This window comes from Nothobranchius furzeri, chromosome 12, assembly GCF_043380555.1.
Source record: "Nothobranchius furzeri strain GRZ-AD chromosome 12, NfurGRZ-RIMD1, whole genome shotgun sequence".
Classification (NCBI taxonomy): Eukaryota; Metazoa; Chordata; class Actinopteri; order Cyprinodontiformes; family Nothobranchiidae; genus Nothobranchius; species Nothobranchius furzeri.
Genome location: NC_091752.1, coordinates 40,406,666 through 40,639,165, shown reverse-complemented (window position 1 = coordinate 40,639,165; position 232,500 = coordinate 40,406,666). Strand labels below are relative to the sequence as shown.

General features: G+C 42.4%; 2 protein-coding genes across 3 annotated transcripts in view; both read left to right on the top strand.

Moving 5' to 3' along the window:
* Positions 1–9,426, top strand: part of LOC107373197 (dual specificity protein phosphatase 19) — a 71,307-nt gene extending 61,881 nt beyond the window's left edge. For both annotated transcript variants that reach the window (XM_054750422.2, XM_054750423.2), the window contains one exon: positions 9,037–9,426. In XM_054750422.2, coding sequence (XP_054606397.2) covers positions 9,037–9,219 — 183 coding nt within the window. In that variant the 3' untranslated portion in view covers positions 9,220–9,426. The remainder of the gene's footprint in view (positions 1–9,036) is intronic.
* A 21,235-nt stretch (positions 9,427–30,661) lies between these two features.
* On the top strand, positions 30,662–151,158 carry LOC107376117 (uncharacterized). The gene is made up of 5 exons (XM_015945055.3): positions 30,662–30,920; positions 119,659–119,763; positions 135,205–135,341; positions 138,597–138,718; positions 146,871–151,158. The coding sequence occupies exons 1-5, from the start codon at positions 30,810–30,812 to the stop codon at positions 150,956–150,958; spliced, it is 4,563 nt and encodes a 1,520-aa protein (XP_015800541.3). The 5' UTR covers positions 30,662–30,809; the 3' UTR covers positions 150,959–151,158.
* Positions 151,159–232,500: the final 81,342 nt, after the last annotated feature.

The window sequence follows — 232,500 nt, the reverse complement described above, 5'->3', positions numbered from 1 at the left end:
CTGTTATGGAAATTAAACTAACAAGATGAATAACGTAATTATTTTAGGCACAGACAACATCCCCCACACGTTTGAAAAGCTTGCAACGCGCCTGCTACCAGTTACAAATTGTGAAGAGGAACGATCATTTTCACAAATGGCAAGAATAAAAGATGAACCGAGAACAACACAAACTCAACAGCGCCTCAGTGCACTGTCACTGATGGCTATTGATGTCCACGACCCCCCGTCTACTCCACCGGCCCTATCTGCTCCCACTTCCTGATGTGTAGCTGGTCCCTGCTCCTACCAACCCAGCCCTGATTTTAACAGTAAATCACATATCAGACTTGGACCTTGCCATACCTCATTCATACCTGTTATTATCAGCAGAGAGCGGACAAACAATCATAAACCAAACAAAAGCAACCCCAATAATCTAAAACAATTACCAAAAGTCCCACCTGCAGTTAATACAGTCACTCCTTCACCAGTTACTATTAATATGGCTCTTTTAAATGTTCGCTCTCTGCTGAACAAAACGTTTTTAATAAATGACCTGATTTTAGATCGTAATCTTCACTGTCTGCTTTTAACAGAAACATGGCTGAGTTCAGATGCACCTGTTGTTCTCACAGAGGCTTCTCCGTCAGATTTTAATTTTAATTTTTCAGCGAGGAGTAGCAAAAGGGGAGGCGGTACTGCTTTTATTAGTTCATCAATACTTTCTGCCAAACCAGTTTTATTTGATCATTTTACCACTTTTGAATATACAGCGGCAGTTTTTAGCTCTCCTCATATTTTATGTGTCACAGTTTATCGGCCTCCTAAGCAGAGTGCCATTTTTATTCAAGAATTTTCAGAGTTTTTATCAATCCTTCACAACTCCTTTGAAAGGATCATTTTAGCCGGTGATTTTAATTTACATATAGATAATCCTTCTGATCCTTTTTCAAAGGAGTTTTTAAATATTCTGAGTTATATGGATTTTAGTCAACATGTCACACAGCCAACTCACAACAGAGGACACACCCTGGACTTGGTCATCACGTATGGCCTGTCCACCAGTGTGTCCTCTGTTATTGATTTGGCTGTATCTGATCACTACTGTGTATTTTTTAGCATCACCAGTGTTATCCAGCTGGAACCCTCTGTGAGAACTGTAAGGAAGCGTCATCTCACCCCTGAAGTGGCTGCAGGTTTTCATTAAGTTTTTAGAAAGATCCCTCCCACTCCGGTAACTGCCTCTTGTGATTTTACTGTCAATGATTTTAACAGTAGACTGAAATCCGCTCTCGACCTGCTCGCGCCACTTAAAATCAAAAGTCTATATTCAAAACATGCTTCACCGTGGAGAAATGAAAATCTAAAGAAACTAAAGAGAAATTGCAGGGTTGCAGAGCAGAGATGGAGAAAGAACAAAACAACTATAAATCATCATATATACAGAGCTACTTAAATAATATAATAACGCAGTGAGAAATTCAAGACACGCAAACCTTTCCAAACTCATTCTAGACAATAAACACAATCCCAGAATACGTTTTTCCACCATAAACAACATTTTAAACCGTACATCCAATTCACTTCAGAAAACACCCTCAAATGTTCTCTGTGAGGGAAGTTAGACACCATCAGACGGAATATTTTATCCTCTATAAGTAATAAGGTTTTAGATAAATCTGAATGTGTGTCTATACCAGAGGAAACACTGGACAGTTTTGTCCTGGTAGAAGCTGAGACTCTTAATAAAGTTTTGTCCTCAGTGAGACCCACCACATGTGTTCTGGACCCAATTCCAACTTCGTTTTTTAAACAATTCTATGGATCTTTTAGTGATGAGATTTTAACCCTGATGAATTGCTCACTTCAGACAGGGGTCGTTCCTGCTGCCATTAAAGGGGAGGTGGTGAGGCCCCTGTTGAAGAAGAGCAATTTAGATTTTAATGAATTAAACAATTATTGGCCGATATCTAACTTACCATTTTTAAGCAACGTTTTAGAAAAGTTGGTTTTAAATCAACTAAATGATTTTATAAACACTGTTACGGCCGCCGCCGTTTGGAGCCCAGTGGTGTGCTGCTCTCCGTTCCCTGATCAGCAGTGCAGCAAAGCAGCACCGTGGACAGCGGCTCCTTGGGAAGGTTTATTCAGGACCATGGACAGCGCCGGAGCGGCAGTCACGGCCAGCTGGGACTTCTCACCTCATCAGCTGGCCCTTCAAAAGCGGCCAGTTGGAGATCATCAGGGGAGAGAAATGTTTGTAGTTGCAGAGGCAACGTGTGTTCTCTCCCCGTTGGTGGTTACCTAAGATTTTGTGGTGTAAACCAGTTTGTCTACTTCTAAAGAAGTGACTTTAGAACATTTTGAGTGGTTGGGATTATTTTGAGTTAACTGGTAAATCTTTGGTTTTTTGGTGTGTCTGCTAGACCATCTTGTGGTAACTTACCAGGTGGGGATTTTTCCCCTTTTGCAGTCCCGGTTTCCTGAGCTGTTTTTGGTGTGTTGGTAACTTTAGTTAATTTAGAACTTTTAGTTTGGTTTGTCTTCTAGACAAACCTTGTTTAATTACTTGGTGGGATTTTTCCCCTTTTGAGTTTCATTCCCTTTTAAACAAAGGAGGGTTTACTTTGGATTTAGAGTGGTTGGTCCTTTGGACATTTTCAGTTATTCATCTAACCTTAGTTTGGATAATTCCTAGGAAAGGGTTTTTTGGCCCTTCTTTTGGTTCTTCTTTTTTTTTGTAATAAAACCTTTGAGAATACAAGGACACTTTGAGTTTGGTTTTGCTTGGTCAAGCCTTTTCCTCCCCAATAAGGGTCACTTTTTGTTAGACTGGTCCATTTGATGTTTATTCCCCTCACCTTCCTAGCTGAGCCCACAGAGGGGTGTAACAAACACTCATAATGTCCTAGAGAAATTTCAGTCTGGTTTTAGGGTGAACCACAGCACCGAGACAGCCCTTCTGAAGATTTTAAATGATTTTAGAGTAAATTATGACAAACGGAAGTTGACAGTGTTGGTTCTACTGGATCTAAGCGCTGCCTTCGATACAGTAGACCACACTGTTCTTTTAACTGGTTTAAAAGAGATTGGCCTCTCTGGTGCTGTACATAGATGGTTCACATCCTACCTCACAGACAGGACTTTCATGGTGAGTTTGGATACCTGTTCCTCTAGGGTCTATGGGATTACATGTGGTGTGCCCCAGGGTTCAATTTTAGGCCCAGTGCTTTTTAATCTTTATATGCTCCCTCTTGGCGGTGTAATCAGGAGACACAGGGTCAACTTTCACAGTTATGCTGATGATACACAGTTATACATCTCCATGTCTCCTGATGACTCTCGGCCAATGTCCCTCTTTTTGCTCCTCACTCTCTCCCTCACAGCCTACATCTTCCTCCTCACTCTCAGGGTGGACAGTCTCTGACCTCTCTGGTTCCTCTCCAACCAACTCCTACTTCTATCTTTCATCTGGCTTCTCAGCTCCCTCGTGACTTTCATCCTCTCTCTGTCTATGCTGTTCTTTATTAACAGTGGTAAAAAGGACAAAATGTCCCTTTTTCTTTTCATGGCCGCTGACACTTCCAGTCAGTGCTGCGAGAAAGTCATAGATAAATGAATACTGTGATCCAATCTCAACGTGTCTAAGGCTTAAAATGCAGCAACTTCATTTTTATTTTACAGTTAACGTTACAAAGGAAAAACAAATCAGTATTAACTGTGGATAGACTCAGTTTGGAACTTAAAATTAAATGACAGAAACGCGCGACTACTATCAAAACACTGATGTCAGGAAAATAAACTGTATTGCTTACCTTCGTCTCTTTAGCATCTTTTCCGTTAGTCATCCTCAAGAATTTCTTCGGGTCCCATTTAAACTATTTTTAATCTTTTATTCAAAAATCCACCGAGTAAACCGTTCTGCCCACAGAGTGTGCTGCGCTCTAAAGGCTCCGTGTGAAACGCTGGAGTGCGTTAGTTCCCGTCTCTGAGGCAGCGTGGGGAAAAAAACTCAGATCTCTTCAGCACAGGGGCCATAACAGGGGTCAGGGCCGGTTCTATAGGGGCCCAGGCCCCTGTGGGCCCCTGTTTAAAACCGACAATGTGTGTGTGTGTGTGTGTGTGTGTATGTGCTTGCATATGTCTGTTAATGTTTTTAACCTGTTATGGGAATCTGGGGTCATTTTGTAAAGCACTTTGAGTAGCACTTAGTTTGAAAAGCGCTTTATAAATAAATCGTATTGATTGATTGATATTGAATCTCAGCTTGTCAGGAATCCGGACTCTGATGACATTAATGAATTTACTAATAGAAAGGGCAGCAAGCTGTTTTTCTGAAGGCAAGAGAGGAGACCAACAAGAGGAGACAAAATGAAGAGGAAGGAGCCAGGAGTCAAGAGGAAGAAGGAGACAGGAGTCAAGAGGAGGAAGGAGACAGGAGACAAGACAAGGAAGGAAACAGGAGACAAGATGAGGAAGGAGAGAGGAGACAAGAAGAAGAAGGAAACTGGAGACAAGAGGAGGAAGGAAACAGGAGACAAGAGAAGGAAGGAGACAGGAGACAAGAGGATGAAGGAAACAGGAGACAAGAGGAGGAACGAGACAGGAGACAAGATGAGGAACGAGACAGGAGACAATATGAGGAAGGAGACAAGGTGTGGAAGGAGACAGGAGACAAGATGTGGAAGGAGACAGGAGACAAGATGAGGAAGGAAACAGGAGACAAGATGAGGAAGGAGAAAGGAGACCAGAGGAGGAAGGAGAAAGGAGACAAGATGAGAAAGGAAACAGGAGACCAGAGGAGGAAGGAGAAAGGAGACAAGATGTGGAAGGAGACAGGAGACAAGATGAGGAAGGAAACAGGAGACAAGATGAGGAAGGAGAAAGGAGACCAGAGGAGGAAGGAGAAAGGAGACAAGATGAGAAAGGAAACAGGAGACCAGAGGAGGAAGGAGAAAGGAGACAAGATGTGGAAGAAGACAGGAGACCAGAGGAGGAAGGAGACAGGAGACAAATTAAAAACGTGCAGATATTTAACCCTTGTATCAACATAAGTTTTAATATTGTCAATGTTATGAAATGTCTAAAAAGTGCTTCTGGGTGGCAGTAATGTTGGCGGAGGCTGGGTGGGGTGTGTGTGTGTGTGTGTGTGAGGGGGGGGGGGAGGTGAGGTAGGATGTGAACCATCTAAGCACATTGTGCCCAGGGGCCCCTGCAATGATAATCTGGCCCTGCCGCGAGCCATCTCTTTGTGGCCCCCAACCCCCCCAACCCCCATCCACGACGGCCGTCCGGGAGGTGTAGGATAGATAGGGTTGAGGAAAATCATCAAATAATCAATGCATGTGATGCGGGCATAAACGATTCTGCATCATAGTAGAGTACTATAATCAATTATAGTGGAATGTAGTTTTGTTATTTTAACGGCCGCACCAGCACAGCATCCAAATCTGTCAGAGCGGTGTTGTCCACATTTACCAGTTATGAAAATTTGTTCCGCCTTCATGTGGTTCTGCAGGGCTGAGCGCTGGAGTTATAACCTGAGCCTGAACTGAATCCGCCCGATCGGTTCTGTTGGATTTGGGCCTCGATCAGCGACAGAGAGAAAGAGAGAGAGAGAGAGAGAGAGAGAGAGAGAGAGAGAGAGATTGTATGCTCACTTAAAAGAGAGGATGAGAGGACGCTCCTCCAAACACACATTATTATTTTCATAATTTCATTATTGTTTCTCCTGTGTTGTGATGTCAGGAGATCTGGGGTTCTGACTATCCATGCTTCCTCGTCAAATTTTCCTACCGCAGCATGTTTCGACAGTGTCACTCTGACTATCCGTGCTTCCTCGTCGAATTTTCCTACCAATGCGCATTTCAACAGCTGATTCAGTCTGTCCATGTTACTGAAAATTGGTAGCTACTGTTAATTTATTTTATGAAAAAAAGTGGATAGTGTAAGAAGCAGTTTAATCATTTAGTAAAAATTAACCTCTTAGTTGCTAAAAATATTTGAATATTCTCAGAACAATGAAGATTTACCAACTACTTTTACCCGTGTCGGGAAAGTGATTCATAAAAATGGAGATTTGTAAGACTTTAGCTCTTACCGTTCTATTTCTCTACCTAATCCTTTATTAGACAAATTTATCCACATAGAACAAATATGCTTTCCCCCCAATACTTATAATTATTTGTTTGAATGTATAATTTTGGAGATTGGGCTGCGCAGTGGCGCTGTGGTTAGAGCTGTTGCCTTGCAGCGAGAAGGTCCTGGGTTCGATTCCCGGCCTGGGATCTTTCTGCATGGAGTTTGCATGTTCTCCCTGTGCATGCGTGGGTTCTCTCCGGGTACTACGGCTTCCTCCCACCGTCCAAAAACATGATTGTTAGGTTGATTGGCCTGTCCAAATTGTCCTTAGATGTGAGTGTGTGTGTGTGTGTGTGTGTGTGTGTGTGTGTGTGCATGGTTGTTTGTCCTTTATGTCTCTCTGTTGCCCTGCAATGGACTGGCTCTCTGTTCAGGGTGTACCCCGCCTACTTGCCCGTTGACTGCTGGAGACAGGCAAGATGGATGGATGGATGGATGGATGGAATTTTGGAGATTATTATACAACTATGATAAATTTATTATTTGTATAATATAAAACTTTTGGATATTAATTTTGGACTCTTTCAGAAGGACTGTAAACAATGGGAGAAATTTCTTGTTTACAGTATAATAATGATATTTTAGAAGCCATTTACAAGCTAAATGTCAGGTAAACAGTAATTTAATAAAACAACTTAAAAGAAATACTTACTGTGACCTTCGACAAGTTGAAAGTAACTAGATAAGTGACGAGATTAAACGTAAACTTCCACAGGTAGCGCGTCACGACTTGTAAACAGCCTGTGATGCAATAATCGGCTCCCCACAGCACATTTCGACGGGGAGCACGGATAGTCGGAACACCGGTCTTGGGGAGGGAGCGGGGTCAGTGAGGGTGGCTGCAGTGTGATAATCTGTCTCTTATTTAGGGACACAGAGAAGTTAAAAGGAGAGATAAATAGAATATAGAAGTTCTTGTTCCACTTTATTATTTTGTTTCATGATGATAAACTGATGTTAAATTCAGCTTAAAGAGAAGCTGGGAGGAAGCTTTGGTTCATTTTAAGTTACAGGAGATCTTGTTTCCTATCTGCTCCTCCAGAGACAGCATGGACATGAGGGTCACATGGTGAGGGTCCCACAGGACAGGCTAGTGCAGTCATACAGCCGAGCTGGAGGGGGACAGGTGTTGTCCTGCTTTATATTGCAAGCTTGTGTGTTATGTGCGTTACAGCCAGCGATCCAAACAGCAGCAGCAGCTGCTGCTAATTATTAAAATGTCATACTCTGAGCACTTTATGTCTACGTTCCCTGTAACAATAGTAGTACACTCCTCAAAACTCTTCAAAGGTCAACATATTGAAAAACTACTTTAATGATTATTTTCTGATAATAATCGGTTAGTTTTACCTGCAGGCTGAACATTAAAATAGTCTCCTACACCAATCTTGTGCGTTAGCTTCTGATAGAAAGTAGACGGTGAAACTGTAGTTTCAAATATTGTTCAATCTCTTGATGTTAATCATTGAAAGATATAACTTCATTGAAGACAAGATGTGTGGAGGAGAGAATTTTTTATTTTTTGTTAATGTTTAAAAATGACACAAAACAAGTTCATTACTAACACTTAAAGGGCAAGTCACCCCCTACCAGAGTCTAACTCAACTCCCACTTAAGATAGTTCTCAGGAGCAGCTGTACAGCGTGGTTTGAATCAGCCCATCTGAGTGTAGTTTTGTTCTTATGCCAGCCCCATGACAGAAAGTGGGTGTGCTTTTTGGAAGACTCTGAACCAGGAGATGGCTGCAGGCAGTGACACAGAAAGCAACAAACTCCTGAGCAACCAGTGACGCCGCCCCCTAGCCCATCAACAGCCAGAATCACGTTCCCGGCCCGACTCAGTCTTGCCAGGTACCTCAACGGAGCAGGGACTAAAACTAGGGGAGAAAGTTGGGAACAGTGGTTGGGCCGAGCGGCATCAGTCGGAGTTGCTCCAAGTAGTGCTCCTGGAATACCACCTTTACTGTTTGAAAAATGCAACATATGCTGTTGCCGCGCAGACCAAGAGGGCAGAGCTGCTAACACACACACACACACACACGCTCACAAAGTGTGACATCATAATGCACTCGCTAACGTCAAAGTGTACCTCTTAGCCAATAGCGATAGCAGATTTAAATACAAATGCAGTGCAGAGTTTTTACCTGAAGATGGCGCAACACTGACAGTTTTAGGCAGAGTATTTAAATTAACTAAATGAACTAAGATGCACCAAAGTGCCAATTTACTGACTACAAGTGTCTACAGCACGATTAGACACTCATTTATATAGTTTATCAGCATAAAAGTTGATTTGGGGGTGACTTGCTCTTTAATAAAATCTAGGTTTGGGTGTGCTATTCTTGTTCCTGACGCTGCTCAAACAGGCTGCACAAATATTTTATCACTATTACTCAGTTAATGTTACAGATCCTGAGCTAAGTTTATGTGGTAGTAATGGTAGTAGCAACAATAGCTTTGAATGCTGACAGAAACAGTTTAACAGTCTTTAATTGAAACAATCTTTTCTTAATGTAAACGATCATAGGCAGGTGTTTCATGAATTTGGCCTAAACAATCATGGTGGATGAGTAGGAGGATTTGGATTCCCCTTGCTCCATGCAGAGTGCTTTTGTCACCTCCCTTTCTGTCTGGCTGTGCTTCACATTCATCAGATGGCACAGTAGTTTGTCCTCGGTATACACCACACACACTGCTATTGAGGTAGAACAATACAACATGTAGAATATTCCCCCTATGATCCGTGCAGTGCTGACCTGCTTTCAAATGCTTCAGAGCACTCTTTACACATCACACACAACAGGAAAATCTGATGAGATTATCTTTAGAGCCTGTACAAAAACGGGCTTCCTTAAGATGCTTGTTTTATTTTTACCATCCATGATTTATTCTCACTGTTCTTTGCTCTCTGTAGGATGGTGTGGTTCTGGTCCACTGTAATGCTGGTGTGTCACGCTCTTCCTCCATTGTTATTGGCTACCTGATGTTGAAGGAGGGGCTTCCGTTTGATGATGCGTACAGTCAGGTGAAGCTGGCACGACCATCGATTCGACCAAACCCTGGCTTCTATCAGCAGTTGCAGAACTATACACCTTAATGGACTGCAAATGAAAATACATAACAAAGTAAATGTATAAAATGTGACAAAAGGACATCCTTAGTTCCTGAAAGGAGGTTTCAGTGGTCTCTTGAATCAGAAACAGAATCTGGACCATGAACAAGATCATTTTATGTGTTATCTTTTCATTTTGGCATCTTTTCTTCAAGGGATCCTTGATGTTGAACTTGGAGTCAGGATGCTTACCATTGGTTATGTTGTGTTACCTGATTCAGAGCGAGGTCCAGATCAAATAAAACTGAACTCATCAATAATGAGAAAATGCGTAGTTTCACCGTTGATCTCTGGAAGTAGTCGTTGTTGAAAATGAATAAAAAGGTGTTCTGTTGTTGAAAAGTTTGATGGCTTTGTAACTACCATAAAAATGTGTCTAAAGTACATAGAGCACGGTCTAGTGACTTTGGGGGACACCATATCAGACGTCATGTTTCCTTCTGGCCAGCTCGGGGTCCTTCGCCTGTCGATGACATCACACTAGTTGATTGGGTGGATGCACAATTTATGGAAATTATGTTACCATGTTCAAAGAATGTTTGCAACATTGTGGAGTACTTATGACGTGGAACGACATCACGGCACAAACCCAACCACAGTTTTGATAACGTTAAAGTACTATTGATATTAAAATATTCAAATAAAAGCATACTTACCCATTTTTAATGAATTTGAGTCTCACAAAACACGATGGCAAGTCTGATCACAAATAAACAATAGAGTCACTTCCCGCTTCTTGTTCTCAAGTACCGAGTGATGTTGTGACTATCGCGCGACTTTACAAGAAGTGCTCAGCGGCGCGGCGTGTCCTGTGTGACATATTGACTTCTTGCGCCTGACCCCTTCTTTCCACCGGAGCCGTCAGCAGCACGTTACTGCAGCAGCACGTCATAGCTGCTGATAAGAACCGCTGTGGTCAACAGAACCTTTTCCACCGGAGCCGTCAGCAGCACGAGTCGGCCGCGTCTCAGGAGCAGCATGTCGCGGCCCTTACGCACCGGTTCTATTTTCTACGCGCAACGCCTCTGAAACGGGTCAAGTTCGACATTTTTGGGGAAGGAAAGACAGGAAATTGGAACACGGAAACGGAGCGAAGCTCCCGAGATTTTCAGAATAAAGAAATGTACTGCCTTCCAGTTGCTTTACTTAAAAAAAGTTACTAAATGTGCATCCCCGTGAGAAGTTATCACCTAGCTAGCAGTCTCATTTGTTTTTCAGGTCCGTACTGGCGATTATAAAAAGGACGGAACATAAAACACAAACCTTTTGGAGCCATGTTGTAGCTTTCTCCTGCTTGTTGTTGTGTTTACTGACGAAGTCACTCGTGTGACTTCGTGCTCGGTCGGTGACAGCTGCTCCCCTGCTGCTTCGCGTCTCGTGGGAAGGAACAAGCAGCAGCTTACGCGAGCAAGACGTGCTGCTGCAGTAACGTGCTGCTGACGGCTCCGGTGGAAAGAAGGGGTAACTCTGTCTCCAGTGTGCCCCAGCCTTCAGCAAACTATGAGTTCAGCACCATTTAATTGTCATGAACACGTACAAGAGCTTGCATTTTAACAGAATTCACTTAGCACAACTTACCTGCAGGGACTAACAGGGGCTAACGTGGCATCATGGTCCAGTCTTGCTGCCTTCTTTGCCTTCTGGAGTTCCAGCACTAATCCTTAAGCCTGGTTTATGCTTCTCCATCAGCTCTGCAAGGGACAGACACGCACGGATTGACGGAAGCGTTTTGCTCTTTTGCTTCTCCGTCTCCTGGAGAGTGTTGCAAAGCAATTGCCCGGCAGGACCACAGAGGGTGTAGCGCTGTTCTGTGGTATCATGTCATGTATCGGTCCAAGACAGTGTGTTTATATTGTGTTTTTTGTGTATATAAGAGATTTTTAACACGGACATATTTGTCTCTCATTCTCCCACCTCTTCATGCGCTCCCCACCTCTACACCCACGTTTCCTGTCATTTCCGTCCACAAATAAAACGCTTGCTGCGCATCTTTTCACTCCTCCAGTCACGGGAGAATGAAACATTCATATTTTTAGAGTTTTTTTGCGAGGCATTCTTAAAGCTTCTCCGTGTCTGCCGCTAGTTATCCTTGGCTCTCTTTGCAATGGCGGCGCTGTAAACAACAGCAGTGTCCTGACCAATCACAAGCTTGCGTAACCCGTTTCGTTCGACAGATGTTTAAAAAAGTGGGCTCGACTCCGTACGTACTTGCGTTCCTGCCGGATCCCTACGCAAGGACGGATAATGGCGTTGCGTGTGCTCCGCACTGACACAGACGGAGAAGCATAAATCAGGTTTTAGCCGTGAACTGTCTGCTGCAGACTTAAGTACTTCCCCTTTGGTTAACAAAATTGAGCCCCTCCTCATGCTTGATTGCCCCTAGACAATTTTGTCTTGCAACAGATGTTGTAAACAAATGGAAATGGAGGAAAGGCTGCTTCAGTGCATAAGAAAAACAGCCTTTTACACCGCAATAACACTGCAATTACATTTGTTTTCCTGGCCGTATTTCCAGGTAAAAAACCAGGAAGTGAGAAAACGGTCTATATAGTTTGGCAGAGTGGTACTGCCATGTGATGACGTCATCGGCAGGGGCAGGACCCCGAGCAGATCCAAAAACTACAACGCCAGAAAACTAGCATCGGTATTGCATTCTCTCAATGGAATTAACTGAAGGACCATCAAAGACTGAGGAGCCACGCTGAGGTTGCCTGTTTCTGCTCCACAGGTAACAACATTTACTGTAACGGTTTTTTAAACTAGTGACAGTCATGGAGATATAGTGTAAAACTACCCTGAAATGTGTGTACTGCACCCTAGTGCCAGGAAACTACACACTGTTACTTTAAATAAATGTCCCAGGTATAAAAACAAGGTTCATCAGATCTTTTTTATTACTAAATCAGCTAAAAATATAACATTACATCCAGTGTTGTTTTCTGAATATGCTGCTGACCTACAAAAACCCTCCTAGTTTTTCAAGTTGAAACTGGAACACAGTTTCTATTCCCAGTTCTATTTTCCAACTGAAGTTTATAATCTTCTGACGGTATTGTGGTGTAAGTGGTTCACTCTGCATTAGCAAATCCATTGTTTATGGATAATTTAGAAAAATACAACTGTATAAAATTAACATTTTGATTTTCTGTCAAGAATGTCTGAATTTGGGAGTGTCTGTTGGATTTTAAAAACACAAATTGTTTGTGTTGTTTGTGTTTTTATAAAAGAAGCATGAGTTCAGCTTCACAAATGGAGACAGCCTGTTCTAATGAGCATCATCACTGCTGTGTCACTTTCACAGCTGTGTTAAGCTGACGCGGTTTCAGGAGAACACTCACGCTAATTACTTGGTAATTAACTAGTTAAATAATGAGTGAGATTACAGTTGTTTCAAACTCAAAACAACAAATAAAGCTGGGATGAGCTCCTCTGATTCAGTCTCAACTGCTTTTTCTTTTGTTCTTTTAAATAGAGTGGTGTGGTTGTTGTTCCCTTGAAGAAGATCTCAGAATGAATTTTCAGACACTTTTATGGACAGGATTTCTAGGTGCAGCTAAGGTGTTGAGGGATCTGTTTTGGTGGCTAAGTGATCAGGTGTCCGATGATGTGGTCCTGCTTCATCAGGCCGTGTTCTCCAGCTGGGATGGGAATCAGCTACTCCAAAACTGAGACTATGATCTTGAGTCGCAAAATGGTAAAAATGCCTTCTCCGGGTCAGGGATGAGGTTCTATGGTCATGAAGAAAACAAGAACACAAATACAAGCAACTGAACAGAGTGTCATCTGTCCGGGCCTATCTTTAGAGACAAATGAAGACATTTGGGAGAGGCTCGGAGCCAGCTGAGGTGATTCGGGTATTTGATCAGAATGCATTTTGGATGCCTCCCAAGGAAATGTTTCAGGAATGTCCTGTCAGCAATATTTTTCGTTTTGACAAGAAATTTAGCTTTAGTTTTAGTCTTTTGACAAAAGTTCTTTTTAATTTTAGCCACAATTTAGTTGTCCAATTTCTTTTAATCTCTTGTTTTAGTCGACTAAAATATCATGTAAGTCTGTTCTAATGCAATGATTTTCTGCTTCTCTAAAGGACATGTTAACTACACCTATATGAAAAATTCACATTTAGATCAATAAAACTTTATTTAGAATTGTTTTAATTACAATAATTAATGGAAAATACTAAAGTGGATACAGTTTGAAAGTGTGCCTCTCAATATTAATAAAATAAACAAATTAGTATAATGTACAATAACTCACAGCTGCTCTTGATGAACATAACATCTATGATAGCGTCCAGTCAGGTTTTCGTAGAGCTCATTCTGCTGAAACAGCTCTTCTTAGGGTCTCTAATGACCTTCTGACTCACAGTGATGCAGGGGACTGTTCTGTTCTGGTCCTGCTGGACCTGAATGCAGCCTTTGACACTGTTGACCATCACCTGCTACTGGAGAGGCTGAGAGACTGGGTAGGCCTATCAGGATCTGCTCTGGAGTGGTTCTCCTCTTATCTTTCTGAGCGCTCCTTTTCTGTGGCCATCTCCAAGTTTAGGTCCTCCACCACCTCCCTTACCCATGGTGTCTCACAAGGTTCTGTGCTGGGGCCTCTGCTCTTCCTCCTCTATCTGCTTCCTCTTCAGCACATCCTGAGCTCCTTCAAAGGAATCTCCTACCATCTTTATGCAGATGACATCCAACTGTACATCTCCTTTAAGCCCCATGAGATATCTAAGCTGCAGCTGTTACACACCTGCTTAGACTCTATCAAAACCTGGATGGCTGGGAGCTTTCTTCAGCTGAATGAAGATAAGACTGAGATCCTCATCTGTGCCCCAGACAAGCTGATTCCCAAAGCCAGAGACTGTCTTGGTCAGCTTGCCTTTCACACCAAACCCTCTGTCAGAAATCTTGGCGTGACCTTTGACCCAGCCCTCACCTTGGACTCTCATGTCAGTTCTCTTGTTCGCTCTTCCTTCTTCCATCTCAGGAACATTGCTAAGCTGAGTCCCATTCTGTCCCGCTCTGAACTTGAGACAGTTATCCACACCTTCATCTCCTCACGCTTAGACTACTGTAACTCTCTTTTCACGTGTCTGAGCAGAACCTCCCTGAACCGTCTACAGGTGGTTCAGAATGCCTGTGCTCGGCTTCTGACCAAGCCCTCCAAACACACCCACATCACCCCGCTTCTCCTCCAGCTTCACTGGCTGCCAGTCAACTTCAGGGTTCATTTCAAGATCCTGGTTCTGGTCTATAGGGCCTTACATGGACAAGCACCATCTTACATTGGTGATCTTATCAGTCCCTACACCCCCAGCAGGTCCCTGAGGTCCAGTGATCAAAGCCTACTGGTTGTGCAGCACCAGGCTAAAGACCAAAGGTGACAGATCATTTGCTGCTGTGGCCCCCAGACTCTGGAACTCTCTCCCCCTGAGCCTGAGATCAGTGGACTCAGTGGTCTCCTTTAAAAAGCAGCTGAAAACTCACCTGTTCAGGCTTTGGTGTGACCTTCATCGTCATCCTCTCCTCTCTGCTCTTTCTACCAGTTCCACCATTTCTGGGCTCCACTGATTTCCCATTTTCCTATTCACATTCTCCTAATTAGTTTTGTTCTGCTAATTTTACACATCATTTAAAATAATTTTTTGAAGATTTTTTTTTTTGTCAACGTCACATTTAATGGTTTTCCTCCCAGCCTATTACATTTTCTTATTTCAGACATGTTAGCAAACTGTAAACTGTTGGTGGAAACTAGATCCAACAGCAGCCGGCTCCAGACTCTGATTGGTTCTTGTCTCGGCTAGTCCCGCCTGTTCCATTTGCTAATTGGTTCTTTTTTCCATTCTCCCAATCATTGCGTTTTCTGATTAGATTTTTAATGTCGCCTTTTTTTGTCTATGAAAATATCAATCAATATTTCTCACAATTTAGTCTTTACAGAAGTACAAATTTACGTTTTCATTTAAAAAATGTATTTGTCTAATAAAACACTCTGGGGGGATGTCTCCATGTTAATAAGGAAATGCCTCAGTATCCCACTGGTGGTGCTGATGGAGGTTTGATGGGAAGAGGACATTTTGAGCTGCTACCACCAGATGAGTCGATGAAAACAGATGGACCAAAGCTCATGACCATAGGGGTGCAGATCACCCAAGTGTTTTAAATCTTAGCTTATATTCGTTTCTTCTTGGGAATTTTTACTTTTGTATTTATTTTTTTGCTCACTGATACAAATACTTGTAGAGACAAACCTGCTTAGTTTCTCTTAAATTTCCCACTTGCAGAATGTGACAAGTTACAAACTGGGGGCTGCACGCTGAGCTGATGCAGGCTCAACGTACCTGACAACATTCTTGGTGTCACGATGCCAGCGTTTGTGCCGAGCATACGACTCGGAGCAGAAGTCAGCACACGTTTAGCAGCAGGCTGGAGAGGCATTCCTCTTTTTCCTTGTGTTTCAGATCTTGCATCACTTTCACTGGATATCTAATCCTCCCTTTCTGTAGCTTGAGTCAGCTGCAGGCTGCTGTCGCTCAGCGGGAAAGGAGGTTGGTCCCACGCCAAAGACGTGCAGGAGGAGATAAGTTCAGCCAAATTGGTTTCAATTCCTACAGGTCCCATAAAGGTCATAGATTATTTAGCACCGGACTGATTACAAAGACCGAGCTTCTGTTACTGTTGAATATGAGTGAATATAAAACGTCTCAAGCTTTGTTGTTCCCAATAACTGTACGCTACTGCCTCATAAATACACAGCTCTGCTCTTTATGGTCTTTAGATGAAAGGAGGCAAATAAAATATTGAACCAGTGTCTGACTAATGGCAACAGTGCCAATATTCTGTCTGCGACAGCACTTGAGCGTAGGGCAGTTTGGCCTTTTCTTTGCTGGTGTTCAATGGTGTATCACTGAGGACTATCAGCTTCCAAGCCATCTGGGTCTCCCCTGACATTTTTGTGACATTTTACCGTCTGGATGTGACGGCCCTCAGTATGGCACAAGCTGTCCCATCTGTAGGGTCCCACGGGGTCCAGCCGCCATCTCAGTCTGCGCAGACTTCAGTCTGAGAATACAGAAAGAGGTCGTTTACATGCAGGATGTGAATAATTTCTGCTGAGGCGATACACCGTTTCTGCTGGCTTTCATTGATTAGCTACAGGAAGCAAGCGATGGAGAGCTCCGGTCGGCGTTTTTGATTTTATGATAAAATTCTGTCACAAAATTGGAACTAGATTAAAATAACTGCTGGGAGGCAAAGGTGGGTAACAATGTTTTTGAATGCATTTCAAAATAAACTGCATGCTTTCAACCATGCAGGGCCAACACATTTCTTATTCTCTTTAAAAAAGTGAACTAAGATGTTTTTTAGTCAGAATGTTGTTGCCTTTAAAAAAATCTTGCTGCTTGGCTCTGTAACAAAAGTTTGAAATGATAGGACATCTCATGCAGCGGTCCGGAAAATAGGAACATTAGAAAAATAAAGACCAGGACTAAAACACATCCAGAAAACAAAAAAAAAACAAGGGTGCAAAGATGACTCAAACATAGAACTAGAGGGATCAGATTTTTTACACTGGGAGGGATGATCACTGGATGAGCCACAGGTGACTTGATATGTGGAGGATAGCACGGGTCACATTTAGAAAAGGTGAGGAGCTCCATCTGCTGAGGGGGAAGCCAGAGTGGAGCTCCTCTCCATGGACAGGAGCCAGTTGAGGTGGTTCAGACATCTGGATGCCTTCTTTCTGCTTCTCTCTGGATGATTTCCAGGCCCGTTTCACAAGGAGGAGATCTCAGGGCAAATATGACTCACAGGAGGATCCTCCAGGTGGGGCTGGAAAGTGTAGCTGTGGAGTGGGATGACTAGGTTTCCCTACTGGAAGCCTGGGTTAGTGGAGAAGGTAGTACATTACAAAAGACACAAACTGAAGACATCTTGGAGCCATTTTAAATTATTACATTTAAAATAGACCATTTAATGTGAAAACATCTGTTGATTCATGTGTGAAAATGACTGAATGATGTTGTCACAGATAAATCCAACAATCCAATCATTTCTCCCTAAAGAAGGCTCCAAGTGGCTCAGTCGAACCCAGGTGCCAACGGTGAGTTCGGTAAAGCAAGTCTCCACCTCAAATAAAAAAAAAGTCTGATTCCTTTTTATCAATCTGACTTTTACAAGCCCGTAACTACTGCTGATTAATGAATGGAATACAGATTTAGACAGTGTGAATATGTCAGATTGAGATATAAAAGGATAAATGGTGATATTACTAGGGTTAAAAATAAGAAGAGTCTGCAAAAATGGCCAAAGAAGGCAGAGTGTTTGTCTTTTGCAGCAAAAGCCCAAATGCTTTCTAGTTCCTACAACTTTGATGCTCATTATATGATGCACTCAGGCTCAAAAAGCATCCCCAGAACAGCAGCTGCTGCATCACGACTCTTTATTTGACTCTATTTATCACAATTTGATCCACTTGGTTCAGAAGTATTTGGAATGTGGGAGGAAGTCTGGGATGTGCGGGCACTCAGCCTGCTCTAATATGCATGCTCTTTGGGTTCAAAGTGTGGGAGATGCTGCAGAAAGAAGCTTTCAGGGGACAAACTTCAGATTGCTTTTTTCCTTTAATTTTCCATCCATCTGCAGGCATTCATGTCCCTAAAACACGAGGAAAGACGCTTCACTTTTCGGCTGATCACATCCGCTCCACCAGGAAACGCTTTTCCTGTTCTATTCTGCGACTAATACACACTTTGAAGGCATTAATAGCCCAACATCAGCAGGAGTTTATTTATTCCTCTGGGTAGAAATATTAAATATCATAAAAGGAAATAGGCATTATTATATTTTATGTGGCCTCGTGTTCAAAGCCCTCAAACAGAACCCTAAAATCCACCAGCAACTCCCATTATACCGTCTCTGAGATGAAAAACAAGATGCAAATGTGTATTTTGGGTAAGTGTACCCACTTATCCAAATAAAACGTCAACTGAAACAAAGAAAGTTGAAGAAGAAACCAACAGGGAGGGAAACTTTTAGATTTGTGCAAAATGAATCTAGTGGAATCGATGGGAAGGGTTTATCCTTATTGCTGAGTTGGATTCTGGCACCAAAAGAGGGGAAGACATTCATCAGATAAGCCTCTTACTGTGCACTTTATTTCCTCAAAGCAATATTCGGCCACTAAAGGCAGACGCAGCTGAGAAAACATGATGCAAATGTGGTAATTCAGAGTGATTCAGTGAGAAACACAAAAAGGATTTTTGAATTAAAGCTAACAGGAAAACCCACAAACAAATCCTCAGGAATCTGGGTTTTAGTTCCACATGCAGCATGTGCTTCAGGTCAGGATTTAAGGTGGGGATTTGTACTGATGTACGGTGTTAATAGAGCTTCAGCAGGACAGTGTGAATCTGAGTGGAGCTGCAGCAGAGTTTGTGCAGACAAGCAGGTTGTTGTTTGTGCAGAGGAGCATTTGAAGCACATTTATTTAATGGGTTCCAGTGTTGATGTGTCATCAGATAAAGGTTCTGCACAAAAATCCACATTTCAAACAAACCAGATCTATCTGAAGTGGCTTCTCATGTCTCCAGGCCTACAGCCGCTTCAGTTTCCTTACGCTGTGATCTAAACTGCTGTAGGAAGATCTTCAGTATCAGGCACCTTTAACCACTACCTGTTTCAGTCACGGTGCTAGTTGTTCACCAACTTTCCTTTGTATTTAATTTAATTAATAATCATTTAACTCCAAAATTAAAACCTAATTAATTTATTTAGCTAAATTTTCAACTGTCCTGAAAGAGAGTGGCATGGTGGGATTCCATTCCAGCCAACCAGGAGTCACCATGCTGAATCATAAACACTAGCTAGCCAACCTACTGTTACCTTTAGCTTAATAATACCAAACATGATGAAACTGGCTCATTTGGTTTACTCTGACGGCTGCACTTCCCTCACATTTTTGTTGTTTACTGGTTTTTGTTTTCTCTCATTGTTCAGAATGGCCCTGCAGTGACACCACAGCAAATGTTGGTAATCCGGTGGATCACAGCTCAACAAGTGCTAATATTATGGCTTTTTTTCAGAAGAAATTTACCAGTGCTACGTTGGTGCAACGGTCATAGCTTCACCCTGTCGGTAGTGACCCAGTTCTGATCCCCAATTTATAAAACTGTTTTTCAACACCTGTCATTCCATTACAGTGCAAATTGTAACGAAGCATTAAACAGACAAATGCCTATATAAAAACATAATTACTCATAATAATTGTCCTCAGCAATCTTCAAGCCATACTCAAGTTTATGGTAACTGTCCCCAGCAAGATAAAAACAAAGTGAAGGTTTTTCGTGTACCCCTACAAATACGTGGCATCGTTTTAGTTTTACTTTAATATACGGTGAAGCAGGCTAGAGGCTAACATTGAGCTAACAAAGCTAATGGTGAATTCGAAGCAAATAGTCGGCTCAAAAAATATCTCAAGCTGTTTTCCCAGTTACCAACAACTCAATATTACCATGAAATGTATTTCTGTACATGTCAGCTTACTGAGTACGACATGTCTTCACTCATCATAGAATCTTCTGGGGCTGGTCCGTAAATGACAACAGCTGCTCAGTGGACTTGTTTGCTTTGATTCATGGTGTACCCAGATTTGTAGCCTGACCAGCCAGCCCCATGCTTCCTTATGGGAAGGATTTGGTCTAGGAACTCTTCTATTCAAATAACCCCGCCCCCTCAGAATTTTAACCCAGCCAATCAGTGTTGCGCAACGCCCACGAAGATGGCACCTGAAGCGGAGTTCGCTGCGACTCTTTGCGGTTCCTCTGTTCTAAATGACTTGGACATGTCTTTAAAACCACAACAAGCAGAAGCGCTAAAAGCCTTTCTCCTACAGAAAGATGTTTATGCCGTTGCCAGACGCTATTTTTGACTATAGCAAAAAACTACAGCGTCGCGCAGCACAGTCTGTATTTCTGCCTTTTTTCTGATTGGCTGTTATTGAGCTGGCTAGTCCTGCCCCTCATGTGCCTCTCTGCCTGTGAGTAACCAGACTAGTTCTCTGTGAAGAATGAAACAAATTTGGCAGGCCAGGCTACCAGATTTGACCACAGGATGTCATTCTTGCTTCAAGCACTTTTAACGTCTCTAATTCCTGAATGGTCCCAAAACTGATACCAAGCAAGTGTGGAATTTCACTGAGAGGCAGCAGGGTTGATGGAAACAACAAGGATAAACAGTGAACAGCGGGATGAGGACAGTGAAAACAGGTAAATCAGTGACAGTGGGAAAAAAAAAAACAAGCAGATAATCAACTTCAAGCGAGCTTTGATCTTTTTTTTCCTGCTTTATAGGTGAGTTCTTCCTTTGGTCATTAAGAACATCTGTGTGTCTAGAGAGAAGGTCAGAGGTACATCACAGTCTAGTTTCAATGAGCCCAGGGGCATGTCCAGGTAGTGGCCTGGGGTAGCACATGCCACCCTTGGAATCTGATTGGCCACCTTAGGCGCCACCTCACTAAATTCCATTGAAATTTACTTTATAATCTCACTTTGGAAACATCAGTGGTGCGGAACGTTAGCTGAACATCACTGCTTTAAATAAAATTCATTGTCGTCTGGGGGGAAAGGGGGTTTAAACCATTATTGTTCTTTATCTTTTTTCTCATATTAACCTAAATAGTATTTAGAGTCCCGGCCCCACTCCACTTATGTTGGTGGTGGTAATGAACCAAGAAGTGGCTTCCTAAAAATGGTCATGGCACAATGTAGTGTTCACAAATTTACTAGAAGGCAAAAAAAAAAAAAAAAAAAAAAGACTTTGTGAAGTGCTACCCCCCTCAAAATAATAAAAAAGGATGACCATAGGTGCCACCCTTGCATAATGAAGTGCCCCATCTGAGCCACACCAGTTTGACCCTCCCACTGTCTTTATGGGTGACCCTACGAGGAAAGTTGACCATTGAGCAGGATTGATGGTTTATCCCTTGAGATCCACGTGGCAGGGGTGAGGTGGTGCTCACTCCTCACCCATCCTCATCCCAGCCGCTTCACACTCGGCCGTGAACCTACCCAGCAAGAGCTGAAGGCTGGAGCTGGATGAAGCTAGGAGGACCACATCATCCGCAAAAAGCAGAGACAAGATTCTCCTGCCACCAAACTCGACACACTCCACACCACGGCACAGGGTTATTGTTTCTTTTTAAAATAACGGAGTGAATGAATGAATGAATTAAAGGGGAAAATAGTTGAGGTTATCTTCATCCCACTCCTTTCCAAGCTGTCTCTTGTTTTTCTGTATTTTGCAATTAAAAAGTATGTGTGTATGTGTGGTTGTTTTGATGAACTTGCGTGGAATAAACAATTAATTAATTAATTAATTAATTAATTAATTAATTAATTAATTAATTAATTAATTAATTAATTAATTAATTAAAAACCTAACTGTGGGTAAAATACACTTGCAAGAAAAAGTATGTGAACCCTTGGGAATGATTGGATTTCTGCACAAATTGGTCACAAAATGTGATCTGATTGTCATCTAAGTCACAACAATAGACCAAATTGAACTCACCATGTAAACATTCAGAGTGCACATGGAAAAAGTGTGGATATGTGGATTTAGTAACTGGTTGAAGCTCCTTTGGCACCAGTAACTTGAACCAAATCTTTCCTGCAGTTGCAGATCAGACCTGCACAACGTTAGGGAGTGATTCTTGACCATTCCTCTCTACAGATTTGGTGCAGTTCAGCTGTATTCATAGGATGCCTGCTGTGAATCGCTTTCTTGAGGTCATGCCACAGCATCTGAATTGAGTTGACGTCAAGACTCTGACTTGGGCCTCTCCAGAAGTTTGTTCAAGCTACCCTGTTGTTGATTTACTTCTATGCTTTGGGTCATTGTCCTGTTCCATCACCTATCTAGGGTGACGGTGGCCATGGACGTAATTTTGGGGGGGGACAGGGGGGACATGTCCCCCCCACTTTTTCCAAAGTCAAGTTTTGACCCCTGCACTTTTTACCATCCAAAAACAATATTACACTATATTAAGTTGACACTGGTTGCGCTCTAGGACCAAGCGGAAAACAACCGTTTGTATTGAAGCCCATTTCCCATTAGAGCATACTGTAAAGATCCCCCCCCCCCCCCCCGTGTCCCCCCCACTTCTAAAGTGAAAGTTACGTCCATGACGGTGGCACAGGAGTTAAGTGCTCGCCCCATAGAAGGAAGGCTGCAGTTTCGAGCCCGCTCAGTTTGTCGCTGTCGTTGTGTCCTTGGGCAAGACACTTAACCCCCCTTGCCTGCTGGTGGTGGTCGGAGGGACCGGTGGCGCCATGCTCGGCAGCCTCGCCTCTGTCAGTGCGCCCCAGGGCAGCTGTGGCTACATCGTAGCTCATCCCCACCAGTGTGTGAATGTGTGTGTGTGTGTGTGTGTGTGTGAATGTGTGTGTGAATGGATGAATGACTGATTGTGTTGTGAAGCGCCTTGGGGGTTTGCAGGACTCTAGAAGGCGCTATATTAAATACAGTCAATTTACCATCTTCTGTTGAGCTTCAGCTGGTGGGCAGATGGAATTAAGTTTTCCTACAAAATGTCTTGATGAACTTGGGAATTAATTTTTTCTTCTATGATAGAAGTCCATTCAGGCCCTGATGCAGCAAACAGCCCTGTGGACTCCAGCCAGCTGACACCTGACTCCAATTAGCTCTTGGAGATGTCATTAGTCTAGGGCAGGAGTAGGGAACGTTGGTTCTGGAGAGCCGCTATCCAGCATGTCTTAGTTGTTTTCCTGCTTCAACACAATTGATTCACCTGTTCTGCAGCTCATCAGGCTCTGTAAAAGCCTGTTAATCACAGATGATTAAAATCAGGTGCGTTGGAGTGGGAAACCTCTATAACATGCTGGATAGCGGCTCTCGTGCACTGGAGTTTCCTACCCCTGGTCTAGGGGTTCACACAATTTTCCACCTGCACAGTGAATTTTTACATGGTGTGTTCAATGAAAACATGGAAACGTGCAATTATTAGTGTGGTATTAGTTTAAGCAGACTGTGATTGTCTATTTGTTGTAGCTTAGATGATCACGTTTTATAAAGTTAAAGTCCTATTAGTCATCACACACGGGTAAAATTCATCTCCGCATGTGACCCATCCCTGTGGGGAGCGGTGAGCTGCAGCGGTGGCTGCGCTCCAGAAATATTTGGTGGTTTAACCCCTCAATCCAACCCTTTAAAGCTGTCAAGCAGGGAGGCACTGGGTCTCATTAGCCCTTTTTAACTTTTTAACAGTATTTTAGACATTGAATCCTGGATGGCAGAGAACTTTCTCCAGCTCAACCAGGACAAACCTGAAGTTTTAGTCATTGGTCCTGAGGCCCAGAGAGAGAAACTTTTACCGAAATTACAATCTCTGTCTTTTAATCCTTCTGAACAAGTGAAGAACCTGGGAGTGATTTTTGACTCTGAGCTGACTTTTATCCCACACATTAAAAACATCACAAAAATAGGTTTTTATCATCTAAAGAACATCCCCAGAGTCCGCCCCATTCTCTCTCGGGCCAATACGGAGATGCTGATGCACGCTGTTATCAACAGTAGAATAGATTACTGTAATGCCCTGCTTTCTGGTCTTCCCAAAAAGAGCATCTCAGGTTTACAACTTCTACAAAATTGGGCAGCACGTGTCCTGATGAAGACCAGGAGGTGGGAGCACATTACACCAGTTTTAGAATCATTGCATTGGCTCCCCGCATGGTTCAGGATCAATTTTAAGGTTCTTCTAATGGGTTTTAAGTGTCTTAACGGTCTTGGGCCTTCTTATCTATCAGAACTGTTTTTACCATATGAACCCTCACGGCCTCTGCGCTCCTCTGGCAGGCGTCTCCTGGTCATCCCTGATATGACACGTTGGTGCTCGGAGCCGCTCACCTCTTTAAGAAAAACGTCAGGACACACACTCATGGCAAGGCGTCCTTCCAGTGTTATGGCCCTCGCCTCTGGAACGAGCTGCCAGAGGACCTCAGGGCCACAGAGAATGTTCATGTTTCTAAGTCAAGACTCAAGACCCATCTTTTTAGGTTAGCTTTTATCTAAATATTTACTACAGTTTTATTTCTCGTTTTACATGATTATATTTTATTACTTGCTTTGCATGTTCTACATGATTATATTTTAGCACAGTTTTATTATTTAATATTATTGTTTTACTGTCTATATCATTTTATTTATTACTTATTTTCTAATTTTTGTTCTTTATATTAGCTCATTTATTATATTTTTACTCATTTTAATCCAGTGTTTCCTCTGTGGGGGCCCTCTGCCCTGGGAGTGGTAGTCGACTGTAGCTTCCTGGGCGCTATATAGGTGGGGGTCTATGCTCCCCCTCCACTGGGCACCCTGACTTAGTGTGGAAGACCTGATGCTGCCGGGGCAGACGGCTCCTCTGATGGCGTTTCCTTGCCTTACCTTACTTGGCTCATCTGGACTCAGCCGAATATAAATTTTTACTTGTGTGTGTGTGTGTGTGTGTGTGTGTGTGTGTGTGTGTGTGTGTGTGTGTGTGTGCGTGTGTCTGTGCGTGCGTGTGTGTGCGTGCGTGTGCTTGCATATGTCTGTTAATGTTTTTAACCTGTTATGGGAATCTGGGGTCATTTTGTAAAGCACTTTGAGTAGCACTTTGTTTGAAAAGCGCTTTATAAATAAATCTGATTGATTGATTGATTTTTACAAAACAATGCCATCAATTTGTCGCAGCGGCGTGGCAGCATCAGGGACCCTAAAGGTCATTTATAAGATCAGACCTTGGCGGTAATATGGCACAATCTCGTGGCAATTTTATAAAATATGAGGTGATGGCAGCATAAAGGGGGTATGGGGGCGGTCTCTGCGCTGCCGCAGACTTCCGTTTATCTTGGACATAACTTGCTTTTTATTGCGATTGAAGCCGTGATCATTAAGTTTTTTTTTTAAACAAGCAGCTCCTAAAGGTGTCTGCCCCATCAGTCCCTGTGCAGTCTCTGGTGATCTGAGCTTCAGCTCTAACAGAGAGGCTCATGGAGTGCTGCGGCAGTCCAGTTTGCCATCTCAGCTGATTTTGTTCAAAAGGCAAACCTTATTGCCTGTGTTTACTTTCATTGCCAGCCGGAGCTCAGCAATAACTCCCCACGTCATCATGACATCTGCCTCTGTTGCGCCAGGGCACATACGACAGACCATTACCGCAGTCTTACTACCAAGCGAGGAGGAACGAATGCTGCAAAATTTGCGCAACACCATGCTGGCATGGCGCATTTATAGACATACCATTGTGGTAATATTACATTGATTTGCCGGCATGGTGTGTCTTGTAAAAAGGGCTATTGTTAAAGTCTTTAGTATGACTCGACGTCTGGGATGTCTTTAGTCCACCTTTGAAGGAGCTGTCTATGGTCTCCACGGTGGAATGCAGCGAGTGGGAGAGTTTTTTTTTTAAAGATGGAGGTCATCTTCCCCAGCATCCTCCTTTCACATGTCTCCTCAACTGAATCCAGTGGGCAGCTCAGAATCGAGCTAGCTTTGTTAACTAGCTTGTTCAGTCTCTTTCTTCCTCGGTCAGAGCTGCCTGCACCTCAACAGACCACAGCAGAGTGGATAACAGAGCCAACAACAGAGTGATTAAAGGGTTTTAGCAGCTGGGAATTAACTCTGAAGGACCTCAGCCTCCTCAGGAGGAGGCTTTGGCCTTCTTATACAGAGCATCTGTTTTGTTGGACCAGTTCAGTTTACTGTTGAGGTGAACACCCAGGTACTTAAAGGTATCCATCACCTCAGTGTCTGCTCCCTGGATGTTTACTGGTGAGAGAGGAGGAGTGTTTCTCCGGAAGTCAATCACCATTTCCTTGTTTTACTGGTGTTCAAATGAAGGTGGTTACGCTCACACCAGTCCACAAAGTCCGTGATGACTGACCTGTACTCCTGGTCATTCCCCTCAGACACACAGTAGACAATGGCCGAGTCATCAGAGAACTTCTGGAGGTAACAGCTGCTGGTGTGAAGTCTGAGGTGTAGAAGGTGAAGATAAAGGGTGAGAACACCGTACCCTGCGGAGCTCCAGTACTGCATACAACCACCTCAGATGTACAGTTGTGCAACTTCACGTACTGTGGCCTGTTGGTGAGGTAGTTGATAGGCAGTTGCACCCCTCATCTGCTGCAGTAGACACAGCTGGATGGTGTTGAATGTACTTGAGAAGTCGAAGAACACGATTCTCACAGTGCTCTTTTGCATCTTGAGGTGAGTCAGCGCCCGGTGCTGCAGGTAGATGAGCGCATCCTCCACCCCCATGTTTGGTTTATATGCAAATTGCAGTGAGTCTATTTCTGGGCTCACCACTGAGCGTGGATGGGTGAGGATGAGTCTCTCCATAGTCTTCATCAGATGGGAGGTCACAGCGACTGATCGTATGATCAAATATGGCAGTTTTGATATTCATGTTATGATTTCACCAACTTCATTAAATTGAACATTTACAACACACGTATCTGTATTTAGCACAACTAGTCAACCTTGTGAAGAGAGAGTTTCATTGTTAGTTTTAGAGATCTGACCGTAAACACGAGAAGAGACCGATTAATTTTCTGGTTCTGCAGACACATCGATAGTTGGTGCATCATAGCCCCGTGCTGATTGGTCGAACAGCGCAAACTGTGGCTAGCTTGATCTCTGATGACTTTTTGGGTGAAATCCCGTAAATCTAAGTTTGTGACAAGGCACGTCAACATCCTTTATGATGTGAGTGGAAGTGTCTAAATATAGGCGCAGACCTTGTAAATGTCATTGTTTTTGTTAAAGTAAATTTTCAGCCACAGTGAAGTGTTTCTGTATAGATATTAATAATAATTACCATTTCATCCACCGTAGACAGCCTCTGTTTAGAATAATACGGCTAAATCTGCTCCAATCTCTAAATTATGTGCAGTATTTTTTAAATAAACTTTTCCATCTCAGTTATTTTCATGGAAACCTGTCATAGAAGCATATTTCACCACCACCAGCAGCAAAACAAAGCACTTCCAGTTGATCTGGAGCTCAAATCCAGCAAGAATTATGCCAAAATAAACTTTTTTAACATTAAACTGATGATAGCCTCCAGGTCTGTTAATTACCATTTGTTCAATATATTTAAGTCACATTTTAAGAAACTTTGTAAACTTAAAACAGAACAGATAGCTCAAAAACACAGCATCTCTTCCAGCGATTTAGTCTTATTTTTGGCACTTGTTCCACAGAAAATTCTTAAAAATGGATTTTTATTTAGAAAAATAAACTTTTCTACCATCCAAAGTTTCCACCAAGCAGCTTTTTTAGCTGTGAATTTAAAGCTTGAATCCAGCGTGATTCTGTTATTTAAACCCATGACTCATGTTTAGAGCTTTCTTTCATTAATCTGTTTTCCCTGAGGGTAAAAAAGTGAAGGATTTCAATTCACAGTCCTCAAAAACTCATTAGAATGAACTGGTGATTAGCTGAAAACAGGATTTTTCCTGACTCACACAGAAGGTTTTAAATCAGATTCTTTAAATGTAAAAGGGAATTAAGAGTAATAGGAATGAGATATGTCTTTAAAGTGACAATGTGTAGATTTTACCATTAACCTCTGGAAATATCCATCAATATGTTGTTGTAAATTAATAAAATGATGCCCGGTTGTTGAAAAATATTGGTGGTTTCATAACACATAACCATAAAAATCAGGTCTAAAATACGTGGAGCGGGTCTAAGTCTCTGGGCGACGCCATGTTGGATGCCATGTTTCTTTCTAAGGAAGCCCGTGAAGACAAAATGCATTTACTGATTTGTAACAAACAGGTACAAAACTTTCACCATTAATAAACACATTTATCTCTTCACTCATTGCCAGTGATGAAAGGGAATCTGATGTTCTTGTTATTTTGCTGGAGGTTGCACTACCAGGGATTTTTGACCCTAATGGCCTGTTAGGAAAGTCTCACTTGAACACAAAAATAATGCTTGCTTGCAATGATTTTGGTACGTACTGCCCCCTATCGCCAGGGAAAATACACACTGTCACTTTAAGAATCATGGTTTAACAAGAATAAAGATTATAGTGAGCAGATGCTTTCTTTTGCCCGTTTTGTCCAGAACCGCGGAGACTCTTTTTCATCCTCTCATCCTGATGATCGTATGTTTCTGTGTGAGTCAGGTCTGTCTCGCCTACCTTGACCCACACTGATTGATCCAGCAGAAAAGCATTATCTCCTTTCCACTGGCGGCCAGTAAAGTTCTGATTCGACAAATCTGATGTTTGAGATTTTTGGACACATCTGCCAGTCATGGGAGTACGTAATAATGCCACACAGTTGTAAATCTACTATAGCTAAGAGTTTTTAACTGTTTAAAGTGCAAGTTACATCTGAAGATTTTTTTTTGCTGATAACCTGTATAGTTGAGTGTCTAATAGTTCTGTACACATGTGTAATCAGTATTTTGGCAGTTCAGTGCAACTTACTTTAAATGTATTATTTCAGCCCAAACCCATATTTATAAGTCCATCTTCAGGTTAATACTCTGCTCCACATCTATTTAGATTCAGTCACAGCTGACTGCAGCTGCAGGGTGACGTCTGTACGGTACTACGTGGCTGCACTGCCCTGGAATCCTGCTGAGTCTCGCCACACCTCCACCTGGCTCGACCACTCAACAGCTGATATGACACGTTGGCGCTCGGAGCCGCTCACCTCTTTAAGAAAAACATCCTCCTCTCCTTTTGTGTAATGAAGGAGGTGAACAGGAAATCCTCCTTCCTGCAGTCAGTTTATGTGTCTGCTCTTCTCCTGAGTGGTGAGTCTGCTGTTTTTGTGTGTGCGTGTGCACGCATGAGTGTGCACGCTTGTTAACGACTCTTTTTTCCAACTAAGGAACTCCAAGAGCACTCGCGAGGGGGGTGGGGGGTTGAGGGGGGTGCTACCAATCATTGCCTCAGTGCCGCTCTCTCCGTCCTCCAGGCAACACCTTTTTCCAGGTATTTTTCTAACAGCAAGTGGCTGAAATAATTCTCCACCCGTGGTGTTACTCCCACTTTAGTTTATTGCTTTCAAACTGGTTTCAGTGGTTCTTGAGCTTGAAACTTGAGCATCTTCACACTGAACAGCACCCTCTGCTGACCAGAAGATGGATTTCACAGTTGTGTGGTTCGGGTAGGAGCTCTTTACCTGGAGGCTAAAATTGACCTTGTTTTTCATAAAAATACGACAGCTGCAGAGGCATTAGCTACTGCAGAAAAGGCACAAACGGCGGGTCAAACAGATAAAACTGGACCCTCAAGATTGTGTGTGTGTGTGTGTGTGTGTGTGTGTGTGTGTGTGTGTGTGTAAAAGTAGCTTGTTCCAACAGCTTTTTCTGGTTTTATCATAAAAAACATTATTTGAGTTTTTGTTTCTGTTTTGCATGAATCAAGTCAATCCATTCCCCTGCTATAGGCTCTTTCTCTTTTTACCAGAATAATAACTGCTGGTCATAGTTCTCCTCATGGGTCTAACGTATTTGTCTTGACAAGCAGAAAAAGATTTTCCAACGCAGATGCACACATCTGAGATTATCCGTGCCATCACAGGGCATCCGTCTCGCCCCCTGTATGTTTCCCACTATCCAGTAGGTGGAGCTTGTCTCCTTTGGCTTGAGAGAAAAAGAGAAGGAGATGATTAAAGAGGGAAGAAAGACAGCAAGAGGAGAGGCAGGGAGGGATGGATGAGATGGAGGGATGGACGGGAGAGCAAGCAGCAGCACTCCATGTGTTAAAAGGGCAGATGGTAACCGCGGGTAACTGAGGAGCAAACCACTCTGCTGGCCACAGAGCAAGGGATCAGCGGAGACAGGGAGGCAGGAGGAGGGAGGAGAGCGAACACATGCAGCGCAGCAGAGGAGAGGAGCATCACGCCTGCTCTGACAGGGAGACAGCAAGAGGAGACGGAGAGGGAGGAACTGATTCAGTAGATGAAGGGAGAGAGTAAAGAGAGGAGAAGTGTTCCTCCTTGCCTCTTAGAGAGATTCAGAGACAAAGAACACCAAAGGAACTGAGGAGGAGGAGGAGGCAACGGACTGGAGATAGTTAGAGGAACTGCAGGACTGATCAATGAGCGGCTGAGATTTCACCAAGAAAATTCAGACTCAGCAAAAAAAGAGGCAGAGAGTGGAGGACAGGGGAAGACTGATGAATGAGAGACGGGCGCCACACATCTGGAGAGAAAAAGACTTAAAGAGAAATATTTAACCAGAGACAGGAGATCCTGGGAGAAAACACCCGAGAGAAGAAGAAAAGACTTCATAAAGACAGGAGTGGGATAAAAAGCAGGGGCAGAGAGTGAAATATTTACAAGGAGTCAGAAGCTGAAGGGGAGCTGAGCTGAGAGAAACTTAGAAAAACTTGGAGAGAATAAATCAGAGGAGCAGAGAGAAAACTGCTCCCTCTGTTCTCTCTTTAATCCCTTAAAAGAAGAAGCCGAGGAGCAGGAGGAGAGAAGGAGGCAGGCTGGAGTTTGATCCAGATGAAGAGGTGTTGAACTAGATGAAATCTAAACTAACTCCATGGCGTGCTATTACATTGTGATCAGTTCCACCCACCTGCGTGACGGACAGCTGAGGAGCATCAAGGGGGTTTTCAGGGGACCAATAGGAGCCAGCGGACACAAAAGCACGGTAAGACCTGCTGTCCTCAACGTCTTTTATTATCCCAAACATTCCAGAGTCAGATCGTTGAACTCTTTGGGATTATTCCAGTTCTGAATCTATTTGCCTGACATAAATCCAGATTAATCCACAATGTTGCTTAATTGGTTGTTTTTAATCCCCTGCCTGGAAATCATTACCTCTACAATCCTCAAACCCCTCCCCCCACTTGATTGTCAGGTCTTTAATCATTCTTTGAGAGGAGTTAATTAATTGCCACTTCCATTAGGTTAATTGAGAGGCAGGAGGATGCAGATGGGGACGGGAGGCTGGCGGGGGTCCCTGTCTCAGCTCATCCGCTCACTTCCTGCTTTTAACATCTTCAGCTTCTGTTTTTACTCATTTTTAAAAGATGTGTAGAAGTCATCAAGGGTCATAGAAAAAGCATTACTAGTATTGCGACACATTTAAAACGCATGTTCAAACTGTTTCAATCCAAACGCTTCAGTCACATTAGAGAAGTGACTAAATCCTTTTCTGTGTCCTAAAATTTCACTCTCTGCCTGCACCTTATTAATAACTTCATAAAGCAACTTTGGAGGAATAACGGAGGCTGTCTGGGACGATTTGAACCAACCGGATGAGTCACACGTATGCTTTTATTTTTATTTCATTGGAACTAAACCTTGGTTGGTTCTGAACATTGCAGGTAAACATAATTACAGAGAGTCCTTGTAGAGAGGCTCGGCAGGTTTAGGCTGCTGCTTTATTTTAAAGACAAGCAAATATCAACTTTTAGTTTTCAACTTCATCTTGAGTGAGCAAAACAATTATGAAGAGAACATTTTAATAAATCATGGCTGCTTTTGTTCTTCTGCAACAAATCAGTCAAAATCATTCTGCAACACTGGAGTGGGTGTGTTTGTCTGTGTGCGCGTGTGTGCATGTGCATGCAAGTGAGAGTGTGTGTGTGTGTGTGTGCGTGCATGTGAGTGTGTGTGTGTTTGTGTGTGCATGCGAGTGAGAGTGTGTGTGAGTGTGTGTGCATGTGAGTGTGTGTGTGTTTGTGTGTGCATGCAAGTGAGAGTGTGTGTGCGTGTGTTTGTGTGCATGCGAGTGAGAGTGTGTGTGTGTGTGTGTGTCTGTGCATGTGAGCGTGCATGTGCGTGTGTTTGTGTGTGCATACGTGAGTGAGAGTGTGTGTCTGTGTGTGCATGTGAGCGTGCGTGTGCTTGTGTGCGGGCATTCGTGTGAGTGAGTGTGTGTGTGTATGTGACCAAGTGAGCATGTGAGTGTGTGTGTGTGTGTGTTGTTAAAATGTCTAAAAGAAAAGGCATTCAGTTAAAAATAGAGCCACATGATCAATATTGTCCTTTCCAGCGTTGTGTGGCTGCAGCGGCTTGGTGACAGGGCCGGTTTAAAAACCTCAGATGTGGGAAAAGGTTAGCGGATCTTTCTCTGGAAGTGAAGTAATGTTAAAAAATGAATCTGCTGTAGGACCAACACAGTCTGATGTGTTACTGCAGCAGGATCACTGTGTGGATCAGCAAAATAAATCCTTAAAGCTCTTCATTTGGAACAACTTCAACAAAATATTAAAATGAGTAATTTTTTTTCTGTTTAATGAAATGAAGGAACAAAAAAGAACGATAACAGAGTGAATTTCTTAACTATGGACATGTGTGGTTCTAAGTAAGCTGGGTTCTGGGTGTTTAATCCCGTTGAACTGACGCACTTCTGAGTTGAGGCACCTGGAGAACATTCCAGACTCCTCACCGTCCTTCCTAAAGAGTTGTGTGAGTCTGCTGTTCTGCTGAAGGCCGCTGCCGTGAAGCGCTGATGTCATGTGGATGGGGTGAATGATCTGTGAAAATAACCAAGGCAGAACTTTGTCTGGTAACGTCAGGGCTAACACGAATCTATCCTGTCAATATTTGAAACTAATCACCTCATTTAGCAGCTTCACTGTTTTCAGAAACAAACGCAGATTAAACTCAGACTTGGTCATTATTCAAAAGATTTATTTATTTTCAGCTCCACTGTTGCAACAACCGCATCAGTGAGATATTGTGTGTATCATTTGATTTAACCCTCTCAGGCTCAAAATAAGTTTTGATAAAAGGACGAACAACGTACGAAGTACGTATGTGGAGTAACCAGGTAGGTAGGTTTTAATGTTGCAAATCTGCAACGCCTGCCTCCAGAGGGATAAATGTATGTTAAAAGTATAATGTAAAAAAGACTTGCATTGTGACATGGTGGTGTATGATGGGATATCAAAGTTACAAATCAGAAAACTCACCCAATCCAGTATGGCCGCCTCACACGAGGACCTGAAAGTTTCCTCTACACGGCCACACACAATGCTGGTGTTTTTAGGTATCAAATAACCTATAAGAGCTACATTATTATATGAGAAAGAAAGGTTAGAACCTCATGTCTGGGAAAAAAACCTGAATATATTTTCATTTTGTGACAAAACATCCCATCGCTAGAAATGGACCGATTCTGGTTTTGAGGGCCGATACTGACTCTTGATCTTTGAGCAGCTCAAACCTGCTCATGCTGATTTCAAGAACTAAATAACTCCAGACTTTCTCTTCTGAATAATAATGATTCTGAAAGTAAAACATCTGTCTTTACTTGTGTGCATTAGTGCTAGGCAATCATGAGCTCATGACGGTGAATAAAAGTCTTATTTCAGAGTTTCTGATTGGTCAGTCACCAATAAAGGTGAATGTTAGGTATGTCCAGTCACCAGCTGAGTTTTGGTACTTTAAACCTGTACTAGAAGCAGCCACTAGGGGGCATTTGTCTAGTTTACTAAATACTAAGGTTTCATTAAAGCAACAAGGCTGGCCAACATCGAAGCAACTCAAAATGTGTCCTCAAATCCATCCTTATCACTCCCAAATGCCAAGAATGGGTTATGAGCTGGCGATACCTCGCTGGCGATACCTCGCTGGCGATACCTCGCTGGCGATACCTCGCTGGCCAACCCTATCCCAGGATTCATATGGGCTGAACGGGAGATTTCTTTCTTCTTGTAAAAATGTCAAACAAAGACAGAGGATTACAGTTTTAAATGTTAGACCTCTTTACACATTTGTGTTTAAATATATTTTGTGTCAAAACTAACAGGAAAAATCCTCATGAATAAGAAGGAATGATGGGTCCCATATTTCCTCGTGGATTGCCGATAAATTTGGTTTTAACTCCTGTTTAGCACTGTCAGGGTTGCTAAGCGACAGGGCATGCAGCAGGCAAAGGACAGGAGTAAATTTGAAGGCTCGCCCATCTGAATTCACAGCTCCTCACTTCCGGTCTTCATGATCGAGAAACGACCCAGCCTATGCGGACTTGGTAGATCGAGTCCTCACAAGGATGCCGCCCCAGAATTTGGGCACAGCTCTCTTTTGTTTTATGTTGACGATTTGAATGCAGCAATCGCTGTTTTGGGTTTTTTCCCAATGTGTAAGATAAATTTTTCCACCATCCACCAGGGGGTGCAACAGAACCATTCACACTTCTACTTCGACACTTTGCAAACAATCTTTGCATTATAAATGTTATAAAGCAAGAACTACTTGATCGTTGTTTGTTGACTGGTGGGATGAACTGGTCTTTGATCTGTTACCTTGTCCATCAGACCAGGAGTGAGGATTAGAGAAGGAATTTGACTCAAACTCGGAGAGGCTTTACGTGCTTTTTCCTCGCTGCTATAACAAACCAGCATTGTGGAAGCAGCTGGCCTCATTCTGAGTTGAAGGGTGTTTTGAACCTTGTTGCCTCATTATGAAGATGAGATGTTTTTGTTTGGCTGAGTGCTGAAAAAGATATAAAGGGCGAGTTGCTGCTGATTAGTGTTGTAGACCCGTCCATCCACCCCGACTCCCCCACTGCTGAGTGTGAACAAAAATATCTGTGTTTTTTTTGTTATTTTCAACAAACATCACAAAGTTTTCTCACTTCAAGTGCTGTTTTTTGTTTGAAGACTTGTTGAAACAACAGACTCTTCTCCACAGTGTCATATTGCCTCATTCACACTTTTCATCAACGTTTCTAATTAAATAAGAGAAAAAAACAGATGCTCACTCACTTCTAACACATTAATTAGTGAGCTTCATTAAATAGATGACAAAGTAATGGAGTTGTTACTGCACCTTCAACAAGTTACAGCTTTCTGACACAAACAACGTCAAACTCAAAAACAGCGGACAAAGGTTACTCGTCTGAATCAGCGCCAGAAATAAAATTATCCTTATTTATCCACTCAGGAAAATGATGGCATTTCCAAGGCACACAGTCAACTCTGTTCGTCACCTAAACCAGGAATAGAAAAGTTTTAATTGGCAAACAACCACACATGACTATCACCAGTCACCATGGAGCTTCACGTTCTTGAGTTAATTTTATCCTGAAGTTCTGTAGTGTGGGCAGGTCTGATGAAATTGCATGAAACGTCTTAAAAATTCAAATAGCATATAGCACGCTTGGTGCGCGGAAAATGAGGGAGATGTGTTCACGCCAGCACAAATGGGGTGCGTAGAGAGCAGAAATTGGCAGCAGAGTCTGAATCCAAAAGAGTGTTGAGATCAGTGGGATGGATGAAGGCTCTCTGAACTTCAGTCAAGTTCCTTCTAAGTGTGAGGAAAATAATTATTTCCTTGAATATGATCAAAATCCTAGTTCATTTACTCTACACTTTTATAATTTTGGTAACACATTACAATGAGGGTCCTTTTAGTAACGTTACTTAGTGCATTATTAAGCATTAATAAACTATTAAATAAAGTATTAACAACTGCTTAATATTAATATTAAATAATGCATTACAAAAGCAGACACGCCCCTCGGCTCTTTGTCATAACATTAAGGACACTTAGTTAACAATATCGGGAACATTAATACAGGGACCCTTTGTTTATTAATGCTTAATACCATTTTAGGCAAAGTTAATAAAGGGACCCTTTGTTCAATAAAGCTTAATAACACACTAAGAGAAGTTAATAAAAGGACCCTTTGCTTATCAATGCTTAATAACACACTAGGTAAAGTTAATAAAGGTACCATTTGTTTAATAATGCTTAATAACACACTAAGTAAAGTTAATAAAGGGACCATCTGTTTATTAATGCTTAATAACACAGTAGGTAAAGTTAATCAAGGGACCCATTTTAATCAATGCTTAATAACACACTAGGTTAAGTTAATAAAGGGATAATTTGTTTAATGATGATTAATAACACACTAAGTAAAGTGGAGTCCTTCAACTCGGATGATGTGGTCCTCCTAGCTTCATCAAGCTCTGACCTTCAGCTCTTGCTGGGTAGGTTTGCAGCCGAGTGTGAAGCCAAATCTCCAAATCTGAGACCATGGTTCTCGGCCAGGAAAGGGTGACTTGCCAAACTCCGGGTCGGGGGAGAGGTCCTACCTCAAGTGGAGGAGTTTAAGTATCGCGGGGTCTTGTTCACGAGTGAAGGTAGGAGGGATCGGGAGATCGACAGGCGGATTGGTTCAGCGTCTGCATGGATGCGGACGCTGAGCTGATCTGTCGTGGTGAAGAGGGAGCTGAGCTAGAAAGCCAGGCTCTCGATTTACCAGTCGATCTACGTCCCAATCCTCACCTATGTTCATGAGCTTTGGGTAATAACCGAAAGAATGAGATTGCGGATACAAGCGGCCAAAATGAGTTTCCTCCGTAGGGTGGCCGGGCTCAGCCTTAGAGATAGGGCGAGGAGCTCGGACATTCGGGAGGGACTCGGAGTAGAACCGCTGCTCCTCCGGATTGAAAGGAGTCAGTTGAGGTGGTTTGGGCATCTGGTCAGGATGCCTCCTGGATGCCTCTCTGGGGAGGTGTTTCGGGCATGTCCTGCCAGCAGGAGGCCCCGGGTCGACCCAGGACACGTTGGAGAGGTTACATCACCAATCTGGTCCGGGAACGCATTGGGGTCCTGCCGAAGGAGCTGGTGGAGGTGGCCGGGGAGAGGACGATCTGGAGCTCCCTAGTTGGGATGCTGCCCCCGCGACCCGGACCCGGATAAGCGGAGGAAGACGACGTCGACGACGACAACTAAGTAAAGTTAAGAAAGGCACCCTCTGTTTATTAATGCTTGACAACATAGTAGGTAAAGTTAATAAAGAAACCTTTTTTTATTGATGCTTAATAACCCACTAGGTTAAGTTAATAAAGGGATTGTTTGTATAAAATGATTAATAACACACTAAGTAAAGTTAACAAAGGGACCCTTTGCTTATTAATGCTTAATAACACACTAGGTAACGTGACCAAGTCGAAATATTTCATATTCTGCTACATTAATCAATCATATTTTGACAAATATTATGGAAGATGACATTTCCAGTGGGCTCCTTTATAATGATCACTCACCTGTTTTCGTTGTCTACAAAAGTAAATATAGTAAAACAAGAAAAAAATGCAACCAGGTATAATTCAAAAGAGCAGAAGAAAATATAAATGCATTTAAAAAAGACTTACTAAATAAAAAATGGGATGAGGTTTGTGAGGAGGAAGACACCAACAAAGCATATAACACATTTTTAAGGATATTCTTCACCTTATATAATAATTGTCCCGTAAAGCAATACAATGTTGGTCAAAAAGAAAGTGATAGCCCATGGATTACTAAAAGTATAAAAAATGCTTTCAAAAGGAATAACGTTCTTTACAGAGAGTTTAAAAAAGAAAGAACAATAGAAAATGAGTGGAAGTTCAAAAAATATAAAAATAAACTTGTCAATATCATTAGGATGGCCAAAAAAGCATATTATAACAAAATATTACAGAACAATAAAAACAACATTAAAGGTACGTGGAAGGCATCAAACAGTATTATTAGAAATGAATTCAACAGTGTAACATATCCTGATTATTTTGTGGAAGATGGGCATATTATAAAAAAACATGGATGAAGCAGTTGATGGGTTTAACAATTTTTTTGTTGATGTTGGTCCAGTCTTGTCCAGAGCAATAAATGCCTTGAAAACAGAACTAAAGAAGAACCAGGAGGATAGGAATCCCAACTCAATGTTTCTTAGACCCATAGAAGGAAACAAAATTATAAAAACTGTGCTAAAATGTAAAAATAAAAACATCAACTGATTGAAATTACATTGACATAATGATCGTAAAAAAAGTTATTGAATAAATTGAAGAACCACTGACACATATCTATAATTTATCCTTTTAGACAGGCTCATTTCAAAATAACATGAAATAGCTAAAGTAAAACCCCTTTATGAAACAGGCGACAGACGTCATTTTACTAACTACAGACCAGTCTCTTTGTTGTCTCAGTTTTCTAAGATTCTGGAAAAACTCTTTACAAACAGATTAGATTAATTTGTTGAGAGACACAAATTGCTTCTGGATAGTCCGTATGATTTTAGAAAGAAAAGATCAACGTCTCTCGCATTATTGGAATTGGTTGATAACATCTCAAATGTAATAGACAATAAAAAATGTGCAGCAGAAATTTTCATCGACCTAAAGAAAGCATTTGATACACTTGATCATAAGATATTATTCACAGAACTGGAACAATATGGCATATGAGGTGCTGGACTGAACTGCTTATGGGTTACTTGAAAAAACAGACAGCAGTTTGTACAAATGCGTGAATATAAATCCACTTACATGGACATAAAGTGCGGTGTTCCACAAGGGTCAGTTCTGGGTCCCAAACTATTTATTCTATACATAAATGATATATATAAAGTTCCAAAAATTTTGAAATTTATTTTATTTGCAGATGATACCAACATCTTTTGCTCTGGGGAGTGTTTACAGGAGCTTGTAGGGACAATAACATCAGAACTTAGTAATTTAAAACAGTGGTTTGATATAAATAAATTATCAACAAATTAAAGTAAAACAAACATTATATGGTTTGGAAAACAAAAAATAATGGATCCAGAACAAGTAATAGTAGATGATATATGTATTCAACAGGTATATGAAGACAAATTTTTGGGTGTTATGTTGGATCATAAAATCTGTTGGAAGCCTCACATTAAACATATCAAAGCAAAAATAGCAAAGAGTACAGCAGTGTTAGCAAAAACAAGTCATGTGTTAAACCACGAATCCCTAAAGATACTGTATGGTTCAACGGTCTCATCATACTTAAATTATTGTGTGGAGATTTGGGGAAACACTTATAAATGTACTTTACAGCCACTTTACTTATTACCCCCCCCCAAAAAAGTATAATTCATAAGGTGGGACATATGGAACACACAAATTCATTATTTTTAAATTCAAACATACTAAAATGTATGGATCTTGCCTAATTAAAAACTGGGCAGATAATGTAGAGAGCAAGATATAATCAGTTGCCTGAAAATTTAAAAAATATATTCTCTGAAAGAAAAGGGGGATATGAGTTGAGGGGGGAACTCAATTTTAGAAAACATGAAACAAGAACAACAATGAGGAAAATGTGAACAGCTGTATGTGGAGTGAAACTGTGGAACAGTATGGATGAGGACTTGAAACGCTGTATTAATATGAGGCATTTAAAAATATATTAAAAATCTGTATTGCAAGAGTACATGGATGTAATCAAATCTTAAGTAGACATTTAACATATATTATCAAATTGCTGGGTGATGTGACAGTGGGAGAACAAATTGTAACGGGTAAGGGGATATCATTATACAATTTTTCTTTTTTATTACTTAACCTTATCTTTATTATTATTTTCATGTTTATATATATTGCACATTAGTCCGCTGTATTATGTTTTATGTGTCAAATGGGGGTAGGATTTAATAAGCACCAGCTTCCTCCACTCCTTTTTGAACAGAAAATGATAATTGAATTATTTGTGTGATTATTACTGTGATTTTATTTTTAACGTCTACAATGACTTTGTTATTATTATTATTATTATTATTGATAAATAATAATAAAAAATAAAGATTTGAGAAATGTGTTTATTACTGCCTAATAACACAGTAGGTAAAGTTAATAAAGGAACCCTTTGTTTATTGATGCTTAATAACACAGTAGGTAAAGTTAATAAAGGGACCTTTTTTATTGAAGCTTAATAACACACTGGGTAAAGTTAATAAAGGGACTCTTTGTTTATTAATGCTTATTATCACAGTAGGTAAAGTTAATAAAGAGACCCTGTGTTTATTGATGCTTAATAACACACTAGGTAAAGTTAATAAAGGGACCCTTTGCTTATTCATTTAATAACACACTAGGTAATGTTAATACCGTAAATCCTCTAATTCAGGCCCGGGCCTGTATTTGACTCAAGCTCATCAAACTCCAGGCCTTTATTGGAAGGAGGACCAGAATTAGAGGCAGGCCTCAATTTCTATTTGGGCAAAATGAACTAATGGTTCGCTGGAGTTTTTGACAATTAAAATTGCGCCCACATTTTCAAAGTTAAACACATTTCTTTTAACAACGGTAGTTTCTGCTTCAGCCCTCTCACCCCTCCCCCTGCGCAGCGGCCGCAAACTCACTGATGCGCCTGCAGCCTTTCGGAGTTCCTGCTGCTCTAAACATTAAAATAATTATTTCATTTTCTGTTCCTCACTTCTGATGACCTTCAATGGTGCCTGTTTGTCGCAACCACCAGGTACAAAAACTAACTTGTTTTTATTTGACTATTTTTCTGTCCTGCCTGTTTATTATCTTCCTGCATCTCCTCTCAATCCTAAAGAAAAACTGCTACCTGGGTTCATATATATTCACCTTATGAGTTACCTTTGAACTGCAGTTCTAAAAGATCTACCGACCACAAAAACAGCGGAGTGCTCGCCGGCCACATCAGTTAGGTGCGTCACTGAGGACAAAACAGGTGATGTGCCCCACTCCACAGCAGCGAAAAGCATCAGGCACAAATAAAAGAATAAAAGACAGATAACATAAAAGGAAATGAGCCGACATGAACGATCGCGTGTTAAATTAGTTTTTGAGGTGGCGACACCTGATTTGATAATGTTACTGTGGCCGTGCTCAGGACGCAGATGTCTGGAGCGCGTCAACAATCAGAGCTTTGCATGCGCAAGCTGGTTAAGGTTAGGATGGGGTGAGGGGAATGTTAAATTGCAAGAGGGTAAAGGTCACAATTTGGTTAAATGTCCGTTTTACAGCGGGTGTCATTACCGACGCTCTGGCACAGCGCGTTGCCTCCAGACGCGCAGGAGCTTGTCACCTGCTGACAGCAGGCTGCTGTCTTTTCCGTGGACTGCATCTTGCCGGTCATTATCACGTGACAGTGACTAGTCGATGACAGGCATAAAAAGTCACTATAGAGCGGTGAAGTTGACTAGTGACTAGTTCATACAACCCCTGCTACTGTTTCCCAGAGTGTTCTGCAGCATAATCAGCATGTTCTCTTTGAACTTGACATCAAATTTTCGCCTCCTCTTCGTCTCCGCAAAATTAAAGTTACCCTCGCGGTCTATCACTGGCAAATCAAAAGTGAGACGGATGACACAACTGCCCCCCGTACTTGCTTGTTACCACATTCCACCCAGCCACAATAAAAAAAACGGCCATTATTCACCTCCGCCGACTCCGACACCGGCCAAAATATGACACCCGGCAGTTAATTAAATACAGGCTAATATTAGAGGATTTACGGTAAAAGGATCATTTATTTTTAATGCTTAATAACACACTAAGTAGAGTTAATAAAGAAACCTTTTGTTTATAAATGCTTAATAACACACTAAGTAAAGTCAGTAAAGGGACCCTTATTGTAATGTCACCCTAAAGTTTATACATTTTACTCAAGCTAGTGCAAAAGTTACAAACCAACAGTGAAAGGTCTTTACCCAGTGACGTGTCCTAGAATCAGATCTAATGAAACAGTTGCTTTTGTGCCCATAGATCAAAAAGGAAATAAAAACTCCCACATAAAGTTGAGTTAGAATGAATTACTGATAAATTCCTATAACTTTAGCAGAGAAAAGACCCTCCATAGTATTTTTTCCGAGTTTATCATTGCAGTAGACAGATGTCAGGACAAATATGGCTGATAAAGATGCAGCAGGTTGAAGATTAGCAGCTGAATGAAGCCGTCATACAAATGTTGCTAAATCAAGGCAGCTGATGGCTTCATCCATTCTAAGTAGGGCTGTTCACTGTGAGTCCTTGCATAAGTAGGCCGAGTTTCATTCAGTAGGATCTCCATTTTTTTACATTAATATAAAAACATAAACTAAGCAGCCTATTTTGGACTGTTTTAGAGCAGCATGCTGTGAAAAAGAAAAAAAAAAGACATGAGAAAAGAAAAAGAAAAAGCCATGGGAGTAAAGCAATGGTTTAGGAGTTTTACAGCAAGATTATGATGTAGGAAAAATAAATAAATCATAAAGTTTGCTGTTTTTGGTTTTATAATAATAAACAATAACCCGATATTAAAGCTGGATCAAAAACTGATGATTTTATGCAGTATATAAAACATCAGAGATGTGTTTTGTCTCTTGAAATAAACTTAATGCTTCTTTAATATTAAAGGCCTTGACATCCTTGAGGGAATCCAAATGGCCTGCTTACATTTCACTCCAGGGTTTAAACCTCAGAAAAAAGTTTGTGCTTGAGTTTGTACTAGGGAGCACTGTCACTGACTACTCAGTAGCAACAAAACAGTTACGGCCATTTCTGTGGTTTCCAAAGCAGCTTGGATGTGGTGGCCATCTTTAATCCAGCTGAATCCAAGATTTTTAACACTTTAAGCTTCTGCTTTCAAAGTGGTTTCCGTGGTTCTTGAGTCGCGTCAGCTACTCCACATTGGACAGCACTATGGAGCCCTCTGCTGACCAGAAACTGCACTCAACAGTTTGCGGTTCAGGTGGGAACAGTATGGGCGGTCTCTACCTGCTTTATGACAATAGCTGTTTACTGCAGTAGCTACAGTAGGCTGCTGAAGGGTTGTTTATGACAGTTGTAATTCCACGTTCAACCAGTAGAGTAGAGAAGCGGAAGACATTTTTTTGTGTTGCTTTAAAGGTTGAATAGGAAACAATTGATCAAAAATCTCTATTTTAAAAATAATACCTCCACTGGGCATTTAGAGGTGTGCTGAAGGATGGTGCAGTATTCCTCCTATAAGCTATATTTAATTTAAAAATACTGAAATATTTTTTTGACAGACAGACACTGGGTTTATGTTGACATCTACCTGCCAATAGAGGGCGCTAGTGCAGGGTGCCAAACAGTCTCGGCATAGTGAGGCTGGCCCTGTGGGAAATGACTCAGCAAGTCGAGCAACTAGTTTCTGAGCCCAGAACATGTCGTTATCCTTCTCAGAAGAGAAACAACCATAAAAGATCTAAAACCAGCGAGTTTAGGTGAAGCCTACAACCGATAGACCCAAATAAAACACGTCATGTATAGGCAGTGCACCTGTTGCGACTACAACCTCCACACACTTTGATGTTTTTGTTCCAGATTACACACAAACACACACACACACACACACACACACTAACTAAAAACCTCATTAACACCCGCTGGTCATCACGAAACAGCCATTTTTCCCACCTAAAATTTAAAACACCGATAAAAGACTAATTTTCTGAAGTATCTGATATGTTGTTGTTTGACAGATGAGAGAGACTCACACTGTGTCACTTCCTCTTCTAAGAAAATTTAGTCCTTCTAACAGCCTGATTTATTTATTTTTTCATTTTCTGAATATTAATTGCTTAAATCTGCCAGCGATATTTGGGCAGGACGCCCGCGTCCCTCCGTGTTACTATTCATGCTGTCGGCGGGCTCATCACAGATCCACACTTGGTGGTCCAAACCCTGAGAGCAGTGTTTAGAACAAATCATGAAGCAGCTCCCCACTCACAAGTCCTCACCTTGTCTCATACTCTCTTTTGCTTGTGCTTACATTTTTTTGCAGTTTTCACTGACATTAATTCATACAAACCCACCAGCTGTCAGGGAATTTTTTTACACCTTTCCCAATACCCAGGCCAGAGTTTTTGTTGCTATAGAAACATTGATTTGCATCAGTTAAATTAATGCAGAATTTCTACCTGGCTCATAAAAAACTGAAATAAATACATCAAAGCTTTTAATTTTCTCCGACACCACCAAGAAAGTAAAGCGCATCAACTGGATTCCTTCAGCGACTGACGTTTGAGTAGCTTCTCACCACTCTGGCAGTAAAACTTATAAACTGTGTTTTGGTTTATTTGCTTCATTACAGGTTTGCATTTAGTGTTTAGTGTTTTCAATTAGAGCGCAGGTTCTGCTGAGTGTTTTCTAAAAGCAATAATGTCTTTAAGCTGCAGGGTTGTGGTGCACAATCTTCGACATTCATCCTGCCAGTCTCCCCGACGAAACCACATATAAGCTCCTTCCTCTCCTGAAGCTTCAGACCTCCATGAGTTAGGAGTTTGGAGCCGACAAAGTAGCTCCTCGCTCCATAAATTAGCACAGATGAGGACACTCTGTGCATGAGTGTGAGCGCTTTGGTGACTTGACTCGGTTGTGCTCAGTCCTGTTTGCATGTAGAGTTGTTGTGATTTGAATGGGCTGAGTGTGTGTTGTGAGTACAAGGAGTGCTCCATTGATGTGTGAAACATCAGCTATGACTGTGGAGCCATCTGCTCCGACAGGGAAGATACAGCACAAGTGTTTTCCTCTACATGCATGAGTGGGTTTGTGAGACACTGTGGTGTGTGTGTGTGTGTGTGTGTGTGTGTGTGTGTGTGAGCGTGGGCATTTCACTCCGTCTGACTCCGGTTGATAAACCAACAAGTTGCTTTAAAAATATATAAATTAGACATCTTAACGTTTAAAAGTCCTGGGGAATGTTTAACTCAGGGTTTAAGTCGTGTATATGCAAATCGCTGACTACCATTCTGAACCAAAATGTTTCGGTTTGTGAGGCAAAATGAAGCTTTTTCTGATTTCAAATTGTACACTATATTTGTTAGCATTTGCCATGTTGCATCTTTTTGGGATACTAGGGATGTGAAGCCAAGAGCCCGGTCTGCTCACCTGTGTTTTGAAGGATCAAATAACTAATTACAGCTGGTGAAAACAGGAGCCTAGAGAATCCACAAGACACCTAAAAGTCTTATCTGAGGTGTAAGTTTGTTTTTCAATCAACAAAATATTTCATTGGTTTACCAACTTGTGCTGCAGCTTTTTGTTTCAGCAGCTGCGTGGTATTCATGTGTGCTGTACACACACACACACACACACACACACACACACACACACACACCTGAAAATGGGAATGACACACTCTGGTGCATGATGCAGATCAGGTTTATTTTAGCAAATGACAGCAATATAACAAAGAGTGAAAAATGATTGGGCGTCTGAAACTTTCTGTACCCACATACTCACGTATACATCATACACTTACATATGCGCACACACGCACACACACACACGCACACACGTTATTTTTTTTTTAAAATGTTACTCTTGTCCTAATGCCTTTACCTCATTTTTTTTTTATAAAACCACCATTGAAATATTTTATGTAATTTATACTATTTTGCATAAACATCAGTTGGACAGAGAAGATACCTTCCAGTACTCTTTAAACCCTCACCCTCTTACCTTTTATCAGACGGGACTGTTCTAGTGTTTATATTCATTAAGCATGGACCCATGTACATCATCAGTTTGTGGTCAGAAAGAAATCCACTCATTCAAATGCAGACTGACCTTATCTAAGTGCTGCATGTGCAGAGCCGACTAATGCTGTAGCCTCCACCTGTAATGACTGTGCTCCTTACTTCTGTATTTTATCATATAGTGTGTGTTTAAGGGTGTGTTACTCACACTGTTCATCGTCAACTCAAATAGCCCTTATGTTAAAGCCTGCAGATGAACTCACACAGGACGGCTCCATTTGAGTTTTTAAAAACCCACAGAGACTCTTAGTGTTTCTGTTGGTTTGTTTTATATTGGTGTTTCTGTGGGAGAAAACCTTGAAGCAGATCACAACTGCCAACATTAATGTGCAGGTGTGTAAAACACAACACCTGATCTTGGTGGAGTGGGTTTGTTTTCCCTTTTGTTATGTAACCAGTAAAAAAAATAATAAAAACCGTAGTGAACTGTGGTTTTGGGTGTTATTCTATTTTTTTTTTACTTCAGTTCATCTGAAAAAGCTGCTTTTTAAAAATGTCTGCAAGAAACTAACCCATACGTACACATCTGTATCTATATACACATGCAAACACAATCATACTTCCATACATACAAAAAAAGAGAAAAACTGAAAGATCACATGGACCTTTGGCTCAGTATTTAGTAGAAGCACCTTTTGAGCTAATACAGCCACGAGTCTAAAGATGCAACATGTTTCTTACGCCTGGATTTGGGAATCCTCGGTCTTTCCTCCTTGCAGATTCTCTCCAGTTCTGTCAGGTTGGATGGTGAACGTTGGTGGACGGCCATGTTTAGTTCTCTCCAGAGATGCTCTAGTGGGTTTAAGTCAGGGCTCAGCTGGGCCATTCAAGAACAGTCAGAGTTGCCATGAAGCCACTCCTTCATTATTTTAGCTGTGTGTCGTGTTGGAAGGTAAACCTTCGGCTCAGTCTGAGGTTCGGAGTACTCTGGAGAAGCTTCGTGTCCAGGATATCCCTCTACTTGACCACAGTCATCGTTTCCATTTGCAACCAGTCGTCCTGTCCCTGCAGCTGAAAAACACCCCCACAGCATGATGCAGCCACCGCCGTGTTCCACTGTGGGGACTGTATTGAACAAGTGATGAGCAGTGCCTGGTTTTCTCCACACATACTGCTTAGATTTAAGGCCAAAAAGTTCCATCTTGATCTCATCAAACCAGAGAATCTCATTTCTCACCATCTCGAGGTCCTTCAGGTGTCTTTTAGCAAACTCCATGCAGGCTTTCATTTGTCTTGTACAGAGGAGAAGCTTCCGACGGGCCACTCTGCCATAAAGCCCTGACTGGTGGAGGGCTGCAGTGACGGTTGACTTTCTACAACTTTCTCCCATCTCCCGACTGCATCTCTGGAGCTCAGCCACAGTGATCTTTGGGTTCTAGTTTACCTCTCTCTCCGAGGCTCTTCTCCCCCGGTAGCTCAGTTTGGCCAGACAGCCTGCTCTAGAAAGGGTTCTGGTCATCCTAGACGTCTTCCATTTAAGGATTATGGAGACCGCTGTGCTCGTAGGAACCTGAAGTGCAGCAGAGATTTTTTGTAACCTTGGCCAGATCTGTGCCTTGCCACAATTCTGTCTCTGATCTCTTCCTTTGACCTCATGGTTCTCATCTGCTCTGACATGCATTGTGAGCTGTAAGGTCTTATATGGACAGGTGTGTGGCTTTCCTAATCAAGTCTAATCAGTTTAATCAAACACAGCTGGACTCTAGTCAAGGTGTAGGACCATCTCAAGGATGATCAGAACAAATGGAAAGCACCTGAGTTAAATATATGAGTGTTACAGCAAAGGGTCTGAAAACTTAGAGCCGTGTTTGTCTTTTTATAATAATCTGCAGAAGTTTCTAAAAGTGTGTGTATTTCTGTTAATACGGGGTGCTATGTGTACATTAACGAGGGAAAACATGAATACCCTTGACAGCCCTCCTTAAAAGAGGATATAAATGAGCCAGTGAGATGCTCCAGACAGGTGTCGTAGTGCAGCCAAGTTACATGGAAGGATCGGGGTTTTCCACACACCCCTGAAAATGGGAATGACACACTCTGGCGCATGATGCAGATGAGGTCTTGGTTTATTTTAGCAAATGACAGCAATATAACAAAGAGTGAAAAATGATTGGGCGTCTGAAACTTTCTGTACCCACATACTCACGTATACATCATACACTTACATATGCGCACGCACGCACGCACACACACACACACACACACACACACCAATGCCTACACACACACACACACACACACACACACCAATGCCTACACATCAAGAAACCTAGAAAAAGAAAAAGTTAAATTAGAATTTCAATTAAGCAACTTTAATAAGATTTTACAAAAAAAACCACGATATGCTCCAGCTGTAAAGCCTGTATACCTGGCTGAAGTTAGATGGGGGGACAATAATCATACAAACATCTGTGCTTGTTTGTTTCTAACAGAATTTCTCACATTCATCAATTTTAATGAAAGTGTCAGGAAGTAAACTAATAGTTGAACACAGAGCACCCAAAAATTCAACCACAACTCAGGAGCACATGCAAGCAGACATTTATTGAACAAAAATCAGTGTTGAGTTCATGTAATGAGGGCTGCACAGTGATGCAGTGATTAGCATTGTTACATTGCAACAAGGTGGTCCTGGGCTCATGTCATGCCTGAGATCTTTCTGCATGGAGTTTGCATGTTGTCTCTGTGCATGCGTGGGCTCTCTCCGAGTACTCCGGCTTCCTCACAGAGTCCAAAACCATGACTGTCAGGTTAATTGGTCTGTCTAAATTGTCCTTAGGTATGTGTGTTTGGTTGTTTGTCCTGTGTGTTTCTGTGTTGCCCTGCGATGGACTGGCAATCTGCCCAGACGACTGTCCAGGGTGTCCAGGGTGTAGCCCGCCTGTTTGCCTGTTGACTGTTGGAGACAAAAAGTGATTTAAAAAAAATACTGTAATAAAAAAATGGAGAAAATGGAACATTTTAAATAAAAAAATGACAAGGAAGAAAGAAAATGAATATTAAAAGGTAATACAGGATCCCAGGAAAGAACGATGAATAGTTAAAGGGGCGTCCATTTGATTGACAGGTAGCAGATAAGTTGTCAGTGCTAGCGGTTAGCTCTCTTGCTAGCTCCAGTGAAGACCTCAGCCTCATATTAAAAAATTGTTACAGAATGGCATCTCAGTGTGTGTTATAAATCTCCAAACCAAAAGCTTAGCGAGAAACATCATCTTCACTCCCATCAGAACTAATCGTTTATCCGGATCTGCTGGTTCTGAAATATTCACACATAAACCATTCTCAGTCTTACCTCACCTTAGTTACACCGTACGCCTAGTGTTAAAGTTAGTCTAGTTTTAATTTGTTTAGTAATAAGTCTTTAAACTTTTAAAACTTGACTCACTCTCTTTTCTTGAAGTTAATTCGAAGTGTTGCTCAATCCCTGAAATAAAAAGATCCGATCTTCTGATTAAATTTACGTAACGATCCATTAAGGTGATATTTCATACTTCGTGATATTTCACATTTTATGGTTTCTAATTAAACGTAGGAACATCTTCTCTACACAGCCTAGAAGGCAGAGGGTAGCATGGTCACTCAGATGGTTTTCTGGCTGAAAACATTCATCAACCGCTGTTAGCTTTGATTAGCTCGTAGCAACATAGGCTCGAGTTTGATGGGTGTCAGTCATCTTCCCCCACCCTCACAGCCCTGCTCTCAGCTCCATTGTTGTATTTACCAGGAGTGACGAGACAGGTAACACAGCCAAGAAGGCGGTGGTGGGAGCCTCCCACTGGGCTTCAACTCAGCTCTTCAGAAACCTAGGGATGACGTTACAGAGGCATAATATAAAGTCTCAGGGTACACAGGGAAGGGCCATTCACAGCAAACCAGAGGTTGCAATACTGAAAAGGAAGGATGCAACAAGAATCAGTGGTTAATAAAACACAAGCTGTGGAGATCCATCATAGCCAAGGCAAGGAAGGAGGCAGAAGGGGAGCACAGACCGAGTACTGGATGTGTACTGGTGTCGGCTGGGAGGCAGAGATGGAGCAGAGATTAAACAGCGCAGCACACAGAGTGTCTGGGAAGCTGAGGGGAAACATCAGCAGCTCTTAACAGCAAACATAAAGGTACAACTACAACTGGCTGATTTTTAGATTGAATGCCATTCAAGATGGCCTCCACAGCTCAATAACATTGCCAGCACACAAAAATGGGTGTAACTTAGACAAGAGTTTGATCAATGAGCCCAAATCTGATGAGTCAGAAGCTGAGAGTCGATCATAAACATCACAGTTGGACCAAGACCTGGCCAGAACAGCTAAACTCCATCATCAGAAGATGAGCTAGAGGGGGTGGGATTATTCATCCTTTTATACAACGCTTACGCTCATTTTATCTCATGGTATATGCTTTAATTGTATTTATTCTGTCTGTTGTTCCTTATTGTGCTGCGCTTTGTTTGAAGGCACTATTATTATTATTATTATTATTATTATTATTATTATTATTATTATGTTCAAGGAACAATACACCTTTTAATTTAAGATCGTGTTTAATAGCATTTAGGTCTGCTTCATTTCCCATATTGAATGAAAAACTTTATTCAGACAGGTCTTTGGTAAACAAAAACAAGGCAATAAATAAATAAACTGAACCATTGATATCTCTCACCTAAAAATAAGACCAGGACAAACAGAGATGGATCCCTAAATACGCGAACTTTGGAAATAATGTATTCTAATAACAAGCCAATTAATGGTCTAATCGCTCACTTAGGAAAGGACCGTTTATGATAATAATCATCTCTTGAAATGAAACCCCCATCACAGATATGAATGTTCTGCAGTTACTGAAGTATTTGGTCACATGGAGCAGCTTTAAAAAGAGATTAAATACTCAAGTAGTGGGTGAATGACTTCACTCCGATTAAATGTTACTGTCACCAGGAGACCGTGGCAGGTTTAGAACCAACAAACAGCTTTTATCTGCTTTTCAGGCCAGGATCAAAACTGGAAAGAGACTAAAAAGGAAGAGGGGCATCGTCTGAAAATCTGCAAATAAATGATGAACAATTCCCTCAGCAGTCAGTACCTCCCGCTCCTGTCAGCAATAGCCTCATAAAGCTGCATGGTGGCGCAGTTGTCAGCACTGTTGCCTCGCAGCACGAAGGTTGCAGGTTCGAAACTCGGCTGCGGCCTTTCTGCATGGAGTTGCGTGTTCTCCCCATGCATGCGTGGGTTTCCTCCAGGTACTCTGGTTTCCCCCACAGATCACAACATGCCTCTGCCAAAGCATCTGCCAAATAAATAAACATAAACATAAAGCTGCAAAGGAAAATCTGCAGAACAGGCTAGCGGTTAAACACAACCACAATCATACCCCGGCCACGTCTGCCTGATACCGGAATCTGCGTTGCCACAGTAAACAAGACATCCAAACTTTTTTTTGTTGTCTGTGTTTTCAAAAGGTGCTTTCCTTTATGGAAATCTGGTAGTTTGTTCTAAAGCTAAAGTGGTCGCAGGTTTAAGGCCCTGGGAGGATAAATCTGCCTCCCAGGGTTTCATTCCTGCATGACACTTTGGGTCAAGAGGTTAGGGTTATAATATATGGGTTTAATATAGAGTATAGGGTTTTGAATAGATGAAACTGTCTTTATGGGTGCGTCGTAAGCAGCTGGACTCAGGGTGCTCGCTCAGTCCCGATCCCTGGGGACCCCATAGGCCTTACAAGCAGACCTTATTCTGCTTGACAAAGAATGTCTATCAGTTTGATATTTTAACGTCACATCTTGGAAGCTAAGAATAGGTGTTTCAAACAGCCCAATCAGGAAACGTTTGAATGCTAATAATGGTTAAAGTGTTGATCTCCTAAAAGAACCTCAGATGATGCACACCGTAGTAAAAATAAAAATAAATTACTTGGAAGAAAGTAAGAAGCTAGAAGAGACTTCTTTTTTTCTTTTAACTCCAAAACATCTTTAAGATTGCAAATGAGGCTCCTCTGTGGTAGTACAACTTTGGAAAAACATGTTTTGCAAAATCCACACACTTAAGCTCCATAAAATCTTTGTGGATTTAATCTCATCCCCAGAAAATCCTCGTGCTACGTCTCAAACTGGAGGCGCTGCGTGTGGCCGACTCCCATTAGACCCTGACAGCAAGCCAACAGCAAAGACTCAGTGCATATGCTTAATTCTGCTAAATAACTGTGATTTTAACAGCTCGTGTGCAGAAATGTATTTAAGAAGGAGCACCAAGAGCAAACAGAGAGCAGGATTCAGGAGATTCAGGAGGCGGAGGAACAGCTGTGAGTTTGGAAACGGGGTCTGTTGGTGATGTTCAGCCATCATGAGTTTACCGCTTCCTTCTGCTGCTGGGAAACATCTTCTCTTTATACACTTTAAGCACCTCAAAGAACTGAATGGAGTCATAAAACATTCTTTGTACTCCCAAAATCCCCATGGATCACACTGAACAAACAACATCTGAGGTTTGTACTCACAAACACTCTCAGGAATTAGAACCGCAGGATGTTGGGGTCCTTTAAGGCAAACAACACCCGCAGGGATGGTTTTTTTTCATCTGAGGATGTTCTTAATGAGTTACAAAGAGCAGAATGTTAAAGTATATATTTATGAAGCACAGGCGCTACTCAATTACCATGGAAACTGAGGTAGCACGTTGGAGGTGAGTGGGCGTCAACGCGACTTGGATGAACCTTGAAAATGCAGTGGGAGGGACGCAGAGATGGGGGGGGGGGGGGAGTCAGAGTTAATGGAAGCAGATGGAGAAAAGTAAGAACGAAATGTTGAAACGATCTGAGGTAAAGTTTAGTTTCTAAATGTTCTGATTTTATCTGTACTTCGTTCACTTCCATCCATCTGGAACAGTTCTCTGCAGCTGCGCTAGCTTCTTCTTGTCTTATTATCTTATTTATTTACTTTCTAAAATACACAGAAGAAGTTTTCATGCATTTAAAGGGTTTCTGTGGAAAAATATACTGAACAGCCTCTGTTCAGAGAAACAGGGTTTAGATTCTACAGGACTGATGAGCTAACAGCTAGCCAAGACTAAAATGCATTCCCACAATTTTAATTATCTCCATCCACAACATTTAATGTGATGTTAGACTAATCCAGACAACGCGGTTATTCACATAGAATTATGTGGCTATTCAAAAGCGTGTATCGCAGCAGCAGCAGGTAAACGTAACCCCGGCTTTCCACGGGAGCCGTCAGCAGCACGTTACTGCAGCAGCACGTCATAGCTGCTGATAGGAACCGCTGTGGTCAACAGAACCTTTTCCACTGGAGCCGTCAGCAGCGCGAGTCGGCCGCGTCTCAGGAGCAGCATGTCGTGGCCCTTACGCGCCAGTTCTATTTTCTACGTGCGACGCCTCTGAAACGGGTCAAGTTCGACATTTTTGGGGAAGGAAAGACAGGAAATCGGACGCGGAAATTGAGAGAAGCTCCCGAGATTTTCAGAATAAAGAAACGTACTGCCTTCCGGTTGCTTTACTTTTAAAAAATGTTACTAACTGTGCGGCCCCGTGAGAAGTTATCACCTAGCTAGCGGTCTCCTTTGTTTTTCAGGTCCGTACTGGCGATTATAAAACGGACAGAACATAAAACACAAACCATGTTGTAATTTTCACTTTTTGCTTGTTGTTGTGTTTACTGACGAAGTCACTCGTGTGACTTTGTGCTCTGTCGGTGACAGCTGCTCCCCTGCTGCTTCGCGTCTCGTGGGAAGGGCCAAGCAGCAGCTTACGCGAGCAAGACGTGCTGCTGCAGTAACGTGCTGCTGACGGCTCCCGTGGAAACCCGGGGTAACACTTCTGGTGCATCCATGGAGCCAGAAGAACTTTCACAATATTCTGCAAAACTGTGAGCAGACACATAAATCTGCTCCTCGCTAAGCTTAAGCTGAACGTAGCCATCAGCTGGAATTTTTATGCAATCATTTGTAATATTAAAGCTTACTGACCAGGAGCTTTCTCCTCTGCTAGTTTTAAAACTTTCAGCAGCAATTTGTTGCAGGAAAGGAGGTCCAATAGTGAGCTTGGTGCACACTGCTAACGGTTTTGCTTAAAGTCGTAAAATAATGGCGGTTTTTCAGTATGTGTACTTGTCTGAACTTGTGTACTTATAAAACGTCGTCATCGTTAGCCCAAGTACTCTTCCAACCCTAAGTATGCATCATGGCAAGTACACTCAAAGTTCCTGGATGTTTTCTGGCTCCACCCACTGTATGGAGGATGCATCCTTCTGCAGTAAGGCATCCCATAATACGTGGCGTCACAAACCGTTATACCCCAAACAGAAAATGGCAAAGGAGAAAGTTCACAACTGTATTTTAAATCAAAAATACATTTAATTAAGTCTAAATAAATAAAACTAGTTTTCTGTAATCATGAGTAAGGGTGTGTAACCTGTAACATTTACCGAGTGGATTTCTTGTCAGACTTGTCTACAGTAAAATTCTAATGAGCTCACTATGAAAATAAAACGAGCGTTGCCTTTTATCTTTTATTTCAGGTACAGTTTTAACAGTATCACAAGACAACGCTGGTTGCCATGACGTAACGGAGTACAGTTCTGTTCCAAATACCGCGTTCATGTACTCAGTACAAGAACATACTTGTCAAGTACACAAGATGTACTGATGTACTTAAGTGTTGAGAAAGAGCCAACGCTGGCTCAAGCTGCTGTCCAATTTCCAATTTCAGAGATCGGCGCTGGTTTTTAGACAGTGATCTCTTCATGACTCGTTACAGGCAGGCAGCAGTTATTCAACAACTGAATAAATATTGACGTCAAAATATTAGAGGTGGTCACCATCAGCAAACAACAACAGGGAAGGTTTTACAGACAAGACGTGTCAAAAAACACCCTAACCAATCTTTACCTTTGCTACTGAACATGTTTAACCCCGTCACCGGTTCAGATGTTTAGGGTCATGGTCTTCAGATATGATTAAAAATAACAATTCATGCATTTAATGAAGTTTCAAACCTGTTTAAGATTTATGAGTCAGGCTCTGACAGCACAAGCGTGTGTGTGGAGGAGCATAAAACATGCTTAGGGAGGCAAAACAGCTCTTTGTCCAGAAGGTGTTTTAGTAAAAGGCTGGTTTGTATCAGTGTCTCCTCACCATCGATATTTCTGCTGCACTCTGAGACTCCTGGTGGAAACGATGAAGGCGCGTCCACTAAAGTAAAACAAAAACACACTGGGCTAAAGGAAATACTTTGTTTTCCTACCAGGGCTTCTGCACCTTTCCTGCTGTTTTGATGATAATTGTTTGAACATTTCAGTGAATAATCTATAAATACCTACTTGCTGTAGTAGGTAGAGTCACACGTTAAGCCAGTATCCCTCTGAACTGGACGGCTGAGGACCGACTTTGCAAGGAAACTTCTCAAACTGAGAAGCTGAGGTGCAGGGCCTCGCCGCCATGCTGCTGGATTTCTGAGTGTGTCCGACAGAGTTTTGACCCAAATCTTCTATTGAATCACGGAGTCGTTGCAGGCATCAGGAACCCGTCTCGCTTTGGTTTACGTGAGCCAGAGAGGGGTTGGTGACCTGTAAAATTAAAAATCTATCATTCTGAGAGAGAAACTGGGGAACATGGGGGGTTATGAACCAGATGGTGGTGAATGAAGTAGCATCATTTCTTCCTTCTGAATCTTTTTATCTGAAAGAGAACAAAACAGAATCGTCATCTTTTGCTGTTTTTGGATAAATGGAACAAAACTCTGCAGATTAATGTCTAAACTGTGAAGAGCATGGTCAATAGTAAATCAGTCTCATGTGTGAATAACAAACAACAGGACTTCTCTGCCTCCCTCTTGAGTAGTGTCTCTGAATGAGTCCTTCATCTCTGAAGGACCGAGGCTGAGTTCCAGCTACCTTGACTCTCGTTGGGTTGTTCACACCTCGAGACTCAGCGAGGCCACACGTGTGTCACGGATCCTCCTGCACATCCCGTGGGTTGTTGTTTACCTCCTCAGAAAACATGTGGGATGTTTTGGTCACAAGATTGAGAGTGTGAATGGTTATGAAACTGCCTGGAGAAAGGAATCAAGGCTGCTGCACAAACACAAGCCGAGCAGTGTTGATCGTGCTCCTCGGTGCAGCGAGGACCACACAGACCTTCATACAAGGAGACTAAACAAGCACTGGGCTCAGCATTAAAGAGCCAGCCCCTGGGGTCAGGACTCAGCTGTCCACTTGCATCTCAAGGATAAGTTATTCTTTAGAGGACTGTAATGTGTACATACTGAGGGGAGAAGACAGCTGGTTGGAGAAGGAGGGAGAAGAAATCTATCTATAATAAATGGAAAAGGCATTTTTGCCTGCAGCATCTCCAATAAGAAGGTATTTTTACACAGGTCCAAAAACGCAATAACACCAGTGACATTTAGCTTTTAATTGGCATTCAGTCCCATGTTAAACACCTGCAGCATTCACAGGTATTCACCCAGCTCAACCTGGCTGGGAAACTCAGAATAGTCACAATTTATTTTGTGCTACTGGGCATCGAGTAGAAGGAGTCACCGCTCATCTGGGAAAAGGTGCTGGATCAAAAGGTGGAATAAACAAAATGAGAATCCGCACAATTTGCGATGTAGGAGTTTATTGGTCAAGCTTTTCGGTCAGAGACCTTCATCAGAAATTGTGCTACTGGGCATCAAAATCACTGCATAGAAGACCTTTGTCAGTTCGTTCCTTAAAAGTATGTTTTGTATAAATTTTAACATGAAAATAAATCCTCATTTGGAGGTTAAACGAGCTGATAGAAGGTGTTAGGAAATGTTCTTAGATTGCATGAATCTCTGCATTACTGGGTTCAAAAGCCAGAGTCTCACCGGTGACAAACTGTGAACGACGTTTAGAAGAAAAGTTTGTGAATTCTCTCAAAAAAGGTGTTCCAGGCATCTGGAGCTCCTCCTACTTTGTTTCTCAGAGTGAAAAATTGTAACGAACATGAGACAACTTTGGGAGGAGTTGGCAACTGATTGGAGACCAAACCAGAACCAGACCAGTGAAACAAAATTGCTGCTAACAACAACTAAATGAGACACAAGGAAACTAAATTCTCACTCACTTGTTTTCATCAGTAGGGTCTCAGGGAGCTGGTGTCTAGCTCCAGCCGTCACTAGCCGAGAGGCGAGGGACACCCTGGGCAGGTCTCCTGTCGCAGAGACAGACAACCACTTAGGCACTCGCTCACACTTAGAGACAAGTTAGAGTCTCCAATCAACCATGCTTTTGGTCCGCAGGAGAAAGCTGCAGAACCCGGAGAAAACCCACCCATGCATGGTGAGAAATGCAGAAACATACAGAAAGGCTGCACCTGGGATTCAAACCTGCAACCTTCAATGTGCATTCTGCATTCTCATTGTCTTTGTGCAAACAGGATCCGTGAGCACAAGTTGTGACCGAAGCAGCTGCACACCTCACTTATTTTGACTTGGTTACATTTTTGGTAGAATTGTTTATCTTTTAAAGAGCAGGTTGACTGAGAAACCATTCATTACTTATTATTGTGAAAATGATCAGCCACTCTGAGGTTTTCATGCAGGCTGAAGATAAAATCAGACTCCTGCATTAGCTTCTGATAGAAAATAGATGCTGAAACTGTAGGATTTGAAAATCCTGACAGATCTACATCACACTTAACATTAATGGACTCACCCATCTTGAGAAAGAAGAAAAACCTCTTTCATAAATTGCCTCTCAGGATGAAAATCTCGAGGTGCTTCACAAGAACAACAAAAACAAAAGACAATAAAAACAGACAAAGCTTTTGACTCATGACGGGGAAGGCTGTTGTTGTTTTAGCGTCCAGAAAACAGCAGAGAACATCTCGACTCAACACATTCTCACACCCTAAGTGTCGGAAACAAACGCTTGTTCAGCCACCCTCCACGTCAGACCCCAGACGCCAAAAGTGCCCTTTTTCGTTACTTATGTGCGAAAAGGGGTTTTCCCTTTTGTAACTGCAGATCCCAATGCAGCGTAAAACTGACGTGATTAGATATCCGCTGATGCGGCACCAAACCAGCTCATTTAACCGCACCTAAACCTTAACGTTTCACTATTTATAACCTTCCCCTCTCCCTCATCCTAACCTTAACCCTCTTGCTACCTAAAACGTTACTCTCACTGTGATCAAGCGTTTGTTTCCCCTGCATTCTGACTGTGAATTTTCGTATTTGCCGCCCAAGGGGAACGTTAGAACATACCATCTGGCGAGGGGGAGGTTACACATACCCTCTACTTTTAACCTCCACCATGGTAGTTGAAACCTCCCCCTCACATTGGCTCGGTCCAAACTCGACCAATCACGAGGCGGCTCCCGCCGTTCACTTCATAGAGCCGGCTTTTAGAGCAATCGACACATCACCAACGTGTTCGCTAGCAAGATGGTTAAGGTTAGGATAGGGGTGAGGGGAAGGTTAAATAAGAGGATAAGGTTAGGGTGAGGTACAATGAGCTTGTTTGGTGCCCTGGCTGCAGACATCCCATCGCGTCAGTGTAACGCTGCATTGGGATCTGCAGTCAGAAAAGGGAAAAACCTCTTTTCGCACATAAGTAACGAAAAAGGGCACTTTTGGCGTCAGGGGTCTGACGTGGAGGGTGGCTGACCAAGCGTTTCTTTCCGATGCTTAGGGTGTGAGAATGTGTTGCTGGACTAGTAGAAGCTAACCGTTAGCTTTAGCAGCTCTACAACACAGCGGAACTCCACTAAGCTTGTGTTATTTGAGGAGACCAAACATTGGTGATGCAGAGCAAGCTGAGTCTGTAGTAGAGTCGCACTGGTGTTAGCCAATCAGAGGTGAGATGTCCAAATATCAGGAAGTAAGACTCCAAATCCTGTTGAAGTAACTTCCTCCAGCTGACTACATCCTCTTTCCTGAGAGTACGACTCACAAGCCTAGAGACCTCTGCAGATGTATGAAAAATAATGAGTAAAGTTGACCATCAGTAACAAAAGGAGTACATTCTTTTGGAGAACTGCTCACTGCTTTGTGTTTTGTGATGGGAAGCTGATGTCAGCAGCCTACTTCCAGAAGAAATGAGCCAACATGGTGTCAGGAAGTCTCGTTGGTGAAAACGGGACGATTCAAACGTAACCTTCTCCACTTGAGCAGGGGAAAGCACGAGGCACAGCGCTCAGGATGGTGGACTTTAAATCTGTTTTCATAATCAGGTGTTTGCTGATTTATTCCAACCCTCCTCCTGCGAACACAGATGCGTTGGGCACTCCTAAATCCTTCAGACAGTGGTTCCTTTTGTTCTCCTTATGCAGATTGCTTTTTCTAGTTCACATTAAGAATTTCACTCAGTTCTCATCCTCCTACTTTTGCTGCTGACCTTTTCAATCTTATTTCGCCCAACACAGCTGCAGCTCTACCGGTGTTGAAGCCTTTGATTCACTCTGCTCCTGCAGACTCACGCCTTTAACGCAGCCTCTCTACCTTCTCTGCTGTTGCTCTATTCATCACTTCTTCTCTTTCTCTCCCACTTTACCTTTTTCGCATCCATCAGAGGGGTTTGTCCCTTCTTAATTCTTCTCTCACCTTCATCTTTACAAACTTTACATTCTTCTAGTAGAATTTGTTCCTGCTCTGTCCCGACTCTTCCCCTGGCTCTTGTCCTTCATCAGAGAATATCTCCTGTTCATCTTTTTTTGACTCGCTGCTTTTGTTTTCTTTCACTTCTCATCTCCTTCCTGTTTGTCTTTCTTCTGTCCCTCTCGAAGGAGTCTTGACTCCATCTAAAGGGCTTTTCTCTCCTCCTCAGACTTGACACCCATACCCTTGCTTTTTACTCATCCCTTCATCCCCCCATCATGTCTCTGCTCTCTTCTTCCTTCTTTGCATTTTGAATTTCCTCTTTTCATGTTTTTGTACCTTTTTGTCCTTTCTCTCCTGCCTAAATCACATTGTTCCACTCATTTTCCTTAGCTGATAGTTGCCTCCTGCATCTACTCCTCTCATCCCTTTTGTTTCTCCATCTCACTTTCCTTCTATCAATCCTTTATTTAATTTACCTGCATTTTCTCCGTCTTTAACGTTGCCTCGCTTCTTTCTTCTGTTTCTTTTCTTCTTTTTTTTCTTTACTTTTATTTTCTATTGGGACTTTCATTATTTAACATTCTGTTCATCATCTGGCTTCACTCTCCTTCTCTCTCCTCTTCATTTTCAGTTTAGCGAGCAGTAAAAACAACGATAAAATAATAATAAAAACAACAACTGTCCTGTGATTATAAACCCATCTCCATCTGGATCTCTCTGCTTCTCTCTCTCTCTCTCTCTCTCTCTCTCTCTCTCTCTCTCTCTCTCTCTCTCTCACACACACACACACACACACACACACACACACACACACACACACACACACACACACACACACACACACACACACACACACACACACACACGGCCGCCTGCAGTCAAGCGTGTCTTATTGGCCTTCTGTTTGACTTCCTATTCAGGCGACCGTGTTTGAGTGTGTGTGTGTGTGTGTGTGTGTGTGTGTGTGTGTGTGTGTGTGTGTGTGTGTGTGTGTGTGTGTGTGTGTGTGTGTGTGTGTGTGATGGAGAGATATTGTGCGACTGTTCACTGCTGTCATTGTGGGATTCTCATGTCCTCGCAGCCACATGAAGATGAGATAAATCCAAAAACCTTTCTGTCGATACTCAGAGGAGCGTTTCTGACTAAAGACACCGAGAGGTCAAAGATCATGAAACAAATCTCTTAATCGAAAACACTTGAGTTGTTTATTATAAAGTCAGTTAAACATCTCAGTGTATTTCTCATTGTGCACAATCAACATGAGAGCAGGAATCCATCAGTGCTTCAGGCTGCTGCTGCTGGTGGTGGGTGTGGATCCCCCAGTCCCACCTGAGCCTGGTTCAAACACCACAGTCTACCAGAGTATTGTTGCGGACCACCTGGACCCATCTTCAGCAGGATCATGCACCAGGTCACGAAGATTAGATCATCTTTAACTGTTTTCTAGAACATGACCATGAGTTCACTGGACTCCCAATGACCTCCATAGTCACCAGATCTCCGTCCAGGCCAAACCTTTGAGTGGAACAGGAGGTTCTCATCATGGATGGTGCTGATGATGTCATTTCAGGATGGACCAGAACCATGGAAGGATGTTTTCATCCCCTTGTTGGATCTTTGACATGAAGATCAAAGGTGGCTATGAAGGTGAAACTGGGTCCTTCCCAGTACGAGCGCGGTGTAGCTAACAAAGTTGCTGGTGACAGTTTCTTTCATGTCTTTCATACTTTAGTTACTGTTACTTCCTTTAAACAGTCGTTGCTTTTGAACACATTCAGTGTTTTTCTAATCTACACGAGGTGCTCTGCTATGGTAGAGGAGGTGTTACTCATCAGATAGCATCCCAGTAGAGAACCCGCGCCTGTCTTCACACAGGAAGTAGATTTCTACTTCTGGTTCTGATTCACAGAGAGAGAACAGACTTGACCTGAACCTAATCATGGATGGTGTCTGAGTGACCAAACAGGAAGTGAAATACAAAGAAGAAAGAATTAGAATGAAACCAAAGATCTTTCCCTCTTCCTCTCTTTCAGGTAGACCGTTCTCTTCGACGTAAATATTAGAGAATTCTATTTTCTGGTGTTTAAAAGGCTTCATTTGAAACGATCTAAGAAGAAAAATAGTGCTGCATTGGACTGATTTTTGACACCAGCTGAGGATGAAAATATACTTCTGTAGCTAGTCCTGCACATGATTTCGCTCTTCTGGAAGACTGGCCTCTAAACATGAGGTCAAGGGAAGCTTATTTTTCAAAACAACACTTTAACCCAGAGCAAAAGCTAAATCAAAAATGGCTTTTTGAAGGACTGACGGTTTGGAGACAAACCGATCGCCTCGTGGACTCCCACACATCTTATCTCTGTTTACTGGCTGTTAGCTTATGTTCAGTACAAGTCCTATGAGCAGCGTGCACAGATGACATATAGATGTCCTTGCTGCAGGGCACGTCGGCACTGTTGGCCCTGCTGATACCTGAGATCAAACATGTAATTCCTTCTCCTGCTTGGCGGCCTTTCCAGAAAGATGGTCCGATATTTTGGCACTCAAGCTCTGCTCTAATGACACAGCAGACCAGCAGATAGCATTGATCAGAGGGACCCGTCTTTCTGAATCAATAGAAATGATCCCATCTAGATAAAGTTACGATCAATGACCTGTGGGTGTGTGTGTGTGTGTGTGTGTGTGTGTGTGTGTGCGTGCGTGCGTGTGTTGAGGGGGTTGTCCGCGCCCATGACCTGACCTGTGTTGGGGCGAGGCTACCTCGGGGTGATTTTGTGTGTTTGTTGGAAGTATTTTAAGGTCAGTCAAGGTGGGATGTAATGGGACTCTGACCAGATCCAATCTGGGACCACTTGTGGCAAAATGAATTGGCCACACACACACCTAGGGATAAACTTTAGCTTGTGTGTGTGTGTGTGTGTGTGTGTGTGTATGTGTATGTGTGTGTATGTGTGTGTGTGTGTGTGTGTGTGTGTGTGTGTGTGTGTGTGTGTGTGTGTGTGTGTGTGTGTGTGTGTGTGTGTGTGTGTGTGTATGTATGTGTGTGTGTGTGTGTGTGTGTGTGTGTGTGTGTGTGTGTGTGTGTGTGTGTGTGTGTGTGTGTGTGTGTGTGTGTGTGTGTGTGTGTGTGTAGGTTTGCCGACTGTCTGGCTGTTTCTCGGAGTGTGTTTGTGTGAAGGCCACCCTTGCTGTGGAAAACTAATCTAATTTTGACAGGTTCGCACTGACAAAAGGGCACATTTATTAAAAAAAATCACAGCGCAGCACATCAGCTTTGTACATCCAAGTGTGTAAGCACTCACAGGCTAAACTGGACGAATGCTTCACACACCAGCAGCTACTTTGTGACTGTCTCTGTGGTAAGTGTAAAATGCCATGATTGGTTGTGTTGCCTTATGGGAAAGCATCTCTGCTTCCTGCTGTCTGATTTGCTGGCTCCTCATGAAGAAATGCTGCAGAAAGCTTTTTATTTTGTTTTATTGATTTGAAGATCAGAGAAAATTAGTTACAGGTGGAGCTTGATCTTTAATTACTGTTTGCTGTGATCGCTGGTGATGGATCTCATCTCAGGAGCTTCCTTAAGTCACAGCCAACAGTTGAAAGGCAGATCTGAACATTTTTGTTTGTGCTTGTGTTAGCAAAGGCATTCTTAAAGGCCATGTTCACTGAGAAACTTCGTTTTACTTGTCATTTTTGAAAAATAAATGGGTACTCTGAGTTTAAAATAGAGGCTAAACATTGAAACAGGGTGGTGGTTCCTTTATTTGAAAGTGGGGACCGCAGGGTGTGTTCCAACTACAGGGGATCACACTTGTGAGCCTCCCTAGTAAAGTCTACTCCGGGGTTCTGGAGAGTTCTGGAGAGTAGGGTCTGTCGGATTGTTGGGAATGCCTTAGGATTCCCCCGGTTAAGCTGGCCCAAGTAGCTGAGAGGGAAGTCTGGGCCTCTCGACTTAGGCTACTGCCCCCGCGACCCGACTCCGGATAAGTGGAAGAAAATGGATGGATGGCTAAATGTTGAAATAGTCTCCTACACCTATCTCCTGCAATAACTTCTGATAGAAAATAGAGAGGGAAACACTTGAGTCAGAAAAAGCCAGTCAGATCTGTGCCACACTATGAAGCAGCATACATGGGCTCACCCACCTTGGGGTGGGGTGGGGGGTGGGGGGTGGGGGATGTCTAGCCTAACTGTTAGCATTAGCAACTCCACCACACAGCAGAGTTCCTCCAGGCTTGTGTTATTTGTGGAGATAAAACATCAAAGCTGCAGAGCAAACAGAGTCCGTGGTAGAGTCGTGATGCTGTTAGCCAATCAGAGGTGAGATGTCCACTCACCAGGAAATAAAACTTCAGATCCTGCCGTGTTCTGCTCCCTCCTCTGGCTCACTTCTACTTCCTGAAACAGGAGTGTGAGAGCTTTTTTTCAATCAACTCACAAATTGATAATTCACAGCAAACCTAAAAACAAGCAGCTGGGATGTCTTTCCTCTTTCTGTGGCTGCAATCTGATGACTCAAAAACCCAGGAGGAACTCAAGGTAGAGTTGTTGCTCCTCCACGATGAGAGAAGCAAGCTGAGAAGCAGGTTCGACTATGTGGCCAGGATTCCCTCGTATTCCCTTGGAGGTTCTTGTATTGATGAAAATGTCCGGCTTTTCATCCAGGAGCAGGGATCGAATTATGGCGGAGCTGTATATCCTACACATCCAGGGGAGCCGGAAAAACAGTGTTCTACCTATATTACATCATTTATGGACTCTTCTGAGCAGAGAACACAGAGAGCGGCATAGCGATGATCGTTGTTGCGCAGCGATCCAGGCTGCTGCGTCCAGCGCACGGTCCATTCTCAAAGTGGCGCAACCAAAAATCTATAATTAACACATGATCGTTCATGTCCGCACATGTTCTCTACTTTCGATCTTATCTGTGCCTGAAGCGCTCTGCTACTGTGGAGCTCATCACCTGTGCTGCGGTGATTTCACCTCACTGACGCATCGAAACGCGCTCTCCGCTTTGCGGTCAGGAGATCCCTTTGATCTGCTCAAAAGTAACTGATGAGGTGAAAAAATAAGAATCCAGGCAGCAGATTTTCTGGAGAGTTTAGAGGAGATGCAGGAAGATGAGAGACTGACAGGACAGGAAAATAGTTCAATAAAAACAAGAAAACAAAACTAAGTGTTGAAAAGTAAAATGTAGGTAGATTTATCTCCACTACACGTTTTTACCTGTATAAAAAATAAGTTATACACATGTAATATTTATACATCTGATCAGGGGCGGACTGGCCTATCTGGCATTCTGGCACTGTCCTGGTGGGCCGCTTAGCCAAGTGGGCCACTTGCCCAGCTTGGGCCATCCCGAACCAAGACCCCATCTCACATGCAGTTATAGAGACAGGTCCGCGAGCAGCACACACAACACCCTGTCCCTCCCGCCACATTTGATGGGATAGACGAGTCGCGAGCAGCAACCTCCTCTGCCGAGGGCCGACGGTTCATAAAAATGCCAGGGCCAAATTTTGGTCCCAGTCCACCCCTGCATCTGATACATTTCAGATCACCTTCAAAACTCAGTCACACACCCAGGGCCGTTTCAAGGCATTTTGGGGGCCAAGGCAAAACAGAATACCCACCACCGCCATTTTGACCGTGTCACAGGTTCCGTCAAGCCCAAACAATTCCATAAAAGGGAAAAGAGTTGGAGCTGAGGGTGGGGCTGTAAGGCTGGGATCAAATGATGACAACCCATTTTCAAAAATACTGCATTGTTAAATGCACTGGGTTTTACCCTATTACATTTAAATTTAATGGTTAAACAGTACATGTTAAAATCTAAGCTCAGCTCGGCAGTGACCTAAAATACATAAATATAATTTTACTTACAAAAAACATGAAGTGGAGACTTCTTGGACGCTCTATTAGTGCAATTAATACCACAGCAAGTCATTTTGTCCAACAATTGTACAAATAATATCAAAAAAGAATACACAAACACTACAACCAATGGTCTAAGTTGCAAGACTGAAAATGGCGGAACAGTTTTAAGGCGAGGCCGACGCTCAGACTGAGGCCTTCCCCTGGAGCTAGCTCGGCGTGGCTCTGATGCTCATTAATTATTCAGACTTTTAGGCTTTTAATACACTTAAACAGAAGAGTGAGAAAAAAATTCACCCCCCTCAGAGTTGTCATGAGTGTAAAACTAGATCATTTAGACCAAAAACATGTTTTGGTACCAGACTGTAAACATGTTTATTTCTGCTGTGAAATTGGTATTTTTAACATGGGAGTCAATGAGGATTTGCTCGCTTCTGACACCAGCCCCCAGCGGATGAGGGTGGAACTGCAATTTATTTCACTTCCGTGTTGGCTTCAATTTCATACCAGTATTATGGAGGCTTGGTGTATACACGGCCTTAGTCAGTGGTACAAAGATTGGACAAAATTGTGGTTTAGCTGTACAAACGTCTCCATTACTATGTGACCATGTGACCATTACCATGTGACCACAGACATCTGGACTGCTGCCATGGACCCCCAACTCAAACCATGTGCAATCTGTCAAGCAATGACAGGACTTTACCGTTTCAAAAACTGTAAATCAAAAGTAAACTAAACATCTGGAAAATGATTGGTTCTCATCCAGATGTCACCTCCTTTTAATGCACTGGTAAATCACCACATCAGTGATCACTGGGCTGTTTGCAGTCACCTCATTAATCTCCCCACAGAACGGCAAGCAAACAAACTAATAAATAAGAAGTGATTTTGAACCCATTTGTATGCAACAGGGAGTCAGACTGTTTGTTTTCAGGTCGGCTCGACTCTTCGGGTTCACCTTTCATGTTTCTGTCACGGCGCAGGAACAAACAAACTCACTTAATGGTTTCCTCTTCACCCGACCCGCACACGTTTGGGTCCTGGTCCCCCAGAGCCGAATACTCACGGTTTGTTCAGGGGAAATGTGGCACTGAAGGGTCTCAGGAGGGTTTTCTCCCATGATTCTGGTGAACAAGATAAAAGATTAAACACTTAGTAATTACTTATCTCAAACTCCGCCTGAGGGAGATGTTATTGTTACTGCAGCCATCATAAAACTCTGATTTTAGAGTAAATGAGTGGCTGAACAAAAACAGACTTTTTAGAAACGTAAAGGAACACGGAGGAAATGTTCATGTTAAAAATGGTTTACATAAATATAAAATGTATTGAATTTGATTCTCCATTGTCATCTAAGGTAAAGTTTCCTTATTTTTGGACACTTTGCGTAACTGTTGTGGGTGAGTTTACGTTTCTGTCTGCTTGTTGTGTGTAAACACTGATTCATCTTATTGTTTTATCTCTTTTTGATCATTTTATTCATACTTATGCATCAAGTTTTTATGTTTTTGGTGACTTTCTGCTTTTCCTCTGAGACTTTTCATGTTTCTTTCATTTTGTTTATCGATTTTTGTGGATTTCAATGGACATTTCCATCTCTTTACAGTTTTTCTCGATTGCTTAAACACTATAACCAACCTTTTGAACTCAAAATCCAAAATCATAATGCCCTTTTTCAAAAAGCACACCCATTTCCCTGAACCACACACATCGGGAGGAGGAGAAGGAGGTCTGGGTCAGGGTGGTGGAGGTAGAGGAGGTGCAAGAGGAGGAGGAGGTGGAAGAGGAGGAGGAGGAGAAGGAGGTCTGGGACATCAGGGAGGAGGAGGAGGGGAAGAGCCAGGTCAAAGAGACAAGTGGTTTTGGATGAAGCTGCTGTAGTTGACCGTGTCCTTGTCCATGGTAAGAAAGAAGAAAGAAAATGATCTTTTATTTAGCGCCTCTCAAGGTAAAAATCAAGAGGCGCATGGTGTTGAACAGCACCTTGTCACAACGTGCCGGTGAGTGGAGCGGAGGTGAGGATCCAAATGCTGGGGAGGAAGCAGGCAGGCAGACAAACTGGAAAACTTAAAGGGTTTTAATGACATACGCATGCAGGACATGGAAACAATGAGGCAACAAGAGACACAGAACTGGAGGGGTTTAAATACGGGAGGGCTGGGAGCTTGGGTGATTGGGAAATGAGAGGCAGGTGGGAGCAATCAACAGAGCTGCAGGCTGAACCAAATGGGGAGACAGGACAGGGCGTGACACACCTGCCCTTTGCTCTGGGACACCAGGTTGGAGAAATAGGCAGCCCTCGTGTCTCTGACTGCAGAGTTAAAGGATGTAAGAAGATCCTTTAGATAAAGCAGATGGACGTGGAGACGGGTTTTTTCCACAAGCGCTCATGGCCATCTGTGTAGCCGGGAACAGGTTCACAGCACGGAGGTGCAGCTGGTTATTTCACAGCATTCAAACAAGTATAACTGTCGTTAGTGCCAGAACTTAATTTGAGCCGGTCTTATTTTGAAAGGACGCGTTCCGGTAACTGTCTGTTAGGATCCGGTGTTACGTCAGTATGTGTTCCCCTCTCGAGATCTGTTTCGTTTGCACCCAGCTGCAAGTGGAAATGACCCAATCACAAGAAATAACCCTCACCCTAACCCTAACCCTTACCCTAACCCTAACCACCCTGGCACCAAAAATTTATGTTTTGCATAAATATAATTTTTGAAAACATTATGTGCAGCACAATTTTTATGTTTGTTTGAGGGTTTTGGTTAAGATAAGGGTTGGGGTTGAGGGTTAGGACACACATTTGTTGTGAGTGGATGGTTCAAACTCGCTGCTGGGTGCAAAAGAACAGATCTCGAGGGGGGAACACATATCGACGTAACACTGTCTGCGCAGAACAAATGATGAACCTAGGTGAGTACAGCCCGCTGTGTGCGTGTGTTCTTGTACTTATTACCTACTGAGGACCATTTTCACCATTTTTCCTACAATGTGAGGACATTTCTCAAAGTGAGAACATTTAAAAGTTTACCAGTTGATGTTAGAGGGATGGTGTGAATTCAGTTTTAGGGACTTGGGCAACCGATCACACCTTTCACAAGGCCACGTCTCTTCGTATAATCTGTGCATGTGCACGGCGTGCATACTAGTGGGTTAAATGCGTAAGACCTGTTGTAGTGTGTGTGTTTTTGAGGCCGTGTGTGTGATGTCTGTGGACAAAGTTTGGTTTTTCAGCAAGAGTGAGCGGTTTTGAGTGTAGACCTGAAAATATGATGTTTGGGAAGTTGGGTGAGACGTTATGGATTTGCGTTTCCTGTTTTGAGAACATGAGGCAGAGTTTAAATAAATGTGTTTAAGCGTTGGAGAAAAACTGTAAGATGACGTTTTATTGCATCCATGAATAATTCTGATTTTCTTTGTGTCTGAAGTCACATCAGGCTTCTCTGTAGCACTTTAGAACATTTTGTCCTTTTGTTTTGATCAGTTAAAGATGTTAACATCTGTGGATGTTTCCTGCACCGCTTAGCCTATTTGAGTATTTTTTTAACATTTCTGCCATTTTTAAAATGATTGTTTCTCTTTATCTGTTAATTATTTTACCATCTGAATCTGAATCATTCTGATGTTCCTGTTGATGTTTTCAGCTCTTTCTAGTTCTCCACAATGTTTTCTTCCACATGTTTTAAGCTTATTTGAACAGTTTTAAGATATATGTTGTGGTTTTCACTTATTTAATTACATTTGAATTTCTTCCATTCAGCTTCACTGACTTGGGTGTGACTGTTATGGTGATAAAACCTGCAGATTCAGCGCTGTAGTCAGACGTTTCATTAATCAGCCCGAATGAGTAAATACTAATAAATGATGTTTATTTTCTGGATGCAAGTTATTCACAAACTGTCTAAATTATGTCAGATGTTTAAAACAGTTTTATTCTCAAAGTTTAAACTCCAAGCCCTCCCAACGTGGTCGCAAGTATCGACACCAGCCAGATGAGTTCACTCTTGTTGACAGGAAACCTTCTGCATAAATCTGGAGTGTCCAAACTTTTAATGGATGAGCGTCAAAAGTGTTTGCGGGCGACAAAGTTGTGATTTTTTTTTATTAGAAGAATATGGCTAATAGACATATCAGACAACCTTCTACCATTCTAGTCAGGCACTCTGGGGACACACACAGGGCCACAGTTGGACCCAGGGCCATTATGTGGACACGCCTGATATGACTGTCTTGAATATGTTCATAATGAAGAGAAATAAAGGACCCAAGTAAAGATGATTGTTGCTGATATTTTGGAGACACAAAAACCAGACAGGACTTCTGTCTGAGTCCCATCACTGCTTCTGTGAGAAGTGTAAAGCAAAACTTAATCATAGGCGAGTTGTGGTATAACATATAAGACAACTACACAACTTTTCTGTGTTGTAATGTAGTCACAAAGTGTCTCATTGGTAGTTGCAACTTATTCACCAACCCCTCTCTCTATTTTCACCCCCTCTCCATCCTAGCATTCAAAAGGCAACAGAAACCTACATCCTCACAAGTCACCGGTACTGTAGGGTGCACTATAGATTACTACATCTACTTATCGCAGCTTCTGCAGCACCTGTGTTGGTTTATTTGTGTTTTTGAGCCTTTCAGAAAACTAAATCCAATGCTGGCCATCCTAAAATAACCAGTAAAGGTGTTTTTGATCCGGAGCCCCTATCAAGTAGATGACATTGTCTGCCATTGATTGGAACAATCTGATTAGGGTCAAAACAAGGTCACTGCAGAAACGTGAGCTTACTACAAGGAAACCACCATGAGGTCTTCCACTTCCTTTCTCACTTAAGAGTCTAAATCAGGCTGGCTGGCTGAGAACTCTTTTTGTCCTTCAAGGGACTTAAAAATGTCCTCTTGTTTGTTTTTTGATGAAGTTTCAGATTCAGCGTGGAGAAGTGGGTCTTAGTTTGTGTTACTTGGATAAACCAGAGCTGTTCGACAGTCCGATCTACGGCATTTGATACTTCAGTGGAGCGTCTGAACCACAAAGACACTTTGACATCTTGCGGTCATCTGATCGGTTGCCGTTAAAACCGCTCGTCTGACATTGCCGTCGCTCCTCCGCCACACCTGGCTCAGATTTTTCGTCACTGCTATTTCCAGCTCCGTTCCTGCCACGCGGCCTCCTGCAGCGTTGAATGTAAATAAACCTTCATGGAGAAACCTCAGCCTACACACACACACACACACACACACACACACACACACACACACACACACACACACACACACACACACACACACACACACACACACACACACACACACACACACACACACACACACACACACACACACAGATTTGTATTTGTGTTTCTATTTCAGCCCGCTTCCACTGCTTTGTAAGTCTTCCGCGCCGCCTTTAGAACGTCTCCTGGTTGTAAAATAAGGGCGGCAGATGCATGTTCTTCTCCACAAAGATTTGTTAGCTCTCTCCATTACAAGATGTGTTTGTGTGTGCATCTGAGTGTGTCTGTGAGTGTGTGTGGAGAGGTAGACAGAGATAACATTGTTCTCTCAGAAATCTATCAGCTCCAACAGGATTGCTTCCCCCCCCGCCGCCGCCGCCTCGCTCTTTCCTGTGTTTCATTCCTGTTCCCGTCTCCCCCTTCAATCCTTTGCCTCCCTCCTCTTCCTCTCTGCTTCTATGCCTTCTCACTTCGTCCACCCCTTTGTTCCATTACTCCTTCACAAACAGAGCACCAGTTGCACTTTGTAACATCTAGTTCTGCTGTTGCCCTCCAAATACAAGTGAGACAATGTTTGGCTGAGCTTGAGATGTGTCAGTGTGTGTGTGTGTGTGTGTGTGTGTGTGTGTGTGTGTGTGTGTGTGTGTGTGTGTGTGTGTGTGTGTGTGTGCACTTCAGCATGTCTGCACAGGCCTATCTCCTCTAAATGATACTCGGCCCCCACTACCCCTGGCAGAGTGAGAGATAGATATGAAGACGGCAGAGAAATGGGAGTCGGGGTGGAAGCGCTGAGGCAGGAGACGGATGAGAACATGGGAAAAGAGGGATGAGAGGGGAAAGTGAGACGACAAAGGATGATGTAGAGGCGAGGGAATTGAGTGATGGAGGGCAGGAGAATAAAAAGAGATATATAAGGATTAGGAGAGCTGGAAAAATTAGTTATGGCGGGTGCAGGCAGGAGAAAAGAAGGATCGCGGTAGGGCACAGCAAGGTTGCACTTTGCATCTGTCAGTTTGACTCGCTGCTACTCAGAATGTGTACCATCCAGATGTTGGAGGTGACTAAATAGAGAAAAGGAGATTTGAGCATGAAACTTTTATACACTGAGGTTGTAAAACCTCTCTGAGGCCGTTGAAGCGGTGCAAATCAAAGATTCTAGCCCGGCTGTGACTTTTCAGGATGTCTGAACAGAGATTCTGTCCAACATTGGGCAGCTTTAGAACACACACTGATGTGTGTAGCATGTTTGTGTGTACATGTGGGTCTCTTCGGGGTCGTAGACTGTTCACACTGGAGTCTACTTCTAGTCTAAGTCAGGGGTCTGCAACCAGCGGCTCTGGAGCCACACTCGGTTCTTCGGCTCCTCTGGAGGGACTCAGAGTAAAAACGTTCACGTTTAGATTTAAACTGTGTGAAAGTGAACACAAGAGTTTTATCAACAGAAATGATTTAACCAGTCCTGTTGCAAGTCACCTTAATAAAAACACTCCAGTTCACTGTGGTGTTTTATAGGTGGAGCCATAAATCCTGACTGATGAGGTGGTAATGTCAGTTTTATTAGTTAAGAGAGGGAGGCGTTTTGGATCTTTCATCCTAAAACTTTATTTCCTGGCATAATGAACGAGGAGCTGTCTATTAATGAGTTTTTATAATAGGGATCTTGTCTAACGAGCTGTTTAAAATATGTGGCTGCATCAGTCGCTCTGCTGCCTAGGAGGGAGAAGGTTGTAGGTTCAAAACCCGGCGGCAGCTTTTCACATGTTCTCTCCACACAGTAGTTTGAGCTGACTACCTGTTTGCAATAATGCAAACAGCAAATGAATGATAATAATGCACTGTGCTGCACAGCTGCCCGACATTCCTGCAGCAGGAATCGGTTAAATGTGGCCTCAGTTTTAGACCTAAATGTTGGCTCAAATACGTTTCTGACTTTAAATCACACAAGAAACTCACATTTCCTACATATCTGTGTGGAACTGCAGTAAAAGTAGAAGGCAGTGTACATTGATTTATTAATCCTAGATTCCAGTAAATAAGTAGAAATGAAAACGCCTGGTCCTGGCAGCACATTAAGAAGATACGGACTGTGTTTGTTTCAGGACATTTAAGTCATAAACAGCCAACAACTTAATATATTTTTACATTATCTTATTGTAGACGTTAGTGTGCAACATAATGCTTTGTTCACCTCTAAGTGCACAATTTATATGACTGATTTTGACAAATAAAGAGAAAACTGAACTTATTCTGAAAAAAAAAGAAAAAACGCAGAAGATTTGGAGATAAATATAATTGTTCTTCTTCTTCTTGCATAAAATAAAAATAAAAAGTTGCAATAAAAAACAAAAAATAGATCAACTGTGCTAAAGAAAAAGAGAGAAGCTCTCAGAAAGTTAAGTCAGGGAAGTAAAAGTGGGTCCAAATCTACAGATGTGCATCTGAGCCTGGACTGGGATTAATAAAAAGCTGATACACACAGAACAAGTTAAGCCTGACATGAAGAATGAAGTAACACACGACCCTGGGTCACTGTTGCATCTATGATTTATTCAAACAGCAGCAGCGTTGTTCTGGGGTCTTAGTTCACCTCATTAGAGCACATTCAAGGTCATGTGTCTTTAAATGTCCATATTAACAGCTTGCTCAGCTTGTTTTAATCAAAATAAACTAGTGAGGCATGTCGGTCTGTTGATGCTTTTGTGAAATATGATCAGATGTCTGAGTTTTGTTTTCAAACCTTAGTTCGCCTGTGTTCTGGCATGTGCTTATTTGTCTGTCTGATAGCAAATCGAATCAGTCAGACTTATCATCAGATGTACATCAACAGCTAATTCAAGATGGCCGCCAATGCTAATCAACACTAGCAACAGGATCTGAGTGTGTAGAATCATCTGTAGGTCTTGTTCTATCAGACGCCTGCCTGAGGATCGTTTCCAACCGGACCACTTTAGACGTGACACACTATGAACCTGATTGGGTGTTTCTCAATGTCAAGGCCACGGCTTACAAGGCAGTCACATAACGTCATGTGACACAGGAGATAACTTTATATTTTATACGTATGAGTTTCAAAATAAATACATAACAAGCCTTTTACTTTTTAAATTGTGAATATATTTGTTAAATTAAATATATAAGTGAGTTACTACTCGCTAGCCACCGAAGCTGCAACTACTAAGCAAATTATTGTGCATCACCTGCAATTAGTGCAGAACAGTGCTGCCAGGTTTTTGACTGGAACTAGGAAAAGGGACCACATTTCTCCAGTGCTGCCTTCTCTTCACTGGCTCCCAGTCTCATACCGGGCACAGTTTAAAGTTCTGCTTTTTGTGTTAAAGTTTTTCCAAGGCAGTGCCCCCACCTACTTAGCGGAGCTGACCAGAAATTGCTTATTGTCCCTCGCACGTGGTGATCAGGCTTATCAAGTCCTTGCACCCTCTCTTTGGAAACAGCTCCCGCTCACAATCAAACAGTCCCCATCTCTGGCAGTCTTTAAGAGCAGGTTGGAGACTCATGTTTATAGGATGGCCTTCTAATGCTTTTGGTTTCTGGTTTTTATTTATTTGTTCTTAGCGTTTTTTAACTAGTTATTTCATTTTTCTTTTCTTTATATTTTATCTCATTTGCATTTTATTGTTCTCACAAATGTTTATGTTCTTATTTTGTTTTTAATGTTTTTATGACTTGCTACTTTTATCTTTGATACTTTTCTTGTCCAGCGCCTTGGGCCCCCTTTGAGGTTGGTGGAAAGTGCTATATAAATAAAACTTCTTTGACTGATTGATTGATTGAAGCAACGAACCAACAATAGGTAACTTCTTTGGATCTAAAAAATAAACATTTTAAAGTAGCTGACTTACTTTTAAACTTGAAATTAGCCCCAGAAGTAGCTGCGGGCTTTTGATCCCCCATCCTTTTGAAAATACCGCGGTGAATTCTTGGTAATTTTTGACCAAGGCTAGGCTACAAAACACCTCGGGTGTTTCTCAATGCCAAGGAACCTTGCCTTGATGTCTTGGCCCCGCCTCGGTTGCCTAGGAGATATGTCATTGGGAGCCGCCAGGACGTGTTCCAACGTTCATGTTCTACCGAGGCGTGTGTTCTCCGTTTGTTAGCCGTTTAGCTAGCTGAGCAAGGACACATGGGAGGTGTCTTGTAGCCTAGCCTTGGTCAAAAATTACCCACAATACACCATGGTTTTTTCAAAAGGACGGCGGATCAGAAGCCGGCAGCTACTTCAGGGGCAATTTTCAAGTTGAAATGTAAGTCAACTAATTTAAAATGTTTTTTTTTAGGTTCAAAGAAGTTATCTATGGTTGGTTAGTTGTTTAGTAGTTGCAGCTTTGGTGGCTAGCGGGTAGTAATCCGCTTACATTTTTAATTTAATAAACATATACACAATTTAAAAAGTAAAAGTCTCGTTATATATTTATATTGAAATCAATACATATAAAATATAACGTTATCTCCTGTGTCACGTGACGTTACGTGACCACCGTGGAAGCCGCGGTCACGTGATGCAAGTCTGTTCCATTTAACAGTTTTCTTTGACCAAGGAAGGACAGTGTCCTTGTAAGCAAGGCGCCTGGCCTTGCAAGACATCGCCTCGCAAGGCAAGGCGCCTTGACATTGAGAAACACCCCTCCTCCACCACCTGTATCCTTGCTCAGCTAGCTAAACTGCTAACAAACGGAGAACACACGCCTCGGTAGAACATGAACGTTGCAACACGCCTTGGCGTATCTCCTAGGCAACTGGGGTCGGGCAACGACATCAAGGCAAGGTTCCTTGTTATTGAGAAACACCCATCGTTTCTAGAGATTGCTTCTGAAAAGTGCTAGGTAGATGCGTGCACTTCACTGTGGCTTGGTGCTTCACAGCTACGGGTTAAAGAATGCTGTTTTTACAGGACCGTAGCGTTTGCAAAACGGGATTTGCCACGGCTCCCTGGGGAGGATAAAGGTGGTTTATAACATCAGTACGGAGCCCCTCTGATGACAGTACATACCGTGGCAGTAATGTGACGCAATTGTGGCAATTTTTTAAAAGATTAGGTGATGGCGGCATGAAGGGGGTATGGGGGCGGTCTCTGCGCTGCCGCAGACTTCCGTTCATCTTGGACATAACTTGCTTTTTATTGCGATTGAAGCCGTGATCGTTAAGTTTTTTTTTAACAAGCAGCTCCTAAAGGTGTCTGTCCCCATCAGTCCCTGTGCAGTCTCTGGTGATCTGAGCTTCAGCTCTAACAGAGAGGCTCATGGAGCACTGCGGCGCTCCAGTTTGCCATCTCAGCTGATTTTGTTCAAAAAGCAAACCTTATTGCCTGTGTTTACTTTCATTTTCAATAAATTTGCCAGCCGGAGCTCAGCAACAACTCCCCACGTCATCATGACATCTGCCTCTGTTGCGCCAGGGCGCATACGACAGACCGTCACCACAATATTACGACCAAGCAAGGAGAAACGAATGCCGCAAAATTTGCACAACGCCATGCCGGCATGGCGCGCTTATAGACATACCATTGCGGTAATATTACACCGATTTGCCGGCGTGGTGAAAGAGGCTGTTGTGTTTTAAAGTATCAGCGGCACTTCCTGTTCAGTAAAGGCTGACATTTAGTTCATTACTTTTAAAATTCCAAGCACCAAACAGTGAATTTTTATTTCAACCTAATGTTCTGTAGCTCCTAAAGAGAAAACATGGTCATTATAAATATTCACTATAAACTTAGTTTAAACCTTTTTATACGAGATCCCTGCAACATCTAGAAGAATCCCACAGCAGCTTAAACGAGGGTTATCAGACTCTGCCGTTCTATTTTTACTGTCACAATTTTAAAGACGAAGTTCGGTTGCAACAGACGTCATTATTTGTTCATCCCTGGCAGCCCACACGCTGCAGCGGGTCAGAGTCAATTAATCTTTCTTCGCTCTTGCTGCAGTTTAAAACACACACATAGCATCACCTCTAAAGCTCACTAATTAACACCTCTCATGAACAATTTGTGCTGCAGGGAGAGTTCTGCTCTGTAATCTTTGACCAACAGCAAACATTATCATGTGGCCAGTGTTGGGCTGAGTCTGTGGCTGCTGCAGGCAAACACATTAGATCTAACATACATTTTAAGGTTGTCTGACATTGTTTGTTAATGCTCAGCTTGTGTGGAAATATTCCGTGGAAACAAAAATGATAACTTATTTGTTTTACAACCAAGATGGGTTAGGGTTATGGTTACTTGATCTTGAATAAATGAACACTTCGTTTAAATATTTTCCATCAAAGGTTATTTTAATTGCAAAAGAAAACTTTAGAACCAAGTAAACAAAAGATTAGAAGGTGAAAGAAGAATGTTGCCTGCTGGTCTCCATTACTTTTACACAAACAGCTGAATAAAATAATAAAACAAGAATAGAAAATGTATTCTTTCCAAATGTCAACGTCCCTGTTCTAAAGCACAACATTGTTCTGACACTGGCCACCATGTTTTTTTCCCATCAGCCCTGGGGGATGATATCTCAGTCTGTTCCCGTCAGGTGATCAAAAAACACACACCCTAAAAACACAGGAAAAGAGATTCTAAAGAACCGAATTAAAACACTGGAATCATATTTCTTCACTGGACTTTTGCTGATTTTTTTAAAAGTAACTTATCGGAGCATCTCTGCTGGAGACAAGCTGCATTTGTTTGGAAGGTTTTACTTTGCAGTGTAAGAGTGTGTGAGACAGAGCTATTTTATCTAATTGATGCCAAAGAGGCTGAAAGTTACCATCAGCTGCAGATTTGGTACATGATCTAATATCAGAAATATTTTTATTAAACTGATGGATTCCTCTAGTTCACGTTCATATGTGGCTTAACGTCAGGGATGGAAGGAAACAAAGGGTTAGGGTTACTACTTTGGTACTGTACTAACTTTCTCTTGAGGACTACATTTTACTTTTATTCTACTACATTTTAAAGCAATTATCTGTACTTTCTACTCTACCACGTTTTCTTTAATTTTCATTTTGTCTGACCCCTTCTCTCGGTTTGATGGCGACCAGCAGCTCACTCCCATGTTCAGGCCGGATTGAGGTTTCGAAGGTCATAGTACTAAAATTTTCTTTTACACATTTAAATTTTAGGAATACTTTTAATTGTATACTCTATATTAAGTACATTTGAAATGTGTACTTTAAAACTTTTAAAACTTTTTTTTTTTTACTTTTGCCTTGTTTTCTTAAGAATATTTTTTACCCTTTTATCTGAACTTTTACTTGAGTAAAAATACTTCTTCCACCACTGGTTAACAAAAGTCAATGTTACAATGAAATGCGCTTAACGAGACACAAAGAGAAACACACACACACACACACACACACACGCACGCACGCACGCACACACGCACGCACACACACACACACACACACACACACACACACACACACACACACACACACACAATGTTCAACTTCTAACAAGTGAGAGAAAACAATAATCGAAACAAGTCTGCTGATGGTAGGAACTGCTCCTTAACCCTCTGGAGGCAGGTGTTGCAGATTAGCAACATTAAAGTTATTGGCCAGAGGCAAAATTCCTTTGAATGACATGTGTTTTTTGGATTTGGAGAAGGCTTATGACCGTGTCCCCAGGGGCACCCTGCGGGGGACGCTCCAGGAGTATGGGGTGATCAGCTTTCTGTTAAGGGCCATTCAGTCCCTTTACCAGAGGAGCGTGAGTTTGGTCCAGATAGCCGGTAGTAAGTCGGACCTGTTCCCGGTGAGGGTTGGACTCCGCCAGGGCTGCCCTTTGTCACCGGTTCTGTTCATTACCTTTATGGACAGAATTTCTAGGCACAGCCGTGGTGTGGAGTGTGTCGAGTTTGGTGGCAGGAGAATCTCGTCTCTGCTTTTTGCGGATGATGTGGTCCTCCTAGCTTCATCCAGCTCTGACCTTCAGCTCTTGCTGGGTAGGTTCGCGGCCGAGTGTGAAGCGGCTGGGATGAGGATCAGCACCTCCAAATCTGAGACCATGGTTCTCGAACGGAAAATGGTGGCTTGCCAACTCCGGGTCGGGGGAGAGGTCCTACCTCAAGTGGAGGAGTTTAAGTATCTCGGGGTCTTGTTCACGAGTGAGGGTAGGAGGGATCGGGAGATCGACAGGCGGATTGGTTTGGCGACTGCAGTGATGCGGACGCTGAGCAGATCTGTCGTGGGGAAGAGGGAGCTGAGCCAGAAAGCCAGGCTCTCGATTTACCGGTCGATCTACGTCCCAATCTTCACCTATGGTCTTGAGCTTTGGGTAATAACGGAAAGAATGAGATCACGGATACAAGCGGCCGAAATGAGTTTCCTCCGTAGGGTGGCCGGGCTCAGCCTTAGAGATAGGGTGAGGAGCTCGGACATTCGGGAGGGACTAAGAGTAGAACCGCTGCTCCTCCGGATCGAAAGGAGCCAGTTGAGGTGGTTTGGGCATCTGGTCAGGATGTCTCCTGGACGCCTCCCTGGGGAGGTGTTTCGGGCATGTCCTGCCGGCAGGAGGCCCCCGGGTCGACCCAGGACACGTTGCAGAGGTTACATCTCCAATCTGGTCCGGGAATGCCTTGGAGTCCTGCCGGAGGAGCTGGTGGAGAAGGCCGGGGAGAGGACGGTCTGGAGCTCCCTAGTTGGGATGCTGCCCCCGCGACCCGGACCCGGATAAGCGGAGGAAGACGACGACGGCATGTGTAAAGAAGTATTAAAACCTCAGATGAAAAAGGTTTTTGGATTTTCACGGCTGGAATTAAAAGAAAATCTGATGTTTTTGACAAATGGAGAAACATTAACTTCCGGTCTAAGCCCCAGGCAGCTGGTGACGTTTCACAAGGTGTTCTGCTGAAACAGCAGAATCCAAACTGAACCCGGTTTGTATTTCTATAGATGGTGAAGTGTAGTTGTACTGTATTCCTACAATTTTAATGCCGGGTCTGGCCACTACCTTTAAAACCTACCTACCTGGTGACTCCACATACGGATTTCATGAGCAGGCTCATGGAACTCAGAAGTACCCCTGAAGGACTTAGTTGTTAGTCCTTTTATCAAAACTTATTTTGAACCTGAGAGGGTTAATCAGGATGTCCAGGCAGTTAGACTCCTGCATCATCTGCAGGAGGGTAAAATATTTGTGTGCTGAAAGGCGGTGGTCCTAATGACGCTGATAGCCTTATGCCTGCTCTATTAAAGATTAGTGCCTTAGATGGCCGAGGTCTAACAGGAATAACGTTATTTACTAACAGGTACTTTGTAATAAATTCATCTTTCACTCCACATCTGTGCAATGTCCTAAAAGGTAGAACTTGTGTAGAGACACAACAGATGAGAGGACCGGGCCAGCTTATCTCCCAGTCAGTTTCCTTCTCCCAGAATTGTGAACAGACATCTGGAAGGACCGTCCTTTCACAGAAAAGTTTCTGGAATAGTATTCCGCTGTCAGTTAGGGACAGCACAGGTCTTTCAACCTGTAAGAGTTGTCTAAAAGTGTGGCTCAGGGTCGCACAAATTTGTGATCATGTTTAGTCAATGATTTAATACCAAACATGAAATAGAATTAGTGGATTTATATAGGGGATGTGGATATTGATGCAAACTAGGGTGTGCATAAAAAATCTGTACAATATGGGCCACTGCTTTGTCTAGTGCAGGGATTCCCTAAGTGGGGTGCGCGAGCTGCCGCTAGGGGGTGCGCGAGGTGAAAAGTGTAATGGCTGCAGAGCTCAGAGAAGTCTGTCATATGTCACCATTTGCGTAGCCAGAAACTCATTTCTGGCCACACACACACACACACACACACACACACACACACACACACACACACACACACACACACACACACACACACACACACACACACACACACACACACACACACACACACACACACACATTCAATAAGCGCACACTGTGCAAACTCCTGGTACAGCGCTGCACCACGCTGTCAGACTGAAGGCAGAAATGAGCGCTGCCTCCTCCATGATAAAAAAAACAACTTTTAAGAGGTTTTATAAAAACATTTTTCATTCAAGGTCAAATTAAGATATTAGCTTCTATTTTGGGATGACGTATGAAATTCGAGTCCGCTCCAGCCAGTGACTCCTCATGAACCTGACCACAACTCCTGTTACTGCAGCATTTGTTATTCCAGTCCGTGTGGCAGCGGATCGCAGATTCAGCCACACCATAAAACAGCGATAAGTCTGTCTGAGGCAAAAGTGAACCTCATGGCTATAGCTTTTCCATCTTTTCCCCTATAGACATTTGATTATGCACAAGTAGGTGATCAGTTCAGGTTTACGCAGAGCAGAAGGAAGGAGAGAGCTCTGGCCGCACAGGTTAAACGTTCCTACTTTAAGAAAACCTTTAAGTTTGGAAACTGCTGCTCTAGTGCATTAGGGATTAGTATAACGCGGGTCTGTGCAATATAGATCTGTGCAATTGGGATCAGTGCAATACCAGGACAGTTATGGGTGGGGTAAAACTTTGGTGTGTGTGTGTAGCAAGGTGGAGAAACAAGGGCCTGGGCGGAATTTGATCCCCAGACTCCCGGGTGAGAGTCATGTGTGCTAACCAATCAGCCAAAGGGACATCCCCTTGGCCAAGTGGCCAGGGCACATGATCAATTGGGATACAGCAATAGGACGCTCACACTGTCACATGGGCAATATAATCAATGTGCTTCAATTTTTATATTTCGCTTTGTGGTTTGTTTCCATTGTCTCATTGTATGCTGTCTATATACTCTGTCTTTGTGAATTTCTATGAACCTATGTGCAACTCCAATCTGCCAGGTGGTCTGCAGATGGAAATTAGCCAAAGGCTACAATCTGGCATATTTACATTTGGGAAAATGTTTATTAATATGCATTGTACCTCATCTCTAAAATAAATAAATGAATAAATTTTCCTGAAGTTCTGACAATGGAAACACCTATGGTGCTAATGTTCACTGATATGCTGATGACGCCCTGCTTTAGACTGCTGTCTCCTCATGACTCTCGACCAACACAACCCCATTTTTAACTGAATTTTAGATATTAAGACATAAATGGAGGGAAGATTCCCTCAGCTGAATCAAGCCAAAACAGAAGTTATCAATGCTGACAATACTGAAGAAGAGTGACCCAATGGTGCTCTCAGAGCTCTGAGATTGAATCCATCAGGTCAGGTAAAAATGTGGTAACATAAAAAATGTGGTAAACTTAATATTTCAGTAGAGCTTTGACTTCATTGGGTCATTTAACAACTTTAAGCAACTCTTATTCTATTTTATCTTTAACTTTTAGTTTTGTAGCTAAATTATAAAAAAATCAATTTGTGTTTACCAATCTACTTTGCATGATTTTTAAGGAAATAGTAGTACATCTTGTTATTTTTAGGTTTATTTACCCATGTGTTTTTATTTAGTTGTCCATATTTAGATCTAGTGTTTTCTCATGAATGAAATGGTGTCCTCCCAGATCCTTCAGTCTCTGGTTATTTTGAATCCGTTAGAGCTTTCTGTTGTTTTAACTGATTTTGTATGTGGTCATTGTTCTTGTTTGCTCTCTGTATAGCACCTTAGAAATGAATGAAAGGTGCCTAAAAGGAAATTTTGGTCCATTGTTTCACAAGACAAATGATGTCCTCTACATAATAGATCCGACTCGGTGATTGTCATTGTCATTGTGGTTTTAGGCGTTAACTAATTATGTTGCAGGTATCTCATGATAGGAAGTTAGTAAACCTTTCTAATTGCAGTATTGGATTGCTCATGCCTTGCTGCAAACCATTAACCAAATGTCTGAGGAGCCCAATATTCGCTCAGAGGTAGTTAATTAGAATGGAGCAATGCCAGCGGTGAAGACATCCCATAATATAGCTATAACGCCTGAGAGATCTTGGGCCGAGCATCCGCTCTATCAGGAGGAGAATGACTCAAGCTTCCAGCTGCAATATCCTACGTCCGAGAAGCTGGATGTCAGATATTGAAAGCGGCAGATCTAGATGAGACCCAAGTGTGCTTTTTCACTGCCCCATCCATCAATCTTCTCCAGCGGATGCTGTCGCTGCTTCACAAATTACAAAATAAGCTCAGATCTTAACTGAGATCTCTCCCCTTCCGTCATGTCAGCCTGTATGTTTGTTATTTACCCTTTTGCATTGTCTCTCTCTCATTCCCCTTGTCTTCTTTCATTCTTCTTTTTTATCTTCCTTCGTGTTCCCCCATCGCCGCTCTATCTATTCATCTCCTTCTGTTGCTTTATTTCCACCTCTATTCCCTCCAGTTGCAAATTCCTTAACTGCACTTTTCTCTTTTTTCCGAGAGGAAAGACAGAGATTGATGGAGTGAACAGCAATAAAGAGACAGGAGGAAAGCGAGAGGGAGGAAGTGAGGAGTGTGTGTGGATAATAGAGAGAAGGAGTGAAAGGATGAGGAGGGAGGGAGAGAGAGAAAAAAGAGGAGAAGTGAAAAATCTCTGAGCCATAATCTTCACTCAGCCTGGAGAAGCTCTGCCAAGCTGACCACACACACACACACACACACACACACACACACACACACACACACACACACACACACACACACACACACACACACACACACACACACACACACACACACACACACACACACACACACACACACACACACACGCACGCACACTCCTTCTGTGTGGGCTAAGTTTAAGACAGAGTGGAAATCAATGCTACCACTACCACTATGCATGATAATGAGAGCCCCTGTGTGTGTGAGTGTATGTGCATGTGTGTGTGTGTGTAAATCTGCAGAGTGTGTATTTGTGTGTGGTCTAATCCAAAGTAAGCCTTTGGATGTGTGTCTGAGTGTGATACAGAGTCGTAGGCTGATTGGTGTATCTGCCCTGAGAAGATGCGTGTTTGTTTGTGTGTGTGTTTGTATCTGTGTGTGTGTGTGTGTGTGTGTGTGTGTGTGTGTGTGTGTGTGTGTGTGTGTTTGTATCTGTGTGTGTGTGTGTTTGGAGGTAAACTCCCAGAATGCAATGAGGGAAAGTTCAGGTTCAACAAAAAGTCACTTTATTAAATGTGCGGGGAAAGGACAGGGGTAGTAAGTGAAACTAAGCCTCCTCCTGGTCACGCCGTCTTTGCTCTGGAGGTTCGGGCGGACGTCTGCTCAGCCGACCGGAGGAGATGGAAGCAGACGCAGGGGAGGAGAGGGAAGGGTGAGGCAGAGGGGGAGGTGGCTGGAGGTTAAAGACGGGGCCATGTAACTACAAGCAGCGCTAACGTGTTCAGAACCCTGCCTTTAAAGACCCAATCTGAAATCGTTATTCCCAGCTGTGCTGCAGGTTCTTAGAGATCCACAACGCAGAGCAGGATTCAGATGTTGGGCGGTTCATTTATGATACATTTCTCAGAGTACTGCAGGAAGATGTGCTGAAGGACGATGCAGATGTCTCGGCTCCATATGGCGGATGCTGAAGGCTCTGAAGGAGAATTCAGGTCTGTCTGTAGATCAGCTCCGTCTCCTGTGGGTCATGTTTACAGCGGCCATCATGCGAAGCAGCTTCACTTTAGAAGAACGTGAAGAGTGAGGACTGCAGTGTTGACTGAGTTATGTTCCCTTCAGATGGCCCAGATCAATACTGCATGGTTGTCCTGCTGCTCATACATCACAGACGTGTGTCGGGACCTTTTCTTGCTTAAGCAAATTAAAGACATAATTCAAGTTATTCAGCTAGACCAGGTCACAGTGAAAAACACACACCTGTTATTACATTTTAGAAATTCTGCAGCAATTTTTGTTTTCTTTAATCCAACAATGGGCCGACGAGAAATGTCGAGATGGTTTTCTGTCTGAACACGGGAGTCAGAACTTTTCAGATATGCAGCGTTTTTGTGATTGAACACCTACGCTGAAAAAAGTCCAACTGTGGATCCACTTCAAGAAGTTCTTCAATTTTTTTACAACTAAAAAAATTGTCTTCGTCTTCTTCGTCTTCGTTTTCCTCCGCTTATCCGGGTCCGGGTCGCGGGGGCAGCATCCCAACTAGGGAGCTCCAGACCGTCCTCTCCCCGGCCACCTCCACCAGCTCCTCCGGCAGGACCCCAAGGCGTTCCCGGACCAGATTGGAGATGTAAACGTGTCCTGGGTCGACCCGGGAGCCTCCTGTCGGCAGGGCATGCCCGAAACACCTCCCCGGGGAGGCGTCCAGGAGGCATCCTGACCAGATGCCCAAACCACCTCAACTGGCTCCTTTCGATCCGGAGGAGCAGCGGTTCTACTCCGAGTCCCTCCCGAATGTCCGAGCTCCTCACCCTATCTCTAAGGCTGAGCCCGGCCACCCTACGGAGGAAACTCATTTCGGCCGCTTGTATCCGTGATCTCGTTCTTTCGGTCATTACCCAAAGCTCATGACCATAGGTGAGGATTGGGACGTAGATCGACCGGTAAATCGAGAGCCTGGCTTTCTGGCTCAGCTCCCTCTTCCCCACGACAGATCGGCTCAGCGTCCGCATCACTGCAGACGCCGAACCAATCCGCCTGTCGATCTCCCAATCCCTCCTACCCTCACTCGTGAACAAGACCCCGAGATACTTAAACTCCTCCACTTGAGGTAGGACCTCTCCCCCGACCCGGAGGTGGCAAGCCACCCTTTTCCGGTCGAGAACCATGGTCTCAGATTTGGAGGTGCTGATCCTCATCCCAGCCGCTTCACATTCAGCCGCGAACCTACCCAGCAAGAGCTGAAGGTCAGAGCTGGATGAAGCTAGGAGGACCACATCATCCGCAAAAAGCTAAAAAAATTGGTTTATTTAAACGTTTTTTATTTGGGTGGAGTACGAAACTTGAATTATACATCCACATCAAAGCAAAGTAAAAATTACTGCAGATTATTTATGTAAATCTGATTATTTTAGGTGTAAAACATCGAAGAACCTTTGTAAGTTGATCCACATTTAGACTTTTCTAGTGTAAATAGGCCTCTATGTTTTCAGCCCATTTTTAAACAGAACTTTAGCTCATTTATTATAAAACCGACTTTGCTTCTGCCACTTTTTTATCCATTTTAACCCTTTGATGCATGAATTATGAAATCTTCAACCATGATTTTTTAACAATTTTTTTCATTCGTCTTTAGGTGTGACTGAAACAAATTTCAACAAATATTTTTTGTAAAATTTTATAATTTACAAATAATTTATTACATGTCCACCTCAGTGGACAGCGTGCATTCTGAACATGAAATATGGTGGCTTGACTTACTGAAGTCCAAATGGAGGGGCTCAAATGCAATTAAGTCTTCAACAGCTGTGCTTAATAGCAAAAACAAATAAATAACAATTTTGAGTACCTGTCCACTGAAGTGACCATTATGCATCAAAGGGTTAACTTAAAGTTTTTGGATGTTTATCGATAGATTTCAGTAGAAGTGTGTCTTCACACACTGGTTTGGAACAACATCATTCGTTGTTGGTTTTGTTTATTTCTCCCTAAACGTGATTAAGACTGACTGGTTGTGTGTTCCTGTGATGGACAGAGACTTGTCCAGAGGCCCCAGCTCCCTGTGAACCTGCTGAGGAGGAAGCAGCTCAGGTAATGGAGGACTAGGATGTGATAATGCTGTGATGGTGTTTTATTTCATGAGCAGCAGGACAGACTGAACGCCGCTCCAACACCTTTATACATCTCAGACTGCGATACGACTCTGGTACAGATGCTAAATGTACACCTTCTCAGGAACAACCGCTAACACATGAGTAATCTGCAACGCTGCACATTATCTTCATGCATGCAGTTTTACAATAATCATTGGTGTTGTTTGTATTGTTGATTTTATAATCATTAATGTGCGCAGAGAAGAGTTGCTGCCAGATTTAGCTACAGTCGTAGCAAAATCCTTTCCTTTAACAGCTTCTCAGCGATACTAAATAAAGTATCGTTATTTTCTCTTCGGGCTTGTGTTTGTTGAAACTCCCAGAAAGAAATGACGAGATGAGCATGATGTTGAAACGGGAAACCAACGCAGTAAAAGTGAAAATGGGAAAAGTTCAGTCCATTTAAAACACACCGAGGTAAAGTTCCTTGTATTAGTTGCTAAACGTCACAGCACATCATCTGAGACCTAAACAACTGCACGATATCCTAAAAATCTATACATTATTGCAGAAGTAAAAGATTTAGCTCTGCAGGTCAGCCTAGCCACGCTCCAGCCTCAGCGGGTCTACCATTGGCTCTGCTTAACCTACGCTGGGTCACATTCTTGTTTAAGACGTAGGGCGGACTCAGCACCACGACAGAGCTGCAACAGAAAAAACTACAAAGATAGCGTTGGCTTTGGCAACAACATTGGATGATTTAGACGTGAGCACGTAGAGGGACTTAAGGTCTTTGTTTAGAAAAAAGGATGTATTTGCTCTTCTTCTTTTTTATAGGCGGACTGCCCTGATGACTGATTTCTGTAGCGATGAATATGTCACGTTGTTCTGTGCTCTGATTGGTCTGAGCACTGTCTAATTGCATGCAGAGACAGTTTGAAAGACAACCACAGATTCCACTTCTATGACTGAGCTCTGTCATGTATTTGCACATAAACAGGATGGATGCCAGCCTAGCAGACACAAGGTAACACATATTATTTTAAAGGGCAGTAAGTCTCCAGTCTCACATGAATTAAACTGGACCTAATGTATTTTTAGAAGAATGAACTGCACAATGCCTTGTGCTGCAGAAATGTCAGCACTGCCAAACACATGAGCATGATTTTCTGCAGACCGCAGCTCTGCGCAGACATGACTATTCCTGCACGCTGAGTCAATCCCAAACTTAGAAACCGTGGCAGAACTACTCAGACAGCATCTGACCCCACCAGACACATCTCGCATTTAGGACAGATAGCACTTTTGTGTACAATCTGAGAGAAATTGTGTGTGTGTGTGTGTGTGAGAGAGTCTGTTTGCTTTACATGAGTGTGTGAATGTGGCTTGCACGAGTGTGATTTGTGACTGTGTCTATGTGTTAATTGGAGGGCTGTTGTCTTGAAAGATCATCCATTTGTCTCCATCTGGCCCTCTGGCTGCAAATACCTCCCATCTACACACACACACACACACACACACACACACACACACACACACACACACACACACACACATTTTCTCACGAGCGAACAGTACATGCACTTGTGTTTCATTGCAGTTTGCCAGGACCCTTTCTCGCTGCACTTGAAACTCCGTCTCCTGACAATACATCTCATCAGAGCTGCCACTCAGCTGCATTTTAATCTACATCTTAAATCAAATTTTGTACTCTGCCTCATATTTCTGCAGTCGCCCGCATGAAAGCCTTTAATATTGATTGTAAAGTGGAGGGTGTGCAGCAGGCCCACCGGCTCATTTTGCTGCAGCCTCGCTTCTCATTTATTTAGAGATGGAAAGGTGATGCTCAGCCTCTCCATTAAAACACAACACAATTGCCTCTTTCTTTAATCCAGCGTGAGTAATACAGTCTACAGTCTGTAATATGAAAAGCTGCCATAATTGTGAAAGATGAATCCTGCGCAGAAGCCTCGGTGATGAGGTCTGCTCTCTAAACAGGCTGGACAAAGCAGAGTGAGAGTGTGTCTAGTCTAATTTGAACGATGTTTATTCATAGGATTAGGCTGTTTGGCTCCAATGTGGGTCGCGTTCATCAAACAACATGGCAAACACTCATGAAAGTGATGAAATATTAATGTCAATATGCCCTCCTCGTTTTCATCCTGCTGACAGCGACTTGATGATTTTCTTAAACGCGTTCACAAAAACCTCCTCGTTTACGTAATCCTAACAGGAGCGCTGGCACACCCCCACCACTAGGTGGTGACAGAAAGAAAGAACATTGTTAATTTACACTTCAATTCCCTTTCTGTTTTTGGGTGTTGGTGGCAGGATCAGGATAGAGGTATAACTACTGCAGGATGCTACTAACTGCAGCTGCATCGTTGTTTCTGAAAACATTCATCCTATCAATGTAGAGGCACCGGAAACTGGTTTAGAAAGTCTTCCCTCACCAAAAGTATGGAGTATGTGGATGGAAGGTGCAAACTCAGCAGAACATCTCAGAGGGTAAAAATAGCTGACGATGGGTCTGAGGTAAAGTCCAGAGGAGACAAGAGTTTTATCATAAGAGTCAAAGTTAAAGCAGACACTCTAGTTTAATAAACATGGGCCCTTTAATCAACAGCATGGAAAACTGGAGTTATTCTGTTTTCGAGGAAGGAAGAAGCTCTTCTGGATTCTGATGTTACCTCAGTAATCTGCTTTTTACAACTTTACATTTACGTGTTTACTTTAAACTACAAAATAGAAGAAGAAGACGAAGACGCTCTTTTATACTGAGCCTCTCAAGATAAAAAATCACAAGGCGCTTCACAACAACATACAAACACAAAAATTCTAGTATAAAACGATTTAAAAAATGATTAGAAATCTGTTTAAAAGGATAAAAGAACACAAAATGTAAGGAAAGGGAGAGAGAAAATGAATAGGAAAGAGGGAAATCAATGGATCCCGGGAGAGGTGGAATAAGAGCAGAATAAGGAGAGGGTGATGACGAAGGTCACACAAAAACCAGAGTGATCAGGTGAGTTTTCAGCTGCTTTTTAAAGGAGACCACTGAGTCCACTGATCTCAGGCTCAGGGGGAGAGAGTTCCAGAGTCTGGGGGCCACATCAGCAAATGATCTGTCACCTTTGGTCTTTAGCCTGGTGCTGCACAACCAGTAGGCTTTGGTCACTGGACCTCAGGGACCTGCTGGGGGTGTAGGGACTAAGAAGATCACCAATGTAAGATGGTGCTTGTCCATGTAAGGCCCTATAGACCAGAACCAGGATCTAGAAATGAACCCTGAAGTGAAGCTGGAGGAGAAGCGAGGTGATGTGGGTATGTTTGGAGGACCTGGTCAGAAGCTGAGCACAGGCAGGTTGAAGCAAGAGAAAAGTGAATAAACTCAGTCAGTTTGGCACTTTTGTGGGATGTTTTATAACTGGCCAGGTCCTGTCAGACATGTGATGAAACTGAAAACACTTTATTAGAGTTTGTTTTGCAGCTTAGTCACTAAATACAGTCTTGTTATGTTTGCAACGTTGTCTCACTGTGTCTGACGCCAGAAAAAGGCACCAGCTGGGTTCCAGACACCTACAGCAACTCAGGCTACTTCGACAAAAGATTTACGTCACAAATATTTTGAACATGTTTAAAATCCCAGCGCTGTGAGAGGGAAGCCCCAGAACATAAGCAAGACAAATGTTTGGAGGCATTTTGGAGAAGACGTTTATAAGTTGTCACCAGCAGTCGAAGCCCAGTGAGAGACGGCCTAAAAAGGCATTTCCATCCACTGGTTTGGTGTGGATAAATGGGATTTTATCCACTTCAACAAATAAACCAACTATTTATTTTTTCCAGTAAAAATGAAAAGCCGTCCCCAGACAGTTCTCTAAATGTGTTTGTTCTGGACGCAGTGTCCAAAATCACTTGTAATTGTGTTTTCATCTTTCCAAAAGTAACAGTTTTAATAGAAAAATTATAGCATGAATTATCTTTTCTGTTTTACATATTTTTGCAACACCTCTTAGTAGACCTCAACAGAAACGTGCCAAAAGGCTGCTGATTCGGCTGCTAACTAGTCTCACATGGGCCGTGTCTAAGTAAACACAAATAAGAGAGTAACAAAGGAAAGCAAGCTCAGGGTTAAAGGGGTAACGTAACTGTGCTCATCACAGAGCTGCAAAATATAAAAGACATGATCAGTTATATTTGTTCTTAAAAGACGGAATCAAGTTCAAAGTGCTTTATGTGGAATGTTGAGAGCAGCCAAACATCGATCCTCACCAAGGACCGCAGGTCAAAACATCTCCACCTCTGCTGCTTCCATTTTTTACTCTTCCCTTTGACTCCTCTGAGTTCCCCTTTGTAAAAAAACAGAATGAGATCTCTTTTTAAACAGATCAACGAAAACGAAAAGAACTGGAAAATCTCTGTCTTAGTGAAGATCATTCCTTCATGAGTGTTGTGATTTGAAGTTTGTATATTTATATACTGCAATTAAATAATTTAATTACCTGAACTTGTATATTTATACAATCTACCTAATCAATCAGAAGTGGTCGTTTTTATCATCAGGGAGTTTACTTCAACACTTTGTATTGACTGAGAGACAAGAAAGAGAGAAAGTTGGGATCGTTTAAGAATCTTTAATTTCTATAATTATAAATTCTTACAATCTACCAGGACTATCTCAATGATGGATGCATATGGATGTAGATGGTTCGGTTTGGTGTGGGTGTGTGTGTTTTGTTCAGAATCTCTAGGCTGAGTAGCGAATCTGGTTGTTTTGACTAGGCTACCACGAGGCTTCAGAAGCTGATGACATGAGCCGCCATTTTGCCGTACCTTAGATGGAGTCTCCCGTGTAGATCAGGAATTTCCAGGTCTCGGACCTTCAGCGATACTGGAGCTGGTTGAGACAGCGGTCACAGTAAACAACGCCCGTCTGAAGGGTCGACTCAGGTGAAGCGGCAGGCGTCAACAAGTTCACTCTTATTTTGAAGGACCGTCGTCTCGTTGGTAAAAACGACAGAAAATCTCAAGCTTGACAGATTTCAGCTCAAAGTAGGAAGTCCAGCTGGCCAGTCTGAACTTCTTAATGATGACGATGGAAATCCTTAGGAACTCGGATGCCCGGGAGCTGAGTTTAATACGTAACTGCTGAAAGTCGGACGTAACGTGGAACTGACTTAAAATGGCGTTGCCTTCTTTTTATATCTCCCAGTTGTTTGGGAATCTTAGTAAACCGGATTGGACTACTTTCATAAACAAACCAGATTCTGCCCTACCACAGGCGAAAGTTCCGATTGGCTGAAAACAATGTGTCATGCGTTTCCATGGTAATGCATATCAGTGTGTCTGGGCAGCCCTGTTTATTCATTTAAACACATAACTCATGACATCTTTATTTCACAGATCATTCACCTGATTATTAATGATCAACAAATGCTTTGATTAGCTTATCACAAATGAAGTACTTCGCTTAACCCATCAAAAGCGTTCTTCTTCTCTTCTTCTGTCTCTTCTCCTGGAATGTAAACATACTGAACCAAGCGTCCGACCTTGGCGGTGTTACTGTGTGAAGGGGCAGCTGTTAAGGGCAGACCATCATACTTCCTAACGCTACATGAGTCATAAAGTCACAAAAAACAGCATAAAGCTTTATTTAAGTGCCAGAGGTTTGCTAAGGCTCCATAACCTTTCAGATATTATGAATATGTTTCATCTGGAGTTGTATTTAGTAGAACGTCTTTAAAAACCTCATTTTTATATTGTTGTCAAGATCTAGTCTTTGAGCGAGGAACCTGTAACGATCCTAAAGATTCAACCAGCACATAGAATTTAAAACAGTGTTCATTCATAAAGAAAATATGCAGACATACAGCAAAGGAGTTTGGCTTGACTAAAACTTGGCCAGACCAACCGCAGCTTGACTTAGCCTAGCGTGACTCAGGTAGACTTGGCACGACTAGAATTATCTTGACTGAACTTAGCATTACTCAGCTTGACTTAAAGAGCAACATGCAGGTATAAGTTTTTTCTAATTCATATAAAATGCCAAAAAATACTATTTGAAGTGCTTTTTGAAACACAGTTTCTCAAGCAAGAAGTGGCTTTCTTGGCAAAGCTTCTAAAAAGGCTCTTTTTTCTATAACTGAACCTCTGACAAAACCAGAGCTAGACACTGCCTCAACTCACTGTGGAGAGTGGGTAGTTTCAGGGTAGAGAGGTCATGTTACCCAGTCAGTGTGTGTTAACTAGTTTTGGATTGTGTTCATGTTGATAAACTGTAGTGTGTGAAGGCTGTACCAACTCCAGCCTGCCTGGACGAGTCCACGGGTTTCCAGATAAGAGAAACAACGCCTCTTTCTCTGTGCCTGAGGGCGTTTTGTGCAGCTGAAAAGACGGACCTCTGTAGTCCACATCGGTCGGTATTGGGACATTGAGGTCCGTGCTGGGCTTCAGAGACCCATGGTGGGGTTTAAAAAATTAAATGTGAATTTCTGGAGCTCAGATCACCGTCACAACCAGGTCGGAACTGACCCAGAAGAGAGGGGTTCGGGGGCCACAAAGAGAAGGCCCACAAGCCTCCTATTGAGTACCGCTGTTTTAGATGGTGTTACACCCCTCTATGGGCTCAGCTAGGAAGGTGAGGGGAATAAACATAAGATGGACCAGTCTAACAAAAAGTGACCCTCGTTGGGGAGAAAAAGGCTTGACCAAGCAAAACCAAACTCAAAGTGTCCATGTAATTTCAAAGGTTTTATTAAAAAAAAAAAAGAACCAAAAGAAGGGCCAAAAAACCCTTACCTAGAACTTAACTAAGTTATCCTTAATTAACTGAAAATGTCCAGAGGACCAACCACTCTAGATCCTAAATCCTAAATAAATCTCCTTTAGTTAAAAAGGGGATGAAACTCAAAAGGGGAAAAAATCCCACCCTTAAATTAAATAAGGTTTGTCTAAAGGACAAAACCAAATACTGAATTAACTTAAGTTTACCCAAACAACGAAAATAGCTCAGGAAACTGAGACTTCAAAAAGGGGAAAAACCCCCACCTGGTAATTTACCCACAAGGTGGTCTTGTAGACACACCAAAACCAAAAACTACCGTTTAACTGCGAATTTCCCAAACACAAAAGGTTCTAAAGCTGCTTCTTCACAAGAAGCAAACCACAACCTGGTATTAACCACAAAATGTCTGGTAACCGCCAACGGGGAGAGCACACACGTTGCCTCTGCAACACCAAACATTTCTCTCCCCTGATGAGCTCCACCTGGCCGCTTTTAAAGGGCCGGCTGATGAGATGAGAAGCCCTAGCTGGCGTGACTGCCGCTCCGGCGCTGTCCATGGTGCTGGAGTAAGGACAGCTTCCCAAGGCGTAGCTGTCCGTGGTGCTGCGCTGCTGCACAGGGAACGGTGCGCAGCACACCACTGGGCTTCAAAACGGCGGCGGCCGTAACAGATGGTCTCTCCGTCTAAAGTCGGGTGAACACTGTGTGGAGTTTTGACTGTTTGAGCTAACTTTCCCCTCATGCGAGAATCTTTGAGATCGGGGCGAGTTTTGTACAACGAGAGGCGATTAAAACCTCACGACCAGCTCTCAATCATTGTTTTCAGGCGTGTTGAATATTTTCCTCGTCCATCATGAGGGTATTGCACTGATGAAGCAGCTCTCCAACCCAAAGGTACCAGAACCACTCACACAGCGCATGCACCGACCCGACTCCACAGGTGTTTCTGCGTCAACACACGTCTTTTATTTATTTTTACACTTTACTCCACACACAATGACGAGGATTGTTGTAAAAGTGAGTTTTCTGTGTTTAAGTAAAATAACACAGATCTCAAACATTTTACTTCCTTTCTTTCGGCTTCCTTCTCCAACCCCCATAAACCCCTGTATGTCCCTCTACGGTAAGCCTGAAGGACAAATAACATAACAACACAGTCTCCGGGTCTTGTGGGATTTCAGACTCAAAAGTCTGACCTGTTGTGTTGCTGTGAGCAGTGTGAGAACACGACTCGTGAGCTTTGCTCTGCAAGGAAGACGAACAGTTTGAGGTGGAGCCGAATGCTACAAGTAAAAAGTTGCACAGTGTCCGCCCGGCTTTAGTTTAATCACTGAAATATATTGACCTTTGCACCATTTTCAGATTTGTGTAGGTCACCTGAATTCGGCCTGACTTTGTTCAGTTTAACTTAACACAGCATACTTGGCCTGACTTGGCTTAAGTTGTCTTGAATGGAGAATACTGCCACCAGTCTGTAAGAAGCATTTTGATGATCCGGCACTTGAGTTGTGTCTACAGAGAGCTTATCTCAAGGGGATCGTCGGTGGAAGTGGAAGCGCGGGTGAACATGGTTGGATGATTGGGTGAGAGCAGGGCGAAATGGAAACAGCTTAGGAGCTTAAATCATGACACGTGTGTAAGCTTCTAAATATTATAACTAAATATTTGTGCCACGAGGAATAACTTGTTAATGTTTCAGACAACTTGCAGGAGAACTAGTTTATTTAGTATTTGAGTTCAAAGCGTTAAGAAAACCTGTTAAAATCACCAGACCTGTTGATGCATCTGGAGCCTAGTGAGGATTTAGTGTTTGGAATGGACATGGAGAGGGAGAAAGTCATCCAACAGCGAAGGGACCAACACTGAGAGGATGACAACGATTCAGGTCCAGAGAAGATCAGGTCTACATCTTCTAGAGTGGAGCTGGTGCTGGTAAGGCATCTGTTTACTGCGTCACCCTAATACAGGTATGCATGTAGGGCAGAAAACAGCTCAGCGTTTACTTCACCATTACACAAAGAATGTCAGTTTTCCCAACTTTCCCTGGGTAGATGATCCGGTTTAGCTTTTTGGAGCTTTTTAAGCTTTAAGAGAGAAAACCAGCTGATTCAGCATTTTGCAGTCGTATAAAAGCAGTTCACACGAGAGCTCACCATTAAAAAAAGTAGCTGGCATTAAACACAGCTTTGCAATCTGGCTGTGATGCGGCTTGTGTGGGAGCACGCTGAGGAGCAGCAACAACACGGACACAATGGAGACGCAGACATATGGCTCCTGAACGGCACAACGCATGCTTTCACACCGGAGTCACTTCTTTTTATCTTTAATACTAAATGTGTTTGTCAGAACCAAACATTGAATATAAACTAGCAAGTAGAAAGAGCAGAAATCAGGAAACAAGAACCGACTCTGGCTCTGAAATGAGTTTGGATTGTTTTATTGTCCCAACGGAGGTCAGAGTTATGTCTCAGTCACAGATGGTTTAAGCCTGCGTCACAGTCACCGCCACACAAGTCTGACTCATCTAGTCTGATTCAGTTTAAGGAAACAGTGTTTGTATATTATTGTTTACAGAAAGTATGCAATCAATGTTACAATGTATTGTCTGACTGGGAATAAAACTTTAAGGATTAACGTTTCACATTCTCACTGAGATGGCGAAGATGAAAGACAAAAACAGAATTTTCATTAATTCCAAAAATAATATCTGGGTCTTATTTCAGATCTTCCCTAAATTATGAATTTATGTGATAAAAATGTAGATATTCAAAGAAAACAAAAGCTTTGTCCTCCTTTTCTTCTACAGAGGCCTAAATACGCCACCGTTCTTTTATCATGTGGGAAAATGTTCAGTTGCACCCAAACCAACTTCAGTACTGTAACAGGAAGCAGCCTTTTCCTTCAGAGCTTTGTAGATTAAACGATATGCAGCTTGGGTTTAAAACAAAATCGTCTTTAAGTTATAACAACGAGAAAGGCTCCAGTTGCCTTTGATTTAACCCGGAGGGGGAGGAGCTACAGCAGCAGAGCAGGACGCCTGTGGACTGACGGACAGTTCTGGTCCAGCGTGCGTGTTGTTTCCTGGGTCGTGAGCAAAAACTTCAAGTAATTAACCCACAAAGTTGACCGTCGACTTCAAAAACCCTCTTTATTCATCCCCCCCTCCATCCCTCTATCTTCTCCTTTCTGCTCCCTCATCGTCTCTCTGAAGTCCAGTTGCCGTATCAGACGGGCTAATTAAAGCAGCATGTAATGAGGAGGCAGAGGAAGAGGAGGAGGAGGGTCGCAGGGAGAAGAAAAGGAGTGGTAATTCGGGGATGTTACGACTCCATCAAAGGAACGAGATCTTCAGACACTCGTTTCCGTTTCCACTGAACCTTTCTGCAACACCACATGTTCTTCCTCTTTGTCTTCACTCCTTTATATTGTTGTAATTGAATAATTCAAACCACATAGAAGAGAATTGTAAAGCAGACATTTTGCCGTTGGTTTGGGTGATAAAGAGAGGCTGCCGATGCCTGTAGGGTGTTAATGAGGAGCAGCATTAAAGCTAAGGTAACACGGAGCCTAGGACCTCCCCGAGTCCAAGTCTGAAGCACTCGTTTGGAGTCAGCGGTGAGAGGAAGGCGTCTGTAACGGGGGAAACACACGGGTGAGCTAAATTTAGACATCTTCGGGGAGAACGTGTGAAGGATTTCTGTTTAGAGCCGACCTGAACAAACAACAGATCAGATCCTGAAAGAGTTCCGGAGTGGCGATGCTAGCGCTGAAGTCTAGCGCCGTTCTTCTACACTCCTCACTGTTTGATTTGCATTTCTCTGTAGCCGTTTCTACTCTGATTCCTTTTGAAGTAGTTTGAATCCTCATTAAAAACACCTTGTATGTCTTTGCTGCTGCTTGGTATTGTTTTATGTCTTTCATGTCTCTTTGTAGCAGTTTGACATCTATTTGCAACCACTTGAACAATTGTTTCATGCTTTCATCGCACTGATTTAGTTTTTTTACTGCTTGGAGTTTTGATGTGGTTGCTTTGTCACTTTTTGAAGTTCTTTAATTACCACTTAATTGACTTTTTCTTCTGCAAAACTTCATCTCTGTCTAAAGGCTTTGGTCCTTTTTAATCACCCCCTTTGACAGCAGGAAGGAGGGTCATACTGTTTTTGCCTGTAGCTGTTTGACTTTAACACAATGTCTCATGAGCGAACAGACTTAGATGAAACTTTCTGAAAGTGATGATTGGGCTATTTTTTGGAGCCAGTCAGATTAAAGGGACACGTTGCAACTTTTTCATGTTTTTAAATCCTTTTCTTGAGCCAGTTTGTGCTAAAATGACCCTAAAGGGTTAAAGAAAGGTCAGATCTAAGTCACGTGGACTCACCCATCTTGACTAGTTGCTAATGCTAATGATTAGTTTCTACTAGCGGAGAACGTCTGCTAGTTAGAATGTTAGACAAGTGCACCGGAGCTTTTATTCTTACTGGAGACCAATGCAAATGTAATAAAATATGAGTAAAGTACATCTTTAAGACTAGGACTTTATTCATGTCTCTTCCTAGTATTTTAGTGGGATTTTTGCACCATTTTGTATTGACTGGTATTTACTCCCTAATTACTTTATGGCCATGTCGACTTATCTTGAGAGTTCGGACCCGTGATTGTGCAGGCGATTTGTTTTTTATGGTATTTTTCGTGTGAAAAATTTTAAACATCTCTGCAACCCCTCCTTGCACTGAGTGTGGAACTGATGTGGTCTGGTTTCTGTACAGCTTCTAGACCAGAAATGAAAGGGTCCAGTCAGAGCATCCACTCCGGCTGTGGTGTGGTACAGATCCGGGTGCAGAGATCTGGAACATTTCCGCATGGAGTCTCTTTTATCCAGACACAGCATGTGGGGATCCTCATGAAGTTAAAGAAGCATGAGCCAGAAGGGAAGTGACGTGGTTCAGTGAGGTGCATCTGGTATGCTTCAGAATCAATCCTGTGTTGCGTTGTTTTTCTGGCTTTTTTTTAATATTAACATCATGGATATCAGTTCAGAGTGTATGATAGTTCAAGTTGTTTATAAAGGCATACCTTTACATGTAAAATTTGATGCTGATGTCCCTGGAGCTTATTTCCAGAGATGCTCTGCACACGATCAGCAGTTGGTGTAAATATCATTCCATCCAGAAGCCGTTGTGAAACCAGAGCACATCCTTTAGTTACTCGGTGTAAATGAAGCGTGAGGATCACTTTAAGACTTGTTATCTTGCAGTTCTTCTCTTTGGGCTTTTGGACTCTTTGAAGTTCTTTGCATTTTGGTGACATTTTGAGGCCATTTTGCTCTTCTTTAGTTTTGTCTCCTCTCTTTCTGTACATGATCATTTTGCAGCTCCTTGCAGCCGTGTTGCTTGGTTTGACTCTTTTAAGTCATCTCCTGCTTCCTGGTAGCTCTCTGCATCTCTGCATGGATCTCCAGAGACTTGCTGCAACACATTGTGGTTGTTTTGGATCTCAGCGTGGTTATTTTGTTTCTTCTTGGTTAGCATCTACGGAAGGCGGCTTCTATAATCCTCTCACTGAACCACGAACAGGTCCTCTGCAGTCTTAGTTCAAGTGGAAAAAACATGTCTCAGAGTGAGTTTTGACTCGCTGCGACTTGCTTCTTCGCTGATGATGAAATGACTTGAAAGATGAGCAGAAGTATGTAGAGAGAAGGACAAGACAAGAGACAGAGACATGGAGACAACGAGGAGACTGTTATTCCTGCATCATTTCTTCAACGTCCAGTTTTCCTCCACTGACTCATCGTCTATTATTTGCTCTCATTTTTTTATTATTCATCCCTTTTCTGTCTCTGTCATTAGATTTTATCTCTCTGTCTCCCTCGCTGTCTGTTGTTCAGACACTCAGACAAATGAGCCATGAAATATTCACCATCAAGACACAGTTTCTCTCACCGTGAGTGTGGTGTGTGTGTGTGTGTGTGTGTGTGTGTGTGTGTGTGTGTGTGTGTGTGTGTGTGTGTGTGTGTGTGTGTGTGTGTGTGTGTGTGTGTGTGTGTGTGTGTGTGGGAGGAGGGTTTTACACATGCATGTTGAGTGTGCATGCACATTTTGCCTTTGGCTTTGAAGCCTGTGAGGTCTTCTGGCCGCTTTGGAAACCAGCCCACCTCTGTTCGATCCGAAAAGAAACGATTTGGCATGCAGGAAGTGAAGCGGGCTGCTCCCACTCAGACGATCGGACCAGGAGAGAGACGTTTAACGGCTCTGAGGCGGAATCCTCACAAGCAAAGCTGCAGAAATTCAAACATGACCCAAACTTTGCTTTGACTCTGACCTAATGAAGGATGAAATGCTGCAAAAGCAAACGCACACACATTCAGAGCATCAGACTGAAAACAGTCAAATAAACGTCAGACTCCTCTGTCATTCTAATAATGCAGCTTCCACAACAATCGAGCCTCTGATGAGGACGCTGTTTAATCAGGAAGTTAAGAACTGGGACAACAAGACTACTAGGTCACATCGTTGCCGTGCCTTCCAGAAACTGGACATGAGTTATTTAGATATGTGTAAAATATGAGTCACTTCATTTTGGTAAAGTTCAACTGAACGAAACAACAGCAACATGTGAGGCAGCACCTTCCCATGGAACTCAGATTCAACTTTTACACCATTTTAGAATAAAAGGAAACCTTTTCTCAAACGTTTTTGTGGCACAAACATTTTTTTTAAATCCATTAATCATTGATTTCCTCCTCATGTAAGTCTTAAAGTCTTAATAAGAGGTAAAAAAACAAACAAAAACGTTATTTTACTGTGAATGAAAATAGAGAAACAAGTAAACTCCTTATTTTAATCCGCAGGTCTAGACTTTAATTCTATTAAAAGGCCATCAGAAGTGCAGATTTGAAACGATTATTATTTCACAGCAGGACCACATGGGATTACATTAACAAGGTAAATAGTTGGGAAATAACTTAATAACCAGGTAGTTTAATTAATGGCTCCTGCAGATCTGTTCCAATCACCTGGTTCCTGCAGAGCTCAATTAAAGATCTAAACAATGTAAAATCCCATTAGGGTAATTACCGGTAGGTTAACTAGTTAATTAACCCGCCACTATAAAGGACAGCAGGAACAAATGAACCAGAAGAGTTAGAAAATATAATGTATTTTGCAATGGGCAACAGATTATTTAAATATTTTATTGCTTATTAGTTTTAAAAGAAAGAGAAAAATCGGATGAACATTTGTAAATGAAAGGTTTAAAAGTAGGAGGTGATTTAAGAAGAGATGAGACTTTAGGACATAAAGGTGGTAAAGTGCTAAAAATGATCTCAAAACAATAAAAGTAAGAAATGACTTTCCCATGCTGCACCAAAGGGAATAAAAAGCAAAGCTTTTGAGGGAGTTTTTTATCATGACTGAAAAGAAAAACTATCCGTTAAAATAAAAATTATAAACACACACACAAACAAACAAAAAAAAAATTCTAAGCATCAAGCATAATTCAGTTTAAACTTATAATTAATTTAAACTTGCAGTTAGCTCATCAATCCATCCAAGCTGTTTGTCTAAAGGTTGTGCTGATTTCCCTTTCTTCTCTTTTACTGTGGATTTTACTATTACTCATTAATTGTTGTTGATTTCATGTACACACACACCCGTGGGTGGGTTTTGTGTGACCTCCTGGTTTCATCTCTACTACCTTCCACCAGATTCATGGCATTTATTTTCTGGCCATCTGCTGTTGGTGGTGGAACACCTGCAGTTCCTGCCCTTACACAGGAAAACAGGAACACCAAAAAACAGCCTCCACCGGACAGCACCTCTGTCCTGCACGAGTACTGATCTGATACTGAACACATCTGGGTAAGATGCTCTGTTACCATAACAACCACATCAACACCATATTCATTTTGAAAACACACGACTCGTACAAAGAAATGTCAGCAGGCCGCATGTCAGCCCTCCAGCTGAGGTATAGAAGTTAGTGGTCTTGATCAGTTTTTGTCAAAACTAGTTTTTAAAATTATTTTAGGATGTTTATTAAGAGACAGTCTGTTTAAAACAGAGTTCAACAAAATTTGAACACAAATAAACGTTTAAAACACGGAAAAACCTTCGCAATAAATTGTTAAAATATTACATTTATATTAGAGAGGCAACACATCTCTACACCTAAGTGTGTGTCAGTATTATTTTACAACAATTAGTTTTTAGTCTTTTCCTACCTCATGATAAGTCATGTTGATGGTTTCCTTAAAGTGGCAATGTGTCATTTTTTACCAATAATCTCAGGAAATATCCATCGAAATGTTGTTGCAAGTGAATTAAAGTATACTCAGTTGTTGAAAAATATTGGCAGTTTCATAACACATGTTTATGTTTATGTTTATACATTTGGCAGACGCTTTTTTCCAAAGCGACTTACAATGTATAGCCTATAGGGCATGTTGTGATCTGTGCGGGAAACCGGAGTACCCGGAGGAAACCCACGCATGCATGGGGGGAACACACAACTCCACACAGAAAGGCCGCAGCCGAGTTTCGAACCTGCAACCTTCGTGCTGCGAGGCAACAGTGCTAACCACTGCGCCACCATGCAGCCCATATAACCATAAAAATCTAAACTGCGCCATGTTGGATGCCATGTTTCCTTCTACGGTAGACCGTAAGGACCGAATGCATTTACTGATCTGTAACAAACAGTTACCAAACTTTCACCGTTAATAAACATTGTTGATTTACACATTTACCTCTTCACTCGGTGCCAGTGATGAAAGTGAATCTGATGTTCTTGTTATTTTGCTGGAGGTTGCACTCCCAGGGATTTTTGACTTTAATGGTCATCCGTTGGTGAGGTCTTACTTGAACACAAAAGTAATGCTTGCTTGCAATCTTTTAGGTAAGTACTGCCCACCATCGCCAGGGAAAATACACACTGTCACTTTAAACACTTGCTTTTATTGTTGAGCATGAGGCAGCAGCACTCGTAGCTCATCCATAGGGGGCGCTGCGGGATGTGGAGGGGAAAATATAAAATGTATCTATTTTTTTAATAATAAATATTTAATTCTCAATATGCCATAATTTGCTAATAAGATAAGATCTTTTTTCAACAGATGCCACTGGGCATTGCTGCTTACAGCTGATAGAGGCTAATATGACCTTCAGCTGTCAGTAAGATGCTGTGTTACAAATGTCTGAGTCAGCGACCGAGGTTCATAGTATCATGTATAAGATTTTAAGACCTGCTTGATCAAAAGCGAGAAGACTATATTACATTCAATAGTCAACACAGTCAGGCAGCAAAGGGAAAATATGCTGACTTCCTGTACATAATTACCACCAGCAGCAAATAGGGGGCACTATAAATACAATGAGCCTTCATTTGTTTTTTTAGTAGACTGGCTGTAGTCTCTGAACAAATGCATAGTGAGTTGTTTTCTGTGGAAACAAAGCTTTCAAACACTTGTATCGGGGTAGAAGTTTGTTGGGTATGGATAAGGCAGGATTGGGAGTCTCGTTTTTATTTATGACATGCGAACATCTCACCCCTGATTAGCTAACAGCTAACAGCAACACAACTCTTCTGCTTCCTTTGTTTGTCTTCTTTTCTGGGTTATAAAAACAACGGTAATGTTGATCTTTAAATTCCGCAAAAACACAAACCTGAATGTTCCGCCATGTTGTAGAGTTGCTAAAGCTAATGGTTAGCTTCTACTAGCTAAGACACTCTTTGCTCTCTTTCAAAATTTAACAAACACCAACAACCCCTTGCATTAGCATGAGGTACTCCTGTAACCCCCACTTTTTATTGCACCCCAAGACATTTAAAGCTGCAATAACAAATCTGCAGAACAAGATAGCTTTAAAAAAAAACGTGGTCACAAGTAACTCACCCTTCCTGTCGGCTATCAACCATGGACCATGTCCGCCGGAATCGGAAACCCGTACTTCCAGAGGAAATAAAAGAGCGCTAAACACCAGCCGTCGTTTCCTAAGTCCAAACGTTTTTTGTTGTCCATGACTTCAAATGGTGTTTTTCTTTTCGGGACTCTGGTAGTTAGTCCTAAAGCTGAAGCGGTAGCAGTTGGCTGTTTCTCCTTCTCTGACATTATTGAGCGGAGGACCTCTCACACCAGTGGTGTTGAGTGGAGGGCCCAGGGAAATGCAACGGTTCAGCGAGACAACAACCAGATGTCATTGCTGTCGGCCGAGCCGTGGTATTGGCAGAGGTTTTCAGAGAAATGCGAGAAAATTAGGCTACCTTATGAATTTATTTTCGTTTATTTTATCGCCACAATATATCTATAGCTCTACCATGTTAGAATGTTGTTGAGAGGTATGAAAAGCTGATTTAAGCTAGCTTGTTTAGCAGAGTTGCTTTAGTTGCTGTGATTGCCCTTTTATGAGTATTTCCTTCCTCCTATCTTTACTTATTGTTCTCGCTAACAACTCAACTATCCTGCAGCTGCCACCACCTGTGTTTTGTTGTTTTACAATTTCATATTCTCATCAGCATCCAGTAAAAACACTGCAGACGTGTGGAAACACAGGCAAGTTTGAAGTAAGACGTTTGTCAGTGTCTTTATAAAACCTCATAGTGAAAATGTGGGATTTTTTGTGCTTAATAAAAAGCACCTTTTGATAACCTCCGATAGAAATTGGATCGGTGAGCACGCCACTTTGACCAGGACTTTGAGATGCTTTTTAAGCAGAGGTGGTACTTTATCCTCTCTAGCTTTACTCAAAAGTGTTCCCAAGGCCGCCGAAGTCTTTATTACATGTGTGGATAGTTGTACAGTAATAGAAGGACAGGCCTGAAGGAGGTTGGTGGATATCCAGTAATACGGTCATGCAGGAGGATGGCATCATGTCAGATGTTTTAATACCTCCCTCACAGAGAGTGGGGCGAATGGGGGACAAGATGTATGATTAGGAAATACTGGGATCATGTAGAACATGAGAGATTCTACTTAATGCTGCAAAACTACACAAGAAACATCTGTAAAATAAAATAGAAAAGAACAGACGTGGTGTTACTTCAGTCTGATGGGAGCAGTTATAGGAAATGTGTTATTTTGATACTATACAGTAAGTCAATCTTTGATGTAGAAAATGGTCAAAGACAGCAGTTTAAACTCATTTGGAGCACGTTTTTAATCTAAAAATGACCTCTCAGTAGCCCTGTGAAACGTAATACAATCAAACCTAAATAATTCTCTGCACTGTGGTCTCTGAGTCTGAAGCACTGCAGCCTAATGTCTTTCTGCTCCAGCCTACAACATCTTAGTAGCTCTGGAGAAGAAGATGTAATTAATTTAATGTACTGTGAAGTCATGAGCCTTTTCTCCTCTCACTGGTCTGCTCCCGACTCAGAGCTTGCCTCCTCATGCCGTTCTGTAACGCTAAACTTCAGGGCAGACAAACGACGCCGCATCAAAACACAGCGCTCGTCCTTAAAAAGGGTTGGAGCAGAATTATTGTCAGTGGAAAGGTTTTGCAGTGAGCATCTCACGTGGTTGTGATGTCATCATGCTAATTATGCATCTGTGCTGATTCCAAGAGCAGATAATAACTACCTCAGCATCCTTAATAAACTGGAACCCTCCTCTCCACGCATCCTGGACGCTCCGGGATGAGCTCCAGCAGGGATTCATTAGCTCCGTTCACGCTGTGCCACAATGTTCACACTATTCTGACACAACGAGTGCAACAATAACAAATGGGCTTTGAGCGTTTAAGCGTTGCTTTAACACCACAAAGGAAGCATTTGTAAAAACTAAACAGAGAAAGTACAGCCTGTAGTGCAGATTCCTCCCAGTTGTCTCTGCTGTGATTATGGTTAGCTACACTCAAACTCACTTCAACACAAGCTTTCATTCATCAGAAAGCAGCTCACTTAAAGAAGAAAAGAAACAGCAACAGACTGAGTGGGGCTCGAACCTGCAACCTTCCGATTACGGGCTGAGCACCCTTCATATTAAAGCTGAAGTGCTGGAGTACCCTCACACACATTTCCATCTCATCCAGCTGTTTGTTTCACTCATTATAAAAAAGGCCATAGAGTGACAGAGTTTTTGTTCACAATCTGTGCTGCCTTCATACTTCCTGTTTCCAGAGCCAATCATATTTGAGCCTGCAGGGTGGAAGCAATGAAAGGACATCATGGCTGCTACTGAACTGAACCTATTCTGGTATTTATGGCCAAAACTAAATACTGATAGTTGACTATTGACTTGATTTCTATACCTGTCAAAAACAAATCAATCATAGGTTTAAAACTTTCAATAACTTGAAAAATGATGCTTCTGGAAGTCAAACTTTCCACAAACTCCTGCCAGATATTTTTTTATTGCTCTTTATTCCCAAAACTAAACAAAGGAAAATTAACATTTTTGAGTTACAGGTTGTTTGATCATCATTCAAATTACCAGCTGGTGTCTAAATGAAACAGTATTTTTAATAATTTGCACCTTTTACTTACATTTTAACACTATTTTTACACAACTTCTCAGAAGCAAAAAGAACCAACAGCATAAAAAAGAAATCATGGAGAGGTCATATTTCTACATCTGAGACCATCTGAGTCTCCGGGAACCCTCTCAACCTTTTCTGACCCACCTCACAGTTTCAACCTCGACCTCTATTCAGTCAGCAAAAACAAACCAGCATGTCAGCATATCACGCAATGTGAAAATATCCCAAAGATGCTATCTCTTGTGTACAAAAGCAAGAAGTTGTTCTTTGTTAAATGAAATGCAGCAGCTGAACGTGCCAGAGTGCGCTCCCCAAAGGCGAAGCCTTGACAAGCAGCCAAACGGTTTCATGTCGCTCTCCTGATCCTCGCTTACATCGGTGGGCGGCGGAGGTGAAACCTGCTCTGAAAAACTCCATTTCTCCCCTGGATGACTGAATAATATAGAACAGAGTCAAAAACAATACTTGTGTCAGTGGAGATGAAACTTCAACAGCATCAAGAGTTCCTGCATATATGTCAAACTGTTTCAGGAAAACAAATAATTCTGTAGCTTCTGTGACTCCCGGCTCAGGTATAATGTCATGGATTCCTTCTGTGTGTTTGATCATAAGGAAAGTTGTGTGTGGGATTATTTTTGTTTCCACACATAAAAACATGTAATTCTGCTTACGTTCTAACCACGAGGCAAGGTGGAAATGCATTCATCTCTCAGAATAATGAATATTTTGTGTAATTGCGACATGTCGTGTTCCTCATTAGCAACTTACCTCCAAATGACCTGCTGTTATCAAGGATTGAAGCGGCAGAGAGCAGAAACAGTCATTGTGTTCTCTCTTCTATATTGAATTCCCACTTAATCTCTAAAGACAATATTTGCTCAACTAACAGGCCTCATCAGGCCAAAGTGGAGGGAGGAAACCCAAAGAATAAAGCTTGTTTTTGTAGCTAAAATATAATGTGGAGGTCTGGATGTCCTCTCAAGAAATTATTAGGCTCTATTTACCTTTGGAAACAAATATAATATAATATAATATAATATAATATAATATAATATAATATAATATAATATATCATATCACATCATATGTCATATTCTATAATATAATATAATATAATATAATATAATATAATATAATATAATATAATATAATATCATATAATATCAATCACATCATATGTCATTTTCTATATTATAATATAATATAATATAATATAATATAATATAATATAATATAATATAATATAATATAATATATCATATCACATCATATGTCATTTCCATAATATAATATAATGTAATACAATATAATATAATATAATATAATATAATATAATATAATATAATATAATATCATATAATATCATATAATATCAATCACATCATATGTCATTTTCTATATTATAATATAATATAATATAATATAATATAATATAATATAATATAATATAATATCATATCACATCATATGTCATTTTCTATAATATAATATAATATAATATAATATAATATAATATAAAATAATATAATATAATATAATAGCGTCAGCTCTGAGAAAGTGTTGCAATCGGCAAACGAAACTGTCTGCAAGGTAAAAAGAAACCTTTTCTGTATTATAAAAAATAACTAAAAATGGAAATAAAACCTGGACACAGTAAGAACATACCAAAGATAATATAACATTCGATAAACATAGTTTCAATAATTACAGGCCGGTGTCACTGCTTCCACAGTTTTCTAAAACACTGGAAAAAGTATTTGTATCAATTTTGGATAAATTCATCGAAAAAGATAGTATTTTAAACAAAGAACAATATGGGTTTAGAACTAAACATTCCACAGCAATGGCAATAATGGATTAACGGATAAAATATCAACAGCAATTGACAATAAAAATGACTTTGTTAGTGTTTTCTTTGATTTGAAAAAAGCATTTGACGTCATTGATCACTCAAGGTTACTTCGAAAATTAAGTCAGTATGGAATAAGAGGTGTGGCTCATCAGTGGGTTAAAACTTATTTAGAAAAAATTAAACAGTTTGTTCAGATAAAGGACCATAAATCAAAACTATGTGATATTAATTGTGGAGTGTCACAAGGGTCGGTCCTCGGACCAAAACTGTTTATTTTGTTAATGAACGACTTGGTAAATGTATCTAAGACACTCGGTACCGTTCTATTTGCAGATGATACAACATTGTTTTACTCAGGATTAAATACTGAAGAGGTGGCTAAAGTGATAAATGATGAACTGATTAAAATTAAAAACTGGTTTGATATAAATTGATTGACACTAAATCTTAATAAAACAAATTTTGTACCATTTAATGATAAAAAGAACAGTGATGTGTCATCGGAAATAGATGAGATTGAAATTCAAGGAGTAAAGGAAATTACATTTCTTGGAGTTCTTATTGATGAAGACTTGACATGGAAATCCCATTTTAGTTACACAAGAGGTAAAATTGCCAAATCCTTAGAAGTATTACATAGAGTCAAGTTTTTACTGACTAATTCTGGTTTGTTGGCATTGTACAATTCACTGATTGTTCCATACTTGACTTATTGTGTAGAAATCTGGGGAGCAACATACAAAAACTACACACAACCCTGATTTATTTTACAGAAAAGAGCTCTGAGAATCATCAATTATAGTGGCTGTAGAGATCCATCAAACCCATTGTTTATTAAATATAAATTACTGAAATTTCATGATTTAAAAGACTGGAAAATCTTACAAACCATGTATAAAGCCAATTTAAGTACTCTGCCAACAAACATTCAGGGGATATTTGAAAAGAGAACTAGTAATTACATGCTGAAAGAAACTTATGTGTTTATATTTAGAACTAAAATTAAGGAATGGAATATATCTGTAAATGGTGTTAAATTATGGAATGACCTTAAAAGGAAAATTAATACAAACTCTGTCATTTACTATATTCAAAAAATTTACCAAACTGAGTGTACTAAATAATTATGAAAATGTAGATTAAATCGATGATCATGATCGCACTGGAATTTAGAACAGGAAAATGTTTTAAATGAATCTGTATGTGTGTCTGACAAATGAAAATTGTATATAAATAGATTATTTCTTCTGGAAAAGGGGGCAGAAATTATAAGATGTTTTTCTTCATTCTGCTCCTTTTCGTTCAATTAGATTTTTTGTTATGTATTTCTTATTGTTTATATGTTTTATTTGTTTTTAGTTTGAATGAAATAAATAGAGAAAAAATATATAATATAATATAATATAATATAATATAATATAATATAATATAATATAATATTATTAATAATAAGACAAGAGAAGAGAAGACGAGACGAGACAATATATAGTTCCCTTTTATATTCAAGTTTTATTATCCCTAAAGGAATAAAATAATTTCAGATGGAAAACAGTAAAACAGTGAAATAAAACAACATAAAAATAATCTTTTAGAGTCCGTAGCTCCATGTAGTCCTATAAAATTTTGATTATTATTGAATATCCTGCAAATAAAAAGCTGTAGTGTTTTGTTTGCAAATAAAGCCAATGAGTCCTGTTAGTGTGAAATATCACCCAGAGGGCTAACACTTTCCCAGCAGGGGGTCACCGGGGGCAGTGAAATCATCTCTCTTCTCTGCAGGTTTCTCAGAAATGAAAGAGAAAACTTCCCTTTATCTATTTCCAATCTGCTTTTATTCATTGTGTGCAATGAAACATTAAAAGGGGGATTCACAGTAGGAGCAACGCACTGCAGAGCCTAACAGATCACAATTATCTTAACACCAGATTCGCAACAATTGAGTTCTCTTATCTCTTCTCACACTTATCAGAAAGAGGTTGTGACCTTTTGGTTAATTTTTAGTGCCAAGCAGAGATGTTCGCCGCACAGAAAAGAAGATCAGCATAAAAGCTGCAACCATTTTCTCCATTTCCAGCCCTCCAGCTTGATAAAAATGTCTATCTTCATAGAAGCTGCGGCTCGTCATTAGTGTTAAGAAAGTAGAAGCTTGGAGAAGGAACATAACCCTGGGGGAGGCAAAGGAAGAGGGATCTGTCAGTATCAAAGTCATTTACGAGAGCTCCTCAGCGAGCCAAGCTGGAAAAAAGCAGCAGCCGAGCTTCACTTCACACTTCAGACTTATCAAGCCACTTACCAGACATCGAAAATCAAATTAGTTACAGCCGCCAGCTTTGTTTCAGCAAAAGTAATACAGTTTGAGATATTGAGCTGAGCGAGACGTCCCAAAATTTAGATGATTTGATGCTTTTTTCACCTCTTTTGTCCATTTTTTATTTTTTGGTTTTGGGGACAAAAAAAATCTGTAGAGGTAAAATGAAACACCCATCTATAGCCATCAATGAATAGGTTCTGTGAGTCTGAGTGAACACACACAGCTCATGAGGAATCAAATGATAGCGCTCTTTGTTCTAAAACTGTAATTGTTGGCTGAATTTGCTGGTGAAAACTGGTTTGAACTGGAAAACAAAACTCCACAACCAAAGTTTCTGTCTGTGTGATCCCTGCTTAAACAGTCTCTTCACCATGCTTTTATTTTGGCAGGCTTTCACAATACTGTGTTTCTACATGGAAGCTCCATATTTAGTTTAAACCACCATATTTTATAATTTACATTTGAAAATTTGGATACAGCTTTACATCTAACAGTTTGAATGTCATTGTTATGTTTTATTTTAAATATTTAAATAGATATTTAGATGCATTATAAGATATTTAGATTTCATTTTATATCTTCTTCTGAAATATTCTTCTGGCTCTTGGAGAGTACAGACACTTTTTTCTCCTCTTCCTCCCTCCTCATCCCAAGGCTCTTTGTCCTGTCTTTGTGTGCACGGCACTTTCTGCATTTTTTCTGGAAACTGGAAATTATTAAAAATGGATCTGGTCAGTTGGTCTCTCAACGCGATTGACACAGTTTTCTCAACGATGAGAACGGGAGAAGGGCCTCCCGGATGCCCCTCTGGGACAGAGCCAGCTGGGTATATCATGGACTCCTGGAAACAGTGGAACCTGATATGCCTCTCTCAACTGTCTGTAGAGGATTCTGAAGATGTTTGGATATTCGTTGTTTTGGTGTCGAGATTCCTGCTGTTTGGCCTGAGTGGTTACCTGGCTTACCGGAAAATTAACGAGCTTTTGAGGAATATTGGCTCAATCCCGGACCTCAGGGATGGAATGCATTGCGCTGTGAACGCACAAACTCATATAATTGTCGAGATGAGTCGTAAGCTTGGAACTTTGGCTGAGATTCAGGCTCTGGCACAAAAGGTGGACTCCATCAAGGAGCGAGTGGACGGATCAGCACGGATTGGGATTGATTAATGATGCCATTATTGGATCCAGAGGGGTTGTAGACCAACAGAACCCTAAGGCAGAGAGGAAATTTTCTCTGTCTGTCCCCAAAACAATTCTTATCTGAATCTGGTGCCCTTGAGCCTGTGAGGCTAAAGTGAAAACTCCCCCCTCAGAAGAAATGTGGAATGCTGCCATCGATATGGAAACCCTTTCTCCCTATCCCAGCCTGTGTGGGACTGTGAACGGTTAAGTCCGTGGAATAGAGCTGCGGAAAATCAAATAATCGATGCATCGGGATGCGGACATAAATGATTCTGCATCGTAGAAGAGTACGCCATAATCGATTATAGTGGAATGTAGTTTTGTTTTTTTAACGGCAGCACCAGCACCGCATCCAAATCTGTCAGAGTGAGCGTCCTCCATATTTAACTCCGCCTTAATGTGGTACTGCAGGGCTGAGCGCTGGAGTTGTCACCCGAGACCGAACCGGAACCGAATCAGCCCGACTGGTTCTGTTGGATTTGGGCCGTGAATTATGTCAATTGAGCGGATTGTCATGCGGCGCGCTCCTCTCGCTCTATCAGCGACCGAGAGAGAGAGAGAGAGACTGTCTGCTCACACAAGAGAGAGGATCGGATGACGCTCCTCCCAACCGATGCTCCAAACACGCGTTATTTTCATAATTTAATTATTATTTCTCCTGGAAGCGCTCAGTCAGACCGAGTGTCGTGATGCTGGGAGATCCGGTCTTGGGGGGGGGGGGGGGGGGGGGGGCTGGGTAAATGATGGCGGCTGCAGCGTGATCGTCTGTCTCTTTTATTTAGGGACACGGAGAAGTTAAAAGGAGAGAGAAATAGAAGATAGAAGTTCTTGTTCCACTTTATTCTTTTGTTTCATGATGATAAACTGATGTTGAATTCAGCTTAAAGAGAAGCTGGGAGGAAGCTTTGTTTCATTTTAAGTTACAGGAGACTTGTCTCCTATCTGCTCCTCCAGAGACAGCATGGACATGAGGGTCACATGGTGAGGGTCCCACAGGACAGGTTAGTGGTAAGGTTAGTTAGCTGGTTAGTGAAAGAGATCCATCAGCTGGGTAATTTAATCCTAATCCAGCCCACAGCCTTCTGCTGGTGTTATTATCAGAAAGAATAAAACACACATCTTAAATATTATTGGAAGTGTAGAATTTGTTTTATGTTTTATTATTTTCTGCATCAAACAGAACTTGATTCATTCTCCAGCATGTCAGAAACGAACCACTGGGTTCAAATAAAATAAACTAAGTCAAACATTTCATTTGGTGTTATTTCTGACACCCTTCAACTGTGGCATAAATATTTGACTCTAGAGCTGCTCAGAGACATTAAACACTCATATATGAACCCATTATGGATTTTATTATTACATTATGTGTCCTGTAGGTTTTCAGTACTTTTTTAGATTTTGTGAGTTTTTGCAAAGCGTGGTTTTCTCAGCCTGAGGCGTGGTGTTGAACGAGGAAACAGATTGTTTTACTTTGTTAAATCTTCTTAAATGTTTAAAATGTTTTGTCCTAACCTGTCGTGAATGGAGAGCTTTTGAGGGATGGCAGGTTGTGTCAAATACGTTTTTGATAAAAAAAAAGGCAATTATCTGACATCTTCTATTTATCGATGAAAACAAATTAATATGAAATAATCGTGATGCATCGAGATATCGAATCGAATTGAATCGTTGACCCAATAATCAAATCGAATCGGGAGACAAGTGAAGATTCACACCTCTACCGTGGAACCGTATCTAGCAGTCACTGTGCTCTCTAACCCATTATCTCCCTCCCCTGTCCAAACGGAGGTGATGAGCGCTGCTCCATGCGGCTGCACGCACTGAAGTGAGGAGAGTCCCAACCCTACCTCCCCACCTAGTGGACACTTATGTTGTGTAATGTCTGAAGTCTGTGTGCATATCTGTCTGAGGTGTTTTTTTTTTGCATAGCAAAGCTGCCCTCTCTGTGGAGGGTAACTCTGAAGTGCTTTTTTCCCCCTCCCCCTGACTCAATCCTCATATAAACCCTCTTTATCTATTACGGTAGCGCGACTCGGATTGCGAAATACCACAGTCACCAATTCTTGTCATGTGTCTATGTGTGTATGTCTGATCTCAGAATTGTGTGTACTGAAACTTTAATTTCCCTCTGGGATTAATAAAGTATCTTTGAATTGAATTAAATTGAATACATTCTCTACATTTAAATTTGGGATTTAAATACAAGAACATAATATTTTGTTTAAAAATGTAGTTTATTTGATAATGAAATGTTGATTCTACATACTAAATATTTCTACTAATTGAAGTATTTCTAGATTGCACTCTAAACATTGTGATGCATCTTTAAACTAGATCTGATCTTGAATGGTTTTATTCTAATTCATACATTCTGTTACAGACCCTGATTTAATTCCTTATATAGGAGGAGCTCATTTATATGCTTTTGAAAATATACATATTTTTTATTATTTAACTCAGGTGAAATTGGTCAAAATACAATTAAGTGATTTTGATCAAAACTAGGGTTTCATCTCTTTTTGCTAATGGACTTATGTACACATGTTTCCATTAATGTTTAGATTCAATTTGATGTACTTAGATTTGATTCTAAATATTTATATTTTTTAACATTATTCAACGCTAAATTTAATGTTGTCTGTGGGTACATTTCCAAAGGAAGAATTAAAAACACAAAAAGAGGATGAGACGGGAGCTAAAATAATTAGAACGTCACATATTTAAACTAAACCTGTAAAGATTTAAGGCTCCTAAGTGTTGTGGTTTAAATAATAATTGATGGATGACTATTTTTGAATCAACATTTTGACATCAGCCAATTTGCAGCATCACATGTGCGGTTTAAAACTGGAGCTGTTCACACGGCTGAAGTGAAGAAGACAAAAGAGTCTCCAGTCTAACACTTGTTCTACGCTCTGATTCAGAAGGTGTTTCTCAGACTAAACCGTCGCCGTGAGAGCCGAGCTGGTAAGCAGTCTGACTGCAGGAGGTCAGTTTTTCTCCTCGCAGCTGAACATCAGAGGGTTTGTCCTGTGGGTTTTGAAAAATTCATTCACACGATAGGTCAAGCAATTTTCCAGAACCGTTCCTCAAATTTGCTCCTCAGCTGGACAAAAAAAAAACATTTTACAGTTTTTTCTCATGGCAACAAGACAATAGGACTGCTGTTTGTTGTGAGGCGGTGCACAGAAAGCTTTTATGTTGTAATGTGTTTTAATTTGAGTTTACTGAGCAGCGATTTCCAAGCCATCCAGCAGGCCCTGTTTAATGGGCATCCCAGGCCATCTTCAGCAGGCTAATGCAACCCCACAACATCTTTAATGACATAATGCAAACCAATGCCATCTTTGATTAAATAATGCAAATGTAATCTTTCACTGGGTAACAGAATAATGCAACATAAATTTGATGGTTAATAGAATTATGGGAGCTGCAGTAATCACTAGTCTGACAAGCTAATGCTGCCTGAAGCAGGAGACCCCTGACGTAACCATGGAGGACGGCAGCTGTTCTGTGTTTTATCGCCGCGTTTCTGGTTGGTTCTGCTACATTTTCTATTTGTGATGCAGTTAGTTCCTGGCTCTTCTAATCTTTGATCTCTGAGCATTACAACTGTAATTTAGAAGAGTCAAAAGTAAGTTTTGTACACTTTAACATCTGACTGGGCAACAATGCAATGGCATTCACGAGGGAGGTTCTGAGATTGTAAAGAATCCAAGAGAAGGTTCCTGGCTGGGTTTTTAATCAAGAATAAATAATCTTCAAAAAATGACTCATCAGACAAGCCACAGCATCACTGCAGGCATCTTTGGTCCCTCACTGGAACCCTTCTTCTCTATTTAGAAACACAAATTTCAAAGAAAATTTGCACATTTTCTCATTTTTACTCAAAATTGTTACTAAGACTAACGAGAAAACATACATGGCAACTTGACAACATTTGTCGGATATTTGTTGCACACATTTTGTTACCATGGACTCAGGTAAGGAATTATAGACTGCTTCATAAATACCATTCCACAGTTTGCTGCCAGTAACAACAAAACAGCAAGGCTTGAATTTCAATGACACAAGTGTTAGACATGTGGAAAAACTTTAGGAGCTTTGGCGACAAAAATGAGGATAAATTGTGATAACACTAAGACTTAAAGGTGCAAAATGTAAGAATGAAGTAAGAATGACACCCAGTGGTCAAATTTGGCTAGTGCAGTCCATTTTTCTAAGCCAAACATCACTTTCCCACTGCTGTTCTGTGAGTCTCGTGGCTATAGCCAGTTACAGATTAGCAAAGATGAGTCATACACAGCTATTTTATAAGTAGATAAATACACCATCATATCTGATGTTAGCACTCTTATGTGTTTTATGGTAGGAGCACTTACTACATTCATTATGGTAGCGTATCTCTGGCATTAGAGATTTGCGGTGTTGCTGTTAGCTTGCTGTTATAGATCTGAACGACACCATTGACTCATTATTCACTTCACACATACATTTCACTGTAGTATTCATTTGCTGGTCATTGAAAATAGAACTTGAGATATTTTTAAAGTCAACTATTTGCTTCTAATTCACCGTTAGCATTGTTAATGTTAGCCTTCTTCACCTGATATCAATTAGTAAAACCAAAATATGCCGTGGTTTCTTAGAGGTACAAAAAATTATTTATGCATGGCTCATGTCTCCTGGCTTTGTTATTTTTTTAAACTCTGGAACTTTTAATGGCCGTCGGTGTTGAATTACATGTCGGTGCAGCAGTGTTAGCTCAACAACCTCACAAACTCACTGGCTGTTAACTGTTACTATGTCTCTATTTGGCTTTTTGGGTGGAGAAAACTGACACCCCCAGCTGGTTGAGAATGAAAACTGCTTCTATGTAACCTTCCTTCCAACAAGATTTAGACATTAGACTGTTTTATTTCACAGTAGAATTCTTACTTTCTTTACATTTATTTGAGACTCTTCTGGACTAAATTGTAACAAAAACAAACTTTTGCCTTTGTTTCTAGCTTCGTGACATGCCTAGCCAGATGAAAAACTCTCTCAACCCAATTTAGAGTCACTCCCAAGTTAAAATTGGGCATATTTTCAAACAATAATTGTTTTTCAAACTTGTGGCAGCCCAGTGGGATGTGGGCTTTAACGCACACTGAGTCGAGTCCAGACCTACACTGAAGGTCACGCCACAAACTGAACTTTACTGACTTTTAAAGACGAATCAATCTTCCATTAAGAGAATGTGTGTGTGTGTGTGTGTGTGTGTGTGTGTGTGTGTGTGTGTGTGTGTGTGTGTGTGTGTGTGTGTGTGTGTGTGTGTGTGTGTGTGTGTGTGTGTGTGTGTGTGTAAAAGAAACCCTGAATGACGACATCTATGAATGTCTTTTGGTATGTTTCCTACACTTAGCTGTAATCAAAGCAAGTCACAGAAATGTATTTTCCTTTGTTTGCTTGTGTGTATCCATGTGTGTATCAAGTCACACACTGATCAATAGTTGTGATTGAAAGAGCCATTAGCCATTGGAAGCCAACGAGATGCACACAAACACGCACACACACACACAAACACACACACACACACACACACACACACACACACACACACACACACACACACACACACACACACACACACACACACCATATGACAGGTAACAAATTAAAAGCTTGAGTGAGATGAATATTCATCCCCATAAACACATTTTACTGCACATGTCGGCTCTGAATGTAATTCACCACTCCCACCTTCACTGTTCTGGTTTCATTCTGCTTTTATGACTAACTCTGAGACAAAGTCATGATTTATAATTACACAAACAAGATATGAGAGGTATTTTTCAGGATTTATCTGAATGGTCATACTTCATAACCTGAATGAGCTGCTTTCATGCCTGCATGGTCCTTTCTTCAGTCTTCGAGCCACCAGCCCTTGTTTGGTGGTTTTGCCTCTGATGGCTGCACACGTTTTCTTCTGGGGTTTCAGAGAAAGTCCAGATAACTGATAAATGGCCCAAGAGGTCTGGTTACTGTCAGAAAGATCACATTTTGTTTGATGTATCTCTCTTTTGTTCTTCCTTCTCAAATCTAATTAATAAAAATAAAAATCAAACTACAGTTTGACTGAAAAAAAGAGATTTCCATTTCCAGGAACTGGCTCTTAAACTATAGATGAAGGTAATAATCTATGTAGACCGATCAAAAAGATACACCTGGCTTCAGAGTGACCAACGCTGTTTAGTTATAAAGCCCTTCCTCCACTGGTCACTATAACCACATATTAGATGTCTAAGAGGGTTATTGTCTTTTAATGACCTCAACCTTCTTGACTTCTTGGATATTTGCTGATCTATACTGTATTTATATATTTTGTTCATTTGAATAACATTTGTCTAAGTCAGGGACTCCTAAGTGCTTTAACTGTTTAAAATGAAGGTGATTCTAAAGGACATAAAATGTGTAAAAATACAGTAAAGCAGGACTCTCTAGTCCAAGTCCTGGAGGATCACTGTCCAGGATGCTTTATGCCTCTTTCCCAACAGTGCTACTCAGTGTAACTCAGTTCGTTTGGACTGCCTTTTTAAACAGCACAGTTCGGTATTCTTCACCAACTTGCCAGTGTCTGCTTTGGTGTAGTTAAAGATCACGAGTGCCGTGGGTAACCCCACCATCCCATACTTGTGATCTGACAAGCGCACCACTAGAGCTGTCTTTCAGTTTGACTTTAAAATGCAACCCACACTAATTTGAGCTGAGTCAAGTTTAGCCAGACTGATTTGTGTTCAACAAGGAAAAGGGGCATTCGTTGTTTTCCTGCTCCAACACACCTGTTCTACCACATCTGGACCCAACATACTTGGTTGAATGGTGCTTTTTAACCTTTGAATATGTGTGTAAGTTTTCTCTTCTTCAACACACCTGGTCTGCAGAGGTTAGGGTAAGCTGAGTTCTAGTGTATTGTACAATCCACAAGTAAAAAGCTCTCTTTCTCTAATTTTAAAACATTTTTATAACCATTTTATAGATTGTGGGCATTAATAGGCTGCAAGGTGGCGCAGTTGTTAGCACTGTTGCCTCGCAGCATGAAGGTTGCAGGTTCGAAACTCGGCTGCGGCCTTTCTGCGTGGAGTTGCATGTTCTCCCCATGCATGCGTGGGTTTCCTCCACAGATCACAACATGCCCTATAGGTCCTAAATTGTAAGTCGCTTTGGATAAAAGCGTCTGCCAAATAAATAAACATAAACATAAACATGTGACAATCCTGTCTGTGATTAGAACACATTATAGAAATCCTTGTTGAAAACGATGCAATTATAGATGCTTTGGTCAAATCTTGCAAACAGCCTTATGCAAAATCTCTTGTAGTATCACAAGCTCTTGAGCAGCCATCTTGAACTGAATCACCTCTAAAAGTTAAATGGTTTTTCACCCAATGATTTCTTTCTGAGGGGTTTATTAAAATCCATCAAGTGGTTGGTTAATGAGATATTTAGTTAAGCAGATATGGACGAAACATTATCGCCCATAAACGTTTGCTGAAAAGCACACGGTAATAATTCATAGTGCATTTAGTGCCAACCACAGATGGTAAATGGTCTGTATTTCTATAGTGCCTTTTTTAGGGTTCCATAACCCCCCAAGGTGCTTCACAACACAATCAGTCATCCACACATTCATGCACTGGTGGCGATGAGCTACATTGTAGCCACAGCTGCCCTGGGGCGCACTGACAGAAGTGAGGTCGGCTGAACACTGGTGCCACCGGACCCTCCAAACACTACCAGCTGGTAAGGTGGGTTAAGTGTCTTGCTTAAAGACACAACAGAAGCATTCTCTGGCCGGAGCCCGGATTCAACCTGCAAGCTTCCGATTGCTGGACAAATCACTCTACCTTCTGAGCTACTGCTGTCCCTCAATAACCTTGTGTCAAAAATGCCCGAGTCCATACTTGTGAGAGCACTCTGTGGGCACCAGTGCGTATATAAGGTTTCTTTATGGGAGCGTCCAACATAGATCCTAGCCCAAGATATATCAAGGTCTCCCCTGAAGCATGGAGACTCCAGGGAAACTGCATACATACCCTACTCTCTCTGGTCCTGGTTCTGCTGTGCGGAGGGCACAACCATTCCTGGACACCAGAGCTGGTCCAGTTCTAACTGGGTTAATGATGAGCAAGCACCTAATCCCAACCCAATGCAGAGCAAAGCAACAAACCACCCCAGACCACAACCAGACGACCAGCTTCCACTCTCAGCCCCTAGCCCCGGGTAGCAAACGGTGTGAGAAGACCCCAGTGTCCCTCTGCCTGCTCCAATGTGGTGTTGATGTGTGTTGTTTGAGTGCATATAGTGGTTGGGAGGGAATGGGGCAGCACAGGCATTGTCCGGCATACAGCAGCACACAACTCCAATTCCCTCCCAGAACCCTCAGTGTGTAGGTGCAGCTGAAAATTGTATATGGACGCTGGCACCCAAGGTGAGGCTGAGTAAACAGACTTGTTTGCTCCCAAAGCCCTAAGTGTGCATTTTCATGGAATAACTTTGGTGGAAATGTTTAATATACTAATTAAAATTGGGTGCAGGTCGCCACAGGACTGCAGAGATGGGAACCATACTGGCAACCCCTGAACTTACCCCACACCCCAAAGGTCTGTGTGCATGTGTGTGTGGGGTGATGTGATGGAGCAGGAGTAGGGAAATGTCTGAGAATGGGGAGGATAGACTGGGGGGCCTGAGTCCTTCCAGGGAGCCAACACCCCCACTCGGCTCAATAGGCATCCTCATTCCCAAAACCCACCCGGGGCAGGGAGACCCAGCCCGTCTAACCAGGGCCCACAGCAGCAGCATCACAGATCCACAACATCCACACAGCACTTAGCCCCATCCCAGCAGAATACCTACCTAAAAGTGTATTTAAAATTACATTTTTAGCTAGCTTTTTTATGTTATGCTTTTTATCTAAGCAAACAGAAAATATTTATTATATTACAAGCTAACCCATTTTGTCATCGATCTCGTACACATCCATGAAATCGTGTGAGTAAAAGAAATCTCAAACTTGTGTTGTAAATTGGATTTTTTTTGACATAACGAGATAAAATGAAAGGATATATTCTAAAGACTTTGACTATTTTCCAGTAAAAACTCATCAAAAGGATGATCTTGGTAATAATTTGACCCTTTCATCATTGCAGAGGAAAAAAACAATACACTGAGACCTTGACTTCTCTTTCTTTATTTTCCTCTTCTCTGTTTCTGTTTGTAGGAGGAGGGGGACTCCAGGTTTTACTGTGAGCTGTGTGACAAGAAGTATGTGAGGCACCAGCAGTACGAGAACCACATTAACTCCTACGATCACCACCACAAGCAGGTGAGTCAGTGCTTTAACAAAACACTTAGAGGTTTCCTTTATCCATACAAATGCTGCTGCTGATAGAGGTTTGTGTTTTATTATATCCTAACGCTTCAAGCTACACACATCTGGTTTCTAACACAAAAAAACTAAAAAATAAAAAACACCAACGCACAACTGAATCTTTTCTCCTTAGTGTATCAGTGCTGATTGATTTTGTGATCAATGGCAGAACTGAGAGTAAGACAGTATTTGTTGGTTTTACTTCAAGGTGGACATGTTGAGCCAGAAATGTTAGACAGTGTTTGGCTTGAAGATACATGATGTGACTAAAAAACTTAAGGTTGATAATAACATCAAGTCAAAGAGAAAACACATTCTATTTAATTATAATGTTTTGTGATTTAGAATAGAATATGTTAGGGATGGGTACCAAATTCCTTACTGTTCAAGGCACCGACCGAATTCCACAGTACCGACGGAGCACCGATTATCATCATATGAATGGTGCCTTGCTTCAGTACCTGTTCTTTATAATCAGAACTTGCGAGACAGACATTTGCCAAGATAGATAGCAGCGCTGGCGCAAGGGCGTAATGTCGTCAGTCACTGTTGGCGAGCTGTATACAGAGCAAGTAGCATGGCAGAGAGGAAGCGCTCAAATGTTTGGGTCTACTTCACTAAATGGGATGGGCAACTGGGTGATAATGAAACCAGCGACATCAATCTGACATCATCATCTTAATCTGCTCCGGAAGGTAAGTAAATTGTTTAACGTTAGATTGGTATGTTAGCTATTTGTGCATTCGCTTTTTTCTCAGAAATTCCTACTTCCGAGTAGGAAAAATCAACAGTTTGAAAAAGAACGGCAAAAGGACTGAGGACACACTGTATACTCAGTCCATAGCAAAGATGTTTTTTTCAGTTTAATTTGAAGCTAATGTTTTCTTAAGCTCTTTATTTTGTTGCTGGAGCAGATTAAGCTATATCTCACACTTGATTGTTGTCGCTGGTTTCATCATCACGCAATAACCCATCACATTTAGTGAAGTGAAGCCAAACTTTAGAGCGCTTCCTCTCTGCCATGCTGGTTTGTTAACAGCTCGCCCACAGTGACGGACAACATTATGCTCTTGCACCACTTGGCAAATCGCTGTCTTGCAAGTTCTCGTTATGAAGAACAAGTACCAAAACAAGGCACCGTTTCATATGACGTGAATCGGTGCTCAGTTGGTCCTATGGAATTCAGTTGGTGCCTTAAAACGTACCAAATTCAGTCCCCATCCCTTTTTTATTCATTTATTTTTTCCCGTGTCCTGTCTGGCTGTGAAGCAAACAGAATTAATGTCTGAATGCTGGTGACAATCCTTACAGATTTACTCTCAGGTGGAGCATCCAAGCTTCTGCTTTTAATGTCATGCCTGATACTTAAAACTTTATTGTTATTGTTTTTTGAATGCTTTGTAATTTTGACCGGACATGAAGACAGAGGTGAAAGAGAAAGGAAGAGACCAAAGGTGGTGGTGTTCCACAAAAATAAACAATCAATGATGAACAAGAGTCTGCTTCTAGACCTGCAGAAAAGGGACACAACATTACAAAAGGAGCAAGCTATCACTGCGTCAACTTGATGAAAAAATGTAAAATCAACATTGTTTTATTGAACAATCACACGATAATAAATCTCAGTGCATTTAGTGTCAACCACAGCCTTAAGGCATGTGTTGAATGTGCCCAAGTCCGTACTTATGAGAGCACCATGTGAGCACCTGTGTGTGTACACGCGCTTGTTTATGTAAGGTTTCTCTATAGGAGCGTCCAATAGAGAGTGTGAGGGGCCACAGATCTGCCCTCTAAAGATGAGTAGGAGATGGAGGGAGCTCCAAGTCCCAGAGATCCAGGAGCTGTCCCAGAGCATAGGGACCCAAAGGAGACTGTGACCAGAAAAGCCCCTGCCCCCCTTGAGAGGCGCAGAGGATTGCCCCGGGGGGCTACAACCAGCAGCCAGCAGAGTCCCGGGAGATGTCAGCGGCAGGCCCGCAGGCCCGCTCGCAGCCTCCCACCCCCCAGCTGGCCGAGCCCGGGACCCAGCAACCCGGGACCCAGGGGCGACCACCCCTGCCGGGGACCCAGCAGAGCCCAGGGACACAGACCCCACTAGGCAGCCACCGGGATTGATCAGGCAGACACCAAAAAATCTTAAACCCCCTGACCTGGGAGCCACGAATCCTCAGGCAGACCAAGGTACCGCACTCCACACCAGGTGTGGCAGGGGGAGGGGAGACAAAGATCTATATCATCAAAAGAAGTCCCAGGAGAAGGGAGGAGTCAAAGGTCCCACCTGACATATACAGTCATACACAGACACAATCACACACTCCCTCCCTCATGCTCCCACATACACATACAACCAAAAACTTACAAAAATGCACACTGGACACCCACTCATGCTCCCCATACACACCCTATTCACTCTGGTCCTGGTACTGCTGCACATGGGGTACAATCATTACAGGTTCCCAGAGTTTGATCCTTTCTGCTGGAGTGCTGATGGGCAGGCTCCCACGCCCAACACTGAGCAAAGCAATCCACCACCCCAGACCCCAACCAGACGGCCAGATCTCCCTCCTAAGCTTGGTTTATGCTTAACGCATTCACTTTCCGCTTGGTGATGCAGCTCACGGATGGAACATGCTTCACAACTTGCAGCGTTTATGGTTCATGCGGCTTGTCTCTGCGGTGAGCCAATATTCTCCCAAACTGAACGGGGCAGCATGGAGCTCTACAGCATGCATCCAACACTACACCATAGTAGAAGTAGAAATTACTGTTTACAACATGGCATTCCAGCATTTTTAACAGCGTCCTTGTCTTTTCCGACAGTGCAAGCTATTTCTCTCCAAGAATTATTAACAACATGTTGATCACGGTGATCTCTGAGAGCTGAATCATACAAATGTCTGTATTTACGAACCTCTGCCATACTAGTTCTTGCCAGTCCGCCATGTTTTTCCGCGTCCGACCGTCCGCGTGGTTAGAAATTTTCCTAGATGCGCGTTGCGGAAATTTTGGGCCGTGCGGAGGCGCGGTGGAGGGGCGTGGTTGTTAAAATGACGCAATTTCGCATGAAGGCTTCAAAAGTATTAGTATCAGCACCTCTCTGACAGCATGGTGGGACTGTCTAAAAATGACAGAGTCTTCACTAGTACCATGCAGACGCACACCTATCTGGAATAATCCTGATATTTTGCAAAATAACAAAATGATAATCCTTCCGGACTGGAAAAATAAAGGAATCCTATACCTGGAACACATATATGAAGGACTGGACTTCATCCCATTTAATAGAATAGTCCCCCAATTTGGAATAAATAAGAATAGCTTTTTAGAATACCACCAAATTAAATCTGTAGTTAAACAAAAATTTAAGCTCAATAAAATAGAATTACAAACACCACCAAGGGTATTACACTTCTATAATCTCAAGCCCCCCAAACTACTGTCTAAAGTATATGAGACCCTGTCCAAAATAGACGATAGAATAGCAATCCCTATTGAAAAATGGGAGGTGGATCTATCAGTCAGCTTTGACAAGAACTTCTGGTCCCAAACTTGTTTAAAAACTTTTGAAATGATCAGACACCCCAATTTACAATTAATTCAGTACAAAATTCTACACAGTGTACACTTTCAGGTCATCATACGTTCAAGATGGGGTTTGTGTCATCTGACACCTGTACACACTGCACAAATAACATTCCTGACAATTACATCCACGCACTGTGGTCCTATCCACCTGTCCAGGAATTTTGGGGTAGAGTATGTGAAGATCTGTCAAACTGTCTGAAATGTCATATCCCAACTTCCCCCTCTCTTTGTTTACTGGGAAACCTGGACGATGTCCCGATTGAAACATCTTTGGTTCACGTGGTTCTGACTGCCATATGCATCGCTAAGAAAACTATCCTCTTGAATTGGAAAAATAGAGATACTCTTTGCATTAACCAGTATAGAAATCTTTTGTTAGATCATATTACACTTGATTTAGCATCGGCTTCCACTTCAGATCAATCTCTCTGGGCTCCTTTGATTGGTTCCATCACATAGCGATGATGGGAGATTGTTGATATTGTCCTGCAGGATGATGTGGGTGATGGGGTGGAGGGTCTGAGTTTGGAGTATCTGGACGTTCCCTGGAGGTGAGTTCACTGGGGGGTGTCTGGGACTGGGGGGCTACTGCCCCCCGCTGGAGGTGCTTGGGTTGCCTCGGGGGGTGGACTACTGGCGGTTGTAAGTGGGGCCCCTTGGGGGTCTTGGCGGTGGCCATGGGTCGCTGCCGGGCAGCTGCATTGCCCCTGAGCAGCTATGGGTGGGGTCCTGGGGGCTCGGGGTGTGGGGGTGGCCAGCCCGGTGTGGGGATCTGGGCGGGTCCTTGGGGGTCTGGTCCTGACATGTATGCTGCCGGGAAGAAGGCAGGAACATGCGGCAGTGCCTGGCCCAGGCTCAGGGGCCTTGGGTAGACCTTGGCTCCTCTGCTGTTCCATCACAAGGGAGGGAGATGTCCAGGAGGGGGAGGGCCCAACCTTACCTGGATGTCCTATGTCTTATATATTCTGGAAGTTGAGCAAATGCAGGGATGGGAGTAGATAATCTGCTGTGGTGGGGCTGGGTTGGTGCCCTCGGACTCCGTGAGGCTCTGTGATGCTGCTGCTTTGGGCCCTGGCAAGATGGGCTGGGGTCTCCATGTCCTGGGTGGCATTTTGGCAACAGATGTGCCTATTGGGGCCAGTGGGGGAGCTGGCTCCCTGGAGGGTTTAAATCCAACCAGCCATTCCTCCCCATCCCCACACATTTTTCTCCTCCTGCTCCCTCATATCATCACATGATCATGCACATAGGACCTTGGGGGGTGGACAAGTCAGGGGGTGCGGGTATGGATCCCATTTCTGCATTCCTGTGGCAACCTGCCCCCCCAATTTTATTTGCACCTTAAACACTTCCACCAACGACATTCCACGCAAACACACACTTAGGGCCTTGGGAGTGAGCACATTTAACGACATTTGGCAGGGGAATTTTTCAGCCTCATCCCGAGTGTCGGAGCCCACTTCCAATTTTAATCTGCACTTAGACACTGAGGGCTGTGGATGCAAGTGGGGTGGTGTGGTGGCATCAGCTGGCGTAAGCCAGACGATGCCCGCACTGCCCGCTCACCACAGCCATGGAGTACCCATCCCTAATGATGTAACATAGAATGATTTAAAATAGCATGAAGTAAAATAACATGATGTAACATAACATGATGCAACACAACCTGATACAACACAATGTAATGCAACATAACGTGACGTAACATAGCATGACTTAACATAAAGTGACAAAAATGAATGTGACGTAACATAATGTGATGTAACATACCATGACGAACCATGGTGTGCCATAGCGGGACGTAACATGTCATAGCATAACAGGTCTACTTAACATAAAATAACGTAACACAAACAGTAAACTGAAAGCAGGTCCTAATTAGGACACTTTCAGACAAAATCACAAGAAAAATATCTGCATGACTTTTACAGAAATGTAATAATTCACATCATCACCATAAGGGATGTATTTACATACCATACCATACCATACCATACCATACCATACCATACCAATTTCTTTGTAACAGTGTTTTTCAACACAGCTGAGAGCTGACCAAATCCCAAGTGTTGGTCGTCAGAGGGATTCGTCTCAGCTGTGCTCCTCAGCAGCCTGGAAGAGAGGAGGAGGAGGGGCAGTGTCGGTCTGATCACCGGGGCTGGGTGATCCTGGTTCCTGCATCCAAAGTAGCCAGGCTGGTGCCAATGGGGCCTTACAGAAGGTCATAATAAAACAGAAAACCTTGTAAAACAACCAATAAAATCACACAAGACGGTAAAAATAAGCATAAACAACGGTCATATGCCAAAAACCAAGTCATATAAATTAGTCTTCAGTCTTGACTTGAAGACCAAGGCCGAGACTGCTGCATGGAGATGGGAAGGGAATAGGGAGCCTAAGTCACTTACACACCATGGGTCCCCCGAAGAACAAAAAAATGAATGCACGTCAACGGGGCTAAAAACACTATTTTCTAATCCGCTTCGCCTTACGCCTTGAATCACACATATGTTGTACTGAAATTTAAATGAAAAGTAATGATGGATGTTTCGACCATGCCAGTCATTTAATTTGAGATTTATCAGCTTGTAAAAGTTCGTAGTTAGCATGACTACAAACTAGCATGACTACAGCACGTCACATATGTGACGTCACCACATAATCGCCTCCCCCCAAAGTAGCTGCTACTTACCACATGACCAGATTTATGGTGGTTCTTTCCTCCTGTGGGAAGTTTGCTGAACTTAACTTACAGTACTTTTTCCTCTGTTTTTCTCCGTGTCTGGTTTGATGACGTCACTTTCGTGAAGCGCATTTGTAGTCCTGGACTTATTTTCACACAAAAACTAAAATAGCATTCCCCCGTCCAAAAATAAGCGTGTTCTTCGTATTGAAATGTGTCTTTAAAATTCACAGATATCATATGTGAAATCCATGGCACAAAACAAGCGGAGTTAGAAAACAGCGTTTTTAGCCCCTTTGACTTGCATTCATTTCTCCGTTCTTCTGGGGACCCATGATGCAGAAGTTACTTAGGCTCCCCATACCAAAGGACAGGGGCGACATACACAAAAGCCCCCCCCCGAGCAGCAACTTGTCAGCTGACCTCAGAGAGCGTACCGACACATACCTGTTGGGTGTTATTCTATTTAGAAAATTATCAAATTTTCTTCCTATTTTATCTCCAACCAACCACACCCCAGTGAGTTTCTGGCTTTAACCCTGATGAACACAGCTAAGATCATATCATAATTTCATAGCAGGCACAGATGATCACATCAGTTATTGAGATTTCTTTTTACATAACAACGGTGGAGTTTTCTCATATTTTTTAGCATGTTTTTAATATTTTGCAGTTAAATGTGAAAAGTGTGTGTGTCTTTCTGTATTTAGGTGTGGGCCCGGGGGATGGTGATTGAGAACTTGCAGCTGTTCAGACATTTGCTAAATTATAGATGCTGGGAGGAATGTATTTGCTGCAATTATCATTTGTTCACTTGCAAGCCATGAAAGAGCCATAATATTTTTCACAGTTAGCTGTGTGTCAGAGTTATTAGGTTTTCTTCAGGACAAGGAGCATTTAGGGCATATTGTTCGAGACTGCAACATTTGCAGGAAATGGATTTTCCAGCAGTAATATTCTCCAGCCTGCACACATTCAGCTAAGCTGCCCATTTTTATTTTTTTGTGTTCACGGTCAGTCATGGTTTCCATCTTCTGAAATAAAGTGGTTTTCAGAAAGGTGACTGTTCATCAGTGGAGCTGTGACGAATGCAATGAATCAGGCTGAAATAATCAACAATGCACAGTTTATCCTAAAGAGGCTGGATCTATTTTCCTATTAAATGTAAAACTCATTCACTGATCCGTTAGGAGCCAAAAGGTGACGTTATTTCTTTTGTTTGGCCTGAATCTGAAAGGAAACGACGCATGAGGTGTTTCCATCTAACTCACATGACCTGTGCAGGAGCGCTGACCCTTTTTATAAACGCTTTACCCCCCTTTCTGTTGTCCTTTGAGCTGAGAGCCATTGTTCTTCTCAAATCAATGTGCAGCACCACAAAGCTGCTCAATCCAAGGTGTATGAAAGCTGTACAGATCTGCTCTGGTTTTGAAAAGAAAAACAAATGTGTTTAATAGATGCAGCCTTGGATTAATGAGCAGAAACCCAGTAGCCAAAAACAAACCTTGGACCAGCCTTGCTGATTTTAGAGGCATTAGCAAAAACCGCTCAGCCAAAGGAATGCTGAAGAATCCCATCAGATTCTAAGCTGATTTTAAATTTTGATAACACATTTGTTCATTAATTCCTACATAACAGCTGCAGAGTCGATTCTACACAAATGCTGGCGTAAGCCTGCAGTATAATTAATAAAGCAATTTAATCTGTTGCTTGGGGGGGTGTCTTTAAAGAGCTTGTGCCCAAAGGGTTCATTGTCTCATAATCAGCCGGCGTGCTGGATGGTTTCACATTTGATTGATGAATTTCTAAACATTGTTCTGGGTCCAGACCGCTGATGCAGTTCCCACCTGACACCATGTAATGTATAAAGAGAACAGATTTACACCGCTGTTTCTTTGTTACTCCATAAATAATCTTCACTCTGGGTGAACTCCACACGGATGTGATTAATGTTACTTTAATGCTCAATCATGTCGAAGAAACAATAGATTTATGATGAAAACAACCAGACTTTCAGCTTAAATGTGGTCAGTAGGTCAGAAGTGATTAGATGTGCACGCAGCTCTCCTAGCAGTGACACAACCTCTATCAAAGGCTGTGTAGCCATTAAATGTAGTCATTGGTTTAACTTTGGACAAATGCCTTCATCAGGTACATAAACAAGTGATTAACCTTTGGGGTCAACCTGAATCAAGATGGCTGTCACATGCAATTCTACCCTTCCATCCATTCTTTATCTATACTCTCCTATTGCTGTAGGGTCAAAGGGGGCTGGTGCCAATCTCCAGCAGACAAACAGGCGGGGTACACCCTGGAAAGGTGACAGGGCAACACACACACACACACACACACACACACACAGAGACACACACACACACACACACACACACACACACACACACACACACACACACACACACACACACACACACACACACACACACACACACACACACACACACAAGGACCAATTAGTGAGACACTTCAACTCAACAGTCATACTTTTGGACTGTGGAAGGAACCCAGAAGGATTTCTCACTTTCACAGGGAGAAAATGCAAGCAGAAAGACCCCAGGCTGGGACTGGAACTTAGGACAAATACAAAAGCACATGAACCTAGCCAAAACTCAGTCAATGCTAGAGGTATGAAGATAAATGTTGATGTTTTAGAAGTCTGGATGGACAAGTGGGTATCGAGGATGGATGGATAGATGGATAAATGGATGGATGGATGGATGGATGGATGGATGGATGCATGAATATATAGATGGATGGATGGATGGAAGGATGAATGGATGGATGGATGGATGGATAGGTGGGTGGATGGATGGAAGGATGGATGGAAGGATAAATGGATGGATGGATAGTTGGATAAATATATAGTTGGATGGATGGGCGGAAGGATGGATGGAAGGAAGGATGGATGGATGGAAAAATGGGTGGACGGGTGGAAGCAGGGATGGATGGATGGATAAATGGATGGATGGGTGGATGGAAGGAATGATGGATGGATGGATGGTTGGATGGAAGGAAGGAAGGAAGGAAGGAAGAAGGGATGAATGAATGAATGGATGGATGGATGGATAAATATATAGATGGATGGAAGGAGGGATGGATGGATGAATGGGTGGATGGATGGATGGATGGATGGATGGGTGGATAGAAGGAGGGATAGATGGATGATAGATAGATAAATATGTGGATGGATGGATGGATGGATGGATGGAAGGAAGGAAGCAAGGAAGGAAGGAAGGAAGGAAGGAAGGAGGGATAAATGGATGGATAGATGGATAAATATATGGATGGATGGATGGATGGATGGATGGATGGATGGATGGATAGATGGATGGATGGAGGGATGGATGGATGGATGGGTGGATAGAAGGAGGGATAGATGGATGGATAGATAGATAAATATATTGATGGATGGATGGATGGATGGATGGAAGGAAGGAAGGAAGGAAGAAGGGATGAATGAATGAATGGATGGATGGATAAATATAGAGATGGATGGATGAGTGGATGGAAGGAGGGATGGATGGATGGATGGATGGGTGGATAGAAGGAGGGATAGATGGATGGATGGTGGATAGAAGGAGGGATAGATGGATGGATAGATAGATAAATATGTGGATGGATGGATGGATGGATGGATGGATGGATGGATGGATGGATGGTTGGAAGGAAGGAAGGAAGGAAGGAAGGAGGGATAAATGGATGGATAGATGGATAAATATATGGATGGATGGATGGATGGATGGATAGATGGAGGGATGGATGGATGGATGGATGGATGGGTGGATAGAAGGAGGGATAGATGGATGGATAGATAGATACATATTTGGATGAATGGATGGATGGTTGGATGGAAGGAAGGAAGAAGGGATGAATGGATGGATGGATAAATATATAGATGGATGGATGAGTGGATGGAAGGAGGGATGGATGGATGAATGGGTGGATGGATGGATGGATGGATGGATGGGTGGATAGAAGGAGGGATAGATGGATGGGTGGATAGAAGGAGGGATAGATGATGGATAGATAGATAAATATGTGGATGGATGGATGGATGGATGGATGGATGGATGGATGGATGGATGGATGGATGGTTGGATGGAAGGAAGGAAGGATAAATGGATGGATAGATGGATAAATATATGGATGGATGGATGGATTGATGGATGGATGAATAGATGGAGGGATGGATTGATGGATGGGTGGATAGAAGGAGGGATAGATGGATGGATAGATAGATAAATATATGGATGGATGGATGGATGGTTGGATGGAAGGAAGGAAGGAAGGAAGGAAGAAGGGATGAATGAATGAATGGATGGATGGATAAATATATAGATGGATGGATGAGTGGATGGAAGGAGGGATGGATGGATGAATGGGTGGATGGATGGATGGATGGGTGGATAGAAGGAGGGATAGATGGATGGATGGGTGGATAGAAGGAGGGATAAATGGATGGATAGATAGATAAATATGTGGATGGATGGATGGATGGATGGATGGATGGATGGATGGGTGGATGGATGGATGGTTGGATGGAAGGAAGGAAGGAAGGAAGGAGGGATAACTGGATGGATAGATGGATAAATATATGGATGGATGGATGGATGGATGGATGGATGGATGGAGGGAGGGATGGATGGATGGATGGATGGGTGGATAGAAGGAGGGATAGATGGATGGATAGATAGATAAATATATGGATGGATGGATGGAAGGAAGGAAGAAGGGATGAATGAATGAATGGATGGATGGATTAATATATAGATGGATGGATGAGTGGATGGAAGGAGGGATGGATGGATGAATGGGTGCATGGATGGATGGATGGATGGATGGATGGATGGGTGGATAGAAGGAGGGATAGATGGATGGATGGGTGGATAGAAGGAGGGATAGATGATGGATAGATAGATAAATATGTGGATGGATGGATGGATGGATGGAAGGAAGGAAGGAAGGAAGGAAGGATAAATGGATGGATAGATGGATAAATATATGGATGGATGGATGGATGGATAGATGGAGGGATGGATGGATGGATGGGTGGATAGAAGGAGGGATAGATGGATGGATAGATAGATAAATATATGGATGGATGGATGGATGGATGGTTGGATGGAAGGAAGGAAGGAAGAAGGGATGAATGAATGAATGGATGGATGGATAAATATATAGATGGATGGATGAGTGGATGGAAGGAGGGATGGATGGATGAATGGGTGGATGGATGGATGGATGGGTGGATAGAAGGAGGGATAGATGGATGGATGGGTGGATAGAAGGAGGGATAGATGATTGATAGATAGATAAATATGTGGATGGATGGATGGATGGATGGATGGATGGATGGTTGGATGGAAGGAAGGAAGGAAGGAAGGAAGGAAGGAAGGAAGGAAGGAGGGATAAATGGATGGATAGATGGATAAATATATGGATGGATGGATGGATGGATGGATGGAGGGATGGATGGATGGATGGATGGGTGGATAGAAGGAGGGATAGATGGATGGATAGATAGATAAATATGTGGATGGATGGATGGATGGATGGATGGAAGGAAGGAAGGAAGGAAGGGGGATAAATGGATGGATAGATGGATAAATATATGGAGGGATGGATGGATGGAAAAGAGATTGCTTAAGATCTTTGCTTGTTTGTTAGGAAAATAACTGATGAATCAGTTCAGGAATAAAAAAAAAACTCCCAGAAAGTAAAAACTGGACAAACATCTGCAGGTGATGAAGATTCTAGATGACACACGGTCTCAGATCTCTCATAACGTTCTCACTATCTGGGCTCAGAGCTCTTTCATAATTTAAGTTTTCATGAAAACCACGAAGTTCTGGTCTCCTATCTGCTGAAACAGCCACCAACAGCCAATCAGACTCAGCAAACACAGCAATGGCAGACACTCATCAGTTCTACTGATGTTTAGCTAGTTTCATGCAGATGCAGCTGAGAGTCACTGATGTAACGGCATGAAGGTTCTCTGATTTGTGCCAAAGGTCACATTTGCCCAGCTGGGTCAAGCTGGGTCAAACAGTACTTGGAATCCACAGATTAAACCCAAGGAGCCACGATGTCTGCTCAAGATCATAACATCACTATCTGCTGTTCCGTCCCAAGAAGGACACTTCAAGCCACGATGACAATAATTAAATAGCAATTAATACATTCATTGATTTTATTACTGTTTAAATAATCATTACAACATAATCACTTGGTTCATTATAAAGGTATCTTAATTACATGAAATGGATTATTATGCTTTGGTTATAATAATAATTATTATTATAATGATTAAAGATGTGTTGAACAACATGGTCAAGTACACCTATTCAGCTAACACAGAGTTCAGATAAACAGTAACTGCATCACATGTTTTTTGACGCATGAGCAAGCTTTCTTCCGGAGAGAGTGGGAGTGGTTCTGGAATTTTTTGGTAAAACTAGCCATCACAGATTCACGTCCAGTTCTGGAACCAACACCACGAGGAAAGGAGAACGGCCGTTTCCTAAGCCTCCGCCTGCTGTTCTGTCACGCCGAAAAGAATGGCTAAAGAACAAACAAAACTAACAAACTAATGAAGACTCTCCCAGAGTCATTTGATTTCTGAAGTTAAGACGATAACGTGCATCTGCCAAACGCTTCGTACAGCCGTGTACCCGGCTACCACTCTGGACCAGAGCATCGGACACTCGCATCTTCTCTGCCAGCTCCGAGTGTAATCTTGGATGAACCCATCCTTCCGATCTCCGGATCCACAAGAGGGTCAGCTGTTTGGGTAAGGTAGAACACGACAGATGACGTTTGATGCTGTTTTCTCTCGAAATAACTCAGTTATCCGCAAAACCTCATTTTCACCCAGAACCTTTCATTCCCTCTGAAAGAAACCTTCTGAGAACTTCATTCACGCATCCAAAACTCATCATTCAACACAGATTTGCTTTCAAACAAGTTTAATATCAAAGCTGTTGAGAATTGTCATTAAAATTGCCATCCATGAATTGTCATTTTATGATTGTCGTTTCAAATCTTTCAGTTTAAAATTTTTAGTAATAAATTTCTTCATTTTTAAACTTGCCTCATTATTGAAACGAAACACAGAAAAGGGTTGCATTTTCAGTTTATCGAATGAAAAGAATCTTACTGAATCTTCTGTTTAATAAATAAACTTTTGCTATTAATTTAAGTATCTTTAATTCATTTTCACCCCATTACACTGACAACACACATGCACAGGAAGTGCTAACAAGATTGCTCTGTTCTCGTATTTTTAGATTTGACTAAAACAACTAAAACTGCATCATGAGATGCTGCTCAGGCAGCAAAGATGTTAATGCATCCCTTTAAATGCCACATTTGTTTAGGATTATATTAAACTCCTAAAATAAACCAGTGTTAGGAGCTTCATGTGCTAGCTTCTGTCTCTCCTCCAGACAATTCTCTGCCTCTGATTGCATCCTGCTGAGAGTTTTCCTGTCATTTCATCCACACTAACAGTGTATACCAACTATGAAATGCAGAGGCCACATCCAGCATGAAGCTCTAACAAACCCCACTGCATCCATCCGCTCGGATCTGTCTGTCGGCCTCTGTTTTATCCGTCTGCCTATTTTTGTCCACTCATCCATTTGTTATTCCCACTGCTCGCCTCACTGTCTGTTAGTCTGTCTGGCTGTTGTCATCTGTCTGTGATGTGAGCACAGATTTGTTGTTATCATTGTTATTTGTGACACAAATAAGTGAATAAGTAGCTCTGCGCTGCAGGCAGAGCCCGGTAAGTGAGTTAGGCAGATGTGTACGGTCCTGAAGCTGACACTGCTGGATTAGTGAGCATCACCGACGGCTGGTGGCCTGTTTCTGATGTTTTCAGCCTGGACTTTACAGGGTTTACTAACGCTTGGTGTGGATCAACAATCATTTAATATCACAATAGAGAACAGGAGTGAAGTTATTATTTTAGTCTGAAAACGTTCTCTTATTTTCCAACAAGCAAGCAAGCCAAATAAAATGTAACAGTATTACTGGTATGTCAACATAAGACTGTGTAATGGTCAAAAGGTGTCAAATCAGTGTGGAAAGCTTGTTACTAAGGATTTAACAAAATTGTATTTGTTACTGTTCATTAAAACATAGTTTTTAATGTTTTTGCAAAAATTAATTAATTCATTTATTCATTCAAAATTTATTTGACAGGGACTTTGCTGTCCAGCATAGCACAGGATGTTGCTGATGCGACGCATTCGGAGATCATTGCTAACGCTAATTTACAACTCCTGTCCCCGGTTGGGTTTTCCTATATAATAATAAAACAAGATAAAAAACTGAAACAACAGAAAATGTCTTTCACAGTTCTAAAAACAATAGTAAGACAACATAAAAACAAAGGTTAAAGATTTCCTACATGAAACCAAAGCCATCAAATTAATGCCAAAAATGATCCTACACTGTGAAAGAAACACTAAATTGATCATGAGTCATCTCTAAAGGTCGTCCTGTGTGGCTGTGTGAGTCTGTTGCTTTAGTAGAGTTTAACTGTACTAATACCATGTAATAACAATCAGGATTGTGTAATGTAAGACACAACGCTGTTTCTTCTTGGATGGAAGCCATAATGAGACGTTTACCAAATAATGACCTCTGATTCCCTCTACAAAATTATTTTGAAACAAAAGACCTTTTATATCCGAATCTGAAATGACATTCAAGTAAGATATCAGGAGTCGTGGCACATCTGAAGTAAATGCACATTTATTTTTAAAAAGTGGAGATAAATGGAGACAGATAAACTTTTTTCTCAAAGGTAATTTTCAAGGCTCCAAAAAAAATAAAAGATCATGTCAATTCTTGTTTCAATGACTTATTTTGAGACTTCTGTGTTTCTAGACTTTGGACAGTAAAGTAATTTGCCTTTTGACATTGTTCTAGCAGCATGAGGGACTGGAGGTTCCTCCATCGCCTCTGAGCTGAGCACATCCAGAAATACGTCACCAACACTCAGCATCCAACAAAACACATTCAATGAATGTTTTCCCGCCTGACCTTCTGAATTCTGTTAATGGAAACCTAAATGTTTTAATTAAACTGGGATTGTCCTGCAGCGCCTGAAGGAGCTGAAACAGAGGGAGTTCTACAGAGCGTTGGCCTGCAGGAGGCAGAGGAGGCGCCGTGAGGAGAAAAGAGAGGAGAGAGCCCTGAGGAGAGCCCATCAGCATGATGAGAGGAGGACCAGAGAGTGGTGAGTAACTGTCCACACCTCTCTTACAGTGTCCCTATATTGGTTTGAAATGTTTTCAAACTCAAATAGTTGATCTGTGTGGCATTTTCTGTCTGATCGTTGATTCAATCAGCTCAGCTCCATGTCAGCTGTTAAAAGAGACACTCTCGGTTTGCTGCTCAGCGGGAAACGTCAGACAGCAACAGTTGGAAGGATTCCAAGATCAGGAGGGAGAAGGACTGGGGATTGTTAGCATTATATGTGGACAGAACTCCAAATGATGCTGTTTTCTACATAATCTGTGATAAAACACAAGTTTGGAATCAGTTAAAGCTGCTGAAGATCCTGATCCACAGCAGAAGACTTGACCTGTAACAGCAGGAGGCAAACTGGTAGAAATAAAACCAGTCACCGTGATGGTTGTGTTCAGGGGTAAGCTGCCACCAGTCCAGCCTTAAAGGATGCCACCTTGTTCTCCTCATTCATGTTTAATGAATTAAACAGATGCTAGGCTGCAGTTCAAAACACTGTCTGTCCATGTCAGTGTTCACCTTCTTCCAGACTGATGAGCTAACGGCTAGTCTGAGCACACAAGCACCTTGTTGGAGTCCAGGGGTGGGGTTGAGCAGGAGTGTATTATTATGGTGCTGCAAGGGTTCATGCAATAACATCTGCATCAACTAATTCATCAGTCCTAAAGGTCAGAAACTGCGTTTCTCCAAACAGCGCTTGTTCAGGAAGCTACGTAGGAGAGTTATCATTTACACACGTACACATAATCAACAAACAGAATGAGGCAGAAAATCAGAAACGTCCTTTTTGTCTTTGTTTTCCATGATTTGACTCTGCAAATGTTACCTTTACAGTCCATGGTGTTCCAGTCTTGGTGAGCCATTCAAGGCTGACAACAGTAGATGTTTGTGTGAGAGGATGAGTGGGTGACTAATTCACTAGATCCAGGTAGATAACACCTTCAGAATGGTCCTTAACATGCACCGATGTGATGATAAGAGGCTCTGATTTACTCTCATTCACACACACAGACATTTACACACCCACACACTCCTAGCTTCTCTGTAGTGAGATGATGGTTTAGAAACCAAAACAACAAAAGCTAGACTGGTGTGTTCGTGCTGCTCCTACAAACACGTTTACAAAAGTTGCCTCTAAATGTTTGCAGCTGGAAGCTTGATTCATAGAAAGAAACCCTGTTGTTCTCCTAAAAGACAAAACAAACATAAACCCGAGGGACTGATGGATCTCAAGGCTCAAAAGGAAGGAGCTTCTTCATCTGGAGCGCTCCAAGCTGATGAACGAGTTCCTCAGACTGTAAACACAGTGTGTGTATATGAGCACAATCAGAACACGCCCTAGCCCCAAACATCCAGAGCCTCTCAGTCCACGGTTTTCTACACTTAAAGGTTTTCTACACTTAAAGGTTTTCTACACTTAAAGGTGTTCTACACTAAAAAAAGAAAACTTCTGTCTGACATTTGAACAAATCTGAGGTCAGTGACTCCAGAATCAGTTAAACATCATAGTTTGTGTTTTTGTTTAATCACTTTTCCCTTTTTCTTGTTTAGATCAGAGATGCACCGCACAGAGGTGTATGTGCGTGTGTGTGTGTGTGTGTGTGTGTGTGTGTGTGTGTGTGTGTGTGTGTGTGTGTGTGTGTGTGTGTGTGCGTGCGTGGGTGTGTTTGTATGTGTGTGCGTGTGCATGCATGTGTGTGCGTGTTTTTTTAGTGTGTGTGTGTGCGTGCGTGCGTGCATAGGTGTCTCTGTGTGTGTGCGTGCATGCGTGCGTGCGTGGGTGTGTTTGTATGTGTGTGCGTGTGCGTGCATATGTGTGTGTGTTTTTTAGTGTGTGTGTGTGTGTGTGTGTGTGTGTGTGTGTGCTTGTGCGTGCATGTGTGTGGGCATATGTGTGGGTGTGTGCGCATGTGTGTGTGTTTTAGTGCGTGTGTGAGTGTACGTGTGTGTGTCTGTGAGTGTGTGTGCTTGTGCGTGCATGTGTGTGTGTTGTTTTTAGTGTGTGTGTGCACGTGCCTGGCATGAATGTGTGTGTTTTTGTGCATGTGTTTGTGTGTGGGTGCCAGTGATTTTAGTGCGTGTATGTGTGCATGCGCATGCGCGTGTGTGCATGCGTGCATGTGTGTTTTAGTGTGTGTGTGTGTGTGTGTGTGTGTGTGTGTTTTAGTGCATGTGTGTATGTGTGTGTGTGTGTGTGTGTGTGTTTTAGTGTATGTGTGTGTGTGTTTAGTGCATGTGTGTATGTGTGTGTGTGTGTTTAGTGCATGTGTGTGTGTGTGCATGTGTGTGTGTGTGTGGCCATGTGCAGAAGCATCCCTGTACAAGATGCTGAACCCTGAAAGTTGTCTGCTAGGTGCTGTAACAGCTTACTGGTTAACATAATAATGGATGACTAGACACTGATATTACTCCTCATCTTATCTAAAGTGGCTCTAAATCCATTGTTTCGTATTGTAAGGTGGTTTTCAGAGGCAATCCTGGGCCAAACCAGTGATTTTCTAATGTTTTTGTTTTAAAAAGTAAAATCCTCTGAAAACCAGCTGGGCTTATGTGCTGTCGCATCACATCAACCCCTAATTCTGAAAGAATGTGTAAAAATAATCTCCCGGACTCCGTTTAATAAACTCTCTATGTTCTAAAACATGTATGGTGTGACTGTCCTCAGAGTAATTAGTCAAACTGACTGATTTGCTTCACAGAATAGTTGATGAGTAAAAATAAACTCAGATCCCTCACAGGCTGTTTGAAGATTTTGAGTGTTGTCACAGCAACTCATGAAAAGTATTGTGTTGTTCCTAACAAGGATATTCAGGACGCCTGAGAAGTGTTTCTGACCACTGAACCCACTCACAGCACAAAGTCTCACCATCGGCTCTCTTTGCCGTTTTAGGATTAGTGACAGTTTTAGAACAAACGAGAAGAAGAGGAAGCCTGGAAATGTTCTCTTTTAGCTGCTTCTCAGCTCTCCTCACTTCCTCTTCAATGTGTTTTTCATCTCAACTCCTTATTGATTTCTTTTTCCTTCTCATTTATCTTAATTTCCTCTCATTTTACCACTTTTGCTGATCTCTTTAAACACAACTCTACTCTTTTCTTTCTTTGTCATCTCTATTTGACTTTCTCCTTCCTCTTTTTTCTTCTTAACCTTAACGACTCCTTCATTCACTCCTAATATTCCTTCTTTTGGACCATTTTCTTTCCTCTTCACTTAGAGTATTTTCATCATCTCCTCTCTTCTCCCCAGTGCTCCAGGTTCTGGTCCCATGTTCCGGTCCACCACCGTGGCAATAGACCCGGCGAATCAGAACAGTCCAGGCTTGGAGCGTAACTGGGCTGATTTCCAGTGTGGTGCCACACGGGGAACAAGTAAGAGCTCTTATCCACTCAAAGCGACTCGTGCAAGGCTGCTTAAATAGTTGGTTTTGGCGATGAGAATATCCCTCTGGATGCTGAGGGATTAAAGAGAGTGTGGTCTGCAGCAGAAAAGCTGAATTAGCTAAGCTGGTAACATCTGAAGGACTCAGACACACAAAAGTAGCTACTGCTAAACAAGACGCAATGAACCAGGACACCAGGAATGCGACAGCTGAAACCATGTCTTGCTTACGTCAGTGTGTGGTGGGTCTTTACAGTACTGACTCCAACTGCAGTTCAGTCTTTGTGAATCTCACATTTGAATTTGATTGAGTTTTGTTTCCCAATACTCTCCAGGATTTAGTTATCCTATTGTTATGCACTTTTTTCTACACCATCTTGTTCTCCCTAGGGATGGGTACCTTTCACATTTGAATCATCGTGGTACCAATTCCCGGTACCTAGGAATCGTTACTGGTACTTAATGGTACACATTTTTGACACTTTGAGTGTTTAATAATTAATGAAATCTTTTCTAATTAAATACTATTTTTCTCAATATATAACTGTATTTGATAAATATCCCAATGAATAAAATACAACCGTTTGTATTTTATGATCATAGTGTTAAATCTTCTATATGAAAACTTTTGACCACAACTGTTTCTAAATGATACAAAAATTAAAACCCAGCTATATACTCCTAATCCTCTTCTATGCCCTCTGCAATAACTATGATGAGGAGACGATGTATTATAAATTACAAATTAAACTAAAACAAACTTCAAGACCATGCAATAGTTTGTATTTTAATATTGTGCCTTCGCTCTCAAAGTTTTTAAGTCATTAGCTCTCAAAGGTTTACGGTAAAACCCAGCGGAGTAAGAGTCAAACTAAGTTGGAGCAGTTTTTCTGATTCAGCATCGGTTTGGATCATTTGGACTCGTGCTCTGAATTCCACATTTTCAGTACAGCTGAAGTGAAAGAACCTTAAAGTCAAGCCACTCCCGGGGAACGAGATTCTCCTGAACACACGGAAGACTACGTTGACCAACTCGGGGGCCAAAAATCCTGTAGTCCCACAAGGCTTCACACAAGCGAGAACTCCTCCGGCTGTTTCAGCCCTTTGGTCACCCCTGGCGACGGAAAATGGTCTGTGAATCATTTAATCTGCCTGACTTTTCTGCTAAGCTGATTAGTGAATTCAGATTGTCCCATTTAATGGCGTTTTATTTAGATCCAAATTCACGTTAGCTCTCAAGATTTATCCTTCTTTATCTTCCACAATGAGCCCTTATTTGCTTACACACACACACACACACACACACACACACACACACACACACACACACACACACACACACACACCAAATCAACCACTCCCCATAAACTCACATGAAAATTCACTTGTTCCCCTTTAGAAATTATTCCCCATTCTACTACAACCTCGTGTGTCATCAAATTTCCACTTTTATTACAGATCGGTTATTTCATATCACTGCCATAAAGCTTTGGGGTTAACCATTTTCTTAATTCCATGCATGAAACTATGAGATATATTTGATCCATTTGTCAAATGTATCAACTGATGTTTGTAATAAACTCACAAAACGTTAATAACGCCTGATCATTTCTAGCAATCTCGAGAATAGTTGGCACATTCTGGCAAGATTCGTCCTTTAGGTTAATTTGTGGTGTTAAATTTGAGACTGATTACATTGAACAAATCTGAATATCAATTCAAGTGTTCCAAGTTCACACTAACAAAGACTTGGTGGTGCCCCGAATAATTAATATAAGATTATAAAGGACTAAATAAGCTAAATCTACACCACATTTGATACATTTAGATATAAATCTATATTTATCGCTACACGCAATAAGATGCTAAATAAACGGACGTCCGGGCAGTGCAGAGAACACCCCCATCCCCCCTTTATACCACCATCACGTAATCTTTTATAAAAAAAGACCTGATTGCGCCACATTACCGCCACGGTCTGATGCTCTGATGGAAATTGTTTCTCTGTGTGTAACGGTTAAAACATCTGAGCACCTTCAAATTTTTCTGTCAACATTTAAGAAAAACATTGGTCAACTACATAAAACATTTTACATGACCCCTGCGTGGAACTCACCGTGAGGGGGAAGTTCTTGGTACTGGTTTCACTGGAATCCTGTTGCTGTCTATGGGGCCTTTTTGTAACCTTTCCTGTGTCTTCTGTTGTATAATGTACAGACACCAGCAGTCATAAGATGTTTTTCCCATTATGCATCACTTTCTCTGTTATTGTTTGTGTTTTCTTCTGAAATCTTCTGAATTTGTTTCTGTTAACAACTTCCAACATTTCGGACAGTGCTTGTATGGTAATTAGAATTTAATAAATAGCAAAATGCTTTAGTTTTAAACTCAGAAAGAAAATTTTAGTGATTTCAAAACCGAGTTTCAAACACAATTTTCATCTAGTCCAGAACATTTCCATCTTCGTGCTAGCCCAAGTGAAGGGCCGAGATGTTATGGTGACAATAGAATGAGTCTACTGCAAGCATCGTGTTCAGCTTCCAGTCGAAAACAAGATGGCGCCTGTGCTCAGCTTAGCCGCGGTCACCGGCCACTTTTTCAAACTTTTCTCCACTAAACTCCTCTTTTCCACCTTGCTCCTGTCTGCGATCATCTTTGGTAGTGTCCCTGCTACCTTCTCCTATGATCGCCAGACTCTTTTGACCTTCCAATCGTTTACAATCGCCCAAGATGCACCAAGGATTTTCCTCCCTGTTTGTTTGCATGAGCGGTGTGCTGGCCAGGAGCCAAATGATGATTCCTACCAGGACACCTCCAGCAATGTTTATCTGGTCCCAGGAAAATGTCAGAGGAAAAAGAGGTAAACAAGCAGGAATCCAGGTGAGGAAAAGACTTCTCTTAAAGCACGGGTTATCTAGTAATCATTGGAGTGATCTTCTAGCTTCTTGTCCTTTGTTTGGCGACCTGAGTGTCACTTCCTCATTCTCGCCAGGCTGCGTTGCGGCGCGGTTTCTCCGTCCAAGTTTTTTAAGGTCTGTTTGTCCTCATTCTTCAGTGGTTTCTCCTCCTGTTCCCTCAAAAAGTGGTTTTTATAAACACCGTGGATCTAACCCTGCTAATCTATGTCCACTAACGCCAGCTGTTTCTGTAGTTTCTGATTCCTCCACCTCACTCAGCATGGCTCTATTAAATACCCGCTCTGTTAACAATAAGTCCTTCCTGCTTAATGATCTAATTCTCTCTAAAAACCTGGATTTTCTGTTTCTGACTGAAGTTTGGCAGCAAACATTTGATTATTCTGGTTTGATTGAATTCTGTCTGAGTAGTTATTCTTTCCTCAGCCAGCCCCAAGGTTCTGGTCGTGGTGGAGGCCTAGCTGTTGCTTTCAGAGACCATCTTCCACGTAGCTCAACAACCTCTGGTCTCTTTGCTTCCTTTGAACTGCAGCTGATTAAAGTTGGGCGTAAGGACCCGTTTTACTGTGCTGTGGTTTATCTTCCACCTGGTCCAAACAGTTTTTTCCTTCAGGAGTTTAGTGACTTTCTATCATCCACTGTGAAGCTATCCAGACTGGTGATTGTTGGTGACTTTAACATCCACGTTGATGATCCCTCAGACCACGTAACCATGAATTTCTCCAGCCTCATGGACTCCTTCAGCTTTACCCAGCATGTTCCTGGCCCCACACACACCAGGGGGCACACTCTAGACCTTGTTTTACCCTGAGTCTAAATGCTGACAGTGTTTGTCCTGAGGACGTCTATATTTCTGATCACCATTGCATTTTCTTTAACTTGTCAGTTTCTGCTTCCCCACTTCGTGCTCGCCATGTGGTTAGTTCTTGTTTTCTTAATGAGAACACAGCTAGCAATTTCTCTGCTGCCTTTGATCCACCCTGTTCTTCTGATAATGACCCAGATTCCTTAACTTCTCAGTTTAACGAGCACTGCCTCTCCATTCTGGACAACATCTGTCCTGTCACAACCAGATCAGTTCCTGCAGTGAACCCCACTCTCTGGTTTAATGACAGCATTCACAGCCTGAAACGCCAATGCAGAAAAATTGAGCGCTTGTCGAAGAAAAGTCGTCTCCATGTCCATCTGCTGCATCTAAAGGATCTTCTGACATCCTGTCTCTCTGCAGCCAGAGATGCAATGGATGCCTAATTCTCCAACCTGGTGTCCCAGAGCAAAGGGAACTTGAAGGTGCTTTTTAACACCATCAGCAGCATTGTCTCTCCTGCCTCTCCTACAGCCTCCATCCACTCTGTTGCAGACTGTGAGAACTTTCTGTCTTTCTTTGTGGACAAAGTCAATAAGGTTAGATCTAGCATCTCTCCTTCAGCCTTATCGCTGCCTCTCCCGACTCCAACCAGGCCCATCATCCTAGATAGCTTTGCTCCTGTTTCTTTACCTGAGCTAACCAAACTAGTTAACTCTATGAAGACCTCTGCATGCCCCCTCGACATCTTACCCTCATCTTTGTTTAAAAGTGCTTTTCAGTCCATCGGTCCCAGTTTGCTTTCTGTAATTAGAGCTTCTCTGGTTTCTGGTCAGGTCCCTGCTTACTTTAAGAACACTGTAATTCACCCGCTTCTTAAAAACCGAGTTCTCTCCATAGCAGCTTCAGACCCATATCTAAACATTTGTTCTTTTCCAAGAGTTATGATTGATAAACATAACATCTGTGATTATGTAACTATTCCAGTCAGGTTTTTGTACAGCTCATTCTACTTAAACATCTCTTCTTGTCATGATCCTGCCATGCCCTGACCTCCATGCACCATTATTCATCTCATCAGCCTTCATGCTTCACAACTGGTCTTCTCATCAAGCCCCATCCAAACCCTGTTTCCACAGCAACCCCAGTCTGCATTTCATCAGCTTCATCCACTTCACCTGCTCCTGACTCCTCAGCTCATCACACACACCTGCTTCCCTTGCTACTTAAGAACCAGCCGTCCAACCATTCAGTGCCAGATTATTGAACGCTCACGCCAGTAAATCTTCCAGCCTTTTTCATCCTGCCTGATCATAGCCTCCTGACCTTGTTTTCACGCCTGACCCTTGCCAAGAACTCTGCCTGCCTCCACGACCGTTTCCTGTTTACTGACTCTTGTCTCCAGCCTCGCCCTTTACGGGTAATGCCACGTCTTAGCTCCTGGCTAATAAAGACTTTTAAAATGCCTTACTGTGTCTTGGTGTCCTCAAGGGTCCTCAAGTTCTGCCCGTTACACTTAGGGTCTCTGACTCGCAGTGATGCAGGGGACTGTTCTGTTCTGGTCCTGTTGGACCTGACTGCAGCCTTTGACACTGCTGACCATCACCTGCTACTGGATAGGCTGAGAGACTGGGTAGGCCTATCAGAAACTGCTCTGGAGTGGTTCTCCTCTTATCTTTCTGAGCGTTCCTTCTCTGTAGCCGTCTCCAAGTTTAGGTCCTCCACCACCTCCCTTACCCATGGTGTCCCACAAGGTTCGGTGCTGGAGTCTCTGCTCTTCCTTCTCTATCTGCTCCATCTTCAGAACATCCTGAGATCTTTTAAAGGAAATTCCTACCATCTTTACACAGATGACATCCAACTGTTCATCTCCTTTAAGCCCCATGAGGTGTCTAAGCTGCAGCTGTTACACTCCTGCTTAGACTCTATCAAAACCTGGATGGCTGGGAACTTTCTTCAGCTGAATGAAGATAAGACTGAGATCCTCACCTGTGCCCCAGATAAGTTGGTTCCCAAAGTCAGAGACTCTCTTGGTCAGCTTGCTTCTCACACCAAACCTTCTGTCAGGAATCTTGGCTTGACCTTTGACCCAGCTCTCACCCTGGATTCTCGTGTCAGTTCTCTTGTTCGCTCTTCCTTCTTCCATCTCAGGAACATTGCTAAGCTGAGTCCCATTCTGTCCCGCTCTGAACTGGAGACTGTTATCCACACCTTCATCTCCTCATGCTTAGACTACTGCAACTCTCTTTTCACGTGTCCGAGCAGAGCCTCCCTGAACCGTCTACAGGTGGTTCAGAATGCCTGTGCTCGGCTTCTGACCAAGTCCTCCAAACACACCCACATCAACCCGCTTCTCCTCCAGCATCACTGGCTGTCAGTCAACTTCAGGGTCCATTTCAAGATACTGGTTCTGGTCTATAGGGCCTTACATGGACAAGCACCATCATACATTGGTGATCTTCTCAGTCCCTACACCCCCAGCAGGTCCCTGAGGTCCAGTGACCAAAGCCTACTGGTTGTGCAGCACCAGGCTAAAGACCAAAGGTGACAGATCATTTGCTGCTGTGGCCCCCAGACTCTGGAACTCTCTCCCCCTGAGCCTGAGATCAGTGGACTCAGTGGTCTCCTTTAAAACACAGCTGAAGACTCACTTGTTCAGGTTTTGGTGTGACCTTCATCACCACCCTCTCGTTGTTCTGCTCTCCCTACCCATTCCACCTTTCTCAGGATCCACTGATTTCCCTCTTTCCTATTCACACTCTCTCTCTTTCTTTACATTTTTATATCACAATTGTCCAATTTAGCTAATTTAAAAGAAATTTTTTAATCCTTTCTAAATTCTTTTTTATATTTTATATTTTTTGTTTTTGTGAAGCGCCTTGTGATTTTTATCTTGAGAAGTGCTATAGAAATGATATTTTCTTCTTCTTCTTCTTAGCTCATCCCCACGCTGGTGGGGATGAGCTACGATGTAGCCACAGCTGTCCAAGGGCGCACTGACAGAGGCAAGCTCAGGCACCACACCGGTCCCTCCGACCACCACCAGCAGGCAAGGGGGGGTTAAGTGTCTTGCCCAAGGACACAACGACAGTGACAGACTGAGCAGGGCTCGAACCTGCAACCTTCCGATTACGGATGCCTCTAAATGATACCAATATCTCTAAGAGTGCCAACAGATCGATTCAGTCTAAATGTCTTAAAATGAGATTAAACGAGTTTATCTGGTAATCGTTTCCCAATTCCTCACTTCATGCGGATGAAATGTTGTCAAAATAAAGAATTACATTGAATTTAACGTGTCACATGGAGATGAAATGCTGCAGGCTGTATGCTGATGCTGCCGGAACATAGAAAAGGATCCAGCTGAATATGTTAATAACTGTCCATCATGTGTCATGAATCATGAATTATGCTTTGAAATAGTCCACAGACATCAGAGTCAGAGGGTGATGCTGATGATTCATGCTACACTGTTTAGCTAGAAAGAAAAGGCCTTTAATCAGTGTCAACAAAACGTTTCATTTGAGATCACATTCCATTATTTTTGCCTTGACATCTGTGTTTCAGAAGCCATCAGACTGAGAACATAAAAAACTCCAAACAAACTACTTAGGAGTTTTTGGAGAGCCAAAAGAACAAAGTCTTGATCCAATGGCTCTCCAAACATTTAAAACCTTCATTGTTCTTGTATTATTGCACAGATCTGCTTTGGTTTGAAGCATAAATGTGTGAGAGCATTTCCCAGTGAGCCTGTCTGTGAGCGGAGACGGAAAAGACAGTTTCCTTCAGTAAAGTGTCATTCTGAGTGAACGTGTTGAGTTGACATCACTTCCTGCCATCTCCAGTGGATTTGAATGCAAACTAAACGTAATTCTTAAAGCTAGCAGAGAAACAATCACTCATCAGCCGTTAATCTCAACCACACATCACCCTTTTCTCCTTTTAAAGTCAAAACCAACAAAAAGGTGGAACAGCATTTCTACATTTAGAACAGGAAGAGGAGTAATTCATTTCAGGACTTCTTTAAAACTCAGACATTTTACTGAATGCCTTCCCTGCTGTGAGGAGATGTTGAAATCATTTAAAGAGCAGATGAGCTTCTGATTGCTTGTTGTTTTCTAAAATGGTAAAACAAGATTTGGAGTGATGTTTTTATTCTCTGACGTGAACACTTCTGATGTGGGGGCTCCAGTAAAGTCTGGGCCTGGGTTTATTTAGTCCATCTTTGAAGAGCTGAAGACAACGAAATAAAACCTGCAGACAGTAATCACTGGATGTTCACCTGATGACGTTTTGCATCTGACCAAAACAAGATGGCTGCCACAGCTGGTCAATAATAGCTAACACTTTAATTTGGGTGTGCTTTGCATGTTATATAGTGAATGTCAGTGGTGGTAATCTTCCTCTCTTTCCTCCATCCAGAACCTCAGTCCCAGTTGATACAGCGGTTCCTACCCTTGGACCCTGCTCTGGAAACCAGACTCCTGACCAGCAGTCAGTGGGCGTTTGATCGAACTGATGCCAGCCACACCACAGGTGCTGCTGATGATTCCTGCATCCTCACAAAGACCCGTTTGGACCACAACTCCCTCACAGCCAACCCTGAAAACTCTAACTGCAACAAGACCAGCCACTTCCACAACAATCCCTGGGCTCTGAGTTACCTAAACCCCATGACTCACCCTGGTCACCCCAACACCTCCCATGGCACCACCAGTAATGGTACAAATGTCACCAAAACTATAGCAACCAACCCTCCAGAGAGCCCCAGCACCAACGCCAATGACGCTGGTATCCGAATGATGAGCTCTAGCTTAGACGTCCCTTTGGTCCCGAGCAGAGTCCGTCCTGTGTCCTTCTCGCTTCCCAAACGGAGCTGCGCCCTCCTGCACCAATCTGCTGCTGTCTTCATCCAAGCTGGTTCTGAACTGTCAAGAAAACAAGAAAGCCCAACAATTCCAGAACAAGTGAAAACCAAAGAAGACAAAGGTGCTGATCAGCAGCTGAAATCTTCAGTATCTACAGACGTAAACAGTGTTTGTGTGCATCTCTGTGACACTGGAAACCAGTGTAGTGTGAACAGTAAAACTGCAACCCAGCACTCCAAGTCTGCTGAGAAGGGACCCATGGGACCTCCTGGGACTGGAGCCCAGATTGCTTCATGCAGTCCCAAAGAGATTGGGATTATTGATGACAACGGAGCCCCATTGTCTATATGGAAGGACAACGAGACTGGAACCCAAGTCGGTGGAGAATGTGCCACTGGAGCTCATATTTATTTTAACAGTGACATTCCGGGGCAGACTTATGATGGTGTAAGCACGGATTCAGCACAAAAAGTCACTGACGTTGAAATCTACAATCAGAAAAAGTCTAACTCACTCCAACAAGACAAGCATCTACCTTGCCCTGACACAAGTGAGCCTAAAATGTCCAATTCTTGTGCTTCAAGGGAGACCAAAGAGTCTTTAAGTGAAACGAAACCCAAAGAATCAACCTCCTCTCCACCTAACTGCTCCCAAACATCAACATCCACCCTTCCAAACAGGCCCAAAGATCCTTTTTGTCAAGTTGTCAGCAGAGACGGAAGCAGGGTTCTCCTCTGGCCCACAGAGATGGTCAACTACACCAAGACTTCCCCCTCAATATCCTACAGCGTCAATCCTCTCCTGTACGACTTCAGAGCTCACAGCAGGACCAAGGAGGGGGGTGCAGAACAGAAAGAAGGGCTGGAGAAAGAGAGGGAAAGAAAAAAGCCATCTGTGGTCAAACAATCTGACTGCCAACCACGGCACGGAGATACGAAGGGAGTGAAAGAGGTGAAGATAGGTGAAAGGGAAGAGGAGGCTGAAGGTGAACAGGCAGGAGATGTCATGGAAGTCGTCAACCATTGTGACGACAGCAACACAGTTCTGGATGTCGCTGGCTGCCACGATGAAAGCTCTTTAAAATTTGTTCCCATTTCCACAGAATGCCATCACGCCCCAGCACTAGGCCTTCAAAAAACAGCCGGGAGGAGGAGAAGGAGGGGAGGGGCGAGAAGGGGAACAAGAAGGAGGGGAAGGAGGAAAAGGAGAGCAGAGACAGATAGAAAAGATTCCAAAAAAGCAAGGAGGATAATGAGTCCTCTTTTTGCAAATCAGCTGTTAGAAGAGAAAGGGGAAGAAAAGTTGAAAAGAGAGGGCAACATGAAAGAGGAGAGGAGAGAAAAGGAGCCATTAAGTAATCTTGTTGCAAATCGGCTGGTAGGAGGGAGAGAAAAGAAGATGAGGGGAGAGGAGCGAGGGGTAAGAGGAGATCAGATGGAGCGAGAGAGGGCAGGTAGAAATGACGAGAAGAGGGGCGAGCTATTAAGTAATCTTCCTGTGAATCGGTGTAATCGGTGTAACCAGCTGTGTCTGCAGGTGAAAAGGGAGGCCAGCCAGCATCAATCCCAGCAATCAGCCACCGGATGGGGCCAGGGGCTCAGAAAGCTCCACTGCAGGGGTGCAGCATGCGACTCAGTGATTAGCCCCGTCTGCCAGTCTGTTACAGAGATGCCACGCTGTCCCAGAATTACACCCCACCCTGCTGAGAATGACAAAGGGACGGGGATGATGCAAAAAAACACGCACGCAGGGAAGGAGGAAGGGCAGAGGGATGAGGAGCAAAGGAATCAGAGGAGGATCGAGATAAGAGCCGCTCAGGATGTCGAGGAAAACACGTGTAAGCCGGCGATTAGCGGTGTTACTTTTTCCTGTCGAGACACAGCGTGCGAGGAAGAAATTTGTCTTGTTCTTAAACCTCACAGAGGAACAGCAAGCGATCCAGCGATTAGCCTGGTCCCTGCTTCCTTTAGTGGAACAGCGTGCAGTCAGAGACAAACACTACCTGCAGGACGAGGCAACGCTGTGATAGCTCAGAGCCCACGCTGCTCTGCACAACAGACAGAAAGTGAGCTGAGAATTACTTCTCCGTGCGCAGACGTGACCCTTCTCGCCCGTTCCCTTTCTGAGACGTCGCAGAGAGCCAAAAAGAGGAAGGCGGGACCGCTGGAGCCCGCCACACTGAGGAAGAAACGGAGGAGAGGGAGGAGACAGACAAGGAGATTCGTCAATGTTTTGATGCAAAGGCAGAAAATAATTGAAGCTGGTTTGACCTCTGACCTCAGTGTGGCTGAGACCTGCACCAATGAGCTCAGTTCAGATACCGCACCAAAGTGCTGTCCAGCTGCCAAATCAACTGATCTCTGCTTACTGTGTCAGAAACCAACCACGGACGGAACGCTGAGCCGTAACGCCACCGACAAACTCTGCTGCTGCGATGACGGAAAAGGCAGCAGAGGCAGCGCTAATGGCTGCAGTCCTGAGTTAGCTCCCTCAGGAGGAAAAGGGACACATGGCAGTGACTGGCACACCTGTGACACACCGACTCACACAAGGCAGGATGATGGAGAGCCTATCAAGGACACAGCCATCTGCGGTGCTTCTTGTAATATTTCCCGCAACAAAAATGATGAAAATGATGCAAATGTTGTCAGAAACGGTCAGGTGCACGAGGCTGATGCGAGCGATGGGCCTGTCTTGGACACACCTTTGCAGGCGATCTGTGCAGATTATTTCATATGTAGCACTGCTGACTCATGTCAGAGTAAAAACAAGCACATGGACGATGAAACTAAGAGCAACATCTGCAGCACTGACGGCACGCTTGACCCTGATTGTGTCTCTATTGATGAAAACAAACCGCAGTGCCCCGCTCCTCTCACACACACTCCGTCTGATTCAGGAGGCGATCACAAATGCTGCAGGGGCGTTGATCAGAGTGATGCTGACGGTGGTCAGTGTGATGGTTTCACTGGTAATCCTGATTATAATCGCCGTGGTAACGCGGTTAATAACAGCAGCAGCAGCAGAAATGAAGCTGAACGTGTACTCAGGAGAGAGCAGAGGGAGGATGAAAGAGTCAGGGAGCAGCAGAGCAAAGAAGAAGAGGAGAGAAATCAGCAGGAGAGGAGGGTGAGGGAGAAGCAGGAAGAGTGGGAGAAAGAGTGGGTGAAGAGGAAGGAAAAGGAGGAAAAAGAACGAGATAGGAGGAAGGAGATGGAGTTTGAGCATCTATTTTCGGAGAAGAGGTTTCCCCATCACCTCCCCTTTCAGTGCATCCCTCTCCACACTCCTCTCCTCCTCCAGCCATCCCTCTCCTCTTCCTCCTCTTTCTCCATTCACCACACCTTCATCCAACATCACCTCTCCCTCCTACCACCTCCATCTCAACTTCCTGTCTCCTCCTACCCTCACCTGCTTCCTTCTTTCTCCTCACATCTCTCCCCTCTCGCTCTCAGTCCGTCCCCAGCTCCACCACCTCCTCCTCCTCTCCCTCATTCTTTCTACGCCTCCTCTCCAATCCCGCTCCTGGACGGCCCTGGTCCTTTTCCCTTAGCGGCAGCGTTTCATCCCATGCAGAGCCATCACCCTCCTCTGTACCCGCCTCCACATCCAGCAGTCTTACCCTTACAGGTGTTGTTCTGAAAAGTGACACTAAAACCTTTCTAGTCAGGACATCTTCATCTAAATATCACATCCAGCATGAAGCTCCAGTGACAATAATCTTAGGAACACTTAAAGCCTAACTTTCCACTCCTGCCAAACACTCCAACTCTGTATCACATGTCTAGGAAAACAGAGAAGAAAAAAAACAAGATGCCTAATTATCCTCATCAGCCGCAATCTAGCTGTAAATGAGCCTCAGGTGTGCATCCTGTGGGATCGTGACAGGGATGCACAGCTGGGCTCATTTCCCTCAGCAGAAATCAGTCACAGCTCCTCTTTTGCATTTTAAAATCTATCATTTGCTTTGAAGGAAAGCTGGAAATTTGGTGACATTAGAGAAGAAAAGGATTGCTCTTTCACACGTTAAGATATGTTCACCAGGCTGTGATGAACACGGGCTGTTTGCCTTGTTTATCCAAGACATTTGTGGTGGTCTCTGGAAGGAATGAATGCCCTGTAAGTTGTACTCGGGGGAAACAAAGCACTGATGAACCATTCTAAGGAACTAGAAGTGACCCGTTTCAGAGCTGAGCTTCAGATGGCAGGATTTGGACTCTTATTCTTCATATTTGGACATCTCACCTCTGATTGGCTAACAGCAATGCAACTCTACCCCTGACTCTGCTTTGAATCGTCAATGTTTTATCTCCACAAATAACACAAGCCTGGAGGAGTTCTACTGTGCGGTGTAGCTGCTAATGCTAACGGTTAGCTTCTCCTAGCCGTTCTCTGCTGTTTCCTGGACACTAAAACAACAACAGCCTTCCCTGTAATGAGTCAAGATGGGTGAGCCGATGAATGTTAGGTGATAGTGTGACGTAGATCTGTCAGGATTTTCACCGTCTATTCTCTATCAAAAGCTAACACAGCAGATAGGTGGAGGAGACTGTTTTCATGTTCAGCCTGCGTGAAAAACTCAGAGTGACCAAATATAATCAGAAATAATCATTAAAAATGTTTTTTCTGTGTTCCACATTTAAATTTATATTTAAATTTACTTTTAGATAGCAGATGGGAATTACTGGAGATGAGTTGAAACTGTTTGTTCTCAACAAAAAAAAAAACGTCCACTTGTGGCAGATACATCCCTGTCATTGTTTCCGGGTCATGGAGAGTCACACTTCAAGTTTAATAAAAACCTAAACTTTGATTTAAAATACTGTCACTGCTGCTTGTGATCGGTTTGCACTGAAAAAGCAGCGAGGCTGATTTTGGTGCTGAAGTTTGATTCAATATTAAAGATCATGTCTCTAAAACTGTCCTTCAGCGACAGACCTTCAGGCCTCGTTATGCTCAGTTTTAACAGATAACATCATTTAAGTATCTAACTATATGTCTAGATCTGACGTTACAAGTTTCAGCCACAGTTTTCAGTCACAGGCTAACAGCACTGGTCGTTCCTGCAGGCAGATCCTGAAGAACCGATCTAAACACTTGGACACAATCATTTGAGGAAATCGTTACATTTTCATGGATTTTTATGCACATTGAAGCTGAGTGATAGTTAAAGTTTGACTCGATCATTTAATTGGACTCCCATCTTTGTTCCAGTGTACAAGGCCATTGATTTATTCACCAAGGTTTGTTCAAATCGGTCACGGTGGAGAAATCCCACATTTCATATCATTGCCTGCTCTTGGTCGACCCTTCACCTCAACGCCCGAAACAACTGATAAACACTTTAGCTGAACCACTTGGCCTCTTTTGTTAGATATTCTCTGGTGTTAGAGAATTATCTCTCCTCTCTTTGTTGGCTTCATGTCTTAATTCAGCATCAAAGCCTACGGAAGGAGATGGGGAGTGTGCACAGCTTAATCTGAATCCTAACTGCACAATCTAGTGAAACATAAGTAAATCTGTTTTAATGCTCCTTCAGCTGGATTTGAGCTGTTTACATGTAGCTGAAAGTCTGAACTGAGGACTCTGGGCTGAGTGTTGGTGACAAATGGGACACGGCGTTTGTTACAATAGTTTCCAAAAAGTCTTCGAGTTCCTCCTGTGAGTTACAGAGCCTCGCTATCACATCGCGGGAATCCTTAAACATTTTCTAAATTGGTTGCAACAAGCCTTTAAAGCAGAATACATAGTTTTTGTCAAACAGCGATGTCTAGTGGCTAAACAATGCATTACAACTTAGACCCCTCTCACCACTTCCTTGTTTATGGCAGGAAGCAGCGCCTCTCGTTCTTTTACAGATTTTTAAAAAAGGACAAATATAAGGTGGTGCAGTTGGTCACACTGTTGCAACAGGAAAGTTGCCAGTTCGAGTCCTGCCTGACTACTCTTTCTATATGGAGTGGGCATGTTCACCCCCATGCATCTGTGGGGGTTCTCCAGGTACTCTGGTTTCCTCCTGCAGACCAAACATGTGCACGTCGGGTTGATTGGCGACTCAAAGTTGTCTGCAGGTGTGAGAGAGCGTGGGACTGGTTGTGTCCCTGTGATGGACTACTGACCTGTCAACAGTGTCCTCACCCCTCAAACGAAGACAGACACCAGCTCCCTGTGATCCTAGAGAGGATGAAGCAGTTCAGAAATGAATGAATAGAAGTTACTAAAGGCTTCTGGAACACCTCTCTGTTTGATTTCTTTGAGTTAGAAATATGAGACGACTAATTAAAAATGTCATTTCTGGTGTTGGAGAGCTACAGAAAAGGGTTAGGGCCACTGAAAGAATTAAGAATGAGAGAATTCTTACTTTAATATCAGAATTCTGACCTTTTCTTTGCAGTGGCCATATCCTCTTCCGTAGGAGACCAAATTCAGACACGGTGAAGACACATTGTGACTACAGTGTGCTTCATTTTATCAAGCTACAATGAAAATGAACACTAAAGTGTCCACATGTGCCAGCTCCTTAAAGTGTTGTATTAACAAAAAGTATTATTTTTATCGCTTTACGGTGGAGGTGTTGCCATAACTCGATGTGCTAGCTAGCCATCTATAGACACACAGTCTTCTGTTATTTTAACACGTTCAAAGACTCTAATTAATCTCTGGAGAGGGGGGCATGACAATAACCTGGGTACCCTGACTTCTCTTTCTAAGTGAAGATATTAGTGAAGGGTGTTTGAAAAAAAGAGAGTCTGATTTCTGTGGATGACCACGTGACCTGGCTGTATATAAAGTCTTTCCGTCTCACGTACCAGTTCAGTGTGTTTCCAATGACCCACCAACAGGATCGGCCCAGTGAGGTACTGGTTTACCACAATCAGAGCGATAATCCATCATAATGCCGCAGACTGACCTCATCCACTCACTGTTTTTTGCAAAGGTTGCTGATGAGAAAATATACAAAAACAAGAAACAACTGAACTAAGAGTTCGTCTCTTTGGAATTACTCAGAAATTTATGTATTTTTTACTTTACTTTCATTTATGAACTCAACTTAAGCACTTTGTGAGCAATTATCTAACGATCCAAAACAAATCAGACTAATGCAGTCAGCAGAACAGCTGTGTCCCAGTTTCCTTCATCATGGTAAAAACGTCATTTTTACATATGTGCAGGTTATTATGTTCTGAACTCATCTGTGCACACACCCTGCTGCTGTTCCTTCCAACAGACGTTTAAGGCTTTGACTTGATAAACCCGCTCCAGCGTCTGACCTTTACACTCAACCTTTGGCGCTGTTGATTTCCTGCCAACTACACCAAAATACCCAAACATGGTGGACAACTTCAGCAGCCCAGCTGTTTAGGGTGAAATGTTTATTAAGTGATTCGGCCGGTCACGTGGCCCCGCCAACTGCAGCGCTGCGTCCCAGAGCAGCAGAGATGAAAATAGGGAGATGGGAGGATTTGATTGTCAGGTAATCATACAGTAAAACAGCCACTCATTGACTGCCACTCCCTTCCTTCAGTTGCCAAGTGATTTTTCTCTCTGTCGTCTGCAACAGAGCAACAAAGGTGCAGTCACTTGCTGTCAGTCAAACCCAGCAAGTTTAGTTTCCTTTACAGATTTGAATGAATAAGTTAACGCCCTCGCTTCCCCTAAAATCAGATTTTATTTCAAATTTTATTGTCTTAATTTTTCCTCAGAAAGTGAAGAGGATCATCTGTTATAATCCGAGTGTGACTGCGATGCATGTCGACAGGAGCAACGACAAGGACCACAGTAACTCCCACTCTCACGTACACGTTTTTTTTTCTCCTCTCGCTCTTTTCAAGTCAAACATCTGGCTGAGATTGCTTTGGGGCATCAGCGGTAGCGTCTTTCTCTCTCAACCCACTACAGATCATTCTAGTGCAGGCACAAGTGACAAACAAACAAAACAAACAATAATTTGCATCAAAACTCAGCCCCCAGAAGCAGTGGTTTGAACACAGCTCATTCTTTGGGCGAGCCATGCAGAATCCTGCTGTTTGATCATTACAGCTGTCAGTCGCAGCTGCTGCCCACTCCCCTCCCAGAGGTCATCAGTAAGTAACCGCTGTCTCCTCACAGATGACATCCAGAGGGTTGGGCTCGTTCCCCGCAGAGTACCCGATGAACCGTGGCGTTACGAAACTTCTTGCAGGCACAAAAGCATCAGAATGTGTGAGGGAACTGGTGTTTTCTCCTCCTACCTGCACACAATCAGAAGTTTCCAACTAAATACTCTAAGTCTCAATTATTACTGTGATAAACTGTATTTTAGAGGAGAAACAAGCTGTTATTAGATGTATTTTTGTAGAGAATCCTCAGTTGAATGAGGCAGTTTTTGTATTCTGTACTATTTTAGCTGCACCTGATTTGTCTTCTTGTTCCTGCTGTTGTAAATATGATTTCAGCTCCTTACAAAGCTGTTCTATACTATTTTGTGACAGAAATGTCTGAAGATCTGTTTAACTGACGTTTAGCAGATTTTCTTCTGTGTGTAATCTCAGCAGATTCTGTATAATATAGAACTAGTGAGAAGGACCAGTAACTCTGAAAGTGGAAATAAATTTGTCAACTTCATATGAGTTGTGTTTTTCTTCTTCTGCTTTATTTTCAATTGAAAGTAAAATTCTCAGTCATCTGAATTAAACGATTAGTAGCAACAGACAACAAAAAAGTAAATGAGTTCAAGTCTGAAATGATTTATTATGGTTTTGAGCTGAAAAGAGGGACTGACTCTTGCAGTTTGGTTGATTAGACACTTGCTTTAGGACTGTGTGTGAGCGCGCGCGTGTGTGTGTGTGTGTGTGTGTGTGTGTGTGTGTGTGTGTGTGTGTGTGTGTGTGTGTGTGTGTGTGTGTGTGTGTGTGTGTGTGTGTGTGTGTGTGTGTGTGTGTCCAGAGGGAACTCTAACAGCTGGGACCATCATGTTCATTGACTAAAATAGCGTTGGAATCCAACATGTTCAGCACCTGGGGCTTTGTGAGAGTGTGTAGAGCATTTTCACGAGCCCGTGTGTGTGTGTGTGTGTGTGTGTGTGTGTGTATTTGTTTGAGGAAACAAATTCACCCAGTGTGACAGATCAAATGCATTTTATTACAGAATCCACACTTCTCAGCTGTTTGCTTTGGTGACATTTAAAACCCACGAAAACAAAACAAAAAAGAACATCTGACATTAAAACTTCACTGGAGATCCGTTTCAGACATTATGACCCCCATGACCCTAGATCTGACTTTATTTGATGAAATTTTTGGTCATTTAGCAAGAAGTAAAAGTTGTAAATGATTATATTTGGCACACTGTATAAGGCTTCCTGAATAACTTCTGACAAGAACAATAGAGCTTGTCATATAACTGCTAGTCATATAAGCAGATCGAGATGTGATGCCACCATCTTTAAATGGCTCCAGTCTCCTACATATAAAACTTATTTCGAGACTGCGGGTTTGGGTCGTGGGGGCAGCAGCCTAAACCGAGAGGCCCAGATTTCCCTCTCCCCAGCCACTTGAGCCAGCTCCTCCGGGGGAATCCTAAGGCGTTCCCTGGCCTGCCGAGAGACAAAGTCCCTCCAGTGTGTCCTGGGTCTTCCTTTAGATCTTCTCCTGGTTGGACATGCCTATAACCATGGAGGGGTCAAGGAGGCATCCTAACTAGATGCCCGAGTCACCTCAACTGGCTCCCCTCGATGTGGAGGAGCCCCTCCTGGATGACTGAGCATTTCACCCTATTTCTAAGGGAGAGCCCAGCCACGCTCACTCCGTTACAGCTAAATGTAACTTTTTACCCTGCTGTTGTCTGTAAAATAAGAAGTTTTTATTAATGGGCTGTTGGTAAAAATCCGTTTGTTGTCTTGACCAGCGATGATGATTACCGATTGAAATAACTGCTAAAAACAGAGGATATTTGGTTTAATTATCTTACCTATTTTTTATTAAGTTTTTATCATGTGATTTGGCATTATATACTAGGGTTGTCACGGTATGAAAATTTAACCTCACGGTTATTGTGACCAAAATATCACGGTTTTCGGTATTATCGCGGTATTTTTTAAACGGTGTTGCATATGTTCAGAAAGCATTGATAGTCCTGTTCTACACAAACAGAAATAGTTTTGAAAAGGTTTAACAGTGTTTATTAAACCTAAAATAACACAAAGCCTTAGCAAAAGTGCAACTTTTCACAAGTAAAGGAACAAATAGCTTCTTTTTCTGGAACATGTTACAGTAGTCAGTGCAGGTTTAAATGATACAAATCCAAACATTCAAAACATAAACAATATGTAAACAAATCAAAGAAACACCACTTGTTTTCTCATATACTTGTTTTCTTCATTATCAAAATGAAAATCTAAAACTCCAGTCCACACTTGACTTGAGCACTGTACAAGTCAACCTTAAAAAATATGTATTTAAAATAAATAGCCACTTTAAACAAATTACTAAAATAACTACTACACTATGTAATCAAATCCAAATGTTCAAGTATAAATGGCATTGAATAAGTAAACAAATCATTGACAAGGAACTTATTGTATATTTCTCTTCATCATCAACAAATAAGATGCTTCATCCAGCAACAGCGTGTCCGTGACACGGTTTAAATGCTGGCAGAGGACGCTGCGGCTGCAGTCTATAGTGACTCGTTGCATTCTCCGTCAACCAAAAGTCCTCACGCCATGCATTTAAGCTAAAATGCTAATGTTGACTTACCTTGCACTGGCTGTAGAGACGTGGGTGATGGTCACGCAGATGTGCCATTAGATTCGAAGTGTTGCTGCCTTTTGCAGACACTTGTTTCCTGCACGTTCTGCAAACGGGATAGCCGTCTTCTATTAACTGTCCGTCAGCATTTTTCAGAAATCCAAAATATGCCCATACTTCCGATTTAGTCTTATTTGAGGGCGGATGGATGTCCTGGGCGCTGCCGTCTCCTCCTTCGGCCATTATTTCAGCTTCAAAGTTTTGGTGCCGTTGCAAATTAAAAAGTGCGTGTGCGCGCCGCGGGAACTTCAGCTGAAGCGACGGTGGCTGGTAAGGGTCACCGCGCTGAAACCGCGGTCACGGTAAACCCACCGAGATAATTTAGTTTTTTAAAAACTGGACGGTTATTTTTATTGTCAACTTTTTTACCGGGGTTTACCGCTATACCGGTTACCGTGACAACCCTATTATATACATATATACATTTATTAGTTTGCATCAGTTTTCTTCATTAGATTTCATGTTCCATGAAGTTTCATGTCTTATGTTGCTTAGCAACACTCTGGGTTGTAGGTTCTAACCTTGAGTAGCAATATGCACCCAGAGACTATTAAGGAAGCTCTCTTCAACAGGTGAGATGTTTATTTATAGTTTTTAACACACTGGGAAGCTTAAAATTACTCCAAGAAAATCTCCCCAAGGGTCTCTGTGATTTGACATTCCAGACATTTTCCTGAGAGGCTGGTAGACCTTTTAGCTCAGCAAGATGCTTTAAGGTGAAAAATGTCACAGACCTCTCAGTGCATCAGTGGTAAAGCAGAATTGTTTGCTTCCTTTGCTTTAACCACAGAAATCACTCAGAAACATGTTAAGAAAACCTCAGCGATGGAGAAAAAGCCCATGAATGAGTCACTGCGGCTGCTGTTGGCCTTTCTGAGCAGAACCAGAGACGAAACATGATGAAGAATTCATGCTTTTCATTTAACACCTAACATTATTGAGACTTCTGCATCACAAACTCTCAAAGGCAGATTTGACTGAAGATTGAAACGAAAAGTGAATAAGGACGGTAATAACAGAAATGTGAAGGTAAATACGACTTTAATTTTGTTTTTGCTGCACAGTTTATTCTTCAAAGTGTTGAAAAACATTTTCTAGCAGTAAAACTGTCTAAACTCTGGCTTCTTCTAGGACTTAACTCCTCCATGCACCATGACAAAAGACAACACATGAATAGACGAGAGCGACGCAAATTAAGAAAGCAACTTTACCAATTTGACTACAACACTGATGCAAGTACATGTAATCCTGCACAACCGAGCCATCACAGAAAGTCTCAACTAAAAAAAAACGATGCTGCACCAACTTTTTGTCCTCACATCCTCTCCTAGTCACCAACTACAACCGTCACAAATGTCATTTCTGTTCAGAAAACAGGATAAACTAAATGACGACAAATAAATAAATATGTTATAGCATCAAATATCCCCAAAGCATCATACAGCAGGGAGAATAAGTACTTGACACATCAGCACATTCATCAGTAAGGGTATTTCTAAGGGGCAATTGACACAAAATTTTCACCACATGTCAATAAAATGCAAGCCTTTCATTCCTGCATAGATGTCTAAACATGAAAGTCCATCAATCGAGTTTTGTGTAATGAAGTGAAAAGATATTAAACACATGAAGATAAAAGGTGCAAAATGGCATAAAAAGCCAGGAAATTACCTGAAATCTGTCAGTATTGAGACCCCCCCCCCCACACACACACACACACACAGGTGCTTATATCAGGTGCTTTAGTCCTAACTGATGGCCTATAAAGGCTTCTCATTACACAGGAGACACACAGGAAAGACCTCATGATGGGTAAAAATAAAGAACTCTCTCAAGATCTTTGTAATCTTATCATTTAAAGGCATTCTGATGGGATAGTTATGTTTTTAGTACGCTGAATATTCCTGTGAGCACTGTGGGGGTCATCATCTGGAAGTGAAAATAGTTCACCATAGACTTCACCATCAGGCCACGATCAGGTGCTCCACACAAGATTCCTGTCTGAGGATTCCAAAGAATAATCAGGAGGGTTCTCCAAGAGCTAAGAACCACTCAGGCAGAACTCCATGAAGACCTTGCATTAGCAGGTACTGTTGTTTCAAAGAAAATTATTAGCAATGCACTGAACCACCATGGCATCCATGCACGCTCACCATGTAAGACTCCATTGCTGAACAAAAAGCATGTTGAGGTTCAGTGAAAGCTTGCAAAACTGCAGTTGGAAAAGCCTGTGGATTACTGGGAGACTATAGAAAGGTCAGATAAAACCAGAATAGAACCTTTTGGATGTTCTACACACCATGTTTGGAGAAGAAGTGGCACTGCCCACCACCCCAAGAACACCACACCAACAGTTAAGTTTGGGGGTGGAAGCTTCATGGTGTAGGACTGCTTTTCAGCAAAGGTTTCTGGCAGACTTCATAGTATTGTAAGCAGGATGAAAGGAGAAATGTTCTGGGACTTTGTTGAACCTATATTTAAAAAAACCAGTCATACCCCTCACAGCCTAGAAATTACAGACCCATTTCTAAATGACCCTTTATCTCTAAAATAATGGAAAAGGTTGTGGCAGATCAGCTGACCACTTTTCTGGAACTACACAACAACTTTGGACAAATTCCAATGTGGTTTTCATAAAAAGCATTCAACAGAAACAGCTTTGCTTGAAGTTTCCTGTGACATCTGTCAGTGTTTTCAGAGTGACTGGTTGGAGTTGAGCTATAGCGTGGGAGGCCTTTCAGATGCTGAAGGTAGTGTGTAAGGGGAAAGCTGACACAGTTTAATCTAGGAACAGTGCTAAAACGCCCGAAGGGAAACGGGACGCAGGGATGTTCCAGAGAAAGAAAAGGTCACTTACTCAGAGGCGGTAAGAATTGGGTAGACATTGGATCTGGTACTGTGATCATGGACCGACTGGAACAATGACTGAGTGATGGACTGTGTGGACATTTCCCAAAATAGACTTGCATGATAATGTGGCAGAGGTTGGTGAGCCAAGGGTTGATGGGTAATGGAGTCTTGGAGAGTCAGTTGGCAGCCTGAGGGCTGTTGGGAGGTGGAGGCCGTGACAACATATTGATGGTGTTACACCCCTGAAACAGGGGAGGAAGAATCACGAGAGTGATTTATGAGCTGCTTCTCTCATGGTATCTCTCAAAGGTATATCTCTCCGGTATCTTGCCTCGTGTGGCAAGGTGGAGAAAGGAGGGCCTGGGCGGGATTCGATCCCCATACTCCCGGGTGAGAGTCATGCGCGCTTCCCAATCAGCCAAAGGGACATCCCCTTGGCCAAGTAGCCAGAGCGCATGATCAATCGGGACACTGTGACAGGACGCTAACACTGCCACACTCGGATAAAACCACGGTTGATCAGACCTGGTTAAAAGTAGCTCGATGCTACCGGTGGAGAATAGGATTTTACCTGTCTCCTAATTACACACAAGTTTAAACAGAAGTGACCAAATCACATTCAAACAAACACACATCCACATTTAACACAACCTTTCATGTATTCACCTTAGTGCAGACACAGAGTTGCAGGGAGAGACAACGTCCTCGAAGGTAAACTGAGATTAGTATGAGACAGACTTGGTAGACAGAGAGTCAGCGCACCGTGAGATACCCCACCCCCCACCCCACCCCCCACCACCACCACCTCTTTCGGAGAGGAAGTACAAAGAGTCACTCACTCTTCAAGATAAAACCTCCCCAGGACTTCAGCTTGGGAAAGGAAAAGAGAGAGTGAAGACATTTCACAGCTCACCTTTTACGATTGAAAGAATTACCACAAAGTGTTTATTGATATGAATAGAGATAGGCTGGCTTATGCCATTGTATGTAGAGTCATGTACAGGTGCTGGCCAGTAAATTAGAATATCATCAAAAGGTTGAAAATATTTCAGTAATTCCATTCAAAACGTGAAACTTGTACATTATATTCATGCAATGCACACAGACCAATGTATTTCCAATGTTCATTACATTTAAATTAGATATTCATAAGTGACAACTAATGAAAACTCCAAATTTGGTATCTCAAAAAATTAGAATATTCTGAAAAGGCTGAATATAGAAGACACCTGCTGCCACTCTAATCAGCTGATTTACTCAAAACACCTGCAAAGGCCTTTAAAAGGTCCCTCAGTCTTGTTTTGAAGGCACCACAATCATGGGGAAGACTTCTGACTTAACAGCTGTCCAAAAGACAATCATTGACACCTTGCACAAGGAGGGCAAGACACAAAAGGTGATTGCTAAAGAAGCTGGCTGTTCGCAGAGCTCTGTGTCCAAGCACATTAACAGACAGGCGAAGGGACGGAAAAAATGTGGTAGAAAAAAGTGTACAAGCTCTAGGGATAACCGCACCCTGCAGAGAATTGTGACGACAAACCCATTCAAAAATGTGGGGGAGATCCACAAAGAGTGGACTGCAGCTGGAGTCAGCGCTTCAAGAACCACCACGAGGAGACTCATGAAAGACATGGGATTCAGGTGTCGCATTCCGTGTGTCAAGCCACTCTTGAACAAGAAACAGCGCAAGAAGCGTCTCGCCTGGGCCAAGGAAAAAAAGGACTGGACTGATGCTGAGTGGTCCAAAGTTATGTTTTCTGATGAAAGCAAGTTCTGCATTTCCTTTGGAAATCAAGGACCCAGAGTCTGGAGGAAGAGCGGAGAAGCACAGAATCCACGTTGCATGAGGTCCAGTGTAAAGTTTCCACCGTCAGTGATGGTGTGGGGTGCCATGTCATCTGCCGGTGTTGGCCCACTCTGTTTCCTGAGGTCCAGGGTCAATGCAGCCGTCTACCAGGAAGTTTTAGAGCACTTCATGCTTCCTGCTGCTGACCAACTTTATGGGGATGCAGACTTCACCTTTCAACAGGACTTGGCACCTGCACACAGTGCCAAAACCACCAGCACCTGGTTCAAGGACCATGGTATCCCTGTCCTTGATTGGCCAGCAAACTCGCCTGACCTTAACCCCATAGAAAATCTATGGGGTATTGTGAAGCGGAGGATGCAATACGCTAGACCCAACAATGCAGAGGAGCTGAAGACGACTATCAGAGCAACCTGGGCTCTCATAACACCTGAGCAGTGCCACAGACTGATCGAGTCCATGCCACGCCGCATTACTGCAGTTATTGAGGCAAAAGGAGCCCCGACTAAGTATTGAGTGCTATACATGCACATTCTTTTCATGTTCATTCTTTTCAGTTGGCCAACATTCGAGAAACAAACATTTTTTCATTGGCCTTTAGAATATTCTAATTTTCTGAGATACCAGATTTGATGTTTTCATTGGTTGTCACCTATAAATATCAAAATTAAACGTAATAAACATCGGAAATACATTGGTCTGTGTGCATTGCATGAATATAATGTACAAGTTTCACGTTTTGAATGGAATTACTGAAATATTTTCAACCTTTTGATGATATTCTAATTTACTGGCCAGCACCTGTATAGGGTGTAAATGTTGTGCTTTTAAGCTTATTATATTACCTGTACTTATGACCAATAAGCTGTGATTCTCTATGTAAATATAGAATATCAACCTGCTTGGTCTTTGAATGGTTAATCAGAAGATTCTAGGATTCTTTGCTTTTTCAGGGATCAAACACACTTCGTTGTAATTCAGACAGAGTTAGGTTTATAAAAAAAGTAAGAATTTATTTTCTAAACAATTAAAAACATGACAAGTTACTTAGACTACTGTGATGGATGGATCTAGGTGGATGGGATGTGATGTATGATGACTATATGTGAATGTGAGGCTATCAGAACCTTCGTGTCTAGAAGAACTGAGTTCTGGGTGAAAATAATTTGGTTGCTCTAAACTATGAAGTTGGTTCTATGTGAATATGAGATGATGAATCAGAATCTCCGTATCTTCAGAGAGGTGCGTTCTGGATAAAATAATTTGGTTTGCAGATAAGCTATAAGCTGTTAATCAAACTGCATACAGACGCTATCTGTGTGTCTACATTACCGTAGAGGCACCCTCTTGGTGGATCCGAAAGTCAGAGTGGTTGGATGACCGCTGGCACCGAAGGGCTGTAGAGTACCGAGGGGCCATCCTTTCAGGCCTAGAGATGTGTCTCGGGTCACGACAGATGGATGGAAACCACCCGTCTTAAAATAAATCTGAAGGAGTTTTGCAAAATCAGCTTTGTTCTGCAGGAAAACTATGTTGTTCTTCAGCTTCGCAGGTGCAAAAAGCTTTAAGGTTTTGACAGCGTCAAAATCTTTCTGAGCTAGAGATCTGCTAAGAGATGGCCAGTCTCTGTCTTTCTCTCCCGACTGAAGAGAAAGAAGAGCGGCTGGTTCATATACCCACTGTTATCTATTACCAAACTTACCAAGAATGTCAGAAACACGCTCTGAGACGCAGAGTCTCTGAGTCTAGGGACAAGGTTAGTTATGTGTCATGCGTTTTTTTCTTAGCCTTACTCCTTGTCTGGTGTAATGATGACCTCATCCTGTAAACATTACTAAAACATTGAGCACATTAATGAGACATTTCATTGCTTATAATTCTACATAAAAAAAGTTCATTCCATGACTATTTTGAATTATAAGAATTACTTTTAATTATGAAATCTTCTTTTCTTCTGGGAATAAAAAGTTAATTTAACTGGAGTTATCTGTGAAGAACCTTGGGGAAAGAATACTACTGTTCATCTTTATTGTCTGATGACGCTGCGCTCAGCTGATGAAGTCATCTGATTAAAATGCTGAGTTGTGCAGACTCACAGACTCCTGACAAGGGAAGATAAAGCTGAACATGTAGTAGCCAGGGTTATTTGCTCTGGCTGCACATGACTTGTGGGATCTTTAAACGCAGTCAATTGCGTAACGTCACAGTAATAATGGGGCATACCCATCACCCACCAACTGCTCGGTCACTATGTCTGAGTAACAATAAAAATGATATAGACCGCCGGTTAAATCGGGGGGGTGGGGGGGTGTTGGGCATTTGACCGGTTTATTGCTGGCTGACCCTTCAGGCGTCAGCCACTCCTCCACATTAAAACCTAGCATATACGCCAAAGATGCTGCAAGTCTAAATTCTATGTCACCACCAATCTAATATTTGAGAGTGGGGGGGGGTTCTGAAAATGAGATAGAAATCAGGATTAATCTTTCTCACAGCAGTCTCGCACTCGTTCCTAAGTTGTTGAAAATTTTTATAATACCCGGGACTAATCGGAGCTCTGTTGATTTTCTGAGGTTCCCGCATTCTTCGCCTTTCACAAAAAGCACGCTCTTGCGGTAAATTAAACCAGGAGTGGGCATAGGTGATTTCTGTTGGCCCTACTTGCCACCTCCATTCAGACTGATGTGACGCACGAGATCGGTTCCGTAACTGGAAATTGTATTATTTTTAAATACATTGGCACTGGCGTTACAGGGCAGTATGATATAAAAACCCTCCTCCTGTCTCAGATCCATATTTTTTTAATTTATTGTCTCTCTTTTTAAATGTCATGTAGGTCTGAGGCCTTAATCCAACTGGAAAAATTTTGGGGCCAGCCAAGCCACTTGACGAAAACTTGTTGCACTCCTCGGAATGTCCGGCGTTTTAAAACGTTCTCAACGTTGAAGGATCTCTCGGTCGACAGGTTTACTTTCTGCAACTCGGCTTCATAAAATGACCCTTCAATTTTTTCCCCATCAAAATCTTTGAGTTTATAAACCGGTGGCGAGCGATGAAGACACTTATCCACTATGAACAGTTCGTGTGTAAAACTCTGCTCATAATTTTTATCAAAAGCACCTTGCTTGGAAATTCTCACGACGTCACCCCTTTTAAACTTCATTTTCTTTGCAGGCTTCAGTGAGGTGGCTCCGTAAAGGTTGCGAAACACCTGCCTTTGATTTTCCATGTTTACTTCAGCGGGGGACATTTTGATGGAAGAGTGGTAGCTATGGTTATAACGTCGTACTAAATCTTGAATCACATCTATGTAGCGATGGGTGTTTTTGGCTGTGAAATATCCCCATATTCTACCTTTTAGAGTCCTGTTAAATCTCTCCACAACGCTGGCCTTTAAGCTGCTGGCTGTGGCAAAGTGCACAATACCGTGTTTCTTCATGAGGGCATCAAATTTCTTATTAAAAAATAATTTACTAGAATCCGTCTGCAGTTTTTTAGGGGTACCACTGTCTTTCCCCGATTTGTTTTTCAGGACTCGTGCATAGGCTTTCTTTGAAAATACATCTATGATGGTTAATAGGTAATTAAAACCGTCATTTGATTTTGACAAGGCCTGCATAAGTCAGCTTGAAACTGCTTTAATGACCCTGAGACAAAAACTTTATTTCTTGGAAAACGAACTCTTGCAGGTTTGTGGAGTGTGTAAGCATCCTGTTCTGAGAAAATCGCGAGCCTTATCCGACGAAACTTTCTCCCCAATCTCTCATTGTAAACCGGTTCTAAACCTTTCCACACCTGTGTAACTACCCTGATGTTTTGGTGAAAAATAAAAAATTTTCATTACCTCCTCCATCTCTGACAGATGCTTGAAAAAAATTATACATATTCATTCTCGTTATTTCTTTTTATTTCATAAATTGTACACATGTGACAATAAAGCTAGCCAGATATAAGGAATAAAATCTATTCACACTGTAAAAAACAACTGTGCAGTCTAGTCAAATATAAAATCTAATCACACTGTAAAAAAACAGCCGTGAGGTCTAGTCAAATATAATGAGTACAATCTAATGGTTAACTACCAGAAATGATTATAGTAATAAAAAATTAAGTTGCAGAAGAGACAGCGTACCCCCCACAGTTCACTCCGCCACCGCAGCCATTGCATCCAGGTCAGCTTTGGTCAGGTGATTGTACACCAGAAAAATAACTTTGTGAATGGGCATCACAGCCCTGAATCCGTGCCGCTGCCTCACAGCTATGGTGAACAGGATGTCAGCGTCGAGTTGGAAGCAATGCAGACTGAGAAAACTTTGAAGAGTTGGAATCAGCTCAGGTGTTAAAACTCTGCTGATAATGTCAGAAAAGTGAAAATTGTAATATAATTCATTTTCAGTTACATAAAGACATTTGTGTTGCCGCTGACTGGGGTGATCGATCTTGCATCCGTGACAGATTGTAGGTAGGAGAGCTTTGATCGCCATGTTGACCAAGTGAAGAAGCCCCATCTTCACTTGGTCCACCTTGTCTTCTGAAAACTCCCAGTCAGGCAGATGTAGAGGCTCTTCACCAGTGCTCTGGATGTTGAGGGTCTGCTGCTGCTGCTGCTGCACACCGTCCTCCCGAGCAGGTTGAGGAAAAACCGGTGGCGGGTCAGGTATTGATGTCTCTGAAGGATGCTGAGTATCAGGACCCGCTGGAGTCTCATCGATCCAGGGTCGGAATGGTACGTTAGCAGTGTTGTGATTTGAAGTTGTATATTTATATACTGTAATTAGATAATTTAATTACCTGATTTTGTATATTTATACAAATCTAAATAATCAATCAGAAGTGATCGTTTTTATCATCAGGGAGTTTACTTCAACACTTTGTATTGACTGAGAGACAAGAAAGAGAGAAAGTTGGGATCGTTTAAGAATCTTTAATTTCTATAATTATAAATTCTTACAATCTACCAGGACTATCTCAATGATGGATGCATATGGATGTAGATGGTTCGGTTTGGTGTGTGTGTGTGTGTGTGTTTTGTTCAGAATCTCTAGGCTGAGTAGCGGATCTGGTTTGTTATGACTAGGCTACCACGAGGCTTCAGAAGCTGATGACATGAGCCGCCATTTGCCGTATTTACGTACCCAGTAAGAGCCTCCCGTGTTAGATCAGGAATTGCCAGGTCTCGGACCTTCAGCGATACTGGAGCTGGTTGAAACAGCGGTCACAGCAAACAACGCCCGTCTGAAGGGTCGACTCAGGTACATCGGCAGGCGTCAACAAGTTTACTCTTATTTTGAAGGACCGTCGTCTCGTTGACTGAGGTGAACGACGGAAAATCTCAAGCTTGACAGATTTCAGCTCAAAGTAGGAAGTCCAGCTGGCCAGTCTGAACTTCTTAATGATGACGATGGAAATCCTTAGGAACTCGGATGCCCGGGAGCTGAGTTTAATACGTAACTGCTGAAAGTCGGACGTAACGTGGAACTGACTTAAAATGGCGTTGCCTTCTTTTTATATCTCCCAGTTGTTTGAGAATCTTAGTAAACCGGATTGGACGACTTTCATAAACAAACCAGATTCTGCCCTACCACAGACGAAAGTTGGTTGAAAACAATGTGTCATGCGTTTCCATGGTAATGCATATCAGTGTGTCTGGGCAGCCCTGTTTATTCATTTAAACACATAACTCATGACATCTTTATTTCACAGATCATTCACCTGATTATTAATGATCAACAAATGCTTTGATTAGCTTATCACAAATGAAGTACTTTGATTAACCCATCAAAAGCGTTCTTCTTCTGTTCTTCTGTCTCTTCTCCTGGAATGTAAACATACTGAACCAAGCGTCCGACCTTGGCGATGATACTGTGTGAAGGGGCAGCTGTTAAGAGCAGACCATTATACTTCCTAACGCTACAGCAGAGACGGTCTCCGGAACCTCTACGATTGTGGGGAGCCATGGGAAATTATCCTCCGGAAAGCATGATGGTGGTGGTGGCGACATGGGACGTGGACTGCCGTTGTATCTCGGTGGTGATGAAGCGGCTAGCACCCAGCTTGGTTGCAGGGAAAAGCTGTCCGGGGTCCATAGTTCATCAAGGGTTGACTGAGTGTAGAAACCCATCATGCTGATGCACTAGATTGTCTGGGATGAAATGGTTTCTAGCTGAAAGCTCTTTATAACTAGTGATGGGTGGTGGGGGTGGGGGGGGTGGTTTGATTATGCGACCGCCGCTCCTTCTCCTCCTCCTCCTCCTTAGGTGGGGCTTAAAATTCCAGCTTTTTTCAGAATGTCTTTCCAGCAGCGACTGGTGCGAAAAAGTGAAGTGATACGATCCCCCACTTCATCTATTTTCTCACACCAGGCCTCGAAAGGTACAACCTGTAAAAGGCGGTAAATACCGCATGCAGCATGCACATTTTCCAGCACAAGAAAGAGCTCTGATCCTTTCTCTCGGACCGAGGCCTTGAAAATCCACTGCCCATCTGCATCCTCCAGCTCCTCCCATGAAGTGCTGAAAGCTATCAAGGCATTCTGGATTTCATCCAGCGATGGAAGAGCTTGCGGCCTGTTGCGTTTTACAGCCAGACGAGGTCTCTCACGATCATCTTTGTACACCCTGTGTGGAACTGCGAGGTTGAGCACTGCCCAGTCGTTGTAGGAGAGAACCGCTGAATGTGGGGCGACGGTGGCACAGGAGTTAAGTGCTTGCCCCGTAATCAGAAGGTTGCAGGTTCGAGCCCCGCTCAGTCTGTCGCTGTCGTTGTGTCCTTGGAAGGAAACCAGGCACCTCTCCTCACCAGACCAAGACCATCCTTACAGTGAAACATGGCAGCGGCTGCATCCTGCTGTGTAGAGGTCTATCAGCAGCAGGAACTGGGAGAATAGTCAGACTTGGCTCTGACTGAACACTTCTGGAGAGACCTTAAAATGGTTTCAGAGCTTGCAAAGAGGAATGGGTGAAGCTGCACAAAGTGGTGTGCTTTGTGTAGATTGTTGAGAAAAAATGATTTATTCCATTTTTGGAAAAAGGGTATAACATAACAAAATGTGATCAGTGTTGCCCTGAGAGCACCTCCTGCAACAAAAAGAAATGGGCACCCAAAAAAGTCCAACTTCAGTGTTAGATTCAAAAGGATAGAAATCAACCTTTTCCTGAGACTACAGAATACAGACAAACCAGGAATCTCCATGGATGTTGTTCCATTCAGCTGATCAGAGGTCTTGTCACATCACATCAGAACAGCTCCGTTTTCTTAAAAGAAAAATCACTGAAGCTTTCAAAAAGAAACAACTGCCTTGTCAGGGTCAAAGGATCCTAATGCCGTTATAAAATCTGATGGTCATCCTCCCCTGACAACCCCAAATGTCCATCTAAAAGCAATGCAGAGTGCATGAGAGGGAAATGAGACATGAGGGAAGTGGGACTGTAGGAGTTGCTCCCTGCACCAAATCATTTGTTTACAAAGTGGCATCTTGATTTGTCAGAGAAAGTGATATTTGTTTACTTTGTTTATTCAATTAACTTTCACCAAAATGGTCTTGAGTCAAAGTGAAAACCTTGGAAGTACTGAAAGAGTCAGGACCCTTTCAGTTTAACTTATTTTATTATGTAAATGACTTTGTGCAGATTTTTTTCATGAAAAGTAATAAATATTAATTCACTGAACTTTGCACTTTTCAATGGATAAGTAAGTTGATTTTATGAGTGTTGTGTTTTTATCAGTGGGTTAGGGTTTAGGATGCTCCCTCTGGTTTGGCAGTGAGGCTGCCTCCAGTGGAGCGGCTGAGGAATCTGGGTGTCTACCATGTTAAGGACAAGTAGGGTGGAGTGAGATGTGAACAGAGGAATCAGGGCTTCATCTGCAGTAATGAGGGCATTGTCCCTGTCTGCAGGGGTGAAGGAGCTCTAACTTCTGATCACATCTTACCTCCATAAGGGATGGGGGTGGGGGGGGGGGCACTACAGCAAAGACAACACACCAAACAACAGCAAAGATTTTCTGGTCAGACTTTGAAATGCAGCGGAACCTCTTACCCGTCCTTTCCACTGAATGTGTGAGCAACGTGTGATGTAATAAGGGTGTTGTACCAGCCACCTTCCTTCTCACTGGGAGCGTTTCAGACACAAAGCGGCAGTCCCACACAGCTGAATTGCAAGATCACGCAGGATTTCGGCAGTTCACGTTACAATAAGCAAGGAGAAAGATGGCAGCATGCATCCAAAAGGTCTGGGGTTTATTTTCTGTTCTGTTGACCCCGGCGGCGGGATGAGGAAATTTATTTGCAAGTTAAGCAACTGGAAATCTGCGAAATACTTTTTCTTTAAGTTTCTGGATGTTTTACATTGTTATCATGTCTGACTTTATGACTGACTTGATCTGAATTACTGAGCTTGATGCGTCCTAGGAGCGTAGCGTGTAAAAATTAGACTCAAAGCATAAGCAACGCGTTCCGACGCTTCCAAAACACAGCGCTTCACGGCCAGTGCAAATGCACCCTCCAGAGAAACCGTGGCTAATTGCTGCATATCCTTTTATACTAAGAATCCATGTTTGATTTAGTCACAAGGCCATAGCATTAATATTATTTAGTGTCTCAAGCAATATCACAAGATCTGACAGAACCTGGTATCTCTTGTGACTGATATTGTTTAAACAGACTGAGTTAGAGTCATTAATGCTTCATTTGTGTTCACTCCAAAAGTTAGTGAGTTGTCCATTTACATCCACAGATAACTTCTTGAAAGCTTTGTGACAATCCATTCTGTAGTTTATGATGTTTTGCTAACAGAAACATCCACAGAAGTACATGCTAAAAGAACTTTACCCACTTTTTCATGGTGAGGAATGAAAACTGAATTATCTCTAAGGAAAGCTTAAGGAAACTGAAAATATTAATTACCAAAAACAAGTCTAAATCTGCAGACATCTGTTAAAATCGATCATTTATTCAAGCTGCGACTGCTCTGACATTTCCTTTAATCCAACACTATGTGGAGTTTGTTCGATTAGAAAGTGCCCTGTAGGCAAACCTTCCCTAAAGTGGGACAGTTCTTCCTGGGAAGACGACTCCTCTGTGGTCCAACATCTTGCCCGCAGCCAGGTATGCTGGGTAAAGCCCAATGTTTTCATAGAAGAGGTGAATTAAACCAATTGTGGCTCTAGAGAGACGTGCCAAGAGTGATAAAATGTTGGTTGAGGCTAATGACTATACACGTTTGAAAAATATCTGTGGGTGTGGAGACCTGAGCTTATCAGACCTTGTTTCTGCTTCAGGCGAAGCCTCCAGTCTACATTATCCACTGCAGGAGTTACATCTAACTCCAGTCAGATGAAAGTTTACGAAGCTCAAAGCTTCCCACAAAACAAATATGTCTGCTCCAATAAATATAAACCTGCAGCAGAAAGTGACAAGAGGAAACGTTTGCCTCAGGTTTGCAGCCCAAGCATTTTCATCACTCACCAAATAATTCATACAGTGATTTTAAGAGTGGTTTTGTTTTGAGCAGAGAAACATAAATGTGGTCATTAAAACAAGCAAAAGGTCCACAAGCATGCTTTTACAGTCTCTTTGTGCAAAAAGATTTAGGAGGAAAGATGATGGTGTGAAACGGCCAAAATGAGTCAGCTCCTCTACATCTGAGGCCAGGGCTGTGTCCTAATTCAGGGGCTGCATCCTTCCAAGGCTGCATTGCAAAGAAGACATTTTGTCGATACAAACGTGTTTATGCAGTTCTTTATAGAAAATCTCTCATTTTATTCTTGACAGTTTCAGTACCTTCCAGAATGAGCTGTTGCTGCTAGAAGCTGAGAATCTCCAATAGAGACTCTCTAGTGATAACTAGTAAAGGGGGGTGGTCTATCATACCTTCCCTGTTTGTCACAAACATCACAAGTAGGGACTGCTTGTTTCAGGCATGTCATCCCTAAAACTGATGGATTTTGGTTCATGTTTGGAGGTAGAGAAGTCCCTCTTTTCAGCTGCACAAAACACCCTCAGACACGGAGAAAGAGTCATTGTTTCTCTTATCTGGAAACCTGTGGACTCGATGTCCAGACAGGCTGGAGTTGGTACAGCCTTCACACACTGTAGTTTATCAACATGAGCACAATCCATCACTAAAAAACACACACACTGACTGGATAACATGACCTCTCTACCCTAAAACCACCCACTCCCCACACTGAACTGAGGCAGCGCCTAGCTTCTAACTCCCTTTGGTTACGTCAGACGTACAGATTTAGAAAAAAAAGAGCCTTTTTAGAAGCTTTGCTGAGAAAGGCCACTTTTTACTAGAAAAGCTCTGCTATTATGTATTTTAAAAGGAAATATCCACAATAAACATTTCAAATAGTATTTTTGGACAGCATTTTATATGAATTAGAAAAAAAATTTTAACCTGCAGTTTGTTTAGAAAAAGGATGTATTTGTGACTTCTTTGACAGTGTAATGCATACTGTACGGCTGACAGACATTTGTAGCAGTGAGTACATTGTTCGTTGTCCAATAGTATGAACACAGTTTGAAGACTATAGATTCCGCCCCATGACCAAGCTCCAGTGGTGAACTGGTCATCTGTGTGCTCTGGAGAATCCCAGAACGACCGGTGTGCACAAGGACCATAGTTGGCTTTTCACCTACCCCCCACCTGTCGAAGATCCCCACATATATATATATATATATATATATATATATATATATATATATATATATATATACATATACATATATATATATATATACATACATATATATATATATATATATATATATATATATATATATATATATATATATATACAGTATACTGTATATATATATATATATACAGTATACTGGCTCAGAAGCAACAGCATCAGATGACCCCACCCCCACCCACCCTCCACCAGATCCAGAACTACCGGGAGGAAATCTAGATCCATTCTGTCTTTGAAACATTGTTAAATTCCACTGGAAGAGGATTTTAGCTAATTACAAAACACGAATGTCATTCTCAGGTTGCCAAACCTAGTTTGAGTTAATTCTCTCACTGGACTCTTTGTACCTGGTGAATCTTAATGACCTTACAACAAAAAAGAGCTGCAGAGACAGCCACACACCTTTTAAAGAGATCTAAAACTTTTAAAAGGTTTAAAATTTTACTACAAAAGATCCATTTTACAACTAATAATTACCAAGTTAAGTCCTGCAAACCCTCTCCATGCTATGTAACGTTAAACCATTGTGGCGTTGCTGCATCAACTTCTGGGAAGTGGTGGATCGATGGGTTCCTCTGGGCATTGCTGTGACTGTGTGTGGTGCACTGACACATGCCGGTTGGTTGGTAATGGCTGTGCAGGATGGCCCAACATTTCCTCTCACAGGAAATTGAGACTCAGAAAGCCTGAAACCGCAGGGAGGCAAGAGAAAGCAATAAGATTTGTTCTAAGTTTTTTGATCACTCCTGCTTCAGTGCAGAAATGGGTCATGGCTGCCAGAAACACTTCACACATCCCATAGTTATCTGAGTCGGTGGAATCTCTGATGGGCCTCTTTCACCGTGCTGTCAATGCACTGGTTTCAAAGCTGACATTATTTTAGATATTTCCACTTTTCAGCTCCTTTTCATGACTGATTGCGTCTCACTTCTTGCCTGCATGATGTTTCTTTTCTGTTGTTGCTCCTGTTTAGGTCAGAATGAATAGCTCTCCACAGCACTTCCAACGCTCGCTATGCAAAGTGATTCATTATCTGTAATCAAACCCAACACCAGCACTGTGTGTGTGCATAAAAACAGCTTTACAAACCCATCCTGGGAAACAACCAATGGCATGGAGAGGATATACAAGAAGACGATGGAGGAAGGAGGCTTTTGTGCTCAATAACCAAGTGTGTTCAGGTTTCTCTGACCTTCATTTTCCTCTCCATAGGAGGTCTAAGCCCAGTTTACATAAACCCTAGCAGAGATTTTTGCTCACACTGTCTAAAGATACAATTTATCTGCCTCTGAGCCAAAGCCTGGAAAAGAAAACTCATGTGCAGGATCATGATTTGGTCAGAATTGACCAAGATTATTGGAAGTGCTTAAAAACGTCAGAAGCAGCATTAGAATTCTTTGTCTTTCAGTACATTGGGATGTGTAAATGGCCTGTCTTTATGTAGCACCTTCTTAAGTTTCTACAACCCCCCAAGGCGCTTCACAACACAATCAGTCATTCACCCATTCACACACACATTCACACTCTGGTGGGGATGAGCTACGATGTAGCTACATCTGCCCTAGGGCACACTGGGACGCGACTGCCGAACACTGACACCACTGGTGCCTCTGACTACCACCAGCAGGCAAGGTGGGTTGAGTGTCTTGCCCAAAGACACAACAGCAGCATTTTCTGCCAGGAACCAGGATTGAAGCTGCAACGTTCCAATTACCAAGCAACCCACTGTACCTCCTGAGCCAACACATTCTCACACCCAAGGCATCAAAATATGTCGCGTGTGACCAAGCCTCAATATATGACAATTCGGGACGCCTCAGCGCGTCAGGAAACGACGATCAGGGACACGCTGGGTCACGTGGCTCCGCTGGCGTCACTGTTTGACACGCGCGGTCACACGGAGATTGTTTGACTATTTAACCCTCCACTCACCCCAATCCTAACCTTAAGGTCCATAAATTGTGACCTTAAGGTTAGGATTGGGGTGAGGGGAAGGTTAAGTTGTTCACAAGTAGTTCTAATGTACGTCTCACCACCGGCGTCGGATACTGACGCTCTGGGACGCTGCGTCAGCAGTTGGTCCCTGATCGTCGTTTCCTGATGCGCTGGGGCGTCCCAAATTGTCATTTATTTAGGCTTGGTCACACGCGTCATATTTTGACGCCTTGGGTGTGAGAATGTGTTCCCTGAGCTACTGCAGTTTATATAATAATCTATCCTGAGTGTTGGGGCATTAGATAGCTATGTTCATGAAGTTATAACAAATAAATGGTCTTGTTTATTTTAGGTTTCATTTAAAAAAAGTTATATGAAAAGATTGGATAATAAAAAAAATAGTAGTTAATGGTCAAGTAATGAGTAAGTAATGATTTGTTCCTCTGTTTATCGTTAGATATTCAATTCAATTTTATTTATATAGCGCCAAATCATGACAAGAGTCGTCTCAAGGCACTTCACATTATAAACATTCCAATTCACAGTTCATTAAGCCAATCAGAAAAAATGTTTCCTATATAAGGAACCCAGCAAATTGCATCGAGTCACTTTACAGCAGGGGTGTCAAACTCAAACTCACACGGGGCCGAAATGAAACTCTGGGACGAAGTCGAGGGCCAAACTTAATAGTTTTTGAAAAAGTGACGGCAAATTTGCACATTTTCTTTATCAACATATATGCAATTTTGAACCTTTAAATTTGGAAACAAACATATTTCTGCATTAACACTGAAAGTGGAATAATCAACTTACACACGAGCAAGTCGGTTACAAATAAAACACATCAGTGGTATTCATTACTTGTGGTATAATCAGCATTTTTAAAATCTATTCAGGATTTATGTTTTCTTGTTTATTCATTTTTCTTATTTTTTATTCTCCTTTTTTTCTCCTGTAATACGTGTCATCGCTGCTGTGACATCTAGCTTTCCCCACTGAGGAACAATAAAGGGATTTTCTATTCTATTCACCTATCTGCAGCCTTTCCACTTCCTGTTTACTGTAGGTTAAATATTTTCTCATGGAACAACAACAAAATAAAATATCATTTTATCTTAAATGAAAATGCAACATCTCACCTGTTAACTTTCATGTTTTGGAGCAGAAAAAGAGCATAAAACCAACATATTTAAAGCTCAGTTTACTCCATTGGTTTACTGTGATGCTCACCTGTTCCAGCCAGATACCTGCATCATGGGGTTGATCTGAGCTGAGGAGACTCCTGTTGTTTTGTTCATCTTCATCATAATAATGACAACATTAGATGACAACAGCTGCTCACATAGGTTTGTGCTGATGAACATGTCTGAGCAGCTTGACCACGTTGTTGTGTGTCGGGGAGGAAACACAACGACAGCAGCCACAGAGTCATGCTGGTTTGAGCGTGTCGCTGCTCGCTGGAGTTATATCAGCTCTGTCTGGACGTTAGTTTGAAAACTTTCTCTTTCACTCGTGAACACATTACTGAGCGGCTAGAATCTCCGTTTCTGGGCTTCAACGTCAGAAAACAGCTGAGTGAACTCGGCGCTGAGTGAGAGGAGCGTAGTTTGTCCGAGACAGCGGAGCTGCAGACACCCAACTACCTCTGACTGCCTTGGGCTGGAAAAAACACAAAGGAGGGGGCGCGTCGTCTCCCCGCTGGCGCCGCAAAGCATCATGGGAGTTGTAGTCTTTGCTGTAAAATCGACCAGCGGGCCAGTTTTAATATATTTTTGATATTTATCTCGTGGGCCACATAAAAATGCTCCGCGGGCCGCATCTGGCCCGCGGGCCTTGACTCTGACATATGTGCTTTACAGCAATCCTCATACTAAGCAAGCATATAGCGACAGTGGAGAGGAAAACTCCCTTTTACCAGGAAGAAACCTCCAGAGGATCCTGGCTCAGTATAAGCAGCCATCCACCACGACTCACTGGGGATCGAGAAGACAGAGCAGACACACACACACACACACACACACACACACACACACACACACACACACACACACACACACACACACACACACACACACACACACACTCTCACACACACACACACACACACACACACACACACACACACACACACACACACACACACACACACACACACACACACACCAAGCAATGTGTCTATGGTTCCATTGTGATTGCTTAGTAAATATTCTATTTGGTGAGAGATAAACTATTGTATTTATCCTAGTGGATCTATTGTTAAACGGGTAAACTAGTAGTAGCACATCCAATGTCAAGGAAAGCAAAAAGTTATTATTAGGAGAGGGAGAATGTTTAAGTGGTTAGCAGCAGTGTGCTAGACGATGGCCCCCTCCATGAGGCCACCTCAGCTCAGCAGAACATCATTGTAGCTTCCTCTGGGGAGAAAAACACTTAGCGAAAAAATAAAGTTAGCTGAAATAGCAGGAAATAATACAGTTAAAGAGCAGATTGTAGAAGAAGGTAGTAGAGTGTGAAAAGTGGTCAGTGTATCCTCCAGCAGTCTAAGCCTATAGCAGCATAACTACAGAGATAACTCTGGATAACCTAGCCTTTTTAGATGGAGGCATGTTGGAGAAAGGGCATGGGAGAGTCGTCTTTACAGACTGTACACTCCACCTCCCTCTACTCCCCCACTTGTCCAGATCTGGGCTAACATCAGATTTTAACCATAGGCCCTATCAAATAAAAATGTTTTAAGCCTAGTCTTAAATGTAGACAAAGTGTCTGCCTCACGGACTAAAGCTGGGAGTTGGTTCCACAGGAGCGGAGCCTGATAACTAAAAGATCTGCCTCCCATCCTAATTTTAGATATTCTGGGAACCACCAGTAAACCTGCAGTCTGAGAGCGAAGTGCTCGGTTAGGAACGTATGGAACAAACAGATCACTGATGTATGATGGAGCTTGATTATTAAGAGCTTTGTATGTGAGAAGGAGGATCTTAAAATCTCTTCTGAATTTAACAGGTAGCCAATGTAGGGAAGCTAAGACAGGTATGTCTCTGTGTTCTGCTGCTGACTGTCTGCTGGGAGCGTGTGAAGCGACTGAGACACAGAGAACAAAGTGTAGTGACTGGCCACACCCTTCCTATGCATCTACCAATCAGCAGCTACTTTGAATGAGGGAGGGAGAGAGAGAGAGGAGAGCACGGTGACCCTTTTTCATCAGATCTTTTCAAATTTGGGATTTCTACATGTCATCGCATTTTGGGGGGGTGGGGGGGGAGGGGGGCACTATTTTTAGGGGGGCACTTGCCCCTCCTTGCCCATGCCTACATCCGGGCCCGGGGTGAACCATTGTTCTTTTTTTTTTTTTTTTTTTTTTTTTTTTTTTACCGTGTCCTGTCTGGCTGTGAAGCAAGCAGAATTGATGTCTGAATGCTGGTGACAAGGTTTACAGATTTATCCTCAGGTGGAGCATCAAAGCGTTTGCTTTTAATGTCACGCCTGATACTTAAAACTTTATTGTTATTGTTGTTGAATGCTTTGTAATTCCGACCAGACACGGAGACAGAGGTGAAAGAGAAAGGAAAAGAAAAGGTGGGGAGAGAGGGGGTGGGCGGGGGGTTCCACAAAAATAAACAATGAACAAGAGTCTGCTTCTAGACCTGCAGAAAAAGACAAAAAAAACAAAAGGACAAAAGAAAGGACACAACAACAATACAACAAGATCTAGCTATCACTGCGTCCACTTGATGAAAAAAAATATATAATCAACATTGCTTAACTGAAGAATCACGATAATAAATCACAGTGCATTAAGTGCCCACCATGGTCTTAAGACCTGTGTTTAACATGCCCAAGGCCATACTTTTGAGAGCACCATGTGAGCACCTGTATGTGTACACGCGCTTGTTTATTTAAGGTTTCTCTATAGGAGCGTCCAAAAGAGAGTGTGAGGGACCACAGATCCGCCCCCCAAAGATGCGCAGGAGACGGGGGGAGCTCCAAGTCCCAGAGATCCAGGCGCTGCCCCAGAACACAGGAACCCCAAGGAGACTGCAACCAGGAAGCCCCCCCCCCCCCCCCGAGAGGCACAGAGGATCGCCCCGGGGGGCCACAACCAGCAGCCGGCAGAGTCCCGGGAGACATCAGTGGCAAGCCCACAGGCCCGCCCGCAGCCTCCCACCCCCTAGCCGGCCGAGCCCGGGACCCAGCGACCCGGGACCCAGGGGCGACCACCCCCGCCGGGGACCCAGCAGAGCCCAGGGACCCAGACCCCACCAGGCAGCCACCGGGATCTATCAGGCAGATGCCAAAATCTTAAACCCCCAGACCCGGTTGCCACGAACACTCAGGCAGACCATGGCACAACCCCTCACACCAGGTGTGGCGGGGGAGGGGGGACAATGATCTATATCATCAAGAGAAGTTCCAGGAGAGGGGAGGAGTCAAAGGCCCCACCTGACATATACAGTCATACACAAACACAGTCACACACTCCCTCCCTCATGCTCACACATGCACATACAACCCAAGACTTACAAAAATGCACGCCGGACACCTACTCATGCTCCCCATACACACCCTATTCACTCTGGTCCCGGTACTGCTGCACATGGGGTACAACCATCACCGGAAACCAGAGTTTGACCCTTTCTGCTGGGGTGCTGATGAGCAGGCTCCCCCGCCCAACGCTGAGCACAGCAACCCACCACCCCAGACCCCAACCAGACGGCCAGATCTCCCTCCTAGCCTCCAGCTCCAGGAGGCCTAGCAACAACAGAGGTGGCTAAGACCCCTAGTCTCCCTCCGCCTGCTCCAATGTAGTGTTGTGTGATCATGAGGTGTATTCCATGGCTGTGGTGACTGGGCAGTGCGGGCATCATCCGACCTATGCCAGCTGATGCCACTGCACCACCCCACTTACACCCTCAGCCATCAGTGTCTAAGTGCAGTTTAAAATTGGAAGTGGGCACCGGCACTCGGGAGGAGGCTGAAATATCCCCCTGCCAAATTCCGTTGATTGTGCTCACTCCCAAGGCCCTAAGTGTGTGTTTGTGTGAAATGTCGTCAGTGGAAGTGTATAAGGTGCAAATAAAATTGGGGGGCAGGTTGCCACAGGAATGCGGAAATGGGGTCCATACCTGCACTCCCTGACTTGCCCACCCCCCAAGGTCCTATGTGTATGTTATGGGGGGGGGGGGGGGGGGGGCACTATTTTTAGGGGGCATTTGCCCCTCCTGGCCCATGCCTACATCCGGGCCCGGGGTGAACCATTGTTCTAATAATTTGGAGAGCTGAGAGAGCATTGACACAGGTCTATAACTGTCAAATGTGTCTGTCTCTGGCTTTATGAATTGGTTTGACTTTAGCTAACTTCATTCTTTCTGGAAATGTATCATGGACAGAATGCAAATATAAGTGAAGGGTTTAGCTATGCAATCGATAGGTTTTCCAATAAACATGTCAATTCCTTCATAATCTGTGGAAGTTTTGTTTTTCATTTGGTTTGTTATCACGATTACATCACTTTCATTCATGTATCCAAGGAGCATGGATTTTAGAGATTGGCTTCCATTTTTAAGCATTTAATTTTGTACCGTGTTACCCGTAGTCGCATTAGCTACGTTTAGACTTATGGTTGCAAAGAGTTAAATTCTGACACTATTTCCATTTTATCTGTTATAGTGTTGTTTTCTGGTTGTTTTCCGTATTGAAGTCATTTGGCTAGGGTAACGAATGTGAGTTTGGTCTTATGGTACTATTTATGGTTCTCCAAGTACTTTTCTTGTCTCTGTTGTTTTCATGTAACTTTAGATTATAGTAATCTGACTTTGCTTGTCTCAATAACTTTACTAATTAGTTTTTTTACATCCTGTGTTTCATTTCTGTTGTTTTTGTTTTTTGGATCAGATAGTCCTTGTGAAGTTTAGCCCTTTTTTTGTCAGCCAGGATATATTATTATATTTGTTGTCTTTTTTCATTGTGATCAGGGGGCAATTTCTATCGTAAAGCATTTTGTATTAATGTAGAAATATGTAGAATGTCATGTTAACGTCCTTCACTTATACTTCTGACCGTTTTTCCTTTAACAAATCATTGCAAAATGTTTCTAGAGATTCTTCTGTCCTAGTTCTTTTAATCTTATTCAGTACAAATTCCTCTTTTGTTCTGTTTTGGTGATTGTTTTGTTTTATCATGAATACAGGCTAGTGATTTGTTATATCATTTGTTAAGAGACTACAGTAGTTAGTATTTTCAATATCATTAGTAAAAATGTTACCTATTAGTGTCGTGCAGGTACCGGCTGTTCTGGACAGGTGGATGCAGGTTTCTATTAAAGCCTGTTGTCACTTTTGGGGTTTTTTTGGGGTTTAGAAGATCAATATTAAAGTCTCCACAGATCAGCCATGTTTTCTTGTCATTTAATTCATCGAATAGGTTTTCAAAGTTTTCCTTAAAGACATCTATACTGGAGCCTGGAGCCCTGTAGGTACAGGAGATGATTACATGTTCGCCTTTTCCATCTCAATCCCAACAGTTATACATTCCATCATGATTTCTAAGGTTACTGACATTAAGTCCAGCTTTTTACATTTCAGCAAACTGTGTATGTAATATGGACAACTCCTCCACCTGTTTTAGTCCTGTTAGTAAAATACACGTTAGAGTCTCTGATTTCAAATTCAATGCCTTTTTCTTCATTCGACCAAGTGTCAGAAAGAGCAATGACTGGAAATTGTTTCTTGAGTGTTTTCAGATAATCATATATTTTGTCAAAGTTTGTGTGGAGATGTCTTCAGTTCAAATGGATAATAGAAACATTTTCTTTCTCATTTAGTGAGTTTACTTCATCTTTTGTGTAGTATTTGCAAATGTTTTGGATGTTATTGAGCCAATTTGAATCGTGGTCAATGTTTTTGTCTAAGAGGTGTAGTTTATGCTTAATTTTTTTAAATCTTTCCAGAGTTTGTTTTTCGGTTTGTTCACTCATGATTTAGTTGTTGAGATTCCTGTGCATGTGAAACTTTAGAACGTTTATTAGGTTAACTGGCTTATTAATTCTTTTAAAAGACTGTAATGTTGTAAGTTGTCATTACGTCTCTTATGTGAATTTGTTCAGATCATCAATATGGTTAAGCACCATAGCCTCTTCTAGGGAACCGTTTACGCCATTAGTGGATTTTCAGAGGTTGAGGACCAGCGGAACTTAAAGACAGAGAAGAAATTATCTCTGTCTGGCCCCAAAACAATCTCTTATCTGAATCTGGTGCCCTTGAGGCTGAAACAACCCCCCCCCCCCCCCCCCACCACCACCACCACCCGAAATGTGGAATGCTGCCGTCGCCATGGCAACTCTGTCTCCCTATCCCTGCCTGGGTGGGACTGCGAGCTGTGAAGGCCACTGAATCGTTCCAGAAGTCACAGTGCTCTCTAAACCCAGCGACCCCCCCCCCCCCCCCACCACCCACCCACACACACACCCCTGTCCAGACTGAGGTGACGAGCGCTGCTTATCGTGGCTGCATTCACTGACATGTGGAGAGTCCCAAACCCACCTCCCCACCTAGTGGACACTTATGTTGTGTAATGTCTGGAGTCTGTTGCATTTCTGTCTGAGGTGTTTTTTGCAGAGCAAAGCTGCCCTCCGTGTGGAGGGTAACTCTGAAGTGCCTTTTTTTCCCTCCACCTGACCCTATCCTCATGTAAACCCTCTTATCTCTATTAAGGTAGCGCAAATCGGGTTGGGAATGACCACAGTCACCAATTCTTGTCATGTGTCTTTGCCTATGTATGTATGTCTGATCTCAGAGTTGTGTACACTGAAACTCTAATTTCCCTCTGGGATTAATAAAGTATATTTGAATTGAATTGAAATTAATTTGTTACATTTTCTTGTCCAGGTTGGTTGGAAACTCTCATGGATCTTGCTTTTTTAGGTATTTCTGCATTTTTTGTTGTTGTTGTTGTTAGGGGCTCATTTAGGTAAACGTTACTTCCTATGAGATTTTTGTCCTGTTTTAGCAGGATCTTTCTCTGTTTCCTGTTGGTGAAGCGAATAATGACCGTAGGTTTCTCACCGTGGGTGGCAAGCCTTGATTTCTGAGCTTTTTTGGTGATCCCTTTGCTTTTTTAGAAGTCTCAGCAGCGTTCATGTCCCTTTCACTGGGGTCCTCGTTGTCATTTCTTAAAACTGCACTAGATCCTGGTTTTAGTCCACTTATGATTACACCATTCATTCTTGTATATTGTTCCAGTTCCTCAACACATTCTTCCAGTCACAGAATCTTTTCATTCTCCTCATTCTTCTCTTTCAGTATTTTTACTACCAAATCCATTTTAATGTTTTGTTGTTTTGCAATAGTAGGTAACTCTTCTGTTAGGAATCCTATGGCTTTCCTTAACTCCTCCATGTCCTCAGTTTTGTTTTTGCTGGTACCATGGCAGCTCACGATGTAGCTTGTTAGCTTGCTTTTGATGCATGGTCAGGTTGTTGTTGATGTTGCCCGGTCTCGCTGAGCAGCCCACGAAGAACGACGGAACTTCCTCTCTCAGGAGTGACTTCCCTACTCTCTTCTTTTGTGTTCCGGTTGTTTACCCGCTCGACTGATGGGAGACGTGTCCGACGATCGAGCGCCGCTGCACTGCCGTGATCTCGTTAGCTTCAGCTAATCCAAGTGAAGATGTGCGAGTTTGTTATGTAAAGAGTAATCTAGGGTCTAGAGAGGGTCTAGGGAGGAGATCCTGGGGGGTTTCTCAGGAAGGTTAGGTCCAGGGAGGGGACAGGCGAGTAGTGGAGAGCGAGCAAAGTATTAAGAGTAGACACTAGCTAACATCAGCATCAAGACAACAAATAATATCAAACTTATTTCATTTAAATTAGTTATTCATTCATTTGCTCTGTACACAGAATACTGGATAAATGTGGGACCACAGACTGAATTTGTACACTACAGTTTAGTCCCATGAGGCCGATGTGTCCATGACCCACTTGTCTGAATAGTTTGTTTTTCCTCATCCTGACTGTGACCAGTTTCAAATCCTCTTGAAGTAAATGTTACTGGTTTATACTGGTCCCACAGGGGAAATAAAGGAATAAGCACAAACTTTAAAACATGGTTAAAGCACAAATAAGAAGATAACACATATAAATTAGCAAGCTAGTAGCAGTTCTGTAGAGAATAAATTTCCCGCTATGAATTAAACTGATCACAAATGTAATTCCAACTGAAAAATGTTGTCATTTTCCCTTAAAAACCTGACAGTTTTTAGGCTGTGTGCATTTCAGGCTCCTCATGAAAGTAATTGTGAGATAAAAGAGAAGAACAAGAAAATTAGTGAAGGCTGCATTCCATTTCTTTGACCTACAGCTGAATCTGGAAAAACTAGAATTAAGTGCAAAAGTCCATTTATGCCAGTAATCCAGCTGAGACTGAGAGACCATCTAAAGGCTCAGGAACCCTCTGCAGGTGTTCTGGATTGTGACCCTTTGTGTCTAGAACATCGAACCTTTTCACAATATTCTGAGACTTTGAATGTGGGGTTTTCATAAGCTGTGAGCCATAATCATCATTATTATAACAAATGAAGGCTGAAACATCAGGCTTTGCTTCAAATGAGTCTGTCTCATATATCAGTTTAACCTTTTAGATTGATTTAGGGACATAAATGAACTTTTTCACCATATTCTAATTTTAGGAGTTCCACGTAGAACTGAAATGGGCTCTGACACCAGACCCCCTTTTCTGAGGTCTCAGCTTTGCAATCGGTAATGTAAACAAATTGATAACGGCTACTAAAAGTGATGAACTTTGTTTTGGGGCATCAGATATTTGAGAAAAATGACCACGAAAACAAATGTTTTATTATTTACTTGTGGCATTCATTAGTGGGTTTGTTAAAAACAGACAAAAGCTTTAATCATTTAATAAAGGCACACACACACACACACACACACACACACACACACACACACACACACACACACACACCCTCTGAAGCCTCCCTTAAAGCCATAATCCACAGTGCTTGAACTGTGACATCTGAGCCAAAGCTTCACAGATGACGCCGCTGAGCTCTCCCTCTCACGTAGCCCCCCCCCCACACACACACTCACACACACACACACCCACACACACACCCCACCCCACCCTCACGTTGAACGACGAGCTCCAAGCTCTGCCGTCAAGAGTAAAAAGAATAATTCAGGAATAAATCTGGGAGCACATATCACATCTTCCCAGTGACATCTGTGTCGTTCTGCAATTGTTAATGATGACACATAAAACCAACACTTCCTGTCCTCCTTCCTGATTGGTTGAGCTGAAGCCATTGTTAAACACCCAATAAATGAACACCTGTGCTCGCACCAATGGTAATTTAAATGTTAATGTGCCAAAAGCAGATCCCTGCTCACACCTGACAGGCTTTGTGGAGGGATGCAGGTCTTACCGCAGGATGAGGGAAGAGTAACCTTTATTGAGCGATTCTGCTTTTATTGGATTCAAAACAGACGTGTTTTCATGACTCCTGCCTCCTGTTACCTCGCTGACAGGGATGTGAACGGGGTGAGCAGTCAGTACCACAAGTCCACAAAGTCATCTTTTCAGCACGCAGTGCGGCAAAGTGTTGTCTGTTGACTCCGGTGATTGGAGGTTTCGCTCTCTGCACTCTCTGGCTGTGGGGGAGGACTGCCTCCTCCTCAATTACATCAAAACTCTGAGCCACAAGGAAAGAGGGAGGAATGAGAGGGGAGGCCAGAGGAGCAGAAAATGAAAGGCGAGAGAGACTTCAGTTATTTAAGAGAAGTATTTGTCATTAAAACCCTGTTAGCTCATTTAAGATTAGAGTGAAGCAAGCTGTCAAGTGGGTTACTGCTTCTTTATTGCTTGTCTAAAGCAGTAATAACACAAGTGTAATAAAAAAGAACTGCTGCTCACGCTGACAAAACAAGAAGGGATGCTCTGCAGAGGGGTGAGAAGGCACTGAGTGCATGAAAAATGAGAGGAATATGCTCCTCCGACATGAAGCAGGCAGCGATACATACAGTTGCAAGTCTGACAGTGAAATTACAAAGTCAGAGTGTGGAGACGGAGCAGGTAGATCAAAGTGTGTATTTACCTTCAGCTCCAGTGGCCGCGCTGAATTCCCATCGAAGGTTTCCACTGTCATTTTAAATCAAAGGTTAAACTCACACGACTCCACGCCCGTTCCCTCTTCCTCCTGCTCTTCAAAGAGGAAACGACTTGACGGGTGGAAAAATATTAAATCCCAAAAATGCAGTGACTATATGTTCTGGCTGGGTTTGGCTAGTAATCCTGTCTGAGCTGAAAGAACTGGAATGTTTAAACTAGCCGCCAGGGAATTTATTTACAGGAAACTAATGAGTCAATGAGACCTTCATAAGACACAATGAGATGTTTTTTTCTCCGTTTGTAGTAAAAGTTGTATATTTACTAGTGTGTTTCTTTCCATCCCTTAAAGGAAATGCACTTGACTAGCCTCCTTCCATGCTAGAAGCTAGAACTAAGTTTTTCTGGTGTTGTTTTGGTCAAGTTGGAGTAGGAATCCAGCTACTACAAATGAAAACGTAGCTTAGCATCTGTAAAAGCTGACTGTGTTATGGTCATTTCTGAGTTTGCTGCATGTTGCTTAGCTGTGACAACAATCATGAACTCCAAACTTGAATCAGTCTTAGTTAAAATCCTGAACTAAGCTTCAGTTCTCAAAGGCCTGGAAGGGGATTATCACCCAATTCATCATCATTGCTTCATTTTCTGAAGATCTGAACATTTTAAGAGGCGTTTCTGATGCCAAGGGGCTGATCATTGGAGCCACCACTGAAAAAGTGCGTTACAGAGTCATGTTCCATGTGAAGATGCTCAAGTTTCTCACTTAAGAACAACTAAAACCAGGTTGAAAGCATTAGCTTAAAGTCTTAAAACTATATGGCGTTGTTTTAAAATCTATTCAAAAACTAATTAACATTGAAGCCAGTAAAGGGAGACAGAGACCGGGGTGACATTGTCGTTCTGTTGAATTCCAGTCAAAAACCTCACTGCTGAGTTCTGGACCACCTGCAACTTTTTATCGACGCTTGACTAATGCCTGTGGTAGTTACAATGTTATGAGAGCATTCAAATAGAAACCCATTTCGTTTTGTGTTTACCAGAAAAGATGTGATTCCTCATTCACCCCAGCCAAACTGAAGGGATATTACCAAGCCCCCACAATGCGGCTTTAAAATTGAGTCAAGCCCGAAAGTACCAAAAATTGCAGTTCCACCCTCATCCACTGGGGGCTGGTGTCAGAAGCGAGCAAATCCTCATTGACTCCCATGTTAAAAATACCAATTTCACAGCAGAAATAAACATGTTTACAGCCTAGTACCAAAACATGTTTTTTGATTAAATTATCCAGTTTACACTCATGACAACTCTGAGGGGGGTGAATTTTTTTCTCACTCGTCTGTTTAAGTGTATTAAAAGCCTAAAATTCTGTATAATTAATGAGCATCAGACCCACGTGACCACAGAGCTAGCTCCGTGGAAAGGCCTCAGTAGAGCCTCGGTCTGGCTTGGAAACTGCTCTGGGATTTTGAGTCTCTCTGTGTGTGTGTGTGTATTCTTTTTTGGATATTTTTTGTGCAATTGTTGGACAAAATAGCTTGCTGTGGCATTAATTGCACTAATAGAGCGTCCAAGGAGTCTCCACTTCATTTTTTTCGGTAAGTAAAATTATATTTATGTATTTTAGGTCACTGCCAAGCTGAGCTTGGATTTTAACATGTACTGTTTACCATGAAATTTAAATGTAATAGGGTAAAACCCAATGCATTTAACATAATGCTGCACTTTAGAAAATGGGTTGAAATATAACATGTTGGTGGAGCTGGGTTCCCACTATCGGCTTGTGGAGCTCTCGGGAGACCGATGTTTTCAACTCGGTTCTCCCCTCCCCGCAGCCCGGTCCATCTCTGTCTGATCGCGGCTCCTGTGTGCTGTGCGGCTGCCGGCTTGTGGAGGTCTCGGAGACCTCTGTGTTCCACCCAGTTTTACCCAGTGGTTAGCCCGGCCACTGCTGGACTGACCATAGGGCATAGCGGGCAACTGCCCGCTGGGCCGACCCTTTCATCTTTTATGGGCCGGTGTCTGTTTTTTTTTTTTTTTTTTCCTGGCCTCTAGTTGTTGCAGACAACTTGTCCGCGCCGCCCCACGCGACGCCTCGTAAAAGTTGGTGGATTGGCCAATTGGTAATAATACACTCTGGGCTGGACCAATAGCCAGAGGTCTGATGCACCCGCCAGTTGTTTGTGAATCTCAGTAAACAGACAGACGGGCTTTACAAAATGGAGAACAAAAAACGGAAAGGAGGAGCGGAGAAAATTCGACTAAAAAAGAAACTGGCCCTTCAGGCTGGCTGATGCTGGCACATGTGTTAAAATCTCACAGTTGTTTGGTAGTGAAGGTTCAAGTAAAATCAATTTAGGAAGTGATGGAGCCTCAGCCCAGCGACAGGTTGGAGAAGAAAAGAGGGAGGAGGAGGAGAAACCCGAGCCGGTGTTGTGCCATAAATTGACTCGCTGCCAAAAAATGATTAGCCACCGCGGGATCGCGCACGGTTAGGTAATTGCATTTCTAGACAAAATTCCCCAGGATTTCGCCCTAAAACTCAGCATATCTAGCAATATGGACATTCAGAAAGCAAAGATAACCTCTTCCGGTACTTAAACAGATGTTTATCGCGGATATTAGTGTGGCAGTGTTTGTGGCACCCTGCGCGGGAGCACGAGGACGTGCTTGTGGAAAGAGGGAGGAAGATGTGGCAGTGAGCATCCTGTCACAATGTCTTGATTGATCTTGCACCCTGTATAGTTGGTCAAGGGGATGTTCCTTTGGCTGACTGGTTAGAGCGTATGACTCTCACCCCGAAAGTCTAGGGATCGAATACAATCCGGGCCGTCGTTTATCCACCTTGCCACATTAGTTTTTCCAGTTCGGAAGTTGTTTTAAGTGTTGCTAATTGTCTTAAACGTTCACAATGAGGATATATTAATCCTTTTTGCAATATTTGCGATTGAAAGATGGTTTGTGGTAAGAACTGGCTTTCTTTATGTTACAGCCTTGATACTAAAAAAATAAATAAACAATGTAAAATGGTACCCTGTATTGAATGTAAACGTTGTATAAATGTAAATAAACAATTCTCCAGCGATTTAATTTTTTCCCCTTCCTTTCTTTAGTCCACTTGACATGGAGCCACAGTTAACTAGTTTGGGGCACATTTTTACTTGGAAAAATAGTATTTAAACTGATCAAGCTTTGGCTTTACAATGACACTGTGTAAGTTGCTAAACATTAAGTTGCTCTATTTAAAAGTAACAAGATAAAAGCTCTTCAGCACATACAATTAAGATTGGTCACTTGCCAAATAGACTACACCCTCCCGTTTACCTATAAGAAACGCCTCAAAATATCTTTAAATTCTTTATTGATGATTTAATTGTAGACAACTAAAATGGCATTTTACTTGCCAAAAAGTGATTGAATCGCTCAGATTTTCATGGAGGCTAAAATTGACCAAATAAGGGTTTTATGTATTATCTGTTGATGTTACTGTACTCATACTGCCTACTGTGTCATCAAAAACACCCCAAAAATGGCAACAAAAAAAAAGATAATTTCCCTTGCCAAAAATTGATTACAGTGTCCTGGTCACCTGTAAAGGGTTACATTTACCTAAATATTACCTTATTTATTATCTCTTGATGTTATTAGTGCCATCACAGGTTGCTGGGTCTCTTCATAAACACCTCAAAAATGGCAACAAATGATCATTTCCCTTGCCAAAAATTCATTACAGTGTCCTGGTCACCTGTAAAGGGTTAAATTTACCTAAATATTACTTTATTATCTCTTGATGTTATTAGTGCCATCACAGGATGCTGGGTGTCTTCCACATTCATAAACACCTCAAAAATGGCAACAAATGATCATTTCCCTTGCCAAAAATTGATCACAGAGTCCTGGTCACCTGTAAAGGGTTAAATTTACCTAAATATTACCTTATTTATTATCTATTGATGTTATTAGTGCCATCACAGGATGCTGGGTGTCTTCCACATTCATAAACACCTCAAAAATGGCAACAAATGATCATTTCCCTTGCCAAAAATTGATCAGTGTCCTGGTCACCCATAAAGGCTTAAATTGGCATAAATATTACTTCATTTATTATGATGCTGGGTGTGTTCCACAATCATATTCGAATAAACATGAAAATATTCCGTCCGAATATCTGTTTCTTGTTATAAATATAACAGCTAGAAGGATTTACAGTTAAAATAGGAGAAACATTTCAGGAAACTATTGTCAATTAACCACAGAAATAGGGACTAATAACATCAAGAGATAATAAATAAGGCAATATTTAGGTAAATTTAACCCTTTACACTTGACTCCCCAGGAAGGGTCGTAACACCACTTGCCTCATGCACATAAGTGACCAAAACAAAGCAGCATGGAGACACTCCGTCTCCAACCACCTCTCAGGCAGCAGCCTGCACTCCCAAGTTCTACACGTCACCAGAACATAAACAACCACAACACAATAAAAGCAGTGTTATAGAAAATGGAAGGCCTGTAGTGTTTATTCTCTTACAGTAACAACTTATCAATTTTTTGGAGGAATTTATTTAAGATTTTTTGGTTTTTATTAATTGTGCAATAGAAAAATAATCGCTAGATTAATCATCTAAATAGTCATTAGAATAGTTGACTATTCGATAAAATAATCGTCAGAATAATCATTTTAAAAATAATCATTTACCCCCAACCCTACTTTTTTAGAATACCAGGATAGGAAGGATGGTGTAGGTTTACGTTTATTAGATTGATACATAAATATTACCAATAAGAAAGTGTACATTGGTGTGTGTCAGAAACAGCGTAAGGCTTAATGTCTTTTCCAAAAAAGCCAGGTGATGGGCCGGTCTCCAATCAAAATGCCCGGGCTGAATTTTTGTCCCAGTCCAGCCCTGAGCCCGGCATATCTCTGACTCAGAAGCTCTGGTGTTGTGCACAGTTAACTCCGGTTGTAGCTAGGTTGCTACCTCCGTTAGCTTAGCTCCCACCTCCGCATTAGCTTTGGGTTAGCTTCAGGTTAGCTTGTAGCTAGTTCGACCGGTGTCGTCAGTTGATCCCAGCCTTACAGCCCCACCCTCAGCTCCTCCTCTCTTCCCTTTTTTGGAATTGTCTGGGCTTGACGGAACCTGTGACACGGTCAAAACGGCGGTGGTGGCCACCTCCCATTTGGCCTCAAAAAACTGATATTGGAGCCTATGGAAAGAAGATGTCCATAATATTAATGTCGATGGATATCACACACAAAATTGTTATTTTGTCTGTTGGCATATTTGCCAGAGTGAGATACGTGAGAAAAAAAATTTTTTTTAACCAGCCCAGTCATTCACCTGACCCAGTTGTGCTACTTTAGCTTTAGCTTAGCATAAATCACAGTAAGTGAATGGGTCCAACTAGCATTGTGAGTAAAAACGTCTTTAAAATCAATCAGTAGTGATCCCAGTTTTGCTTGGTGACCTAAATAAGCAGACTGACTGCAAGTGAAAATAATTAGTAACATAAAGGAAACTCAGGTGCACCCCCCACCACCACCACCACCACCACCACTTACACACACTTTACTACCAGTAAATTTCTGTCCCCCGCTCTCTTTGCCATCCAAAAGCAATATTACGCTATAATAAATGGACACATGTTGAGCACTCGGACCCCCACCCCCCCACCCCCACCCCGGTCCTCATGCCAGTTGCCAAATGACAGCTGTAAGCCTCCGCTGAAAGGTGCAAGGCAGCCCCAAAGACACCTGCTTCTGTAAACACAGATGCACTTGTATACTGCATCTGTATAACTGGTATAACACACACACACACACACACACACACACACACACACACACACACACACACACACACACACACACAAACTCGTAGTAGGATACTTGACCAACGGTGTTGTTTGCAGAAGTAGCCCTCGTAGATGTTATCTCATTTAGGGAGATGTTTCCTTACAGTGGGAAAGGCTGAAGGAAGATTAGGGGGATGAAATGCAGCACTTGGTCCAACCAGTCAGCAATCGATTCAGAGACTACTGCTGGAGCTCAACTCAGCTATTAGATTCTCTTTCCAGCAACGCTGAACACGAGGTTTGACTGGTTTGTTTATTTCTGGTTACAACCAATCTCATGGCAAAGTCTGGCAGGAGGGAAGTAAAAATATTCATCTGGTGCTTTGCAACAGTCTCTAACAGGATTCAGCCAATCAGAGCAGAGAGCCGCAACTAACGGCTGTATCAGGGAGAGTTAATGGCACGAGGAAGATGGAAGGACGGCGTAATACGAGGCAAGAAGAGGAGAACACATTACATTAAGTGGAAAAGAGGAGGAGGAGGAAAAGTGGCGTGACCAGACCGGGAAGCAGAAAACGGCAAAGATGGAAAAAAAGACTGGAAAAATAAGGCGGAGGAGACGGAGTGTGAGATGTTCTGCTGTCTCTACCAGCAGATGCTGAGATGTCCAACGGCACACACACACCACAACTCTCCATTGCACTGCCAGATAAACAGCTTGACACACACACACACACACACACACACACACACACACACACACACACACACACACACACACACATGAAACTAAATAAATAGCTTTATACTCAGCAACAGCCAAAGTGGGTCAGACATCAAAGTAGCCACTCGAAAAGCTGTTGGAGCTGTCGACGCACACAAACACACACACTCGCTCGCTTCCTGCAAATTGCTACTTGAACTGTCTACACACATGTGCAAAAGACACATTAGGGGACACACTTTGCTTAACTCCAAATTGCCACCACTCTTCCTCCTCCTTCTCTTTGCCCTCATTCTTCTTTTGCTTCTTCACACACACACACACACACACACACACACACACACACACACACACACACACACACACACACACACACACACACACACACACACACACACACACACTCCTGTAAATTGCAGCAGGGGGGAACCATGGCTGACCAAATAACAGCAATCAGGAAGTCTGAGTGGTGAGGGACAAAGGCAGCAAACCACTTTAGGTAGATGCACCCACTCTTGTCACGTCTTTAACAACAAGGACAGTGTCCATTGTTTTAGAGTAGGAGGTCAAATGATGGAAAGTACAGTATCAAGTACAGTTGTGTGAAAATTCAACTCCTAATAATCTTAAATACATGTTTTAGCAACCACAAACCAAAGAAAATCCAGTCTTAGTGCTGCTTTTAGGGTCTTTTCAGTGCATTCAAGCTGGCTGTTTAAATTCAACTGAACTGTACATGGTTCAGCTCCAGCGCTCCCATAAACCTCGTCTCCATCGGGAACAGGCAGCTGCTTTCAGCAAACACGCTCAGCTAAAACAAGCGTACCCTACCTGGGCTGTTCCAAACACCAAACAAACACTACAGAAGCTTAATCGCTGGATATTTTCCCGTGCTGTTTATAGAAACCAAACAAAAGAAGGCAGTAACTTCATAGGAGAAGACAGAAGTATGACTCTAATGAGATGTTTCTGCTCTGCTAGCTAACATGTCACAAAACTGATCTAAAATGCCATTAAATGTGTGTGTGTGTGAGACCATGTATTTCTGTTTCCTGTACGTTGTGGACAATAATGTCACTGAACTATCAAAAAAAAGGATGCACTTTTTGCTGTAAACTACTACTGATGTGATTGCTGTCAAATTGATGACAATGATGAAAGTCTAGAAAACTGAAAAGGACACTTTTTTATTCGACTTGTCAAATTAAAGTCTCAAACGCTGTAGTAACTTTAGCATTTAGTTAAAAAGCTTGCTTCATGAGTTCACCAGTCATCACAAACGACAAATTTACATTCCAAAATAGGTCCGGTATTAGATTTAGTGCCTCATAATGGCTTAAATTGGGAGTTGCAACCAACAGGTGCACCACCTCCAAAAGTCAAAAATAGACCAGAATGGCTCAAATAAACAGAAAGTATCACGATAAATCCAGTCCACAGTTGTTTATGTAACACTGATTACCCCACAAAGTGTGAACAGTTAAAAACAACACCAGAACAAGCAGAGCTAAACAATTAAAGAATAAAAGTGTAAGATATGAGATCTTTATCATAAATTGAGTGATTTTATACATGTTTTTATCAGATATTTTTTATGTGAAAATAATTTGGTTTTCTGAGACATTCACATTAATAATGTCTGCTGTGATTCTTTTTGTTCAGATTCAACTTACAAAAATGTGTTTTTTTGGCACAGAATTGTGTTTTATGTTATTGGTCGTTTTCTTGCATTTGTCTTGCATGGCTTATTAGCCCTTTTCACAATCAATGGAACTTTGCCATATCTCTGCATCCATGTACTTTAACAAGGGGAAACAACACGTCATGTCCTGGACTGCAAATGACACCATCTGGAAAGTTGTCCGTTATCTCTGCTCAGTGGCTTCAGTTTCTATTGTCATCACCATTTTCCCTTTTGCACCTTGGATTTGGCTCATATTTAATTATTTTATTTGCATTTTACAATGCAAGTGTGGCCAGGTGAAGAAACGAGGGCCCAGGCGGGACTCGATCCCCAGACTCAGGTGAGAGTCATGCACACTTACCAGTCAGCCAAAGGGACATCCCCTTGGCCAAGTAGTCAGGGCGCATGATCAATCAGGATACGGTGACATTCACCCTGTCACAAAAGCTTAGTCATCATTTCTTTGCACGGTTGAACCCGTCTCACTTATTAGTGGTTTTCTTATGGCTACACAGCTGTTCAGTCCCAGCCTATTGAGCTCTTTTTGCATTGTGCACGTAGAAATACTCAGTTTCACTATTAAACACAACCTGAGATCTGTTGTTTTTCTTTCTTCAGCGGGATTTCTCTAAACATTCAAATGACCGCTGGTCACAAGCTCTCTGGATTTTTCCAACAACACATTGTTGAATCTTGAAAAATTAGACTACGGTGAAAATGTTTGCTTTATTTCAGTTAAAAGGGTGAAACTAACATATGATACAGACTCACTGCATGCAACGTGAGATCATTCAAGCCTTTATTTGTTATAATTTTGATGACAGACGATATTCAAACTTTTCACGTTTCACCTGTATGGGTTAATACTGATGTCCATTCTGCTTTCATCGTCTCCCTTCTTTCCCTCCGGGACCGGAACAAACCGCCGCTCAGAGAGACTGCTGCACCACAGCGAAGGGCTGTACCATTTAAAACAAAGGGATTGGGGGTTCTAATAAATTTTCCCAAAAAAAAGTAGATATCTCTGTGATAGACTATATTTTATGAAGAAAAAAGTTTGTTTCATTACTTTATCATTTATTTATTATTATTGAGAGGCACAATTTCAAACTGTCACTGTGCAATTTGGTAGTTTTCATTAATTATTGTTGTTCAAACACTTAAAATTATAGAGTTTTATTGATCCACAGTGTCAAATGTGATTTATTTTTATTTTGTGTTACAAGTAAATGTAGCTAACATTTATTTACAGAAGTTGAACATTGTTGCATCAGAAATATACATGCATTTCAGTCGATTAAAATTAAAACACATTGGATGACTAAATCGTGACTGACAAAAAAAAATGTTGTCAAATAACTAAAACAAGTCAATTTTCCTGCCAAAATTGACGTTGATATCCATCAATGGTAGATGTCCCAATATTTTGGCAGGATAGTGTAAGACCCAGTCAGATGGGACATGTTATTGTACTACAGTTCCAGCCCAGTGAAGTACTGGTTTTAGTTTTTATGAGACTAAAAGTACATAACACACAAGACAACTTTATTGCCTCAAAGTTGTAAGCAACCCTGCCCTGTGTTAGCAACCAAACTGTAATTACAAATAGGATGAGCCGCAGAAGGGATTAAGAAACTTTGTGATAAATCGTAACACAAAAAATGGGATTAAATGATACACCCCATGTAACCTGGTTATGCGTAAAATTCACATCTTTTCTCACAGTTTTACTTCCACTCACCACCAAACATCTGAGTCTTAGTTTGAAGCTCTCTTAAAAAAAACAACAACAAAAAAAACAAGTCAAAGTCATTTGAAAACTTCCAACCACGTTATTTTGACTTTTATTTTATTTTTGGTAAATCTCCTTACGGTCATTAAACTCCAAAAGCACTCATGTGGATCGGCCGCCTCACCTGAGTCATTACTGTGGCCATTTTATTCATTTTATTCATTGAGTTGTCATACAGTGTGTTCACGCCTGAGTGCGACTCCGGAGCCCCGCGGGCCACGAAAGAAGAACTGTGGAAGTTTGGCTTTTTTCTCTGTTTTCGTGCGAGGTGAAGGAAGAGTGAAGATAAGGAGCGAGTGCTGGAAGCAGGAGGTAATTCTGAGGCTACGCAACTCGCAGCAGAATCAGTTCACACAAGTAAACATCACCAACTAAATAATAAAAGAATGGAGAGTGATTTCATAATACCCAGCAAGTTTCTATAAAAGTCCTTAAGGATGAATTTCCAGAGAGTGTTTATATCATTTTGTTCAGTGCCCACGTATCAGTACAGCAATGCAACAGAACACCAACCCACTTCATTTCAGATTCAAAAACACATCCATCTCCTTGATTTTGCACGACGCGGTTAAGAGGGAAGCTGTCAGCCAGTTGGAAGTTATGAGTGAGTCCAGATCCTGTGGAGGTGTGCTGAGCTGTGCAGACGAAGCCAACCGGCTTGAGAAGGGTGACAGAAGAGAACAACACATTCCCACGTCGCTTCTCTCTCCACTTCCTACACTCAAAGCAACACAATGTTTCTTTCAGTCTTCCATTGGCTCCTATTACCAGCCCCCTGACAAAGAAAACACTAGCTGTCTGCTACGATAAATCAGCCTGTGTTTGTGCGGAGGAATTCCTGCTTCTGCAGGAGCTAAATACAGAAACACGGGCTGCAGACAGAGAAGTTTCACTACAGTAAAGATGTCTCCTAAAGGTGTGAACAGAGCAGTGGAGAAAGCATGAAGGTTATTTAAGGATTATGATGATGTTTCACAGAGATGCTTATACATTGATTTCCTGTTTTAATGTGACCCAGTTTAGAAGTTTAAAGTGTTTGCCATGTTTTAGAGTCAGCGTAAAGTAGAAATAATACAGTCCTGTTTAATGCTGACTCATCATTAGTGGCACCTGCACCTGTAAACAGAACTTTATAGATTACTACAAGAACAAAGTGGATTTTAATGCTCTATAAACTATAGAGCTGTTAAAGTTATACCGCAGTAATAAGATGTGTCTGCACAAATGTGTGTGTAAGAAGCACTGACCAAAGTAGATTAGTGAGGTCAAAGGAAAGAACTAAATCAAAACTCTAGTTTATGAGAAAAACTGCTGTATGTGTTAGTCCCTCTGTTTTTGTCGCCACCTAATCTCAAGCATCAAACTGTAAATGAAAGTGAGAAGTTAAAAGTGTTGTTTTGATCACTGACAACAGTTTGGATGATTTGATGATGATGGATCATGAAGAGGGCTGCGCAGCGGTGCAGTAGTTAAGAGCTGTTGCCTTGCAGCAAGAAGGTCCTGGGTTCGCTTCCCGGCCTGGGGACTTTCTGCATGGAGTTTGCATGTTCTCCCTGTGCATGCGTGGGTTCTCTCCTCCCACAGTCCAAAAACATGACTGTTACGTTGATTGGTCTGTCCAAATTGTCCTTAGGTGTGTGTGTGTGTGTGCGTGGTTGTTTGTCCTGTATGTCTCTGTGTTGCCCTGCGATGGACTGGCTCTCTGTCCAGGGTGTACCCCGCCTGATTGCTCATTGACCGCTGGAGATAGGCAGCAGAATTCTGCTGCACGCATCATTTCTAAAACCCCTGTGAGCCCCCACATCAGCCCTGTCCTGCAACAGCTTCACTGGCTACCTGTTTAGCAACACAGATTTCAAAATCCTTCTCCTCACATTTAAAGCTATCCATAACCTTTCTCCCCATACCTGTCTGACCTCATTCACATTATCTCTCACATCAGTTCCCTCAGATCATCATCCTCTATCTCTCTCTCTGTCCCACCGTTCCGTCTCAGCACTATGGGGAGCAGAGCCTTCAGCAGCTCTGCTCCCCATCTCTGGAATTCTCTCCCTCAAGCAATCCGTAACTCTGACTTGCTCTCCTCCTTTAAATCTAGACTCAAAACCCACCTGTTTCAGACTGCGTACTGCTAGTATCACCTTTTCCATCTTCATTTATTTTATTATCAGTTTGTATTTTTAGGCTTCTGTGTGTGACTTTGTCAGAGTCCAAGCCCCCAGGCCGGGCTCTCCCAGCTGACCGGCTTCCGTCTTGGACCACATTACCCAGCATGCCCCTCGCGGGGATTCCCTCCACGTTGCACCTGCATCAATCCATGTCTATATATGGAAGACGCCACACCGGCTCTTCACTCAGTCATCGTTCCACCGTGATCCATGATCAGAGTATTCCAAAGCTACTACAGCTAAACCTCCACCTTTCCTCCTCAGACCTCATCCGTCAGCCTTTCCAGCACCGCTTTCAGCCAACCGTATGTGTAATAAAAGCTCTTACTCCCGAACCCAGTCTTCGAGTCTGACAGACTTTTGATGTTTTTAACTTGGTTTCTTTGTTATTTTATTGTTGTAAAGTGTCCTTGTGTCCCTTGAAAGGCGCTTTTAAATAAAAAGCATTATTATTACTATTTATAGATGTCCCGGAACCCACTGCTGGACTGGGACCAAACATGGCTCTGGTGGTGATAAGCAAAGGAACACAACATACCAGAGGATGTATGTGCATGTTGTGTTTGAAACATTAAAACAACGTTCAGCAGCCAACAAAGAAGAAAGCTACCATGCTAAAAACACACAGAGACAGGAGAAAAGAGCAGAGAGGTGTTGTTTTCTCTGGTTACCCATGGTCTGTCATCCATTTCAGCAAAGCCACATCTCTAATATTATATATTAATAACTGTAAGCTGTGAAACAGCAAACTGTCACTTTATGGCAAGCTCAAATTTCACTAAGCTGGACACTATAACTATCAGCAGCATCTGAAAACAAAGGCTATGAAGGCAAATCACACACACACACACACACACACACACACACACACACACACACACACACATACACACACACACACACACACACACACACACACGGTTGGTGCAAAAACTAGTTTAGCAGACATGTGACCCCAGATATTTCTGATCTGACAATGCAAACATGTTAAAAACTAAATAATTCAGGGCAACAAGAAAATCCCTTTAGCTCATCTTCACTCGTCCATTTATGACCATTTTTTAAACGATTATGCCAGAAATATGGATTCAGCAAATGTTCTTCAATTTATTTTCCATTTCTGGAAATCATGTTTGTGTAGTTCTTGGTGACCCACCGTGGAGTCGCGACCCAACCCTTGGCAACCACTGGTTTAGAGCACAAATCACATATAAATCTACAGCAGGGGTCACCAACCTGGTGCCCCAGGAACCACATAAGGTGCCCACAAGCCTTTTCTCCAAATGCACAAGAAATCTGTATTAAAATAAAAAACTTTCCTGCCATCTTTTTTCGTGTCCTGTCTGGCTGTGAAGCAAACAGAATTGATGTCTGAATGCTGGTGACAAGCCTTACAGATTTACTCTCAGGTGGAGCATCAAAGCGTCTGCTTGTAATGTCACGCCTGATACTTAAAACTTTATTGTTATTGTTGTTGAATGCTTTGTAATTCCGACCAGACACGGAGACAGAGGTGAAAGAGAAAGGAAGAAAAAAGGTGGTGGTGGTGGTGGTGTGTGTGTGTGTGTGTGTGTGTGGGGGGGGGGGGGGGGTCCACAAAAATAAACAATAATCAACAAGAATCTGCTTCTAGACCTGCAGAAAGAGAGAAGAAAAAAACACACAATAAAACAAATAAACAAAAAAATATGGGACACAACATCAATACAACAAGATCAGGCTATCACTGCGTCAACTTGATGAAGAAATATATAATCAACATTGTTTAACTGAACAATCACACGATAATAAATCACAGTGCATTTAGTGCCCACCATAGTCTTAAGACAAGTGTTGAACGTGCCCAAGTCCATACTTATGAGAGCACCTGTGTGTGTACACGCGCTTGTTTATGTAAGGTTTCTCTATAGGAGCGTCCAACAGAGAGTGTGAGGGACCACAGATCTGCCCCCTAAATATGTGCAGGAGACGGAGGGAGCTCCAAGTCCCAGAGATCCAGGCGCTGCCCCAGAACATAGGGACCCCAAGGGGACTGATGTGTCTCTAGTTGTTGTTTTTAAACTGTTTGTTCTTTTTGCTAACTGTTTTAGCTTTTCTTATTCTTGTGTTTTTACTCAATATTATTATTTAGTTTTTTTACAAACATCACAAATAGTTTTACTAAGCCCTACCGGACGGACATCTCCTGCGTTTCCTCCTAAGCGATCTCCCAGCCTGTGAAAGTTGTTGATTGTTTTAAAGCATGTCAGAAGTTCCAGCAGCACAGGTCTGAGGCTCATTGAGAGCCTAATGAATTTTCTGAGAATTTCCCTGCAAACTCTGTTTGGGGCTTTGTCAACAACAGCTGTAGCGTGAGCAGACACAAACCTCGTTCCACGTTAAGGCGGCAAGACTAGAGTTGAACGCTGGTGGCATCATTTAGCATCTAGATTTATCCAGAAAAACTGAGGATAATGTTGCTGTCTCCCTATGAAAAGCTCCTGATGAGGAATGAAGCCATTGGACAAACAAACATCACAGCAGATGAAATAAAGTGATGCCTTCAGCTCGACTCTACGAATGGCAAAAACAAAATGCCCTGATGTCTCACAGTCAGGGACAGAAGTAAACAATGAAACTGAAAAAAAGGGGAGGCACATTTTCAGCTGTTAATGCATTTTCCACTCATTTGATCTCAGCAGTCATAAATAAGCTGTGCAGAAAAGTGGATTAAATCCAAACACTCCAAACCAAATTAAGAACAAATCCATGGGAAATAATTTTGAAAGCTCATTCTAGTGCTGGATGGGCTCAACCACCATGTGTGTTTTTTATCTCTAAAAAAGAATGAAAATAAGATGTTGTATGGCACTGATTCTGAAGCAGTTTGCTGTAATATCAATCTCCAACAGCAAACCCATTTTACAGTTTGTACAAACAAAATGTTCTCGTTGTGTTGGAGGGAAAATGAGAGGGGGATTATAGCGCACACACACACGTCTGTGATCACAGCCACTTTGGTTTTACTACAGAACAGTTCAGCTGCTTCACATCGTTTTGTTACAATCATCCACTTTGATGAGGATGGGCTTCAGTTTGGATCAGATTCAGGGATCATGGAAACCTTTAGAACAATTTAAGATAAACTCTGAATAATCCATCATTTGTTAAAGACTGCTTTATGTTTGTCTTTTTAGATGCTTTTCCAGTAACTTCCTAGTCGTGTCAACATGCATCAGTGTTACACAGGCCAGGCGATGCCAAGGCTTTCTCTGTCATCTACAGACAGTTGTCTTCATGCTGCAAGATCTTTATTGGTATAGGTTTCTATACAGGCTGGAATTAAACATTCAAAAACACTTTATTGATCCTAGAGGGGAAAGAAAAGTAGTGCAAAGACCGTTTGGGGGAGAAGGTCTCAGCACAGCTTGTAACGAAGCCCTGAGCAGCTCATTTGTGCTGCTTCACTTTACTGACCTGGACTCTTGTTTACCCAAGTCAACCTGAGATATGACTAGTGGGTGCACGTGTCAGCAGGGGAGTCTAACCTGCAACCTTCTTGCTGTGAAACAACAGTGCTAAACACCTGCACCACGCAGCCCATCTGTAAAACACACTAAGTCACGTTCACTTTTGTGTTTGCTAATAATCCAAATTCCTCAACCATGAGCACATCACTTTAAAAGCCTGACTCAGTTTTCAAAAGTGGAAACGAGCAAAAAAGTTTCTAGTCTCCTTTTAAAAATGCAGACATTTATCCTCGTTCTGTCACTCAGTAACAAATAGATTTAAACCTTCGGTTGCTTTCAAATTGTCTTAATTATGTCCTAATTAGTTTGGACCGAATCATCATTTTATTAGCAACTTTGTCAAACTCAGAGTTGAGCGAGGCACAGCAGAGAGGTTGCGACTTAGATGCTTCCCTGCTTTAACACAACAGATAGTTAGATTCCTGCAGAGGCCTGTTAGTTCACCATTCAACAGAACCAGGTGTGCTGAACCAGAAAAACATCTAAAGCCTGTAGAGTAGCTGCCGATAAGGACGGATCGGGTCGGCCACCACAAACAAGTTCACCACAGAATGAATTCATCCTCAGCTTTGCTACTCATCCAGCAGCACTGCAGGTTTGCAGCATTAGATTTGGCAGCACAGCTGTTGTATTGTTGTATTATACATTAGCCTGAACACTACTTGTGTGTTATCGTGTCCACACCCTGTAGCACTGCTCTCCCGCTGTTCTGCACCATTGAGGCAGTAATTGCATGGACTCACTTTGCTTTACACTGTGTGCACAACCTTGCATTACCCCAACATTTGCTGTGGCATTTTACAGCCTCAGGATTTATGCATATTGCTGTGTAACTCCTATAAGTTACTTGAGAACTTTATGCTTTCATCAGCGAGATGCAACACTGGACGGAGCAGGTCGTGTTGTACAGTCCCGGTGGAGCCAAATCCTAGTATGGATCTTTTTCAGTATTCTGTTCGCTCCACTAAATAATGAGAGAGAATATAAACTATAATGCCTCTAAATCACTTACCACAGGCCTTCTGTTTCTTATTTTTCCCCACTCTTTGACATGATGCTTTAGTTTATAATTGTTCTCAACCCCACATTTTCACCCAGTTGAATGAATTTCCTCCTCCTCTTCATCAGCTCCATCTGACCACTCTGCTCTTCTGTCTTTCTCCTATTTTCTATTTTTTATCATCTATTTCCTCCATCGTCGCCTTCTGTTGGCTCGTAACTGTTTGAACCCTGACTGACATTGTCACGGCGTCACCATGGCAACAACACAAAGAATTTTAGGAGGTGCTAATTGTTGCACAATTAGATTTTTCTTGCTGCTATGAGTCTCGTTGGTGCAGAGACCTTCTGCCGGCTCTGCTGTAGGACCTTAATATCCTGATTACTTTCTTCCTATATACTCATGTTCTAACTTTACACCTCAGAGGCACGAGTCAGATCGGAGCCAGCAAAAGAATATGGCCGTGAAAATAATCTTCTTTCTTCTTCAGCATGTAATTGTCTTTCTTTCTGAGGATCGTTTTCTGAAGAAAGTTATCAGAGGGAGACAGCCTAGTCAATTCAAAACCTTAAGTACTGTCTGCATTTTAGGACATCCCTCAGGTGTCAGAGATCAGAACATAGTGAAGAAAGCATCAGGTTTCATTCAAAAACCCATCAGACTTTGTTGGAAGAAAAGCATGTCAGACAAAAGGGACTTTATTCCCTGTGGTGTAAATCTCACTACCTAACTCTAGCATCTCACCCAAATCGTACTGAGCTGACTCAGGCGTACAGAGGACTTTATGTAGTGAAAGAGACGTTTTTGGTCTGTTTTGCTAACATCTCAAAGATTTGACCAAATAAACTGCAATCCCATTATTTTTCTACATTAGATGATTGTAATTTAAACGACTTCAGGCAACATGCATTTCTTACTCTGTAACTCAGATTTCTCTTCCATCCACATTGAAGAATAAAAGCTTGCTATCCAAGTGTTGAGTCTAAAAACTTTCTATTTTGAGTCATTATTTTGAAGAAAATCATTCCGAGTGAAATGCTACAAAACAACAAGCAGGGATGTAAACTCCTGCAGTGACAGTCACGTCTGCAGAGAACACTGATGCCTCCTGACAAGTTTGGTTTTGAGTATATAAAGGAAAGAAATTCACACACAAACATCGTTTTGTTGACAAAAGTAGCAATCCTTAAAAACAAAGAGTTCAGTGGAAGTTTGACAAAGTGTGGTGGAAAGTGAAAAGCAAGCACAGTTAAGAGAAACATACAATTTATTGTTTTGTTTTAGTCTTTCAAGTTTGGCATCTCTGGTTGCATGACAGGTAAATACCCAACGGCAGCTGCTGTGTCTTTGCAGCAGGGGAGACATAGTTACTTGCTTAGCAGAGCTGGCCTACAGCATGCATTTTATCTTCATACACTGTCAGCCCAACTGTAAAGCAGCCAGAAAAAGATGAGCTGTTGAAGCTGTGTATTCCTCTACTATCAGCTCTTTGCATGTGCTTGAATTTGCAGAGTGAAAATCCGACACAGAAGTGAACCCGAGTTGGAGTAGAAGCACATCAGATTTCTGCACGTACCAAACTGGTACTCTTTCCATGGCAACCATATCAGTGGCAGTTTGGCAGGCGCCTGCTGAGCACCGACCAAATGACAAATCAACAGCGCTGATTCCATCAGGCTTCCACTGAGACGCCTTTTATTCCTGTCTTTTGTGTGTGCGTTTTTCTCTTTCTACCATTGATACGGCAGAGCTGCACAACTAAAACCAGAAAGCTAAACGGGCCAGTGGGATGACGAAAATGAAGTGTTGGCTGTTAAAAACTGAAGCCAGGATTTCTCATTTTCATTTTCCAGAGTCAGAGTCTGTTCTCCAAGGATGTGGAGCTCAAAGTCCAGCCAACACACAATCACTGTGGTTCTAAGCACCAAATACCTGATTACAATCAAACACATAAATCAGCAACTCAATTCAAGTCAGTTTATTTATGTAGCACCAAACTTGGGTGTTTCTAGCACGTTCTTGGGGGTGCTGAAGCACCCCTAAATTCATCCCCAGCATCCCCAATGTTTGACATTTGTTTAATTATCTATTTATTTTTACTGTTTGTGGTGATTTTTAACACATTAGTAATATGTAAAAACCATACAATAGGTCAAAATATTATATTTTAAAAACAAATATACAGAAAATTTCCCCTGTCTCAAAAATGGTTTGATCCTGCTCACCTTCCCAGGCTCTGAGCCTTCCTGAGTGGCTTCTATGCTGCCGTTAGGGTGACCAAGGTTCCTGTTTTCTGTGGGACAGTCCTGATTTGACATTACTTTTCACAGGTCCTGCAAATTGAGACACTGTCCAGCATTTTTGACTGTCTCCTATTTCATATTTGAATCTTGTTTAAACTGATTGTGAGACGATGAAAGCTGCTGTCAATCAAGCTAGGAGGCGGGGCTTTGACGCAGGTCCGGAGTGCACTCCGCTCACGAACCTCCAAACCCTAACCTAATCGGAGGCTTCCCCTGGGGTCCGTAGACTGACAGATTGTGTTTCATGTGTGTTATAAATCTCCTACTAAAGTTTAGAGCGAAACATTCACTCCCACTCAGAACTAAATGCTTCTCCAGATCCTAAAGTTCTGATAACCACATTCCACACATACACCATCCTCTCACGTCTCATTCCACCTAGTCCATCAGTACACAGAGTGTTTAAGTTAGTCTTGTTTAAATTGTGTAGAAATAAATTTCTTTTCTATTATAAACCTGACTCTCTCTCTTTCTTCGGAGTTAATACAAAGTGTCACTTAATCCCTGCAATAAAAAGTTCTGATCTTCTGGTTAAAATAAGGATCCATCAGTTTGATATTTCATATTTCTATGGAATCTCACATTTTATGGTTCATTAGTAAGATGTAAACTACCCATCCTTTACATAAGTATAAATTGATCTAAAAATATCACTGGTAGTTTTTGTGTGATTCTGTTGTGGAAATTCAGACACAGCAAAAAAATAAAAATAAAATAAATAAATAGGCTTCAATTTCAAGTTTCCAAATATTAAAGGGCATTTCCAACCAGCTTTTTTTTCGCTCATTGAGCATTTTTAATCCAGGCATATTTTAAAACTACAACATCTGGACCAGTGGTTCCCAACCTGGGGTCTGAGATCCCCACAATACTATTTATCTTGAGAGGCACTATACAAGAGATCATTTCTTCTTCCTCTTCAACAAAATGTTTGTGCTGAGATTGAGAGATTACCACACAGCCAAGCGATGCTCAAGGACAGAAGATTGGGAACCACTGACCTGGACTCTCTAAACCTGGACCAGGTTCTGCCACAATGTTAGCAAAATCTGGTAAACATATAGATTGTGATGTGTAAAACTGTAATTTAATTAGTGAAAACAGTGTTTTTGTTTTCTTTCATAAATATGAAAATGAAATTGTGTTAAAACGTTGAAATTTATCTTGCGTGACCGCGCAGATCTCTGGGTGCTCAGCACCCCTAAACCTCTAATGCTAGAATCGCCCCTGGCACCAAATCACAAGAGTCGTGTCAAGGCACTTCACAAATAAAACATTCCAATTGAACCTGCTTATCAGTGCATTGAGTCCAGTTCATTATGCCAATTAGTTAAAAGTTTTCATGTAAGGAAACCCAACAGACTGCATCGAGTCACTGACTTGTATCAGGCTTTACAACAATCCTCATTCTAAGCAAGCATGTAGCGACATTAGAGAGGAAAACTGCCTTTTAACAGGAAGAAACCTCCAACAGAACCTGGCACAGAATGAGCAGCCATCTGTCACGGCATACTCGGGGCTTGAGATGTAGAGATGAATATGAATTTACATCTATATTTATCAAATGTGGTGGGGACTTTGCTTGTCTTCGTCGTTTATAATTTTATATTAAATAACTCAGGGCACCACCCAGTTTTGTCTGTGTGAACTGGGGCACTGGATTTAATATTTATCTTCTTCTCAATGTCATCAGTCTCAAAGTTAACACCACATTTTAATCCAAAGGATGAATTCTTGACAGAATGTGCATATTGTGCATAATATACTATGCATAATACGCATATTATTCCCGAGAATTGTTAGACAATGATCAGGCGTTATTTACGTTTTGTGAATTTATTACAACATCTGTTAATACATTGACAAAAGGACCAAACACAGCTTATAGTTTCATGCATGGAATTAATAAAATTGTTAACTCAATGCTTTATGGCAGCGATGGGAAATAACTGATCCGTAATGAAAGTGGAAATTTGGTGACACCAGGATTACAGAAAGAATTAGGAATAACTTCACTGAGGAGAACAAGTAAGCGTGTGTGTGAGTGTGTGTGTGTGTGTGTGTGTGTGTGTGTGTGTGTGTGTGTGTGTGTGTGTGTGTGTGTGTGTGTGTGTGTGTGTGTGTGTGTGTGTGTGTGTGTGTGTGTGTGTGTGTGTGTGTGTGTGTGTGTGTGTGTGTGTGTGAATAAGGATTTGTGTGCAGCAGAAAAAGAAGATAATTCTTGAGAGATAAACAAGAATTTGGATAGAAAATAACAAGCCATAAAAGTTTAAGTCTGAATTCACTAATCGGGCTAAGCAGGAAAAGTCAGCCAGATGAAAAAGATTCACAGACCTGCCTTCCGTCGCCGGGAGCGTGGCCAGTGGCTCCAACCGCCTTGGGTTCCTGGCTCGTGGTCTTTTTGGATTAAATGTTACAGGCTCCCCGTTCGGTCAACGTTGGTCTTGAAAGGAGAGGATGTGGTAATCCTCGATAGTGGCTTGACTTTTCGGTTTCTTCACCTCTGCAGCCTCGAAACGTGGAATTCAGATCGCAGGCCCAAATTATTCCAAAGCGGAGCCGAATCATAGCACTGTGTTCCAAATTGCTTTTACTTTTAATGTCTCGAGAACACGCAGACTTCCGGTTTCACGTAGAAAGTCAAAACAAAACAAACAGAGTTGCTTCTAAGTTTTACCGTACCTTTTGAGAGCGGACCAGATGGAAAACAACCCACAGGGAATGAGCTTAAGGCGTCCTTTGTTCTTAAACTGCCGCCACGAGGTTCGGAGGGGTGCTTATATAACCTTTTGGGCACGCCCACCTGTATCTTACTCAAAAACCGCTGGAAGGCACAGTGGCTCTTCCAAATAAACTCTACCTTTTCCAAGAGGGAATGTACATGATCACAATTTAACACAGGTATTCATATACAGCATCAAAAAGTATTAATTCAATTCAATTCAATTCAAGTTTATTTATATAGCGCCACATCTCGACAAGAGTCGTCTCAAGACACCACATAATAAACATTCCAATTCAGGTCAGTTCATTAAGCCAATCAGAAATAATGTTTCCTATATAAGGAACCCAGCAAATTGCATCAAGTCACTGACTAGTGTCAGTGACTATACAGCAATCCTCATACTAAGCAAGCATAAAGCGACAGTGGAGAGGAAAACTCCCTATTAACAGGAAGAAATCTCCAGAGAATCCTGGCTCAGTATAAGCAGCCATCCTCCACAACTCACTGGGGATCGAGAAGACAGAGCAGGCACACACACACACACACACACACACACACACACACACACACACACACACACACACACGCACACACACACACACACACACACACACACACACACACACACACACGCACGCACACACACACACGCGCGTGCACACACACACAAAGACAAGTAATGTGTCTATAGTTATATTGTGATGTCTTAGTAAATATTCTATTTGGTGAAAGATAAACTTTGTTGTATTTATCCAAGTGGATCTATAATTAAACGGAAAAACTAGTATTAGCACATCCAACGTCAAGGAAAGCAAAAAGTTATTATCAGTAGAGGGATAAAGTTTTAGTGGTTAGCAGCAGTGTGCTAGTCGATGGCCCCCTCCATGAGGCCACCACAGCTCAGCAGAACATCGTTGTAGCTTCTTCTGGGGAGGAAAACACTTACAGAAAAAATAAAGTTAACTGAAATTGCAGAAAATAATACAGTTAAAGATCAGACTGTAGAAGAAAGCAGTAGAGTGTGAAAAGTGGTCAGTGTATCCTCCAGCAGCCTAAGCCTATAGCAGTATAACTACAGAGATAACTATTACTTTAGCATCAAAGTATTACTTTAAACGGGAAAGAATAAAACTCATGTCTTAAAACTGAACAGTTTTACCATTAGCATGAATTTTAAGTGGAGAAAAATCAAATGACAAAGGTTTAATATAAAAGGAAACACAAAACAAACAGTTTAGGTCTGTGGCTGATAAGATTTTAACTTAGAGCACCTTGATTTCTATTTTAAGGGTGAACAACCTAAACACCTTCTTTGATTATAGATAAACAGAAAAATACCAGTGTTTTGATAAAAGCGAGATCCTGGAATCTTCCAGAATGACCCTTGAGAAGTTTTACGAGCACCCGGCCTGGGGGGAAGAGTCAGTTATTGGCAGGTTGAGGTAAGAAAGACCAAGTCCTGATAAAGTCCGGCTTAACAAGTCACTTGGTAAAATTTACATTCCTGGGAGAAAAATGGAGTTAACCAGAATGCTCAACTGTGGGCCAGTTTCAAATTCCCCTTTTTATTTCCTTCTGCTGATTGTGAAAGAACCCTTTGTGTGACAATGTCATTGTTCTTTTCCGTGTAAATCCATACAAAGTTAACCTGAGGATAAAAAATGTGGATTTCCGCTACAGAGAATACAGAGCAGGCACACATATACACACAGATTAATTAGTGGTACTTTCTATGTTTGAGAAAGTAAAAAGATATTATCAGGAGAAAGAGAATGTTCAGTGGTTGGCAGCAGTGTGCCAGTAGATGGCCTCCTCCAGGAATCCAGCACAGGTCAGGAGAACGATAGCATAGCTTATTCTGAGGAGAAAAGCACTTAGATAGAAAAGAAAGTTAACAGCTGAAATAATGTAATAGGGGAGTAGTGGTGCAAGAAAGTAGCAGAGTGTGAAAAGTGGTCAGTATGTCCTCTAGAAGTCTATCAACCACACTCCCCTACTGAATTGGGCTGTAAATGCCACTTCCCTCTACTTCCCCACTTGTCCAAAGCTTGGCTAACATCATTCACAATTTAACCATAAGCTCTATCAAAGAAAATGGTTTGAAGCCTAGTCTTAAAAGTAGACAAGGTGTCTGCCTCACAGCTGGGAACTGGTTCCACATCAGAGGAGCCTGATAACTAAAACATCTGCCTAACATCCTCCAGAAGTCACAACCTGTAAAAATTACCTGGTATGTACTTGTAGTATTGAGTCAGGATAATATCACATTCCTAAAATTTATACTGCAATTGACCACAAGGGGCAGTTGTTTTTTGTTGCTTCAGATTCCATGTAATGTTGCTGTATGTAGTTTGTATATATATATATATATATATATATATATATATATATATATATATATATATATATATATATATATATATATATATGTATGTATGTATACACACACACACACACACACACACACACACACACACACACACACACACACAGATGTGGCAGTGTGGGCCTCCTGCCGATGTGTCCCGATTGATCATGCGCCCTGGCTAGTTGGCCAAGGGGATGTCCCTTTGGCTGACTGGTTAGCGTGCATGACTTTCACCTGGGAGTCTGGGGATCGAATCCCGCCTGAGCCCTCATTTCTCCGCCTTGCCACATTTATGCATATAAATATAGCCGACATGCCCCCTCCTTTGTGTTTTTTCCAGCGCCTGCTGCCGGTGTCTGCAGCTCCGCTGTCTCGGACAAACAGAACACTCCTCTCACTCAGCGCCGAGTTCACTCAGCTATTTTCTGACGTTGAAGTCCAGAAACAGAGATTCTAGCCGCTCAGTAATGTGTTCACGACTGAAAGAGAAAGTTTTCCAACTAACGTCCAGACAGAGCTGATATAACTCCAGCAAACAGCGACACGCTCAAACCAGCACAGCTCTGTCGTTGTGTTTCCTCCCCGACACACAACAACGTGGTCAAGCTGCTCAGACATGTTCAGCAGCACAAACCTATGTGAGCACCTGTTGTCATCTAATGTTGTCATTATTATGATGAAGATGAACAAAACAACAGGAGTCTCCTCCTCAGCTCAGATCAGCCCCATGATGCAGGTATCTGGCTGGAACAGGTGAGCATCACAGTAAACCAGTGGAGCAAACTGAGCTTTAAATATGTTGGTTTTATGCTCTTTTTCTGCTCCAAAACATGAAAGTTAACAGGTGAGATGTTGCATTTTCATTTAAGGTAAAATGATATTTTATTTTGTTGTTGGCCCGTGAGAAAAGATTTAACCTACAGTAAAACAGGAAGTGGAAAGGCTGCAGATAGATGAATAGAATAGAAAATCCCTTTATTTTTCCTCAGTGGGGAAAGCTAGACGTCACAGCAGCGATGACACTTATTACAGGAGAATAAAAGGAGAATAAAAAATAAGAAAAATGAATAAACAACAAGAAAACATAAGTCCTGAATAGATTTTAAAAATGCTGAATATACCACAAGTAATGAATACCTCTGATGCCTTTTATTTAAAACTGACTTGCTCGTGTGTAATTTGGTTATTCCACATTCAGTGTTAATGCAGAAATATGTTTGTTTCCAAATTTAAAGTTTCAAAATTGCATTTATGTTGATGAAGAAAATGTACAAATTTGCCGTCACTTTTTCAAAAAATATTAAGTTTGGCCCTCGACTCCGTCCCAGAGTTTCATTTCGGCCCCGTGTGAGTTTGAGTTTGACACCCCTGCTGTGGAGCAAACAAGTTACCTTAAACGGTTTACTGATCCCCTCATGCTATTTTGTCACGAATAAAGGGGTTCCTACATTGATAAAAATGTCCGGTTTTTCATCCAGGAGCAGGGATCGAATTATGGGGTCTAGATATATTTCAGGGAAAGATCCAGTTTCTGCCTATATTACAATATTGATGGACTCTCAGCGTAGCGAGGATTCTGTTGAGCGGAGAGGATGCAGAGCGCTGCTCGTTGGTGCACCCGCTGCGTCCGGCATACGATACATTCTCAAGGTGGCGCAACAAAACATTATTATTAACACATGATCGTTCATTTCTGTTCACATCCTCTGGTATTCCGTCTTTTAATAAAAAAATGGGACTCAACGTAATACATGTGACAGCCCCATCTAGTGGACAACTTTTGTTTCTGCACATACCTGTAGATATCTTCCATTTATCGTTATCGAGGTTAAATCCTCGGTACATCATGATATTGATTTTAGGCCATATCACCCAGCAGTGTTGGGCAAGTTACTTCAAAACTGTAATGCATTATTTATTACTTGTTACCCTCATTTTAAATTAATTAATTACATTACAATATTACTGATTTTAAAATGTAAGGCATTACACTACTTTTGCATTACTTTAAGTTACTTTGACCAAAACAACTTCAATATGAATCTGGTCATGTGACGCTCAGTGAGCTCATGACATATGTGTGGAAAGTGATGTGGTGTCTGAGCTAGGATTGCTGTTAAAATCAGTCAGATATAATAACAGTGCTTTAAAATGATTGTTTATTAAATAAAAGCAACAACAATCTGTACTCTCAGCATGCTGCCATCTTATATTAACTGAGCAGGGAGTGAGGTGGTGGGGGCTCCAATCCTATATTTGCCTTGGTCCCCAAATGCCTTGATACGGCCCTGGATGTGGGACTGACTTCTGGGGTGATCTGATTCTATCACATGTATAAATATTAAATGCTTATATATTATTGCTTTTCACTGGTAAAAATGAGTATTGGGGATAAATCTACCTACTTTTTTTCTTTTCAAGCACTTTGTTTTGTTTTCTTGATTTTATTTGAATAATTTCCTGCCCTTTCTCTTTCTAACCTTCCTGCATGCTGCATGTTTTCTCCATCTTCCAGAAAAAACTCTTTCCTAGACTTCCTACTTTCTAACTAATCAGCCAAAGGGATCTTCACATGCGTGGCGCCCCAGCAGCAATGAGTTGAAATCACCGGGGCACAGATTATGAACTCAGCTGAGGCAAAGCACGTCAGAAAAGGACAAAATACCAGAGAACATGCGCCGATATGAACGATCGCAAGTGAATTATTTTGTTTTAGTGGAGCGATTTTGTGAATGTTACAGTGACTGTGTGCAGGAGCAGCAGGAGTAGCTGAGCCGTTACCGCTGCGTCCTCTCTGCCCGCAAAGCTGAGTCCATAAATGACGTAATATATGCAGATACTGGATCTTTCTTCGGGTTTCCCGCAATTTGAATTTTTAAGGAACACATCTTGATTCTGGGTTTAAAAATGCATTGTAATCACCGCGTTACTGACAATTGTACCGAGTAAATATTACCATTTTCTTTCCCTGTAATGCCTTACATTACCACATTACAGCAAAAAGCAATGCATTACAGTAATTAATTACTTTTGTACCGCATTACTCCCAACACTGTCACCCAGCCCTAGTGTGACGTCATCGGTAGGCACAGATCTCCTGTCCTCTTTTTCGGAAAAGGAAATATGGTCACCCTATCCTAGCCACCAACGCCCGCCTCTGGTCCCTTCAATAACATGTCTATCAAAGTCTGCACCAACTGCCACTCTCTTAACTCTGGAGCTACGCTGCATCAAATCAGCTAGAGTTCCTGCTTCTCTGCTAGCTCATGTCCTACATGTGGAGCATAATCACTAACAACACTGATCTATTCCTTCAAGCTTCAAACTCATCAGCCTATCTGACATTCTTATCAGTTCCAGGCCATTGGGCCCTCATTTTTCAAACATTCATAGAAACTTAAATTCCTTTCTACAAATAAAGTTTAGAATGTGTGTATGAACAGTCCACCTGTGCATACCCAGGTGCTCATGTCCGCTCTCAGACATATACATACAGAAAATCTCTCAATTAACCATATTTGGTCATGCTACGTCCTCAGCACGTGCAGGAATTTCCTGATGGCAAAAACACAAAATGAGAGCTTATTAGAAAAGAATTTGAATGTTTTTTAAACTTAATTAAATAGTTTAGACATTCCAGTTTTCTTTCATGTTTACTGTAATTAGTGAAACATTATTCTTTTCCTGCATACTTATTTATTTAATTTAAGTTGACAGAGATGATAATTATTAGAAGAAGTGCTAAACCAACATCCTGGCTTTTCTTTGTGGAACTGTTTCAGCTGAATCTCTCTGGGAGCTTACAGAGAGAATTCCTTCACCATTTTCTGACATTTACAGACTAAATGATCAACCAGCATTTTTGTGCAAACTATAATCAAACACATACAGTCTCAAAATGACCTGGAGTGTCAGCCTTAATCTTGTAATGTGGCAAATCCTGGTATTTTTGTTGACTGATAGTTTGCTGATAAGATGATTCATCATATTACTGTAAGCCCCTGGAGTTTCCGCTATTGAATAGAAGCAAACAGAAAGCAGAGCACTTGTGCAAACACTTCAGATTGGGTTGGAGGTTTGGAATGGACTCGCCTGAAATCGACCACTCAGCTCTAACTTCCTGAAACTCTTCAGCCTGGCTGACAATCACAGCAGCAGCTCATTAGCTGAGAAGCTGCTGATGTGAAACGACACTTGGACCAAACTGTTGACTGGTAGGTGGTGAGAAGCACTGTGAGGGGAATCGTTAATGCTGCAGCTGATGGACTTACAGCTGAATATAAAAGAAACTGTGGCAGGTGCGTTTTTACTTACTGTTCTCACAGTAATTATATTTTATACAACTGCAGGAGGGGAAAATATTGCCTCTTTGCTGACACAGTAAAATATGCCATATATGAGCTGCACAGTTTTCAGCACAGCTACGTCCCTGGCTTAACTGGGTTTAAAAGCTTTAGTCGATCTCTGATGGGCTTGTAACACTCAAGTAAAACCCACATTTTCCAGATTTACTACTTATCTCACTGCAGGTACAGTTTCTCCTGTGACACTCATGAAAGTGCTTTAGTGCTGGCTACAATCCCAGGTTAAACAAAGAAACTATCAGGCACCTTTCAAGTAAAATCTGTTTTGTGAAAATGTAAAAAAAATACATAATTTTAAAAATAAAAGCCTTTGTCACAGATCTGGCCAGTTAAAGCTGTTGTGGCAAATGGAAAATAAAAACACAACTTAGCTTTAAACAGTTTTATGCATATATAAATATGTGTGTGTGTGTGTGTGTGTGTGTGTGTGTGTGTGTGTGTGTGTGTGTGTGTGTGTGTGTGTGTGTCTGTATGTGTGTGTGTGTGTGTGTGTGTGTGTGTGTGTGTGTGTGTGTGTGTGTGTGTGTGTGTGTGTGTGTACCGGATTGACCCAAATATAGGACGACCCTGATTATAAGATAACCCCCCCCCAAGACTAATCTAATCACTTTAAAAAATATATATTTTTATTGAAAATTTGAGAACAAATACTGAGCAAAAATACTATTTTAATGCAGACTATCTGAATTATGATTAAATGTGAAATCAAAAGTCAAATAAGAATTTATTCAGACGCCCTCTGCCTTGCTGTACTCACTCACCAGTGAAGTAATAGATGACTGGACACTTCTAGGAATATAAGGTTCATCACTAGAGAAGGGTTTAAGATTATTTGTGAGGAGTTTTTATTGAAACAAAAGAGTGTGTTCGCTACTGAAGGAGGAGCCGTTAGTAGACCTCGATTTGTTTTTTGAGGAAACCCTTCGGTAAGTCAATCCAATGTTTCATGAATTGAATGTATATGTTTATGTGAAATAAAGTTAGGAAAAAAAGTTGATGTAAGCTGTAAGGGTTTTTTATATTTCACTGCTCTTAAATGTTCTTTTTAAGTAATCATATGTTGTGATTGTGAAGTAAGCCACAGGGCTTTCTCCTTTCGTCTTACTGTGTTATGCAGCCTGATAAGCATGGGGGTTAGGGAATGCTCTGCCTGACAACAGGAAAGTTAGCAGACACCCCTGTAACTTGAGACTTCCTTGTTAGAAGGTCCGCCTTAGATAGAAGCAACCATGTTATTGGCTGTGTCTCAATTCAGGGTCTGCATCCTACGTCGGCCGGATTCGTCGGCCGGTTACGTCACAGCGCCGCGACTAGGTCTGTCCCAATTCGAAGACTCCTTCAAATGCGGTCGACGAATCCGGCCTTCTTTTCGCCTGAATGAAAGGAAATTTATTTACTAAATAATTTTAAACAATCTAACAAGTCTAACTCTCTAATGAGAAATGCTCTGTTGGAATTAAATGTGAGGAGAATGGTGTGTGTGTGTGAACGCTGTCAAATTCAGAACCTCCGTGTCCGGAGAAGCGAGTCTGAGTGGGAGATGATGTTTTGCTCTTAACTGATCAAGTTTGAACCCGAGGTCATCAACACATGAGACGCCAGTTTGTCGCATCCACATACCCTTCAGTGAGACCTCCACGGTGGATCCAGAATGCCCAGGTCCTCGGACCTTCCTTCTGGTACTGGAGCCAATGGTACAACGTCACAGCATGACAGACTAGTCCTTGGATAGTCTCCAGGTAAACAGCGACAGGTGTTTCACAGCGTCAAAAAGGGGATCCTCCTTGGGTCAGCGAGTTCAGCTTTTATTCTGAAGTAACCGTTGTTGATTGATAACAACGACAGGTTTTTCCCAGCTTAATAGTTCTTAGCTTAAAAAGAAAAGTACAGATGGCCTGTCCATACTTCACTTAACATGCTGTGAACTTCAGGGGATCTTGAGATCTGGTTGAATACTGACTTAAAATGGCGTTGGAACTGTTTTATTAATCTGGATGTTTTTTATTCTGGACGAATCAAAGCTGACAGAATTAATAAACACCACAGAGACTCTGCCACGCTTCAGACGGGGAAGGTTCTGATTGGATCTGCACAGCAATGTGTCATGTGATTATTTACCTTAATGTATCAGCATGTCTAGTGACTAAAATGAGTCATTTACTTATTAAAACATATTAATCATAATATTGTGATTTCACAGATCGGTCACATTGTATTATTGACTAACAGTTGTTTTGATTAGCTTAATTGAAAATAGAGTTCTTTGATCTAATGAAAGAAAAGAAAAGGAGTCTTCATCTTCTGTCTTCATTGCTGAAACATAAACAGTTTAGAAGCGAATGCATGACCATGAGGCTGTTTCATGCACTCTGGCAATGTGTCAAAGGGAACAGTGGTTAGAGGATAATAACCCTGAGAAATGGCTCCTTCATCACGTTACACCCTTTTTAACCATCAAAGCTTTTGACACGTCGTCAAAACCTTTTTGCACCTGCGAAGCTTATAAAGCAAACAGTTCCTGCAGAACAAGCTGATATTGTTTAGACTCCCAGACGCGCGGTTCCATCCATCTGCTGTGACCCGAGACATCTCTGGACTGGAGAAGTCGGTGCTGTGGTCAGTCTACTGGACCTTCGGTGACAGAGGTCGTTCGATCTCTCTGACCTTCGGACCCACCAAGAGGGTCTCCAGAATGGGTGAAGTAGACACACAAAGAGTGCCTGACACGCTTTTGATAATAATCAGCTTCATAGCTTAATGCAAACAAAATTATTTTACATCCAGAACTCAGCTCTCCTAGATACGGAAGTTCTGACTAACATCGCATTCACACATGGGTTCATGCATCACATTTAGTTCCATCCATCACAGTAAATGCTTAGTTAACTTGTCATGTTTTGATTGTTGGTAAAACAAATTCTTACTTTTATAAACCTGACTCTTTTCTGAATCTAAACAAAGTGTGTACAATCCCCTAATAAATAAAGAATCCTAGAATCTTCTGATTAACACAGTAAAGACCAAGCAGGGTTGATATTCTATATTTAGATAGAGTATCGCAGCTTATTGGTCATAAGTAGAGGTAATAAATATATATTGAGCTCTTAAAGCACTCAATTTACCAAACCCTACACAATCATTCTGGCAAACCATTCATGCAAGACCGTCATCGTATGTACTTGTTGCTGGGTAGTTTTCACCTCCTCACATGTTCGAAGGTTGGGCTCCCCATAGTCTCTGGAGGCGGAGCCGCTGCAGGTGAGGCCGCTGACTTGACTGGAGGCGGGGCCGCCGACATGACTGGAGGCAGAGCCACTGCAGACGAGGCAGCTGGAATCTCTGGAGGCAGAGCCACTGCAGGCGGGGCTGCTGACGTTACTGGAGGTAGAGCTGCTGCAGGCGGGGCTGCTGAAGTGACTGGAGGTAGAGTCGCTGCAGGCGAGGCCTCTAGCGAGACTGGAGGCGGGGCCGCTGCAGGCAGGCCGCTGACTTGACTGGTGGCAGAGCCTCTTGGAGAACCAGGGTGGATAGGATCTCCAACTGGAACTCCTGGAGGCTGAGAAGTTGACGGAGCCGGACCAGCTCAGACTAGAGACCGGCGAGCTCTGTCAAATGGTCTGCAGGCTCGGTCCCTTGGTCTGTTGCTGAGGAAGGTGCTGACTGGACTGGAGACGGAGGCTGGGGGTCCAAGCTGGCGCGCAGAGCAGGGGCCTCTGAGATGGGTGACACCACTCTGCTCCCTCAACCTCGCCATCTGGTCCCTCTCATGGCCCCCCTGGAATGGAAGGAGCCCTCAGGAAGGGTGTCCTCCGGCTGGGTGCCCCGCTTGCAAGACATCCTTGCAACCCCCTCTGGAGGCTGACTCACCGAGGAGCTGGAGGTGATGTCAGCAGGGGTTACATTGCGCCCGTGGGGAAGCTCCGGGGCTGGAGGTGACGACAAGGCTTGGATTCCTTCCCAGCGCCGTGGGCCAACTCCCGGGGAGAGCTCAGCCAGTCTGTTGCCCACGTAGCAGGAGCAGTCCGGCTGCGCCTCCCAGCCCAACCTCCCATCTGGCTCCGGGAGGGTGGAGAGGATCACAGAGGCAGAGGTTGAGCGGCGGCTGGAGGAGGGGAGGCCGGCCGGTAGCTGGGAATGAGCCACTGGAGCAGGCATTCCCAGGGAAGAGTTACCCCGCTGGATCCTTCGAATGGTCTGTCTATTCTGTCACGTTGCACAGGTGAGTTGAGTGGAGGCGAGGGTCCAAGTGCCGGGAAGAAGGCAGTCAGGCAAGAACAGAAGACATAAAGAGATTTTTATTAATAAGCATGCAGGACTTGGAAACAATGAACAGACAAAGAACACATAGCAGGGAGGGTTTAAATACATTAGGAGCTGGGATCTAAAGTGATTGGGAGACGAGAGGCAGATAGGAGCAATTAGGAAAGACACAGGACTGAACAGAGTTGGGAGACAGCACAGGTTGTGACAAGGGCTAGATGGTAAGTTGTTTTATTCACATTTTCAAACTTAAAGACACACAACACGCACACAAACCAACAACCAGACCCCCACCCCCATCTGTGAAGTGAGACTAAAATTATGTCTGTAAGTAAAAGGGGCCATGGGGAGGATGAGGTGCACCCAGAGTTCCTTAAGGCTTTGGATGTTGTGGGGCTGTATTGGTTGAGGCGGCTCCGCAATATCATGTGGACATAAGGAGCATCTCTACTGGACTGGCAAACTGGGGTGGTGATTCCCCTATTTAAAAAAGGGGACCGCAGAGTATGTTCCAACTACCGGGGATCACTCTCCTGAGCCTCTCTGGTAAGGTCTATTCAGGGGTTCTAGAGAGGAGGGTAATATCAGATTGCCGAAACTCGGATTCAGGAGGAACAATGTAGATTTCCTCCTGACCGTGCAACACAGGACCAGCTATATACCCTTAGGGGGATCTGGAGGGTGCATGGGAGTTCGCCCAAGCATGTGTTTTGTGGATTTAGAGAAAATGTTCAACTGCATCCCTCGAGCGACCCTGTGAGGAGTTCTCCAGATGTATGGGGTGCCAGGCCCTCTGACTGGTGTCAGAGCTTGGTCAGCATTGCTGGCAATAAGTCAGGCTTGTTTCCAGTGAGAAATGGACTCCGCCAAGGCTGCATTTTTTCACCAGTTCTGTTTGTATTTTATGGACGGGATTTCTAGGCACAGCCGAGGTGTTGAGGGGATGTGTTTTTTGTTGCCTAAGGATCAGATCTCTGCTTTTTGCAGATAAATTGGTCCTGTTGGCTTCATCAAGCTGTGAGATCTTCAGCTTTCGCTGGAGCGATGTGCAGCCAAGTGTGAAGCAGTTGGTCCAAGACCATGGTCTGCCTTCTCCAGGTCAGGTACAAGGTCCTGCCTCAATTATGTCGTAGTTATGTTCATAAGTGAAGGAAAGATCAACTACAGTGATGCGGGCATTGTACCGGTCTGTTGTGGTGAAGAAAGAGCTGAGCCAGAAAGCAAAGCTCTTGATTTACCGGTCGATCCCCGTTCCTAACTCCATCTATGGTAATGAGCTTTGGGTACTGACCAAAAGAATTAGATTGCGGATACAAGTGGCAGAAATCAAGCCAGTTTATGTGGCTCAGGCACTTGGTTAGGATGCCTTCTAGGGGAGGTTTTCCAGGCAAGATATTTTCAACAATGAGAATGGAGCAGGGGGCTCCTACTTGTCCAGATGTCAAAAACTGAAGGAGTAAATGTGCTCTTCAATCTCCCTTGATCTCCCTCCCACCTGTGTTTCATCCATGATCAAGCTCAAAAGACTGCTGCTCTCTCTGGGGAAAACAAGGTCCCAAAGGAATACCTCGGGTTTCCCCTGGAGGAGCTAGCCTTGGTGGCTGAGAAGTCTGGGTCTCCCTGCCTAGGCAGGTGCCCCTGCGACCCAAACCTAGATAATAGGATAAAATGGATGGATGGATGAATGGATGGAGAGGTGGACTTTCACATGACTTCAGATTATTTATTGGTGCATTTGCCTCATGTGAGGCAAATTAAATCAATCTATAAACTAAAAGTGCACTGCAGTAAACTGGGCAGCGGTGCAACTGTCAGGGTTTCTTTAAACAGGATTTCTGACACCGGCTCATTACAGCGGGGATTAGCCAACAGGTAGACTGATATTTCATTCAAATCCCACATTAAAAAGTTTTGTAGGATTTCCCTTTTCCACCTTCGGAATATTGGTAAGATTAGAAGCATTCTTTCCAGGATCAGTGCTTAAAAACTAGTTCATGCAATTATTACATCAAGACTGGATTACTGTAATTCATTACTATCAGGAAGTCTACAGAATGTAGTTAAAAGTCGTCAGCTTGTCCAAAATGCTGCAGCTAGAGTTCTGGTGAGAATTAAAAAGAGAGATCTTATCTCTCCTGTCTTAGCTTCCCTATTGGCTGCCTGTTAAATTCAGAATAGATTTTAAGATCCTTCTTCTCTCATATAAAGCTCTTAATAATCAAGCTCCATCATACATCAGTGATCTGATTGTTCCATATGTTCCTAACAGTGCACTTCACTCTCAGACTGCAGGTTTACTGGTGGTTCCCAGAATATCTAAAAATAGGATGAGAGGCAGATCTTTTAGCTTTCAGGCTCCTCTCTTGTGGAACCAACTCCCAGCTTTACTTCGTGAGGCAGACACCTTGTCTACTTTTAAGACTAGGCTTAAAACATTTTTATTTGATAGGGTCTATGGTTAAAATCGGATGTTAGCCCAGATCTGGACAAGTGGGGGAGTAGAGGGAGGTGGAGTGTACAGTCGGTAAAGACGGCTCTCCCGTGCCCTGCCTCCAACAGGCCTCCATCTAAAAGGCTAGGTTATCCAGAGTTATCTCTGTAGTTATGCTGCTATAGTCTTAGACTGCTGGAGGACATACTGACCACTTTCCACATTCTACTACTTTCTTCTACAATCTGCTCTTTAACTGTATTATTTCCTGCTATTTCTGCAGTAAACATAATTTTTTTCTCTAAGTGTTTTTCTCCTCAGAAGAAGCTACAATAATGTTCTGCTGAGCTGTGGTGGCCTCGTGGTGGGGGCCATCGGCTTGAACACTGTTGTTAACTACATACACATTCTCCATCTCCTCATAATAACATTTTACTTTCTTTGACACTGAATGTGCTACTATACTATATGTCCTACAATAATGTTTATCTCTTACTGAATAGAATATTTACTAAGAAATCACAATGTAGCCATAGAAACACTACTTGGTATATCTGTGTGTGTGTGTGTGTGTGTGTGTGTGTGTGTGTGTGTGTGTGTGTGTGTGTGTGCGTGCGTGCGTGTGCGTGTGCGTGTGTGTGTGTGTGTGTGTGTGTGTGTGCCTGCTCTGTCTTCTGAATCCCCAGTGAGTCGTGGTGGATGGCTGCTTATACTGAGCCAGGATCCTCTGGAGGTTTCTTCCTATTAAAAAGGAGTTTTCCTCTCCACTGTTGCTACATGCTTGTTTAGTATGAGGATTGCTGTAAAGACTCTGACACTAGTCAGTGACTCGATGCTATCTGGTGGGTTCCTCGGGCCTAATAAAATGAACTGTATTGGAATGTTTACTGTGTGAAGTGCCTTGAGACGACTCTTGTCATGATTTGACGTTATATAAATAAACTTGAATACACAAGTTAATAAAAGCAGTCGAACAGAAGTCATAGATATACCGTAAATCCTCTAATACAGGCCCGGGCCTGTATTTGACTCAAGCTCATCAAGCTCCAGGCCTTTATTGGAAGGAGGGCCAGTATTAGAGGCAGGCCTCTATTTCTATTTGAGCAAAATGAACTAATGGTTCGCTGTAGTTTTTGACAATTAAAAGTGCGCCCACATTTTCTAAGTTAAACACATTTCTTTTAACAACGGTAGTTCCTGCTTCAGCCCTCTCCCCCCTCCCCCTGCGCAGCGGCCGCAAACTCACTGATGTGCCTGCAGCCTCTCTGAGTTCCTGCTGCCCTAAACATTAAAATAAATATTTCATTTTCTGTTCCTCACTTCTGATGACCTTCAATGGTGTCTGTTTGTTGCAACAGCAGGTACAAAAACTAACTTGTTTTTATTTGACTATTTTTCTGTCCTGTCTGTTTATTATCTTCCTGCATCTCCTCTCAATCCTAAAGAAAAACTGCTACCTGGGTACATATATATTCACCTCATGAGTTACCTTTGAACTGCAGTTCTAAAAGATCTACCGACCGCAAAAACAGCGGAGCGCTCGCTGTTTGGCGGCCGTATCAGTGATCAGTGCGTCGGAGGACAAGGTGATGCACGCAGCGCCCCGCTCCACAGCATGCAGCGAAACACATCAGGTGCAAATAAAAGACAGAAAACATTAAAGGAAATGAACCGACATGAACGATCGCGTGTCAGTACCTACGGTCTGGCAAGAAATTCTTGTTTTTTTTTCATCAATTTCATCATAAAATGCACTTTTTGTAATAAAACTAAAAAAACCAAGTAAAAAAAATTTTCTTGAGTTTTACCCCCAAAAAGAGAATGTGATCATACGATAATTCAATAGGGAGCGTGGTTTCACAGACGCGGAAGTGATAGCGTCGGTGAAACACCCGCTGCTCTAGGAAACCCCCGAGCGTTCGAGCGTCAACGAAGTGACACGGAAATGCCGGGCTTTCCAGAAGTAAGTAAGATAACTTACTATGAGCTGATAGTTCGTTGGATTGATCGGTAGGTTGGAAACTCTGATCATGAATCTGAAGAAACGATGACTGAGTGGTGAGCTGGAAAGGCGACTTCCGTTTATAGCCACGATTTGTGATGTAGATGCGACGTGGAGGGAATCCCCGAGAGGGGCATGCTGGGAATCCCTACTTCGCGGATTTTCACCTATCGCGGCCAGGTCTGGAACGCATCTACCGCAATAAACGAGGGATTACTGTAGTTCATACACCCCCTACTGCTGCTCTCCAGAGTGTTCTGCAGCATAATCAGCACGTTCTCTTTGAACTTGATAGTGTAATGACCTGGCTGGGGTTGTAAGCCAGGTGCATTCTGGGTATTGTGTTATATGTGTTTCCTATCGTTCTGCTAGTTCCTATGTGCTGATTTGCGTGTTGTGTGAGTGTTATGTAAGCCACAGGGAAGGTGATGTGTGTTCTGTGGAGCGGGTTGAATTAGCATGGTTAACTGACACCGTGACTCTGTGTGGTAGGAGCGTGATAGAGGATGTGTCTGTAGCGTTACAAAGCGCTGAAGAAAAAGCCTAATAAAGGTCTGCGTGAACCTCTACTGCCTCCTGCTGGTTGATTTGGGGACTATAACCCTGCCGCTGGGACGCTCGTACTTGCTTGTTACCACATTCCTTACTTGCTTGTTACCACATTCCATCCGGCCACAATAAGAGACCGGCCATTATTTACCTCCGCTGACTCCGACACCGGCCAAAATTGAATACCGGCCTGTATTAGAGGATTTACGGTATTTAAAGCACTAGAATGGAAAATAAATCTGTTAACTAAGTAATTGAATACATAGCCTATGACACACATAATGTCTTAAAAACAGCAGGATTGAAAAGCTGGCTTGACAGCTTCACCACATGTAAAACTCTGTCAGTTACTGATATTGAATTGAATTTAAAATGACAACTTTAGTCGTCAATGGCAGTAAATGAGTTAATGACGGGATGCAATCAAACATTCTCCTGGTAAACGGAGACAAGATTGAAGTTATTATTTTTCAAAATAAGAAGGATATGATATATGGTTTTGCTCAACTTGGCACCAAAGGATTAAAGACAAAGACCCAGGTTAGCCCTCTCAGGCTCAAATAAAGTTTTGGTAACAGGATGTAACGTCACGAAATGGCCTGATTTTGAGATCCCACTGGTCAGATCCACAGCCAGGTCAACTTACCCCTGGCTATGACCAGGGGCGGATTTAGGACTAAAGAAGATCCGGGCTTAACACACGCGCACGTGCGCACATGCGTGCGCGCACACACACACACGTAACATGCACTAGTCTTTTCATAAAATATTCAGGGCTTGAGCCCATGTAGCCGGGCCTAACGCTGCCCCTGGCCATGACACAACCTACAATATTTTCCCCTCACAGGAGACTGGAAGTCTGCACGTAGTCCCTTTAATCAGAGCCTGCCTTCCTCACACCCATTGGACTGCAGGTTTGAGAGATAATAAAAGATAAACAATAACATTCTCTCCTACCAAGGTCTCCGTTACAGAGGAATTCATTAAATAAACTCCTTTATTCCCTGAAGAAAGAATATTTTATAATTATAAACAATGAAATGTTCATTGATCTGTGTTTAATGTTATGTGCTTAGCATGTTTACTGGATGAGGTCATCACCATCTGCACTCATACAAGTCAGAGTAAAAGTTAAGTTAACGCATGACACATAGTTAACCTTTTGCCCAGATTCATAGTCTCCAGATCAAAGAGGGTGTGTTCTGAGATGCTTGGTAACATCTCTCAAACTTGTCAGCCCCTGATTGGCTGGCCAAATCATAATATCAGTCTATTAAAACTAGTCCCTCTGGTTTTTCCCTCAGTAGAGTTCGAAAAGTTCAACAGTTCGAGGGTTCTAGAGAAAAGCTTCAGACCGGCCATGTGAGCAAAAAAAATTAAATAAAGCCTCTTTAACCCGCAAAGATTTTGACACGTTGTCAAAACCTTTAACCTTTTTCACACCTGCGAAGCTTAGAACGACAAGATAGTACCTGCACAACAAAGCTAGCGCAAACTCCTTCAGAGTTATTTTTAAGCTAGGTTTCATCTATTGTTGTGACCCGGAGACATCTCAGGACTGATTTGGTCGCATCGAGGTTTCTCTACGAACCAAGTGCAGTGGGGTCGTCGGCTCCTTGACATCTCGGATCCAAACGGGTGTCTCCAGAACGGGTGAGGTAGAACACAGCGAGATAGCGTCTGTATGTGATTTAGATAATAACAACTTTATAGCTTATTTGCAAACCAAATTCTTTTATGTCCAGAACTCAGCTCTCTAGAAACGGAGATTCTGACTCCATTACATTGTATTCGCACATATGTTCCAGACACCATCCTTTAGTTTGCATCCACTCACAGTAAATAATAGTTTAAATATTTTGTCAAGTCTTAATTGTTTGTAAAATAAATTCTTAATTTTTATAAACTTGACTGTTTCTTGAATCAAACGAAGTGTGTACGATCCCTTAATGAATAAAAGAATCCTAGAATCTTCTGACTAAAACAAATAAGACCAGACAAGGTGATCTATTTTTAAATAGAGTATTACAGCTTATTGGTCACAAGTAATGTTAATAATATAAATAGCTCTTAAAGCAATTTGCTCAACCAAACTTACTATTTAATCTAACATTACAAGGATGAACAACTAAGTCCTTCAGGGATATTTCTGAGTAAAAAAATGCTGATGAATTATGTATGTGGAGTAACCAGGTAGGTCGTTTTTAACTGTTGCATATCTGCAATGTCTGCCTCCAGAGGGTTAAAAATCTTGGTGTCATAAGTGATTCAATCCTGAGCTTCACTGATCACCTTTAGGCTTTAACTAGATCAGCAGCTTCAAATAGCAAGACTCAGGGGTCTCATGTCCAGACAAGTCCTAGAGCACATATGTCAGACACAAGGCCAGATGCGGCCCGCGGAGCATTTTTATGTGGCCAGCGAGATAAATATCAAAAATATATTAAAACTGGCCCGCTGGCCGATTTTACCGCAAATACTTCAACTCCCATGATGCTTTGCGGCGTCAGCGCGGAGCCGATGCGCCCCCCTTTTGTGTTTTTTCCAGCGCCTGCTGCCGGGTCTCTGCAGCTCCGCTGTCTCGGACAAACTACACTCCTCTCACTCAGCGCCGAGTTCACTCAGCTATTTTCTGACGTTGAAGCCCAGAAACAGAGATTCTAGCCGCTCAGTAATGTGTTCACGACTGAAAGAGAAAGTTTTCAAACTAACGTCCAGACAGAGCTGATATAACTCCAGCGAGCAGTGACACGCTCAAACCAGCATGACTCTGTGGTTGCTGTGGTTGTTTCCTCCCCGACACACAACAACGTGGTCAAACTGCTCAGACATGTTCATCAGTACAAACCTATGTGAGCACCTGTTGTCATCTAATGTTGTCATTATTATGATGAAGATGAACAAAACAACAGGAGTCTCCTCCTCAGCTCAGATAAACCCCATGATGCAGGTATCTGGCTGGAACAGGTGAGCATCACAGTAAACCGTCTTCGTCTTCGTCTTCGTCTTCCTCCGCTTATCCGGGTCCGGGTCGCGGGGGCAGCATCCCAATTAGGGAGCTCCAGGCCGTCCTCTCCCCGGCCTTGTCCACCAGCTCCTCCGGCAGGACCCCAAGGCGTTCCCGGACCATATTGGAGATGTAACCTCTCCAACGTGTCCTGGGTCGACCCGGGGGCCTTCTGCCGGCAGGACATGCCCGAAACACCTCCCCGGGGAGGCGTCCAGGAGGCATCCTGACCAGATGCCCAAACCACCTCAACTGGCTCCTTTCGATCCGGAGGAGCAGCGGTTCTACTCCGAGTCCCTCCCGAATGTCCGAGCTCCTCACCCTATCTCTAAGGCTGAGCCCGGCCACCCTACGGAGGAAACTCATTTCGGCCGCTTGTATCCGCGATCTCGTTCTTTCGGTCATTACCCAAAGCTCATGACCATAGGTGAGGATTGGGACGTAGATCGACCGGTAAATCGAGAGCCTGGCTTTCTGGCTCAGCTCCCTCTTCCCCACGACAGATCGGCTCAGCGTCCGCATCACTGCAGACGCCGAACCAATCCGCCTGTCGATCTCCCGATCCCTCCTACCCTCACTCGTGAACAAGACCCCGAGATACTTAAACTCCTCCACTTGAGGTAGGACCTCTCCCCCGACCCGGAGGTGGCAAGCCACCCTTTTCCGGTCGAGAACCATGGTCTCAGATTTGGAGGTGCTGATCCTCATCCCAGCCGCTTCACATTCGGCCGCGAACCTACCCAGCAAGAGCTGAAGGTCAGAGCTGGATGAAGCTAGGAGGACCACATCATCCGCAAAAAGCAGAGACGAGATTCTCCTGCCACCAAACTCGACACACTCCACACCACGGCTGCGTCTAGAAATTCTGTCCATAAAAGTGATGAACAGAACCGGTGACAAAGGGCAGCCCTGGCGGAGTCCAACCCTCACTGGGAACAGGTCCGACTTACTACCGGCTATGCGGACCAAACTCACGCTCCTCTGGTAAAGGGACTGAATGGCCCTTAACAGAAAGCCACCCACCCCATACTCCTGGAGCGTCCCCCACAGGGTGCCCCTGGGGACACGGTCATAAGCCTTCTCCAAATCCACAAAGCACATGTGGATTGGTTGGGCAAACTCCCATGCCCCCTCCATCACCCTTGCAAGGGTATAGAGCTGGTCCACAGTTCCACCGCCAGGACGAAAACCACATTGCTCCTCCTCTATCTGAGATTCAACTATCGATCGGACCCTCCTCTCCAGTACCTTGGAGTAGACCTTTCCAGGGAGGCTGAGGAGTGTGATCACAGTAAACCAGTGGAGCAAACCGAGCTTTAAATATGTTGGTTTTATGATCTTTTTCTGCTCCAAAACATGAAAGTTAACAGGTGAGATGTTGCATTTTCATTTAAGATAAAATGATATTTTTACTTTGTTGTTGGCCCGTGAGAAAAGATTTAACCTACAGTAAACAGGAAGTGGAAAGGCTGCAGATAGATGAATAGAATAGAAAATCCCTTTATTTTTCCTCAGTGGGGAAAGCTAGATGTCACAGCAGCGATGACACGTATTACAGGAGAAAAAAAGGAGAATAAAAAATAAGAAAAATGAATAAACAAGAAAACATAAATCCTGAATAGATTTTAAAAATACTGAATACACCACAAGTAATGAATACCACTGATGCCTTTTATTTAAAACTGACTTGCTTGTGTGTAAGTTGATTATTCCACATTCAGTGTTAATGCAGAAATAAGTTGGTTTCCTAATTTAAAGGTTCAAAATTGCATATATGTTGATAAAGAAAATGTGCAAATTTGCCGTCACTTTTTCAAAAAATATTAAGTTTGGCCCTCGAGTCCGTCCCAGAGTTTCATTTCGGCCCCGTGTGAGTTTGAGTTTGACACCCCTGTCCTAGAGAAACTCATTCATGCGTTCATCTACAGCAGGCTGGACTATTGCAATGGTCTTTTGACTGGTCTTCCCAAAACAGCTGTGAAGCAACTGCAGCTTATCTAGAATGCTGCTGCTAGTCTTACAAGAACCAACAGAACCGAGCACATCGCTCCTGTTCTTAAATCTCAAAACTACAGAGTAATTTCAAAGTACTTCTATTAGTTTATAAATCACTCAATGGCATGGGGCCAGAATACACGTCAGATCAGAACCAAACAGGGTGAATGTACTTGCTACAAAACGGCAACATTTACAGATTTGTAATGAGAACTCTACTAAAAACAAGCAGGAGGTCAGTGTGACAAGTGATCAGGTTGTTAAGTGTGTTTATCGCTGTTGATTTTTCTTTGGGTCAAAAGGAACAAATTGATTTATTGATTAGTGATAAATTGATTGTAGTGATGTAATTTTCTAAAGCATGCGATAATTAAAGTTTTTCACCTTTTGACCTGTGATTCCTCCTTGTTACTGTCTTATATATCTCCCTTACAGGCTCAACACTTTCACAGGATTTAGACACCACAGTTCAGAAATGCCCTAAAGTCCTGCTGCTGCTCCTCAATTCTCAAATTTTTTTTGTTAAGTCTGTTATAACTTTCTAACTCTGCCACCTTATTTGTTATTGGTTGTGTTGTAGGAGGACCTGCTCGAAAACGAGATGTTACATCTCAAGCAGTTTATCCTCCTGAAAAACATAAGTTAAATAAATAAATAATAATAATTCCTTAAAAGTGCGTTTAAAATTGAGAAAAGTTCATTATTGTTGTTATTGTTGCCTTTTATAATATCCTCCTTTTGTTGCTGTGAAGTTGACAGTGATCAGACTCCACTCTCAGCTGTGTTTTGTGTGCTAATACTTTCCAGCTGCCAATACTTTCCTCTTTTTTCCAGCTGCTAAATGCTGCCATGGCAACAGTGAGGGTTCAAATCCCACCTCTTTGTCTCATCCTCTGCCTCCCCTCTCGATCCAATCTCATCTCCCAGTGAAACCATTAAATTACCAATCCACAACCCCCTCAGGGTTCATATCTCCTGCTCATCTCTATCTTTTTCTCTGTCAATATTTACAGAGCCTCACATGGTCCAGCTCAGGTAATAGTGTCTTATTCCCAAAGCTCTGCATGCTGACAACACACACACACACACACACACACACACACACACACACACACACACACACACACACACACACACACACAGTTGTCAGCAGGAACATTTAGCAGAATGGGACTCATTTGGCCTGAATGGCCATTTTACTTGATAGCTGCATGCATCTCTCTGTCTCTCTCTCTCTCTCTCTCTCACTCTCTCTCTCTCTCTCTCTCTCTCTCTCTCTCACTCTCTCTCACTCTCTCTCCCTTTCTCTCTCTCTCTCTCTCTCTCTCTCTCACTCTCTCTCTCTCTCTCTCTCTCTCTCTCTCTCACTCTCTCTCTCACTCTCTCTCCCTTTCTCTCTCACTCTCTCTCACTCTCTCCCCATTTCTCTCTCACTCTCTCTCTCTCCGTTTCTCTCTCTCTCCGTTTCTCTCTCTCTCCCTTTCTCTCTCTCTCTCTCTCTCTCTCTCTCTCTCTCTCTCTCTCTCTCTCTCTCTCTCTCTCTCTCTCTCTCTCTCCCTGTGTGTGTGTGTCTCTGTGTGTGTGTGTGTGTTGCTTTAGGCTTCTTGCATTCACATGTGCTCATTCAAGTAGATGTTTGTGTGTGTGTGTGTGTGTGTGTGTGTGTGTGTGTGTGTGTGTGTGTGTGTGTGTGTGTGTGTGTGTGTGTGTTCCCCTCATGTGTGCGCTCTGTGAAGTGTGTAACACTGATAGCTTAATGTCTACTCGGGTAATCTTACGCTCGAGAAGACTGAGATCCCAAAAAAAGAAGAAAAGGAAGAAAGAAAATATTCTGTGCAAAGGAAATAAAGACACAGATACGGGCTTTTAGAAAATAATCCTTACGCACATGCGAGTGGCAGACTGACAAAGAAGTATGAACATGAACAAACTTTGTACTAAGAGAAATAACTTTCCATAAGTCAGTGGCATGAATTAAACATGCTTAAGGGAGGGGAAGTAGCTCACTGATAGAGTTATCATCTTCTAGTTGGAATGAGACGCATGACAAACATTACCTTCAAATCCTCCCAAACTAGGGCTGAATGTTTTTTTTCTAACCCTGTAATTTATTCTGATATGAAATATGAAAGTGTGTTCTATAGACAACTTGAATAATACTTTGTTAACCTGCACAGGAGGTACATACAGTTATCAGGGTCAAATCGTATCTTTTTGCAACATGATGGGCAACAGTACAGGTAAAGCAGGTTGTCCAGTAACTGGAGGGTTGCTGGTTCAGTACCAGCTCTTTCCTGGTAATTCTGTTGTTGTGTCCTTGGGCAAGACACGTCACCTACCTTGCCAGTGTAAGTGGTGGACAGGTTGTGGTTTTGTCATATTATTTGGAAAAAGATTGACTTGATTGATTAGAGCCATCTCAGACATTTCTACTGTACATCCACAAGGGTCTGATTCATTCTTATAAAATGGTCCCAAACACGTTTCAAGTTTGCGACTGATATACGCAGATGATCTGATGATACTTTCTCCACATACTGCTGGCCTTCAACAACTATTGAGGGTCTGTCCTCAAAGAAAGGGTTCACATTCTGTACAGTGCAAAGAAGAGCAATGTCATGATTACCAGTGAGAGGAAGGACCAGAATCTCCTGACTTCTCTTTCTGGTACTTCAGGTTTGTGCTTTGGATTAATATTAAGTCATTTTCTCTTAGGTTGTTTATTAGTGGTCCGACAGACAATTACTGCTATATTACCAAGCAAGGTGGAACGAATGCCGCAAAATTCATGTATCGCCATGCCAGAATGGTGTGTTTATATGACGCACTGTTGCGGCAATATTACGCTCATTTGCCGGCATGGTGTGTCCTGTAAAAAGGGCTTCTCTGATGATCTATCTGACGATATGAGCATCTACAGAAAATGCTGTATGATGAATGCTCAAGCTAAGATGTAGTATGTGCACTGCTCCAGTAAAGGTTGGTCTTTTTAAAGCATATTCCACTGCAGCGTGCACTGGCTAGTTGTGGAGGAGATGCAAAGAAGGCAGCATGCAGAATAAGACAGTAGGAATTTTGGAATGATGTTGCTGCTCCAGATGCCAAGGTTGGAGCAGTGCAAGCCAGGTGTTTTTTTTTTTTTTTGTAGACCCACTTGTCAGGTAGCTTTATGTAGAGTGAAGGATGCTACTATCGTTTTAGCTTTTAATTCCCTTATGTTTTACTCTGAGCTGTGGAATGATTGGTGTTTTACCCTTCATTTTAAGTGACACTGTGGATTATATTATTCTTATTTAAATAATTTTAACTTATTTTTCCCTTC

Excerpts from the sequence above, each read along its gene's own strand:
- LOC107376117 (XM_015945055.3), top strand. The coding sequence starts at position 30,810 with ATGGCGTGCTATTACATTGTGATCAGTTCCACCCACCTGCGTGACGGA. Across the intron at positions 119,764-135,204 it reads ACGATCACCACCACAAGCAG|CGCCTGAAGGAGCTGAAACA; the intron begins GTGAGTCAGTGC and ends ATTGTCCTGCAG. Across the intron at positions 135,342-138,596 it reads GAGAGGAGGACCAGAGAGTG|TGCTCCAGGTTCTGGTCCCA; the intron begins GTGAGTAACTGT and ends TCTTCTCCCCAG.